Consider the following 275,782-nt stretch of genomic DNA (forward strand, 5'->3'; position numbering starts at 1 on the left):
GTAAGTGTTCAGTCTCTACTAAGGCCCAGTAACAAGCCAAAAGCTCTTTCTCAAAAGAAGCGTAGTTATCTGTAGAGGATGGCAGTGTTTTGCTCCAAAATCCTGATCACCAACAGGGGCCTGCCAAAGACTCCAAACAGTATCTCTCTCTATCTGCCACTGACATTTCAAGCACCATTGAATCAGCCGAATCGTATGGACCAAGTGGCAGAGCAGCTTCAAAGGCAGCCTGAACCTATTGCAGAGCCTTCTCTTGTTCTGGGTCCCACTCAGAACTAGCACCTTTTCAAGTCACTTGTTAAATAGGCCAGGGTAACACACCCAGATGAAGAATATGTTGTCTTCAAAATCCAAAGAGGCCCACCGGGGCTTGTGATTTTTGTTAGGTGCTGTAGAGCCAGTTCTGGCTCATAGCGACTGTAAGTACAATAGAACGAAACTCTGCCCGGTCCTGTGCCAACCTCACAATCATTCTTATGCTTGAGCCCATTGTTGCAGCCACTGTGTTAATTCATCTCACAGGGCTGCAGGAGCTGAAGAATCCCAGAACTGGCAGGTCAGACGGCAGGCCACACCCCTGAGGAAGCTCCGCTTACAACTCAATGGCTGATCATATCGGATCACGTCATGGAGGACGACTACATCATTACGTAACTGCTGAATTACATCATTACATAACTGCCAAACTACATCATTACATAACTGCCAAGCCACTGAGAACCATGGCCCAGCCAAGCTGACACCAAATCTTAGCTAACACAGCTATATTGATAGGGATGGAAATGTTTTACCCTTATTTTATGGATGAGGAAAATGAGGCACAAAGATGTGAAATGACTCACCCAAGGTCACAGAGAATACATCATGGATTCAAACCTCAAGATCCAGGCAGCCTGGCTCCAGGGTCCATACTCTTAACCTCTGCAGCACTCAAGAAATGAATCTGTAATTGATGAATTCATTCATTCACTCACTCATTCATTCACTTATCAACTATTAATTGCACTTCTACCGTGTGCTAGGCTGTCGGAAGCACCAGGGAGAACAGAAGGAAACGGAGGTCGTCCTGGCCTCATGGAGCTTACTTGCCAGGGTGATCAGGTGAAGGGGAGAGGTGGGGTGCCCTAGGCCTGCCCAGAGCCTAGGACACCCTCCCTCCTGAACACCCCAGGAGGAGAAGGCAGTCAGGGAGACGGCAGCCACTGGAGATTCTGCCCCTCCACAGGGACCACATCCACACTGGCCATTCGGGTGGGCCTCAAGTCTGCGGCCCCTCCCCTAAGCATCCCAAAGAGGAGCCCATGCTCTGGGAGGGAGCTGCTGAGTGAACCCACTAAACAGATGTGAACCCCGAGGCTCAGAGACTGTTTATGGTCCATGGCCGAGTTGCATGCGAACACAAGCCCACGCTCTCCCCCTCCTCCCTCTGAAGTTGAGAGCCCCTGGGCTGAAACTCTCTGGGTTTGGGGCAGATGTCCCAGCCGCAAGCTGACTTCTGCCAGTGCCATGGGGTCATGGTGGGAGATTACAAGTGAATACTCTGGAAGCCAAGGTCTTCTCCCACCTTGCTAGTCTGCACAAAAGGCATCCCTGGCTCTGGCTACATGACCTTGACTCAGCCCTCTCATGTGCCTGGGGGCCTTTAGGAAGTCAGCCCATTCCCCAAATCCAGCAACCCAAGCAGGCCTGGCCTCTGTCCTGTCACTCCGAGGGCCATGGACTCCAGAAAGTGCTCCAACACCTGTGATGGCTGGTCCCTCGGTCAGCAGAGCTGCTGGGGTGGGGCGGGCTTTTCAGACAATGTCCATCAGGGAACAGCTGGGCACAGCTGTGTCCTGAGGATGCTGCCCCCACCCCGCCTGGAACACAGGGTCAGACATCATTCCCAGCATGGGCCCCACTCCAGGGCCGGGACGGCGTGTCCCAGGGCTTGGCTGGCCCCGTCCCAGCCTGACAAAGCAGTCTGCCGCCCTCCCCCATTTCTGGACAAAGCAGTCTGCCGCCCTCCCCCATTTCTGTGTGGGAGGGGGTGTCCTAGTTCTCTAGAGCTGCTGTAACAGAAATACCACAACTGGGAGGCTTTAACAAACAGAAATTTATTCTCTCACAGTTTAGGAAGCTACAAGTCCAAATTCAGGGCACCAGCTCTAGGGGAAGGTTTTCTCTCTGTGTTGGCCCTGGAGGAAGGTCCTTGTCTCTCCGAGCTTCTGCCCTGGGAGATCTTCACATGGCTTGGCTTCTCTCTTCCCCCACCTCTGCTCGCTCACTGCTTGTTTAATCTTTTATGTCTCAAAAGAGATTGACTCAAAATACACCCTACACTAATCCTGCCTTATTAACATAACTAAGACAACCCACCCCAATGGAATTATAACCACAGGCATACAGGTTAGGATTTATAAGACGTATTTTCCAGGGACACAATTCCATCTGTAACGGGGTAGTGGGGGAAGGGTGTCTCCAGTCCTGAACTAGAGGGACATGTCAGCTTGTTCTCTGGAGGCCCCCCAACACGGTGCCTTCTCTGAGGGCGGGCAATGGGCTGGCATTCTACCAGTGGCCGGGAGACAGCTGGGTGGGGCGGCGGGGGGGAGTTGCAACTTCTAGAATGCACACTGGGGTTCTAGTGCCCTGCTCAGGAGGCACCTTTGAGAACTGAAGAAATCGGGGAAGACATGTCCCAGACCCCCACACACGTCACTGCGGGCTGACCTGTCCCCATGTTAAGAAGCCCTGCTAGATAGAGACAAGTTTATCAGCAGCTCCCTGGGACTGGGAATGGGGGAATGGGAAGTGACTGTTAAGGGGCAAGGGGCTTCTGTTTGGGGTGATGATAAGTTTGGGGAAGGGAAAGTAGCGAGGGTTAGACACTGTGGTGGGTGCAATTAACGTCACTGAATTGTGCACTTGAAACGGTTAAAGGGGTGAACTCTTTGTTATATATATTTTATCACAAGGGAATTTTTTAAGAAAGAAAGAAGCCCTGCTCAGGAGGAAGCTGAAAGCCAGGTCGCCATCCTCCTGGTCTCCCGGCTCCCTGTCAGCGCACCTACTGCCGCCCCTCAGGCCTGATCCTGACCAATGGCTGGCCTCAACAAGTCTCCAGCCTCCTCTCCCGGTATGCCTCCACTCCATCCCCGGCACAATATGCATGTATGGGAGGGGAGGCTGGGGTGGGTGTACACATGTGTGCATGCACACGTGTGCACGTGAGTGTGGGGTGTGGGAGTGGTATGCACACATGGACAGGCGTGGGTAGGGGAGGTGTGGGGTGTGCATGTGAGTGTGGGTGTGCATGTCAGTGCGGTTGTATGCACGTGTGGTGTACACACCTTGTACACAATTCCCTCCACCTGGACACCCTCCCATGCATCTCTGCCCCGCCTGCTGAGTTGAACAGGGATGTGATGGGAATCACCCCCCTGCACCCTTCAAGTCGTTGACGGTGGCAATAATCTCTGCAATCCCTCAGGAATGCAGCGTTGCGTTGGGTTTATTATTTTCCTAGGTAGAGGCAGTTCTAATGGCTTCCACTTGGTTTTTCCTACCATAATAGCCCTTACTCCATTTGTCAGGGATCCAGCGTGGGGGTTCTGCCAGTTGCTGAGTGTATCTAATCCAACTATGCATTCTGGAACTGGAGAAATCACTACAGGATGGGTTTGGGGACCCACTGGACCTACTGAGAGATGGACATGAGCTAAGACTCCATTAATAACCTCCATACATCCCCACTCTGACTAGTGGGCCACAGTGACGTTTTGGGTCTCCTGGAATTAGTATGCGTTCAGAGCCAGTATTCAGTAATCTCTGAAAAGTCTGATTATTTCCTCTTCCCCAATGAACAGTCACTCTTGTAAAAGGCCGCAGATCCCTTTGGGGAAGGCTGGGAGAAAGATTAACGGTATAAATTTTTGGCAGTGTAGTGGAATCCTTCCTCAAGGGACCCGGCCTCCCCTTCATTCAAGGGGTCATAAGTCTATAAACTGGCTCAAGTCTGGGAATTGATTGAGGACCTGTGACTCTCCATTCTGGCAATTCGAGTTAGACTGCTATTCACTTGACCTAGAATTCTTCCACTTGTACAGATCAAGTAAATATTTAGTAGATTTTCTATCTGTTTCACTCCTAGGGACACCATGACTAAGTAGCCAATGTCATAAGTCCATATGAATCAGACTATTCTGATGACTGCTTTGACTCTGCTGTCCATTACTGTAATCACGCTCACTTTATATTTGTTGATTGAGTGCAGCCACTTGGCCCCTACCACCATGGGGTCCAGTCAGCCCCATTGTAGGTAGGTGTCTTAGTTCAGTTAGGGCAGCTCCCACTAACTTACATGAAATAGCAATCACAGCAGTCTTCAAGAATGCTGAGGCTCCCTTCATGACTTTGCTCCTCACTGTTGTGGTAAAATGTACGTCCTCTGGGCACCCCATGTGTGGGTCTGTGGGTCTAAACTGAGAAATCCACTGTAGCATGCCAATTGCCCTAAGCCTTTGAATACCTTCCCCTACCGTATACCAAAGTAGGCCTGGTACTTCAACTTGATTTAGTGTAGGCCACCATGTAATTCATGCTTTAATGAACCAACCAAGTAAATTACTAGAGCCTTTCCTAAGCTCTAGAGCTGAAACAATGAATGAAGGATCTATACTTAGTGGGCCCACAGCAGTGAACTCAGACTGATCCAACTTTATGTTCCTTGCACCATTATCCCACACCCTTAATAGCCATTTCCACACATATTCTCTGGGTTTCTGTTTGTACATATTAGAAAAGTCAAGCAGTTCTTTTGGAGTATAGCACACCTCCTCCTGGGTCACACTTTGTACTTCATCTTTTGGGGCTCACTGAGACTCAAGTCTAGAAGACAAAATGGGTGGTGGGGATGTGTTTTGAGAACACTCAGCATTGTCTTGTAAGGCATCTGGTTCAGGCGATGCCCCAGGCAATGACTCAGACAAACGCTCTTCAGACAGCAGGGCTAATCTCATCAGATGGGGGTGGAGGAGCTAATGGCTTTACTACGAAGGGTGGATTAGCAGACAAAGATGGAATGATTTCTTCAGATTCGAGTAAGAGGGCTGTTTCTGTTGGCAGGAGTGATTCAATGGAATTTAGGGGTTCGGTATCCCAGCCTCCTGTGACCCATGCAGTTGTAGAGTCTGGCAAGTCCCAAGTCCGTGGGTCAGATGTCAGGCTGGACACTTCTCCTGGCTCACGTAGCTACAGCGGCTGATGAATCCCGAGAACGGCAGGTAAGCTGCTAGCTCAAGTCCCAAGAACTGGAGGTCAGATGATGACAAACCAGATGTAGGATCCAGAGTGAGCAAAAGCCGGTGAACTTTGCCAGAACGTCCATATACACTGGATGCAGGCCACACTCCTGAGGAAACTCCCCTTACAACTGATTGGCTGCTTAAGCAGGTCTCATCATGGAGGAGATTACATTATAGAAGAGCAATCAGTCCAGTGGCTGCCAAATTATGTCATGACATAACTGCCAAACCACTGAGAATCATGGCCCAGCCAAGTTGACACATAACCTTAACCATCACACTCGTCCTTCCTCTTCCATAAACCCCTCTCTGGTCCCTCCAAACTGCCCTCCATGACACCTTCCAGCTTGTCACACTCACCCCCTCCACAGCCTCTCAAACCCCACCTATATCTCCCCCACCTGCCTAAGCCCCAAGAGAGCTGGGACCCCACCCACTCACTCTCTCTTCCGCCACTTCAAACCCCCAGCCATGGCAGTCAGCATTTGACCAGGTGAGAGCTTTACGATACCCTTATTAATTTTAATTTTATGTTCTTATTACACCAGCAACACACAGGTACTCAATGGTTCTAGGTTTATTCAAAGCAACAATCTGTTTCGAAAATGACCGTGATCATCCCCACGTACTGGAGAAAACCATTAAAGTCACCTGAGGTCGTAGATGCTTTTCTGTGCAGACACTTAGCTGCCATTTACGGTCCCTGCCTGCGTTAACCCAGTTCATCCTCATGACAGCCGGGGCTGGGCGCTACCCTCAACCCATTTCTCAGCTCCACAGAGAAGGACGGTACTCCTTGCCTAGGGTCAAGGTCCTCTGAACAGGAATGGAGCAGGACGTGACCCTGCAGGCCTAGCCCCCACAATCCTCCACCGCATCTCAGCATCCTCGTTAGCAGGACTGGCATCACACGCACGCACTCCTTGGAACCCTCCTGACTCACTTCCTGTGCTCACAGGAACACCTTATGTGCGGAATGCTTTGGTCTTTCTCAAGTCTGTCCACAACCACACCACCAGGCCAGCCGAGCTCCGGGGAAGGGCCCTGCTCAGAGGGCTGCACGCCCAGGGTACCAGCCGAGCCCCGGGGCCCTCCCGCCGCATCCAGGCCAGCTGCTCCACCCCCAGCAGCTGGCGGGAGTCAAGGTTTTCGGCTCCCGACAGAGGGAAGGCCAAGCCAGCTGCAGCTCACTTCTCAGAGTCCAGGAGCCTGTTCCAGGTTGTCGAGTCTGCATTTCAAGCCAGCCAGCCTTGGGGGAGCGGCGGGAGGCCCTAACCAGTGGGAGCATGGCCCGTGACCTTGTCCCATCTCCCACAGCCAAAACTGCAGAGAATTCCAATCCCGTGAAACCTCCTATGTCCTCCCCAAGAGCCAGCGCAACTAGACTGAAGCATGCAGCACTCAGGGTAGACTGGAGGAAGCACTGGGTCCCTGGTCCTCAGATATCAGGAGCCTCCCTGGCTTCTCCAAGGCTGCCGTCCTGGAGGCCACCCAAGCCATCATCCTGGAAGCCACATGTTTTGAAATATTAGCTGCCTGAGAAGGTGTGGGGCTGGCTCTGCACAGATCTGAGGGAACACTCTGGAGAGCCCCTCGTTCCAAGTGCATCTGGGGGAGATTTCAAAGCCAAAGTGTCTCTGAACTGGAGACCATCCACTGGCCATTTCAGGGGCCAGGCCCTTATGCCCGGTGGACCTGACGTGGATGCCACGTGCTGGGCTTTTATAAAGCAGGAGGGTTTGGTGGTTCCTCAGAAGGTTAAACACAGAACCACCATACAACCCAGCAATTCCACTCCAAGGTGGATACCCAGGAGGAATGAAAGTAGGGGCTCAAGCAGATACCTGTACACCAGTGTCCAAAGCAGTACTAGCCAAGTAGCCAAAAGGTGAGAGCCACCCCAGTGCCCATCAGCAGAGGGATGCATAACAAACTAGGGTCCATCCACACAACAGGACATCACTCAACCATGAAGAGAAATGAAGTCCTGATACACACTACGACATAGATGAACCGTGAAAACATGATGCTGAATGAAATAAGTCAGAGAGTAAATGACAGACGTTGTATGGCCCCACTTACATGACGTAAGCAGAAACAGGTAAATTCACAGACACAGAACAGAGAAGGCAGTGACCAGGACTATGGAGTTATTGTTTAGTGGGCACCCAGTTTCTGTTTGGGATCACGAGAAAGTTCTGGAAATAGATAGAGGTAACGGTTACAGAGTAGGGTGGCTGTTCTTAACACCACTGAATCATACACTTAAAAAAAAGGTTAAAATGGTAAATTTAGGTTATATATATTTTACCGCAATAAAAAAGTATATTAAAAGAAATGCAGGAGGGAAGCGAGCCAGGTTGGACGGGCAGTCTGGAGAGGGACCTATTTCTCAGCAAAAGCAGAGGGGGCCAAGTCTACACCCACTTTGTTCCTGATGAGTAAGAGTGTACAAAAGAGGGTACAAGGACAGGAGGCTTGAGCCCAGGACCCTTGGTCCCACCTGCCCTGGGGGCTTAGAAGGGCAACCCGGGCTCCAGGAAGCAGCCAGCTTCCTTGAGCTCCGCCCTCACCACTGACGGGACACAGAGCACCACAGTGTTGGTGGCTCCAGCTCTGAAGGCTCTGCCAGGGGGCACTGGGGGTGCACGTGCACACACACCTGCATGCACACCTGCATGCCCATACACATACACATGTGTGCACACACATGCACAGGCATCCCCACATATACATGTGCGTGTACACATGCACACGTGCACACACATGCACACATGCACACGCATAAACACAGGCACACACATAAACACATGCACACACATGCGTGCACACATATACATTCATATGCATGCATATACATGTACATACACACATGAGCACATACCAGCCCTGTGCTAGGAACATATCACTTGGCAAGACCTGCCCAGGAAACAACACAGAGCGGAAGGGACTGCAGGCACGAGGCAGAGAGCAGCCTGGAGGGCTTGCTGAGGCAGTGGCCTTGGCTCTTGGTCCTGAGGGCCTCACGTTGGTCACAGTGATGGGGCCACAGAGAGAGAATTGGGGAACTTCCCACACTCACCCCACCCACCGTCTGTGCCTCACACTGAGCCATGGCCGAGACTGCCTGGTGGGTTGAGAGTCTCCGTCCAGGAGGCTTGGGCACCCTCGGTGGGCTGGGGTGGCACCCTCAGTGGGCTGGGGAGGCACCCTCGGTGGGCTGGGGAGGCACCCTCGGTGGGCTGGGCTTGATGCCGCACTTTCGGGCAAGTGCATCTTTACCACTTGGGTTGTGTGTTCACATGGGCCCCCACTCACCCAGGACCCTGGAAGGTGGGGGCCGCTAGCCCAGAGGAGCAGACAGGAGGAGAAGCTCTCATCTGAGGCCCCATGGGCCCAGAGTACAGAGAGATGGGGGTGGTAGTCCCAGGGCTTCACGGTTGGTTAGCATTCCCTGTCCCGGGTGTGGGACAGGACTCCTGAGCCTGCCAGGGCACCCCAACCCTGTCCACAGCGAGGCCTGGGCCTGGGGCAGAGACGGCTGTGACTTGTCTAGATAGAAGTGGCGTCCTGGCTCAACGGCTCCCACGCTGCTCCCCTGGAATGTTCCAATCACCCCTGCACCCAGCCCACTGTCTAGTCCCGCTGAGGACAGCAGAGATCTAGTATCCATTCTCCAGGCCTGAGAAAGCAAATCCTTATCTCTAAGAAGGAGCCAGGCCTTCTCGGAAGAGCCACTTCCTCAGCAGCTGATCGCCAGCAGAGACCTCAGCACGGGCTGCGCTTGAGCAATTACCCCCAGATCCAGGGAGCCTTCAGCTCCACCAGAGGACTTACATGGGCCTCCTGGGTCGGGAGTTGGTGTTGGCCAAACTCCGCAGACGCTCTGCATTCTTCCCGGACTAAGCCTTCCATCTGCTAGCCCCTGAAATCACAGCTGATTCCAAACACATGTGGCAGTCCAGGGTGACAGGGCCACCTAGAGGCCAGCCCCAGGCCGTGCAGACACAAGCACACAGTGCACATACGTGTGCCACACACGCAGCTCCCACATGCAGCCCCAGCATCACCTCCCCCCAGACCCACCTTGCACCCATAGCTGGGCCTGCCCCTCCGTGGCCGGCCCCCTGCCTTGACCCCACCAGGCAGAGGGCTCCAGCACACCTGCTGGTTACGGTCCCTCCACCACACCCGCCCTGGGGCCCCCTGCAGTGGGCCACACCCCCCCCCGTGTGCCCCATCACCTGGCTACCTGGGCATGCATCTGCACTTAGCTCAGAAGTCACTTCTTCCAGTAGTGTCCTTGGCTTCTGCCCCAGGCGGGGCCCAGCACCCTTGTCTGTGCCCCATGGAGTCCACACACACCTGTCACCTGCCCCTGCTCAGTGAGCCTATAGTTTTCTGTTCATGACTCCATCCCCCCTAGACTGGAGCCCCCTGAGCACAGGGTTGGGCCCCAGATCCCAAGGTCAGGCCTCTGAGGACTGTGAGACAATGGCACACCCTTGAGAACCATGCCATCCTGACATGAAGGGTGTCACTGTGTGGGAGCATGACAACACCCACACATGTGCATACACACCAGGTGTACCACACCTGCACGTACGGTGTGTGTGATAAATACAGAAAAGAACATGTGCACACCTGGTATGCAGGTACACACCTACACATGCATACCCACGCACATATACATGCAGACCCACATGTGTGCACACCCACAAACACACACGTGCACCCATACATGTGTGTATACATGTGTGCATGTATGTGCACACCAGGAGAGCGCGTGTTCACCATGTACTTGGGTACATACATGGGCACACATACACCCACATGCATGTGCACACACTGAGAGAGCACACATGTGTGCCATGTACATGGCTTCACACATGTGTACACATACACCCACACATGTGTACACATACACCCACACGTGTGTGCACACATACACCCACACACATGCACATACTGCGAGAGCACACTTGTGCCGTGTACATGGGTGCACACATGTGCACACATACACCCACGCACATGCACACATACACGCACACATGTGCCCACATTGGGCGAGCACAGGCACATGTGCACACACAGACATGTAAACATGCACACTTGCACATGCACTCACATCAGGGAGGGACCCTGTGCACACACACGTACACACTCAAGCCGGCCGCTCAGCCAACAATGGAGCGCGGCCCTCAGGCAACAAGCTCTCAGTGAAGACGGCTCTGCAGGGCCAGTTCTCGCGGGACACGGGCCTGGGCTCTCACTCCCTCTGCTTCTCGGCAGCAGCCTCTGAGGTGGTTTATCCTCTCAGATTCCTCCAGGAAGTTAACGAAGGGGGCCTGGGCTCTGGACATGTTCGGCCAGCCCGGGTGGAAAGGGTCCCCGCCCCCTCCCCTGATGCTCACCAGACGAAATCGAGCCTGCTCAATGCGAGCACAATGCTAGCCCTGAATCTCACCCAGCCCTAGGCCTGCTCCCCAGCTCATCCTTCCAGCCTCAGGAGCCTGGCCACGGGGCTCTCAGGAATGACCAGCCTGGTGTGGAGGCAGGAGCGGCAACCCAAGACCCTCTGTCCCAAGGAGGCAGCGAGGAGCAGGGGCGCCCCAGTCCCCCCATGTGCATGCACACAAGATCACCCCAGCTCCCTGCACCCCGCAGGTGCACAGGATGGGAGTGTCCAGCGGATAGGGTCAGGGCAGTTGTGGGGAGGGTAGGGACAGGGTTGTCATCCGATGGGGGCAGAGGTGGGCGAGGGCTCAGCACTGTTCCTGCCAGCCAGCAGACTCAGGTGAGCCCAGCTCCTTCTCCAGCAGGCGCTGGGGTCTGGGCAGTGACGTAGGTGCAAATGCCAGGCCAGCACTGACCTGCTGGGCATGGGCAGGTACGTACCTCCTCCACCTGGGCGTCATGCTGGTATCTGCCTCCAGGGGGCGCTGGGACCTGCTGACAACGGGCATAGGGGGCTGAGGCTGCCGGTAGGCCAGTGCTCACAGTGGGGCCAGCAGGTGGACATCGGGCCACCTCCACCAGCACCCACCAGCCCACCAAGCACAGGGACAAGCCTGCCTTCCTCTGGACCCTCTCGCCTACTCCTCCTAAGTAGGGTGGGCAGAGGGAGCAAAGCAGGCAGTGTAGACATTTCAAGCAAAGTGGTCGGACCTGGATTGCTTCCCCGGTTACACTGAGCACCTGCGCCAGTGGGGAGAGGGAGGCTTTCTAGGGGAGGACCCTTCTGCTCCTCTTGAAATCCCCAACCACAGCCCAGCCCAGCCCAGCCCAGCCCAGCCCAGGGTGCATCCTTCTCAGCTGGGAAAGCAGCACCCAGCCTGGGCACAGTCCCCATTCGGCCACTTCTTCCCAGAAGAGTGACCTCAGCAAGTTACATAACATTTCGGAGCCTCAGTCTTCTCTTCTGTAAAATGGGTGGTAACTGCCCCTCTGCTGTTTCTAGGGCAAAACAAAATAACCAGGACAAGCGTCCAGCATGCCACCCATGCACAGGAAGCACCGAGACAGCCATAAACGGACCAGGCCGCAGTTGCCCCATGTCCTCCATCTCACCAGTAATCCCACAACCAGTCCCGGGGGACCTGGCCCCTGCTGGGCTCCTGCCCCCACACCCTCACCGCGAGGTGCTCTCAGGTCGCCCAGCGGAACATTTTTGACATACTCGAAGCCGTCAGCAAAACAAGATGAAAATTCAGTAATTGCTTTTGGCGGGAAGTCCACAGCCTGCACGGGCCAAAAATAACCCAGGGGAAGTTTCCTGGGCCGCCGGCAGCCCTGGGGGCTCTATTTGGGCTCTGTCTGGACATCGGGCAGAAGCGTTCTCCGCCTGACACTGAGTCGGCTGGTCAGGACAAAGGGGGAGCCGGGCAGGGTCAGGGGTGGCGGGAACAGGATGAGCCCTTCTTTCCCCTGGCGCACTTGAGGCCAGGAGGAGTCCGGCTGCAGAGAAATGCCATGTCACTCTTCAGTGAGAACAGCAGCTGCTGTGCCGCTGAGCAGCCCACAAATAGTTGGCTGCGTCCCAGGGAGGGTGTTGGCTGAGGCTGCAAAGAGCAGACGCCAGGTTGGCAGGCAGTGGGGCTGCCGGCCGCTGTGGTCACCCCCCTGCCCAAGCCCCCTGCCACCTCCCAGGCCCTGAGGCAGGGGTGTGGCAGGAGCGGGGGTCCTGGGGTGGTTAGAGCCCAAGGTCACTGCACATCTTTACCAGGGCAGGGGGACCTGGCTCCAACCTCTTCCCTTTAGGCCGGTGGGGACCCTGGCCCAGAGGGAAAAAGAACCCACTTCACTGGGTCAGAATCAGACCCCGTATCCACACTGCAGGTAGCTGCACCTTCCCTCTGGGCCTCAGCTTCTTGTCTGTAAAATGAGGGCGTTAAACGGATAATCGCCCCTGCTGGTGAGCACGCGGGACCTACAGGCTCTGCGCCAAGCCTGCTCCTGCCTCTCCAGACCTCATCACTCTCCTCATTCTACAGAGGAGGAAACTGAGGTTCACCGGGTCGTCCCCATCCCAGCAGACTCAGCTCCAGTATGAGCGGGCAGGAGCTCACAGCGCCCGAGGAAGGGGACCAGCTAGCAAGGGGAGGGCCCAGCATCACCCTGCCCATCTCCTGCCCCCACTTTGTACCCCCAAGTAGGAGGCACCTCATGGGTGGGGGCAACCCGAGGAAGGACCCCCAGCAGCCAGGCTGTGTCACACAGGCGACACCCAGCCAGGTCTTTGGGGTGAAGGAGAAGATGGGAGGGAGTCCCACTAGGGACCCACTTTCAGAACTGGCTTTCTCCCTGCATTTCCCCCCACCCCCACATTATGAAGAAGGATGGGATCCCACTGTGCACCTGTGCACCTGTTCACCTGTCCACCTGCTGTCTGCGCACACGCTTTCTCTGAGCTGACCATTCGTTTCTTGGGAGAGGTGGTAGTGTGTAGGCAGCCCGCTGCCCCACAAACTGCTCAGCTCAGAGTGTGGAAGTGAGGAGGTCCCAGCCCTTCTCAGGCCTCTAAGCCCTTTCACTTCTGAGTAAAAGTGGGGTTCGTGTCCTGTATCTGTTAAAATTGTGCAAGGCTGCAAAAAACAAAGAACCAACCCACCTAACAAGAAGTCCAAGTCCAATGGCATCCCCAAGAACCTAGCTCCCCTCATTCCTGGGCTCTCACCTCATGGTTGCAAGAGGGCGGCCGCACCTCCAGGCGACACAACTGGATTCCAGGCAGGAAGAAGCGGGTAGGACCAAACACCAAAGTCTTTCTGGTAAAGACGTATCTGTCTAGTTAAGAAGCTTTGCCCTCCCCAGATACTTCTGCCTATGCCTCCCTGGCCAGAGCTGAGCCACACAGCCACCTAGCCACAAGAGAGGCTGGGAGAGCTTGTGCTTTCAGTCGGGCAATATGCCTCCCCAAACAAAACCAGGGCCCTTTAGGAAGGAGGCAGAAAGGAATGGAGAGCACAGTGTTGGCCCCACAACAAGGCTGACTGACCAGAAAAGGAGACTCAGAGGCCGGGCCGCTCTCCCAAGGTCACCTAGCTAAGGAGCGCTGGAGATGAGAGGCAAAGCCAGCTCTGTCTGTGTCCCCAGCCTAACTTTACTAACAATGGCATCAAATGCCTCTTCCCCCAAGGAGAAACTCACCTCCCCTCTGTGGGCCACGTTAACCTCGCCTTGCAAACAGTTCCCCACCTACCAGCCCACGACTAGGCATACTCAGCCACCTGTAGGGAGACTACACAGGTGACACACACACACACACAGACATACACCGGCACACACACTCACAGACACACACACACTCACAGACACACACACACACTAGCAGTGTTCTCTGCTCTTGGCATCTCTGCAAGGCCACTCAAGGAGCAATCCCGCCAGCTCCATCCCAGGACTCTCTCTGGCAAGCCCATTCCAGCCCCCAAACCCATCCTGTCTGTCACCCTCTGCACCCTCACACCACCAAAAGCACATATTTTCCTAACCTCAGGCATCTGGCAGCCCAGGCACCCCTGGAAGAGTGGGCAGGAGAGGTGGGGGACCAGGCAGGAAAAACCTCAAGGTGGAACCACAATGTTTATAAAACAGGTCTCTGAATTATACAGAAAAATATTTTCCTTGCAGATACAATTCCGTCCTGGACAAGCTGTGCACAGACGCCTGCAGCCCTGGGCGCTGCAGCAAGGGCTTTACTCTGGCCGGTGGAATGCCGCCCGCTTGAAATGCACTGGAAACCACAGGGCCCTTGCACAGCGGTTCAGAAATAGCAAGGCTGCACGTGCACCTCGCTGCCTGTGTTTCTCGTTAGCGCCGCCGGCCCTGCGCTTCCTCCCGCTGCCCGCCACCGGGGAGGACGCTGGACTGGCCACCAGGACTCTTTGCCCACACGGGGCAGACAGACAGGCCAGGGCTGGAAGCATGCTGCGGGGGGTGGGGGTGGGGGTAGCGCCTGGGTTTGTGGGCGTGGCCTCGTGGTCTGGGCCCCTGGGCAAGGAGGTGGTCACCGTGGCTCGGGCAGCTTCCGAAAGGGCGCTCTGAGGGACCTGTGTGGGCTTGCGGTCCCCAGAGGCCGCAGCCCAACCCAGCCCACCCTGCCCGCACCTCAGAAGCGGGCTTCCAGGGTCTCCGTTTAACAAGATACATCCAGGGGGTAGGAGTGGAGAGTCCAGCGAGGAGCCGCATGGGAGGTGAAGGGGTGGGGGCGCGTCCAGCCCACAGCCTCCTTTGCCTCCAACAGGGAGAGGCGTGACAGAGAGGGGAGCCCCCTTCCCTGCCAGGGTCCTGATTCTGCTGCACCCCTAAAGTCTGGCTCAGTAAAGGTGGAGGCCTGGGTGGGAGCGGGGAGGAAGGGAGGGGTCGAGGGAAGGAGGGGGAGGGTCAGTCTCCAGGTCAGACTCCCACCTGCTCCTCAGCTCAGCCCAGGTGATGGGCGACGCCCCTGATTTTTTTTAATAATAAGACTATAGATACAGAACGGGGGAAATGAAGATAAATAGCAAATGTTAAAAAAAAAAAAAAAGTTCTCTCTGGGTGGCAGGATTGGTGTTGATCCATAACCTCAAAGTGTTCCACATTTAAAAAACAAAACAAAAAAAAACCCTTGCCGGGCCTGTGCACCACCACCCTGGAGACAGCGCCACAAAGCAGATGGTGCAATTCTGCCTGTCGCCACCAGGTGGCAGCCAAGACCAGCACATCCTCCCTTTCTTTCAGCCTCCTGGGTCGGCTTCCTTCCTCCAGGGGTTCTCTGTGTCTGAAGTGGGGACAGAGGCCAGACACACCGAGAGCGTGTCTACTGTGGAGATGACCCTTTGGTCGGCCTCCCAACAACCCCCAGAAGTAGATATTGCCATCCTCTTTGGACGATTGGGGAAAACTGAGGCCTAGGGTGGAGAAAGGACTTGGGCACTGTCACACAGCGCAGCACCCGAAGAAATGGGGCTAGAGCCTCATATCCTGGCTGTTTCATTCCACAAATCTCCAGGGGTCACCTGGCTTTATCTCCAGTACCCAGGATGGCCTGGAATGAGGCCAAGGCCCTGTGGCCACCAGGGAGGGGGCAGGGTTTGCACCACTGCCTAAGGCTGCCCAAGCCTGGCCTTTTAGCCCAGTTCCAGGACCAGAGAGGCTCCTGCACGCACTCAAGGCAGAGTCGAGTGCCATTTGGGCTCCTGACACTGGTCAGCAGAAGTCTGTCAGCAGAAGCGGGGAGTTGGGGACCCCTGGGGCAGGATGGTCCCATGGGGCTGCCGTGGGCAAGGCCAAGCGACCCCCACAGTCTCACCCAGAGTGTGACTGCAGGCCTGGCAACTGCAGCTCACTGCACCACTCCTGCCTGTGCCAGGCCCAGCCCGGGGCACCCCAGCCCCCGGGGCACCCCAGCCCCCGGGGCACCCCATGCCCCCGGGGCACCCCAGCCCCCGGGGCACCCCATGCCCCCGGGGCACCCCAGCCCCCGGGGCACCCCATGCCCCCGGGGCACCCCAGCCCCCGGGGCACCCCATGCCTCCGGGGCACCCCAGCCCCCGGGGCACCCCATGCCCCCGGGGCACCCCATGCCCGGAGTCCGCACTAACAACGGCCTTAGGGCGACCCGTCCCACATCAGCCAGGCTGAGAGCAGGAGGAAGAGCAGGAGGAGGGCTGCAGCCAGCCTCACGAACAGCACCATGTCAGAGTCCTCAGGGTCTGGGGCAGCATGGCCAGCGGCATCGCGGGGCATGCTGGGGGTGGCAGACAGCTGGGTGCCAGAGACCTTATCCCCTGGGGGCCCCGGCCGACCCATCTGTGGGAAGGAGGTGAGGGTCAGCGCTCCTCTGGGGAAGACCCACCACCTGCCTGTCCCCCGTACGCCTCCTTCAGGAAGCCCTCCTAGACATCCTGTACTGGGGGGCACAGACCAGAGCAGGGGGCTAAAAGGTGCCAGAGGTGGCCCTAGACAGTGACCTCTGAGCCTTAGTTCCCTCCTCTGTAAAGTGGGGGTGCTGAGGCCACGGGCCTACAACTCCTGGTCCAGCAGGCCTGGGGGCACTGGCACCCCACTCCTGACCCCCTCACCTTCCCATTGAGGCAGACAGGTCTGGAAAGTCAGGTTCAGCACAGAGATCTGCTCTCCATGGGGATCTTTGCCCTTGTGCCAGGGCCTGGAATGTGGTGGGGGCAGTTTCCTGCACAGGGAAGCCGTCAGACCTGTCTGGAGAGACCCAGGTCAACTGCAGAAGGGGCTCCTTCTACCTGCACAGGGCCTCGGAGGCTGGCACAGGTGATGTCCATCTTACAGATCAGAACAGTGAGGCTCAGCAGGGGCCGTGAACTTCCAGGAGCTGGGCTCCTCAGAAGCCCCAGAGTGGGAAGAGCCTGAGCTTCGGGAACGCAGTGGGCAGCTTCCAGGCTCTGGTCGACAGGAGCAGAGTTCCAGCAAGTCAGTGATTGGCCGACAGCCACATGTTAAGAAGCCACAGACCTGGACCAGCCAGAGATGGAGACCATCCAGGAGTCAGGGTGGTCTCTGCTCAGCCCCCACCCAGGACCCTGACCCAGGCAGGACCCCAGGCCCTCCCTCTTACCCAGCTGGCTGTGTGGCCTTTTTCCTCCCTAACCCCATGTTTACCTTCTAGCCATGGACTTCCTGGCTCCTGAAAAGTGGCCATCCGTGGCCATCCATGGCCATCCAGGAGCCACCCCTAGCCTCCACGCTTCCCAGGGGCAGGTACCTGCTCAGAGCTCCACTCTAGGCCTTTCCTCTAAGAATCCACCTGCCTGGGGCCTCCCTCTGGGAGGGGCTGGACCTGCAGTGACAAGGAAGTGAGGGACCCCTCCAGAGCTGTGCCTCCACCCTCACCAGGGAGGACCTTGGACAGGCCATCTGGACTCCCTGCCCACACAGGGCAGGCAGGGCTGGGTGCCTGGGTCTGTGGGCGTGGCCTTGTGGTCTGAGCCTATGGGGAAGGAGGTGGTAGAGCAGCGTTGGGAAAGCAAGGCTCCAAGGTCACTCCACACCGCCAGGGACCCCGCTCCTGGACCAGGACCAGTGCTCCTTCCACTGTCCACACCTGAAGCTTCCCACATGGGGCTGGGGGTGGCTAACGAAGGAGGGGAGGGCTGGGGGCGGCTAACGAAGGAGGGGAGGGCTGGGGGCGGCTAACGAAGGAGGGGAGGGCTGGGGGCGGCTAACGAAGGAGGGGAGGGCTGGGGGCGGCTAACGAAGGAGGGGAGGGCTGGGGGCGGCTAACGAAGGAGGGGAGGGCTGGGGGCGGCTAACGAAGGAGGGGAGGGCTGGGGGCGGCTAACGAAGGAGGGGAGGGCTGGGGGCGGCTAACGAAGGAGGGGAGGGCTGGGGGCGGCTAACGAAGGAGGGGAGGGCTGGGGGCGGCTAACGAAGGAGGGGAGGGCTGGGGGCGGCTAACGAAGGAGGGGAGGGCTGGGGGCGGCTAACGAAGGAGGGGAGGGCTGGGGGCGGCTAACGAAGGAGGGGAGGGCTGGGGGCGGCTAACGAAGGAGGGGAGGGCTGGGGGCGGCTAACGAAGGAGGGGAGGGCTGGGGGCGGCTAACGAAGGAGGGGAGGGCTGGGGGCGGCTAACGAAGGAGGGGAGGGCTGGGGGCGGCTAACGAAGGAGGGGAGGGCTGGGGGCGGCTAACGAAGGAGGGGAGGGCTGGGGCTGCCTGCAGCCCACTGTGTGTCTGGTGCTGTGCCAGGTGCAGGGTGGGCGGAGGTGGCGTGGGTCCCACACAAGCCCTCCAAGGCCAGCTCCCCAAGCAGCCCACCTGGGGCAGAGTCGGGGAAACAAGAGGAGAGAGGCAGCAAGCCCACCAGCTGGAGGGTGAACACACTTTGAGGACCATAAAAATGATTCCTTAAGAACAAAGATGGTAGCCATATTGTTAATTTTTAAAGCAAACATGTTTGAAATAGTAAAGGTTCCTGGTCAGTGCAAATGGTCTGAAACACCCGTAATGCCCAGTGGTAGAAGATCCATCCGCTCAGTGGGACGTTAACCAAACCAAAGCCGTTGCCATCCTGCCAATTCCACCTCACAGCAACCCTACAGGACAGAGCAGGACTGCCTGTGGGGTTCCCCAGGCTGTAATCTTTTGTGGGAGTGGGGAGCCCCATCTTTCTCCAGAAGACCAAGTGGCTGGTAGGTTCAAAGTGTCAAACTTTTGGTTAGCAGCCAAGCGCTTAACCACTGCGCCACCAGGGCTCCTTCAGTGGGACACTAAAGAGCCATTAAATATTGCTAGGTGCAAGAATATTTGTGCCAGCTTTCTTCTTTTGGCCCAAAACTGGAAACAACCCAACTGCCCATCCACAAGTGAAAGGTACGTTCTAAGCGACACTACACAGCAACAAAAAAGAACAAACCAGGAGAAACGCAGCCTCAGGCACGGACCTCACAAACACGCCAAGCGGAAAGAAGCCACGGCAACAGTACTTACCGTGTTGTTCTGTTTATATGACGCTCCAGAAAAGATTAACCCACAGCCATAAAAAGCAGGTCTGTGGTTTCCTAGGCGTGAGGCGAGGGGGCTTGACTGGGAGGGGGCACAAAGAAACTTCTAAACCCAAACCAAACCCATTGCCATGGAGCTAATTCCAACTCATAGCGACCCTAAAGGACAGAGGAGAACTGCCCAGTGGGGTGTCCAAAGCTGCAATCTTTACAGAAGTCAACTAACCTATCTTTCTCCCTCGGAGTGGCTGGTAGGATCGAACCGCTGACCTTTGGGTTAGCAGCTGAGCGCTTAACCACTGTGCCACCAGAGCTCATTAAGGAACCTTCTAGGAAGGTGAAAATGCTCTGTATCTTAGGGGTGGTGGTTAATCGGGTTACAGGGCTGTCAAAACTCATCAACCTGCACACTTAACATGGGTGCATATTACTGTGTGTAAATTAGACCTTAGTAAAACTGATTTAAGAAAAGGAATTTATGTTGAGAGAAAGGACTACCTGAGTGGTGCAAACGGTCAATGCAATAGGCTGCCAACCGTAAGGCTGGAGGTTTGAGTCCACCTAGAGATGTCTCAGAAGAAAGGCCTGGCAATCTACTTTCAAAAAATCAGCCATTGAAAGCCCTGTGGAGGACAGTTCCACCCTGACATACATGAGGTTGCCATGTGTCTGAGTCAACTCAAGGGCAAGTGGTGATATGTTGAGATTAAAAAAAAAAAAAGACCCAAAAGAGTACGATTCTACGTACATGAAGTTCCAGGTACATGAAGTTCCAGAACAGGCAACACCAGTCCCAGTGCCAGAAATCGGTCGTGGTGCCTCCAGGCTGGACTGGGAAGGGGTACACTCAGGGCCTCCTGGGGCGCTAGAATCTTGTTTCTTAATCTGGCTCGTGGTTACGGAGTAGTGCACCCAGAGGTTTATTTATCACGTCTCCGTTTTTAAACACAGTCCCGAAGGCTGTGACATCAGTCAGAGTCACCATTCGCTGGGTGGGTGCCCAGGAGTCCAAAGCCTGTGTTCTTGATGGCAGAAAAAAAAAAAGCTTATGTAAAGTGGCTACACAATTATATCCACATCCCAAAGGCACCTAGGCAAAATAGACACATGGGGGAAGACGACTGGACAGACAGACACGGGAATGCGAGTAGGGTTAGGCTGTGGGGGATGGCCGAGTTTTCCCTGGTCTCCATACTCTCCAATACTCTTGCTGTGGTTGTTGTTGGGTGCCATGAGTCCATTCTGACTCCTACCAATCCAACGTGACAGAGTAGAACTGCCCCATAGGGTTTTCTCGGCTGTCATCTTTATGGAAGGAGCCCTGGTGGCCCAGTGGTTAAAGTGCTCGGCTGCCAACCAAAAGGTTGGCGGTTCCAACCCACCAGCAACTCCATGGGAGAAAGATGTGGCAATCTGCTTGGAAACCCTACGGGGTAGTTGTACTCTGTCCTGTAGGGTCGCTAGGAGTCGGAATCAACTCGAGATCAGTGAATTTGGTTGTTCTGGGTTTTAATTTAATTACAGGAGCAGACCATCAAGGCTTTTCTCCCGTTGAGCCACTGGGTGGGTTTGAACGGCCAACTTTTTAGTTTAGCAGCTGAGCACTCAGCCTCTGCACCACTATAGCTACATTATAATAATAATCAAAGGGAATTATAATAACGTCTGCACAGCTTTGCTATTCCAATAGCTAAAGTTCGGGAATGGTCCAAACGTCCAACGACGGGATTCTATTAAATGTGTACGGGACACATTCTTCGGGCAGGATATGGCGTGGTTTGTCCGCCTCTGGAAAAGCCCAGAGAGACCTGGGGCTATTGATTGTGTTACTTGGGAGGATGGACTTCCAGGGAATACTCAGTTTCTGCTTTTCTTATTTATTTTACTCTGTTACCCGGATGATTTTCAACAAGCCCAAGCTATTTCCACAAGCCAAGATGGCTGGAACAGGGAAAGTACAGGTGTCGCCCCCGGGAGCGTCCGCAATGCCCGAGACTCACTCGTCCCCCCTCTTCCGTCGCCCCGCAATCCCCCCGCAGGGAGAGCCGGGGGCGGCAGCGACCCGGGGACGCGGCGTGGCGCGGAGGGGCTGGCGCGTAAGGCGGCCGTGCAGCCCTGGCCGGGGGCGACGCGAGGTCTCGCTCCCGGCCTGTGCGCTGTGCGGCCCCGGCGAGTCGCTCGGCCTCTCTGAGCTTGCTTCCTCCTGCCTGGACGGGGGCGGCCCCGTGCCCTGCGCAGGTGCAGCAGGATCGGCACGGCCGAGGCCGCCTTGAGCTCAGCAGCCGGGCTCGGGGCGCTGCCCGCGCTCCCCGCGAGGCCGCAGCCCGGACCCGGCGCGCGCGGACGCACCGGCAGGGGCTCCCCCTCCAGGCCCCCTCCCGGGGCGGGCTCTTCCCATCCGCAGAGCGGGCTCGGGGCCGAGCAGGGAGCGCGGGCCGAGGAGCCCTGACCCCGCCCGGGCCGAGGGCCCGCCCCGCATCCGAGCATCGCCCAGGGAGCGGCCTTCCCATTGGCCGGCGCCGCAGCGCGCACCGCCCCGCAGCCAATCGCAGCCGGGGGCGGGGCCGAGCGGCCGGTCCTGCGGTGTGCCCGGCGGGCCCGACACCGGGCGGGGCATTGCGGCCGGACCAGGGTGGCTTGACCGGAAAGTCCACCATGCAGGAGCCCCTGCTGGGAGCCGAAGGTCCGGGCTATGACACCTTCCCCGAGGAGCCACCCCCGGCGCCGGGGGGTAGGGCGCCAGTCCGGTGAGAGTCGCTGGGCATAGGCTGCGGGCGGGCACGGTGGCTGGCTCCCTCCGCCAGGACATCCCTGACCTTCAGAGGGTGGCCACTAAGGGGCCATCTGGTCCCCTCTTGCCTCAGACGCTCTGTCATCTAAGGAGCCAATCCCCATGGGCAGACAAGGAGCACAGGCCCAGAGAGGGTGGGGGCTGACCAAAGGTCACACAGCAAACCTTCAGTGGCAGAGCTGGGCCTAGACTCCAAGCCTCTTACCTGGAGAAGGGCCCCAGCACCAGAGTCATGACAGCCGGGGCCTGCCACGCCCTGGAATTCCCCAGGGGAGCTGGTGTTCAGTCCCTAAACCCAACCATCTTCACTCTGCTGGCTGAACTGGGTGGCCCCTAGGCAGGAGGGACTCAGACTTCAGTCTTCTGCCCCCCTCCCCCAGGACCCTGCAGAACAAGAAAGTGTTCCTGGCCACCTTCGCCGCCGTGCTGGGCAATTTCAGCTTTGGGTATGCCCTGGTCTACACATCGCCGGTCATACCGGCCCTGGAGCATGCCTCAGATCCAGACCTGCGCCTGACCAAATCTCAGGCCTCCTGGTTTGGGGTAAGGGCTGTGCTCTGAGCTGGGCAGGTGGGAGGCCGCTGAGCTCTGTCTCCAGCTAGGGACCCCCCAAAGCTCATTCTTGGGACCTCTCCAGGGCCTGGCCTGCCCCTACCCTACCCACTCCAGGCTGCTTGGGGGTGGGAGGGCCAGATGACAGCCCTAAAGCAGGAGGGGGAAGTGAAAGCCAGTGCAGAAGGCGTGGGAAGGAGCGGTGGGAGGTGTCCCCAAAGTCTGAAGTTTCCCCAGACACACACCCACAGCTGACGGCGTTGGCAGAGCAGATACCTCCCTGGATGATGGGGCAGGGTGTCAGATATCAGGGAAAGAGGCACTGGCTGGGGCAAGGAAAGTCCCCAGGACCCCGTGACACACATGCCCAAGACAGATTGTGAACAAATGGAGAGGGAGGGCCAAACCTGGGGGTCCCGAGGTTCTAGAATTATCTTAGTAGCATCGAATTGTAGAATTGCAACACATGGCTAAAGTAAGTGCTTGGCTGCTAACCAAAAGGTTAGAGGTTCGAGTCTACCCAGAAGTGCCTTGGAAGAAAGGCCTGGCAACCTCCTTCTAAAAACTCAGCCACTGAAAACCTGACACACACGGGTCGCCATGAGTCGGGGTGGACTGTGCGGCAGCTGGTACTGTTACTCATTTAGTATGTGCCAGACCCTTAACACGTGAGCTCCTTGACTCCCCGGGCAACCCTATCAGGTGGACACCATCATTCTCTCTGTAGTGCAGCTGAGGAACCCGAGGCTCAGACAGACGAGCAGCATGCCCGAGGCACACTGCTAGTGAGTAGCAGAGTCCAGGCTGGTCCTGGTCACTGTACCCCATGGGATCTTCAAAAACCCCCAAATCTCCAATCCCGGGGCCTTCTCACCCCAGAATTCTCCTGAATTAACATATTAGACGTCAAACATCAGGTGGACAGAACCACCATGGACATGTGGCCCCCTCTCCTCCCAGAGCAGGACTCCCTCAGTGGCATCCCTAGCAAATGGCTGTCCACATGCTGCTTGTACACCTCCAGAGACAGAAGGTTCATTACCATCACTGGCCTGAGTCCTGGGGTCAGCCTGGCAGGTTGAGGAAGAAGCTACCTCTAGGCTCTGACGGGAGGGGCCTAGACCTGTCTGCCCTTTGCCCTTTCTCTGCAGTCCGTGTTCACCTTGGGCGCCGCAGCTGGGGGCCTCAGTGCCATGGTCCTCAACGATCTCCTGGGCAGGAAGCTCAGCATCATGCTATCGGCTGTACCCTCGGCAGCCGGCTACGCACTCATGGCGGGCGCCCATGGCTTTTGGATGCTGCTGCTGGGAAGGATGTTGACGGGCTTCGCCGGGGGGCTCACGGCCGCCTGCATCCCGGTAAGGCCAAGACTGCCCACCCTGGCCCTCACTGCCTCCCACTGACTGCCTGACCTCCGTACACACTGGTCAACGAGAACACCTTTGACTTCCCTGCTCAGCCCAGGAAGCTCGTCCCACCTCCACCTGGGCAGCCCCTGAGGCAGCTAAACCTTCCCTATGTGCCCAGCCCAGTGGAGACTCAGGAATCCCCGAGCTTCCTACCACAGGCACAGCATTACTCAACTGGAGAAAATCCACATTGAGCAACAGGGAAGAAAGGGAAGTTTCTGACCCTGGAAACTCCACTCGCCATCGACTGGCTTGGGGGAGTGCAGCAGAGGGGACCAAGATGGCAGAAGAAACAGAGACCCACCTGCTCACACTACACAGGCGGGTGCCCTTGGGCTGGCTAATTGCCAGCATCTGCCCACTTGACAGTTAGGGAAACTGAGGCCCGAGGGAGGACAGGCAGTGAGTCACGAGTGGGACAAGAACCCCAGCCTGGTCTTTGCCCATCAGAAGCCTGACTCCTGCTTCCCAAGGCCTGTCAGGGCCACCTGGCCCACTTGGCCGGGCCCGGGAACCTGTGTTCTTCTCACCCAAGCTGTGCCTTGCAGGTCTACGTGTCTGAGATTTCTCCTCCCAGAGTTCGAGGAGCCCTGGGGGCCACACCCCAGCTCATGGCAGTGTTTGGATCCCTGTCACTCTACGCCCTTGGCAAGTATCTGACCTTCAGACCAGTGCTGAGCATCTCCGGGGTGCAGGCGTGAAAAGAGCGAGAGCACACCCCAGAAAGAGCCCTGGGCTGGCAGGCAAGAGCTCTGGCTCCCCACCCAGCACAGTTCCACTGCACCGTGGGCCTCCAGGCAACGTCCTGCCCCGCTCTGGGCACAAGTCCCACCTGTCTGGGCACTGAGCGCTTCTCTGGGTGTGCAGCCTTCCAACCATCTTTTAACAGCAGGATGCATCCTTGTGGGGCTGGGGTGGGTGGAAGCCTGGGCCCTTGCCTGCTCAGTCTACCCGTTAAGACCCTCCAAGGAACTGGCACTATGTGCTGGACCCTATGCTAGGAGCTAGACAATCTCTGCAGCTTCTCCCGGCCTAGATCACCCAGGCCTGGGGCAATAAGGGAGGCCTTCCTGTAGGAGGTGATGCTCAGACTAGACCTTGAGTAGTAGATGAGGTTGCTGAGAGGCCCCAGTGGGAAGGAGCTCTGGGTCCCGCTTGGACCCCAGCCCTGACCGGTCCTCTCGCCCAGGCCTGCGGCTACCGTGGCGTTGGCTGGCCGTGGCCGGCGAGGTGCCTGTCCTTGTTATGATCCTGTTGCTCAGCTTCATGCCCAACTCCCCGCGCTTCCTGCTCTCGCGGGGCAGAGATGAGGAGGCCTTGCAGGCATTGGCCTGGCTTCGCGGGCCCCAGGCCGATATCCGCTGGGAGTTCGAGCAGATCCAGGACAACGTCCAGAGACAGGTGGGGGACCTGAGCTGCTGGCTGTCTCCAGCACCCCAGCCACCTGTGGCCTTGGGCTTCCTGAGACTTGGATGCTTTTTCTGGAAAGTGGGGGTAGTAGTAGTCCTGGCTCCCAGGGACTGGGGTGAGGGTCGGGTGGGGGACAGCAGGCCTGGCCCAGAGCACATGTCTGTGTGCTGGACGCCTGGTGGCCAGAAGATACTGACCAGGAGGAGTCTGCCTCAGCCGGGCCAAGGGGTGGGTTGGGGGGGAGGGCCCTGGGCCTGTCGCCAGAGCCTGGAGGTCTCATGGGGCTGGTTCCTTTCCTGGAGGAAGGCAGGAAGGGGGTATCCCCAGCAGCCCCACATGGTGCAGGGCAGGGCAGCATCCTGCTACAGAGGTGGCACAGCCCCTCAGCGGTTGCCTCGTGTTTCCAGAGCAGCCGCGTGTCGTGGGCCGAGGCCCGGGACCCCCAAGTGTACCGGCCCATTGTCATCGCCTTGCTGATGCGTTTCCTGCAGCAGCTGACAGGCATCACCCCCATCCTGGTCTACCTGCAGCCCATCTTCGCCAGAACCGCTGTCCTGCTGGTGAGGCTCTGCCCCGCCCCAGGGAGGCCACTGCGAGGGTGCTGCCTCAGAGTCAGGGAGGGTGACAGTGGCACTGAGAGGGTAACAAGCACCTGGGCAATCTCTAAATTGTGCCCCCCTATTTTGAGTGCCCAGGGCCAATCTCTAAATTGCACCCCCCCCCCCATTTCAAGATGAATAGACGTTGACAGTGGCGAACGGTCAGCAGAAACACCTTTCCCCTCTTGTCTGGCTGCCTCAGTTAAGTGCCTTTCATATTTGGGGCTCCCCATAATGTCATTCCATGCTTCGTCTGGCAATCCCTTGGATTTGCACCCCAGGAGTGGGTACCCCTCCTGTGCCCCACACTGCTACACCTCTGCGGGGGGCTGCTTCTGCATCTGTTCCCACCCGAGCACCTGCTCCTGCCGGACGTCAGGCACCCAGCAGCAGGCAGGGAGACCTGTTTTCAGAATAGTGTTTTCTGGAGCGTGTCCCCGGGTGGTGCACACATTTCACGTGCTGGGCTGCTAACTGGTTGGACCACCCAAGGGCACCTGCTGCCAAAAAATCAGCCTTCGAAAACCCTATGGAGCACAGCTCTATTCTGGCACACATGGGGTCTCGGTGAGTCAGAGTCTACTCAAAGGCAACCCTTTTTTTTTCCGGTTTTTTAAAAAATGCTTTAAAATAGGAGCCCAGGTGGTGCAACAGTTAAGCTCTTGGCTGCTAACCAAAAGCTCATCACTTCAAACCCACCAGCCGCTCCACAGGAGAAAGATGTGGCAGTCTGCTTCCATAAAGTTTACAACCTTGAAAACCTTATAGGGCAGTTCTACTCTGTCCTGTAAGGTAGCTGAGTCGGAATCGACTCCACGGCTGTGAGTTAAAGTAAAATACATAGGATTACACTATGTGTATTACACTATGGAAAGGCAGACCCCTTGGGGCCCATGGACCCCGGGTCCCGACACCCGTGGGATCTGCCACTTGTGGGGAGGCCCTCCCCCCACCGAGCGCCAACTTCCTTGTCTGCACCATGAAGATAATGGCATCCCTGGGTAGCCGTCCCGGGGCCCAGTTAGATGAGATCTGAAGATTAAATAAGAGCACAGGGTAACAGCCATGGTGAAGCCACGATTCTGAGCCGGCCCTGGGCTTGGGCTGGCACAGAGGGAGTGGGCACAAACTGCAGCCAGGGTTCTCACCATGGTGTCCCCCCCCCACAGCCCCCAGAGGATGACGCAGCCATTGTAGGGGCCGTGAGGCTCTTCTCTGTACTGATTGCTGCCCTCGCCATGGACCTTGCGGGCCGAAAGGTCTTGCTCTTCGTCTCAGGTGAGGCCCCTCTCCAGCCCACCCTCCCTCCCCACCCATTCGGTATCTCCTGTGTGTGCCTGGGCTGGGCGTGCAGCACCCCCAGCCCTGGGTTGGCCCAAGCCTGCCCTCGGTGGGTACCATGTGCTGGGGGCTCCCGAGGGCCTGGCCAGACTGCCTCATCGGCCCAGCCTGCTCAGTGCTGGGCACAGGGCCTGGTACGTACCAGCTCTCCAGAAAGGCCTGCTGGAGCACGCTGTGCGTGCAGGCCGACCAGGGTGCCACGGTGAGTGCCGGAAGCCCACACTCTCTGCAGGGGGTCTCCTGGCACAGTGGGCCACCGTGTTGGCTTTAGAGTGGGCATGCAGGGAATGGGTGGAGCGGGGGGAGTGCTGGGAGAACCTTCCTGCAGGAGGCGCTGCTCACGGGCCCCGGCCCCATGAGGGCCACCACCTGTATTCCCCAGCATCCATCATGTTTGCTGCCAACCTGACACTGGGACTGTACATCCACTTGGGCCCGAGGCCGCTGACCCCCAATGGCACCATGGGCCTTGAGAGCACACCCCTCGGGGACACTGAGCAGCCCCTGGCCTCACCCACCAGCTACCTCACTCTGGTGCCCCTGCTGGCCACCATGTTTTTCATCATGGGTAGGTGTGGCAGCAACTCCCCTGGGTGGGGGCAGGTTAGTGAGGGGGCTGCCTGTGTCCTGTGTGTGTGTGGTGGGGAGGATGCCGGGCCCAGTGGAGCAGGTGGGGTATTGCCATTCTGGGGCATCCGGGGTTGGGGCTGAGGGTCTCTCAGGAGCTCAGTGGTGGTAGAGGCACCCACCTCCGCAGGTCCTAGCCTCCCTATCCCTCTCCTTCAGGCTATGCCATGGGCTGGGGACCCATCACCTGGCTCCTCATGTCGGAGATCCTGCCCCTGCGTGCCCGTGGTGTGGCCTCGGGGCTCTGCGTGGTGGCCAGCTGGCTCACAGCCTTCGCCCTCACCAAGTCCTTCCTGCCTGTGGTGGTGAGTGCTCGCTGGGGCCCACCTGGCCCACTCTGCCGGTACTTCTCTACCCTCTCACCTGGTCCTCACGGGCCCCCAGACAGATCAGGCCCACCCCCACCTGAAGCTGAGCAGTCGAGTGAGCTGGCCTCACACTGGTACCCTCATTACAAGAAGTGGACCAGGGGAACTGTCCGCAGAAGCCAGGCTATCACCCAGGCCAGGGTGGGACACAACCTGAGCTCTGCTGGGGCCCAAAGGACCCCACCTGCCACCACACTCTCTCTGGGTATCCAGCTCCCTCCTAGGCGTTGGGGTGTGCAGTGGGGCCTCACGCTGGTGTCCCGGTCTACACCAGCCCACAGCATGCAGGCATGCATGCCTAAACACACACACAGACACACACCCCCTCCTGGCTTAACTCCACCACCAGGTTCAAACCTCCAATACATACCCTGAAACAAACCAGAATATTGGGTCCCAATTCCAAATTCCACAAGAATCAGGGGTGGCTCAGGCCTGTGCCCACCCTGAGCCAGTCAGTGTGTCAGGGCATGAAAACAGCATCCCAGAAAGCAATAGGTCAGCTGGGAACGGGTGTGGGGCAGAGTGTGCCCCAGGAGTGCTGAGCCAGGTTGTGGCAGCTGGCTTCCTGCAGGCAAGGTGCAGGGTGGTTGGGCACTGGGGCAAGGGGGCTGAGCATGGAGCCCTGAGGCAGGAAGGAAACCCCAGCCTATCTCCAAGGGCAGCCTGTGAGGCCCTGAGTGCCAGGGAGCTCTCGGATCTGCTCTGGGGACTATGGGAGCCCTGGGAGGTATCTGAGCAGGGGAGTACCAGGTAAAGGCCCTAGGAGGCTGGCCAGTGTGAGCAGAGCCCACAGAGTTCATCTGGGATGGGATGACCCCTGGGTGCTCCATGTGACCCTGGCCCTGTCCCCTGGCCAGTGTGAGCAGGGCCCACAGAGCTCGCCCAGGGTAGGGTGACCCCTGGGTGCTCCATGTGACCCTGGCCCTGTCCCCTATGAGCAGGGCCCACAGAGCTCACCCAGGGTGGGGTGACCCCAGGGTGCTCCATGTGACCCTTTCCCCCTTTCCTGCCCCAGAACACCTTCGGCCTGCAGGTGCCTTTCTTCTTCTTTGCTGCTGTCTGCCTCACAAACCTGGTGTTCACAGGCTGCTGTGTGCCCGAGACCAAAGGCCGGTCACTGGAGCAGATCGAGTCCTTCTTCCGCACACGGAGAAGGTCCTTCCTGCCCTAGGTCAGGTGCGTGCCTGGGAGTGGCAACACCAGTCAGCCGGCCAACCATGACATTGCCCACAACCCGCACCCAGGTCCACGAGGCCACAGTAGAACACAGGAGGGGTGGCCAGAGCACGCAGGGCCCCACCAAACCCACTTTCTGGCCAGGCAGGCAGGACCACTGTCTGCCTCAGCCCCAGCTCAGGCGGCTGTGGTGGTGGGCACACAAGCAAAACTGTGGGGATGCGGCAGCCACAGGCTCGTAACGCTCACTGATGTCCAGGGACCGGGCCCCCTGGGTGACCTCAGGCCTTGCTCCTTGTGTGTGGAGACCACGCCCATTCCCAGCCCAACAGGGTCCGCAGTGAGACCGAAGGAGCACAGGGGTGGAGGTGTAGCAGCTGCGCCATCATGCTGCCCTGGTCCTGACCCTCACCACCACCACCACGCACCTCGGCTACGGGGAGGATGGCTGGGGTCTGCAGCCCCAAGGGCCTGGTGGACACCACAGGGATGGACCCAACTCCCAGAGGCCAGGTCATAGGACCCAAGCTCAGCCACTTCCTCCCGCAACAGCCAGCCTCTGGGCCAGGGGCGCTCTGCTGTTCCTGTTTGCAGATTGTGGTCACCCAGTTTATGAAATAAAGAACCTGGGCCTGAGGGCAGCCCTCTGGAGGATGGAGGGGTGTCTCTTCCAGTGGGGGCCCCGTTGCAGCCTTGCCAGCTGGGCTAGGTCCAGGTGCTCCAGCCACGGTCACCAGGATCTGCAGGTCCCTTTATGGCCACTCACAATGTGCACCCACAGCAGAGGGGAGGCAGCCTGTGAGGGAAAGGGGCCGCTGGGCCACAGGGTGGGACCTGTCCTGGACTCAGGCTCCAGCTCACCAGCAGTGTGACTGAGCACACATCATTTTCCACCCTGGAGCCAAATATTTTCTGCCTGAGACGCTGAGCAGGCCAGGAAGCACCTGCCACACCTTTGCCCATGACGTCTGCCCAGCGCCCTGGGGCTGGGGTGACGTCCTGAGCTGGCCCTCTCAGCAGCGTGGGGTGACCCCTGAATCTCATCCTCCCAGCGCCAAGGACAGTAGCAGGCAGAGTGCAGGGTGGGCAGACTCGAGCCTCCTTTACTGCTCAGAACACAGACATTCAGAGTACACGTGGGGCAGGCCGGAGCACGAAGGAACCCAGTGCGGGCAGGGCAGGCCGTGCTGGGAACAAGGCTGGGTGCCGCCGTGGAGGCTGCCCCTGCTGCGAAGTTGGGCTGTGGGCTCAGGGCCTGCCCAGTGATGGTCTCGCTGCTACCTGGGGGAAGCGACCACCCGTCTGGTCTATGGATCTTGGTGCTGAGGGCCGTTCCCCCTCAACCCCTGCTCTGCACTCTCCCAGCCCCTACACATTCCCCCCACAGGACAGAGCTGCGACTTTCCTGATCCAGCCCCGGGGAAGGGACAGACAGCTGGGTGAGAGTGAGCAGATGGAAGGGTGGGCAGGGCCCGAGCGCCTCCTGGAGGTAGACCGGTCTTCACTGCACACGTGGCAGCAGACACACACACATAGAAGGGTCTGGAGCCCACAGCCCTTGAAACCGGCACTGGCTGAGGAAGGTGGCCCCAGAGGACCCCAGAAGGCACGTGGGCTGCACCCACCCCTGCCACCCCTGGTCAGGCGGGGCGGGGGGGAGGGTGGTGAGAATGCTGACCTTGACACCTACTAACATTTCCTCAGCCACCGCAGGGCTGGGCAGACCCTCAGTGAGCCCCCACCCCAAATCAGAGCCTGCTGCTCCCTCCCAGCCTCAAACGCTGGCTCCCTATCAGCCCCTCCTGGAAACACAGCTTCCACACAGCCTGGGGCTCTTTCAGCCCAGCTGAGCTCAGGCTGGGGCTGGGATGGAGCTGGGTCACCCACCCCAGGCTCCTCCAGGCCCCGGAGATGGGCCCTAACTGCAGACTAGGGGGAGAAGACTGGCTGGGAGGAGGGCGGGTACACCTTGGTGCTGCACTGTGCCTGCCTGCCCTCCACGTAAGCTCTGCTCCTGGTAGCCGGCACCAGGCAGTGGGGACAGCTCACTGGGGACAGTTCAGTGCCGAGCGCTCAGTGGGGTGGCAGCTCAGCCTCAGCCAGCTTCCGAGGCAAGAGCTTGGAGACTGCGTGGCCGGGGGTGGACCAGGAAGAGTACCTGAGTGGGTCAGCCCGGCCTGGAGCTGACATGGGCACCCCCACGGGCAGGAGAGCCTGCTCTCCCCCTGCCGAGCACCAAGGCCTGAGATGGGTGGGGTATAGGTCCATGGGAACAGCGCCGACAGGGTGTTCCCAGGTCCAAGGTTCCAGGAACTTGGGAGGGGCACTCAGCCCAGAGTTCCACTGTCAGGTCACCACCCAATCTGCTCATTGGTGGGGGTGCACTCAGGAGAACTGTGGCCCCAGCGGAGGGCAGAGTAGCAGCAGGGAAGCCGTGGCAGCAGAACAGGCCCAGGACGCAGCCCTGCAACACCCTCTGCCCATATGACAGGGATCAGGGATGATACCAGCCCAGGGTGGCTCAGTCCCCAGGGGCTCTCTGCCTGGAGAGCTGGGGAGGCTTGCTCTGGCCAGTTCCCGGGCCCCAAGTACCAGGAGGGCCGACCTCTGCAGAGGTGACTCCTCCCAGCCATCGTCAGATCCCCAGCGGGGCTGCCCCAGCTGTGGGGGGTCTGAAAGTCCACCAGCGCTCACTTCAGGCTGAACAAGGCTGGCCAAGGAGGAGGGGGCAGTGGACTGATGTGGGGCTCTGCTCAGCCTCCTGTCCCACGGCTGGGTCACCTGAGGCTCACACGACCCATCGCCGCTACAGTCTCCTGGCTGCTCAGAGCCCTGCCTGACTCCTTGGCTCCCACAGAGTCTGGGTCAGGAGACACCCAGCTGGGAAAACGGGCCACCACATGCGGGGGATGAGCACAGAGGGCTATGGGGGCCAGGCGAAGCCTCCTCTTCCAGGCTGTCCCCCAGGGTCACATTCCAGGCTCGTCTCTCTGGATGTCACACAGAACAGGGATAGTCGCGGGAGGAAGGGCCCTGACTGCATTACAGCTCCCCCTCCAGGCTCCCCGTGAGCTTCTCCTCGTCTGCCTGCTGCCTCTGCTGCTGGATCCTGGCATAAGAGATGGCATCACCCCTGGGAGAGAATAAGGCGGCATCACACTGGGGATGGGATGGGCCCCGGGCCCCAGCCTCCCAGCCCCCACCCACTTCCTGCAGTGACTCAGGTGTGGCCTACAGGCAGGGTCTATGAGGCCGCTAGGTTCCCCAGATGGGGATACATCACTGAAGGGGGCACAGGCTGCCTGGGACGCTGGGTCGGGCAAGATTCAGAGCCTCGGTCTAGGCTCTGCAGGAGACGGTGACCACTGACTGTGATCTAGGTGAGCCGTCCCTCTGTAGGCCACGATGGGGTACACTGGACCACCCAGGAAGCCTCGCAAATCCTCCCGCTCTCACTCCCGAGAGCTGGACCCCTAGAGACACTGCTGAGGGTCACTGACAACCTTGGTGCCTCGGTTTCCACAGCTATACCACAGCAGCACTCTCAGACCACCCTCCTGACAGCCTCGTGGTGGTGGGACGAAGAAACCCCTCCCAGGGCCGAGTGGTGGACGCACTTTTTGCCCAGAGCAGACAGTCCATACAGCACTCCGGTGGCAAAGGCGATGGCATTCCCCAGCAAGGTGGTCAGCGTCAGGCTGATGACAACCGGGACAACAGCCATCCTGGGGAGAAATGCAGGTTCAGGCTCCACTCCCACCCACAGCCAGCCCCTATGCCAGGTGCCCAGGTCATCCCAGCCCCCTCTCAATACGCAGCCGGGATCAGTATTAAGTTAAAACTAACGGGACACGTGTTCACGGCCAGGCTTAGAAAGCCCTTAAACACCCTGTGCTGGTCGGCAGGAGTCTGTGCATTTTCTGGGGAGAGAAGGCAAACCTTTCACCGGGTTTTTGAAAGGGTGTAGGATCAAAAATGTCAAACAGCACTGATGTGGTCCAGCCCCCTCCCTGTTCAGAAAAAACAGGCCAACTACGGCCCAACAAGAAGCTGTGACCAGAAAACCCAGTGTCTAGCTGAGCCCCTTACTGGCTTTCTCTGAGGCTGTTTCTCACTGTAAAATGGGAATAAGGCCTCGTGGAGGAGCTTTGAGATTAAACGAGGAAAAAGTATGTTAACTTCTTCACACAGTGCCTAGGATATCACAATAGCTAAAGAAACATCAGTTCTCGCTAGGGACAGTAAAGCCAGCTGTATCTTAACAAGTAAACCCCCCCCAAAAATTAAAGTGCATAAAACATGAAGTCTTATTAAAAACTCTTGTTACTGCAACGTTATTGAAACAGAGCCAGATCCGTCTGGTCCTAACTACAGTTTGGCGCCACCTGGTGGCACTGTCCACTCTGGTTTAAATACCGACGGGAATGATTCTTGATCCCATGGCTGGCTGGGTGGGATTCCTGGAGTTACTGGGTCAGGAAATACTGGAGACTTGAGGACCAACACGCTGGCTTGCTACTTCCCTAGACGTTGCCTGGGCCTTCCCCACCAGGCCTCGCCAGTGCTGCGTACCATCCTAATGTCTGTATTTGTTCTCTGAGAGGTTAGACACAGCGGGGTACTACTCTGAACTGAACACACACCTTTGTGGTTTTACTGTCAAAACTCTTGGTCCTCCATGAAGGGAAGGAACCTTCTGGCCTGTTCTCATTTCTGAAGATAATCTAGATAATAACACTACCACCAAAGAGCTGCTGAGCACCCCTACACACCAGCCACGGTATTGAGCTGGTCCATGCATTAAACCCGTCCTGGCATAGCTCAATCCCAACGACCCCGAAGTGAAGTACTCCATGTTGAATTCGTTGTGAGGAAAATGAAAGCGAAAGAAAAGCATATTTAGAGGCAACAAGTTTCTGTCCTGCAACCTGCTTTTTCCCCTTCATAAGGAGGACACCTGGATTCACAAAACTCTTCTAAGAGGCTGCAGAGAAACCGAGGGTATGGCTCGGCTTGAATCTGGCTAACCAAGCCCCAGCTGGTGGCCCACATTCCAGGTGTTTCCCGCTTTTCTCTGTCACACACAATGCTGCGGGGCACCCGGATCTCGTGTCTCTCTGAGCTCTTGTGTGACAACAGCAGCAGACCGTGTTCCGACACAGAGTCACCAGGTCACATCTTTAGCTGCTATCATCAAATTACTCTGCACAAAGGCCAGCCTGGTTTAAACCTCTCCTGAGAGCACATGAATGCACCTGTCCCCCACCCCCGCCCACCCTATCAACACCACCCCCTGCCCTGTGGGTCATTTTGTGAGTAGAGTTTTGGGGAACTGTGCCCTGGCCACCACTTACCCGCAGTAGAAGACGGCTTTCTGCCAGGAGCGCAGCCGGTCCACCTTCTCCGCCACCGTGTTTGCAAACTCCACGAACTGGCAACAGAAGGGCGCCTCGCACAGCAGCAGGATGAAAGCGTTCATGCTGGAGGGACAGGAGATAAGAGCGTGACGCAGACGGTGGCAACCTGTGGGGGCGGTCCCAGTGCCAAAGCCACCCGGAATGCCACCCAACACTCAGAATGCTCGCCACAGCCCTCGCCTCTACAGTGGGTTGACTAGCATCCCCCCAAAATGCATGTCCCCCGGAACCTGTGGACATGACCTCAGTCAGAAAGAGGGTCTTTGCAGATGTCGTTAGTTAAGGATATCAAGATAAGGCCACCTGGATTTAGAGTGGAACTAAATCCAGTGACTGGTGTCCTTGTAGAAGAGGGACAGGCAAAGAGACAGAGAAGGAAGTGAGGTGACGGTGGAGGCAGAGCTTGGGGTGATGTGGCCATAAGCCAAGAAACACCAATGCCAGCAACCAAGAGAAGTCAGGACAGAGGCCTGGGACAGTCTCTCCCTCAGAGACTCCAGAAGGAACCAACCCTGCAGGCACCTTCCCAGGTCTAGACCCCTGACTTCCAGTGGGTCAGGGCTGCCCCGGCAGGAGGTGGCAAGGAGCCCACCGTGGGGGTCCACCTGCTGGGCCCTTACTACACTCTGATGTACCCCTCTGCAGCCCTCCCATCCTCTAGCTGTGATCCCATCCCTGCACAGATCGTCCACCTCTGACCCAGCCACGGGCAGGCCCCTCCCTCCGCTCAGTCCTCAGCCAGCCTGACCTGGCACCGTCCACACTGTGGCCTGGGGTACCCCAGAGGGCAAGGCCCCACCTCAGAGTGTGACTCAGAGGAAACATGTTCGAGGGATACCCGCGAGCAGCTGAGGTGGGGTCCCATGGCCCTGACCTCACTAGGAAAACTGACACAAAGGTGTGAAAGTGAGGACCCACACCATGGCCATACCCCAGGCCCTGCCAGGCATGATGGCCCTGCAGGCTACTCACATCATCCACACGCCAGCCGCAATGTTGAGGGGGTGGACGGTGATGCAGTTGAAGAGGCCAGAGATGGCGCACGCTTGAAGGCAAGAGAGATGGGCAGGGGTCAGCAGGGAGGGCAGACCACAGGACGGCCGCCACAGAGGCGGCCACCAGGGAGACAAGGAGATGGCCACCCAGGGAGACGGCCACCCAGGGAGACAGCCACCCAGGGAGATGACCACCTGGGAAGATAGCCACCAGAGGAGACGGCCAGGGGAAGGAGGGGAACCCACTCGAGCCTTCTCATGGCACCTAGCCTCCCCCTTTAATGCTGGGCTGCACGTGCCGAGGCTGTGAGGACGTCCGTCTGGTTCCCTGAGCCCCAGCTGTACCAAGGCTGGCCCACAAGGAGGTCAGCATGAAACATCGGCTCCACCCAGACAAGCAGGGCAAAGGCTTGGTATCCCCACCCACAGGGCTGGCCACACCAGAGGTCCTCGACTCAGAAGACGTGGCTGGGATTCTGATCAGTGATGCCCCTCTTAGAACAGAAACCTGGACCAGGAAAGACCTGAGCCACTGTCCCAGCTCCAACTTACATACCAGCTAAGTGACCATGACACGGTCCTTTCGTCCTTCCCTCCTGCACGTGAGGCAGGTCCCCACTGCCAGCCAGTCCACTGCTGAGACCCAGGAATGAGGAGGGGCCACAGGAGAGTGGCGGGTTACCACCCCGGGAGGGGCATGTCCTCTTTTACCCTGAAAATGCCCCAAACGTGGGTGCTCCCATCATCTCCTCTCCCAACTACACAACCAGGCAGAGTCTCAAGTACAGCCTCCACTCCCACCCACAGCCTGCAGTCCCTTCACCAAGAATACCAGGTGATGCCAGACCGGAGCCTGGGAACCAGGGAGCCAGGAGTTCTGCACAGGAACCAGCCCTGCCACCCCAGAGCTGGCAGGGTAGGAAGCCGGGCCCCCAAGGCTGCAATTAGCAACCAGCTCATTAAACTTGCAGCAGCTTCTCTGCGCCTGATGCCTCGGACACGGGCCTGGAATTCTCGGCCATTGTCCCGGGTAACCCTACCCACACAGCAGAGGAAACCGATGAAGAAGCCCCAACTGCAGCAGGGCACACCCTCGTGAGTCCCCAGGTCTGCTTCCGAAACAGTGTACTTTCAGCCTCCCAGGAAGGCGGCTCGCCTTGGCACCTGTCAGGAACACGAGCTTCAGGCAGCCATGAGGACACAGACCGTCTGTCCCCCGATGCCAGGTGCCCCAGATGACAATGCTCCTGCCTGACTGTGGCCATGCCGGGTCTCACTGACAGCCCACCAGCAGGTCCTGCTGTGGCGGAATCTCCACCTTCTCTGCTATCCAGACAAGCAGGCTACGGCTGGGAGCTCCCTGAACAACAAAGGGCTGGGGATGTCCACGTGGAAGAGGGAGTCTTCCACGTGACAGAGGGGTCACCGCACACTCCTCTCTCCTCCCAACTCTGCTGCCCAGCCGTGCTGCAGGACCAGGGTCAGCATCTCACCAGGTCCCCCAGGCCCCCACTACCCGCCACTGCCCCAGCTGCACTGCAGGACCAAGGTCAGCACCTCCCCAGCTCCGCCCAGGCCCCCACTGCCCCGGCCACGCTACAAGACCAGGGTCATAATCTCCCCAGCTGGCCTAGGCCTCCACTGCCCCCCACTGCCCCAGCCGTACTACAAGACCAGAGTCAGCAACTCCCCAGCTCCCCCCAGGCACCCACTGCAGAGGACAAAAACCCCACTACAGAGGGAGCAGCCAGAAACACACATGTACTCCACCTCTAAATGGCTCCTGTGATTTCTTCCCTATTAGCCTTGTACCCTATTAGACACCTTTTGGTATTCACGTAACAACACTGGAAAGTTCGTTTCTGCAGGTGAAATGGACGTTTCAGGGCAATGTCACTAGTGTCTCCTGAAGCTTCATCCATAGCCCCAACACAGCACCATTAACTCCTGGGCCAGGCCCAAGCACCCCCATCTGAAGCACACCGAGCTGGGTGGGATCCAGGGTCAGCGTGGGAGTCAGCAGGAGCCACCAGCACCAAGACGGTGGGGACACTGACCATTGTCACAGCTGTCACCTCCCCCAGCCTCAGCCTACCTGCACCCACTCCACCCCCACTCTAATCTTCTGGGGAAATGGTGAACCAAACGTGTCTGCAACCTGGCCAGATCAGGAGTCACCAGTCTGTCCACAAGGTCAAAAGCATGCTAGCTCTGAACAGCAGTGACAGGGACTCAGGCCTCTTTATGAGTTGGGGAGGACCTGCCCATTGCCACCTCGGCGTAAGTGCTGCCACAACATCACCTGCCAGGGTAGCACTCCCTCCTGGGTGTCCTTCCACCCTCCACCCCACCTGGCAGGACAGAGAGCCCAGGAAGGGGACCTGGGAAGGTGTGCCTTCTTGCAGACCCGGTCAGCGTCTGCCTGCCCAGGCCCTAGCACTCTGTGCCAGGCAAGCCAGGACAGGTCCAGCAGACTCCTCACGGAGGCCCCCTTCTAAAACTGACCTGCTAACTCATGGTATGGAGGCAGCCAGGGAGAACAGCGCAGACCACTCAGGTCCATATTTCCTTGGGAAAGGCCTGCTAAACCAAAACCAAAAACACCAAGGCCGTTGTCACTGAGTCAGTTCGGACTCACAGTGACCCTGCAGGACAGAGTAGAGCTGCCCCACAGGGTTTCCACAGGTGTAACCTTTACAGGTGGCCCTGCTGTTATCCGAATGCCGGTGGCATAGCAGGGTCACCCATGGAGGACAGGTTTCAGCTGAGCTTCCAGACTAAGACAGACTAGGGAGAAGGACCTGGCAGTCTACTTCTGAAAAGCATTAGCCAGTGAAAACCTTATGAATAGCAGTGGAACATCGTCTGATATAGTGCTGGAAGATGACACCCCCAGGTTAGAAGGCACTCAGAAGATGACTGGGGGAGAGCTGCCTCCTCAAAGTAGAGTCAACCTTAATGATGTGGATGGAGTAAAGCTTTCGGGACCTTCATTTGCTGATGTAGCATGACTCAAAATGAGAAGAAACAGCTGCAAACATCCATTAATAATCGGAACTGGAATGTACGGAGCATGAATCTAGGAAAATTGGAAATCGTCAAAAATGAAATGGAACACATAAACATCGATATCCTAGGCATTACTGAGCTGAAATCGACTGGTGTTGGCCATTTTCAATCGGACAATCATATAGTCTACTATATTGGGAATGACAACTTGAAGAAGAATGGTGTTGCATTCACTGTCAAAAAGAACGTTTCGAGATCTATCCTGAAATACAACACTGTCGGTGATAGGATAACATCCACACGTCTACAAGGAAGACCAGTGAATACAACTATTATTCCAATTTATGCACCAACCACTAGGGCCAAAGATGAAGAAATAGAAGATTTTTATCAGCTGCTGCAGTCTGAAATTGATCGAACATGCGATCAAGATGCATTGATAACTACTGGCGATTGGAATGCAAAAGTTGGAAACAAAGAAGAAGGATCAGCAGTTGGAAAATACAGCCTCGGTGATAGAAACAATGCCAGAGATCGAATGACAGACTTTTGCAAGACCAACAACTTCTTCATTGCAAATACCTTCTTTCACCAACATAAATGGCGACTATACACAGAGACCTCACCACACGGAACACACAGAAATCAAATTGACTACATCTGTGGAAAGAGACAATGGAAAAGCTCAATATCATCAGTCAGAACAAGGCCAGGGGCCCACTGTGGAACAGACCAGCAATTGCTCGTATGCAAGTTCAAACTGAAACTAAAGAAAATCAGAGCAAGTCCAGAGAGCCAAAATATGACCTTGAGTATATCCCACCTGAATTTAGAGACCATCTCAAGAATAGATTTGACGTATTGAACACTAGTGACTGAAGACCAGACAAGTTGTGGAATGACATCAAGGACATCATCCATGAAGAAAGTGAGAGGTCATTGAAAAGACAGGAAAGAAAGAAAAGACCAAGATGGACGTCAGAGGAGACTCTGAAACTTGCTCTTGAGCGTCGAGCAGCTAAAGCAAAAGGAAGAATTGATGAAGTAAAAGAACTGAACAGAAGATTTCAAAGTGCCTCTTAAGAAGACAAAGTAAAGTATTATAACAACATGTGCAAAGAGCTGGAGATGGAAAACAAAAAGGGAAGAACACACTTGGCATTTCTCAAGCTGAAAGACCTGAAGAAAAAATTCAAGCCTCAAGTTTCAATAGTGAAGGGTTCTATGGGGAAAATATTAAATGACACAGGAAGCATCAAAAGAAGATGGAAGGAATACACAGAGTCATTATACCAAAAAGAATTAGTCAATGTTCAACCATTTCAAGAGGTGGCATATGATCAGGAACCGATGGCACTGAAGGAAGAAGTCCAAGCTGCTCTGAAGGCATTGGTGGAAAACAAGGCTCCAGGAACTGATGGAATATCAATTGAGATGTTTCAACAAACAGATGCAGCACTGGAGGTGCTCACTCGTCTATGCCAAGAAATATGGAAGACAGCTTCCTGGCCAACTGATTGGAAGAGATCCATATTTATGCCTATGCCCCAGAAAGATGATCCAACTGAATGTGGAAATTACAGAACAATATCATTAATATCACATGCAAGCAAAATTTTGCTGAAGATCATTCAAAAACGGCTGCAGCAGTATATTGACAGGAACTGCCAGAAATTCAGGCCAGTTTCAGAAGAGGACGTGGAACCAGGGTTATCATTGCTGATATCAGATGGATCCTGGCTGAAAGCAGAGAATACCAGAAGGATGTTTACCTGTGTTTTATTGACTATGCAAAGGCATTTGACTGTGTGGAGCATAACAAACTATGGATAACACTGCGAAGAATGGGAATTCCAGAACACTTAATTGTGCTCACGAGGAGCCTTTACATAGATCAAGAGGCAGTTGTTCAGACAGAACAAGAGGATTCTGATTGGTTTAAAGTCAGGAAAGGTGTGCATCAAGGTTGTATCCTTTCACCATACCTATTCAATCTGTATGCTGAGCATATAATCCAAGAAGCTGGACTATATGAAGAAGAATGGGGCATCAGGATTGGAGGAAGATTCATTAACAACCTGTGTTATGCAGATGACACAACCTTGCTTGCTGAAAGTGAAGAGGACTTGAAGCACTTACTAATGAAGATCAAAAGCCACAGCCTTCAGTATGGATTGCACCTCAACATAAAAAAAACAAAAATCCTCACAAATGGACCAGTGAGCAACATCACGATAAACAGAGAAAAGATTGAAGTTGTCAAGGATTTCATTTTACTTGGATTCAAAATCAACAGCCATGGAAGCAGCAGTCAAGAAATCAAAAGACACATTGCATTGGGTAAATGTGCTGCAACCAAAAAAAAAACCCACTGCCGTAGAGTCGATCCCAACTCATAGCGACCCTATAGGACAGGGTAGAACTACCCCATAGAGTTTCCAAGGAGAGCCTGGCGGATTTGAACTGCCAACCCTTTGGTTAGCAGCCGTGGCACTTAACTGCTACACTACCAATGTGCTGCAAAGGACCTCTTTACAATGTTGAAGAACAAAGATGTTACTTTGAAGACTAAGGTGCGCCTGACTCAAGCCATAGTATTTTCAATCACGTCATATGCATTTGAAAGCTGGACAACGAAAAAGTAAGACTGAAGAATTGACGCCTTTGACTTGTGGTGTTGGTGGAGAATACTGAATATACCATGGACTGCCAAAAGAACAAACAAATCTGTCTTGGAAGAAGTACAACCAGAATGCTCCTTAGAAGCAAGGATGGCACGACTGCGTCTTACATACTTTGGACATGTTGTCAGGAGGGATCAGTCCCTGGAGGAGGACATCATGCTTGGCAGAGTACAGGGTCAGCGGAAAAGAGGAAGACACTCAATGAGGTGGAATGACACAGTGGCTGCAACAATGAGCTCAAGCATAACAAGAATTGTAAGGACGGCTCAGGACCGGACAATGTTTCGTTCTGTTGTGCATAGGGTCGCTATGAGTCGGAACCGACTCGACGGCACCTAACAACAACAACAACCTTTACAGGAGCAGACCACCATATCTTTCTCCCGCGGGGGGGCTGGTGGGTTCAAATTGCTGACCTTTTGGTTAACAGCTGAGCACTTAACCACGGAGCCACCAGGGCTCTGGAAGGCCTGCTACATGGTCTTTATTTTATTTCTGTTCCCATTCACCTTATGTTCTTCTTGGGCTTCCGCTAAAGAGCCTGGCTGCCCAGGAACTTGAGACCAGTCTGTGTGTCTGGGATGGGGCCACAGGGCCAGGGTAGGAGGTGAGAGGAGGCGGAGGCAGGGGGCGGGGGAGCTGACTGGGGACAGTGCATTGGCCTCCAAGTAGGAGGAGAGGCCACCTTCCTCAGGTGACTGCCCCGCCTCCCTAGGGCCAGCTGTTCCCTGGTAGGCCTGGCGTCCTAAAACTTCCTGCCACAAGCACAGCGGGACCTGCACTGCCCCACTTGTAAACAATCTCCGCCCCATGACTGGGAATGCTGTGGCCCCCACCTGTCACAAGCCCACAGGTGTGGTTTGCTAAGTAGGCCAGGCTCAGCTGGGTGCGTTACCTGCATCACGCAGGAAGAGCTCACCAAAGCCCTTCAGGTCGGCGCTGCCACTGTCCTTACTGTACAGAAGAGCCGGGGGCAGGGAGCGCGCCTTGGCCGCGGGATTGGCACCCAGATCCGAGCCCAGGCTCCCAGCCGAAGTCTAAGTTCCCTCCTGGGCGGGCCCAGAGCCACCAGCCTAGCCCTAGGGGCCGAGGAGCCAAGGCCAGAGCCCGGTCACCATGGGAACCCCACGGGAGCCCGCTCCCGGCGGCACCGTCACGGCCCGCCCCGGGAGGCACCCACCGCACGACCCGGAGGACCGGCCCGCGAAGCCTGCGCCACCAGCCTGGGACCCCCGCCCTCCGTCCCCAGGCCAGTGCCCCTGGGTGACAGGAGAGCTGCGCAGGTGGGGTGATGCGGAGCTGTGCAAAGCCCCGCGAGCCCCGAGCGCCCTGGGGTGCGCGCGCCAGGAAGCCCGGGCCCCCCGCGGGACCCCCGGCAGGGACCCGGGGCGCATGCGGGGTACTCACAGATGGCCCCCAGCACCCCCGACAGGCGACACAGCCAGCGGTACCACCACGTCATGCCCTCCTCCTGCGCAAGCTGCGAGGAGCTGGCGGACGCCGTCGCCGCCCCGCCCGCGCCACTCATGGCGCCACCGTCGCCGGACCCCGCAGCCCGCACAAAGGCCCGGAGCCGGCCCGTGTCGCTGCGGCGCGGGGCCTTGTGGGAGCGGGGCGTGGGGCGCATAGGGGCGGGGCCGGCAGGGTGGACTCACATTAGCATAAGGGGCGGGGCCGTCAGGGTGGGTTCGTATTAGCATAAGGGGCGGGGCCCCACCTCACGACGAAGCGCGTCCGCGTGTACTCGGCCTTATTAGCATATGGGCGGGGCTCGCAGGTCTGCGAGGCGAGCCGAGTGGCCCTGTTATTAGCATAAGGGGCGGGGCTTGAGGCGATGGGACACACCCACCCCTGGCAGTTGGATCGTCCCTCCTAAGAATAGCATAGAGGCGGAGCTACGTGGAGAATTCACAGGTGCGCCAGCCTCGGGGCCCAATCCTGACTGCACACGCCCTCACCTTTCGTTCTCCCTGGGCAGGAAAAAAACAGCGAGGGGTGGCAAGGGCTTGGCGAGGTCGGGGATGGGTCTGGGGTCCGACAGAGGCCCGGGAGCCCCCGCCTTGGCGTGGGATAAACTCTGAAGTCCTGTTTGGGCAGGTTAGGGGAAGAAGATGGTACCCCGGCTGCGGATCCTTACAATGATGCTTTTATTGGTACCGGAGGGGCTGCGGGCTGCCTCCCACCCCCTAGCCTTTTACACGTCTGGAGGAGACCCCAAGGCGACGCCTGAGTTGGAGGGAGTTAGAGCTGTAAGTCCTCAGGGTCCACCCCTCCAGGCTGGCCAGGCGCCGCAGGTGTTCAGTAAGCGTCAGGACCCTTCCCTTTGCTGGCTCAGATCCCCCTTCCAGCACGAGGAAGGCACCCCCTGCACCGTCCACAGAGGAGCTTGAAGAGGAAGCTAGGGCTGGGCCGGGCCCCCCTTTTCCTGCGCTCTATGGAGGGTCCAGTACTGGCCCCGCAGGCTGGCCCGCGCCTCCAGGAAGCCCTCACTCAACTCCACCTCCGCCTGGCTGCCCGCTGACTCCCAGTAGAACGACTGCTGCCCACGGAACGTCGAGATCCTCAGGCTGTGGATGTCCCGGATCTGGGAGGAAAGGGGGTAGCCTGAAAGGGCGGTCCACACGTGATAATCAGCTAGCAGTACGGAGCTGTTAGTGTGTAAGGCGGAACTCTGATGGCGCGGTGGTTAGGAGCTATGGCTGCTAACCAAAAGATGGGCAGTTCAAATCCACCAGCCGCTCCTTGGAAACCCTACGGGGCAGTTCTCTGACTCCACGGCACCTAACAACAACAGTATGGAAGGACTCCTACATCAGGATCACATCGCCCAGGGACAGAGGCTCAGAGAAGTTACAGCGCTTCCCCAAGCAAACACAGTGGGGCCGAGCTGGGATCTGAGCCCAGACCAGGCCTTCCAGGGCAAGGGCTGCCTTCTCCAGGGGATCCCTACTGTGCAGGGAGCAGCTCTCCCAGGGCGCGCAGAACCTCACGGGGGTAGCCAGCTGTATCAGCGTTTAAAATTACGCTTCAATCCTGGCTTAGCTGGCAGTCTACATCAGAAAAGGTCTTTTCTGTTTCACTTCTGTCAGTTTGAGTCCAGCCAGAGGTGCCTCAGAAGAAGGCCTGGTCTACTTCTGGGAAACTAGCCTCTGAAAACCCCGTGGGGCACAGTTCTACTCTGACCCACACGGGGTCGCCATGAGTTAGAGCTGACTAGACGGCAGCTGTTTTAGGGTGCTCAAAAAGCATTTGTTGGGTGAAGCAGTGGGGGACGCTCTTTTATCCCATTCTTTTGTTAATGACTTTGAGGTCTTTGATCTGCAGTAAACTCAAGGGATCCTCTAGCCCAGCACCCACCCCTGTCCCCATCCCCAGGTTCGGTTGTCCCAGAATCACAGCAAAGTCGCCCCACTCCTGTCCCTGGTGGCCTCACCAGGATGTAGCTGGCCTCGGTCCCCTTGGTCTGCATGCCCACGTTGGTGACCAGGGCGTGGATGGCCATCCGGGCCTGTGGAGCCACGTCAATGAAGACCCGGCAGCCCCCTGCGCTCCTCCCATCTGGCCTCAACGAGGGGCCCACGATTTCACCCCGGGGTCCAAAGAGCTGCATGTCACATTCTGCTGGGACAGCAGGTGGGTACACTGGGTGTGGGTCACCTCAGGGACATAGGGGCCTAGGCTGACCGTGGTGCCGGAGGCCAGGGCAGCTCACAGCCAGGAAGCAGTGGGAGGGGTGGTGTGGCACTGTGGTCAGAAGTCCCTGCTGGGCCCCAGCTCTACCGCTTCCCGGCCCTGGGACTTGCGACGAAGGCCCTAAGTGCTCTGCACTTGGCTCCCCTCTCTGTAAAGGGAAGGTACCACGCACCTGGGAGGGCCGTTTTTAAGATTCAATGAAGGCATCTGTGCAAAAGTGCTCAACACTGTGCCGGGCACAAAGGGACACTATCCCACCACTGTCACAAGGAGCCCACCTGCCTGTGCCCCCGGGCCTCCCACAAGGTGGGTGCCTACATGTGTGCAGGGGAAGGGGAGTGGGGGTGTTTCCCAACAACTCAGAGCCTGTGCTCTTGGCTCCAGCACACCTGCAGCTGAGGGGCTGGCGGGGGGCGGCTGTGTTCAGTCTCTGCAGAGGCTGCTCCCGCCTCGTACCCTGAGCCCTGGGGGAACTGGGAACCTCTGCACCTGGCTTGGAAAGCCAACTCCAGCCAGCTTGGGGCAACTGGAGACCTATCAAGGCAGGGCACGGACGGGGTGGGTGTGCCTGGTGGTGGGGTGCGTGTGTGTGCATGTGCATGTATGTGCAAGCATGCACGCACACACCCAGCTCGGCGAGAGAGGAGTGAAGAAACCAGAACAGGGCTGAGGGAAAGCAGTTTGCAGAAGCGAGCCACACCAGGGACAGTGAGCCCAGAACACTGCCCAGCCTCGACCTCAGCCCTGCCCAAGCACCCTAGAGGGCCTGCGTGCTGGGGACCATGTACAGGGTGGCGGCCTGAGGGTGATGATGTGACACTGACCCCGTTCACCCCTCTAGCTGCTCAGCTCCAGAGAGGAAGGGACACAGCACATGCCCCAGGGTGTCACCCTGACCGCTCCCCTCCTCTGAGTCAGCCCCTCCCTCCTTGGCCACCACCCCTCAGTGCTGGCTCCCCGTGGCAGCTGCCCCAGCCTAGCCACCTGCCCAGGGACTGGCCTACCTCGGTGGGACGGGTGCTGGGCAGGCCGGCCCCTGTACTGCAGCAGCAAGCCACTGTCCGGCCGCACCCGGCGCTGTCTCACCACCAGCGTGTTGGCCTGGGAGCTGAAGATGGTGCCGGCCAGCTTCCCGCACAGCTTCCTCCACGTGAGCCTGCTCCACAGTAGCAGCGTCTCCCCTAGAAAGCGGCTGTGCCTGAGAGCCCAGCACTTTCCGCCCGGCGGGCAGCTCTGCGGCCCAGGGTGGACTGAGTGCGAGTCCCCGCTGTCCCGCTGACAGGCTGCGGGACTGTAAGTCACCAGGCACGGTACTTAATCCCTCCTGGCCTCGGTTTTCTCATCTATAAAATGGGGGTAATCACACCCCCAGTAACCAGATGGTGGTGGTGATTAGACCTGAGGGTTCTCGTGGAGTGACCACCCACAGGGCCCTGGACATACCAACACTGCAGTCGAGGGAACTCTCAAGGACATGGAGGGTGACCACCTCCCCCAGGGGCCGCCCGATGGCCACCACGCATTCCGCCTGCCCTGGGCCGCGAAGGTCAATGGTTCCTGCCGGCTCAAGGAACTGCCGCCCACAGATACCTGAAGGGTTAGGGCCACGGTTAGCAGAGCTTTGGGGAGGGGGCTGCATGATGCCCACAGGTTGCAGTACCTCAGCAAAAGAGGATCGTGTGTGCAGCAGTGCACAGGCCAGGGGGTCACTCAGACCTGGCATGTGGCGCCTTGGGCAAACTACTTTCCCTTGATAATAATAAAAGAGAGAAGAGGGCCAGCCCAGCCCTGCCCCACCTGCTGGGGCCGTGGATGAGCCCCAGGGAGCCCCCACCGGGAGCTCATTCCAGCTCTCCCAGTGCCGCTGCCCTTCCCACCCCTCCTGCAGCCAGCCCCTGACAGAAAGGAGGGAGGAACGTAACTGGACTCTGCAGAGCTTTTCCAGGGCCTGGCCAGGAGCCCCCGAGGCCAGGGAGCTGGAGAAGGGAGGCGGGCCTGGGCCCAAGGCCGCTCTGGGGCAGCTCTAGCTGTGGCAGCTGTGGTCTGTTCTGCAACAGTAACCTCCTTGGGGGGCACCAGGCTGGGTGTCCCCTGCCCTCCACAGGGTCCGGCCCAGCAGCCCCGCACTGTCACTGGCTTGGGTAAGTGCTGGCAGAAGTCAGCTGGCATGGGTGCCTGCGCCTGGGGTCCAAGGCATGTGTCCCTCCGGCGCTGGACGCCATTCCCGCAGGAGACGGAGCACTGGCAGGAGAGAGGGGAGGGTCATGGCCAGCCCCCAGGGGCTGACGAGGACAGTGGTGACACACCTCTGATACTATGCACCTGTCACAGGCTAGGTGTGAGCGGGTATAATCTTTGCACAACCCAAGAGGCAGGCAGGCATCTCCATGGCTCGGAGAGGTCACCTGCAGCAAGGCCACGTATGTAGGAGAGGGGTCAGAGTTCAAGCCCAGACTCTAAAGCCCTCTCTGCCTTTCCAACCCCAGCACAGCAACCAGGGCTCCTCAGCGGGGTCTGACCCCTTCTCACCTGTCCCTGCGGCCTGACCCCCCCCCTCGCCCATCCCCTCAGCTGCTCTTCTCCCCACCCCCACCCCACCCTCTCATCTCTGCCCCACCCCAGGTGCCTGAGCAGCTCTGAGGAGGGGGAGGTGCTACAGGGTGGGAGCCAGGCCTCTCCTCATCTGCACTGCCTCCATGCTCCCCACACTGAGAGTGAGCCCCTGAGCTCCTGAGGGGCCTGAGCCCGTGTAGCTCTGACCCCCCAGCACCTGATTGCGCTCACTCATCTGTCGTGAATTGAGGTGTCTGCTTCTTGGGGCACCCTTAGACCAGCCCCCCAGGTCTCCAGGCCTCATTCCTCTTCTGTCTCGAGGCACCCCAACTTCCCCCTGAGCAGGCCCAGCACATCACAAGTCTGCAAACTGGGTGAGGCCTCGACTGAGCCACAGAGCACCCCAGAACCTTTATACACGGGGCTGCTGGGCCCCCTGCCTGGAGGTTCTGGGTCAACGGTGCGGGGGGGAGTGCAGCCTCCCAAGCAACGTGCTTGAGGTGGGGGGCAAGGACTCTCTCCACCCTCGGGGGTCCCATGAATCAAAGCCCGAGGCTCCCCCATTGAGAGGGCCCATGGCAGATGCACTCCCAGCCCCCCAGGGAGCGAGGGCCCAGCTGCCATGCTCACCTCTGTCCAGGTGCTGACATGCCACCGGTAGGCACAGTCGGCAAGCAGGCAAGGGATGGTGGCCTGTGGCCGTTCCAAGCCCGCACAGGCCACCTCGTCCAACTCGACCTCGAGGCCTCGGTCCAGCCGCACACAAGTCACCAAGCGCTGGGCAGTGCCAAGGCCACAGCTGGCTGAGCACGGGCCGGGTGGCAGGACTCTCCACCTGCAGGGAGAGTGGAACCCTCGGAGCGCCGGCCTCTTCCAGCCCTCGCCTGTGTGCCCAGGGCTTTCCCACAGCCAGCCCTGGACTGAACATTCATGAGCAGCAGAGCCCTACTCAGGAGGTTTCATCAAGCCCATTTCCCAGATTCCAGAGGAGAAAACTGAGGCTCAGAGATGGGAGGTGGCTGGGGAGAGAGCACCTGGCAGGGCAGGGCTCCGGGCTGCAGTCCTCAAGGGGGCGGGGCTGGGGCAGCCGCCCACACTTGGCATGGGGCAGGGGGATGGTGCGACCGTGGTCGGGCCTCACACAGCGCATAGCCAGTGGCACCTGGCCCCCTCCACAGGTCACCGGGCATGGCCCCAAGGCTCGAGTCTCCCACCTTCAGGAGGAAGGCCAGTACTCAGAGGTGCCTCCGGAGCCAGATGTCCTCCACCCTGCCCAGTCCTCCCCCTACTTACCGTGCGGGGCACAGGGCAACCTGACAGGCCTCCCGCTGGTTCCTGGGCCTGGTTGCCGGGTCACACAGCTCTTCTGGGACTGCTGTGCCACGGATCGGGTCCACGCACACAGAGCGCAGCTCCCTCAGGCCTATGGGGGAGGCAGGGACCCCACACACAAGAGGGGGGCTCAGCAAGGCCCATGGCCGCCTGGCTCACCCAAGAGCTTCAGCAGCTAGGGCTCTGTGGGTTCAAGTTCTGGCCCTGCCACTTACCCATGTGTGACCCTGGACACGTGACTCAGCCTCCCTGACCTCGGGTTCTCAATATAACGGGGCCCACTTAGCAGGGCCGCTTACAAAGACTTAAACAGGAGACATGAAGTGCCTGGCACATGGCTAAGTGCTTGACAGATGGCGGCTGCTGTACACATGGTGGCCGCTGCACACACGGTAGCTGCTGTTGTTGATTGAGAGGCATCATGAGAGCTGTGATATGAAAATCTCTTACCGTGTTTATTGCAAAGATGTTATTAAGGCTGGTGTCCTTTTCTCTCTCCTTATGGGGTATTCTCAAAAGACATCTCTTTCTGACTTCGGATCTAAACATGCTGAGGTTTTACTGAGTAAGTATATCTTACTGTTAGGGATTGAACTGTGTCCCCCCAAATATGTGTTGGAATCCTAGCCCTATGCCCGTGGATGTGATCCTGTTTGGGAATAGGGTTTTCTTTGTAGGGTGTGTCCTGAAACTAATCACTTGTGAGTTATAATAAGCAACACAGATACAGAGAGAAGCAAGCACAAAACTGGGGAAGATACCATGTGAAGACCTTCAAGAAACCAAGGAACGCAGACCTCTCGGAAGCAGATCACCGGGCCTGTCTTCCAAGACACCTCTGAGTGGGTTCAAAGCGCCAACCTTTCAGCTAGTGTGAATTTACTGTCTGCTCTACCCCGGGCCCTATGGATTTACTGTAAGCCACCTCAAACCCTTTCTAGATCTAGGCAAGCAGACAAGAGTGCTCACTGAGTCTGGTCCTGGAGGCCCCTCACCTTGGCCACAGGAGACGGAGCAGGGCCCACTCAGAGGAATCCACGCATGTGCAGCGAGAGCTCCTGGCCCGGCACTGCCCAGTGGGGACGGAGCTTCCTCCCCTGGAGTTGTCACATCCAGCTGCAGGGGGAGCAACAGGCTGGGGACCTCCAGGTCCCCAAGCACCCAGCCCTCCACCCCCATCCACCCCGGTCCTTCAAGAGAGAGCAGAGCTCGGGAACTGGTCCCAGCACACCAGCGGCTGCCTCCTCACTGCCTTTCTGCAGAGCCGCCTGCCCGCCCCAGCAGAGGCCTGCCGGCACGCCCGCCCCGGCCTCAGCAGACGTCTCAGGGCAGCAGCGCACATAGCCAGGCCTGAGGGGGAAGGGGCCGCGCCTGGCCTGAGAACAGACGTTCGTCAAAGCCCACCAGCCTCAAGCCCCTAGACGCCAGGCGAGGGCATGTCTGCGTTTTCTGCACAGTGGCTGAATTAAGCTCCTCCTTTTTTTATCCAAATCTAGGAAACCCTGGTGGCATAGTGGTGAAGAGCTCAGGCGGCGAACCAAAGGGTCAGCCGTTCAAGTCCCCCAGTTGCTCCTTGGAAACCCTATGGGGCCGTTCTACTCTGTCCTATAGGGTTGCTATGAGTTAGAATTGACTTGACGCCAGTGGATTTTTTTCACCCAAATCTAATAGGGTCCGGATTCTCTCAGGTTGGGTTTCGAGTGGGGAGGGGGCTTCCCCAGAGGACCCCGAGTGCTCTGGTTCTAAGTGGACCCTTGACAGAGTACCCTCAGACAACGGCCCTGGGGAGGATGCTGTTTTCTCTGTGGCCCAGGAGGAGGCTGGGACTGGGGCTCCAACTTCCCCCGGCCAGTTGAGGACCCAAGGCCCTGGCCACCCTCACTCCAGGGTACTCACATGATCCCAGCCCTGGTGGCATGCCATCCCAAAGCAGGGCGCAAGCGCAGGTGGCTCCTCATCTGTGGAGCATGGCCCAGCATCCCCCGGAGCCTCCTGGCCTTCTGCCTGCGGGACACACGTCCTGTTCTGTAGGGCTGGGCTGGGGGCCGCTGCCTCCCTCCTGCGGATGGCACAGGACAGTCAGCAAGCCTGCCATTGGCTGTAGGTGCAGCCCAGCCCCTAGGGATGTGACTCTGCTCCCAGGCATCCAGGGGCCCACAGAGGCCCCACAAGGAGAGACACCCAGGGTCTTGCCCTCAGAGTTTGGGGTTAGCTGGACCACCTGCCAGATAACCATGCTTCCGCTCGACAGGCACCCTCTGTGGAGCGCCTGATGCAGGCAGACAGAGCCCCATCCCGCCATCCAGGGGCAAAGGCAGACCCCAAAGTTCACAACGGTGCCATAACCAACATAGCAGGTGCTCAAGAAATGTGTACCAGATGGAACGGGTCACCAAGCTTAAGGGTGACAGATGGGCTTTACCTTGTGAGCTAACCCCAGAGGTGGGGCTGCACGGAGTGCAGTGTTGAGAGGGACTCTGAGGCTGTGTGAGGAGGACTCTGAGGCTGTGTGAGGAGGACTCTGAGGCTCCGTGAGGAGGACTCTGAGGCGGTGTGAGGATCTGAGGCTGTGTGAGGAGGATCTGAGGCTGTGTGAGGAGGATTCTGAGGCGGTGTGAGGAGGATTCTGAGGCTGTGTGAGGAGGATTCTGAGGCTGTATGAGCAGGACTCATGCTGTGTGAGGAGGATGCTGAGGCTGTGCTGAGGATTCTGAGGCTGTGTGAGGAGGACGCTGAGGTTGTGTGAGGACGATGCTGAGGCTGTGTCAGGAGGATTCTGAGGCTGTGTGAGGAGGACTCTGAGGCTGTGTGAGGAGGATTCTGAGGCTGTGTGAGGAGTACTCTGAGGCTGTGTGAGGAGGACTCTGAGCCTGTGTGAGGAGGACTGTGAGGCTGTGTGAGGAGGACTCTGAGCCTGTGTGAGGACTCTGAGGCTGTGTGAGGAGGACTCTGAGCCTGTGTGAGGAGGACTGTGAGGCTGTGTGAGGAGGACTCTGAGCCTGTGTGAGGACTCTGAGGCTGTGTGAGGAGGACTCTGAGCCTGTGTGAGGAGGACTGTGAGGCTGTGTGAGGAGGACTCTGAGCCTGTGTGAGGACTCTGAGGCTGTGTGAGGAGGACTCTGAGCCTGTGTGAGGCAGACTCTGAGGCTGTGTAAGGAGGACTCTGAGGCTATGTGAGGAGGATGCTGAGGCTGTGTGAGGAGGACTCTGAGGCTGTGTGAGGAGGATTCTGAGGCTGTGTGAGGAGGATCTGAGGCTGTGTGAGGAGGATCTGAGGCTGTGTGAGGAGGATGCTGAGGCTGTGTGAGGAGGATGCTGAGGTTGTGTGAGGAGAACTCTGGGGCGGTGTGAGGAGGACTCTGAGGCTGTGTGAGGAGGACTCTGAGGCAGTGTTAAGGAGCACTCTGAGGCTGTGTGAGGAGAATTCTGAGGCTGTGTGAGGAGGATTCTGAGGCTGTGTGAGGAGGATTCTGAGGCTGTGTGAGGAGGACTCTGAGGCTGTGTGAGGAGGACTCTGAGCCTGTGTGAGGAGGATTCTGAGGCTGTGTGAGGAGGACTGAGGCTATGTGAGGAGGACTCTGAGCCTATGTGAGGAGGAGTCTGAGGCTGTGTGAGGAGGACTCTGAGGCTGTGTGAGGAGGACTCTGAGGCTGTTTGAGGAGGACTCTGAGGCTGTGTAAGGAGGATTCTGAGGCTGTGTGAGGAGGACTCTGAGGCTGTGTGAGGAGGACTCTGAGGCTGTGTGAGGAGGATTCTGATCCTGTGTGAGGAGGATTCTGAGGCTGTGTGAGGAGGAGTCTGAGGCAGTGTTGAGGAGGACTCTGAAGCTGTGTGAGGAGGACTCTGAGGCAGTGTTGAGGAGGACTCTGAAGCTGTGGGAGGACGATGCTGAGGCTGTGTCAGGAGGACTCTGAGGCTGTGTGAGGAGGACTCTGAGGCTGTGTGAGGAGGACTCTGAGGCAGTGTTAAGGAGCACTCTGAGGCTGTGTGAGGAGGATTCTGAGGCTGTGTGAGGAGGACTCTGAGGCTGTGTGAGGAGGACTCTGAGGCTGTGTGAGGAAGACTCTGAGGCAGTGTTAAGGAGCACTCTGAGGCTGTGTGAGGAGGATTCTGAGGCTGTGTGAGGAGGATTCTGAGGCTGTGTGAGAAGGATTCTGAGGCTGTGTGAGGAGGACTCTGAGGCTGTGTGAGGAGGACTCTGAGACTGTGTGAGGAGGATTCTGAGGCTGTGTGAGGAGGATTCTGAGGCAGTGTTGAGGAGGACTCTGAGGCTGTGTTGAGGAGGACTCTGCGGCTGTGTAAGGAGGATGCTGAGGCTGTGTGAGGAGGATTCTGAGGCTGTGTGAGGAGGATGCTGAGGCTGTGTGAGGAGGATTCTGAGGCTGGATTGGGCCTCAGTGGGGAAGAGTGGTGAGTCTTATGTCTACTGCGGACACAGAGGGGAAAGGGAGCCCCCAGTGGTCTAGTCCAGCCCCCTCCGCACTGGGCAGATAAAACTACTGAAGCCCAGAGAGGGAGGGGACTTGCCCAGTCACCCAGGAAGTTACAGGTGGATGAGAACAGTATGCCACTGTCAGTTTGGACACTGAGGGATGAGAGGCAACCCCTGGGCACCATGGAAATGGTAGTGTTAGTAATAAAGTGATGTTCACTGCTTCACATTCACACTCCATGGTGTGCCCCCACCTCCCTGTGCACAGCCCCTCTCCCCATTTCAAAGCAGGGATTTCAGAGAAGGAATAACTGGCCCAGGGCTGCTCGGCAGCAGTTCCAAAGCTGGCACTCTTAACCTCCGGGCCACCACTGCCTCTTGCAGCCTCAGGATGGAGGGACCCTGCTAAGGCCTTGGGGACAGAGGACAGTACAAGGGGGCAGGGCTCAGGGCAGGAGACAGCCCACCGGGGGACTATCTAGATCGGTCCTATGGGGCTACCCCAACCCCCAGCCCCCAGCCCAGCCCTGTGCTCACCCCATTGGGCGGGGCTGGGGCTTGCAGGTTTCTGCCCCAAAGTCCCCCGCTGTCCAGTGGTGGAGGGAGGAGCCAGCAGCAAGCACTAGCCAGGTCCCCAGGCTGGCTCAGCGGAGGCCGTGGGGGCAGGCAGATTTGTCCAGCCAACAGGCTGACAGTCTTCCTGGTGTGAGTTCAGCACCTGAACACTGTGCAGGTACAGCCAGCCCGGCCCATGGCTCTCCAGGTGTCCCCAAGAAGGCCCTTCCCAGAGGGCCAGCCTTATAGAACCACCCCAGATACCAACTCCTACCCAACAGGCCCTGTTTTCATGCTTCTGCCAACTGTACCAGCATGGCTGGCAGTGAGAGGTGTGCCCAGCACTCCCTCCCAGTCCACACCCCCACCTCCATCTTACACCCTCAGTCAGCGTGTTGGCGGGTGTCAGGCCACCGGCTGACAGTCACCACTTCTGCCTCGAGTCTCAGTCTTCATTATAAAATGGGGGACACAGACGAAGCCAACCTCACTGAGCAGTTTCCAGGACACAGGGAGATCGTGAGCAGAAGCTACCTAGCACAGTATGTGCACCTGGACCCCTGAGCCAGGGTGCTGTGTCCCACCCCTCACCCACTGCAAGCCCGGAGCCCCACTCACCGCGCAGGGCAGGGCATGGGGGCGCAGGGCTCTGATCGCTCTGGCGGCTTTGGGCTCCCTTCACACTGGGCAGCCTCCACCCACTTGTTCTGGGCCTGGTCCAGGCAGCCGTAGGTCACCCAGCGCTGCCCTGGGAGGGGAGAGAAGAGCTAGGCCATGTCTGCACAGGGGGCACCAATGCTGTGGGCCAGTCCTTCCCCAGGCCTCACCTGCCCCACAGCTCACCGAACAGGACCCCCACACGGCGGCCCACATCCCCACATGCAGCTGCTTGGGCTGGAAATAGCTGAAGGTGATGTCTGGGTGGGCGAGGCTGCCATACTCCTCACTGTAGCGCCTGTAAACCTGCATCAAATGGATAGAAGAGCTCCAGCCACTACCCAGTGGGCCCTGAGGGTCGCTGCTCACAGCCACCTTCTCCAGGAAGCCTTCTGACTTCTCATCCCTCAGTCCCTGAGTTCTTTCATTTACCAAGTAATCACCAATGCTGACCCCATGCCGGGCTCTGGATAGCACAGAGCATAGGACACAGTCCCGGCCTCAAAGAGCCCAGAGTGGGCTGTGGGACCAGGTGTCTGTCTTTTCAACACCAACTGCAAATACAGTTCACCCTCTGACCCTAACTACCCAGAGTTAGGTCAACTCTCACAAGTCCTCCCAAGACTTCAAACATCAGACACAAGGTCCCCACAACACCCTCACTTATGACCTGCTGGCTACAAACTTGGGGGTTCTCACTACCCCTTCAGGTTTGATAATTGGCTAGAACAGCTCACAGAACTCAGGAAAGCACTACGCTTACAATGACAGCTTTATCATGAAAGATACAAAAGAAGAGACACATAGGTCGAGGTCTTGGAGGGTCCCCAAAGTGGTGCCTCTGTGTCTCCAAGGACATGTCACCCTCCAGAGCATCCATGCCTATCACCAACCAGGAAGCTCATGAAGCTTCAGTGTCCAGAGCTTTTACCGGAGTCTCATTCCACATGCATGATGGATTGAATCACTACCCATGTGGTTGAATTCAATCTCCAGCCCGTTCCCCTCCCCAGGTATCCAGCTGATATCACACCAGAGTCTTTCTGGCCTGGCCAACAGGAGTCACCTCATTAACATAAACTCTCAGGTGTGGTCTGGAGCCCTCATGGACAACAGACACTCTAATCATTCCAGAAATTTCAAGGCCAAAGCCAAATTCTTTGGGTGAAGTAATAGATAATCACAAAGCTTTTGGTAGGTGGAGGAGTAGAGATATGCACAGGGCATTATGGGAGCCCACAGGAGGCTTCCTGAGTTGAGGGGGGGCGGATCACAGTGGAGGTCGGGAGAGATTTGGGGAAGCAAAGAGCAGATGCAGACACAGGGCGTGGAGGGACCATCCTGCACATCCTACAGCAAGGGCCTGGAGGTGAGATGAGGCCCAAAAGGTCGGCAGGAAGGGACTGGATGGGGGGGACCTTGTGGCCGGCTAGTAGCCTGGGCTTGCTTGCTTTTCTTCCAAGGTATCTCTGGGTGGACTCGAACTGTCAACCTTTTGGTTAGCAGCTGAGTGGTTGACAATTTACACCACCCAGAAGTTTCTCTCCACACAGTAGCGCCCCAAATGACTGCCAAATGACTGAGTGAGTGGGTAAGTGAGTGGGTGAGAGAGTGAGTGGGTGGGTGAGTGGGTGAGTGAGTGGGTGAGTGAGTGAGTGAGTGAGGAACAAATGAACCAACAGCAGAACCCCTCCTACCCCTCCAATCACCTGTATCTCAATGTCTTCCTGGGTAGGCCCCTGGATGTGAAGCTCCTCCCGGTGGGGCAGCTGGTCCTCGGTGAGGGCCACCCTGTACTCCAGGCGGCTGTCCTCCAGGAGTGAGGGGTAGGTGGTACTGGGGGAGACGCTCCCGTTTCCAGCTACAATGTACCGCCCTCGGATCCTCACAGCTGTGGGGCAGCGAGAGCACTCAGGACGGCGGGGTCCCAACCTCTTACATGGGAGCATTTTCCTTAAACTCTCCACCAACAGGGTGTGGGCCAAGGTGGGACAAAGTCTCTGGGGTGGAGAAGGCAACAGGGCCAGCAGAGTAAGGAGGGCCTTCTACCCATGGACATAACCTCCAATGCCATGTCATGGCTCTCCTCCCCAAGCCGTGCCCCGCCGGGAGCAGGACCTCCTGGCACCTAGGTCTGGTGGTCACCCCCCAGGCACACTCTCTGCCCTGTTCATACGCATCTGACCATGGAAGGGTCTTTCCAGAATCTGAGGAATGCCGTGGGCCTGCTTCCCCTCACCAAGTGCACACACAAGGCTTTACAGGCGGTTCCGGGGCTCAAGGACCTCAGGGTGTGTGCTCACCCTGTGGATCTGAAGGGCAGGTGCAGGCAGCTTTCTGGAAAGAAAGACTGACCATGCATCCTCCGTCAACTCACCCAAGTGTGTGAAGAGAGGCCTGCGGTTGACAACATAGACACTGGTCAGGTTGGGGGTGACCGTGAGGAATGTCACATACTCTGGAAGGAAGCAGGAGAGGGTACCTGGGGCTCACAGGTTACATAACAGTCAAAAGGGAGCAGATTTCAGCTGCATGGAAAATAGGGCCTTTAACACCAAAAGCTAGCAGTGCAAAGGGCTGCCTCAGAGGTGGTGAGTCCACTGTCACTGGGGGCAATCAAACCAGGCTGGATGGCCACCCATGAGGGACACTGTCCTGGCTGGGAGGAGGGGTAAGGTCCAAGTTCTCACCAGAGTGAAGGGCACATCAGACGGGGATGGGCCTCAAGTCCCCCACGAGTCACCTAAACACCACAGTTTGCAAATGCCTCAACTCTTTTATGAGTAGATCAAACTCAAGGGCCTTCTGATGATAACACCTTCTCGCTTATCGCACCCCTTTTGGTGTGATTTCTCCAGCAAGAGAGAACAGGCTGGCCTGCAAAAACTGCCCAACCCTGTATCCATATTCCCTCAGCACCACGGCTAGTCAGCTGCCGTGACCGCTCTGTCCTGAGGGCTACCAGGCCAGACGCCCCGAGGTCTCTGCTGGCTCTATGAGTCTCAGGCTGGGCCACCTGGCTCCTCAGAGGCCAGGGGAGTGGCCCCTGCACCCCAGGAATGCCCCTTACCTCTGGCTCTTCCGCCCGAGAAGGAGCCGTTGTGTGGGCTGCAGGTGCTGTTGTCTCCTCCGCACACCTGGCACACATCGCGTACCTGCTGGGAGTCCATCCTGCCGTCACAGCCCAGGATCTGTGCCAAGGGGAGGAAGTGAGGCTCCAGGTAACTGGGGGGCATGGCCTCGCTGACAACCAACCACTCCCAGTAGCTGGGCTGGAGGGCTCTTAACTAGCCTTTCCATACAACTACCATCTGCCAGGAGCCCTGGGGGCACAGTGGTTAAGAGCTCAGCTGCTAAATCAAGAGGTCAGCAGTTCGAATCCACCAGCTGCTCCTTGGAAACACTATGAGGCAGTTTACTCTGTCCTGTAGGGTCACTATGAGTTGGAATCGACTTGACACCAAAGGGTTTTTGGCTATCTACCAAAGAGGCACTCACGCGGCTGGAATGGCCTGTCTGACACCACAGCCCCACAGTGAGGCTCTCAACCCACGGCTGTGTCCAAGCTGGCCCAGGGTCCCAGCGCCACTCCCAGGCAGACACTACTGCCCTTGGCCGGCGCAGTTCTTAGGAACCTGCCTGCTGGAAACACCATTTGCACTTTGGCTTCTGATGGGACAGGCAGATAGCCATCCACGCACCTACCCTGCACCTGCCCGACAGGCACAGGCTGAAGGTCCCGTCCTCCCTCGGGCCACTCGGCACACAGCGGGTCCCATCCACGAAGCTGTCCCCACGCCTCACAATAAAGTTCTCGCCCACGGCCCAGCACATGTACCTGCACAGACTGTCCCCTGGTAACAAGGGGCAGAACCAGGATTTGATCCGAGGTCTGTCTCTGAGCAGCCCCGTACATCAGCATCAATGGTGGTGGGCCAGACCCCTGACTCACCAACCACGAGGGTCTCCGGCCTGGCTTGCACCCCCAGCCTCACCTTGGCTGTACTGCACGGCCGAGCTCCAGCGGTAGAAGGTGCTGCCGCCTTCGGGAAGAAGCAGAGGCTGCCCTTCCGTCTGGGCGCACTGCTCTGACATGAACTCCAGCTGGCTGGTCCTGCAAGCCTGCCAGGGAAGGGCAGAGAACAGGCACAGGAGGGCCCGAGGGGGACCTAGGGTGGCTGGGGTCACCGGGAGCCACCAGCACAGCACCCTGCAGTGCAGGGCCCCGCTTCTGGCTGAGCCTCAGTTCCCAGCTCTGTAAGGTGGGGTGACAACAGCTCCTGCCTGTTACTACAGAGGGAACACTTGTGAAGGCCACAGCACAGGCCCAACATCCAGCAAAGAAGAAGAAAGCAGGGAACTGTTCTGTCTTGGAGCCAGAGGCCTGAACTTCAGAAAATGGGACCCTTATAACACTTGCTGTATGATATGCATTTAAAACCAGCTGCTTAGCAAGTGGCCATCTAAGATGCATCGACTGGTCTCAACCCACCCGGAGCAAAGGAGAATGAAGAACACCAAAGACACAAGGTAATTATGAGCCCAAGAGACAGAAAGGGCCACATAAACCAGAGACTACATCAGCCTGAGACCAGAAGAACTAGATGGTGCCTGGCTACAACCCATGACTGCCCTGACAGGGAACATGACAGAGAAACCCTGAGTGAGCAGGAGAGCAGTGGAACGCAGACCCCAAACTCTTGTAAAAAGACCAAACTCAATGGTCGGACTGAGACTAGAAGGACCCCGGAGGTCATGGTCCCCAGATCTGTTAGCCCAAGACAGGAACCATTCCCAAAGCCAACTCTTCAGACAGGGATTGGACTAGATTATGGGATAGAAAATGATACTGGGGAAGAATAAGCTTCTTGGATCAAGTAGACACATGAGACTATGTTGGCATCTCTTGTCTGAAGGGAAGATGAGAGGGTAGAGGGAGTCAGAAGCTGGCCAAATGGACATGAAAAGAGAGAGTGGAGGGAAGGGCTGTGCTGTCTCATTACAGGGAGAGCAATCAGGAGCATACAGCAAGGTGTTTATAAATTTTTGTATGAGAGTCCGACTTGATTTGTAAACTTTCACTTCAAGCACAATAAAAGTTAAAAAAAAAAAAAAAAAAAACCCAGCTGCTGTCGAGTCCACGCGTGACAATGCATCAGAGTAGAGCTGTGCTCCACAGGATTTTCAATGGCTGATTTTTTGGAAGTAGATTGCCAGGCCCTTCTTCCAAGGTACCTCTGGGTAGACTAGAACCTCCAGTTTTTGGGTTAGCAGTCAAGCACTTAACCGTTTGGACCACTCAGGAAGGCAGGTAGTTAGGAAAGAGGTAACCAGAGGCCTGGAGCAAAGGCCCCACAGAGGCAGACAGCCTGGTTTGCTTTCTTTTGCTGGAGTCTCAGAGAAGAATCTGAGCAGAGACACCCTGACCAGGGGCACTTCCTCACAGGTGCCACTTTCACCTCGCCATTCCCCCACCCCATCCCCCAACTCCATGCCCCAGACTAAGGCTCCCCCTCTAAGTCTGGGGAAGGGTCAGCTCCCAGAGGCCTGGGTGTCAGGCCAGGAGAAGAGGAGGTGTTTGGGCGGGGTGGTGTCAAGGGCCAGGCGGCAAGCCCAGGACCATGCAAAGGGAGTACTGGGGATTGAATTGTGCCCCCCAAAATTATGTGTTGTAAATCCTAACCCCAGTGATGTTGTTCGGTGCTGTCGAGTCTGTCCCAAATCTAGCAAATCCTTCTTATGCTTGAGCCCATTGTTGCAGCCACTGTGTCAATCCATCTCGTTGAGAGATTTCCTTTTTCGCTGACCCTTTACTTTATCAAGCATGATGTCCTTCTCCAGGGACTGATCCCTCCTGATAACATGGCCGAAGTATGTGAGACAGAGTCTCATCATCCTTGCTTCTAAGGAGCATTCTGACTGGCTTCTTTCAAGACTGATTCGCTTGTTCTTTTTGCAGTCCATGGTATATTCAATATTCTTCACCAGCACCGTATTCAAAGGTGTCAATTCTTCTTCTTCCGTCTACTTGATTCATTGTCCAGCTTTCGCATGCGTATCAGGCGATTGAAGACACCATGGCTTGGGTCAAGCGCACCTTAGCCCTCAAGTTAACATCTTTGCTTTTGAACACTTTAAAGAGGTCTTCTGCAGCAGATTTGCCCAGTGCAATGCGTCTTTTGATTCCTTGACTGCTCCTTCCATGGGTGTTGACTGTAGATCCAAGTGAAATGAAATCCTTGACAACTTCAATCTTTTCTCTGTTTATCATGATGTTGTTCATTGGTCCAGTTGTGAGGATTTCTGTTTTCTCTTTATGATGAGGTGTGATCCATACTGAAGGCTGTGGTTTTTGATCTTCATCAGTAAGTGCATCAAAACCTCTCTGCTCCCTATGGGACAGTTCTACTCTGTCCTATAGGGTTGATAGGAGTCAAAATGGACTCAAGGGCAACTGGTTTGGTTTGGCTTTTGGTTACGTATCAGTCACTGTTCTAGGCACTGGAGATAAAGCAAAGCAAAGTCTCTAAGGACCCAAGTATAATCTGGACCATTTTCCTCCCCTTGACTAAGAGGCTGTGTTGCTACAGCTGCTACAGTCATTAAGGGCACAGTTTCAATGATAGTCTATAATGTCAGTTTTAAAGCTTAAGAACTTTCTGAGGAGTTTCTGCTCAGGGTACATTTAATGTCTATTCCTGGTGGTGGGATAACTTGAAAAAAGATAGCAAGAACGGTTACACAACTTGAAGAATGTAATCAATGTCACTGGATTGTACATGTAGAAATTGTTGAATTGCTTTATAATTTGTTGTATATATTTTCACCACAAAAATAAATTAAAAAAAAAGCGTAAGCATTTTCTAAAAACAATTTCCCTAAAGCATGAAAAAGAAAAAAAAAACTCTTTGCATTCAGCAAACAAGGTTGTGTCATCTGCATATCGCAGGTTGTTAATAAGTCTTCCTCCAATCCTGATGCCCCATTTGTCTTCATATAGTCCATCTTCTCGGATTATTTGCTCAGCATACAGATTGAATAAGTACGGTGAAAGGATACAACCCTGACGCACACCTTTCCTGACTTTAAACCAACCAGTATCCCCTTGTTCTATTCAAACTGCCTCTTGATCTATGTACAGGTTCCTCATGAGCACAATTAAGTGTTCTGGAATTCCCATTCTTGGCAATGTTATCCATAATTTGTTTTGATCCACACAGTTGAATGCTTTTGCACAGTCAAAAAAAAAACACAGGTAAACATCTTTCTGGTATTCTCTGCTTTCAGCCAGGATCCATCTGACATCAGCAATGATATCCCTAGTTCCACATCCTCTCCTGAATCTGGTTTGAATTTCTGGCAGTTCCCTGTCGATATACTGCTGCAGCCTCTTTTGAACAATCTTCAGCAAAATTTTGCTTGCGTGTGATATTAATGATATTGTTCTATAATTTCCACATTCAGTTGGATCACCTTTCTTTGGAGTAGGCATAAATATGGATCTCTTCCAGTCCACTGGCCAGGTAGCTGTCTTCTACATTTCTTGGCATAGATGAGTGAGCACTTCCAGCACTGTATCCGTTTGTTGAAACATCTCAGTTGGTATTCTATCAACTCCTGGAGGCTTGTTTTTAGCCAATGCCTTCAATGCAGCTTGGACTTCTTCCTTCAGCACCATCGGTTCCTGATCATATGTACCTCCTGAAATGGTTGAACATCAACCAGTTCTTTTTGGTACAGTGACTCTGTGTATTCCTCCCATGTTCTTTTGATGCTTCCTGTGTCATTCAGTATTTTGCCCATAGAATTCTTCAATATTGCCAACTTGAGGCTTGAATTTTTTCTTCATTTCTTTCAGCTTGAGAAATGCCGAACTTGTTCTTCCCTTTTGGTTTTCTAACTCTAGGTTTTTGCACATGTTGTTATAATACTTTGTCTTCTCAAGCTGTCCTTTGAAATCTGTTCAGCTCTCTTACTTCATCATCTCTTCCGTTTGCTTTAGCTACTTGACGTTCAAGAGCAAGTTTCAGAGTCTCTTCTGACATCCATTTTGGACTTTTTTTTTTTCTTGTCTTTTAAGAATCTCTTGCTTTCTCCTTGATATCATCCCACAATTCCTCTAGTCTTTGGACATTAATGTTCAGTGCATCAAATCTATTCTTGAGATGCTCTTTAAATTCAGGTCGGATATACTCAAGGTTGTATTTTGGCTCTGGTGGACTTGTTCTAATTCTTTTCAGCTTCAGCTTGAACTTACGTATGAGCAATTGATGATCCACTCCACAGTCGGCCCCCGGCCTTGTTCTGACTGATGCTGTTGAGCTTTTCCATTGTCTCTTCCCACAGATGTAGTAGATTACAGATTCCTGTGAATTCCATCTGGCAACGTCCACATGTATAGTCTCTTTTTATGTTGTTGAAAAAAGGTATTTGGAATGAAGAATTCGTTGGTCTTGCAAAACTCGACCGTGTGATCTCCGGCATCGTTTCTATCACCAAGGCTGTATTTTCCAACTGCTGATCCTTCTTCTTTTTTCCAAATTTCGCATTCTAATCACCTTTTTTTTTAATCACCAGTAATTATCAGTGCATGTTGGATCAATTTCAGACTGCAGAAGTTGGTAAAAATTTCTTTATCTTTGGCCTTAGTGATTGGCAAGTAAATTTGAATAATAATCGTATTAACTGATCTTTGTCATAGGCATATGGATATTATCCTATCACTGACAGCGTTGTACTTCAGGACAGACCTTGAAATGTTCTTTTTGACAACGAATGTTACGGCATTCCTCTTCAATTTGTCATTCCTGGCATAGTAGACCATATGATTGTCTGATTCAAAACGGCCAATTCCAGTCCATTTCAGCTCACTAATACCTAGGATATCGATGTTTATGCATTCCATTTCATGTTTGACAATTTCCAATTTTCCTACATTCATACTTTGTACATTATTAATGGATGTTTCCAGCTGTTTCTCCTCATTTTGAGTCATGTCACATCAGCAAATGAAGGTCCCGAAAGCTTGATTCCATCCACGTCATTAAGATTGACTCTACTTTGAGGAGGCAGCTCTTCCCCAGTCATCTTTTGAGTGTCTTCCAACCTGGGGGGCTCATCTTCCAGCACTATATCAGACAATGTTCCGCTGCTATTCATAAGGTTTTCAGCGGCTAATGCTTTTCAGAAGTAGACTGCCGGGTCCTTCTTCCTAGTCCGTCTTAGTCTGGAAGCTCAGTGAAACCTGTCATCCTTGGGTGATCCTGCTGGTATTTGAATACCGGTAGCATAGCTTCTAACATCACAGCAACACACAAGGCCCCACAGTAAGACAAACTGATAGAAGCATGGGGACCTAACCCCTATACCTGTGGTTATAATGCCATTTGGGTGTGAATTCTTGTTATGTTAATGAGGCAGTATTAGTCTAGCATGTGTCTTAAATCAATTTCTTTTGAGATATAAAAACAGCACATTGAACAAGGAAGAGTGGAAGCACAGTTGGGGGAAGATAGACGCCAAGCCACATGAAGATCACCAAGGAGCCAAGGAATAGAAGCTGAAAAGAGACAAGAACCCTCCCCTACTGCCAGCAGAGAGAGAGAGAGCCTTTTCCTAGAGCTGGTGCCCTGAATTCAGATTTCTAGCCTCCTAGACTGAGAAAATGCACTCTGTTTGTTCAAGCCGCCTACTTATGGTATTTCTGTTATAGCAGCACTAGATAACTAAGACAGAGGGGGAGCAAATTTAACTCTACGTAAAAGGAATCCTTGGCAGTGTCACAGTAGTGGGCTGTGTTGGGGGGGGGTAAATGTCTCCTTACGAGGAATGTAGGTGGTCAGGATGCAGGCAGCAGCATGGGGGAAGGGGTGGGATGCATGGGGGGTGCTGCTGGTCATTGGAAGGGACGTCCCATTTGTGCGCACTGGTCCCAAGGTTGGTATTAACAGCGCCTCCTTCACTCTCAAGTTACAGGTCCTCAGCCCCTCCAGGGCCCAGGCTGCCCCACCCACTTTGGAAGCTGGCCTACCTGGGTGTTGCACAGCTCAGCCTGGAGATCAGCGCCTGTACACGCACGCCCTCCAAAGGCAGGTCTGAAAATGCCCATGAGGGGTGAGAGGGGCCTCCCCGACACCAAACCTAGGAGCCTGGGGCTGCCACCCTCCCTCTGTACCCCCCACCAGTACCTGGGGTTGTTACACTGCCGCCTCCTGGTGGCCACGCCTCCTCCACAGGAGCGGGAGCAAGGACTGGGGGCCCCCCAGCTGGACCAGTGCCCGTGCACCGCAGGCATGGGGGACAGCTCCGCTAGCGAGCGACAGTGCCCTCTGGAGCACCACTGCAAGGCAAGGCAGCTCCGGCTCCACATCCACAGTCCCCAACACGCATACGCCCCACCATGCCTGTCACACCCCCAACCCCAGGGGCAGGCGGACCGGTGAAGGGTCCACCCTGCCCAGTCGCGGGGGGCTGAAGGCAGCACATCAGCAGAAAGGGGGGAAGGGCGGAGGCAGCAAGAGAGGGCTGGGCTGGGAAAGCTCGGGCAGCCTGTCACTGGGAGTTCCTTCTCTGAAAAGAAAACCAAACCAAACTTGTTGCCATCCAGTCGATTCCGACTGCTAGCGACCCTATAGGACAGAGTAGAACAGCCCCGTAGAGGTTCCAAGGAGCGCCTGGTGGATCTGAACTACTTCCCTTTTGGTTAGCAGCAGTAACTCTTAACTACTGTGCCACCAGGGTTTCCTCTTTGTAAAGACACAGGCCTAACTCCAGCACTTGGGAGGACTGAGACTAGCATATGCCCTGTGCCGGGCCGCCACGTGTGCTCAGTGAACACCCACTCGCTCTGCTGCGGCGGAGATCGAGAGTAGGAGCTCTGGATTCTGAGATGGGGTTCAATCCCACACCGTCCCTGGGGGAGTCGCAGAGCAGGCCTCTGTAACCCAGAAAAACCATCCAGTCTTCCAGGCCCTGTGGGGGTGGGTGAGCTCTTGGGAGTCTAGCCACCAGTGAGAAGGCCGGTGACATATCCCCTGATGGTAATCTGCCCATCTCTCAGCCAGGTGGTGACCATGTGGGATAGGCAGCTCCAGGCTCTTTGCCCCAGTTACCAACCTTCTCCTGCCTCCCCCAGGAATGAGGGCCCCTAAGCTGGAGGTGTCCTGTGCATACCCACAGCGCACCCACACCCACCCACACATGCACACACATATACATGCTCCCACATATCCATAGACACACATGCATAAACACATGCACACGCACACACACATGCACACATATATAAACACATGCACACATATGTGCGCACACATGCGCGCACACACACTCATTCACTCCCAGCCTCTGACCTTGTCCACTCCGCATTCCGTCCCATCCAGGAGGGGGATGAGAAGGCGGCTACAGCTGCTGTGGTCCAGGGGGTCTGTGTGGCAGGAGAGAGCCTGGCACATGTCCTAATGGGAGACAAGGGCCGGCTGAGGGGTCGTCTGTCTGGGACCACCTTAACTGTCCCTCCCAGGGCAGGGGACACCCTGACAAGCCATACTCTGCTCTGTGGTCACCGGGGTGGGAAGCAGGAGGTAGGGCCCTCCCCAAGCACAGGGACGATGCCCAAGGGGCACACACTTTCATGGATCCATGATATACTTTAATTTCTTTTAAGTCAGAAGAAAAAATGAAATTTTAAGTCAAAGAAAACATCCTATTATATAATATTTATATATTTGTATTTATCCCAATGAACATAAAACTGTATGTATTTTATGAAAATACTAAAATATGATTAAAAAAAAATCATGGCAGAAGAGGCCCACCAAAGCAGAATGCCTGGGGCCCATGAGATTCAAACGCAACCCTGGGAAGAAGCTGGCCTTTGGGGTGCCTTCACCTCCCCTGCCCCTACCGGCTCACACTCCCTCTGTAGGGCTCAACTCTGAGGCCACTTCCTCTAGGAAGCCTTCCCTGCTGACTGGCAGCTCCAGGCTGGCTCCTACAGGCCTACTTCCCCCATCAGAGCACATGTCACAGCTGGCAAGGCGACCACCTGCTCTGGAGAAGTGTCCCAACTGTGCCCAGAGTCTGGGGGTACAGGGGCCAGGCCAGCACCAGTTACAGAGTTGGTGGAGTCCAGTCAAAAAGGAAATGTGCGCCCCTTGTTCAGAGCATTATGAAGAATTTTGAGATGCGCCAACGGAGGTGGTAGAGCATTAACCCAGCCGGTCCTGTAGTGCCCCCACCGCGCCTGCACCGGATGGGGACTCAGAAATGCCGACGGAGGGTGTACCTGCGCGCTGGCGGGAGCACTCACCAGACTCTCCTTGGCGAAGGTGCAGGCGACGGCGGTGCGGCCAAAGGCCACGCGGCACTGTTCGTCGGCGCTGTAGTAGAGGCCTGGCTGCGCTTCTAGCAGGAGCCCGGCTGGCTCCGGCTGCGGCCGGGGCGGGTCCCACAAGCAGCGCGCCCGTCCTGCGCTGCGACACGGCCCCGACTCAGGCCCCAGGTTAGTGGGGTTGGGATAGAGAATGCGCGCGGGGGTGCGCGCGGACCGGGCGTTAGGGGAGGAGGCGGGCGCTAAAACACCGCGGGGTGTGCGAGAGGCGAGGAGAGTGGCGGCTGGAGCCTGGGAGGGGACCGGGATCTGAGGTTGCCTACAACATGATTGTCCCCACGCTGCAGATGGAACCCCCCGAGGCCAGAAGACCTAAGTGGCTCCTCCAGGGGTGGGTTCGAGCGGGATAGAGGGTGCTCGAGGAGAGGGGATGGGAGGATGGAGGGTGCGCGCGGAGAGGGGATGGGGGGCTGGAGGGTGCGCGCGGAGAGTGGATGGGGGTGGAAGGTGCGCGCGGAGGGGGGATGGGAGGATGGAGCTGTGCGCGCGGAGAGAGGATGGGGGATGGAGGGGTGCGGGGGTGGGATGAGGCGGATGGAAGGGTGGGCGCAGTGAGGGTGCAGGGGTGGAAGTGCCCGGCCGCGGGGTAGGTGGAGACCCCGGGGCGCGGGGTGGGGCGCAAGGCGGGATGGGTGGGATGAGGGGTGGAAACCCTGCCAGCTACCTGAGCAGGTGCCGCAGCTGCTGGCGACTGCAGGCGGACCAGGCGGGTCCCCGGCGGGCGGACGCGGCGCCATCCGCCGCCATCACGTGGCTGCTAGACCCGCAGCCGCTGTCGGGTGCGCCGTCGTGCTCCAGGCCGAGACTGCGGACAGGCGGCTCTGAGAGTGGCGGCGGGCTAGTGGGCCCCGGGGCCACCTTGCGCCCCGGCCGCCCGCCCTCGGGCCTCAGCAGTACGACTTTTTGGACCCAGGCGCAGGGGAACGAGCCCGCAGCGGCCCTCCCTCAGTTTCCTGCCCAGGACGAGGGCCTGCAAGGAGGGTCCTATCTCATTTGTCTGACAAATATCAAAATGCGCAGGGCTAACTAATGCACCGTGTTTGGAACTGGGGTGGGGCTGGAGGGCCCTTGAGAGGCTGGAGGCGACGCCGCCTTGAAGCGCGTGAGGCTTACATGGAAAACCCTTCGACGGCGCGTATCGCGTAGTTAAATAAACAACCGTGGGGGAGTTAGCATTCCCGCTCCCCGGCGGTGGAAGGCAGTGGTTTTCAAACTATTTCTAGCAGCAGAGCTTTTTCGGTTTTTTTCTAGGCACGAGGGGGCGGAGCCAGGAGCCTTAGGTGTGATCTGATCTGGGGAGGAACCCCAGCCCTGTCCCTTGAGCTGTGACCCTTCACCTGGGATCTCCGGCACCCCTGGGAATACTACACCCCTCTATCCAGTTGAAATCACCTGGGGCTTGGGGTGGTAGCTGGTGGGCAAGGATGATGGAGAGACTTCCCATTTGTATTAAGAAGTCTCTAATACGTATTTGAACGTTTTACAGCAATCGGGTGTTATTTTCACAATTAAAAGACTAAAAATCAAAAACAAAAGAAACCCTATATACATGATGGTGGATATAGGCAAAAGTTTACCCACAAAAATTCATGATGTTAGTAACAGGAAAAATCTGGAAATAGCCCCAATGTCCGACAGTGGGGGATCACATTGTGGCACATACAAAAAAAAAAAAAAAAAAAAAAACACCCTGCAAGGCCTGGGATGTACTGTTACATTAAAGCCAGGTAACAAAGCCAGGTGCAGCATAACCCCAAATTTGCATATAAAAACTTTGTGAGTATGTGTAAAGACAAGGCTGATGTTAAATATAAAATATGAAGAGAAGTTCTAAGTCGTGGACTTGGGGTGATTTTTACAGCCTGCTTCTTCTTTCTCTGGATTTCCTGCGAAACTCAGTTTCTGATTGCTAAGTTTGTTGTGCTTATTTTATTTCTTAAGAAATAAAGTTTCTTTGAGTCATTCTGTAATCAAGAAATATCTGTTCCCCCGCCCTCTCCCCCACCTTCCTATTCCATTGGGGTCAAGGGCACGGCCTCCTTCAAGCAGGTTCTGCCAGGGCCCACTGCCTGCCATGACCTCACCCTTCTGGGGCCTAGGGCAGCTCCTTAGCCAGATCTTGGGGACAGCGTGTGGGGCCTCATACCTGTGCCCAATCTCATGGGCGATGGTGACCCCCAGGTCGAAGCCAGTGTCCTCGGTAATGAGGCAGCTCCAGGAGGAGGAACAGACCCCCCCAAGCTGGGTGACCCCCCGAACCTTCCGGTCGCCGTTAGGCAACTCCAGGTCGAACCTTGGGGAAAGAAAAGAGACATCTGGGTGGCATTGAGGGTCTTTCTGCTGCTGGGTCGCCACAGCCAGCGGGGGTTCAGCTACCTGGTGATGTAGAGGACGAGGTCAGCGTGCCCAGGGTCTGTGTCGTCCGCGGGGTTGACGGCCCTGCTCCAGTCACAGACGCTCAGCAGCGATGAGGTGATGTTGGCTGTGATGTTTGGAGCATCCTGGGGTGTGGGGAGGGGGTGGTCAGTAACAGAGCCTCGTTCACCGGATCCCCATCAAGGACAGGGCTGACTCCTAATGACCCTGTTACTGCCCCATGCTACAGATGAGGAGACTGAGGCTCAGAGGGGGGGAAGCCCATGCTGAGGGTTGGAGCCCAGCTGGGGTGCAGTCCAGGTCTGTCTGACCAGCCCTGCTGGTGAGGCTACGGTGCCCAGTGGTTTGGCCAAACGCTAGACTAGGCTGCTATTCCATAAAGTAATCTAATGCAGTGTGATGTAAGCACTTTCTGAAATGCAATGTGAGCGAGCAATCAGTTGAAAGAGGCGTTTCCTTAGGGAGTGGTCTACCTCCGGACTGTAAGTAGGTATTTGGACAGAACTTGACCCCTCTGATTCTGCACTCTTCCCATGGCCTGGCCTGTGGGTCTCGGGACGAGAGTGCACAGGAGTCTCCAGCCTGCTGCCTGACCTGCAGATTTTGGACCTCAGTCCCCACAATCATGGCAGGCAATCCCTGGAAGTAAATCTCTCTCTACGTATACGTGGGCCTCACTGGTTCTGTTTCTCCAGACGGTCCTAAGACACCTGCTATTAACCACAATGCCCCACAGCATCCAAGGGGTTAAAATAGGAGAGACCCGGCTTCTGTGATGCTGGGCGATGTGGGCTACCGAAATCCAGCTGGAGCCTACCTCAGGCTCTGTCAAGACAATCATCTTCACCAGGTGCACTCGGAACTGAGCCCCCAGGGATGGGTCCCTCAGCAGTTCTGACCCCTGAGGAAGGGCAGACAGAGGTGACTTAGAGGGGTACGAGAGCGGGGGGCGCCTGGAGAGGGTGCTCCACTCAGCGTGAGTGAGTGGGAGCCCCATAATGCTGGTCCCCAGATGGGAGCAGGCGAGAGCCAGATATGCCCATGGCTCAGTAACAGAGAGCAGACAAGCTTGAAGAGAAGAAACTCCGAAACAGCTTCAGGAAAGTGTATGTCGTGGTCGTTGGTCTAGAATATTCCATTCAAATGCTGACTCTCGCAGCCTTGTGGTCACCCTGTCCTTTCCCAGCTCTGCCCCTCAGTCTGAAACACCTTTCCCACCACCTGTGCTGGTTTAACCCCTCACATCCTGGGGCCACCTGCTTCCCTGTGACCCCTTTCCTGGCCCACGGAGGAAGGCTGTCTCCCGCTCCCAGCTCTCACGGTGCATCCGTCGAGATGCTGCTCACGGCAGACTTGTGTTGGTTGTCTGAACCAGTCTGTCCTCTAAACTAGACACAGCGCCCTCTCCGGGGAGGGTGTGGCTTATCCCTGGCCTCCGCTGACCCGAGTTTGAAGCCAAGCTCTGCCGCTTCCTAGCTGTATGTTCAGAGCCCGTAAACTGACCTCCAAGCCCCTGTTTCCTCCTCTGTGAAATGGGGAAAAAATGTCCCATGCTGTTGGCCAGCTTAGGGACAATGAGCTATGATGTGCCTGGCATGAGGTGGCCATTCAGTGATGAAAATGGCCATCGCTACCACTGGCACCAGCAGGGCAGGAATAGGTCTTCTATCCACCACCGAGGACCAGTCCTCCTAAAACACGCTGAAGGTAGAGGGGGTGTAGGCTTGATTATGGAATTTCAGAACATGAGAGGTGTGGAGGGGGGGAACCCCCAAAGCCTGAAACAATAGTTTCACTGAAAAGAGGAAACATCATGTCCAGGGCTTGCCAGTGAAACCCTAAGCAGATTTACTCTGGACTTGGACCAAGCCTGTATGCGAGGAGGTACCCCAGTGGGTGGCCGGAACCCCCTGACCGGTGGGAGGCACAGAGAACCCGCCGGGACCCTGAGGTGGTCTTGGGCTTCCAGATTGGTGAGGCGGGTGGGGAGGAGAACTTTCCCTTTGCCCTGAGGCAGGGGACAAATTCGTGCTAAGGATCCCCTCTGGAGAGTGTTGCCCACTGCTGGGACGGGCTCTGCCCCCAGGGCCTCTGCCACCAGGACCTCCTCTGCACCCCCCCATCTCTGGAGCAGACCAGGGGGAGGGGGAGGGGCCTGGAGCTGTCAGTCATCAGCTGAGATTCATTTCTTTTCTTAAATGTTCTCTGATATCCATTTTCTCTTATTCAGATATAATTTTTTTTCAGTGTATGATTTTGTAAGTTTCTTCTCCTTGTGTCTAACTTTGCTGCACCATGGTCGGTGGGTGCCATCTGTATAACATGACCCCCTTGATGTTTCTGGAAGCTTCCCTGACAGCCCAGAGCAGTCAGTCACCTTTGTGGGGGCCCCGAACGTGTGTTCTCTGGTCGTTGGGCACAGGGTTTCATACAGACCCTCAGGTTAAACTTGATAATTAGGTTGTAGAATCACCTCTTCCTTTTCTTTTTTTTTTTCTTGGTTTCTTGGGATGTGGACTAGTGGGAATGCCGCCCCCTGGACCCCCTTTACCCCTAGAGGCTGAGTGAGGGCGCAGAGGTGGGGTGCCTGCAAGAAGGTGGGGTGTCTCTTGAGGCTTCCCACTGGAGGAGGCCCTCGCCCCCGCCCCCGCCACACAGGGAGGAGAGAACTGGGGAGAGGGTGGGGCTGGGGGGCAGAGGCAGTGGGCAGCCTGCACCCCAGGTTCCCAGAGGTCAATTGGCCTTTGTGAAGGAGACAGGCTGGGGAGTTAAAGAGACCCAAGCTGCAAGAGGCTGTGATACTGAGAGGGCATCCCAGACCTCACCCACATCCACCCCAGGTGAGGGAGGACAGGAGGAAGGAAGAGCAGACCACCTCTCTCCCCACTTCAGGGGCCCCGAGCCCCAGCCAGACCCCAGGCTCAGATTCATACCCACACTCAACCCCCTCCCAAGGTCAGCCCACCAGACAAAGTGGCTGGTGTTTTGTCACAAGCCCCAGGTGTGGGGCACTGCTCCCAGGGACCACAGGATGGGGGTGGCAGAACGCCATCCTGGAGGACTGCCCACTGCCCCTGGAGGTCTGAGTCCGACTCCCGGGGTGGGTCAGCCTGCCCAGCCCCCACCCCCGGGACTCACAATGTTGAGGTTGGTGAGCACATAGCGTTCCGTGTCCTCCTGGTGGGCCTGGTGGACATCAGGGCCCACGGCCACGAGCAGCTCCAGGTGTAGGACGTTCCCCACAGCCCGAGTCTGTCTCTGGAGATGAGGGGAGGGAGGACCGCCTGCAGGGGGAGGGGGGAGGGCTGGGAGCACAGTTCTAGGTAGCCTGGTCAGCCATCGGGCCCCAGGCCGGCCTCTCCATCACCCTGTGCTCCTGGACTGGAGGCAGACCTCCTGCCCCCGTGGGGCTTAGGAATCGGGGGGCTGCTTCTCAGCTTTCTCACAGGAAATGGGGACCATGAGAACTCTTGCCTTACATGGGATATGAGTTGAAGTGTTTCTCACTCCCCCCTCAAAGGATATGCCGAAGTCCTGACCCCAGAAGCTGTGACTGTGACCTTGTTTGGAAATAGGGTTTTATTTAAGTTCATATGAGGTCATGCTGGACTAGGGTGGGCCCTAACTGAATGTGATGGGTGTCACAACAAAAAGGAGAAGAGACGCAGGGAGAAGGCCAGGTGATGATGGAGGCGGAGGTGGCAGTGATGTGGTTAAAAGCCAAGGAATGCCAAGGGTTGCCAGCAGTCCCAGTAGCTCAGAAAAAAGCACAGACGCCTCCCTGGAGCCTCCAGAGGGAGCGCGGACGGTCCTGTTGACACCGTGATTTCAGACTTTGAACCCCCAGAACTGTGAGGCAACAAGATTGTTGTCTTAAGCCACCCATGTACGGGCTCTGTTATGGTGCTCTGAGGCTCCACAGCCTTGTCACCCTCCCGTGGCACCCCCCCCCCCGCCAGGCACCCAAAGCTTTCACTCTCCCAGACATTCATGAACAGCACCAGTCAGGGACACTTTGGCCCCCACGCTCCTCAGGAGTAAGTGGGCTCTCGCTGGGAGGGGTTGAGAGGCTCTGGGCTCTTAATGTCACAGGATTTGGGGACTGTCAAAGGGCTGGGGCGCTACCAGGGAGAGGCTGGAGGTGAGGAAGGAAGGCCTTCTGAAGTCAAGACGTTCCTCATTTCCCCCACCCCAAGGCCCAGATCCCACTAATGCTGGGGTACTTGGGGGGCAAGGGGCAGCGTGGGGGCTGAGAGGGAGCTAGTGCGTCCTCCGGTCACCACAGGGGACGGCCTCCCTCTGCCCCATGGCTCTGTCCAAAGCACTAAGCCTCTGCCTCCCAGGCACCCCTCTAGAGTGGGGTGGCCCCAAGGTGGCAAAGAAAGCCCACTACACCCCCTCTGGCATCCGGATGCAGCAGGCCCACAGAGGGTTCCAATCCTGGCCTTGCTCCCTGAGATGCTGCCCTCAGCCCTGGAGGAGCCGCGCCTGGTCCTCTGGCCTCGGGGCGCCCGTTGCAGTGTGGGTTGACCTTTACCCAGTCCTGCCCATCTCAGGCTTTGAGGTTCCAGGGTTATGTGTCTCTGGACCACAATGTAAACTGAAGGGCCATTCAGGGAGGGTGGTGACCTGCCCACCAACTACAACTCAGCATGAGGGCACAGCTGGTGGCCCCATTCTCCCCTGGGCTGCCCGCAAGCTGGGTGCTCCCCTGCACCCCCCAGGGATTGTGGTGTTCCATGGAGCGTCCATCCGGGGTGTCCCCCCTCCCAGGAGATATACCTAGGACCCGCCCCAGGGCACTGGGGGAGAGGTTGTGGACCAGGTGGGGCCGGGCGGGGCTCCAGGGCAGGGTTAGCGTGCTATGCTCCCTCCTCACTGGCTGGACATAGAGCCGCTCCCCGCCCAGCAGGGTGTCGCCCTCCTGGAGGAGAGAGAGGCCTCCTGGCACATGGCCCAGTCCCTGAGGAGAGGGCCTCTCCGGGGACAATGGCCCCCGAGCCCTCCTACGCATCCCCAAGTCCAGGGTTCACAAGCCAGATGGGGATCCAAGCCTTCTGGGGCCATGCTCACTGCCACTACGTGGTGCCTGCCCCCACAGCCTCCAACCTGACCCCCACACACACCCATGGTCTCCACACCCTCCGTAAGTGCCCCATGGGAGTGAAGGAGGCTGCAAGGGATTGGCTAGGCCTGGGCTGGTGAGCAGACTGACCCTGGAGGGCATCTGTTTGGACATGCCATGCCTCCCCAGCCCGGAACCCAGGGGCAGTGGTGTGGGTAATGATAAAGGAGCTTCTATGAGCCCCAGGCCCTGGGGACATGCTGTCCTCACCACTGCCCAGGAGGCCTGCACTCCAGTCTCCAGCCCTGTCCCAGTGGCCTTCTGAGGCCAGTCGGTCATAATGGTGATGGGGGTTTGAACCCAGCAAACTGACTCCAACCCCGAGTTCTTTTCGTGCCCCAGTTCCCTGGGCCCTGGGGAGTCCAGAGCGAGGTTTGCACCCAGCTCTGCTGCTAAGTAACTAGGTAACCCTAGAAGCCCACCTAGCTTCCCAGAGTCTACTTCCTTCCCTGGGACACATCCCACGTGGGGTTTGAAATGAACCCCAAAGACCCAAGTGTAATTATCAGCACATTCTGGTGTGGGGGGAAAGCCTGGAAGAGACTTTTGCAAGACCGGCCCCACCCGCATACCCCCGGCACAGCCCCTCTTTGGTGGCACCCACATTTCACTCAACACGTGGCCTGAGCAATCAGGGACCCTGGTGACTGCCCCCGGGGGTAGCAGGGTCCAGCCCCTGTGAGGCAGTGGGCAGGAAACTGCTGTAGCCGCCAGAGCGAGGCATTCACCACCCACTGCCCATGGTGGTAGGCACGAGGAGGTGGGCTCAGGCCAAAAGGAGAAGGTGAAGCACTGGCCCAGGGCCTGCAGAGAGCAGAGCCAGGCCTGGCAGGGGAGCCCCCAAGCTCGTCATCACAGAGACAGGTGAGTGGGGCCGTGGCGAATTGGGACGCTGCAGGAAAGAGGAGGCCAACTCACTGCCCCACCTGGCGCCTCCAGGCCTTCCTGCCCAGGGGAGGGAACGAAGCTTTTTCCTCTGGTGAAATTACTGGGGAAGAGCACTGGCTTGGAGTCAGGCCTGGGTTCTAGTTCAGGCCTCCAGGCTCTCGGGCCAGTGGATGGTCCAGCACTCCAGGCTCTTGGGGTGGTGGACAGCCCAGCCCTCTCAGCTCTTGGGGCAGTGGATGGCCCAGCCCTCCAGGCTTGTGGGGCAGTGGATGGCCCAGCCCTCTTGGCTCTTGGGGCAGTGGAGGGCCCAGCCCTCCTAGATCTTGGGGCTGTAGACAGCCCAGCCCTCCAGGCTCGCAGGGTGGTGGGTGGCAAGTTACTTCTCTTCCCTGGACCTTGCAGGGCTGCAATGGGTCTGGGGCCCCCTGGCCCTATAGGAGGAGGAGGGCTGCAATGGGTCTGGGGTCCCTGGCCCTTTAGGAGCAGTGCGGTGTGACTCCCCAGCCTGCATGCCTCCAGCTAGCTTAGGCACTCGGGGGTGCATCAGCCCCAGACCACAGGGAGCCTGGTCACAGGTGGGGCACCCTCTCATTCTCCCCACCCCGGCTCTCGCCTGTTCTGCCTCTGGGCCCCCACATCGCTAATAGCCCTACCCTTGGAAAGGAGCCAGAGCCCTGAAGAAGTCCATAGACAGACTGACTAGCGGTGGGGAAGGGCCTTCATCACAGGAAATCCAGAGGCGGGGGCTGAGGGACTACCCCGCTCTAATCTGGTTTCTCAGAGAAGGAATAAATATTTACATCCACCTCCAGAACCCATGAAGTGTTCCTGAAAACCAGCCAGCGCAGCAAAGGCCCAGGGCCGAGGGGCAGCTAATTAGACCCATTCTCTTGAGATATTTCACAGGACCCCGGGGCAGAACCCCAGCTCCATCAAGACACCAGAACAGCCTTTATCGCCTTGGCAGGAAGTAACTGACTTAATTAACAGGGTCCCACCAGGACCTTGGAGCCTGGCCCAGAGCACACGGAAAGCCCCAGACACACAGGCTCGGTCCTCCAATGAGGAGTCACAAATTTAGCCCCCCAAGCCTGGGAAACTCCCCTCTAAGAAGACATCAGGAAAGTACCTTTAACGGCAGAACCCGGGCCAAGGTACGAAGCCACCTCCACTGGCTCCAAAGCCTGAAGAAACCTCTGCAAAACACCAAAGGAGAAGGGAAGAGAGGGAGCGGGCAGGGAGAAGAGCACAGGGCCAGAACAAGGACAGAATGGCCAGGCCGAGAGAGCCCCTCACGGATTCAGGACAAATGTGCCTGTCTCTGGCCTGGCCCACGGGTAGTACTGACAAACTGCTTCTTTGGGGAGCACGCTCCGCCCCCAGTGTGAACCTTGAAGCTGCTGTGGTCAGCTGAAAGAACACATCTACCTTCCCGAGTGCTGATGGACACCACTCCCGCCAGGTGACCCCACCTTTGGACCCAGAGAGCGCAGTCCCCCAGCCCTGGGCTCCCCTGATACTGTTGCTCCTGCAAACATACCCACCTGCTGCAAATTGGAGAGTCCACAGCAGCCCAGGAGAAAGAATGCAGCCGTGAGAAGGCCCCCCAGGCTGGCCTTGCAGAGAGGGGGGAGCCTCCCCCAGCACGGCAGCCCCCACATCTCAGGAAAGCCTGTCCGAGGAGGCAGCGTTGGGACTGTCTGGGAAGCTGGACCTCGACAGAGCCAGCTGGGCGGGACCTTAAGGGGCCTTTACTCTAGGGAGCCTCCTGCCGGCCCACAGGCCAGAGGGCTCTGAGTCCAGCTCCTCTGGCAGTGACCTGGGCCTGGCTCTGGAATGCGCCTCAGCTCAGAGCACCCCAACCTGGTTTGAGGTTTATATGGGGACAACTCCGCCCCTGCCCCCTGGTGAGCCCTCCACTGCACACACTAGCCACGGGGGTGGGGAGGGCCAGCAGTCCTGGCTGGAGGAGAATGTGTGACCTGGGCCACTTCTCTCTGGGTCTCTGAGGCACTGTCTGATCAAAGAGGTATAAAAACCAAACCTGCGCCCTGAGTTGATTCCGACTCATAGCGACCCCATGTGTGTCACAGTAGAACTGCTCCATGGGGTTTTCTTTGCTGTAATCTTAGCAAAATAGATCACCAGGCCTTTCTTCCACAGTGCCACTGGGTGGATTTGAACCGTGAACCTTTTGATTAGTAGCCGAGCACAACCTGTTTGTGCCCCGAGGGACCAAATGGCTGGCTGCACCAAAGGCATCCCAGCTTTTGCTCTGAATTTGCTCCAACAACCCCCTGGGCCAGACCTCTTACCTGCAGACACCCCTACTATTCTGTCATCTGTCTCCACACTCGTTTCCTGTCCTCAGCCCCTCCTCACCCAGCGTGGAGTTCCGTGCCCACCACTGCACACACATGCTTCCTTGCAAACACACCCAACACTCTCGCCTCCTTCCCCCACTCCTGCACGCCCCGATTACATTCAGCTCTCTACCTGGTCCCTCCTCACTCCACAGAGAGGGTCACACACCAGGCTGAGTGATGGAAGCACTCTGGATGCACCATCAGAAGACACCTGGCAACCCCACTCCACTTTCTGGAAGGTTCTCGTTCATACCCTCTGTATTAGACAGGGAAATTACACATACATACGTATATACATACATATACAAAATAAGGAGCCCTGGTGGCACAACACTTAAGCTCTCAACTGCTGACTGAAAGGTCCGAGGCTCAAACCTACCAGCAGCTCCCCTGCAGGAGAACCTGGTGGTCTGCTTCCATAAAGATTACAGCCTAGAAAACCCTACGGGGCTGTTCTACCCTGTCACACGGGGTGCCTATGATTCAGAATCGACTTAATGGTGGCACACAACAATGACAACAGATATGAAAAATACATATGTCTAAAACTATACGTTGTTAGATGCTGTCAAGTCGCTTCTGACTCACAGCGATCCTATGTAAAACAGAATGAAACACTGCCTGGTCCTGCGTCATCCTCACAATTGTTGCTATGTTTGAGCCTTGTGTTGTAGCCACTGTGTCAATCCATCTCGTTAAAGGTCTTCCTCTCTTTTGCTGACCCTCTACTTTACCAGGCCTGATGTCCTTTTCCAGGGATTGGTCCCTCCTGGTAACAGGTCCAATGTGAGACAAAGTTCGGCCGTCCTTGCTTCTAAGGAGAATTCCAGCTGTACTTCTTCCAAGACAGATTTGTTCATTCTTCTGGCATTCCATGGTTTATTCAGTATTCTTCAACAACACCATAAATCAAATGCATCATATAAAAAATATGTATGTACTATATGTATATATACGGAAACCCTGGTGGCGTAGTGAAGAGTTCGGGTATATGTGTATATATATATATACGTGCATATGTATAAATATATACACATATACACACAGACACATATGGAGTCCACGTGGCACAGTGGTTAAGAGTTCGGCTGCTAACCAAAAGGTGAGCAGTTCAAATCTACCAGCTGCTCCTTGGAAACCCTGTAGGGCAGTTCTACTCTGTCCTGTCGGGTCGCTATGAGTTGGAATTGACCTGACGGCAACGGGTTTGGCCTTTTTTTGTTATGTGCATATATACATACGTACATATATGTGTATATATATAGAGAGAGAGAGAGACAGATATATAAATGTACAAAATATATAGACAGAGAGATTTATCTTATGGAATTGGCTCATGAGATAATATCAAAAACCCATTGCTGTTGAGTCTTGTCATTCATAGTGACCGTGTAGGACAAAGCAGAACTGCCCCATGGGGTTTCCGAGGCTGTAATCTTTAAGACGCAGACCGTCACATCTTTCAACTTTGGAGGGGCTGATGGGTTTGAACAGCCAACCTTTCGGTTAACAGCTGAGTGCTTAACCACTGCACCGCCAGGGCTCCTTTCACATGATAATAAGTCAAAAAAAACAAACTGGTTGTTGTCAACTCGATTCCAACTCATTGTGACCCTATAGGACTGAGCAGAACTGCCGCATAGGGTTTCCAAGGAGAGGCTGGTAGATTCAAACTGCCGACCTTTTGGTTAGCAGCTATAGCTCTTAACCACTGCACCACCAGAGCTCCCCATGTGATAATAAGCCAAAAAAAAAAAAAAAAAACCCAAACCTGTTACCACTGAGTTGACACTATGGGCAGGGTAGAACTGCCCCAAAACACCCTGCCATGGAGTTGATTCCAACTCATAGAGCAGAACTGTCCCATAGGGTTTCCAAGGCTGTAAATCTTTACAGAAGCTGACTGCCACATCCTTCCTCCACGGAGCTGGTGGGTTCAAAAGGCTGACTTTTCGGTTACCAGCCAAGTGCTTAACCACTGTGCCACCAGGACTCCCAGGCATAGCTATCAAAACGTAAAACCAAACCAAACCCATTGCCATCGAGAAGATTCCAACTCATAGTAGCCCTATAGGAGAGAGCAGAGCTGCCCCATAGGGTTTCCAAAGAGCAGCTGGTAGATTCAAACTGCCAACGTTTTGGTTAGCAGCAGCCTGGGTTCTTAATCACCACTGTGCCACCAGAGCTCTGTTGTTTTTGTTGTTAGGTGCCATTGAGTCAGTTCCGACTCACAGCGACCCTACATACAACAGAATGAAACAGTGTCAGTCCCTGTACCATCCTCAAAATCATTGTTATGCTTCAGCCCATTCTTGCAGCCACTGTGTCAATCCATTTCACTGAGGGGCTTCCTCTTTTTCGCTGACCTTCTACTTTATCAAGCATGATGTCCTTCTCCAGGGACTAGTCCCTCCTGATAACATGTCCAAAGTATGGGAGACGAAGTTTCGCCATCCTTGCTCCTAAGGAGCATTCTGGCTGTATTTCTTCTAAGACAGATTTGTTCGTTCTTCTTGCAGTCCATGGTATACTCAATATTCTTCGGTAACACCATAATTCAAATGTGTCAACTCTTCTTTGGTCTTCCTTATTCATTGTTTAGAAGCCCTGGTGGTGTAGTGGTTAAGTGCTCTATGGCTGCTAACCAAAAGATTGGCAGTTTGAATCCACCAGGTGCTCCTTGGAAACCTTATGGGGCAGCTCTACTCTGTCCAGTAGGGTTGCAATGAGTCGGAATGGACTCAACAGCAATGGGTTTGGTTTGGTTTTATTCATTGTTCAGCTTTCACATGCATATCATGCGATTGAAAACACCATGGCTTGGGTCAGGTGCACTTTAGTCCTTAAAGTGACATCTTTGCTTTTTAACACTTCAAAGAGGTCTTTTACAGATTTGCCCGATGCGATGCCTCTTTTGAATTCTTGACTGCTGCTTCCATGGGTGTTGATTGTGGATCCAAGTAAAATGAAATCCTTGGCAACTTCAATCTGTTCTCTGTTTACTATGATGTTACTTATCGGTCCAACTGTGAGAATTTTTGTTTTCTTTATATTAAGGTGTAATCCATACTGAAGGCTGTGGTCTTTGATCTTCATCAGTAATTGCTTCAAGTCCTCGTTGCTTTCAGCAAGCAAGGTTGTTTCATCTGCATATCGCAGATAGTTAATGAGTTCCTCCAGTCATGATGCCCCGTTCTTCTTCATATAGTCCAACTTCTCAGGTTATTTGCTCAGCATACAGATTGAATAAGTATGGTGAAAAGATACAACCCTGACACACACCTCTCTTGCCTTTAAACCACAAAGTATCCCCTTGTTCTGTTAGAACGACTACCTCTTGGTCTAAGTACAGGTTCCTTATGAGCACGATTAAGTATTCTGGAATTCCCATTCTTTATAATGTTATCCGTAATTTGTTATAACCTACACAGTCAAGTGTCTTTGCGTAGTCAATAAAACACAGGTAAACATCTTTCTGGTATTCTCTGCTTTCAGTCGACATCCATCTGACATCAACAGTGTTATCTCTTGTTTCATGACCTCTTCTGAATCCGGCTTGAATTTCTGGAAGTTCCCTGTTGATGTACTGCTGAAAACCACTTTTGAATGACCTTCAGCAAAATTTTACTTGTGTTTCATACCAACGATACTGCTCCACAATTCCCGCACTCTGTTGGATCGCCTCTCTGTGGGATGGGCATAAATATGGATCTCTTCCAGTCCATTGGCCAGATAGCTGTCTTCCACATTTCTTGGCATAGACAAGTGAGCACCTCCAGCACTGCATTCATTCGTTGAAGCATCTCAGTTGGCATTCCGTCAATTCCTGGAGCCTCGTTTTTAGCCAATGGCTTCAGTGTAGGTTGGACTTCTTCCTTCAGTAAATCAGTTCTTCATCATATGCTATCTCCTGAAATGGTTGAACGTCAACCAGCTCTTTTTGGTACAGTGACTGTATGTATTCCTCCCGCCTTCTTTTGATGCTTCCTGCATCATTTACCATTTTCCCCATAAAATCCTTCAATATTGCAACTCAAGGCTTGATTTTTTTCTTCAGTTCTTGCAGCTTCAGAAATGCCAAGCGTGTTCTTCCTTTTTGCTTTTCTAACTCCAGCTCTTTGCACATTTCATTATAATACTTTACTCTGTCTTCCCAAGGAGCCCTTTGAAATGTTCTGTTCAGCTCTTTGGCTTCATCATTTCTTCCTTTCAACTTAGCTACTCTGTGTTCAAAAACAACTTTCAGAGTCTCTTCTGACATCTCTTTTGGTCTTTTCTTTCTTTCCTGTCCTTTTAATGACCTCGTGCTTTCTTCAAGAATGATGTCCTTGATGCAATTCCACAGCTCATCTGGTCTTCAGTCATTAGTATTCAACTCGTCAAATCTATCCTTGAGATGCTCTCTAAATTCAGGTAGGATATACTCAAGGTCATACTTTGGCTCTCAGAGACCTGTTTTAATTTTCTTCAGCTTCAACTAGAACTTGTATATGAGCAACTGATAGTCTGTTCCACAGTTGGCCCCTGGACTTGTTCAGACCGATGACGTGGAGCTTTTCCATCGTCTCTTTCTATAAAAAAAAAGATGTAGTCAATTTGATCCCTGTGTATTCCATCTGGTACGGTCCACCTGTATAGTCGCTGTTTATGTTGGTAAAAAAAGGTATTTGCAATGAAGAAGTCATCGGTCTTGCAAAATTCTATCACATGATCTCCAGCATCATTTCTATCACCAAGGCCATATTTTCCGACTACCGATCCTTGTTTCCAACTTTTGCATTCCAATCGCCAGTAATTATCAGTGCATCTTGATTGCATGTTTGATCAATTTCAGACTGCAGAAGTTGGTAAAAAAAAAATCTTCCATTTCTTCATCTTTGGCCTTAGTGGTTGGTGTGTAAATTTGAATAACAGTCATATTACCTAGTCTGCCTTGCAGGCATACAGACATTATTCTACCACGGAAAGCGTTGTACTTCAGGATAGATCTTGAAATGTTCTTTTTGATGATGTATGTGATGCTATTCCTCTTCAATTTCATTCCCGGCATAGCATACCACATGATTGTCTGATTCAAAATGGCTGACATCGGTTCATTTCAGCTCACTAAATTTTTAATGCCTAGGGTATCGATGTTTATGCGTTCCATTTCACTCTTGACGATGTCCGATTTTCCTAGATCCATACTTCATACATTCTATGTTTCTATTATTATTGGATGTTTGCAGCTGTTTCTTTTCATTTTGAGTTGTGCCACACCAGCAAATGAAGGTCCCGAAAGCTTTACTCCATCCACGTCATTAAGGTCGACTCTGAGGAGGCGGCTCTTCCCCAGTCATCTTTTGAGTGCCTTCCGACCTCAGGGGCTCATCTTCTGGCACGGTATTAAAATTCTGCTGCTATTCACAACGTTTTCACTGGCTAATTTTTTCAGAAGTAGACCACTAAATCCTTCTTCCCAGCCTGTCTTAATCTGGAAGCTCAACTGAAATGGACCTCCATGGGTGACCCTGCTGCTATTTGAAATACTGGTGCATAGCTTCCAGCTTCAGGGCCATATGCTAGCCCCCCCAGTACCCCAAGCTGACAGGCGCACAGGGATCAGGGCTCTAGTAGGCACTAAAAATTATGTGTTCATGAATACACAGCACATAGGTTTTTAACATTTAATAAGATGACCTTTAGTCTCATGGGTAAGAGAACACTGTTTTCATAAAACAAAACAGAATTTTTTTTCACACTTGTAACAGCCCTGGGTGGACAACGCGGACCCAAGCCCAGGGCTGACTGCCCACCGCTGGGCGCCCCCTGCCGGCCCCCGGGCGGGGAATTCCGACAGCGGCCCCCCACTTCTCTTCCGGCGCCCGCGTTTCTCATCCGCATATCGGATTCCGGCCCGACCCCGACCAGCCCTAGATCGCCGGCCCCGTACGCCCTCGCTGAGGCGGCGGCCGTATTCCTGTGCGGGCGAACAGCCCTGCCCGGCTCCTGGCCGTGCGGAACCAGAGGCGCGGACGCGGTTTCCAGGCGGTCGAGGAGAGAAGAGTGCTTCCGGGGATTGGCGCGCGCGTGTTCGAGGCCCGTGGGGCGCGTGGGGGTCGCTTCCGGGGCCGGGCGGTGCGTTTCCTTCCGGCCGCTGAGCGAGTCGGGGCGGGCGCTGGCCGGAGCTGCCCCGGCGGGACACGTCGGGCCGGGGCGCGAGGACACACCCCTCGAAGGCGCGCAGGGGCCGGGGGTCCGCGGGGCAGCGGGATCGGGGCGGCCGGAGCGCTGGACGCCGCCCTGTGTGGTGGCCTCCAGGGACCGTGGGCGCTGCCAGGATGGTGAAGGCGAAGGTGCCGGCCCCCAGGCGCGCCCGGAGCAGTCCTGCAGCCAAACCAGGGCCTGTCGGGAGGCTTCGTAGGAGGAAAAACAGGAAGGGGCAGTTGGGGAAAAGCAAAGCTCGGGAGGTCAACAAGAAACAGGGGAGCGGCCCTCGCCTCGTGCTGCGACCTCCGAAGGCGCCCGAAGACTTTTCCCAAAACTGGAAGGCGCTGCAAGAGGTGAGGCTCAGAGAGCCCAGCGAGCCCGGGGGCGAGGCCCACCGCGCGGCCCGTGTCCCCAGGCTCTTGTCTGGTCGCCACAGAGCGCGAGAAGGAAGAGACCTGGGCGGCCCAGAAGGGACCTGTGGGGGCAGATTTCACTCCCGATTGTATATACACGGGTTCACGGGAAGAGTGGCCTTTGGAGAAAGGCTGTAAGCTTTTGGGGAAGTAGCTAACAGAAACGGGGTGTAGACGATTCTAGCCGTACATGATGGTTCACTTTTCTCCATTTATTGAGTCGTTGAAATGCAAAGGCGCTCTTTTCTGTGACTTTGCATTCTCTCATTTAAGCTCCCCTCCCCAGCAGCTTTGTGAGGTTTGTACTTTCATCATTTCCATTTCACAGATGAGGAAATGGTCCCAGAAAGGTTAAATTTAAGTAAGTTATCCAAAATTGCTGCTGAAAGCAAGGAGGCTGGGACTCAGACCCAGGCAGGCAGGCCCTGGAGCGTGTCCGTGCTCCTGCCACTGCTGCCCCTACGCCCGTCTTGGCAGCAGTGGTCATCCGTTGTGTAGTGGTTACGCCCTGTCAGACACTGCTCCCTGTGCTTCACTCCACGTCCTGTGAGTAGCTACTGCTGATATCCCCATCTTCCAGATGAAGAAACTGAGGTGCAGCGCGTAAGGAGCTTGACCCAAGGTCACAGAACTGGTGTGTATTTCCATGATCCTGGCTTGAGTTTGTGCCCTTTGCTACTACACTAGGTTGACCACCCCAGTCTGCGATTTTCTGGAATTTACTGTGGGGCCTCAGAGTAAATGAGAGAAAGAATGGATAAGAACTTGAGCCTGACACTTGACACTGCCAGATATCCTAGGGCAGCCATCCCTGAGGACTTCCCTGCCCTGACACACACGACCAGGATGACATTCAGACAGTTAGAATCCCAGGAGCAGCCCCAGGGCTGTGTGTAATTTCTCGAGTACTAGCTGTGCCTCTGCTTCTCTCTCCCGGGAAAGGAAGTCAGAATTGAGAGGGATGGTTCCTGTAGTGAATCCTTCTATTTGTCTAGTTCATGCAAGGAAGTAACTCCTTGGTTCTTTAACTATTAACTGGTAGGTAGAAGCCCACCTCGTCATTGCTCATTTGCCCGGTCCTGGGATCTTCACTGCGGATGAGAACCACCATGCTGGGGATCTAAGCATGAGGAGGAGGCCGGGCTCAAAGACCCCAGAGAGTCCCCTGTTGGATGAGGACAGCCAGAGCTGCTAGCAGGGCTTTTGTTACCTCCATTTCCTTGAAGGTGCCCCTCTCTCTTCCTGAGACCCTCACAGGAAATGCAGACTGGGAAACCTTAGAGAGTGGTTTCTGTGCGGCAGCATGCTGCCTGGCCGGTGAGAGCAGCGACTCACGCAGTGACTTGTAGAAATTCTTGGAGAGGTCGGGTCCGCTCTGAGGCGTCTCAGAAGAAAGGCCTGGTGACCCACGTGCAAAGAATCAGCCACTGGAAAAAAGTGGCAACAAGGTGCTTGTCACGCCTTCAGCTGAAGTAGCCCGTGGTGTCCGATGGCCAGCGGTGCTGCAGGTGTGGGCTGTCAGCCCAGTGAGGGAGCAGGTGTCAGGTGATGCGCTGCTGTGGGAAAAGCAAAGAAAAAAGCTGGTCACAAGTGACTTTCCAGCCCGTCTGGAAATGAGTTTCAGCGATGCTGGCAGGAAATGTACTACACAGATGTGACGGGGGGTGTGTGTGCATGTTTTTGACCTATCGTGCTGGATTTCTGAAATAAACACTGCATTTATTTTCTTTTGGGTCCCATTAGCTGCTGAAACAAAAACCACAGACCCCAGAAAAGCCTCTCGTTACCTCTCAGATGGGTTTCAAAAAGCAGCCCAAAGTGACCCAGCAAAACAGAAGTGTGGGCTCAGACCCTGCAGAGGGAGGCAAGGTGGAGCAGCCCGGGCCTGCTGGGAGCTCAGGCCCGGAGGCCAGTGGAGGCTCTGAGCCTGCAGGATTCCCGAGGGCCAGGAAGGCGCCGGCACCTCCCACAGAGGCCCCCAGACCAGAGCCTGATGAGAAGGAAACTGCGAAAAGGACACCGCATGGCGCCATTTCTCCAACACGAGGGGACACCAGGCAGAAGAGGCAGAAAGCCGAGGTGGCAGCTCCAGCCCTGCCCACGGAGTAAGTGTCTGCATCTCTGCCTGGAGCTTGAAACCTCTTCTTGCTCTGTGCCAGCTAGACAGTGTGGGGCCAGAGGCCTGGCGAGCTTTGGGTGGCCGTCTATAGGTAGAGGGTGGGTATGAGACACTGGGTGCAGTGCCGCACTGGGAGGCGCTTACTGAATACCGTGCTTATCACTCGGGACCAGCAGTCAGTGGCTGCCTCCAAACGGCTCAGCTGGGGGTGGCACGTCCATCAGTCAGAGGCTGCCTGCGTGTCATGGGGTTTGAGGACAGCGAAGATTGGAGGAGACCATTTGGGTGCCTCTCCTGTGCGTCGTGCCGCACACGTGCTCAGCAAGACAGGCTGCCCCTCCCTCCGGAGTCTCACAGTCAAGCCGGAGACAGAGGATACACTGAAATGACTTGTCAGTGTGATCAGGGTAATGTTGAGAGGCCCGATGGGAGCAAATGGCAGCAGGAGGGCATCCACCTTGCAGGGTCAGGAAGGACTCTGGGGACAGGACATTTCAGCTGAGCCTGAAAGACAGAATTCACCACAAAGATGTTTATACCTTCGTGAGGGTCCAAGTGTGGGGCTCGTAGCGGTCGTTACACTCGGCAGGGGCTCACACGATTCCATTTGTGTGTGTTTCCCGGCTGCAACTTTTTAAAAAATAATATTGTGTTTTTGGTGAAGGTTTACACAGCAGTTTAGGTTCCCGTTCAACAATTTCTACACGTATTGTTCGGTGACTGGTTACATTCTTCACGTGCGTGAACGTTCTCATTGTGTCTGTTCTGGTCGTTCATTTCCATTCATCTAATTTTTCTGCTTCCTTACGTTCTCATTCTTGTTTTAAAGTAACTGTTGATGTGTGGTTTCACGTAGGTGGTTTTCTCAAGGAGCACCGTGGTCATGGGTGATGTTTTCGTATGCTTGTTTTGTAGCCCGCGTCTGTGTTCTAAGCGATAACAAGCTTATCACTCTTGTGATTAAGAGAAAACGCTGGCAGTCATCATATCTGGTGGTGTGTAGCATGTTTCTGTTTTACGTTCTCCGTCTATATTTGCACTCCCTGAAGCTGACGATGAACGTATTTTGTGACTAGAAAGACACACATTTGAGCAGAGTGCCAGATGGCCACGGTCCAGGAGCAGCTGGGCCTGTGCAGCCGGTGATCGGGACCCCAGTTCCTGGGAGACAACCTGTGTCAGCACCTGCTGGCAAGCACGGTCCACTGTCTGTACCCACCAGGTCAGAAACCAGAGCATGTCCGTGTCTGCCTTTCAGGGACGACATCTGGTTTGACGATGTGGACCCGGAGGACATCGAGGCTGCCATAGGCCCAGAAGCTGCCAACATCGCAAGGAAGAGGCTGGGTCAGCGCAAAAGCAGCATCACCCTGGTGAAGGAGCAGGGCTTCAGCGGGTCCGTGGGGCACTGGGGGAGGTGGAGTGCTGGCTGGGCTTAGCCTCGGGTGGAGGTTCTGGAAAGAAGGAGATACTTGCTTTTCAGCTTCCAGCTGAGCTGGGCGAGCCCCTCCCTTGTCTCCTGTCATGTTGGGGATCACAGTGACGGCCAGAGCACTCTTCTGTGAGGCTGCTGCCCATGGGCCCCTAGGGGCCTCCCTGAGTCCTGGGCCCCATAGGGCTTATTGAGCAGAGCTTTTGGTCCCACAGCCTGACCAGAGCCCTGGCCCTGGACTGTGAGATGGTGGGCGTGGGTCCCAAGGGCGAGGAGAGCATTGCTGCCCGCGTGTCCATTGTGAACCAGCACGGGAAGTGTGTTTACGACAAATACATTCGACCAGCAGAGCCCGTGACAGACTACAGGACGGCGGTCAGTGGGATCCGGCCAGAGAACCTCAAGCAGGGTGCGTAATGGGCAGCTTGTGGACCCAAAGGGAAGCCTGAGGCCAGGCAGAGTTTCTCTTGTGGTTACCATTTCTGTTCAGGAGCCATCACGTGGTGAGGACTGACCATCTCACCTCCCCGAGGTGACTGGTGTGCAGGCAGCAGTCAGGCCCACATGTCTGACGTGGCAGGACTTCTGACCACTGTCTTTCAGATCAGCATGGTGCTCCTTGTTGCTCTGTGTTACTCAGTGATGGGGACCCAGAGGGGTGCGCTAGAGGACCAGCAAGGGGCCTGTGCAAGGTGAGGGCAGGATGTGGGTGGTGGGAGAGTGAAATCCTGGAGGTCCTCGTGGGGACTCTGGCCCTTACCTCAGGTGACCTGGGCGCCGTGAGAAGCTTGTCTGCCTCGCAGTTGGCAGCCTCTCTTGGCTGTGAGGTTAAAAATAGACTATAGGAGCATAAGGTGGAAGCAGGGAGATGTAGTGAGAGGCTCCCACAGCTGTGGAGGTGAGAGCTGGAGGTGACAGGATCAGGGAGGTGGCAAGATGACCTGACCCGGGGTATGAGGTGATGGGGTCAGGGAGGTAGCAGAGTGGCCCGACACGAGGTGTGAGGGAATAGTGTTGGGGAGGTGGCAGGGTGACCCAACCTGGGGTACTTGGTAATGACGGAGCCTAGAGGCTGTGCTAATGGACCGGGTGTGTGAGCTGTAAGGTCAGGAATCCAGGGTGGCTGGAAGGTTTGGCACCTAGGAAGGTGCCAGAAAGCCTGTGGAACCTCCATGTGAGTCTCTGGGCCATGTGTTCACTCCCTTCTCTGCGTCTCTTCATGCTTTCTCTGCTCGCTTTTATTTTGCTTTTTCTGGTTCACGTGACCCGACAAGGTGGCCCTACACGTCCTCAGCATCTCTTGGTCCCAATTTCAAATTCCAGCAAAGTGGCTCTCACGGATCCTGCCTGAGTCAGGGGCCACTCTTGGTCCCGTCAGCTCTGGGCAGGGGCAGCCGAGTTGTTGTGCAGACCTGGGTGCCAGAGCTTGACCTTTTGGGTGGCAAGGGGATGTGGTGGGGTGGGCCGGGGCCACGTCAACAAGAGTCCACTGTGAGGAAGCAGGACTGCTTCCAGAACTGCGTCTAGAGCAGAGCTTCCCAAACATTGGGCAGAGGGCCAGTCTGGTCTTCAGTTGCCAGTTGGAAAGACATAAAGTACAAGCCCTGGTTTTCTGTTACGAGGTTCAGTCAAAATGACCCTGTCAGATGGCTGCCGAGTTTCTAAACAGCTACTCAGCCTGGGCACACGGCTCTTGGCTGGAATGCGCACTTTGCAGACAGGCCCCGCCCTGTGGGTGGGGCTGGGCCTCGAGTGGCTCGATGCGCCTACTCTCTCACCAGCCGCTCGCCCTCCATCCGAGTTGAGTCGGGAGAGACTCCCAGGCAGCGCGCCCATGCTGGTGTCCCCGAATCCTCCCCTCATGAGGTGTCACGAGACAGCCCCAAGACTCCTTCGGATGTGGGCTCACAGGCCCAGGGGCAGTGACTGTGCCTCTGGGACCTGGCCTTAGATTCCAGGTCAGAACCTTGCCCTGGCCTGTCCCCTTAGTTCTGACCAGAGGCAGGGAGGGCCTCTTCCTCGTGAGCTTGGTCTTTCTGGAGCGTTCGCCCACCCTCACTGACACTGCTGAAACACTCCTTTGATTTTCAGGGGAAGAACTTGCGGTTGTCCAGGAGGAAGTGGCGGAAATGCTGAAGGGCAGGATTCTGGTTGGACACGCGCTGCATAACGACTTGAAGGTTGTGGCCCCAGGGACGTGGGGTGGCTGACTGTCCCGTGTGTGCTGTGTGCACAGCCCCGAACCATCAGGGCCCCGGGGACGTGGGGTGGCTGACTGTCCATGTGTGCTGTGTGCACACCCCCGAACCATCAGGGCCCCGGGGACGTGGGGCGGCTGACTGTCCGTGTGTGCTGTGTGCACACCCCCGAACCATCAGGGCCCCGGGGACGTGGGGCGGCTGACTGTCCGTGTGTGCTGTGTGCACACCCCCGAACCATCAGGGCCCCGGGGACGTGGGGTGGCTGACCGTCCGTGTGTGCTGTGTGCACAGCCCCGAACCATCAGGGCCCCGGGGACGTAGGGTGGCTGACTGTCCGTGTGTGCTGTGTGCACACCCCCGAACCATCAGGGCCCCGGGGACGTGGGGTGGCTGACCGTCCGTGTGTGCTGTGTGCACAGCCCCGAACCATCAGGGCCCCGGGGACGTAGGGTGGCTGACTGTCCGTGTGTGCTGTGTGCACACCCCCGAACCATCAGGGCCCCGGGGACGTGGGGTGGCTGACTGTCCCATGTGTGCTGTGTGCACACCCCTGAACCATCAGGGCCCCGGGGACGTGGGGCGGCTGACTGTCCGTGTGTGCTGTGTGCACACCCCTGAACCATCAGGGCCCCGGGGACGTGGGGCGGCTGACTGTCCGTGTGTGCTGTGTGCACACCCCCGAACCATCAGGGCCCCGGGGATGTGGGGTGGCTGACTGTTCCGTGCGTGCTGTGTGCACCCCTAAACCATCAGAGCCCTGGGGATGTGGGGTGGCTGACTGTCCTGTGCGTGCTGTGTGCACCCCGAAACCATTAGGGCCCTGGGGACATGGGGTGACTGGCTCTCCCGTGCATCCCGCATGTGTACCCCGAACTGTCAGGGCCCTGGGGACGTGGGGTAGCCGGCTCTCCTATGTGTCCTGCATGTGCACCCCTGAACTGTCAGGGCCCCAGGGACGTGGGGTGGCTGGCTCTCCTGTGCGTCCCGTCCTGCATGTGCGCCCCTGAGCTGTCATGGCCCTGGGGGCGTGGGGTGGCTGGCTCTCCTGTGTGTCCTGCATGTTCACCCCTGTGCATGTGCACACTGTCAGGGCCTCAGGGACATGGGGTCACTGGCTGTCCCGTGTGTGCTGTGCACACACCCCTGCCATCTCAGCATAAGCATCACTGAAAAAAAAAAAAAATTGTCATTTTGAATTTGTGCTTCCGTTGGGGATACTCTAACAATAAAGTCAATGCCACAGATGGTAGCACTGAGGCACAGTGAGGCTGAGTGGCACGCCCAAGGGAGCAGAGCGGTAAAGCTGGGGTGCAGGCCCCAACCCGTCTCGGGCCCGCTTCCCCACTTCCCTGGCACACTCAGCGTAGACAAGGCTGGCCGCTGTGCTCCGCTGTCACCTGCCAGGCAGGGATGAGGTGCTTGAGGCTCCCGTGTCTGGAGGCATTTCCCCCAGGCCACTACTTCCTCACGGCACCGTCTTGGCCTCAGTTTGTCTCTCTCTCCATGTGTTGACTGGTGTTGGCCAGCCCAGTGGGCGGGTGAGCATGGAGGGTCCACTCTGGGTGCCCCAGTAGGTGTGCGTGGTGGCTGCTAGTCCTGCTTCTTTCAAGGTCCTGACCAACCCAGTCTGCCAGAACTGCCTGGGCAGGCAGCAGGGGCACTTTCAATCTCTACGTGGCCCCTGGTGTGGGTTTTTCAGACAGTGCTCTTTGAACCCTCAGAAGCCTCCGGGTCTCTAGACGTTGGCTTTAGTTTCTCTTTAGAGTCTGTCTTTAACCGTTAGAATCTAACAAAGCCATCTGCACACTCAGGCGCATCACATCATAAACGTTAGCACCTCAGCCGTGGTAACCCATCCTCCTCACCAGCTGTCCCTGTTGGTGCGTGCCAACTCCTGTTTCTGGCAAACGTCAGTTTTAAGTCTTTTCGGAAGACGGAGGTTGCAAGACGATCTGTTAACGCTCTTAATCATTTCTGACTTTCTCTCTGTGTGAAACCAGATAAAAATATAGGACTAAATTGGTTGCTGCTTAGCTGTTGTATTAGTCACCTAGTGCTGTTATAACAGAAATACAAGTGGATGGCTTTAACAAAGAGAAGTTTTTTCTCTTGCAGTCTGGCAGGCTAGAAGTCCGAATCTGGGGTGCTGGCTTCAGGGGAAGGCTTTGCCGGCTCCCTGTCGGCTCTGGAGGAAGGTCCTTGGGACGCATCAGTCTTCCCTTGGTAGACTGGTGAGGCATCTCAGCGCAGGGACCTCAGGTCCAAAGGACACGGGGCTCACAGTGCTGCTTTCTTGGTGGTATGAGGTCCCCACCTCTCTGGTTACTTCCCTTTCATCTCTTGAGAGATAAAAGGTGGTGTAGGCCACACCCCAGGGAAACTCCTTTTACATTGCATCAGGGATGTGACCTGGTAAGGGTGTTAGCATCCCACCCTAATCCCCTTTAACATAATATTACAATCACAAAATGGAGGACAACAGAATACTGGGAATCACTGCCTAACCGTTAATACACACGTTTTTGGGGGGACATAATTCAGTCCATGATGGCTCTCTTCCCCGGTTTCAAGATTTTGTTTTTGTTAACGAGGCCCTCACCGTTGGGCATCACCTCAAGTCAGTGTGATAAAGTTCCCTTTAAAACGTTCGTTAATACTTTTCGTCACTCTGCGTGTGTGTGTATGTATACATATACATGCGTTACTTACATTTTCTGTGTGTGTGTTCCCTCATTCTCTATGTCGTTTTGTTAAAAAGAGGTTCCACGGCTGAAAATGAAAATTGGAAATCACTGTCACTGTGATTTTTCCTTCAAGGTACTGTTTCTTGATCACCCAAAAAAGAAGGTCCGGGACACACAGAAATACAAGCCTTTCAAGAGTCAAGTGAAGGTAGCTGAGTGGGGTTTGGTACACTGTGTTCTGTGTTGTTAGTTCACAAAATTGCAGGTTCTCGGCCCTGGTGGCTGATATATTGGGTAGGGGATTTGTGTTTTGTATTTTGGTTTTCCCTTTAACCTTTAAAACTAAAAGCAAGCTTCAGTGATGGCAGAGCTCTGCTCATTGCCCACCTTAGAATTAGTGTGGCTGAAGGTGGGTTGTCTCGTCCTCTGATGGCTAACAGGATGACCAAGTGGGGCATGGAGCCACCACCAGCTCTGCTCCCGGAGGGCCGAGCGCTAGCCCACCTGTTGGCAGGGTGGCTAGGGTGGGAGACAGATGGAGAAGCAGGCCTCTCTGCCCTGCCTCTTCACAGGCTGATCCGGTGTGTCACCACCTGGCATGGCGGGTGGCTGTTGCCCTAAGTGCCATGGGCACTTCATTGAGGGGCAAGCTGAAGGTCAGTGGGTGGGGCTCGGTGGCCAGCTTCTCCCTGGTCAGTGAAGCATCCCCAGCGGAGCTGTATCCAGCAGCAGCCCCAGCCCTCTGCTCTCCCGCCCCCCGCCCTGTAGAGTGGAAGGCCGTCCCTGAAACTGCTGTCACAGAAGATCCTGGGCATCAGAGTGCAGGAGCAGGAACATTGCTCGGTGCGTGTGTCCTCGGGTGGGGGGGCAGGAGCCCTGTGGGTGCGTGTGTCCTCGGGTGGGGGGGCAGGAGCCCTGTGGGTGCGTGTGTCCTCGGGTGCTGGGGCAGGGGCCCTGTGGGTGCGTGTGTCCTCGGGTGCTGGGGCAGGAGCCCTGTGGGTGTGTCCTCGGGTGCTGGGGCAGGAGCCCTGTGGGTGAGTGTGTCCTCAGGTCGGGGGGCAGGAGCCCTGTGGGTGTGTCCTCGGGTCGGGGGGCAGGAGCCCTGTGGGTGCGTGTGTCTTCGGGTCGGGGGGCAGGAGCCCTGTGGGTGAGTGTGTCCTCGGGTCGGGGGGCAGGAGCACTGTGGGTGTGTCCTCAGATGATGGAGGCAGGAGCATTGTGGGTGTGTGTGTCCTCAGGTCGGGGGGCAGGAGCCCTGTGGGTGAGTGTGTCCTCAGGTCGGGGGGCAGGAGCCCTGTGGGTGTGTCTTCAGATGGGGGGGCAGGAGCCCTGTGGGGGTGTGTGTTCTCAGGTCGGGGGGCAGGAGCCCTGTGGGTGTGTCTTCAGATGGGGGGGCAGGAGCCCTGTGGGTGAGTGTGTCCTCGGGTCGGGGGGCAGGAGCCCTGTGGGTGCGTGTGTCCTCGGGTCGGGGGGCAGGAGCCCTGTGGGTGAGTGTGTCCTCGGGTCGGGGGGCAGGAGCCCTGTGGGTGAGTGTGTCCTCGGGTCGGGGGGCAGGAGCCCTGTGGGTGAGTGTGTCCTCGGGTCGGGGGGCAGGAGCCCTGTGGGTGAGTGTGTCCTCGGGTCGGGGGGCAGGAGCCCTGTGGGTGAGTGTGTCCTCGGGTCGGGGGGCAGGAGCCCTGTGGGTGAGTGTGTCCTCGGGTCGGGGGGCAGGAGCCCTGTGGGTGAGTGTGTCCTCGGGTCGGGGGGCAGGAGCCCTGTGGGTGAGTGTGTCCTCGGGTCGGGGGCAGGGGCCCTGTGGGTGAGTGTGTCCTCGGGTGCTGGGGCAGGGGCCCTGTGGGTGAGTGTGTCCTCGGGTCGGGGGCAGGAGCCCTGTGGGTGAGTGTGTCCTCAGGTCGGGGGGCAGGAGCCCTGTGGGTGAGTGTGTCCTCAGGTCGGGGGGCAGGAGCAGGAACATTGCTCGGTGCGTGTGTCCTCGGGTCGGGGGGCAGGAGCCCTGTGGGTGAGTGTGTCCTCAGGTCGGGGGGGCAGGAGCCCTGTGGGTGCGTGTGTCCTCAGGTCGGGGGGCAGGAGCCCTGTGGGTGAGTGTGTCCTCGGGTGGGGGGGCAGGAGCCCTGTGGGTGCGTGTGTCCTCGGGTCGGGGGGCAGGAGCCCTGTGGGTGAGTGTGTCCTCGGGTCGGGGGGCAGGAGCCCTGTGGGTGCGTGTGTCCTCGGGTCGGGGGGCAGGAGCCCTGTGGGTGCGTGTGTCCTCGGGTCGGGGGGCAGGAGCCCTGTGGGTGCGTGTGTCCTCGGGTCGGGGGGCAGGAGCCCTGTGGGTGAGTGTGTCCTCGGGTCGGGGGGCAGGAGCCCTGTGGGTGAGTGTGTCCTCGGGTCGGGGGGCAGGAGCCCTGTGGGTGAGTGTGTCCTCGGGTCGGGGGGCAGGAGCCCTGTGGGTGAGTGTGTCCTCGGGTCGGGGGGCAGGAGCCCTGTGGGTGCGTGTGTCCTCAGGTTCTGGGGCAGGAGCCCTGTGGGTGCGTGTGTCCTCAGGTTCTGGGGCAGGAGCCCTGTGGGTGCGTGTGTCCTCAGGTCGGGGGGCAGGAGCCCTGTGGGTGAGTGTGTCCTCAGGTCGGGGGGCAGGAGCACTGTGGGTGTGTCCTCAGATGATGGAGGCAGGAGCATTGTGGGTGTGTGTGTCCTCAGGTCGGGGGGCAGGAGCCCTGTGGGTGAGTGTGTCCTCAGGTCGGGGGGCAGGAGCCCTGTGGGTGTGTCTTCAGATGGGGGGGCAGGAGCCCTGTGGGGGTGTGTGTCCTCAGGTCGGGGGGCAGGAGCCCTGTGGGTGTGTCTTCAGATGGGGGGGCAGGAGCCCTGTGGGTGAGTGTGTCCTCAGGTCGGGGGGCAGGAGCCCTGTGGGTGTGTCTTCAGATGGGGGGGCAGGAGCCCTGTGGGTGTGTGTGTCCTCAGGTGGGGGTGCAGGAGCACTGTGGGTGTGTCTTCAGATGGGGGGGCAGGAGCACTGTGGGTGTGTGTGTCCTCAGGTGGGAGGGGCAGGAGCTCTGTGGGTGTGTCCTCAAGGGGGGGCAGGAGCACTGTGGGTGTGTCTTCAGATGGGGGGGCAGGAGCACTGTGGGTGTGTGTGTCCTCAGGTGGGAGGGGCAGGAGCACTGTGGGTGTGTGTGTCCTCAGGTGGGAAGGGCAGGAGCACTGTGGGTGTGTTCTCAGGTGGGGGGAGCAGAGCACTGTGGGTGTGTCCTCAAGTGGGGGGGCAGGAGCACTGTAGGTGTGTCCTCTGGTGGGGGGCAGGAGCACTGTGGGTGTGTCCTCTGGTGGGGGGGCAGGAGCACTGTAGGTGTGTCCTCAGGTGGGGGGGCTGGAGCATTGTGGGTGTGTCCTCAGGTAGGAGGGCAGGAGCACTGTGGGTGTGTCCTCAGGAGGGCAGGAGCACTGTGGGTGTGTCTTCTGGTGGGGGGCAGGAGCACTGCTCAGTGACTATGCTCTCAGGTGGGGGCATCCCTGATCTCACAGCAAGGTGCCTTGTCACCTGAGAGCAGACAGAGGTGAAGTGAGGCGGGAGGGGGCCTGGGAAGCTGCCGGTCTATGAATTATAAATACCTACATTTAAGTAATAATTTACGCTTAGCACAAAAAAACTCTATTGTAATTCTTTGGCAATACAAGTCATCAGTCTAAACTGAAAGCCCCTTGTGACCATGCAGGCTACCCAGCTGGCACCTCCCCCCGCCCTCCTCTGACCGGTCTGGGGGACCCCCTCCCCACAGCCCCAGCCCATATCTGGCCTTCCACTCCTGGGCTCTTTGCAGCCCGTGGGTGGACCCCCATCAGGCTTGGCCTGCCTATCCTGGCATCTGCACTCGGTAAGTGCTCATGCTCCAGGACCCAGAACAGGCAGCACGTTCGCCCTGGCTTCTTGGGGATTCTGTTTCCTCCCTGCTAGCGTGCGGGCCTGTGTTGGAATCACAGTGGGGTCAGGCAGTCGTGTGGCTGCTAGACGTGCTCCCTACTGCACACGACGTCTCGGGGGATGTCTTGGAGAGGCCCACGCCTCACAGCCTGTGTGCCCTAGTGTGGTGTCTGGCATCAGGGGGCACAGTAACTGGCGTTAGCTCCGTGTGGCCTATGGGTGTGCTTTGTCACCTGCTGGCACTGTCATCACCCTCTTCTGTGTCCCTAGATTCAAGATGCCCAGGCAGCAATGAGACTCTACATCATGGTGAAGAAGGAGTGGGAAAGCGCCGCCAAAGACAAGCTCACAACCGCTGCCGCGCCAGACAGCCACCGCACGTAATCGACACAGCCCTGGCGCTGTGGCAGCGCCTCAACCCAAAGGCACTGCGACCAGAGCGCTGGGTCAGGCCCAGTCTCCCCAGCAAGGTGGTTCTGAAACATTTTCAGCTGCGGCAGCAGGGCCCGGCACGCGTACTCTGAGAAGAACATCTTGGTTTTGCCATGTGGACCCATCTCCTTCACACCTTGTGTCTGGGGGCGGGACGGGGCTGAGGAGGCAGTCAGCTGTACACCCTGGGCGCTGCAGGGGGCAGAGGTAGGACTGACGGGGAGTGGCAGTCCTCTCACCTATCACTGCTGATTCCCTGGATCCCTCAGGCCTGTCACCCCGGTGCCCCAGGGCGGGAAGCGCTGTGGGCCCATGGGTCTTCGAGGCCACTTTTCCTCCGTCATCCTGGTGATGTCAGGAACTCTGCCTGCACTCGGTGTCAGGCCAGGTGTCCATACACAGCCATACCCTCTGTGGGGAGCTTTCTGGGGGTGGGTGTCCTTCCCCACCTCTTACCACCCCCACCGCCGCCCCCCAAGTTTAAACCCTCTCATGTAAATTGGCTCAGGCGGGGCGGGCTGTGGATCAGTGCCTGGTAAAGGCACCTCCGGACCGTGGGAAGCTGCGTTTTGATGCTGGGAGGTGCTGGGGTCTCCTGGGCAGGTGATGATTCTTCCTAGACTTGGCTGCCTCCCACCTGCCACAGACTCAGCTGCAGAGTCCCAGTGGGTGCCCTGGCCGGCCTGCAGGCCTGCTCAGCTTGGTGTGCCGGGCTCGGCCCAGGTACGCTGGTGTTTGTGAAAACTGAGCGTAGGAAGTTGCGCTGGTCTGGGTGAATGAAGCCAGAGGCTGTATTGAGCCCCGTGACAGCTCCACGTAATGGTCCAAACCTGCAGAGTCTTAATTTAAAATAAATGTACTTCTACGATGGAGTGCGTGGAGTCTGAGGTTTACTGTTCTTCCCTCCTGAGAAGGTCCGAGATGACTGTGAGTCCAGGTCGCACCCTCAGCTTCAGCCAGGGCTGAGGTCTGTGCAGAGGTGGCAGAAAGGCTCCCTGCCCTGGGGATGACGTGGACACACCAGGGATGGCACACGGCCTTTATTAGTGATCTGGGCAGGGTGAGCGCTGAGCAGGACCCCCCGCACTAAGGCGAGGGTTCCTGTGGCGGCGCGGGGCAGGGCACGGCGGGACGGTCACCCACAGCTGGAGTTGGGGGCGAGGCCTCCAGCCGCAGCAGCACCCGTTCTGCCTGAGAAACCAGCTCCTGGAAAAGTAAAACAAGTAGGTTGGCGTCTGCACGGGTGGTTTCAGGTCACCCGTGACAGTCCCGCTGGCTGGGGACAGTCCTCGGAGAGGTGTGATGAGAAACCTAGCCCTTTGCCACAGGCTCCGGTGCGGGACACCCACACACGTCAGAGCAGGACTGCGCTCCGTGCAGTTTTCCACGGCTGGTTCGGGGGAAGCGGATCACCAGGCCTTTCTTCTGAGGCACCTCTGGGTGGACTCCAGTTTCCAACCTTTTGGTGAGCAGCCAAGCCCTTGACTACCTGCACCACCCCGGGGCAAAGGCCTGGTTACTCCTTGCTGTGGGACGAACTTCGGTGGGGTTGTGCACCGGAATCATAGGCAGTCGGGAGAACAATCGCTTTGCGCTGTACGCTCAGACCAAGGCCGGCTCTGTATAAACCTCCCGTCCAGGCCCCGGACTCCAGGCTACTCAGGGCCGAGCCTTGGACAGGCGTGGGCATCAGCCTCCGAAGCCCCTGTGCCTGGGCCACTCACCAAACTGGAGGTGAAGCGTCCCTTGATCTCCTGTACCAGGGGTGTGATGCCGTTGGACACTAGCTCTGGCAGGATCTCCTCTGGGCAGAGAGGGGGGCTCCGTGAGGCTCTCTGCCCCTCCCCTCCGGGTCCCCCCACAGCTCTCAGGCTCAGGCGGGAACCCTGGGGCTCAGAAGCCACTTGGGATGGTGGCCGTGGGGTGACAGCACGACTGAGGAAGCTAGCGCTGCCTCCGGCTTTGTGGAGGGAGCAGCAGAGTGTGGGGGTGGAGCCCGTGTCCCTCTCAGCCGGGTCGGCGCCTGGCGCACTGGGCACTCGGGGATGTGGAGGGCAGGCTTGGGCGCCCCGCGGCCGCTCCCCGGGAGGCAGGGGAGGGGCTCACTGTAGGCAACGAGGTGGGACAGCAGCGTGCACAGGCATTCCACCACCTTGGGGTCGTCCTTGTGGAGCTCATACGTGTCCTGCAGGAGTGCAAGTCCACCGCTGCCCTCCTGGGGCATCACCACCTGGAAGGCCGCCAGCTCTGCGGGGAATGGGCGACGATGGCACCCTAAGTGCTAGGGACAGACTTCCTGAGGCTCTCCCACCCCAGCTGGGAGACATTTTTAACGAGGATCCTGCTGCCTTATCTCTAGTGGGGACCAGGTTGGAAAGGGCTCCATGGGGCCCTCCAGAGTCCCCAGCCATGCCCAGAGTGTGTGCCTTCAGGGGATGAAGCACAGCGATGTGGGGGATCCCCTCCATCAGCAGTCGCCAGGCTTGGGCTCCTACAGACTTCCCGAGCGCAGGCTGTGCTCCTGGGTGCCGGGTCCTGCCTGCACTCCTCTACCAAAGTGGACACTGGGCCCCAGGGGCATATACTAAGTGTCCCAGCAAGCAAGTGGCAGCCACGACTAACCAAACTCTGAGCCAGGCCCTTTGCCCTCAGGCCCCCGGCCCCTCTTCTTGTCCCCTGTGCGTGGACTGCTGACCTCGGGCAGCTGCAGGCAGGACTTGGGGTCAGGCCTGCACCCAGAACTGTGGGTTTGTCTCAGAGGGAAAAGCCCCATCCACCGCGTGCCTCCCACACTGAAGACCACCTCCCCCCAGACCCAGCCAATGTGAGGAGGGACCCAAGCCTGGCTGGTCAGCTTCCCCTTTCTCGGCCTCCCCCAGCCTGCTGCCTGGAACCACCCCCGACAAGTGCTTGGCTGGAGCTTTGGGGCACAGGTATGTGGGGGCAGGGGCAGGCAGAGTCAGAACCTCAGCCCGGATGTACCCAGGATCCTGGTCAGCTTGGGAACCCAGGCCAACTCAGGACACAGCCCAGCATTGGCCAGAGCAAGACAACCAGGGAGCAGAGGAGACGGCCAGGCGCTGGGGGCAGGCCTCGTTCTGGCGTCACAGGCATCACCCTGGAGTGGGAGCCTGTCTGCCACGCCCCAGGCCCCACGTTTCCCCCATGAAGGGTTATTATTATATATTATTATTATTAAGGGGTGATTGTAAAGGGCGTGGGCTTAGTAAGAGACAGCTGTGGTCTGTGTGGTATGGGACTTTGAGGGGCTGTTTTAATAGGTTATTCCCGGGCGTTGGGCAACAAGGTTACCATGCCTGTGTTTACGGACTGGGAGAGATGTGCACAGCGGAGCGCTGAGTGGGAAAGGGCCGTCTGGGTGGCTGCGATGATCCCACCCTTCGTTTCCGTCTCGCGGTCTGTGTGCATCCCCCGTGCCCCGGCCCTGGCGGCCCGGCCCAGCCCTCACCTGACACCTTGGCCAGGCTGGCCAGCCCGCGGTAGGCATTGTTCACCAGCAGGACCCTGTCCTGGCATAGCTGGATGCTCTGCAGGAACAGCCCAGTCACCTGCTCCAGCTGGCTCTCCTTGATGCAGCCTGCAGAGGGAGGTGCCGGCACCCTGTCGCCGTGTCCCTGCCAAAGACCTCAGCCCGCCCCACCCCGCTCCCCCCAGGCCTCACCTAGCATCGACAGCAGCCAGAGGACTGCACAGCCAGCTTCTGCCATCTCTCTGTCCGTGGAGTAGGTGGCCATCACGTGGGCCACAAGCGTTGGGGCATTCTCTAAGGGGGTCTTGTCCACGAGGACAGCTGGAGCCGGGGGCGGGGGGGCCAGACCTTGTGTGTACACAGTGCTTGCTGTATACGCCCCCCCACCCCACCCTGCCTCCCACCGAGGACAGCAGCAGAAGGCTTCCAGGGAGCAGCCAGCAGTCCTTAGGTGGGTACTCAGGACTCCCTCCCGCCAACGAGTCTGAGGACAGGGTTTATCTACCCTGGAGGGGCTCAGGACTTCTGCACCCGGGGTCAGCAAGGCTCTTTTGGGTTTTCCCGGGCTCTCCGTGGTTTGGGAGCCCTCTCTCCCGTGGGCAGGGGTGCCAGCTGGGGCACAGTGGAAGTCAGGCAGCATGAGCCAGGAGCCCCTTTTCTGAATTAGTGCCAAGGCTAACTGAAACCAGGGGCTCGCAGGGCCTCCCAGAGCTCACGGGAGCCAAGGGTTTCCGTGGGCAGCGCGGCCACATCCCCAGGGCGGGAGGCGCAGGGGGGTCTGCACAGCTCTGCCCACGGCCCGGGACAGACTCCCTGCCTGCCTGTATCCCCTTCCTCTCCTTTCTGTTCCTTCTGCCTCAGCGTAAGGCTCTTAGGGACAGGACGGGGAGGGCCCCAACCTCTCAGAGGTGACTGGGGGTGGGGCGCGGGGGCGCAGGGAGGCCCCTCACCGTCCACCAGGAGGGCCCAGAGCAGGCCCAGGCCAGTGATGCAGACGTCCCTGCTCTCCAGGAAGCTGTCCAAGTGCTCCAGGATGTGCTCAAACAGCGCGGCCTTCTGCAGCTGCCCCTCCGTCGATTCTGTGAGCGACCAGGATGAGGAGCACCTCCTCCATGAAGCCCTCCCTGAGCCTGCCTCCCTCCTCTGGTGTCCTGCAGCACTGCAGTCCGTTCGACCAGCCAGGGGCTCGGCGCCTGCACCTGGGCTCTTGGAACCGCCACTCCTGCTGTGGCAGCAGGAACTGAATAACTGGGGCCTGCGTGACTGGAACGTGTGATGGCGTGCCCTGGGAGCACGGAGCCACGTCCTCCCTCCCCATGGCCCTAGGATGCCCGGTGCTGCGTGAATGGAGATGATTGATAATTTGCCCCGACCTCAAAAAAAAAAAAAAAATTTTTTTTTCCCCCAGAAGGGCGGAGAGGTTTGGCCGTGCGGCTGTGGTGCCTGTGCACACTGGTGGTGGGGCGGGGGGTGGGGGGGGGTGCATGCCTGTACAGACAGAAGCTACGCATCCAGACAGAAGGGACTCTGCCCACAGCTGGAACTGCCTGGCTGAAGACAGTTCAACAGGGCCATCTCTGAAGTAGGCCAGCACGACCCTCCAAGTCACCTGTACCCAGGATTGACCCTCCTGACTCCCGCCCTGAATCCCCCCGGGGCCAGTCCGGTGCGTGGGAACCCACCCTGACTCGAGATGATGGTGAGCAGGCTGTAGCCCATGACGATGAGCTCCTCCGAGTCAGGGTGGCACCGCATGATGCCCAGCAGGCTGGCGATCATGGCGTTGCTGCACGGCGCCCGAGCCTCTGCGTCCTGCACCAGCGCTGCACGGCCATGGGGACGTGCGGTCGGTCAGCCCCGGCACGGCCCACAAGGAAGCAGGGTCGGCCCCAGCATGGCGCATGGGGAATCGGGGTCAGTCGGCCCCAGCACAGCCCACAAGGAAACAGGTTCAGCCCCAGTGCGGCCGGCCATGGAGAAGCAGCGCAGTCGGCCCCAGCATGGCTGAATGCATTTGGCAACCTCCCTCTGGGCAGGCTGTGCGCCCACTGGGTGGGGAGGGAGCTGAAGTCCACCCTGACCCTCTGTGCACCTGGTACAGAGCAGACTCCAACAATACTGGCAGCCTGACTGAGTCCCGCCTGCACAGGCAGCAGGCCCTAACACAAGATTTCAGCACATTTAGCTTAATGCGGAAACCCTGGTGGTGCAGTGGTTAAGTGCTACGGCTGCTAACCAAAGGGTTGGCAGTTCGAATCCACCAGGCGCTCCTTGGAAACTTTATGGGGCAGTTCTAGTCTGTCCTGTAGGGTCGCTATGAGTTGGAATCCACTCGACGGCACTGGGTTTGGTTTGGTTAGCTTAATGCAGTGCCTGGGAATTAAAGCTTAACTGCTAAAATCAGAAAGGTAGATACGTCCTTTTGGCTCTACATCAAAGACGGCGAGACGTTTTCTAACAATCCAAAGACTGGATGCTCTAAACTCTTGGTTCCTGCTTCTTCCAGGGCAGCAGGCTCAAGGCTGCCCCCGTGGGCCACCATCCTGCCCCCTCAGTCCCCCCCTCCTCCTAGCCACCCATCCATGAGGGTGACACTAGAGGACTCCACAGTCCCATGTGTCCAACGCCTTGGTTCATGGGGGACACCGGCTGGAGGGCGGGGTGCTTTCCTAGGCTGCGCAGCAGGTCCCCCACTGCCAGTCTGTACCCTGCCGTCTCCGTCATCCTGAGACGGGTTGGATGGGCGGGGCCGGGCACGGGCCCAGGGTCAGGGCTGGGGGTGAGTGGTTTAAGACGCTCAATCCCCACCTTGGCCAAGAACACGCAGCAGCAGGGAGCAGCCACACAGCTGCATGGCCAGGACTCGGTCGTGCTGCTTCAGGACCCCAATCACCAGCTCCACCAGCTCTATCGGCCACGGCAGACCTGGTGGGCAGGGAACACAGGCCAGACTTGGCAGGGGACGGACAGGAATGGGCAGTGGAGCCCAGAGGCTGCTGGGAACCTACAGGGTGTCAAGCACAGGACCTGATAGACAATTGCAAGGGCCAAGAAAAGCGCTTATTGGGTGCTTGGTGAGGATCTACTGCAGGCATCTTATCTGATGCCTCCCACAATTCTCGAGGTAGGTCCCTCCTGATGGTATGCCCATTGTACAGATGAAAAAACTGAGGGTCAGAGGTGAGAGCACCTGCTGTTGAGCAGCAGTGTGAACCAGGTCTGTCTGGCTGTGCAGCCCTGGCTGTAGCCACCCTGATGGTGAAACCCTGGGCTTCCTTCCACTCAGTCCTCTGTGCCGAGAACTGAGCAGGGTGTGGAGCAGCAGGTGAGAGAAGAGAGCAGGCAGCCCAGGTCAGTCCCAGCTCTACCCTGTGCCATTGCTGCTCCCCTCCCCCAACCTCAGTTTCCTCATCTGCAGAGTAGGGATGATGGTACCTGCGTCACAGGGCTGTGGTGAGTACGAGAGTCAGAAGCACTGGACCTAAGAAGCTGAGCCCCAGCAAACCCACACCAGGCCATCTGAAGCGGGCCTGGCTCTGGGGCGGGTGGGAAAGGACCCCAATCGCCTCCCTCAGCTTTCCCAGGAAGGCTCCATCTCCCTTCCCATAGACTCCATCCTGGCCAGTTTGGCTCTAGAAGGGATCCAGAGGAAGGCAGGAGGGAGGGAAAGACAAATGGCCCAGGTGAGGACCCTGCTGTCCCACGAGAGGGCTGGGGTGGGGCCTTTGTAATCACTGATGCCCCAGCCAGTGGGAGAGACCCTGCCCACAGTAGTATATGTCTCGTGGATGGGTGGGTAGATAGATGAATCGATGGATGGACAGGTGGATGGATGGTTGGAGATGGCTGGACAGGTGAGTAGATGAACAGGTAGATGGATGAGCAGGTGGGTGGGTGATTGGATAGATGGATAGTTGGATGGACAGATGCACAGGTGAATAGATGGACAAGTAGGTGGATAGTGGGTGGGTGGAAGGACAGATGGATGAATGGATAGTTGGATGGAGGGACAGATGGATGTATGGATAGTTGGATGGAGAGACATATGGATGGAGAGATAGTTGGATGGAGGGACAGATGGATGAGTGAGTGGGAGGATGGGTAGGTGGATGAATGGGTCGGTGGATGGATGGATGGTTGAATGGATAGATGGAAGGACTGGTGAATAGATGGACAGGTAGGTGAGTGTTGGGTGGGTGAACAGACAGATAGATGGATAATTGGATGAATAGATGGTTGGATGTACAGGTAGGTGGATGAACAGGTGGGCAGACAGATGGACGGATGAATGAAAGTTGGACGGGTAGGTGGGTGGCTGAGTGAGTAAATCAATACTCAGGCTGGTGAGAGAGATTGAGTGGAAAGATTTTATGAATACATAATTTTGGAGTATGTTGGGGAAAGAGGCGCTCACATGCTCTCTTGGCCAGTGTGTGATGTGGTGTGTCTACGGAGGGAAATCTGCAGTATCTCTGAAAATGTAGTCACCCCACCCCCGAATATCTAGAAACTTATCCCACAGAAATACTCTCACAAGTGCACAAATACACGTGCACCAGGCTCATCGTTACAGTGTTGCTTGTCATTGTGGAAAATCAGAAACAACTCAACTATCCATCCATTGGAAACCCTGGTGGCGTAGTGGTTAAGTGCTACGGCTGCTAACCAAAGGGTCGGCAGTTTGAGTCCGCCAGGCGCTCCCTGGAAACTCTATGGGGCAGTTTTACTCTGTCCTACAGGGTCGCTATGAGTCGGAATCGACTCGATGGCACTGGGTTTGGTTTTTGGTTTATCCATCCATAGGGAAATTGTGGAATAGGCGCATCCATTAAAATCATGTCAAGGGGGACCCCTGGAAATGAAACAGGTACCCACCACCCAACGTCCCACCCTGTTCTGCTGGGTACAGGAGGTGGCACAGGGAAAATTACAGGTGCCTACCTTTCAAGCTGGTCGTGAAGACATGGGGTCTTATGGGAATGGAAGCAGGCCTCAGAGGCATATGAAAGCCCTAGCTAAGAGACATCCCCAAAGGCCTGGCTACAGGGTCTGCCTGGGGGAGGAGCTGGAGAAGGGGCATGGTGGTTTCTACCTAGCTCATCCTCAGACATTATCAGGAGCCTCTTGATGGCCTTGAGCTGGACTTCGGGCCGGCTGGAGAAGTTCTGCATGACCTCTGCAGGAAACATAGGGGGTCTTCCAAGGGCCAGGGGCACCTGCGGCACCGTCTGCAGCTACCCACCACTGGTCTGGATGCATGGCATACATCCCCCCGTCAAACCCCTGGTCAGGCTGTGGGTGCTTTATCATACTGTTACAGATTGAATGGTGTTCCCCAAAAGGATGTGTTGTAAATCCTAATCCCTATATCTGTGGTTATAATCCCATTTGGGAATGGGTTTTCTTTGTTACGTTAACGAGGCCCTATGAGTACAGTGTGTATTTCAAGCCAATCACCTTTGAGATATAAAAAGAGCAGACTGGAAGAGAGGAGCAAGTAGAGATAGGAGAAGATAGACACCGTGCTACATGAAGATCACCAAAGAGCCAAGGAATAAGAACCTTGCCCCAGAGCTGACAAATAAAGCCTTCCCGTGGAGCAGGTACCCTAAATTCAGACTGCTACCCTCCTAAAAAAACCCTCCTAACTCTGGGAAAATAAATTTGTTTGCTAAAGTCACTGAATAAGAGCTTCAGAACAGAGGTGCCTGGCATATTTAGGGTGCCTGGCCTAGGATCAAGCCAGACTCCATTTTGTTACAAGCTCAGTGATTTTGCATTCCTGAGAATATAACTTTGACCTTCTTCCCTTTCATATGCAATATGGACTTGGGCCTCTAGCTGGGTGGGACCAACAAACAATACGGCCACATCTAGGCAAGCCAGGGGAAGCCTGGGCAAGCCCAGGAAAGTCCAACCAATCAGAATCCTACTGGGAGATTACTGATTCCACCCTATAACTATCCCCACAAAGCCGCTACCCCTTGGATCCATTGGCTTTACTCTGTGTGGGCTAACATCTCCCCATTCAAATGTTTCTTACATGCTTTCAATAAATCTCTTTGTTTTACTCTAGCAGAGTCTGAGAGTTTCACTCTACAACATTTTGGCATAGCGGGTGGGCTTTCGAAGGCACCCCATCTTCAGTGAACCCCGAGACTGTCGAGAACTGGAGCTCTGGTGCCAGCTCAAGCCTCGTCCTCGATCCGTCACCACGAAATCTCAGGTTGGCAAAGGTAAGCCCTCCTGAATCTTGAGCTTCCACTTCACTGGAGAGATGGCTCTTCAGGATTTTTATTGTCAGTTTTGTTTTTGGCTTTCATTTCCCGTTCGTGTTCTGAACATTTTGACAAGGTCAGTCCGCCATCTAGTGGATAATCCTGGTAAGACTTTAGAACTCAATTTTTGTTTTCTCCAGGAACACAGGAAACCCTGGTGGCATAGTGGTTAAGTGCTATGGCTGCTAACCAAAGGGTTGGCAGTTCAAATCCACCAGGTGCTCCTTGGAAACTGTGGGGCAGTTCTACTCCGTCCTATAGGGTCGCCATGAGTCGGAATCAATTCGACGGCACTGGGTTTGGTCTTTTGGTTCTAGGAACACATAACGCTTAAGTGTACCTCTAAGTTACTTGGTAAGAGGGGGAATGCCAGCTCCGAAAATAGCCTGGTTCAGTTTTTGTATCTTGATAGCTGGCATGAACTTATTAAGGGTGATTTAGGAAATCAATGGCCATTAAAGGGCTCATTTGACCAAGGTAAATTGACTTTTCTGTGCAGTAAACTAGAGGCTCCCAAATAAAAAAAGTACAATGAAAAGCCTGTTTTAATTAGTACCTAGAAGCTTCCAAACAGGCTAGCCAAATTAAAGAAATACAATGTCAGCGGCCTGCCCCTGTTTCTCCCACCCCCATTCCTTCTTGCCCTCACCTTTCCTGAACTCCCTTCCTACCCTACAGAACCTACCAAAACACTAGAGACACTCGTTTCTGTGATAGTCCCTGAGATGCCTTTTAAGATACGGTATCCAGAAGAACCGGATAAACCTACCCAGGTTGCCTCTTCCCCTTGGTCTAAGGCACAACTTCACGCAATTGTAAAGGACTTTCCTGATCCTCATGAATATTCCCCAAAATATACCCAGGAATTTAGGATTTGAATAGAAACTTATGAAAGTGGCCCATCAGATCTGTATCCATTAATAAATATGTCACTGTACCAGGGGAAGCTCAAAGGTGGATGGAGGAGGCCAATTAGAAAAATCCAGAAAGATCTTTTAACTATAGAACCCAAGGTTCCTGCTATAGAATTATAAGACCAAACCAAAGCCATTGTTAAATTACTCATAGATTGAATTATGTCCCCCAAAAATGTGTGTATCAATTTGGCTGGATCATGGTCCCCAGTATTGTGTCGTTGTCCTCCATTTTATGATTGGAATTTTATGTTAAGGAGGATTACGGTGGGACTGTAACACCCTTACTAAGGTCACATCCCTGATCCAATGTGAAGAGAGCTTCCCTGGGGTGTGGCCTGCACCACCTTTTATCTTACAAGAGATTAAATGAAAGGGAAGCAAGCAGAGAGTTGGGGACCTCATACCACCAAGCAGTGCCGGGAACAGAGTGCGTCCTTCAGACCTGAGGTTCCTGCGCTGAGATGCTCCTAGACCAAGGGAAGACTGATGCATCGCAAGGACCTTCCTCCAAAGCCAGCAGAGAGAGAAAGCTTTCCCCTGAAGGTGATGCCCTGAATTCAGGTTTCTAGCCTACTGGACTGTGAGAGAATAAACTTCTCTTTGTTAAAGCCATCCACTTATGGTACTTCTGTTACAGCAGCACTAGATGACTAAGACAGACTGTATTCCAAATTTTTTTCCTAATAAAACAGATTGGGCCAAAGACCAAGGCTGTAATCAAGAAAAGGATAATTATATGGACTGCTTGGGCAAACCTTTTTATTATTATTGTACTTTAGATGGAGGTTTACAGAACAAACTGTTATTGTTGTTGTTAGGTACCGCTGAGTCGGTTCCGACTCATAGTGACCCTATGTACCACAAAACGAGACACTGCCCGGTCCTGCCCCATTCTTAACAATCGTTATGCTTGAGCCCATTGTTGCAGCCACTGTGTCAATCCATCTCGTTGAGGGTCTTCCTCTATTCCGCTGACCCTATACTTTACCAAGCATGATGTCCTTCTCCAGGGACTGATCCCTCCTGACAACATATTCAAAGTATGTAAGATGCAGTCTCTCCATCCTTGCTTCTAAGGAGCATTCTGGCTGTACTTCTTCCAAGGCAGATTTGTTCATTCTTTCAGCAGACCATGGTATATCCAATATCCTTCACCAACACCACAACCTGAAGGCGTCAATTCTTCTTCAGTTTTCCTTATACACTGTCCAGCTTTCACATGCATTTGATGTGGTTGAAAATACCATGGCTTGAGTCAGGCGCACCTTAGTCTTCAAGGTGACACCTTTGCTTTTCAGTACTTTAAAGAAAAGAATCCTTCACCACTGCAATTCAAGCCTTGAATACTTTCTTCAGTTCTTTCAGCTTGAGAAACACCAAGCGTGTCCCTCTTCCCTTTTGGTTTTTTGTCTCCAGCTCTTTGCACATGTTATTATAATACTTTGTCTTCTCGAGCCTCCCTTTGAAATCTTCTGTTCAGTTATTTTACTTCATCAATTCTTCTTTTGCTTTAGCTGCTTGACTCTCAAGAGCAAGTTTCAGAGTCTCCTCTGACATCCATCTTGGTCTTTTCTTTCTTTCCTGTCTTTTCAATGACCTCTCACTTTTTTCATGGATGATGTCCTTGATGTCATTCCACAACTCATCTAGTCTTCGGTCACTAGCGTTCAATGCATCAAATCTATTTTTCAGATGGTCTCTAACTTCAGGTGGGATATGCTCGAGGTCATATTTTGGCTCTCGTGGACTTGCTCTGATTTTCTTCAGTTTCAGCTTGAACTTGCATATGAAAAATTGATGGTCTGTTCCACAGTCGGCCCCTGGCCTTGTTCTGACTGATGATATTGAGCTTTTCCATTGTCTCCACAGATGTAGTCAGTTTGATTTCTGTGTGTTCCATCTGGCGAGGTCCCTGTGTATAGTCGCCGTTTATGTTGGTGAAAGAAGGTATTTGCGATGAAGAAGTTGTTGGTCTTGCAAAATTCTATCATTCGATCTCTGGCATTGTTTCTATCACCAAGGCCATATTTTCCAACTACTGATCCTTCTTCTTTGTTTCCAACTTTTGCCTTCTAATCACCAGTGATTATCAATGCATCTTGATTGCAAGTTCGATCAATTGCAGACTGCAGGAGCTGATAAAAATCTTATATTTCTTCATCTTTGGCCCTAGTGGTTGGTGCGTAAATTTGAATAACAGTCATATTAACTGGTCTTCCTTGTAGGCATATGGATATTATCCTATCACTGACAGTGTTGTACTTCAGGATAGATCTTGAAATGCTCTTTTTGACAATGAATGCAACACCATTCCTCTTCAAGTTGTCATTCCCAGCATAGTAGACCACATGATTGTCAGATTCAAAATGGCCAATACCAGTCCATTTCAGTTCACTAAACTAATGCCTAGGATATCGATGTTTATGCGTTCCATTTCATTTTTGATGATTTCCAATTTTCCTAGATTTATACTTTGTACATTCCAGGTTCCAATTATTAAAGGATATTTGCAGCTGCTTCTTCTCATTTTGAACGGTACCACATCAGCAAATGAAGGTCCTGAAAGCTTTACTCCAACCACGTTATTAAGGTCGACTCTACTTTGAGGAGGCAGCTCTTCCCCAGTCATCTTCTGAGTGCCGTCCAACCTGAGGGGCTCATCTTCCAGCACTGTATCAGACAATGTTCTGCTGCTGTTCATAAGGTTTTCACTGGCTAATGCTTTTCAGAAGTAGACTGCCAGGTCCTTCTTCCTAGTCTGTCTTAGTCTGGAAGCTCAGCTGAAACCTGTCCTCCATGGGTGTCCCTGCTGGTATCTGAATACTGGCGGCATAGCTTCCAGCATCACAGCAACACACAAGGCCCCACAGTACAACAATCTGACAGACACGTGGGGGACTGAAGGTTCTAGCCAGGACAATTAGGTGATTATTTTGTGTCAGGAGCCTGCACTGTCCCTCCAAACCTCGAGAGCCCCATCACCAGGCCTTTCTTCCACCATCCTAGGAGGTAATGACCTCACATACTCAAGTGGCCTCTAAGTCATACTCATCTCTTCCCAACTCGTTCTGTGATGTCACTTTGGTGGATTGTGCTCAGCCACGGTGGGCGTATCTGTTGTTGTTGTTAGGTGCCATTGAATAGGTTCTGACTCATGGCAATGCTATGCACAACAGAACAAAATACTGCCGGGTCATGTGCCATCCTCACAATCTTTATGTTTGAGCCCATTGTTGCAGCCATCGTGTCAATCCATCTCGTTGAAGGTCTTCCTCTTTTTCACTGACCCTCTACTAAGCATGATGTCCTCCAGGGACTGCTCCCTCCTAATGAATGAAAAGGCTGGACAATGAATAAGGACGATCAAAGAAGAATTGATGCATTTGAATTATGGTGTTGGCAAAGAATACTGAATATATGATGGACTGCCAGAAGAACGAACAAATCTGTCTTGGAAGAAGTACAGCCAGAATGCTCCTTGGAAGCAAGGATGGGGAGGACTTTGGACATGTTATCAGGAGGAGCACATTTACACCATGGAAATTGGCAAACACTACAGGGTTTATCAGCGCTCCATGATGCCTATTCAGTTCCTCTGCCCCAGATGCTGTTACTCTACCTCCCTCCAGACATCACTACCCCTTACTGAGCTTCTGCTCTGCATTTGCTGGGAGCAGCCTTTGCTGATGCTGCTGGGAATACCTAGTACCTGTTTTTCTGTTGAATTGGGTCTATACTACCAAAGAATTGTCATATATATTTTCAGAAAACTGGTTTGTTTATGTTACATGGTATTGTATAATCCTGGTCTTTCAGCTATGTGGTTTTCTGTCTCATTTTATTCGGAGAGTTTGCCTCTAGTCTAAAGAGTAGTGTCTGAGTTTCTGTATTGTATCAGGTTAGAGGCCATCACTGGCAATTACCATTTTTTATGAAGATCTCCATTTTTAGATCTTCCAAGAAAAACTGCTTTTTGCATCCATCTTATGATTTGAACTTTTAGTAACTACTTGGAGAAACTTTGGTATAAATTGGTCTATTTAAAAAATATACTGAAAGAATAGGTTGTTTATTTTGATTGGTATAACACAACCTTAAAAAGGGACAAAGTATTCTTAAGAAATTTCTTTTCTAAAGGATCCTATAAAGCATGAAAAAGATAGGGTTATGAAAAAGTAATAATCTCCTACCTCCGGATGGTATTATTAAAATTAGATTATAATATTTATTCAAAGAACTTACTCTGATTGGTTTAATGATAAATAGGAACTTATATAAATAAAATAGTCCTAATATTCCCAGGAATTAATGAAAATGAATTAGTTCTGACAAAGGTTTTTATGTTTATGTCAACCTTGAAAACAAAATCTTTTTAAATAACTTAAGCTAGATATTATGTAATGTGTTTTATTTAAGGAAAAGGGGTAATTTTGTCTTAAAGTAAAACTAGCAGTTCCAAATGGGAAAAGTGAGGCATATAACAAGCCTGGAGGGGGAAAAAAATGGCTAGCCAAGAACTGATGGATTCAATTACAAAATTGTTAAAGACCTTTGGTATTTACTGGGTAGATCCAAGGTTGTGATAAGAAGGGAAAACTGCTTATGAAAAGAATAATAAAAGGGAAAGAAATTAGTTATCTTTTGCCTTTCAAAATGCCTTGTTGTTAGGTGCCATCAAGTCTATACTGACTCATAACGACTCTATGGACAACAGAACAAAACAATGCCTGGTCCAATGCCATCCTCACAATCATTGCTATATTTGAGCCCATTGTTCCAGCTACCGTGTCAATCCATCTTGCGGAGGCTTTCCAGTCTTTTGCTGACCCTCTACTTTACCAAGCATGATGTCCTCCCGGGACTGGTCCCTCCTGATAACATGGACAAAATACGTGAAACAAAGTCTAGCCATCTTTGCTTCTAAGGAGCATTCTGGCTGTACTTCTTCAAGACAGATTTGTTCGTTCTTTTAGCAGTCCATGGTATATTCAATATTCTTCACAAACACCATAATTCAAAGGCATCAATTCTTCAGTCTTCCTAATTCACTGTCCAGCTTTCACACGCATATGAGGCAATTGAAAACACCATGGCTTGGGCCAGGTGCACTTCAGTCCTTAAAGTGAAATCTTTGCTTTCTAACACTTTAAAGAGATCTTTTGCAGCAGACTTGTCCAACGTAATATGTCGTTTGAATTTCTTGACTGTTGCTTCCATGAGTGTTGATTGTGGATCCAAGTAAAATTAAATTCTTGACAACTTCAATCTTTTCTCCATTTATCATGATGCTGCTTATTGATCCAGTTGTGAGGATCTGTGTTTTCTTTATGTTGAGGAGTAATCCATATTGAAGGCTGTATTTTGATCTTCATCAGTAAGTGCTTCAAGTTCTCTTCACTTTTAGCAAGCAAGGTTGTGTCAACTTAATATCGCAGATTGTCGGTCTTCCTGCAGTCCTGATGCAGCATCCTTCTACATATAATCCATCTTCTCGGATTACCTGCTCAGCATACAGTTTGAATAAGTACGGTGAAAGGGTACAACCCTGACGCACACCTCTCATGAATTTAAACCATGCAGTATCCCCTTACTCTGTTAGAATGACTGTCTCTTGGTCTAAGTACAGGTTCCTCATAAGCAAAATTAAATGTTCTGGAATTCCCATTCTTCGCAATGTTATCCATAATTTGTTATAATCCACACCATCGAATGCCTTTGCATAGTCAATAAACACATGTAAACATCTTTCTGGTATTCTCTGCTTTCACCCATGATCCATTCGACATCAGCAATAATACCCCTCATTCCACATCCTCTTCTGAATTTGGCTTGCATTTTTGGCAGTTTCCTGTCAATATTCTGCTGTAACCACTTTTAAATGATCTTCAGCAAAGTTTTACTTGTGTGTGATATTAATGACATTGTTTGATAATTTCTGCATTCTGTTGGATCTCCTTTGGAGTGCGTACAAATATGGATCTCTTTTCCAGTCAGTTCGACAGGTAACTGTCTTCCAAATTTCGTGGCATAGACAACTGCGCGCTTCCAGGGCTGCATCCATTTGCTGAAACATCTCAGTTAGTATTCCATCAATTTCCAGAACCTTGTTTTTCTCCAATGCCTTCGGTGTAGCTTGGGCTTCTTCCTTCAGTATCATCGGTTCTTGATCATATGCTACCTCCTGAAATGGTTGAAAGCCAACCAATTCTTTTTCATGCAGTGACTCTGTGTATTCCTTCTACCTTCTTCTGATGCTTCCTGTGTCATTTAATATTTTCCCCGTAGAATCCTTCAACATTGCAACTCAAGCCTTAAATTTTTTCAAAATGCCTAGGTCAACTTTAACATATACAAATGAACTGGAATGACCCAATCTTATCTCTACCATGAGTCAAAAGAGAGGGAGGTTGGAGCAGAATCAGGCCTCCCCTGACCCCAGCCTCTGAGGCCACGTGGCTTCAGGAAAGCTTTTGAGGGACCCCTCCCAACTAGATAAGGACCTTTTTAAGACAAAAGAAAATGATGTCTTACTGTAGTTATCAGAAATTAGACGGATACCCATCATAAAAGAACTGTACCCCTTGCTGTCTAGTCAACTCCAACTCATAGTGACCTTATGCAACAGAGTAGAACTGCCCCATATGGCTTCCAAGGAGCTTCTGGTGGATTTGAACTGCCAACCTTTTGGTTTTTAGACAAGCTCTTAACGACTGAGCCACCAGGGCTCCAAAAGAACTGTGAACAAGTTCTGTTACCGGGGAACTCTAAAAAGTCAACAGAGAGCAATCACAATGAGACACACCTAAATAGCCTGGGGAAATGTTTCTTTCCATCTCTAACCAGAGATGTAAGGTTATATCCATATTGATGAATTGGTCAGGCTGAACAGAGACGTTGTGATTGTCTAAGAAGTTGCTAAAAACTTAAAGAGCTAAAGTTGGATTTGGGAAAATACAGAAAATGGTAGAAGTTTAAATGAAAACAAATTTTATTCCAACACTGATTATATTTTATGGTATACAGGATATTAAACTGAATTAATAAATATTCATCGTAACTTGTACTTTTGCTTTATTTGCCACAGAGAAAGGATACAGATATACATTTGGGTCCACTAATGAGTGTGCTCATTTTTTCCATTTAAAGGGCCATGCTAGAAGAAATATGCAACAAAAACAATACTAAAAAGATTTATTAAAAAGGAATTTGATATGGTCAAAATTTTATCTTTTTGGCTAAAATTTAATAGGTTAATTTATGAGATTTTTAGGAGCTTTAATGTTAAATAACAGATAAAACAAAAATTAGACTTCTCACTGTTAAAATAACAAACTTCTCTTTGATTACTGGGTTGAAGGGTTAACATATTCTTTGTGCAATCTGCCTCAAAGGCAAGGCTTCAATATCTCATTAGAATAAATTCCTGGATCAAAAATCAGGCCGCATGGCTTTGAAATAAAGCTTTTACCTTTAAGATCTTCAAGTATTGTTTCCTATAATAAACTATAATAAACTCCTGACAACTTTCCATAGAAAGCCACACACAAAAAAAGTTGCACTTTATAAAAGAAAAGTGCTAAAGGTTTATTTAACATGTTATAAATTACATGCACTATGATGTCAAAATCAAGAGAAAGATCTGCTTTTCTTGGAGTTAAAATTTATATGCTAGTGTTTTCTCTTATGTTTTTGCCTAATATTTTACAACAAATGCATAATATTATGTCATAACTTTATTATTTTTTAATTGCCAACTTGGTCAGAACTTTGCTTCCTTTCAATCTAACATCATCAAAGCCAATGTTTTAACTGGAGAGTTCACATCACTTACCCAGGGAGTTTTTTTTACTATTCAGATACTTAGAGACTTGAGAATCTTGGTATATTATTGGTATATCCTGACTATCTGACATTATGTCTCAAGATTATTATCTATTGTATCTGAAGCTCTTTGAAAATAAGGTTAATCATTATATTTATAGATATTTTTGTCTAAAGTTTTTTTTTTAACTGACTTTATTTGGCTTTTCATTACTTTTGTGATTAATTTCTATCAGGTCTTTCACTTTTAAGAGTATTATTTTATAAATTAATCACGGCCATATTAGATTTTGTCATCTGCAGATAAGTTCTAATATTGCTGATTTGCTGAAAACATTCGACCAAAATATCTCAACAAAAAAGATGGACTACACCGGACTTGTGAAAATGACTGTGATATTTTGAATGTGGATACCACTAGACTGAATCAAGATATCCAGAACTCTTACATAGAAGCTGTTAGGTTCACAGACTGTGGCTGATCCAGAATCACAAGGAACAGAAATTAACTACATAGGACTGAATGGACTACAGGATTACTATGGATTTTGTGTGGGAATATTGCTGATGTTTTAAGGTCCTACCTTTGGGATATAAGAAAACATTTTCCTCCTTTCTCCTAAATTATCTAATGAAAGAGTTGATATTATAACACTCGAATTAGAAGTTCCTATTGGTAAACGTGGAAACCCTGGTGGTTTAGTGGTTAAGTGCTACAGCTGCTAACCACGAGGTCGGCAGTTCAAATCCAGCAGACACTCCTTGGAAATTTTATGGGGCTGTTCTACTCTGTCCTATAGGGTCGCTATGAGTCGGAATCGACTCGATGGCAGTGGGTTTTTTTTTTTTGGATTGGTAAATTTAGCAAAGTCATAAAGACCATAACTAGAGAAGTGTCTGAAGTTCGAGCTATGATTTTACAAAATAGAATGGCATTCAGGTTTCCTGCTCAGTCTCCTGAGGAACAGTTTTGTGCCTTAAGAGACGAATGTTGCTGTGTTTATATTACTACACCACCTGAAGTTTTGCAGAATGTCTTTGCTGCTAAGGCACATAAAAAGCCATGACTGATGCTAGTTATGTATAAACAAACATCTCATGGGACTATTTTCCTTGAAACAAAGAACTTAGGTTCATGATTTCATGGGTTATTTCAAACAATTGGCCTAATGTTGTTGTTAATATTTTTGTTCTACCTCCTAGTTTGCTGTCCATGTTTCTGGTTTTCATGGAAATTGGGGTAACCCACACAGACCATTGCTCTTAGGTGTCCTTCTGAACCTTGAATCTTTGAAAATCTGGTGCCTAAATGCCACTTTTGAGTCAAACAATTGTCCAGATAAAACAGTAAGACCATTTTGCTCTGGATGTTGTGCTTTTTTAAAGAATTCAGTCTGTTTCAGGAAACAGACTCCAAAGATCAGACTGGGAGCTATGTTTAGGGTAAATCAGTAATTATTTTAATTGATCTTAAGACAATGTACAAAATGCCCCTCTAATGTTTGTAAACTGAAGAAAATCAGAGCAAGTCTATGAGAGCCAAAATATGACCTTAAGTACATCCCACCTGAATTTAGAGACCATCTGAAGAACAGATTTGACACATTGAACACTAGTGACCAAAGACCAGGTGAGTTGTGGAATGACATCAAGGACATCATACATGAAGAAAGCAAGAGGTCATTGAAAAGACAGGTAAGGAAGAAAAGACCAAGATGGATGTCAGAGACTTTGAAACTTGCTCTTGAGTGAGTGTCGAGCAGCTAAAGCAAAAGGAAGAATTGATGAAGTAAATGAACTGAACAGAAGATTTCAAAAGGCAGCTCGAGAAGACAAAGTAAGTATTATAATGACATGCGCAAAGAGCTGGAGATGGAAAACCAAAAGGGAAGAACACACTCGGCGTTTCTCAAGCTGAAAGACTTGAAGAAAAAATTCAAGCCTCAAGTTGCAATAGTGAAGGATTCTACGGGGAAAATATTAAACGACGCAGGAGGCATCAAAAGAAGATGGAAAGAATACATAGAGTCATTATACCAAAAAGGATTAGTCGATGTTCAACCATTTCAAGAGGTGGCATATGATCAGGAACTGATGGTACTGAAGGAGGAAGTCCAAGCTGCTTTGAAGGCATTGGTGAAAAACAAGGCTCCAGGAATTGATGGAATTATCAATTGAGATGTTTCAACAAAACAGATGCAGCACTGGAGGTGCTCACTCGTCTATGCCAAGAAATATGGAAGACAGCTTCCCGGCCAACTGACTGGAAGAGATCCATATTTATGCCTATTCCCAAGAAAGGTGATTCAACCAAATGTGGAAATTATAGAACAATATCATTAATATCACACGTAAGCAAAATTTTGCTGAAGATCATTCAAAAATGGCTGCAGCAGTATATTGACAGGGAACTGCCAGAAATTCAGGCTGGTTTCAGAAGAGGACATGGAACCAGGGATATCATTGCTGATGTCAGATGGGTCCTGGCCAAAAGCAGAGAATACCAGAAGGATGTTTAATTTTTTGACTATGCCAAGGCATTTGACTGTGTGGATCATAACAAATTATGGATAACATTACAAAGAATGGGAATTCCAGAATGCTTAATTGTGCTCATGAGGAACCTTTACTTAGATCAAGAGGCAGTTGTTCGGATAGAACAAGGGGATACTGATTGGTTTAAAGTCAGGAAAGCTGTGAGTCAGGGTTGTATCCTTTCACCATACCTATTCAACCTGTATGCTGAGCAAATAATCCGAGAAGCTGGACTATATGAAGGAGAACGGGGCATCAGGATTGGAGGAAGACTCATTAACAACCTGCATTATGCAGATGACACAACCTTGTTTGCTGAAAGTGAAGAGGACTTGAAGTACTTACTAATGAAGATCAAAGACCACAGCCTTCAGTATGGATTGCACCTCAACATAAAAAAAAAAAAAAATCCTCACAAATGGACCAATAAGCAACATCATGATAAACGGGGAAAAGATTGACGTTGTCAAGGATTTCATTTTACTTGGATCCACAATCAACAGCCATGGAAGCAGCAGTCAAGAAATCAATAGACGCATTGCATTGGGTAAATGTGCTGCAAAGGGCCTCTTTAAAGTGTTGAAGAGCAAAGATGTCACCTTGAAGACTAAGGTGTGCCTGACCCAAGCCATGGTATTTTCAATAGCATCGTATGCATGTGAAAGATGGACAATGAATAAAGAAGGCCGAAGAAGAACTGACGACTTTGAACTATGATGTTGGCAAAGAACATTGAATATACCATGGACTGCCAAAAGAATGAACAGATCTGTCTTGGAAAAAGTACAACCAGAATGCTCCTTAGAGGCAAGGATGGCGAGGCTGCGTGTTACATACTTTGGACACGTTGTCAGGAGGGATCAGTCCCTGGAGAAGGACATCATGCTTGGCAAAGTACAGAGTCAATGGAAAAGAGGAAGACCCTCAACAAGGTGGACTGACACAGTGGCTGCAACAATGAGCTCAAGCATAAGAACGATTGTAAGGATGGCTCAGGACCGGGCAGTGTTTCGTTCTGTTGTGCATAGGGTCTCTATGAGTCAGAACCAACTCGACAACACTTAACAACAACAACAACATTTGTAATCAAATTTTCATCACCCCCACCCCACCCCATCCCTTCTATGCAGAAAATTATGTACTTGAAGAAACCAGGTTCTCAGAGATCAACTTCACACCTTGAGTCAGCTTTTTGGGAAACCAAGTAATTCCTCTAATGTGGCCTTTCTCTGTACTCACCCTAATTTAAAATCACAGAAGCAGGGTATCTGAGTGGAAGAAGACACACTTAAAATATGGATCAAAGAATTTGTATGAAAATTCATGATCAGAAGAAAGGAATGTGTGAGGGCACCCGAAAACTGAGGCCCTTGGCCTAACTAAAATGGCTAACACAAGGTCAAACTCCATTTTGTCTTAGACTCTACTTCTGTCATGGCTGTTGGTGAGTAAACTAGGGAGGGGCAACTTACCCTCAGGAAGAACACTTAGTATGTTTTAAATAGATGGACCAAAGACCTCCAACAGGCAGGGTCCATCCTGTATTGTCTTGCTAATCATGTATCTTTTGCAACTCTTAACTGAGTGTTTTTCTTCTGCTTTTGGTCATCCAGGAGGTCTCATGCCTTAAGCTGCCTGGACTTTAGATGGCATTGCAAAAATGTCAAACAGTAAGTACTGTTAATCCTTAATCCAATATTCTAAAGAATATTTTTCACAGGTGAGAGGCACCTTTGATAAATGGAAACTAGACTCTCCAGGCCTGCCTGATTTCACCCCAAAAGTAATGTATATTGGAGGGGACATCAGTTAAAGGGCTCATTAGAATCCCACTGGAATAGACTGAACCTTGCCCTCGTCGCCCATCTGTATGCAGCCAAACTGTGGAAGGTGTTAAACCTTAGATATGTTTGTCACAACTTAAAAGAACTAAAGCGCTCATCTGGACTTGCCAATCATCTGGAAGCCTAAAATTGAAGCTGAAACGCCCTAGTGGGCAGAAGCAGATGCGCCCAAGGTTGCAGAGTAAGACCTCTCACTCTTTCTGTAGACTACAAGCCCCTGAGCTCGATGGACTTTAAATCCTTATTGCTTTTGAGGCTGCTTTATGTTGGGAACTTGGGTTTATTGACTGGTAAGAATTTTCCATACAGATTACTGATTGTTTGCTCTCTGTTTTTATATACATTGCTATCCTTCTGCTAGCTGCTATATTATATACACCGTTAGTATTATTCCTTGTTCTCATACTATTCTTTTTCATGCAAGTAAGAGAAATACTTATTGTCTGTTTAACCTTTATTTTGCTATTCACCCCATTATTTTACCAGAGTTATTATTGGCCTGTGTTATAAACACTTGCTGATGCCCTAGCCCTTATCTCTTTCCTTGTTGCTACTCTTCTGCTCCTCCGGTTACCTACAGTGTCATTTCCTGCTTTAAGACCTTGAGCGGGTATGCCAAAAGGCAACCTGGCTTCATGTACTCCCTATGTCTGATTTACCTGTCCTTGACATCTTTAGCTGGTTATCTTAAGGTGCTGGATCATGGACTGAATCCGTATTATTTACTGGTCTACTAATCAAATGTTGTCTGATTACTCAGAACACCAATTTAATACCTATAAAGAGAATCACGTACTCATATTTCAGATGGACTTGATCTCACTCCTTAAACCAGCCATTTTAAAGCCAAGTTATTCCTTAATGCAGCTCACTCTATATGTCATTCCAAGATTAACACTGCAAAAGTAGAGGCTCCAGCTATGGGATGGTGAAGATTTTGGACGGTGCCCGGCTATTTATAAACAGCGTTTGGGGTCTTAAAGGCTTATTATAAGAAGCAGCCATCTATAACAATCTCTGAAAGCAAGCAACAAAATAAAGTTTTCTTTCTTCAAACATATTCTAAAAATGCTGTCCTACTGGGAAATATAAATCCAAGTCCATGCAGAAGAAAACACTCTCCCCAAAAATGGTAGTTGATAACGTGATCAAAGACTTTCTCAGAAATTCTTGATCAAAAAGTGGGAATGAATAAGAGCTTCAAAATAGAGGTGCCTGGCATATTTAGGGTGGCTGGTCTAGGAGCAGACCTGACTCCATTTGTTATAAGCTCCTGATTCTGCATTCCTGAGGATGTAACTTTGACTTCTTCCCATTCATATGCATATGACTTGGGCCTCTGGCTGGGTGGAACCAACAATGTGGTTGCATCTAGGCAAGCCAGGGGAAGCCTGGGCAAGCCCAGGAAAGTCCAGGAAAGTCCAGAGTCTTGCTAGGAGGTTCCTGATTCTACCTTATAACTCTCCCTGCAAAGCAGCTGCCCCTTGGATTCATCGGTCTTCACTCTGTGTGGACTAACATCTCCCCATTTGGATGTTTCTCATGCTTTCAATAAATCTTCTTGTTTTACTTTAGCAGAGTCTGAGAGCTTCACTGTGCACCACCACCTACTTGTGGTATTTCTGTTATAACAATACTAGATAACTAAGAATTTGATACTGGAGAGTGCGGTGCTACTCTAACAAATACCTAAAATGTGGAAGTGGTTTTGGAATTGGGTCACGGGTGGAGGCTGGAAGAGTTTTACGGTAACTAATAGTATGAATCGGAATTGACCTGATGGCAATGGCTTTGGATTCTTTACATACATATATATATACATATATATATATATATATAAAACCTAGATTCCCTTGAAGAGACTGTTGGTAGAATTATGGACATCAAAGGCAGTTCTGGCGAGGGCTCGGAAGGAAGGAAGGAGAGCTATAGGGAAAGTCTCTGTTGTCTTAGAGGACGCACGCTGTGCCGTCAGCAGACTATTGCTGGACGTGTGGACATGAAATGTGCTTCTAAAGAGGCTTGAAGAGAAAATGATGAACATGTCATTGGACAGTGGAGGAAGGATGATGCTTTTTACGCAGTGGCAAAGAACTTGTCTGAATTCTGTTCAAATGTTTGGTGAAAGGCAGAGCTTAAAAGTGATGAACTTGGATATATGGCTGATGAGATTTCAAAGTAAGATCTTAAAGAGGCCGTGTAGTTTCTCTTTGCCTCTTACAGTAAAATGTGAGAGGAAAGAGATGAATTTAAAAATGAACTATGCAAAATGAAAACAAAACTTAAAGATTTGGAAAATTCTGTTGAACAAACTCAGGGCACGTGTTCTAGAATTTTCACCAAGGATATGTTTACTCAATCTTTTGTTAAAGAGATTAAGCCTGTGATTAAGCCTGTGACTGGTGGATCTAACCAACTACCACAGCAGAAAATCCATCAGCTTAGACTGAAGAGAACAGATAGAGGATAAAAGGAAAGAAAGTTGTTTGGCTTTTGGAATTCTATAGGCAAGAAACAAGCCAAAGGAGCCACATCTGTTGTCCTCCAAGAAAAGAAAAGGACCATCCCTGGAGAAGTTTGGAGATTAGCAGAACTGTTCAAGGAACATGGGAAGCAAGGCTGACTCAGGTTCAAAGAGTGGAGCCACAACCTCCTAGGCTTCAAAGGGTGGAGCCACAGCCTCCCAGGTTTTAAAGGGTCAGATCTTCACCAACTTGGTTCTGGAGTGTGAGACTGCCCTTCAGGTGTGCCCAGAGGATGGGGCTACTATCCAAAGCTGAGGGAGTGAGGCTGCCATGCCCAAGGGGCAAAAGAACAGGGCCTGCTGGGGCCCAGAGGGTGGGGTCACTACTCAGATCGTCCAGTAGAATGTTGTTGTTAGATGCCATTGAGTCAGTTTCGATTCATAGCAACCCTATATACAAAAGAACAAAACACTGCCTAGTCCTGTGCCATCCTCACAATCATTGCTATGCTTGAGCCCATTATTGCAGCCACTGTGTGGCTCCATCTCATTGAGGGTCTTCTTCTCTTTTGCTGACCCTCTACCTTACCAAGCGTGATGTCCTTCTCCAGGGATTGGTCCCTCTTGATAACATGGCCAAAGTACGTGAGGCAAAGTCTTCCTATCCTTGCTTCCTAGGATCATTCTGGCCATACTCCTTCTAAAACAGATCTGTTTGTTCTTCTGGCAGTCCATAGTATATTCAATATTCTTTGCCAACAAAGGCATCGATTCTCCTCAGTCTTCCTTATTCATTGTTCAGCTTTCACATGCCTATGAGGTCACTGAAAATACCATGGCTTGGATCAGGCACACCTTAGTCCTCAAAGTGACTTTTTAACACTTTAAAGAGGCTTTTGCAGCAAATTTGCCCAATGCAGTACATTGATTTCTTGACTGCTGCTTCCGTGGGTGTTGATCGTGGATCCGAGTAAAATTAAATCCTCGATGACTTCAGTATTTTCTCCATTTATCATGATGTTGCTTATTGGTCCAGTTGTGAGGATTTTTGTTTTCTTTATATTGAGGTATAATCCATACTGAAGGCTGTTTTTTTTATCTTCATCAGTAAGTGCTTCAAGTCCTCTTTGCTTCCAGCAAGCAAGGTTGTGTCATATGCGTATCGCAGGTTGTTAATGAGTCTTCCTCTACTCCTGATCCCTGTGTTCTTCTTCATGTAGTCCAGCTTCTCGGATTACTTGCTCAGCATACAGATTAAATAAGTATAGTGAAAGGATACAACCCTGATGCACACCTTTCCTGACTTTAAACCATGCAGTATCCCCTTGTTCTGTTTGAACGACTGCCTCTTGGTCTAAGTACAGGTTACTCATGAGCACAATTAAGTGTTCTGGAATTCCCACTCTTGGCAATGTTATCCATAATTTGCATAGTCAATAAAACAGGTAAACCTTTTTCTGGTATTCTCTCCTTTCAGCCAACATCCATCTTACATCAGCAATGATATCCCTTGTTCCACATCCTCTCCTGAATCTGGCTTGCATTTTTGGCAGTTCCCTGTCGATGTCCCTGCTGCAACCACTTTTGAATGATCTTCAGCAAAATTTTACTAGTGTGTGATATTAATGATATTGTTCTGCAGTTTCTGCATTCTGTTGGACCTCCTTTCTCTGGAATGGGCGCAAGTGTGGATTTCTTCCAGTCGGATGGCCAGGTAGCTGTCTTCCAAATCTCTTGGCATAGATGACTGAGTGCCTCCAGCACTGCATCCATTTGTTGAAACATCTCAATTGGTATTCTCTCAATTCCTGGAGCTTTGTTTTTTGCCAATGCCTTCGGTGCAGCTTGGACTTCTTTCTTCAATACCACTGGTTCTTGATCATAAGCTACCTTCTAAAATGGCTGAACGTCTAAAGCCGAGGGAGCAGAATTGCCATTCCAGAGGCCTAGAAGGTGGGGCTGAAGCCCAAGGCTGAGGGGCCTCCATCCAGAATCCAGAGAGCATGGCCAACATCCAGAGTCTGGAGGGCAGGGCCATTGCCCAGGTGGTCTCAGAGAATAGAGGATTATTTTCAAGCCTTGTGAGTTAATGTAATTTGTTCTGCTGGGTTTTGGACTTGCCTGGTGCCTGTTATCCCTTCTTCCCCTCCAATTTCTCCCATTTGTAATGGAAACATCTGCCTTGTGCCTGTTTCACCATTGTCTTTTGGAAACAGGTAATTCGTAGCCTAGATACAGGTGTACAGACAAAGGGGACTTTTGCCCCAGGCTGGCATACGCCTAAAGTCTCACTGATATTTGATTTCGATGATTCAGAAGGTGAGATTTTGGACTTGGAGTTGATTTAAGACTTTCGAGATGATGTGACGGGGTCAATGCGTTTTGCATGTGGGAAGGACATGAATTTTGGAGCACCAAAAGATGAATGAATTGCATCATTCCCACTTAACAGATGAGGATACGGAGGCAAAGCAATGCTTCCAAAACTGAACTCCAGTCCAGTCTCAGAGCCTGCCCTACGTACGCGGCGTGCAGCATGGGGCTGGAGCTCTGCCTCCGGCCTCAGGCTCCCGCCACTCTTTCTCCAGGTTCCCTGCAGGGTTCTCTACTTTTGGTTCACCACAAATTCACACCTGCCACTGCCACTCCAGCTCTAGAAGTGATCTGTGGTCTCGGCCACTACATGTTACAGGCTCTTTCTCCAGTGGCTCATTCAGAAACTCCCCCACTGCCTCTCCCACCCGGTGCTGGGCACAGCAACGCCCAAGCGCTGTCTTACTGAGTCCTCACAGCAGCCTGTGACCTGACTGTACAGACAAGGAAGCTGGGGCTCAGAGGGGTGACCTGCTCAGCTAGTACCCAGGTCTGTCTGGCTCCAAAGCCTGTGACCATGAGTCAGCGTGGTCTCATAGGTGCCCCTTCCCCCTCCCAACCCACTTGCAGCCCCCTCCCGAGAAGTCAGGGCAGAAGAAATGGACAGGATGGGGGCACTGGTAAGTCACCCCACAGCTCTCTCTCGACCCGACCCATGTTACAGGCAACCCATGGGGGAGCCTCAAAGACCGAGGAGGAAGCAAATAGCCCAGTCCCACCAGGGACTTAAAGGGATGGGGGGGAGGCATGGAGCTAACCTTGAACTTGAAGGTAGTTTCTAGACCCATCATTTACTCAAGACCTTGGACATAGCTATCACGTGCTGGGAGCCTCAAGGAAGCCCCAGCACAGGACTCATTCATGGTAGAGATGGGTGCCAGGTACCTGTGGTGTGTGTGATGAGCCAATGCTGCGCCAGGTGGCCAGCAGCCCCTCAGTGAGGCCTGCACGGTCACACTGCACAGAGCCCCGGCGCCTGGTGGACCTGGTTGCTGCTGGCCCCGCCCCGCGCCCAGCCCTCCTGCAGCACGAGGAAGACGCTGGGCAGCTGGGCTGCTGTACACAAGGTATAGAAGGAAGCAGGGAAGCAGGTCCCAGGGGCCCATGGGGCCTGCGAGTGGGCCCTTGTAGCTACACACAGGACTTGCATAGCAAAAAGAATGGAAAGTAGGTGGGGCCAGATGTAGGTTACTGGGAGCTATGTAGGGTGTCTGAACAGGCCAGCTTCCTAAGCAAAGCAGTGCTTGGGGATGAGGGGGGAGCCTGGAAGCCACCCCTGCACAGCCATGCATAGGGGCCACATTGCAGGCAGCACACCCCCTCTGGAGCTGAGATGGTGGGTGCTGACACCAAGCAGCCCCACACCCTCCCCTCCTAGGGCCCACCAGTACCTAAGACACTTGCAACGTTGCTTCCTAAGAGCATGTCAGCGATGACCGAGGGCACCACCTGCCTGTGCAGCGTCAGTGCCACACTTGAGGACTTGAACTCCTTGGTCACAAAGGCGAAGTGGATCACATCCCTGCAGGTGGGCAGAGACAGGCGAGGGGGCACTGCCTTCCTACCGCTCACGTCACTGGTCCTTGGCCTCAGGCTCTGTGGCTCATGGGCCATGGGGCAGCCCCTTCCTCTAGGGTCCTGGAACAGTGCCAGTGCCGTGGCTGGTGGCCCACCAATCCTACCCCGGCAGCTCCGCTGTGAAGTCGTGCTCCTCGCTCCTCACACACACAAAAAAGCAAATTTTATGACTGTGTTGCTATAAAGACCAATATAGGCCAGGCTGCATTCCTTACTGTATGTCCTTTTCTTCTGATTTTAAAATAAATTAAAATGAAAGAGCTTCCCAGGGGCCTCAGAGTGTCACAGACTCTCAGCCTGGCCTCCTGAGACTGGCAGAAGGTCGGCCCTGCTTGCCAAGTGCAAAAAAGGTGCCTTCAAGATGGCCCGGGCTGCACAGGTGTGAGGGCGACAAGGGAAAAGCCCACCATCCAGGGTGAGTAAGCTTTGTGGCTGTTAGGGACCAAGTGGTCTTGTGTGTGTGTGCGAGAATGTGCAGGTGTGCACATGTGTATGTGTGTGTGGGTGTGTGCACACCTGTGAATGCATCGTGTGTGCATGTGTGTGTGGGTGTGCACATGTGTATGTGTGTGGGTGTGTGCACACCTGTGAATGCATCGTGTGTGCATGTGTGTGGGTGTGCACGTGTGTGGGTGTGTGCACACCTGTGAATGCATCATGTGTGCATGCGTGTGTGGGTGTGCACATGTGTGTGGGTGTGTGCACACCCGTGAATGCATCATGTGTGCATATGTATGGGTGTGCACATGTATGTGTGCACACCTGTGAATGCATCGTGTGTGCATGCATGTGTGTACACGTGTGTATGCATGAGTGTTCATATACGTATGTGCATGCACGTGTGTCACGCAGGTGTGTACTCGTGTGAGTGCAAGTGCGTGCGTATGTGTGTGCATGTGTGTGCATGCATGAGTGTGTGTGTGTACATTCGCATGTGTGTGTCTGGTGGGTGCGTGAACATGTGTATGTGTGTTTGCATGTGCGTGCGTGTGCATGCGCGAAGCCGGGAGCTGCGGAAGGAAGCACTGAGCTCACCTCACTGTGATGCGCTCCTCGGGGTTGATTTGAAGCATCCTCGGCAGAAGGAAAGCCAGCGTGTCAGCGTCGGGGACCTTCCTGTCCTCTATCTTCCTCAGCACATCCTGCAGGCCGTTTGGAAGCATGCGGAGAGACTTCCGCAGAAGCATGGCTTCTGTGTTCTGTCGGAGACAGAGGACAGGGCTCCGTGCCGGGCCCTCACTGCAGCGCAGGGCTGTGCTGGGGGCAGGAAGCCATCAAGGGAACAGGCAGCCGTGGGCTCATGTGGGCCAGACCATGTGTGGGAGAGATGGAGGGTCATGGGGGAGGGGGCTGAGGGTCTGCTCTCTAATCCCAAACCCAGCCCATTTAACAGAAGGTGAAACTGAGGCTTGGGGCAGTAGAGCACCCTGCGCAAGGCCACATTCAGTGGAGGTTGGGGTGGGGCCCATAGCGCTCTAATATGGAGCCCTTGTTCTTTCCAGTATGTCACACGGCCCCCCAAAGAGTGAAGGACCCTAGCTTCCCTGTGGGTCTTCAGAGGTGAGCGGCGAGGGGCTTCACGGAGGCAGAGCCAAGTTTCAATACAACCACCACTGCAGTTACTATACCCTAGAACCCAGCAGACCTGTTTCTAGTGCCAGGCTCTGGGGGAGTTCTAGGGGGGTGGCCCAACAGCGGATGGGGGTAGAGCAGAGCACCCCAAGGTGGCCCAAGAGGGAGCAGGCTGAGGCCAGCTCCCTGCACCCCCTCCCGGCCAGGAGGAGCTCGCCCCTGCAGGCTGCGGTGGGCAGGGCCGCTCCCAGGGGTTTGGGGCAGGGCAGGGGCAGCTCACCTCCACAAAGGAGCAGCTGGCCATGTCGAGAAGGATGCAGCCCAGGGACCAGATGTCAGATTTCTGGCTGAAGGAGAGGTTCAGGGCTTCAGGGGCCATCCAGGACTTCTGGAAGGGGTCTGTTGGCAGGAGCAGGGTGGATGCAGAACAGAGATGAGATCTGTGGGGAAGCTCTCTCCATCCTGACCTCTCTTACCGGCTTGAAGCCACCTCCCTTGGCCCCATCATCTTTCCAGTGGGAAGAGGCCTCATCTCCCCTTGCCCTCCGCCCATAACATCTCCTGAGGATTTTAGGACCCAGTGAAGTAATCCACCACCAGCCGGGGCCTGGTTTCCAGTAGGCCCTAGTCAGCCCAGGCTGGCTTCCTGTCTTCTGAAGTCTTTTTTTTCCCTCCACAGGTTAACATTTGGGGGTATCACAACCATTACTTTGCTTTTCGGAGCTCTTACAATGTTGGGTATCTTTTGATCCCAACATCCACCCCCCACGGTGACACTCCTGCTCAGTTACAACCAGATAAGTGGGTCTCTGGAGTCCACCCAAGCCCCGGGTATCTACAGGGACTTTCTGAATAGAGAGAGGTTTGGTGCTGCCTTGTCCCAGCCTCCCGAGTGGCCACCATTCCTCCCCCTGCCTGCTGGCCATCTACGTCCTTCCCCCACAGCCCCCCTCCACTGTCTTGGTGATGCTCAGCCACCTTCCTCCACCCGGATCTTCCATTTGGCCTTGTCAGTCATCAGTGTGTTGGAGCTCAGGTCCTGTAGTTTGCAATGGTTGTTGTTGACCAGGAGGATGTTGGAGGGCTTGAGGTTCCTGAAACCGAGAGGTGAAATCCTCCTCTGGGCGTCAGTGAGCATGCCTTTGCCACAACACCTGGGGCTGCCTTGGGTGGCTGCTTGGTGGGGCGGGGCCCAGCTGGGCCTCAGGACAAAGATAGGTGGGGAGATGGCTGGGCCCACGTGTGCGAGTGGACCTTACTCCCTGCCTCTGCCCACCCAGGCCTGGGGGAGCAGCCCCACCCCTCTTCCCTCCTCAGTAAAATGTCCCCTTCTCAGTCCACTTTTAAAATAACTGTTTCCTATAAATAGAAAATATGCTCAGTTATTTTAAATTGGAAAAAAAAAAAAAAAAGAAACTACAAGTAGGAAAACAGCCATCACTGAGGTTCCTCTGTTAACAGCCGGTTTACCTCCTTCCAGGTCTTTACTATGAGTTTCTTTTGGGCGCTTAGATCATTTTTTAGATGTTCAAGGACGCCGACATTGAATCCTGAATATTTCTCTTTGCACATATGATCCCCATGGTGTCCCTCTCCTCATTTCGCTAAGATATTGACTTTCAATTTAAACCCGTCACCCCAGGGCTCCTTCTCTACACCCCCTGCAGACCACGGCTTCCAGAGCCTCCAGCCGACTGTGTGCAGGTGGGCAGCTCAGGAGGGGTACTGCCACACGCTGGCTGTCCAGAGGCCACAGTGGCAGCACCGTCTCCCCTTGCAGTGCCGTGGTCTGTTTTCTTTCCTTTAGAAAAACCTGCCAGTAAGCTCACACGCCACGCAGCTGTGTGTGGTAAGGACGCCTCGGGAATGGTGGTTCCGTGCAGGAGGTGCTGTGGAAGGGGTGGTCCTCACACTGGCTGTGCTGGCTCCATGCTCCTCTCCCTAGGTCCTGCCTCGGTACTGAAACCCGAGGGGATACAGTGCCTTTTCTCTTGCAGCAGCCTGGCCACTCCCAGGTGGGCCCCAGTCACCTGTGAATGATGTCCGACTGGTGAAGGTATTCCAGCGCGTCCAGCACCTGGCCCAGCACGTTCTGCATCCACTGGGGAGGAAGCAGGGACAGCAGGATTGGAAGGGGCTAAGGAGGCCTGGTGGCACAATGGTTTAGCACTCAGCTGCTAACAAAAGGTCAGCAGTTCGAACCCACCCAGCCTCTCCATGGGAGAAAGACACAGCCATCTGCTCCTGTAAAGATTACAGCCTAGGAAACCCTGTGGGGCAGTTCTACTTTGTCATACGGTGGCACCCAAGCACAGGCAGGTTCCTGGAGTATAGCTCCCTGCCTCTGCCATTAGGTGGCGCCATTCACAGCAGCCAGCAGTGGTGGTTATTCTCAGTGCGTCTGCCCAGACGGAGGCCTGATGCTTGTCCAGAGCTCCACTGGGAAGGGGTCCCGCCTCTCCAGAGGATGTCTGATTCCCTCAGGCTGGAGTGCCTCTCCAGAGACAGGGATGCTCCCTGGCCTCCATACCCTGCACTCGTCTCATACTGGGGACACTGGGGACCCCCACCCCCGACCACTCTGTGGCCCTCACTGCCCAGCACCTGCCCAGAGCTTGGGGCCCATCAGCCTTGTGGGCATCAGAAATGTTGAAGTCTTCGGTGCTTACTTGAGACCTGCCTCTCAACGTCATCAGAATTAAAAGAGCCCTGAGAATGTTCTGGAAGAATTTTGTATCTTGTTTCCAGGGCAGTGATTTTCAAACCGTGTTCCTCGGAACCCTGGAGGCCACAATGGTGCTTCAAAGCCACCCTGGGGCGTCAGAGAGGGGCTGGGTGTGCAGGACCCTGTGCTTCCCCCCACTCTGCCTTCCACCATCTCCCTCCCCCAATTAGACTCTGTGGGCTTCCTGGGCTTCTGAGTAACATTTTGTTTTTTAAAGGATTGCACCACTAATAGAAGGTTGGAAACCCACTCCAGAACCTGCCCCTGAGGCCACGGTGGGAGTGGAGCTATAGGCCCCTCAGAACCCTTCAGAGGAGCATGGTGCCCAAGGTCCACCAAGCAGAGGTGTTGTCAGGGCCAAAGCAGACAATGCTCATTTGGAGTGAGTCACAGACCTAAAGGCGAAAGTGAAAACCACCAAGCTTCCGGAAGAAATCTGGGGAGAATAGCTTCATGACCTTGGGGCAGGAAAGCCTTCTACGGCAGGACTCAAAAGCCACTAACCATAAAAGAAAATATTGATAAATTGAACTTCATTAAAACTAAGAACTTCTGTTTATCAAAAGACATCATGAAGAAAGTGAATCAGCAAGCCACAGACCGGGAGAAGGTGCTCTGCACGCTTGTATCCAGAACGTATCAGTAAGAAAAAGATGAGAATGACCCAATTTTTAAAATGGCCAAAAGACTTGCACAGGCATAAAAGAAGATATACAAATGGCCAAAAAAGTGCTTACCACCATCTTGCGAAGGAAATGCAAATTGAAACCGCAATAAAATATCACTGCCCACCACCTGAAAAGCTAAAATTAGAGACTGACACTGTAAAGTGTTGGCAAAGATGTATAGCAACTGGAATTCTCAAGCTGGTGAGAATAAAAACTGGTTCAACCAAACAACTTTGGAAAATTGTCTGGAATAAGTACTAAAGCTAAACATGTGCCTACTTCACAACCCAACAATTCCACTCCTGGGTATTTATCCGAGACAAATCAGCACTTAGATCCACCAAGAGACATATCCAACCACGTTCATAGCAGCCTCATTCATAATCACCAACAACTGGAAACAATCCAAATGCCCATCAAGACTAGAACAATTGAAGACATTGTGGTATATTTATACAATGGAGTAGTACCAGGCGATGAAAAGGACAATCTACTGATACACGAAACCGCATGGGTGAACCGTAAAAGCCTTAGACGAGATGAAAGACACCAGATACAAAGATGACATGCCGTATGATTTCATTCACATGAAGTTCAAAAACAAGCCGGACAAATCTCTGAAGACAAGATGTCTAACCATGATTACTCAAGGGTACAGTGGAGTATTGACTGGAACCTGCTGGGGTTCTAGGAATGTCTATGTCTTGATCTGAATGAAGTTACTGGGTGTAGGCATATGTAAGAATGCGTCAAGCTGCACACTTAAGATATTCACATGTTATATTGTTGTTGTTAGGTGCCATCGAGTTGGTTCTGACTCATAGCAACCCCATGGACATCAGAAAGAAACACTGCCCAGTCCTGCCCCATTCTTATAATTGTTGTGCTTGAGCCCACTGTTGCAGCCACTGTGTCAATCCATCTCATCGAGGGTCTTCCTCTTTTTCGCTGACCCTCTACTTTACCATGATATCCTTCTCCTGGGACCGATCCCTCCTGATAATATGTCCAAGGTATGTGAGATATAGTCTCGCCATCCTTGCTTCTAAGGAGAATTCTGGCTGTACTTCTTCCAAGATAGATTTGTTCATTCTTTTGGCACACATTATAGTACACAATAATCAATACATACCTTGAAGGAGAAAATCAGGCCAGATCGCAGTAGTGCCTGCCCTCCCCAATGTCCCTCTGCCCATAGCTGTGACCCCGAGAGACCACAAGGTCCAGATGGTCACCAGGGCCTGGCGTCCCCAGAGGGCTGCTTTACCTCAGAGTCAATGATCGTCCTTGTATTCCTTTTCTTCTCAATGAACTTCTGGAAGGTTTCCTTATTGTACTCCATTACCAGGCAGAGGAACAGAGAGGAGATCTGTGGGAACATGGAGGCCTTTAGCCGGGTGCTGCAGTTCCGGTGGAGGGAAGCTTCACCTCCCCCAGGGACTCTCCTCTGCTGGGGAGAGCATCCACTCTCTCCCGAGTTCACGCCCCACCCCCAGTCCAAGCTTCAAGCTCCATGCCTACCAAGCTACTTGGACTTCTCCAAAGGCTGGGCGGCCTCCCACCTGTGTGCAAGGCTCCCTCTGCCTGGGCCCCCCCATCACCCTCTTGGTGGGGATAGCTCTACTCATCCTTCAGGGCTTGGCTTAAATCACATTTCCTCCGAGGAGCCCTCCTGGAACCCACCCCAGCTCCAACTCAGGGCTCTTGAGGACCCTGTGAGCCCTCCATAGCGAAGTGTCCTTGAGAGCACCAGGGCCCAAAAGATACACAGGCTCAGTGAGTGCATGCAAGGATGTCCCCTAATAGTTTTCCAGGGTCCAGTGGAAGGGGAGGGAGCTCTGGTGGCGCAACAGTTAAGCGCTCAGCTTCTAAGGAAAAGGTCTGTGGTTCCAACCCACCAGCCACTCCCTCGGAAGAAAGATGAAGCAGTCTGCTTCCATAAAGATTACGGCCTTGGGAACCCTATGGGGCAGTTCTACTCTGTCCTGTAGGGTTGTTATGAGTCAGAATCAACTCGACAGCAATGGGTTTGGTTTGGCTGTGGATCCCCATGCAACTGCGTGGCTGTGGGAGAGCTCTTTACCCTCTCTGAGCCCCAGTGCCCCCCAGGAAAATGAGCTCCTAGGGCCTGATGGTGGACATGATGCTGGTTGTAAACTGTGCAGGACCCACAAAAGTAAGGAGTCAGGAGGCCCAGGAAAACCTGGGTGGCAGTAACAGCAGAAAGCAGGGGAGCTAGCTCCTCGCACTTGCTCCTCCGGCTCCCCGTTCACAAGTGCAGGCCTCTAATCCTTGGGCTGCAGGACAGGGCGCAGGGGTCAGACACACCTGGCTGGTTAGACACACCTGGCTGAGCCTCCTGCCTCACCACTTCCTAGTGGGTAACCTGGAGGAACTCACTGTTCTCAGCCTGTGTCTCCTTCTGTAAAACGGGGACAGTAACCATCGAGGTTCTAGGGGGTTCACGTGAGATCATGCACAGAGAGCGCACGTGTGCTACTTGGCCCCAGGAGGTGCTGAGTCAGGGGTAGCCTCATTCAGGGTCCCTGCCATGGCCACTCCGAAGCCGTTACAATGGGGTTGAGGCGGCTTGGGGCTCAGTCTGTTTGGCCCTGCCCACTGCACATAGCTGAGCCTGGAGGAGCCCGCCCCAACCCACCTGGCTGTCCCATATGATGAACAGCTCCTGGTAGATGGACAGGTGTGCATGCTGGAGCTTCAGCAGCGGCATGAGCTGCAGGGAAGAAGAGAGAATAAATGGAGAAGTTCTGGAAACACCGCTTCCCAGTTTGTGCTTCTCCATCACATATCCCAACACAAACGCCAGCATCCGGCTCCAAGCACCACAAAGAGTGGGCATAGGGAGGCCACGCAGCCTGGTGGTCAGGAGCCAGATGGCCAGGGTGGGTCCTGCCTCCAGCAGGTGCTGGCTGTGCTGTGTGACTGAGGGGAGAAGGTCAGCCTCTCTCGTGACAGTGGTGTCTGCCCCCAGGGATTAAGGGAGCAGATGCAGATAAAGTGGCAAGTCTGTAGGAAGGCAATCAGTGCCCTCAGTGTGGGCTAGAGAAGGGGGTGCAGCCAATGGGAAGCAGGACTAGTGGTCCACTGCTCACCTGACCTCCTGGGTCATGTGGCTGGAGGTCAGAGTATCCCAGAGCTGCAAGTGCTTTGAAAAGGAAAGCAACCAGGCAGCAGGAATAGCTGCTTCACACACTACAAACTAGGAGCCAGTGGACAATGCTTATGGTGGGAGATTAGGGATGGACGCAGGCTGCCCAACGGGTTCTGGAAAGGAGCTGGGAAGAGTGAAAGCTGGGATAGGTAAAGGAACTACGGGTGGTCTGTGAACCTTCCTCTCCCCCTTTGTCAGAGTGTTGCCTAGCAGAGACCCTTCACCGTGACCCGGTCACACTGCAGACTCAACAGATGCTTGTTGGCAAAGCTCATGAGCTGGCAATTCCAGGAAGAAGAAGCAAGAGACCATTTACTATAAGTGGTATATCTAACCCCAGGTGAAATTCAAGAAAGGCAATGTCATGGATTGAATTATGGCCCCCCAAAAATGTATCAGCTTGGTTAGGACACATGTGGTTGTCCTCCGTTTTTAATTTTCCTATGTGTTAAAAATCACAATCTTTGTCTGTGGTTAAAAGGATTATGGTGGGATTGTAACAGGTCACCTCCCCGGATCCAAAGTAAAGGGAGTTTCCCTAGGGTGTGACCTGCACCATCTTTTATCTCTCAAGAGATAAAAGGAAAGGAAAGCTAGCAGAGAGTGGGGGACCTCATACCACCAAGAAAGCAGCACCAGGAGCAGAGCAAGTCCTTTGGATCCGGGGTCCCTGTGCCTGAGAAGCTCCTCAACCAGGGAAAGATTGAGGACAAGGACCTTCCTCCAGGGCCGACAGAGAAAGACTTCCCCTGGACCTGACACCGTGAACTTGGGCTTGAAACCTTGGACTTGTAAAGTACTAGACTGTGAGAAAATAAATTTCTCTTTGTTAAAGCCATCCACTTGTGGTATTTCTGTTATGGCAGTGAGATAGGGTTAGGTGAACAGATAGGGTGGCTGAACAAAAGAGCTTTTAAAAGATTATCATCTAGAAGTTAGGTAAACAGGAACCTACCCTGTCAACATGAGATACGATTGGGGCGGCCCTGAATTACTATCTCCTTCTTAGTTAAAAGAAAAAAAAAAAAAAATTTTTTTTTTTTTCTTAGTGTCTTTCTAGTCCCCTCCTCCTCTGCAGGCTCCTTACGCGCAGAGGAGCAGTGTGACCGCTGTTTGACCTTCCTTAGCCCTCTGAAGATGGCGATGTAGTGCCGAAGATCAAGTGGGCTTGTGCTATATCCCATAATAAGTGATCCCAAGGGCTGCCGAGAGGGCTCCATCTTGAATATCAGCGGGTTCCATCTTAGATTCCAGGTGCGCTCTCAACCTGATTAACATACACAGCCATTCTGAGAAGTACCCGCCCCTTGAAAGAAGCCCACTAAATATTCATTACTTTATTGTCTCCACCAAACCTATATAAGACCTAGCCTTGCTTCCCTTTTCGAGTCAGTCTTTTGGAGAGGCTTAGATCCCCGCTGACTCCTTTTGCTTGACTCAAGCAAAATAAAGCTTGCTGAAGATAAAGTTTGTCTTTCGCGTGTATTCTTACTCGGAAAAAGACAAGGACCCTTTGTGTCAGATTGGCAATTGGTAGCAGCAGCACTAGATAACCAAGACAAGCAAAGAGAAGCCACCCAGGGCAGTTTTCGTCTATTGAACTGAAACGCGTGCAGCTGTGCACACTATTACTGTTAGGACGTTATCGTTAGTCGTTTCTGAGTGGTAGAATTAAGGGTAATTTAAGTTCTCTTTGTTAAACAAGTCTGTATTTTCTACATTTGCTACTGTAACTAGTACTTTTATAATTAAAAAAAATATATTTTTAAAAAAAGATCATTACTGGTAGGTTAGCCTGGGGACCTGGCCAACATTTAAACTTTGTCTTCTCTAGGCATATGCGCTCTAAGTTGTCAGCACCTGGATCTAGAAATGAGTCTTTTGTGCATGTTCTTCCTTTATGATCTGGGGGCTACTGGCTTCACAAGCACAGGGCAAGAACTCTCACAACCTCCATCTGCCATCCAGGCATCTCTCTGCCCAGTCACTCTACGAGAGGTTACAGAATACAATCTCCCTGCACATTCTGAATCATGATTCCTCTAGAAAGAAAACCACCAAGAGAGTTACCTCTTCCAGGGCCTCGTTTGCCTGATGTTGATCAATGCACTCTACCTACAGGGGCACAAGAGTACCAGTTCAGTAAACTGAGTCACTGTCACCATCACCATCATTATCATCATTACCACCACCACCGTCATCATCACCGTCATCACCACCACCACCACCACCACCATCTTTACCACCATCACCACCACCATCATCATTAGCATCTCCACCACCATCACCATCATCATGATCATCACCATCATCATCACCATCTCCACCAGCATCACCACCACCATCACCATCATTACCACTACCACCTTCACCACCACCATTACCATCATCACCGTCTCCACCATCATCCCCATCACCACCAGTCCCACCACCACCACCACCATCACCATCTGCACCATCAGTATCACCACCACCACCACCATCTCCATCACCACCATCACCATCTCCATCAAAACCACCACCATCACCATCTCCATCACCACCACCACCACCATCTCCACCACCACCATCTCCATCACCACCATCACCATCTGCACCATCAGCATCACCACCACCACCACCATCTCCAGCACCATCACCATCTCCATCAAAACCACCACCATCACCATCTCCATCACCACCACCACCACCACCACCATCTCCACCACCACCATCTCCATCACCACCACCACCACCACCATCTCCAGCACCATCACCATCTCCATCAAAACCACCACCATCACCATCTCCATCACCACCACCACCACCACCATCTCCACCACCACCATCTCCATCACCACCACCACCATCTCCATCACCACCATCACCATCTCCATCAAAACCACCACCATCACCATCTCCATCACCACCACCACCACCACCATCTCCACCACCACCATCTCCATCACCACCACCACCATCTCCATCACCACCATCACCATCTCCATCAAAACCACCACCATCACCATCTCCATCACCACCACCACCACCACCACCACCATCTCCACCACCACCATCTCCATCACCACCACCACCATCTCCATCACCACCATCACCATCTCCATCAAAACCACCACCATCACCATCTCCATCACCACCACCACCACCATCACCATCTTCACCACCATCATCACCATCTCCACCACCACCACCATCATTACCATCTCCACCATCATTATCACCACATCACCATCTGCACCATCATTATCACCACCATCACCATCTCCATCATCACCACCACCACCATCATCACCATCTCCACCATCACCATCATCACCATCTCCACCATCACCACCACCACCACCACTGCCATGATCACCATGACTACCACCACCATCGTCACCACCTCCACCATCATCACCATGGAGCAGGAGGTGGGTAGGGACTTTGGGCCTGGCCACCTCAGGGACAAGGCTGCTGAGTTGCACAGAGAGGTGCCTGGCACAGCAAAAGCTGTCCTGGCTATGAAGGAGGCTCTCCTACCTGCACAATCAGCCCCAAATCCCACTGTATCCCTGCCACCACTACAAAGTCACAGAGAATGAGGGCCCACCAAGGACTGGTCCCACACCACCTCTCCCACAAACCCCTTATGGCAGCTCTCTTCCCCTAGACCCTCTGTTTATCTGGACCAGCCTGTCTTGGACACACAAAGGGGTTCCCCCTGAGGTCTGTATCCCCAATCTACCTGGCCAGCCCCAGTGAGTACTGCTGGGCCTGGCTCCCTTTTGGTCAAATTGCTGGCCCTGCACTGAGTGGCCTAAGTTCAAATGCTCTTGGATACTGTGTGATCTGGGCTGGTCTGGAGCTCCCCTGAGCCTCACTGTCCTTGGCTGTACAATGGGTCATTGCTCCAGCTCTGCATGGTTGATGGGAGACTGAATGAGATGGCGCTGCATGAAGCATGTGCTGAATAAGTTGTAGGTGTTTTTATTGTTGTTTGACTTAAGAAAGAACATTCTTCTCCATCAAGGGGAGATTCCGAGCAGGAGGGGAAGCCTGGAGCCTCAGCCCACCTCACGCTACCCCAGCTGACCGTCTCCTTGATTACTAGTGGGGGCGGGGAGCTATAGCATCAGGAGGCCTATCTCTTACATGGGGTGGCAAACCCACGTTTTGTACCATCATAGCGACAGAAGCCTGCATGTTGCACTTGTCCCTCACCTTCTTTATCACGCGCTTTACTTTGGTGGCCTTTTCTTCCACCACCAGGTTCACCCCCAGGGCCCCAGGCTCCAGCTGGTGCAGAATCTACCAGAAAGGGAGAGGGAGGCTTTCAGGAAATGCACGCAGCTTTTCACTCTCCTAGGTGTGTCCACTCTGACGTCTTTTCGGACCCCTGTTGGGCGGGCTGAGCAAGGGTCTCCTCCCCACTTTGCAGACAAGGGAACACGGCCTGAGAAGCCCTAGTGCCATCAAAGGCAGAGCCATGTCCATCACTTTGGGGCAATTCTGGAACTCTTTCTACCACCCCAAGCCCCTTCCCAATCTGCAGGGAAGACCAGTGGGCATTCAGGAGCCAGCCCTCCCTGTGGCAATGTGTCCCTACAGCCCCAACCTCCAGCATCCACCTCCACCCTCAGCATCCACAGTCAAGTCACCGGCCCCATAAATGGCACAATCCTAGTGACAGCCATCCGTGTGCCCAACACCGTGCCAAGCTCTTTACAGCTGCCACCCTATGGGCTCAGCACCACGGCTGTCTCCGTGTTTACACTGGAGGAAGCTGAGGCACGGGGACCTAGGCCCTTGCCTGAGGCTACAGAGTAAGACCACCTGGATTGGACTGGGACTCTGGGGCTTGACTCCAGAGCCTGTGCTTTGAGCCAAACCTGCAGAGAGATGTCTGCACACCAGGCCAGAAACTCTGCAGGGGGCAGGCCACGGGTAGGAGGTGTGCCCTGATGTTACTGGTCACTCTGAGACCCTGACGTTTATCAGAAGTTGGGGCAAGGGAATGCAGGGGGCAGTGTGGGCAATGGAACACCTGAGTCTAGGATCTCTCAGAGAGTCTTAGGGTTCTGTCACCCAGCTCCCGTGGGCTGCCTGAGTCTCCCTCAGGAAAGAACTGCTGAGAGCGGCTAGCCCAGTGGAAGCCACTGGGGCCTTCAGTGCAGAGCACTGTGAGAACTTCCTTGGGCTTAGGCCCGCTCACTGAGAATGCACCCATGTCTCAGGTCAGGTCCACACTTCTTCTGGAAAAACAACTGCTTTCCGAATGATCTGGCCACCGAAACTCAGAGGACTGACCACTGGCTGGCTCCCTGTGGTCCTCCACACACCAAGGAGAAACAGAGAAAAGACTGATCTTGTCAAGGATTTCATTTTACTTGGATCCACAATCAATACCCAAGGAAAGAGCAGTCGAGAAATCAAAAGACACATCACACTGGGCAAATCTGCTGCAAAAGACCTCTTTAAAGTGTTGAAAAGCAAAGATGTCACCTTGAGGACTAAGGTGCACCTGACCCAAGCCATGGTGTTTTCAGTCGCCTCCTATGTATGTGAAAGCTGAACAATGAGTAAGGAAGAACGAAGAACGGACGCCTTTGAGTTGTGGTGTTGGCGAAGAATATTGAATATACCATGGACTGCCAAAAGACTGAATAAATCTGTCTCAGAAGAAGTACAATCAGGATGCTCCTTAGAAGCAAGGATGGTGAGACTACATTTCACATACTTTGGATGTTGTCAGGAGGGATCAATCCCTGGAGAAGGACATCATGCTTGCTAAAACAGAGGGTCAGTAAAAAAAAAGGAAGACCATTAACGAGATGGACTGACAGACAGATTGAACCCAACAATGGGCTCAAACTTAGCAACAATTGTGAGGATGGCGCAGGAGCGGGTAGTGTTTTGTTATGTTGTACATAGGGTTGCTATGAGTCACAACTGGCTCAATGGCACCTAACAACAACTGATTATGTTAAAAAGCAAAAATGTCACCTTGAGAAGTAAGGTTCACCTGACCCAAGCCATGGTGTTTTCAATCACCTCATATGCTTGTGAAAGCTGGACAATGAATAAGGGAGATTGAAGAAAACTTGACACCTTTGAATTGTGGTGTTGGCAAAGAATATTGAATATGTCATGGACTGCCAAAAGACTGAACACATCTGCCGTGGAGGAAGTACAGCCAGAATGCTCCTTAGAAGCAAGGATGGTAAGAGTGTCTCACATACTTTGGACATGTTGTCAGGAGGGATCAGTCCCTGGAAAAGGACATCATGCTTGGTAAAGTGGAGGGTCAAAGAAAAAGAGCAAGAGCCTCAACAGGATGGATTGACACAGTGTCTGCAACAATGGGTTCAAGCATAACAACTGTGAGGATGGCGCCAGACTGGGCAGCGTTCTCTGTTGTACACAGGGTCGCGACTCGAGGGCACCTAACAGCTACAACAACTGATTATGAGCTCTGCCCCCATGGCCCCAGCACTTTATGGTCACTGAGCAAGAAGCATGGGGGAGGCTGTCCTCCTCCCTAAAATATTCAGAGTCAGAGCTGGAGGGTCCCTAAAGTTGATTTCATCCATCAACGCGTAACAACAACAAAGCATATCAGAGACGGGGAAACTGAGGCAAAGATCACCAGGAGGTCCCCGAGGTCACCCTGTGAGCTGGAGGGTACGGTACTGGCCTGGACGTGGGTCCCTTGCTTCCTATGGGCCGGCCTCGCCGCCGGCCGCCTCTCCGGGGCTGTGACCGTTACCCCAGGAGGGCTGGGGGTGCAGCACGAGGTCCTGGGCCCGGGCTCGCCCCAGGCCATCGCCCCACGTTGCCCTCGTCCTCCACACGAGGACAGCTCGGCACCTGGTACTTCTCCATACTATCTCCACGGGAGACTCCCGGCCTCACTCCCTCTCAGCCAAGCATTTGGGGTCCGCGCCGCGAGCCGGCCTTGGCCAGCTGACCCTCGACCGAGCATGCGCAGTAGGACCGCTCGTGAACACCACCTCCCCCCGCCCCGCCCCGAGCGCCTGTGAGCCCTGGAGACCCTCAGCCGGGGCAGGGTTTGTGTGTGCGTGTGTGTGCGTGTGTATCTGTGTGTGTGCGTGCGTGTCCGTCCCCAGGGACCTTCCATGCCCGAACTCTGTCCCTCTCGCTTCCTCAGGGCCCCAGAGCGTGAGGTGGGGGCGGCTGGGGGGGGCGGGCACGCGGCCCCTTTAAGGGCGGGGAGGCGGGGCGGGCGGACGGCGGCGCGCGGCCCCTTTAAGGGCGGGGAGGCGGGGCGGGCGGACGGCGGCGCGCGGCCCCTTTAAGGCTTGGCCTACGTGGCAGCTGCTGGAGCCGCCGCCGAGGACGAGCAGCGAGGCCGGCCGGGCACTTCCTGTGAAGGCCGTACGGGCGCGGGCCCCGAGCAGGCCGAGCGCCGAGCGAGCGAGCCAGCCAGCCCCCGAGCCTCCGCCGCCGCCATGGGCCAGAACGCCCTGATGGGCACGGCCGAGGACTTCGCCGACCAGGTGCGGCCTGCGCGGGCCCGGCCCGGTTCGATCGCCCGCCCGCCCCTTCCCAGGCCCGCGCCCCAGCCCGGCCGCCCCACCGGGCCCCCGCCCCAGGCCCCCTGCCCACCCGGGGCCCTGCCTCAGCCCGGCCGGCCACCGAGACGCCGCCCTAGGCCCCCTGCCCACCCAGGCCCCTTGCCCCAGCCCGGCGGCCCACCCAGGATCTTGCTCCAGGGCGTCTGCCTCTAGACGCCCGGAGTTGGCCTCCGGCCCCCACCCCAGGCTGGGGATGCCCCCTCACCCCATCCCGAGCCCACCGGGGCCTTCGTGGCCTCTGCTCCCCCAGGGCATCTCTCCGGGGCTTAGCAGCTCCCTCTCCCGGCCTGGGACCCCAATCCGGCTCCAGGCCCAAGCTCTCCTGTGTTCCAGCCTTCCCCCGTCTTTGCCTCCTCAGGCTATGCTCTGGGTGTGTCCCCAGGGCCCCAAGCTCCGGCACCCAGCTTGTGTGAGCCCTGCTCCCCACCCTTTCAGCCCAGACTGGAAGATCCCTAGAATGGGGAGTGGAGGGTCTTCCCCTGGGCTCCCAAGAAGGCGCAGCAGTGCTGGAGGCGTTCGGGATTATGCCGTGGGGATGGGTGTAAGGGACAAGTCCGAGGTCCTTGGGAAGTGTCCTTTACGTGGTGAACCATTGGGTGATCCCTTCAGGGCTTCCCTTTAGTGGGTACTCTTAGGAGGCGGGCAGAGAGCTCCCATCATGAACGTGATTGGTCAGATTGGAGCTGGGGTGCTCCGGTATGAGCCCCAACTTTGGACAGTAGCAGCAGTTCCTCCTTTTTTCTTTCCTAGTTGTGGCTGGGCTCTTGGGGTCCCTTTGGCTCTCCTTGCGTCTTTCCCTCCTTATTTGGACTCTGCCCTGGGGCCACATCCAGTGGAGACCGGCATACAAACCTGGGAGGAGGGGAGGCCTGTCTTCCTGGTGTGTTTTTTTCCCCAGAAGTGTACAGGTGGCATTCTAAGCAACAGGGAAGCCCTTGAGTGGGCGGCTGAGTAATTGTTAAAAGCAGTCAGGAACCAGATGGATGGGATCAGACCCCGGGAAGGTGCAGGGCCCAGCTTCCACTTTCTTTCTAAGTTTGGCAAAAAAGAACCCGATGGCCATTTCATTTTTAGTTGTGTGTCTCTTACTTCTAAGAGGGTCCCGTTACGTCTACAGTTTTATTCCAGAAGGCAAATCCTGGTCTAGCCCAGTTACCCTTTTTGCCTCAGGGCACTTGGTGCCTTTGTGGCTTTGCCAGAATTAAAAGCAGCGGTGGTTTGATTTTTAATTTTTGTGGGGTAGTGTCGAGGTATCAAACTCAAGGCTAGACTCATTGGACGGCTTGTGTGCGTTTCTGCGATTTTTAAACAATGAAAATGAGCGTTTTTCTGATCTGTGACCAGCGATGGGGCTTTCCATCCAACCCCTTGAGGAATGTGTCCTCGTTATTGGGTTCTTGTGCACCCCTTTCCTGTCTGGGAAAGAAAGGTATACTAACTTGAGGAAATTGTGTTTCCAGAGGTCATGATTTTGTGATAAAGATAATGAAAACGCTGTGTTCTTTACAACAGCGATTCATATAGAATGCTCTCAACCAAGTAGGCCATTTTTGTCAGTTTTCATTGACATAATCTTACATGACCCAATTTTATTTCCTCAAGTAGCAGCACACTAAGAAGATGGCTCCTGTTAGAGAGGGAGCCATGAGAGCCGTGCGCACTTGCTCTTCAGCGTGGAAAACACTGGTTTTGCAAGTGAATTTCATAACCCAGTCGAGAGAAAATGTCTCCCATCAAGCTGCTGCCAACCTGCAAATGACAGACTCTTCCTACTGAAAAAGTTCAGAATTGCTTTACCTAATCCTTTCTTGTGTTTCTCTCTGTGCTCTGTGGTTTTGTTTAAAATGAAAGAAGTCAGGTTTTGAAGCAGGAAAGTCTCAAGAGAGGGCCACATGGTGGCTCCGCACCAGGTTCTGGAGGAAAAGGCGAGGCCCTCCGAGGTTCTCTGGACTTGCCTTCACCTCAGCCCTGGAAGACAGCCCCAGTCTCTGACCTCTAGGCCAGGGCCGTGTGCATCACGCTCTTCAGGCCTGGTGTTCCTCTCTGATGGGCAAGGCGCTGTTGTTGTAAAAGGTATAAAGGGACAGCGCCTGGGCCATCAGGTGGGTGGGCTACCTGCTGTTTGGCCTTGGTGGTGGCAGAGCATTTCAGTGTGAGCTTCCATGCCCCCGTGGGCATGAGCCTCTCCATCTACTGGTAGGCTGGGCGCAGGAGGAAGTGGGCAAGTATCAGGGTGCAAAGCCAGTGTCGGCTTTCTGTGGGCAGAGTGCGGGCCAGCTCTGATGGTGCTTTTGCTAGCCGTAGTATCAAAACAGCTACGTGTGATTAAGGGTATGACGAGGCTAGGCTTTTAAAATGAAGATGGTGGCATGTGAGAAGGATGGGGAAATGACATCAAGTCACCTGTCAGATCGGGTGAGGAGTCTATCTTTCCACCTTGCCTTCAGAAAACAAAAGCAAAAATGCAGGAACGGGATTTGACCCTAGAGTCTGGGCTCTGGGAGGAGACCTACAGAAGCTTTGTCTCCCAGACCCGAATGTCCCCCAGTAACGATGGTGATGGTGCTGGACCACTCACTGCGCACCAGCACGGGTCATTGTGCTTGTTACCTTGCGTAACCCTCTCGGCTGTATGAGGTGGGCTACAGGTCTCTGTCTTCAGATGAGGAGAACGGGGTCTGCTGTGGTCTCGTGCTTACACATGGTGGGGCTGACCTCCTCCCGACCTGGTCCTCCTGCATCCTCTCCTTAGGTCTGCAGGAGTGAGTCCCGTGGAGACAGCGGGCTGGCCAGTTCCAGCTGGTCAACTCCTCCCAGCCGAGCATCCCTTGTTTCTACCCCTGGCATGGAGCTCCTTGCCCCTGGCCATCAGGGCCAGTGTCCCCTTGCCCTCAGGAAGCCAGGCCCTGGAGAGACTGCTGAGATGTGCCCCCTCCATAAGCACAGGTGTTGCAGAGCCAGTGAGGCCAGGTCGTGAGGGGCTGAGGACGCCAGTGAACTCAGCCATCCAGGAGAATGTCGGTGCAGCTGCTACTCGTTGCCTGGTAGGCGGCCTGCAAAACGTCACTTGTGAACACGTTTCCAGCAGTAAATGGGCTGTGAGCACTCACCGGATTCTGCCTGATGGCTCATTGCCAGGGTAACGGAAAATAGCTCCGGCCTTCCTTGCCTGCGTGGCCTTTGGTATTTCTACCTGTCCTTCAGAGTGGCAGAGGCAGTCCTGGGAGACACCACCCCCCGCAGCTCACCTTGGCCTGGTCCAGATACCTGGCCAGTGAACACACAGCCCGTGGCCCTGCAGCCCTTGGTCCCTGCTGTGGGTGGGAGCTGTGACTGGCACTCTCTGCAGGTTTTCTTCTTGTTCTGGGCTCCTGGTCCCCCTCCTGCACGTAAAGGCGTGGGGGGACAGAGGGCAAAGAGTAGCTGACTCACCTCCACACTTGCTGATCTGGCAACAGGAGGGGAAAGGAAAGAAACCCCGAGAGCAGGTAGGGAAGCGGAGGCTGTGGTCAGCGTGGCTTCTCTCAGAAGACAGCGGCAGTGGCACTGTCTCCCACGCGAACCTGGTAGCTGCTCTTTCTGGCTGGGTGGTTCGTCATAGCATTGATTTTTAGGAAAGAGAATCAGGTCCTCCCTCCAGCTTTGGGCCTGGTGACACCCTTCCTGTGCGCTGTGGGATGGCCTGAACCCCCTGAGCGGCCCTTGTTGGGGGTTCTGAGCTGGGGTGAAGCGAGCGTGAGTCACTGGCACTTGAGCCAGGCCTGACTCAGCCATGAGCGGTAACGGCCACAGGTTCTAACCTCCGAGGACATGTCTGTTGGCCTTGGGTGGCCCTCGAGAAGGGCAACCCAGATCCTTGGTGGTCAAGGAAGGCCGACCTGCCTTTTCCTCATCCTCAGCATTCTCATTAACCAAGAATTGCAGACAGCAGCTTCCGTCCATTTCATGTTCTCTAAATACCCAGAGAAAACAGATTTTTGACATCATTTGGGAGCTGAATATGGTTGAGTGGTAATGGTCACCGTGTCCTCCCTGAGTTCTGCTGCAGGTCAGGTGCGTGTATGTCTCTCAACTTCCTCAGTCCTCTAGAATAACAGCCCCCTTTAAGTATGTCTCCGTCTTCCGCATTTCCTAAGTATCTGGGATGCTGGCATGCTTGGGACCGTGTCACACTAGGCTGTGAGGCTCTTGGGGATTGCTAGGGAAAGAAAGCCTGCCCCACAGAGGCCGATGAGCTCTGCACGTCGTCGTCTGCCAGGCTCTCCCTGGAGAGCAGGTGCCTCGCATTCCCATCAGGGCTCTCTCATGAGTGTCACGCTGTGGGTTTGCCAGGGCCCGATGCCGGCAGTGGCAGGAGCGCCTGCACTGCTGTTCCTGTGTCTGCAGTGTGTCCGGCTTGGCGGCCAAGTCTGCAGTCTTGGCTGTGCTGAGAGCTTGCTTTGGGCCTCTCACTAAAGTGGCATGATAGTGGTTAAGTAGCCTGGTCTGAACAGTTATGACCAGCAGGCGTGGAGGGAATCAGGTTAAAATGGGCTCTGATCTTATGTTAGTAAGTGTAGTTAGTTCTTTTCTTTTGGTCCCATCCAAACAGATGCTCGCCAGAGGGCAGTTTGTCAGGGAGGCTCTGAGTGGGCCTGACTTACAAAGCGGCCACCTTCCACCTAACCACAGCTGCCTCTGCTAGCTGGAGCTGCTGACGGCACAGCAGGTTCAAAGCGTGCGGTTACCTGCAGCAGGCACTTCCCTCAAAGTAGGGGCCAGTGTGTCTCCTCACTATGTCTGCCCCGGCAGGGCAGGCCAGGGTACCTCCCTGCAGGGCCGTTTCCCTCCGCAGCTCTCTGGGCCCCTAATCTCTTGACCCAGACACTCCAATTAAAGCTAGCAGAGTCATCAGGAGGCTTGAAATGCACCGCCGTCTCTCGTCGGGCAGGGCTGCAAATTAGACTGTCCGTGAGGCTTCTCTGAGCCCAGGGGGGCACGTCTGCTCAGCCCATCAGTGAGGCCAGGTAGATGGCCACCATCGCTCAGCTCTTGTTTCAGGAGTGAGTCAGACATCTGTGGGGTCTGTGTCTTCAGACATGAGGTGTGACAGGCTACCTGTTCTCACCCCCCAGGGGCTCCCATCTCTAGTCTCGTTTAGAGGGCTGCTCAGCCCCAGTGTGGGCGTTGAGGGGAAAGCAGGCCTGTGTTGCTGCCAGAGCTCCTTGTAACAGGCCTTCTCGGAAAGTGATGGTGTTAGAACTGGGGTGAACCGGGGCCAGGTGGTGGTTTGTTTCTACATGGATGGGAGCATTTGGGACTTTGTTTATTTATTTTTAAATAAGGTCTTTCTCCCTCCCTTTTCCCTTCCCTGCGTATAGATTTCTAGACTAGTAAAAGTGGGAAAAAGGAGCCCTGGTGACACAGTGGTTAAGCACTCAGCTGCTAACCAACAGAGCAGTGGTTGGAACCCACCAGCTGCTCTACAGGAGAAAGATGTGGCAGTCTGCTTCCGTAGAAATTACAGCCTTGGAAACCCTATGGGGCAGTTCTGCTGTGTCCTATAGAGTTGCTATGAGTCAGAATCAACGGGATGGCAGTGGGTTTTGTTTTGGTTTTTTATTTTAAAGTTGGAGTAGAACTGCCCCATAGGGTTTTCAAGGAGCAACTGGTGGATTTGAACTGCCAACCTGTTGGTTAGCAGCCGTAGCTCGCTGTAGCTCTTAACCACTGCCCCACCAGGGCTCCGGAAAGAATCTTAGCAACCATTAATCCAGCATCCTCACTTTGTACAAGGGTAACAGACGCACTCCAAAAGTAACTCAGCTTGTCCCGGCTACACAGCACACAGCTTGTCAGTGTCAGGCCAGGGTGTGGGCACAGGCTTCCGAGCCTCAGCCCGTGCTTCGGCTCCACATTGTTTTGTTGATGATCCAAGTGCCTATCCATTTCACTGTGACCTCCGCCTTCTCTTAAGTGGGCAGTGAAGGCTGTGTAGATGTGTGCAGAATCAGCGCTTTGGGGCTCCAGCCCAGTGTGCTTGAACAAAGTGGACACCTGGCTTGTAATCACTCTCTCCATCAAGGTGAGCAGCCTGTGACCCTGATTGAGGGGTTTTTCTATGCTGACCAAGCGATGTCTCCACTGATGGACTGAACGCCAGTCTAAACAGACTCCCACTAATTAACCGAACTGACCGCCTGGCAGCTCCCGAGGCTTTTAAGCAACTTTTCAAAATGTCATAAATGAAGAAATGTGGTTACATACCCTTCCAGCTCCAGAAGGGACAGTGTGGGACATTCATCTGACAGCCCTGTGGCATCTGCCCTTCAGACTTTGGCCTCCTGGCACGTCACATGGGTGGGTCCCCAGCCTTTCTCCTGAGTACCTGCCAGCTGTCAATACCTGCCAGCTACGGGGCTCTCAGCTCAGAACTTGCTTCCTTTTGTGTCACAGTCTTGGCAGCCGGGAGACAACAGAGCTGTGGCATACCTGAGTGGCTCTGCACCTGGCATCTCTTTTTCCTAGTTGGCAGCATGACTGGCATCGCCCGCAAGGACAGGAAGCCGTGGATGCATTTTCCTCTGACGTTGCCGGTGACGGCACACACTCGCTTTTCACTGCTGTTGAAACAGTGCCTATCCTGTTTGTGTTTTTAATTTGCTTAGAGCTACACAGGGTTTATAGAAACCCCAGCACTTCCCAGCTGTGCAACGTGACATGCCCAGCATTTCAGTCTTGCCCGTAATTATAGCGCAGACATGCCATTGCCTAGTGGGGTCTGAAGCTTCCAGCAGGGAGTCTGTCCGGGGCTCGAGAGGCCGGCTCTAGTCCTGGCCTGCGTGCTCTCCTAAGCCTGGGTGTCCTTGTCCTGCTGAGTCTGGGGACGTGTGAATGTGAATGAGTACGTGTCCCACTCGGCCACCGCCTGGCCCTCCTGGCCTGGGCCGTGTCCCCTAAGAGGCTGTTGTCTCACAGGCGTGTGTTGCACTCTCTTGTGTGTAGAGGGTACCGAGCATCAGCAGTGGCCACCTAGAGCCGGAGCTGGGACTGCTGCCTGTCACCCTGTTCCCTCAGGGCAGCCCTGGGGACTGCCGCTCCCCCCTCCCCATCCTTGTTCTGCCCACTTGTGAAGTGAGGGGCAGGGTTAATTTAGTGGTTCTCAGCTGGGGGCGATTTGCCCCCCAGGAGACATTTTTTAATGTCTTGGGGCAGTTTTGGTTGTCACAAGGGGGTTGTTACTGGCATCGGTGGGTGGAGGCCAGGGAGCTGCTGACCATCCTACAACGCACAGGACAGCCCCCACCACAGGGAGTTACCCAGCCCAGATGCCAACAGCGTGGAGGCTGAGGAAGCGCGGACAAGGTGGTCTCTGAGGGTCTCTTCAGTGTATCTTTCTGTGATGTAGCTGTGAACGCCCTGACGGCAGGTGCGATCTCGTGGTTGTTCCATGCTTGAAGGCCCCGTTGTCACTAAAGTGCCAGCCCAAGGAGGTGGGGGAGCCATAGTTAGAGGAGCGTGCCGGCTGGTGCCTTATGGGGTCTGAGCCTCGTGGGCTCAGGGTAGTCTCTCAGCCCCAGGACAGTGCCTGGATCGGCCACGTGCCCCACACGCAGTGGTCTGAGAGTCACGAGGCTGCGGGGAGGTGCTGGCGTCCCAGAGCTCGGGTCCTCTGCGCCCCGCCCCCCGCCCCGCCCCCGGCCTGCGAGCCCCTGACCCAGCTCTGCCTGCCCCGCCCCCGGCCTGCGAGCCCCTGACCCAGCTCTGCCTGCAGTTTCTCCGCGTCACTAAGCAGTACCTGCCGCACGTGGCGCGCCTCTGCCTCATCAGCACCTTCCTGGAGGACGGCATCCGCATGTGGTTCCAGTGGAGTGAGCAGCGCGACTACATCGACACCACCTGGAGCTGCGGCTACCTGCTGGCCTCCTCCTTCGTCTTCCTCAACCTGCTGGGGCAGCTGAGTAAGTGGCAAGCACACCTGCAGGGTGTGTGGCTTCGTCAGGGCGTTCTCTCCCGCACTGATGCAGCTCCCACAGTGGGTCCGCAGAGACGGGGAGATGTGTTGGAACTTGAGGGTCTCCAGGGGCAGGCCAGGCAGGGCTCTGCTCTACGGGTATCTGGGTGGGTCCTGAGCGAGCAGCTTTGGGGCTTGCCAAAGGTGTAGGACACAGCCCTGCCCTTAGGGACCCAAAGCAGGCGCTGGGCCCTGAGGGGCTCGGAGGCCGGTGGAAGAGCTGGGGCAGAGTCAGGGATCTAGAAAGGAGGAGCAGGACTTAGATAGGCATCTAGAAAGGAGGAGCAGGACTTAGGTAGGCATCTAGAAAGGAGGAGCAGGACTTAGGTAGGCATCTAGAAAGGAGGAGCAGGACTTAGGTAGGCATCTAGAAAGGAGGAGCAGGACTTAGGTAGGCATCTAGAAAGGAGGAGCAGGACTTAGGTAGGCATCTAGAAAGGAGGAGCAGGACTTAGGTAGGCATCTAGAAAGGAGGAGCAGGACTTAGGTAGGCATCTAGAAAGGAGGAGCAGGACTTGGGGAAGGAAGCAGGGGATGTGGCAGGCCAGAATGAGGTGCATGCTGGCGCCAGTGCCTCCCTCTGCTCTGACAGACCATTTTCTGGTAGCTTCCCACCCTTTCAATTACGGGGTGAGAAAGGGACTTTTTGTTCTAGGATGCTGCTGTTTGCTGGGGTGGTGGTTGGGCTGCAGCTGCACCGGGGCCAGGGGATTCACCCAGGGCCCTGCCCCTTGCCCTCTCCTTCCCAGCTGGCTGTGTCCTGGTGCTGAGCAGGAACTTCGTGCAGTATGCCTGCTTCGGACTCTTCGGGATCATAGCCTTGCAGGTAAGCAGCCTATCACTTTGGTCTCCTTTTCCGTTACCTGGCTGGAGCAGAGCTGCTGAAAGGCCTGCGAGGGGTCATCCTCCTCCAGCCCTCTGCCTGGAGCCCTTTCCTCTCAGGGGAGGTGGTGCGTTTGCCTCAGCGTCGGCTGAGGGCAGCCTGACGACCAGCCCGGCGGGTGAGCCGGCCTCGGATAGGTCCCGGGTGTGGGGGCGCCAGCTGTGCACATGGCCTGCCCACCTTCTGCCACCTCCCCAAGTTCCCTCTGACAAAGGAAAGACAGGGGGCTGGTTTTCAGCCAGGACCCTATTTTGTTATCACGCCACTTCATAGAGAAGAGTGACTAGTTGTTCAGTGTAAAATGTTTAAAATATCTTAACCCAGATTAGTGGTTCCAGAATCACCCCGTTGTCCAGAATGTTGTAGGCATAGCTCTGATGAGCAAAGAGGCCCAGAGCCCACACGCCACACTTTCTGAGAAACACCGAACCTGGGTGTTGAACTTAGGGCTGTCCTCAGTGCCTAGAGACAGCTTTATAGGTTTTCTAAACCTTCTCACTTACATTAGGAAACTTGTCTGGTACTATTAGTTCTGTAGAGGTAGAAATGCGTTTGAAAATGCTGAGACTTCTCTCTCTCTTCTCCATTCCCGCAGACAGTTGCCTACAGCATCTTATGGGACTTGAAATTCTTAATGAGGTAGGTGCCCCGGGTGGCGGGCTCTGGTACTTTCCTCACGACTCTGGTCTCAGTGCCGTTGCTTGGAGGAAAGCTGCTTTGGGTCCGTGCTGAGCCTGTGGGGAACAGCCTGTCCAGTGGGTGCGGGCCCTTTTTACCTCATCCATGCCCCAGAGTTAACTAATAACACTGAAATCACTCACCACCACCCAGCTGGTCAGCGGTGTGGCCAAGGCTGGAGCCTGGTTCCCAGGATGTTTAAGCTGCCTGTCGCCATTCAAGTGTAAGTTACGTCAGATCTTTAGTTGTATAAGATATCAAGTCCAAGCTTGGCTCAGAAAGTAAATAATATCACCTGTGAGTACTATGCTCCTTTAAATAATCACCTAAATGAAAGCAAACAGTAAACTGTTTCCCTAGACCAAAGACAAGTAGGTAAGGTGGGGCAGGGAAGCTAGATTAAGGGAAATAGAAGCACCAGAATGGGAATGAGACAGCGGATACGTTGCGAAAAATGTATCCACGTCAGTGAATATATGTATACCAAAACCAAACCAAACCCAGTGCCGTCGAGTCAATTCTGACTCATAGCGACCCTATAGGACAGAGTAGAGCTGCCCCATAGAGTTTCCAAGGAGCGCCTGGTGGATTCGAACTGCCGACCCTCTGGTTAGCAGCCACAGCACTTACCCACTACGTCACCAGGGTTTCCGAATGTATGTTATAGAAATTATTAAATGAGAACCTAATTTGCTGTATAAACTTACCAAAAACACAATAAAATATTAAAAATAAAGATTTCAAGTCCACATTCTGCTGGTGTCCTGCTTAGCAGGTTGTTTGGTGGTCACTTAGTGTCTGCTGAGCGCTGGCCCACAGCCTGGCACTTTTGTTCCTAGGAACCTGGCCCTGGGAGGAGGCCTGCTGCTGCTCCTGGCGGAGTCACGGTCAGAAGGGAAGAGCATGTTTGCCGGTGTCCCCACCATGCGGGAGAGCTCCCCCAAACAGTACATGCAGCTGGGGGGCAGAGTCCTGCTGGTCTTGATGTTCATGACCCTCCTCCACTTTGACGTCAGCTTCTTCTCTGTGAGTATTTCCGCTGCCCAGACCTCCCGGCTCTTGTCATAGACAAGCACGCTGCTCTCTGCATACGGCCCTCCCCACGCCACCACTTCTCTGGTTGTGTGCTGAGCACAGCCGAGGGGAAGCCACAGCAGCACCTGTCCCAGCACCTGTTTGGAACGAGGTGGTTCAAAGGAAGCACCCCTTTGATCCTATTAAAGCAGACAAAACACCACCAGGCTCACAGGCCAGAGAAGGTGCCATTCCAGTAAGCCAAGTCGGGTCCACCTGGCCCTGCTGGGGTCCCACTGCCCAGCGCCCTTGTCCTGGGGCTGCTGACCAGGGTCCCTGAGGCTGCCCCCTGTGCTCTGCTTGCTTTCACTCAGCAACCTTAGTTGAGTCCCTTTTGCCTGCAGGTGTTGGGGTCACAGAGAGGGCAGACCCTGTTCTTTCCCAGGAGCTTGCAGAGCAGGGACAGGCCTGAGAGGTGGGTGGGGCAGGCCTGAGAGGCGTCTGAGCCCCACAGGGCAGCTACCAGAAGGGTCCCCAGGGACTGGGGTAGAGGGGGAGGCTGTTTCCAGCTGGGATAACTGGGTGGGCAAGGACTTGGGGATTTAGTTGTGGCTTCGGGATCTACCATGTAGGTACTTGTACTTACCTCGGTAAATCACAGCCTGCTAATTGGAGACTTTCTTTAATCGTCTCCAAGCCCTTCGTGCGTCAGGGCCAGTGTCGCTTTATCTGTGGCCCAATTCCCCTGCCCCATTCCTCCGCTCTTATTTCTCCACTCTCCGTTCCAGCTCTTATTTCCTGTGTCTTCTGGCTTAAGTGGCTACCTTCTAGCAGAGCCTGGCACAGATACTGCAGTGACACGGAGCGCTCGGGGCTTGTCGCTTGTAAACCCTGATCTGCCTCCCTCTCTCCCTCCCCCGTTTCGTAACGTCTCACTTTGTGACCAACGCAGATCCTGCAGAACGTGGTCGGCACAGCCCTGATCATCTTAGTGGCCGTTGGCTTTAAAACCAAGCTGGCGGCTTTGACTCTCGTCGTCTGGCTCTTTGCCATCAACGTGTATTTCAACGCCTTCTGGACCGTTCCAGTCTATAAGCCCATGCACGACTTCCTGAAGTACGACTTCTTCCAGACCATGTCCGTGATCGGAGGCTTGCTCCTGGTGGTGGCTCTGGGCCCCGGGGGCGTCTCCATGGACGAGAAGAAGAAGGAGTGGTAACAGGCCCCGTCCCTGCCCGGCTGAGGCCCGCGGTTGGCGAGGACTGCCCGGGGTGGATTCGACGAGACTGCCAGCGTTCATGTATCCTCTTCCCCCCCTCCCTTGGTAAAGGCACAGATGTTTTGAGAACTCATTTGCAGAGACACCTGAAAATTGACGGCTAAAGCTGCCTTGGAACCACAATTTGGTATCTGAGTATTCAGTGCTGGCCAGACCGTTAGGCCCCCGCAGCCCAGGCCACACTGGGTGGGCAGCCTGGCTGCTTGTGGCCCCTCAGTCCGATTTTTGTGTTTGTTTCCTTTTTGGGGGGGTGGGTAGGGAGGCCTTCAAGCTGTACTGTGAGCAGATACATTTGTGTATCATTCAAAGTGGTCTCCCTCTTATTATTTTTAAAGTTTACATTCTTAGCTAAAACTACTAAATGATTTGGGGTGGCCTGGCCAGACATTACACACGCTGTTAAACTCCCTGGTTTGAAATCATACCGGGTGGCTTCAAGGTGGTTTCTGCCCCTCATTGTAATATTTTATAGGACAGTACCAAATTTAGAGAGACCCAGAACCCAGAGAGGTGATGCAGTATTAAAGGGGCGACTGGAGCTGTTGCTTACGGTGAAAGTCCCCAATCAGAAGGTCAGCTTGGCTTGGCTTAAAGGTTTCTACTGTGTGATACCCCTGTCAGGAGAGTAGCTGCGGGAAGGGCCATGGGGTCGGGCATCCTGAGCCAGAGGCTGCACTCAGGAAGGCTGGCCAGGGCACCACACACTTCGTGGGCCTGCCAGCGGCGCCACCCTACTGGTCAGCCTGCAGCCTCCTGTCTGGCCAGCCTGAAGAGGGGACAGCTGCCGCAGGGAAGCACAGCGACAGCAGACTCCAGGACCCATGGGCTCATTACCTCGCACTTGACCTTTCCACAGAGTGAGCTCTGAAATTCACAGGTGCTGACCTGGTAATAGCACCTGCTTGCCCACCTTCCCGGCTGAGGGTTGTCTCCAGCTGTGGCTCACACTCTCAGGCAGCCCTGACTGACCATTCTTACGAGGCCGTTGCTTGCTCAGATTCTGTTTTTTGCTATGCTGAATGCAGCCAAAATTATTTTCTACAATTTGTGATGCCTTATCAATTTGATCTAAATCTTCTAAAAGTTTTCTAACATTGCCTTATACTGTGTTTCTCTTCTTGGGGGTATTCTCACTTGATGTGGATCCTCCTGGGGGGCTGGTGGACAGGGTGAGGCTGACCAAGGTACAGAGCCTGGTGCTGGGGGGTAAGGCAGCTGCTCATGCCAGACTTGGGGATGGAGTCCCTTGAAGGCCCATCTGAAGCCCTAACCTGTCCTCAAGCTAGGTGTGCAAGACTTAGACCTGCCCCTAGCACTGGCTCTGGGCCCAGTCTTGACCCAGGGGAAGAGGAGCTGCAGACTTTTGCCCACCAGAGCTTAGAGCCAGCCCATACCCACCTCACCAGGTGGGGTGACAGGTGCCCTCTCTAGCCTCCCCGCCGCGTGCCCCAGCCAGTGGAGGCTCATCCCAGGATGCCTCCAAGCCTCCCCACAAGTCTGCTGTGCTCCCTGGCTTAGGTGAAGTGGTGGCTGGGGGCAGAGCAGCTCTGTCTATGTTGCCACTCAGATGCCCCTGTGGAGAGAGGGACTCTGCCACAGCATCTCAACATCAGGGCCATCTCTTGGTCCACACGGGAAGACCACCCATCAAATGACACTGGCCAAGCCAGTCTCTGGCCATTTTTTGGTAGGGTGATGGGTCCTCCTTGGCCCTGTGCTTGAAGACTTGTTTGTGGAAAGCAGGACTGCCCCGAGCAAAGCAGGCCAAGTGGCGCCATCGCTGCATTCCACACCAGTGCCTGGGCTGTGGCTGTGCCTGTCTCCCCTGGCCCTGAGCGGGCTGGTGCTGGGGACATACCATCTACCAACTGGTTATGGCAAAACAACTTCTGAAAACTTTTTTGCTTTACATGGGAAACAGGTATAAATCTCATTTTATGCTGTGTTTTATATCTTAGTTGTGTTTGAAAACGTTTTGATTTTTGGAAACATATCAAAATAAATAATGGCATTTGTTGTATGCAGTGTAATGATCTGGTCCTCGAGCCCACACGGGGTCCCATCTGGCCACACTGTTGTCAGCTAGGCTAGTTCCCCTCCAGGACACTTAGGATGCTTCCCTCCGGACGACAGCCTCCTGGGGTGGGGGCGGGACTCCTCCATCTTGGCCCTGCCTCGAGGGCAGCAAGGGTGGGTGGGGAGGGCACACAACACTGGGTAGCCAGGAGCAGGAAGACAGGGAGGTGCCTCAGGGATTTCTCTGGAAATTATGGAGATGTGCGTTTTCCCAGCACTTCATCAGCCCAACTGCTTCTTTGAGCTAAAGCTCTTGGGTCTGCAGTGGTGACTCTTCACCTTTTTCTTCAGTGAGCCCAGCTGCTTCTGTGGCACAAACAGAATCCCAGTTATGAGGGCCTCTCTGATCTGGGGATGGAGCTCCATGAATCTCTGTGATTCGGGCTCTTTACCCTACCACACCCCACACACATCCAGAGGTGCTGCTCTGAAACTCCCCACCAGCTGTCCTGCTCCACTGTGTGTGGCTGCCAGTCAGAGAGTCCCCATGGAGCATACTAAAGGGCCACGCTCAGCATTTCACAGATTTGCAGAAAGACCTGCAACTTCTCTAGCCCACGATCCTGTTTATCTACCAAGATCTTCATTGTCGAGCCTACTGCAGAGATAAAGGATGGTACCTAGTGATTAAACACCTTCTCAGATTTCCTGGGTAGCACAAACAGTGAAATGTATTTGGCTGCTAACTAAAAGGGTGAAGATTAATGTCCACCAGAGGCATCTTGGAAGAAAGGCCCGGTGATCTACTTCCAAGAAATCAGCCATTGAAAACCCTGTGGAGCACAGTTCCACTCTGACACACACACGAGGGCGCCATGAGTTGGAATTGGCTCCATGGCAATGGGTTTGGTTTTTCTTCCCAGGTAACTTTTCCAAAATGGCAAAAACAAAAACAAAAAACCCTGTAACTCAGTTCACTAGTCTCAGACCAGCGGTTTTCAAGCCGTTCTGTGGAGTCCAGTGCCGTGGAAGGCACCCAAGCAGCTACAACCAGGAAGCAAGTGGGAGGCCCGCCCATCCCCCCCAGTCAGAGCAGTCCCAGCTCGCTTTCATTTATATGTTGGCTTGCAATTTCACGTGTGGAAAAGATCCTATATTTTTTAAAACAATTTGAAAACTGCTAGCGGAAGCTGTTGCGATAGCGGCCCTGGGAGTTGGGTAGAGCAGCTCACCTTCCCGCGCTTCCGGACCAGCACCTGGGTGGTGGCCACCCCCTCCCCTCTGCTCCCGTCGTCCTCTCTCGGGGGCTGCATTGCATCATCCTCGTTGCTGTCAGTGCTGCCCCCACTTTCAGCCCCTCCTAGGTCCTCTCTGGTAAACAGCTCAGCTGGAAGGAGTAGGGAACCGGCTGAAGCTCAGGCTTCTAAAGGCGTTAAGAGGCGAGCGGGCAGCCAGGGAGGATGACACGCAGTGGGAGGGATGACAGCCAGAGCCACTGATTATGGTGGGCAATGGGAGCGTGGACAGCCTCGGAGTCCAGAACTCACAGCACAGCAAAGCACAAGGGTGGAGAGCAGGCCGTGCGTGGGTCCGGAGGAGGGCGTGCCTGCTTACATGGGTACAGGTCTGTCATGCTGTCGTCACTCTGGGCTCCTCCCTCATCACTGGACGCAGGCTCCCAGAAGTCTCCCGTTCCGCCAGGCGGCCTGCCACCGTCCTGGTCTTCCCGCCGCCGCCTCCTCTGCAGCAGGCAGGCCGGGACGTACTCCACCCCATGCAACTGGCATTCCTCATCTGGGGGAAACAGGCCTGTTAGCACACACAGCCCTTGCGCTCTGAGCCGACCCATGATGCTGCTCAGCCAGGGCCCCAGACCCCCACCCCATAGCAGCGGGTCCATGCCACCAGCCCAGCTCCCACCAGGCATGGAGAGGGGATGGGAAGCACGGACTGTGGCCAAGGGGCAAGAAGAGGGTGCAGGTCTACCGGCCGCCACCTTCCCTTCCTCTGGTTCCAGCCAGGCTACAACACGCCGTGGCTGGGGGTGTGCTGAGCAGCCCGAGGGCCAGATGAGCCAGGCCCAGGTAGGGCTGGCATGCGGCTCTCAATGCAGCTCGACCTGGACGTGACACCAGCTTGTCACCAGCCCATCACCTGCAGCCTGGTTGGAGTCTTCTCTCAGGCATGGTGGCCCAGAACCCCACCCTAAATGGGTGGCTCAGTCAGTGGAACTGGGCTGCCTGGCCCTTGCCAACCTTAGGCTTTGAACAGAGGATCTGCGAGTCACCGGTCTCCTCACACGCTGACAGCCCAGGGAAGCTGAACAGCCGGCGTGGGGAGGAGGCTCTTTGATTCAGGAAGGGTGTGGGGACCAGGCTGCTGTGTCCTCAACATGGGGAAGTCCCTCTGCGCCTTCCCACAGCCCCCAGTCCATGCCTCTCAGCAACTGCAGCCCTGGGACAGGAGTTGGAGCACCCCCGCTTGCTTAAGACCCAGCGGTGCACCCACCATGTGCACTCCTGGCTGTGGCCCCACAACTCTAGGGCCTGCCCCTCCAACCTTCCCCACCCCTTGCACGCTGGTACAGCTGCTGGCACAGCCACACTCTCTGTGCCTCAGAACTTGCACAGACCCCCTCTTCTCTCTGTGACCCCCACTCCTCACATCCCTCCAGCCTCAACCTGGAGAGAGACCCACGGAGAGCCCCCCAGCCCTTCCGTTCAGGGCCGGCCCTCTGGTTGGTCACTCCCTTGGCAGTGTCTCCTGTGCTGGCTGAACCACGCTGGCAAGTGCTTCTGAGTCAACTTCTTGCCCCGCATCCAGCTCCCACTAAGCTGAACCCACACGGTCAGGACTGGTGCCCCAAACACCACGTGACTGAGGGTGGCTGAGGCTGGACTCTGCCTCCCAGGGCGCCCTGCCCTGCGTTCTCTGAAGGATACCCACGGTACTCACACTTCTGCAGTGCTCTCTGGAAGCGGCGGCCCCGGGTGTGCCTCAACACATGCTCCGGGCACTTGTTGATGTGCCGCAGGGTGAGTTTGCAGAACAACTGGCGCCTGAAGGACAGGGACACCTTGGTTTGTGGGACAGTTCGCAAGAAAGGAGCCAGGCCAGTGGCTCGCCAGCCCGGCTGCATCTGAGAATCACCAAGCCCATCCCCAGAGGTCTGGTGGAAACGGTCTACAGCATGCCTGGGTGTAGGGATTTTCCAAACTCCCGAGCGAGTCTATGCTGCAGCAGGCAGGCACCACAGCAGGGCTCAAGAATGAGATCATGCCTGCTGAAGACACGGCATCAAGTAAGGCAGAGAGCTCCAGGCACGGAGCACCTACCACCACCCCTTGCTCACCCTAAGCCTCGTCAGCCATCACACAGCTAAAGAGCTCCTTTCAAATAGATACGACGCTGACATCTCTTGGAGCCTTACGAAATAGGACACAGTGGTCCTGCTCCTCTGTAGACTGGACAGAACACACATGACAAGCCTCACACCCCGGGGATCACAGGTGACTCACAGCACCGGCCTCCCACCTGGAACCCAGGTCTCCTGACTCATGAAGAGACCTTTCCTTGAGAGGAGCGCTGAGCCAGACAGGAGGCCTGGGCTTAGTTACCGGAGTATGCTACCCCTTCAGCAGCCAGACTTGGCGCAGGTAACTCTTCTCCCCCGGCGTGGGGAGAATAAGACTCCTCAGCGCCTGGCACAGAGCCCGGGAAGTGGCACCTCCACAGCGGAGGCCCTGGAGATGGTGGGCTCCCTTCCAGGGGGGCTCGGAGGTGGGGGCCCTGGGAGCACACCGAGGTGGCTGCCCCCCTCTGCCCCATGTGGGCGGCCCCGTCGCCCCACGTGGCGCCCACGTACGGGTTCTTGGTGCTGGGCACGATGTGCGGCTCGAACTCGGCGTAGTCGAAGGCGGGGAATGCTCGCACCAGGCGCTGGTACTTCTTGCCGCGAGTGTAGACCTGGAGCTCGGGCAAGCGGCAGGGCAGCTCGTGGCCCGTCAGGGTGCACGTCACCTGCGGAGGGTGGCAGCACGGTCAGAGGCCCGGCTCCCGCCCCGCGTCCCCGCCCCGCGCCCGCGCCCCCGTCCCGCCGCAGACCTTGGTGCCGCCGGGCTCGAGCCGCAGACCCGGGTGCTGGCGCAGGAAGACGCGCACCTCGGCCGGAGGCTCGCCCATTTTCGGCCGCCGGCGTAGCGCACACGTGGGCCGGGCGGTCTTGGCGGTGCCCCGGAAGCAGATGGGCCCGCGCCCCGGAAGCGCTCGTGGGCCGCTGGGGGCGATGGTGGCGTGGTGGCTGGGGCCCGCGGGGCTGAGGCTGCTGCTGCTGCGTGCGGCGGGCGCGGGGCCAGTGAGCCGGGCGTGGAGGGCGGGGAAGAGGGGGCGCGGGGCCGGGGGGGTGCGGAGGGCGGGGAGGAGGGGGCGCGGGGCCGGGGGGGTGCTGAGGGCGGGGAGGAGGGGGCGCGGGGCCGGGGGGGTGCGGAGGGCGGGGAGGAGGGGGCTCAGGGCCGGGGGGGGTGCGGAGGGCGGGGAGGAGGGGACGCGGGGCCGGGGGGGTGCGGAGGGCGGGGAGGAGGGGGCGTGGGGCCGTCAGCCCACCCTCTATCGCCGCAGGCCCCGGGCAGCGCCATCGGGAGAAGCGCCTTTGGGGCACCCCGACGCCCAGGTGAGGAGTGTGTCCAGGGCATGATTTAGGGACAGCCATCCTGCTTCCTGTCGTGCACGTTACAGGGGTGGCCTGGGGATCAAAATAAAGTCAGTAACTCCGGACTGAATGCAAACTCTATGTGGGAGAGGCTCTTCGCATTTTTTTGAAATGCATTTGGTCAAGCCTTGGTTTTGTGCGGATACGGTTGTCGTTGTGTGTCAAGGAGTGGATTCTAACTCACGGTGATCCTATAAAACGAAACAAAAAAAAACATTGCCATTGAGTGGATTCCCACTTATAGCGACCATATAGGACAGAGGGAAATGTCTCATAGGGTTTCCAAGGAGTGGCTTGTGGATTCGAAGTGCCGACTTTTTGATTAGCAGTGGTAACTCAACCTGTGTAGGATCGTACCAAAGATCCCCAGTCTTTCCTTCCATGGAGCAGCTGGGTGGGTGCAAACCACAAACTTTTAGTTAGCAGATAAGTACTTAACCGTTGTGCCACGAGGCTCCTTGCCAATACTGTCAAAACCAAAAACCAAACCTGTTGCCGTCAAGTCGATTCTGACTCATAGCGACCCTATAGGACAGAGCAGAGCTGCCCCATAGAGTTCCCAAAGAGTGCCTGGTGGATTCAAACTGCTGACCTTTTGGTTAGCAGACGGAGCTCTTAACCGCTGTGCCACTAGGGTTTCCCGCCAATACTGTAGCGAGTGCTTTATTATCACAACAGGAAGGCTCAGAGAGGTTATGTACCTTGCCCAGCACCTTACCCAACAATTGAGCGACAGAGGCAGGCCTCAAACCCAGGGCTCTGAAGCACATCATTTATGTGCCGCCTCTCAGTGTCCAGCAGGGTCTTCTGCAGCGCGTAGAGGGCTGTGCATAAATGAAGGACCCTTGAGAGCCTCTCCCAGCCTGCTTTTCTGCCATGCCCAAGGGTCACCCTATGAGAGCAAAAACGCACCTTCGTGTGTACTGTTCCATCTTTAAATTTCTGATGAGCAATGAAAAGGAGCAGCTTTGAAGAGAGCTTTGTAAACCATCGTCTAACTTCAGGGCAGATACCGTGTTTCCCTTCAGAGCACAGTAGCCAGTGGTGCCCATAGCTGCTTGCTAAAGGTTTCTTGAGCATATGAATGAATACCCAGCTCCTCTTAGTACAGTAGGATATATCTTAGCGCATTCTTGATCAAAAAAGCATGCGGTGGTTACAGAAGTTATGCAGGGTCGGGGTTGGCGACAGCCCTGGGAGACGCCCTGGGTCTCAATTTAGTCAGCATTTCCGGAGCCTGTGCCATGTGCCAGGCACTGGGCACTGAGGTGGGACCTGGGCTGGTGGCCTGTTAGCTCCTGTGCCATGTTCTCTTAGGCAGTATCGGCAGAGGGAGAATTCTTGAGGAATTGGCTGCTCCAGTCCTGTTTGTTCTGGGCTCTGACCAGTGTCGATGTTGTGCAGCCAGCACCGCCCACCTCTCTTGCTCCCTCTAGGGGTGGCCTGGAGGCCAAGCAGGCGTGGTGGTTCTGCAGCAGAAGCACGAACCACCGAGGCGGAGGACGACTCCTTTCTCCAGTGGCTCTTGCTTCTCATCCCTGTGACTGCCTTTGGCCTGGGGACATGGCAGGTAAAGGCTGGTGTGTAACCGGCTGTCTCTGAGCCTTTGGTCTGCTGCTGTCTGCTCGAGGTTTGCATATGCTGTGTTTGTAGGTCCAGCGTCGGAAGTGGAAGCTGAAGCTGATCGCGGAGTTAGAGTCTCGAGTCATGGCTGAGCCCATCCCTCTGCCCGCAGAGTGAGTGTGTGGCCGTCTGCCCAGGCTGGTCAGCAGCGGAGCCCCAGCTTCTGCTTGCCTCCCAGCCCTTTTCAACGGGGCTTTGTCAGCCACATCCTGGCCCTCAGATAGGAGCCCACCAACCTCAGTCTCTCTGCTGGGTTTCCTCTTGGAATCTAACCACCCTGCGAAGCTGCCTGAGGCTGTCAGACAGATACAGGAACATCTTGTCCTTGAGCCCTGGTGGCTTTCACCCTGTCTCACGTGCAGCGAACCTGAAGCCCCCTTTCCCATGCTGACAGCACCATAGAGCAGCAATGCTTAGCTGCAGGTGAGGGTTGACAAAAGGGGTCCTGGAGTGAGAGTGTTCTTTTGAAAAGGTGCCCCAAGTGATTCTGCTGCCCCTCCCATGTGGCATCAGAAGGCTGGGCTGAGGAACGCCTGTTAGAGGGCACGCCCTGCCACCCCAGCCCCCTCTGTGCCTTGCAGTGTCAACGTTCACTTGTCTGGCCCTTATGGGCTTCGTAGTTTGCAGCCATGGCCTTTGAGGGAGTTTTCCTGCTGGGCCTCGTGTGGGCTCAGCTCCCTCTCCCTCTGCACCTAACCCAGCGGCCCCCTCTCCATCTCTCCACCTTAGCCCTGTGGAGCTGAATAGTCTGGAGTACAGGCCAGTGAGGGTCAGGGGGTGCTTTGACCACTCCAAGGAGCTGTACATGATGCCCCGGACCATGGTGGACCCGGCCCGAGAGGCCCGGGATGCTGGCCGGATCTCATCCTCGGTCGAGAGTGGGGCCTACGTCATCACCCCCTTTCACTGCTCTGACTTGGGGTGAGTAGAACAGGCAGGGAGGGCAGGGAGCTGGCTGGCATGGCAGGTGCTGTTCCAGGGCACACGGGTTTTCCAGCAACAGAATAACCCACCATTGGCCTTCCCTCCTTAACCCCCAACCTTGGTAAGGCCTTGGGGGACCTAAGATACCCAGAAAGATTCATTTCCTTGAATTTGAAATCCGTAATTCTGACACTGGTTAAGTAACATTCTTAGCCACTTTATTACTAACAACTTGTAAATAAACTGTTACGGGACAGTGTGATGGGGGTGGCCAGCAAGAGGAACCCAGGGTAAATGAACCCCAACAACTCTGCCTGTAGGAACTGAGAGAGGTGGCTTCAGGGCATGGGGTGGGGGTGGATCACAGGAAGGTTGAAGAGATGGGGACGTGCATTCCAGGCAAAGAAAAAAACCAAAACCAAACCTGTTGCTGTCGAGTCAATTCCGGTTCAATACCAAATCTATATGACATGGACCTATGCTCCATAGGGTTTCCAAGGAGCAGCTGGTGGTTTCGAACTCCTGACCCTTTGGTTAGCAGCCATAGCTCTTAACCACCATGCCACCGGGGTTTCCTATAGGCAGAGGAAGTGTCTGCGTTATCACTGGGCTCTGGAAGCCTGGGGCTCTTATGAAAGCGCAGGCTGATCTCGTAGGGCTGGGGCAGCCTGGAAGTTTCTAGCAAGCAGATGTGTGCCAGTGCTGGAAAGCCACAGCAGGGAGTGGAGGCGGCTAGGTCACCAGCTTGGTAGGCCCTGGAGTTGAGATGTTTTCAGCGACACGATGGGTTCAGGTTTAATTTTTTAGAGTTTCAGCCGTCATGCTGACGTGGTGGCAGCTGTTGCAGCAGCTCTAGGCAGGTGGGCCCCTGAACAAACCCAGCACCACCGGCAGCAGCGTCGCAAGGAGTGGGGTACAGGGGAAAAGTGTGGCAGATTGGGGAGTTAGGCAGAACTCTTGGTGGCTGACCTCCAAGGGGCCGGTGAACAGGGAGGGATCTCGAACTACCAATAGGAAATAGGCACAGGCTAGTGATGTGCCCAGGGCTGTCTGCTCAGTTCTAAAGCATTCCTGGGAGCTGTGGCTGTTCCTAGAGGAAGCCTCTCTGCCCAGGCTTTGCCCACTAACACTCCCCTGGCTCCGGTTTGCCAGCTTGTGAGCCTGTGTACTGTCTTGTTACCTCTCTTCAGAACCACTCCCTCCCCACCCTGATTGTGTCCACTGTTGTTCCAGAGCCACCATCCTGGTAAACAGAGGATTTGTCCCCAGGAGTAAAGTGAACCCAGACACCAGGCAGAAGGGCCAGGTAAGGGACACACCCCTTCCTGTCCAGTGTCCCTGGGCCCCTCCCTCCACCCTAAGCCCTTTCACACCTTGCTTTACAGACGGAGGAGGAAGTGGACCTGGTTGGGATAGTGAGACTGACAGAAACCAGGAAACTATTCGTCCCTGAGAACAACCCAGAGAAGAACCACTGGCATTACCGGGACCTGGAGGCCATGGCCAGAGTCACTGGCGCAGACCCCATCTTCATCGATGCAGACTTCAGTAAGTTGTGGCCTGTCCACCTGGGAAGATCAAGTAGTTTTTCTGAACACCCTGGGTCTGCCTCCCTCTGAACCCTGACAGCTTCCCAGTTTGTGTTTACTTTCGTGTTTAAAAATAGAGTATTTAAAGAATACTAAGAAAAAAGTCAAGGCTGGGGAGGTGGTTAAGGCCTTAAGGAGCTGATGTGACTTGGAGTCAAGGTCTGAAGGTGCCTGGGCAAAAATCACAGCTGAGGAAAGCTGTGATAGCTGAGAGGCTGGTCCACTGTCCCCCCTACAGAGAGCACCGTCACCGGAGGACCGATTGGAGGTCAGACACGAGTGACACTGCGGAACGAGCACCTGCAGTATATCCTTACCTGGTGAGTCCCCAGCTCTCCCCCGCCCCACTGCTCCTTCTCCTTCACAAGGTGACAGCCTTTTTGTCCTTTTCCCCCAAGGTATGGCCTGTGTGCAGCCACATCGTACCTGTGGTTTACAAAATTCATGCGCAGGTCTCCTGTCCTGAGATAGCTGAGACCTCATCCCTGAGGGTCACGAGTGTACAGCATTTCCATGTTGGATCATGTGGTATAAATAAAACTCCTGAGTTCACACACTGTGCCTTTATTTCTTTCCACCTAAATAAGTTAGCAACTGGCTGACCATAAAATCCTGGCTTGGTTCATTCAGAGTTATGAGCAAACAGTTGACAGGTTTTCCACACTTGACACGTAAATTACACTTTAAAGTATATATCATAAATCCAAGTTTCACACAGCTCCTACCCTCACAGGAGAAAGGCCCCGGGCAGGTCTGAACACACATTTGCTGCGATGCCCCAAAACATGCATACCTTCAACCCACAATACCACGTGGATACCCGCTGAAGGGTAAGTTTTATTTCTTTGTACAGAAAAACCAGCTGTGTACACTCAGCCCAGCTTGGTGGCGAGTTCTTTGGCCTTCGCCTTTTCCAGCTTGGCAATGCGAGCCACAGACTTGGGACCCAGGACGTTGCCTCCCCAGTGACGGCGGATCTGAAAGAAAGGAAGGTAGTTAGCTTGCCTGTTGTTTCCAAAGACTTCCAAAGCACCCTAGTCAAGCTCTTCTGTCTGGTGGTTCTATGTTGAACACCAAATAGAATTTTCATAAAAAGTTAAGAGCTAGCCAGTCTTTGGAAAAATGTTTGATTTGTCTGAAGCGCTTTGTAGGAAAGCACACCTCACCTCATCATATCTGTCGTTGTAGTTGGTCCTGATGGCTTCCACCAGCTTAGCCAGAGCTCCTTTGTCTTCCCTAAAGAGACAGAGACAGAGATGTCAACCTTGGCTTCGTCTCCCAGTTACTCTTCTACCAAATAGGAATGCTTTCATTTTTTGCAACAAACAGATACCTTTTGCCTCAGATAAAACTTGACCACATGGTTTGTTCAGGTGAAGAAATTCTTAACCATCATTGGCAAAGGCTCATTGTCACACAGATAAATGTGTTCCCTGAACTAGAACACCAGTCTTTTAAGAAGGTAAAAAAATCCAGACAGGTGATTAAGTGAACTTTAGAAAGGGTTCCTACCCACCTACTGATCCTTGGGGAGTCTGGGGCAGGGTCTTATACTCACGAGTTCACCTGTGTGAAGGCAACGGTGGTGCAGGTCTTCCTGTGGACAAGCCGCCCCAGCCTGGCCTTCCCCTTGATGATGCAGTAGGGAACCCCCATCTTACGACACAAGGCCGGCAGGAAGACAACCAGCTGAAAGACAGCATTAGCTTGTGACGTTTTGACCAGAAACAGTCATTTAAAAGGGTTAGTTTGGTAGCAACTGCTCAGAATTAAAAAGAAAAAAGAGCTCATGTGTTTGCACGTCAAGGGTTAATTCAGAGGGAGACTGACATCACTGCAGAGCCATCTTGGTCTGCACTGTGCACACATGGAGGGCTGACCCTTGGTTGCCAGGCTCAGTACTGAGCCTACTCTATCCGTTCTTCCAGCAAGAACACAAGAATCAGCTGGAGATTGGCAGCCAGGGCTCAAGGGCACGTACCTCGATGGGGTCCACGTCGTGTGCCATCACCACCAGCTGGGCCTTCTTGTTTTCCACCAAAGTGGTGACAGTGTTGACCCCTACAACACACGAGCAGTCTGCATGAGCACGCAGGGCAGCCATTTAGACCACAGCAAGCAGCTCCACGGGGCCTCAGCTGCGACTCAGTGTTAAAAAGCTCAATTCACCCCTCATGGTCACTTCAGGTGAAAAATTATCATCATCATCGCCAACAGCTTGGCCCACCACTTACACACTGGGAGGTGCCCACTCACCCGCTCTAAGGACAGGGGGTCTCTTGGTGGGGATGTCCCCTTTGCCAGCAGCCTTCTTCTCAGCCCGGGCCAACAGCCTCTGCTTCTTCTCTTGCTTTGTCTCTGGTCTGTACTTGTGGGCCAGCTTCAGCAGCTGAGTAGCTGTGAAAACTCTCTGGTTTAGGTCTGCAGTTTAATCCTGGTCACTCAGTGTACATGCTAGATAGCTGTTTTGGGGGTGTGCACTGACAACTGCAGCTGAACAAGCCTAAGGCCGTGTATACAATCTCTCCAGTTTGTCTGAAAATGAAGCCATCTTTGTGTTCTGGGAACTAGACCAAAAAGCTTGGGTTTTAAAAACTAGTCTACCTGATAATACCCATTCCCGTCAAAAGGCCTCACTTTCTCTACTGTCACAACGAAGACGGCAGCCTTCCCAAACAGCGATTTTATAAAGCAGAACTCACCTGTCTGGCGGTCCAAGGCCTGGGTGAACTGGTTAATGGCGGGGGGCACTTTCAGGCGCTTGTAGAGGATAGCCCTCTGCCGCTGCAGCCGGATGTAGCGCGGCCATTTGACGAAGCGGGTGAGGTCCCTTTTGGGTTGGATGTCCTGTCCTGCGAAGTAAGGGGCAGCGAGGTGAGTGAGGCTCAAATGCCTCGTCCCGTTTACTGTGGGGCCAGAGGGTGTAGGTGCATCAGAGATCTTGGTGGCTGAAGCAGCATCACCATCTCTCAGATAGCAAATATTCTCTCACATCATCTGCACACAGACACCTCGGCCCGTGGAAGAGACCTGGGTACCTTTCCTCATCCAACAAAAAGCCAAGGTGCACCCATCAGCGTGTGCCCGAAGCGTTAACGTTATTACTGCAAGCGCACCCTAGAACGTGCTCAGCCACTAACTCAATCAGCCCACGGAAGGCTGTACCATCTCGGCCTCCATTTCAAAGACTTTACAGCTACAACGCAGCAGAAAGAGAACTTAAATCCCAACAGTCTCCACTCCAGAACCAGAATAACCCACAGCTCTGGTCCTTCATGTAGCTTTTGTTCAACGAACTACCTTCTTCACCAGGAGGAACACAGAAAAGCTATTACCATCTTCCCTTTTCCTACTCACCGATGCCGAAGTTCTTGGGCCTCTTCTCAAACAGGGGATTTACCACCTTCTTGGCCTCCTGCTTCTTGACGACAGCAGGGGCCGGGGCCACCTTCTTGCCCTTAGCCTTCTTTCCTTTAGGCTTGGTGGAAAGAAAACCCAGTCTGCGCTCCCACCTTGCCCCCTGGGAGCTTCCTCATAGAGGGCTGGCTCCCAGGAGACGGGTGGCCAACAAGCCCTGCCCCAAACCAGCCCTCTCGGCAAAGCCTTGTCCCCGTAAGCGCACGGGCCCATTCGTGCGTCAGCGATCTCGGTGGCAGGAAGCGTCTTCCCCCCTCGGACAGCAAACCTTTTCTGCCAGCGTCTGCACCGGCCCGACACCACTGGGCGGTGTCTCCGGCGGACCCCCGGCCACAGCCGCGCGCCCCAGCTCTCGGGTCTCGACGTCCTAGCTCGGAGCGCTGAGATCCGGGCCGCCACCCGCCAGGTCCCCGTCTCTGAGCTCCACGTCCCACGAGAAGGGATCGGGGCTCCTAAGGCCCGGCCGTGCGGCGCGCAAGATGCTCTGGAGCAGCCAAAAGCGGACACTGAACCTTCCTCGAGGCCCCGAGCGGCCTTCATGAAGGCGGAGCTCCCGGCCGCTCCGAGCCCGCATTGCGGCGCTTGGGCTCCCAGCCCTCTTTTCCCGCCGGCTGCGCAGGGACCACCGCACCCGCATCCCTCCCCTGGCTGCCCCGATACCCCGGCCCGAGGCCTAGGCGCCAGCCCCGGAGGAGCTCCCCTGCCGCCAGGCAGAGGAGAGGATCCCGGGGGGACGCGCCCCGAGGAGGATGGCAGCGGATGTCACCCGGTCCCGCACCAACAGACTCACTCACCATCTTGGGCGGATGGACGAGAGAGAAAGGGAACGGATTGTGGGTAATATGTATGTGACCTCGGAGATCGCGAGAACTGGTGCCTGAGCGGGATTTTGGATTTAAAGAGACAGGACCCCTTTCCGCCTGCTGCGCTCAGGGGAGGTGCTCGCAGACGGCCTCGGGGGCTTGGTCTGCGGAGCCCGCACCGCCGCTGAGAGAAGTCGGGTGGGAGAAGTGCCACGGGCCGGGCGCCCGGGTGGTGAGGAGGCGCCAGGTAAGCGCGGGCCGAGTCGCGCTGTGGAGTCCGGGCTCTGGTTGCGGCGGCGGCGGGCAGTGTAGACCGGAGCCCTCCGGGACGGGTTCCTGTCGGCCGCGCGCCCAGCGCCCCCGGCCGCCTCAGACCCCGAGCCCGTTCCAGCGGTCGCGCGGCGGCTCGGGCCAGCCCTGCGGGCCCCGAGGCCGTTTACCCCGTGTTAGCCCCGGAGCGGCCGCGTGGGTCCGTCCTTTCATTCCTACGTGTGCTTTTCTCCCCCCACATTGGCGCAGAGGCCGCGACTTTGGGCCTTCGTGCCCCCTCCGTGCGCGCGGACGGCTCTGCGCGCCCGGCACCGACCCGAGCGCCGGGGTCCCCTGCCCGCGGGGCGCTCGCAGCCGCGGCCGCCGGGCGTGGACGGGGGGTTGCCCAGGGACCCCGAGCAAAGCGTGCAAAGGCCCGGCGGCGCGCGCTCGGGGCGGTCAGTGCGGCCGGAGGGGATGGAGGGCGCTGAGACCGCCGGGGCCGGGGCTGGGCACCGAGCCGTGGGGGCCGCGGAAGCTTTGGGGCAGTGGTGTGTCGCGCAGCCGACTACGACTCATAGCTACCCCATGTGACAGAGTAGAACTGCCCCGTAGTCTCCGAGGCTGTAATCTACGGGAGTTGGAAACGCTGGTGGCGCAGCGGTTAACAGCTACGGCTGCTAACCAAAAGGTCTGCAGTTCGAATCCACCAGGCGCTCCTTGAAAACTGTGGGGCAGTTCTGCTCTGTCCTGTAGGGTCGCGCTATGAGTCAGAATCGACTCAACGGCGACGTGTTTTTTTTTTTTTTTTTAATCTATGGGAGCAGATCGCCAGGCCTTCTCTCTCTCTAGCCCTTAACCACTGTGCTACCAGGCTCCTCCGCAGGGAAGTAGCAGGACCAGTCACTTCCTAGAGCGACCTGGCAGCGGTGTGGACACTGGAGGGTGTGGGGGAGGCGGTGGTGTAGGGGTGATGGGGCCGGAGCAGACTGGAGGGAAACGGTGGATTCTAAGGTGTGTAGGGTGGAGTGAAAAGGACTCGGTGCTTACTTGGATGAGGGGTACTGGCCAAGGACGGCAGCTGCTGCCTGAGATGTGCAAGGAGGTCCGGGAGAAGCGGGCTGGCAGGGGAGGAGGCTGTGAGCTCCTTCCAGGCCTCTGGAATTCCGGGGGCCTGAGAGACCTGCAGCAGCACTGCCGGGTGGACCGCCCCATGGCCAGCCTGGTGTGCAGTGTTGACCTGGTACTAGGATGAGGGATGGCTCCAAGAAGAGGCCTGGGTCCCGGCAGTGCCAGCGAATGCAAGAGTTTCTCTGTATTTGAATGACTGAATGAGTTTATTTGGTAGAGGAGGTATAGCCTCCAGAAACCTGCACACTCTGCTAAGGTGGAGACTCAGAGTGGCTGAGGTCGGCTATACCCGCCCACCTTCAGATGTCTGCCCTCCGCTCTGGGTCCCAGGCGCTGACTGGTGGCCCTTGGGCCGCAGCCCCCCGGCGCCTGCCATGGCCCAGCAGAGAGCTCTGCCGCAGAGCAAGGAGACACTGCTGCAGTCCTACAACAAGCGGCTCAAGGACGACGTCAAGTCCATCATGGATAACTTCACCGAGATCATCAAGACGGCCAAGGTGGGTGGGTCTGGCTGGGCGGGCTTCCAGTCTCCTGTACCAGGTGGGGGCTCTGGCTGTGGGAGGCCAAGGGAAGGGGGTGTCTAGAGAGGGCCGAGACAGGTGAGCAGAGATAATGGCCTGCCCTGGCTAGTAACGTGTGGGAGGCCTGCTTTCAACAGCAGCCGCCCTATATGAAGCCCATATGCTGTGCCAGGCAGTGGGGCTACAGCAATGACCGGGACAAACAAGTCCCCAACTGGTACAGAGGACACTTAGGGCCAGGAGTGGCAGGGGCATCGGTAATAACAAACAGGTCAACAGATACATCAATAAAGCAAGTGATCACAAGTCCCTGTAAGGTAGCTGTAGGGGTCTCTGCAGTCACATTGCTGGGTTCAAGGTCACCACTCACTGGCTGTGTGGGTCTGGACAGTTACACATCTCGGTGTCTGGGCTTCCCCATCCAGTGGGGACAGAGTCTACCTGCCGCATGGGGTCTGTCATGGATCGAATTGTGTTCCCCAAACGTGTGTCATCTTGCTAGGCCGTGATACCCAGTACTGTGTGGTTATCCACCATTTTGTGATCTGATGTGATTTTCCTATATGTTGTATATCCTAAATTCTGGGATGTTAACAGGAGCCCTGGTGGTGCAGTGGTTAAGCATTCAGCTATTAACTAAAAGGTTGGCAGTTCAAATCTACCAGCTGCCCACTGAAAACCCTATGGGGCAGTTTGACTGTGTCCTGTAGAGTCCCTATGAATCGAAATTGATTCAATGGCAATGGGTTTGTTTTTTTTTTTTTTTTATGATGTTAATGCAGGATCAGAGGCAGTTAAATTAATAAAGCAGGACTCAATCTACAGGATTAGTTTGTATCTTGAGTCAGTCTCTCTTGAGATATAAAGAGAGAATTCAAGAGAGAGGAGGGGGAGCTCATGCCAAGAATGAAGAAGCAGGAGGGGAGGGTGTCCTTTGGACCTGGGGTCCCTGTGCTGAGAAGGTTCTAGACTAAGGCAAGAGTGATGACAAGGGCCTTCCCCCAGAGCTGACACAGAGAGAAAGCCTTCCCTTGGAGCAGGTGCCCTGAATTCTGACTTCTAGCCTCCTAGACTGTGAGAGTAAACATCTCTTTTGTCAAAGCCATGCACCTGTGGCATTTCTGTTGTAGCACCACTAGATAACTAAGACGGCCCTCAATAAGGCCTTGTCCCTGTGGTCTCTCCCTCCGGGAGCCCAGCACCCAGCATAGCAGTCAACACCCATAAGTATCTGTTTGTCCTCGTTAAGGCGCTGTCTCTACCAGAGCAGGACGAGATGGAGGTGACATTGCCGAAGGTTTGGTTGAGGAGGCATTCTGGTTGTGTGTACTGGTGTGGTCAGAGTGTGGATGGGCGGGCCAGTTGGAGCCCTGACCGCGCGGCCAGGCTGACTCGCGCATTCTTATTTGCCCCCAAGATTGAGGACGAGACCCAGGTGTCACGGGCCACGCAGGGCGAGCAGGACAACTATGAGATGCACGTGCGAGCCGCCAACATCGTGAGTCCCGGGGAGGGGAGTGGCCAGCTGCAGGCACCTTTGGGGTGCCTTGTGCTTCCTCGGGTGGGAGACGTTTTGTTGCTGGCCCCCTTCGTTTCCTGCCGGACGAGCCACACAGGACAACGCAGCCAGACTTTGGTTTCACCCTTGGCAGCTTCCAAGAGTGGGGTGGGGATAACCCCTCCTGGCAGCTCCCCTTTGCGGTGCTTGGGGGAGGGCTGTGCATGGGGTGGGGGTGTGGGGGGCACCGTCACACCCGTCAGGGCTGGGCAGAGAGTCTGCCACATCCACCCACTGGGCACTGGCGGGGGTGGTTAGAGAGCAGACCCCCTGTGCCGACGGGAGGAGTCACCGTGGGGAAGCAAACTGCAGGACAAGACAGTGTGAGCCCAGCACATCAGCCAGATGTCCACAGCGCGTGCCCTTGAATGAAAACGCACGAGAAAGAGTCTGGAGGGAACCCCCCACTACTGGATGGGCAGGAGGTTAAATGGGACGGTGGTCTTACTGGTGGGGTTTGAGCAAGCTGACCTGTGCTGGCACAACTGGTATGTGAAGGTTAGTGCTTCCACGAGCCTGAGCTGAGCCGGCTGAGGGTGGGATGGGGGCAGGCTCGTTACAACTGCTCCGAGGAGGGCTCCGCCTTGCCTGGCCTGCCTTAGAAGCAGCTCATCCCACACCCCACCCCATAACTGACTTCCCAGTTTCTTGATTTAATTCTCATCAACGATCCTGTTAGCTTCCCAGGGTTCCTGTGACAAATTTCCACATGCTTGGGGGGCTTAAGAGCACAGGCGTTCGTCCTCTTGCAGTTCTGGAGGCTGGAAGTCCAAATCCAGGTGTGGGCAGGGCCACACCCCCTCTGGGGGCTCTAGGGGAGGACCTTCCTTATCTCTCCCAGCTCTTGGTGGCTCCAAGTGATTCTGGCTTATGGCTGCATCACTCCAGTCTCTGCTCCATCTTCACGTGCCCGTCTTCCCTCTGTTTATCTGTCTCTGTCTCTTCTTCTTTTGTAATAACGACACTACCCCGTTCCAGTATGACCACATAACAGAGACCCTCTTTCCAAACAAGGTCATGTTCACAGGTACAGGGTTAGGATTTTGACGTACCCTTTTTGGGGGACACAATTCAACCCATAACAGACCCTATGAAGCCATGTGCTCTAGTCCCATTTTGCAGACGAGGAAACCGAGGCTCCGAGAAGGGGCATTGCATGTGCAGCTCCAGCCACAGGGAGGCAGAGCCACTGTCCCCATCACGACCCTCACTGCCACGTCCACTCTGGTTCTGATGGCACAGGTCCGAGCTGGCGAGTCCCTGATGAAGCTCGTGTCCGACCTGAAGCAGTTCCTGATCCTGAATGACTTCCCGTCGGTAAATGAGGCCATTGACCAGCGCAACCAGCAGCTGCGCACGCTGCAGGAGGAGTGTGACCGGAAGCTGATCGCCTTGCGTGATGAGGTCTCCATCGATCTCTACGAGCTTGAGGAGGAGTACTACTCGTCCAGGTACAAATAGGGCAGATGCTGCACAGAGGCATGGCGGGCACCTGCGTCCCCGGCCTGGCCACCTGCCTGCGCACAGGCCTCTGCTTTTGCAAACCTGCCTTGTCTGGGCAGCAGAGCCCCGGCCTGGGTTGCTGAGCAGAGTTCGTGGTCAGTGTTTGATCGACAGACAGTTCACTGCCGTCCACGGTGATGAGCAAAACAGAACTCCCGAGTGTCGGGAGGACCACAGGGCCAGAGTCTCGATGGGGACCAAGTCTGGACAAGAGAGGCCATGCCTGTGCTCACCCAGTGGGGGTGAGGGGGGTGCCGGCTCTTATCTAGGAGCAGGGACTGCTCCCTAGGGCTTCTTGCCCGGACAGGGCTACCTGAGTCTGCGCTCTGTCTTCAATATTTGAACATGACACCCAGGCTGCCAGCTCCTCCTTGCCACCCAGGTCTGGCCAGCCCAGGGATGTGGCTCCATATGGATGTAATGGGACCCAACAGTGTGGAGGTGGGCCAGTCCTGGGAGGAAAAGGGGAGCCCAAACAGAACGGCCCTGGAAGCCAGGCCTGGGGCACCTGAACCCCCAGTTTCCATTCAGTTCAGCCTTGTCTGTGGAGCACTGCTACCTGCCAGGCCCTGTGCTGCCCCCAGAGATACAGCCATGAGCCAGGCCCGTCATCCCAGTGCTTCTGAGGCCGTGTCAGTTGGAAGGACCCTGAGAAATCAGACTGACTCTCATTTACATAGGGGATACTGAGGCTGGAGGCGGGGCAGGCCTTGCACCCCTGCCCCAATAGCTTGGAAAATCGATGTGGTCCAGCAGACACAAAGCCCATGCCCATCTGCCCTCGCCTGGATGCCTCTCTTCCTTCCTGGTGGTGGATTTAAAATGCTCATGTCTGCACCACAGGAGGTCACGCTGAGCAGCTGCAAGCACCTGGAGCCAGCATGGCTGGTTTCCCTTCTCTGAACTTGGTGCCAACCCTTGTGGTCCCTTCCCAGTTTTGGCCTCTGAGGGAAGGGACAAAGTGTGACTGCCTAGCTGGAGCAGTTCTAGAATATTCCAGAGGGTTCCAGGGCTGCTTTGGTCCCTGACACTCTTCGGCTCAGCAGACATCCGGCGAGCACCTCGTACACACCAGGATGACAGAGAGGAGAACCGCATGGTGCTGGGTGTGCTTCAGACCCCTCCAGGGATGTGGCCCCCAGCCCTGTTTGGTTTTGCAGAATCCTCTCATGTCCTCATCTTTGTCTAACCCCTTGAGCCAGCTTCTGCCCGCTAGGCTCTGGGCCTCTGGATGGAGGTTGGGGGCCAGAGCGGGGAAAGGACCTGCTCGAGGTCACACAGCAGAGCAGGGAAAGAACCCAGGACCCTGAGCCCCAGTCTCCTGATGTCTTCGCCACCCTGTCCATCTCTGTGGTCCACTCAGAGGGGTTTCTGAGCAGCCTGGTGTCGCCTCCCAGAATGGTGCCCTCCTACTGGCATCTCTGTCTGCCCCAGTAATCCCTTGGGGGCCGGGGGAGGCCAAAGGGGAGCCCCCCAGGTAGCTCCTGGGGCAGAGCAGGTTGATTCCTTGGCCGAATCCCCTCTTGATGGTCAGGGCCCAGCCAAGCTGTGCTGCCTGGGCTGTGGGCGGCTATGCTCTGTGCCCTTTCCTGCCATCCCCACAGTGAAGGCCACTGGTGGCCAAGCCAGCCAGCCGCACACCCTCCTGCATGAGCTGCCTGCGGCCTCACGCCCAGCTGCCACGTGCTCGCCCCCTTCCACTCAGTGTCTGCTCTTTCTGGCTCTGCCTCTCCCTCTGCTTTCCTTGGGAAGCCACTCTGAGCCCAGGAGTGATGGGACACTGAGGGCTGCAGCAGGGGGAGAGGGACGCAGGGCAGGGTGCAGGAGCAAGCGAGCAGGGTGGGTGGTACCCCAGTGAGCACCCCTCGAGGGTGCCCCACCATGCCAGGCCTCCATCTCCACTGCAGCCCCGGGACGCTGGTGCTGTCAGAGATGGGGAAACTGAGGCTGGGGGTCAAGGGAGGCGGTCTGTTCAAGGTCGCACTGCAGGTGCTGTGGTGGAGGAGGAATTCCAGGGGCCTGCATTCCTGTCACCCTGCTCAGACTGAGTGCCAGGCAGGGGCAGACCCCAAAACAAGACAGGGTCCCTGCCCTCAGGGAGCACCTTGCAAAATGTAGAAGCCACAAGGATTGGAGTCACCTGGGGATACTGGTCCTGCAGCCAGCAGCCAGTGATGAGGGGGCTGGGCTGGGAGGGGCCGGAAGCAGGAAAGAGCTGGGCTGGACTGGGAGGGGCCGGCCGTGAGGAGGGGGCTCGACTGGGAGGGGCCAGCAGAGAGGTGGGGCCTGGGCTGGGAGGGGCCGGCAGTGATGAGGGGGCTGGACTGGGAGGGGCCCAGCAGTGAGGAGGGGGCTCGACTGGGAGGGGCCAGCAGAGAGGTGGGGCCTGGGCTGGGAGGGGCCGGCAGTGAGGAAGGGGCTGGACTGGGGGGGCCCGGCAGTGAGGAGGGGGCTGGACTGGGGGGGCCGGCAGTGAGGAAGGAGCTGGGTTGGGAGGGGCCGGCAGTGAGGAGGGGGCTGGACTGGGAGGGGCCCAGCAGTGAGGAGGGGGCTCGACTGGGCGGGGCCGGCAGAGAGGTGGGGCCTGGGCTGGGAGGGGCCGGCAGTGAGGAGGGGGCTGGACTGGGGGGGCCGGCAGTGAGGAAGGGGCTGGGCTGGGAGGGGCCTGCAGTGAGGAGGGGGCAGGAAGGACACTGGTCAGTGAAGAGCCTGGCCCAGAGGGAGGGGCTCCGTCAAGTTGCTCCTGGAGCGCAGGGCCCTCCCCAGCCAGGGCCGCCTGAGGGGCCAGCCCGAGCCGAGGAGTGGAGAGGCGGGGCCTGGGTGTGGGTCTCTGTTTTCTCAACTCGGCTCTGTCTTGCTTTCTCACTGCCTTGCTTCCCTCTCTGCCTTCTCCTGTCTCTCCTGGGGGTTTCTGGTGGCGGAAAAGCTCGAGTCTTTGCGAAGCTAGTGATCTGCCTCTGTGTGAAGCTTACTGGAGGCTGGACTTCGACTCAGACCACATCGATGGCCTCTCCGCACCCCTGCTGGTGTCCCCGGAGCCCAGCACTGGCCCCCTGCAGGCTGCGGCCCCTGTCCACCCCCACACCGGCGGCCCCGGCCCCACGGAGCACGCCTGAGTCTCCAGGGCTCCCTGCCCAGCCCAAGGTTCCAAGAAAGTAACCCCCCTCTGGGTGCCTGCCTGGGCCTCGGTGCCCACTTGGGGACTCCGCAGAACCGCAGCGCCATGTGGCCTGGGCCCAGGGTCGGGCCACTCAGGACTGCTGGGGAAAACTAGTTCCCCCAACGTTTCTGGGGCCTATCCTTCCTGAGTTACTCTCTAGGCTCTGCTCCCTGGCCTCCCCCAGGGCTGGAGTGACACCTCCACAGTGGGGTGGGAGGGTGCCTAATCTGGGAGAGGCCTGGCTTGTGCACGTTTAAAATGGGGTGGGTTCCTAGGAGTTGACACTACCAACTAAATCCAGCCGCCACACCTGGGCCGGGGCTGCTGTGCCAGGCTGTGCCCACTGCCTCTCGCCTGAGCCATGATGCCTGTGCCATGGAGCCTGGCCACCTCACAGCCCCGGGCAGAGCCAGAATCCAGGTCGTGGGCCTGCTTAATTTTGCTGCCATATACTTTCTGGTTGTCTTGTAACAAGACTTGAATAAAAATGTCATCTTTGTGCGTCGATTCCTTTGTCGTCACCCTTGTGCGTTGATTCTTTTTTCTTCCTTGTCCCCGATCAGTTCGAGAGCACCCTTGGTCTCCCCAGTTCAGCCGGGACAGCCGTAGGCTCCTCAGCTGGACCCTCAGTGGCTTGTAGGCAGGGCCTAGAGCTCCTCCGTAGTCTTTCCTGGTTGGGCTGCCCCACCTGGGCCATGCAGAACTCGGTGGGCCCACCCCTCCCCCGGGGCCGTGCAGGACTTGGTGGGCTGACCCCCCCCCACCCGTCACCTTGCTGGGGTGTGCACGACTTGGTGGGCTGACCCCCAACCCAGGCTGTGTGAGCAGGGACTCAGTGGGCTGACCTCCCACCCCGGGGCCCTGGGCTGTGCAGGACTCTGCTGACCCCCTAACCCCGGCTGTGCAGGACTCAGTAGGGTGACCCCCCACCTCGGCCGTTCAGGGGTCCTAGCTCACTCCACTGTCTGGAACTCGCCCCCAGCAGGCCTGGGACACAGAGTGAATGAAAGAGAAGCTCCTGCCATTGTGTACAAGGGGCACAGGCACCTCCGGTCTGGTGGCTCTCGTCCTCCCTGCCCCCTCCTGAGCTGCTGCTGCCACCACCTACATCCAGAGGTGGGGCACAGGCTCAGACGGCCTTGAAGTGTGGAGCCCAAGGGGCCTGGAAGTGAAGTGCAGAGCTCAAGGCTGCAGGTGGTAGCTGAGCCCATGCCTCTCTGGCTGGCTCCCTGCAGAGATACAAGGAGCACAGCCTGGGAGAAGGCACATCGGTGGAGCTGGGCTGCACCCTGGGCCCTGACTGCCATCTGCCAGCCTTGTCTCCTTTCACCCATGTATAGATAAGGTGACAGCTCGCAACAGGCCTCACAGCGACAGGAAGAACACGGCTGACTCATGGGGAAAGGACACCCCTAGGTCCAGAGACTCCCCACGGCCTAGCAGAAGACACTAGACGTCTGGGAACTGGGGACACAGCCCTGGCTCTGTCTTGGTTCCCGGGATCCCTTGGGAAGTTGCTTCCCCACTGAAAAGTAGGGAGATAGCTCCTTCACACTGCTTCCAGTAATCCCGGGGAGGGGGAGCGCTGGCTGGCTGGGGTCCCGGAAGCCACAAGAAGACAGGGTTTCTGGGAGAGGGAGGGTCAGCTCAGCATATACTCTAGCTGGGGTACACAGAAACTCCTGAGTGTCACTCAGTCTTACTGCTCATGTTAGTGTTGGTTGTTGTTATCCTGGGACTATTTGTATTTTTAAATAAAGAAAACAATTATTGTTTTTTGGAATCATGATATTCAGTATAAGAAAAGGGTTACAATTATAGAATAAACATTAAGTAGAAACATTATTAGAATTAAATTGAAAATAGATATAAATTCTCACTTTTCAATAAAAAAAATACATGTATACATTATTTCTCTAACTTTGTCCCCTAAAATGGCCTAGAAACACTGTCACCCCATGAAGCTCCCTAGCACCCAGATACTATTTTCTAATACAAGCTTTTCACCAAAAAGGAATCAGGTTTCCTAGAAAGACAAGCTGATTTCATGTCAGACAGGGAAGTACAAGACAAGCCTGGCAAACCTTGTGCCTCAAAGCACAGAAGCTTTCCAAGTTAATAGAGTTGTGATAAAACGGTACAGGAGTCAACCAAGAGGGAACTCCCACCAGCCAAAGACTGGCCAGTTCGAGCCTTAAATGGAGAATAACGGCTATAGTTGATTGAAATACTGTACACTGAATCTCTGAAAAGCCACGAATTCAAAATGATACACAAAAAGAATAAGGCATTCTAGAAAAGATGAACAGATCAAGGTATTTTACTGTTGAAGAAAAAAGCATTCTTTGATGGTCATGAGGGTGGAGAGGGAAGGGGAGAGGAAGTCACTAGATAGTAGACAGGCATCAACTTGGTCGAAGGGAAGGACAACACACAGTACAGGGGAAGTCGGCACAACCAGACCAAAGCAAAAGCTAAGAGGTTTCCTGGACACCTCCACTTTGAGGGACAGTAGCTGAGGCTGGCGCCTGCGGACCATAGTTTGGGGGGACATCTAGGTCAATTGGCGTGACAAAGTTTATTAAGAAAATGTTCTGCATCCCACTTTGGTGAGTGACATCTGGGGTCTTAAAAGCTTGCAAGCAGCCAGTTAAGGTGCATCACTTGGTCCCATCCGGCTTGGAGCAAAAGAGAGTGAAGAAAACCAAAGAAACAAGGAAAATATTAGCCCAAGAGACTAAAGGACCACATGAGCCAGACAGCGACTCAACCAATAAAGCAGATGGTGCCCGGCTACCACCAGTGACCGCCCTGAGAGGGAATACAACAGAGAGTACCAGACGAGGGGAGAAAAGTGTGGAGCAGAACTCAAATTCACGTAAAAAGACTAGACTCAATGGGCTGACAGAGTCTGGAAGAACCTCCAAAACTGCGGCCCCTGGCTGCACCGTTAACCCAGAACTGAAACCATTCCTGAAGCCCACTCTTCAGACAAAGATTAGACAGGACTATAAAACAAAAAATAATACACGCGGGGGCGGAGCCAAGATGGCGGACTAGGCAGCCGCTACCTCGGATCCCTCTTACAACAAAGACGCGGAAAAACAAGTGAATCGATCACATACACAACAATCTACGAACCCTGAACAACAAACACAGATTTAGAGACGGAGAACGAACTAATACAGGGAAGCAGCGATTGTTTCCAGAGCCTGGAGCCAGCGTACCAGTCAGGTACGGCACAAGCACAGAGAGCGGCTCCACCCCCCTGAACTAACCCCGGGAGGGGGACCAGCCGCTTCCACGGGCGCCGTGGGACACAGCCGTTAGGAGAAGTCCCCGGGAGGCAGTGACTGGTCTTGGAGCAGAAAGAGCAGCGTCCGAGCCGGGGAACCGTCCCGCAGGGATTTGGACTGGACGCAGGTACGGCATAAACACGGAGAGTTGCTCCACCCCCTGAACTAACCCCGGGAAGGTGACCAGCCGGGTCGGGCGGGCGGCGTGGGACGCAGCCGGTAGGAGAAGTCCCTGGGAGGCAGCGGCTGGTATTGGAGCGGGGAGAACAGCGTCCCAGCCGGGACACTCGGTCACGGCACAAGCATGGGGACCTGCTCCACCCATCTGAACTAACCCCGGGAGGAGGCCCAACTGGTTCTCGGGGGCGGCAGGGCCACGTGGCTGGAGGGACGAGAAGTCCCCGGGAGGCAGCGACTGATTTTGGAGTCGAGAGTGCACCGTCCCAGTACGGGAGCCTCGAGCTGGGTGTGGGGCTGGAAGCAGAGGATCTGACCGTGACTCCAGCGGGCCAGACCCCCCGGGGGCAATCTCCACACAGCCAGCACACATAGGCGACGCGCCCCGCGGGAGTCTCAGATATAATAGTCATTCCAAGCAAGACAAGCAACTCTGGCTATATTCTGAGGTGCTACTCTCCTATCTCTCTGTTCCCTCCCCCACCCTCCCCAGGCGGCTTCATTAACATCTGAATAGCCTGAGCCAGAGGGAGAACTCTGATAGGGATCTGACTGCATTTTTTTTTAGCAGATTTTCTGGAAAAACTAGTTTCCCAGTGATGGCTCGGAGACAACAATCCATATCAAACCACTTAAAGAAGCAGACCATGACAGCTTCTCCAACCCCCCAAACAAAAGAATCAAAATCTTTCCCAAATGAAGATACAATCTTGGAATTATCAGATACAGAATATAAAAAACTAATTTACAGAATGCTTAATGATATCACAAATGGAATTAGGATAACTACAGAAAAAGCCAAGGAACACACTGATAAAACTGTTGAAGAACTCAAAAAGATTATTCAAGAACATACTGGAAAAATTAATAAGTTGCAAGAATCCATAGAGAGACAACATGTAGAAATCCAAAAGATTAACAATAAAATAACAGAATTAGACAACGCACTAGGAAGTCAGAGGAGCAGACTCGAGCAATTAGAATGCAGACTGGGACATCTGGAGGACCAGGGAATCGACACCAACATAGCTGAAAAAAAATCAGATAAAAGAATTAAAAAAAATGAAGAAACCCTAAGAATTATGTGGGACTCTATCAAGAAGGATAACCTGCGGGTGATTGGAGTCCCAGAACAGGGAGGGGGGACAGAAAACACAGAGAAAATAGTTGAAGAACTCCTGACACAAAACTTCCCTGACATCATGAAAGACGAAAGGATATCTATCCAAGATGCTCATCGAACCCCATTTAAGATTGACCCAAAAAGAAAAACACCAAGACATATTATCATCAAACTCACCAAAACCAAAGATAAACAGAAAATTTTAAAAGCAGCCAGGGAGAAAAGAAAGGTTTCCTTCAAGGGAGAATCAGTAAGAATATGTTCTGACTACTCAGCAGAAACCATGCAGGCAAGAAGGGAATGGGACGACATATACAGAACACTGAAAGAGAAAAACTGCCAGCCAAGGATCATATATCCAGCAAAACTCTCTCTGAAATATGAAGGCGAAATTAAGATATTTACAGACAAACAAGTTTAGAGAATTTGCAAAAACCAAACCAAAGCTACAAGAAATACTAAAGGATATTGTTTGGTCAGAGAACCAATAATATCAGATATCAGCACAACACAAGGTCACAAAACAGAACGTCCTGATATCAACTCAAATAGGGAAATCACAAAAACAAATTAAGATTAATTAAAAAAAAAATACACATAACAGGGAATCATGGACGTCAATAGGTAAAAGATCACAATAATCAAAAACAGGGACTAAATACAGGAGGCATTGAACTGCCATATGGAGAGTGATACAAGGCAATATAGAACAATACAAGTTAGGTTTTTACTTAGAAAAATAGGGGTAAACAATAAGGTAACCACAAAAAGGTATAACAACTGTGTAACTCAAGATAAAAACCAAGAAAAACGTAACGACTCAACTAACAAAGTCAAGCACTATGAAAATGAGGATCTCACAATTTACTAAGAAAAACGCCTCAGCACAAAAAAGTATGTGGAAAAATGAAATTGTCAACAACACACATAAAAAGGCATCAAAATGATAGCACTAAAAACTTATTTATCTATAATTACCCTGAATGTAAATGGACTAAATGCACCAATAAAGAGACAGAGAGTCACAGACTGGATAAAGAAACACGATCCATCTATATGCTGCCTACAAGAGACACACCTTAGACTTAGAGACACAAACAAACTAAAACTCAAAGGATGGAAAAAAGTATATCAAGCAAACAATAAGCAAAAAAGAAGAGGAGTAGCAATATTAATTTCTGACAAAATAGACTTTAGACTTAAATCCACCACAAAGGATAAAGAAGGACACTATATAATGATAAAAGGGACAATTGATCAGGAAGACATAACCATATTAAATATTTATGCACCCAATGACAGGGCTGCAAGATACATAAATCAAATTTTAACAGAATTGAAAAGCGAGATAGATACCTCCACAATTATAGTAGGAGACTTCAACACACCACTTTCGGAGAAGGACAGGACATCCAGTAAGAAGCTCAACAGAGACACGGAAGATCTAATTACAACAATCAACCAACTTGACCTCATTGACTTACACAGAACTCTCCACCCAACTGCTACAAAATATACTTTTTTTTTCTAGCGCACATGGAACATTCTCTAGAATAGACCACATATTAGGTCATAAAACAAACCTTTGCAGAGTCCAAAACATCGAAATATTACAAAGCATCTTCTCAGACCACAAGGCAATAAAACTAGAGATCAATAACAGAAAAACTAGGGAAAAGAAATCAAATACTTGGAAAATGAACAACACCCTCCTGAAAAAAGACTGGGTTATAGAAGACATCAAGGAGGGAATAAGGAAATTCATAGAAAGCAACGAGAATGAAAATACTTCCTATCAAAACCTCTGGGACACAGCAAAAGCAGTGCTCAGAGGCCAATTTATATCAATAAATGCACACATACAAAAAGAAGAAAGAGCCAAAATGAGAGAACTGTCCCTACAACTTGAACAAATAGAAACTGAGCAACAAAGGAATCCATCAGGCACCAGAAGAAAACAAATAATAAAAATTAGAGCTGAACTAAATGAATTAGAGAACAGAAAAACAATTGAAAGAATTAACAAAGCCAAAAGCTGGTTCTTTGAAAAAATTAACAAAATTGATAAACCATTGGCTAGACTGACTAAAGAAATACAGGAAAGGAAACAAATAACCCGAATAAGAAATGAGAAGGACCACATCACAACAGAACCAAATGAAATTAAAAGAATCATTTCAGATTATTATGAAAAATTGTACTCTAACAAATTTGCAAACCTAGAAGAAATGGATGAATTCCTGGAAAAACACTACCTACCTAAACTAACACATTCAGAAGTAGAACAACTAAATAGACCCATAACAAAAAAAGAGATTGAAACGGTAATCAAAAAACTCCCAACAAAAAAAAGCCCTGGCCCGGACGGCTTCACTGCAGAGTTCTACCAAACTTTCAGAGAAGAGTTAACACCACTACTACTAAAGGTATTCCAAAGCATAGAAAATGACGGAATACTACCCAACTCATTCTATGAAGCCACCATCTCCCTGATACCAAAACCAGGTAAAGACATTACAAAAAAAGAAAATTATAGACCTATATCCCTCATGAACATTGATGCAAAAATCCTCAACAAAATTCTAGCCAATAGAATCCAACAACACATCAAAAAAATAATTCACCCTGATCAAGTGGGATTTATATCAGGTATGCAAGGCTGGTTTAATATCAGAAAAACCATTAATGTAATCCATCACATAAATAAAACAAAAGACAAAAACCACATGATCTTATCAATTGATGCAGAAAAGGCATTTGACAAAGTCCAACACCCATTTATGATAAAAACTCTTACCAAAATAGGAATTGAAGGAAAATTCCTCAACATAATAAAGGGCATCTATGCAAAGCCAACAGCCAATATCACTCTAAATGGAGAGAACCTGAAAGCATTTCCCTTGAGAACGGGAACCAGACAAGGATGCCCTTTATCACCGCTCTTATTCAACATCGTGTTGGAAGTCCTAGCCAGGGCAATTAGGCTAGACAAAGAAATAAAAGGTATCCGGATTGGCAAGGAAGAAGTAAAGTTATCACTATTTGCAGATGACATGATTATATACACAGAAAACCCTAAGGAATCCTCCAGAAAACTACTGAAACTAATAGAAGAGTTTGGCAGAGTCTCAGGTTATAAAATAAACATACAAAAATCACTTGGATTCCTCTACATCAACAAAAAGAACACCAAAGAGGAAATAACCAAATCAATACCATTCACAGTAGCCCCCAAGAAGATAAGATACTTAGGAATAAATCTTACCAAGGATGTAAAAGACCTATACAAAGAAAACTACAAAGCTCTACTACAAGAAATTCAAAAGGACATACTTAAGTGGAAAAACATACCCTGCTCATGGATAGGAAGACTTAACATAGTAAAAATGTCTATTCTACCAAAAGCCATCTATACACTTAACGCACTTCCAATCCAAATTCCAATGTCATATTTTAAGGGGATAGAGAAACAAATCACCAATTTCATATGGAAGGGAAAGAAGCCCCGGATAAGCAAAGCACTACTGAAAAAGAAGAAGAAAGTGGGAGGCCTCACCTTACCTGACTTCAGAACCTATTATACAGCCACAGTAGTCAAAACAGCCTGGTATTGGTACAACAACAGACACATAGACCAATGGAACAGAATTGAGAACCCAGACACAGATCCATCCACGTATGAGCAGCTGATATTGGACAAAGGACCAGTGTCAATTAACTGGGGAAAAGATAGCCTTTTTAACAAATGGTGCTGGCATAACTGGATATCCATTTGCAAAAAAATGAAACAGGACCCATACCTCACACCATGCACAAAAACTAACTCCAAGTGGATCAAAGACCTAAACATAAAGACTAAAACGATAAAGATCATGGAAGAAAAAATTGGGACAACCCTAGGAGCCCTAATACAAGGTATAAACAGAATACAAAACATTACCAAAAATGATGAAGAGAAACCCGATAACTGGGAGCTCCTAAAAATCAAACACCTATGCTCATCTAAAGACTTCTCCAAAAGAGTAAAAAGACCACCTACAGACTGGGAAAGAATTTTCAGCTATGACATCTCCGACCAGCGCCTGATCTCTAAAATCTACATGATTCTGTCAAAACTCAACCACAAAAAGACAAACAACCCAATCAAGAAGTGGGCAGAGGATATGAACACACATTTCACTAAAGAAGATATTCAGGCAGCCAACAGATACATGAGAAAATGCGCTCGATCATTAGCCATTAGAGAAATGCAAATTAAAACTACGATGAGATTCCATCTCACACCAGCAAGGCTGGCATTAATCCAAAAAACACAAAATAATAAATGTTGGAGAGGCTGCGGAGAGATTGGAACTCTCATACACTGCTGGTGGGAATGTCAAATGGTACAACCACTTTGGAAATCTATCTGGCGTTATCTTAAACAGTTAGAAATAGAACTACCATACAACCCAGAAATCCCACTCCTAGGAATATACCCTAGAGATACAAGAGCCTTCATACAAACAGATATATGCACACCCATGTTTATTGCAGCTCTGTTTACAATAGCAAAAAGTTGGAAGCAACCAAGGTGTCCATCAACGGATGAATGGGTAAATAAATTGTGGTATATTCACACAATGGAATACTACGCATCGATAAAGAACAGTGACGAATCTCTGAAACATTTCATAACTTGGAGGAACCTGGAAGGCATTATGCTGAGCGAAATGAGTCAGAGGCAAAAGGACAAGTATTGTGTAAGACCACTATTATAAGACCTTGAGTAACAGTAAACCTGAGAAGAACACATACTTTTGTGGTTACGAGGGGGGGAGGGAGGGAGGGTGGGAGAGGGTTTTTTATTGATTAATCAGTAGACAAGAACTGCTTTAGGTGAAGCGAAAGACAACACTCAATACATGGAAGGTCAGCTCAATTGGACTGGACCAAAAGCAAAGAAGTTTCCGGGATAAAATGAATGCTTCAGAGGTCAGCGGAGCAAGCGCGGGGGTCTGGGGAACATGGTTTGCGGGGACTTCTAAGTCAATTGGCAAAATAATTCTATTATGAAATCATTCTGCATCCCACTTTGAAATGTGGCGTCTGGGGTCTTAAATGCTAACAAGCGGCCATCTGAGATGCAGCAATTGGTCTCAACCCACCTGGGGCAAAGGAAAAGGAAGAACACCAAGGCCACACGACAACTAAGAGCCCAAGAGACAGAAAGGGCCACATGAACCAGAGACCTACATCATCCTGAGACCAGAAGAACTAGTTGGTGCCCGGCCACAATCGATGACTGCCCTGACAGGGAGCACAGCAGAGGACCCCTGAGGGAGCAGGAGATCAGTGGGATACAGACCCCAAATTCTCATAAAAAGACCAAACTTAATGGTCTGACTGAGACTGGAAGAATCCCGGCGGCCATGCTCCCCAGACCTTCAGTTGACACAGGACAGGAACCATCCCCGAAGACAACTCATCAGAAATGAAAGGGACTGGTCAGCGGGTGGGAGAGAGACGCTGATGAAGAGTGAGCTAATTATATCAGGTGGACACTTGAGATTGTGTTGGCAACTCTTGTCTGGAGGGGGATGGGAGGATAGAGAGGGAAGCCGGCAAAATTGTCAAGAAAGGAGAGACTGAAAGGGCTGACTCAAGAGGGGGAGAGCAAGTGGGAGTAGGGAGTGAGATGTATGTAAACTTATATGTGACAGACTGATTGGATTTGTAAACGTTCACTTGAAGCTTAATAAAAGTTATTAAAAAAAAAAAATAATAAATAAATAATACACGCGAGGAGTGTGCTTCTGAGTTCAATCAGATATATGAGACCAAATGGGCGGCTTCTGTCTGGAAGCAGGATAAGAAGGCAGGAAGGGACAGGAACTGGTCGAATGAACAAGGGAACCCAGAGCAGAAAGGGAGAGTGTGCTGATTGCAACTAATGTCACAAAACAATATGTGTATAAATTTTTCTGTGAGACAGCTGTAAACTTTCACCTAAAGCACACAAAAAGAAAAAAAAAAGATTTTTACTGTTGAATTTTATGATGGCAAATCAAAGTCACGGAAACAAAATTTAATGGGAGCCCTGGTGGTGCAGTGGTTAGGCGCTCAGCTGCTAACCGAAAGGTAGGTGATTCAAACCCACCAGCTCCTCAGCAGGAGAAAGATGTGGCAATCTGCTTCTGTAAAGATTACAGCCTTGGAAACCCCATGGCGCAATCTACGCTGTCCTATAGGGTCGCTACGAGTCGAGTGGGAATCAACTCCAAGCCATGGTAGTGGTAGTATCTTCATAGTTGTATCTTTAATTGTCAAGTTTGTAAACAGGGCCAGATTTTATTCAACTTCTCACAGGTAACTAAAATTAGGTAGGCTCACAAACAAGATCTGCACTCCGGACTCACCAACCAGAGGACCTCTGGGTTTTCTCTCCCTGCCCTGTGGCACCTCTGGTGGCATCTACCACTGCCCGTGGAGTGAGGACCTCAGTGAAGCCTCAAAGACCTACCTGGAAATGGAGAATGCAGGACAAATAAGCTGACATCCACATGAACTGAGAACCCGGTGCCGGAGGACCCAGCATCCCTGTCGTCCTTTGCCCTGTCCCTATCCCTTCGGTCTCTTGCTTTGATGGTTTAAATGACAGTGCCTGGAAGGACATGTCTGCAACTTAATGATTGTTCTGTGTAGTTGTTGTCGTTGTTAGGTGCTGTCAAGTCAGAATGAAACACCCCCTGGTCCTGTGCCAACCTCATAATCCTTATGCTTGAGCCCATTGTTGCAGCCACTGTATCAATCCATCTTGTTGATGGTCTTCCTCTTTTTTGCTGGCCCCCCTACCAAGCATGGGTGCCCTTCTCCAGGGACTGATCCCTCCTGATAATGTGTCCAAAGTATGTGAGAAACAGTCTCACCATCCTTGCTTCTAAGAAGCATCTGGTTGTACCTCTTCCAAGACAGATTTATTTGTTCTTTTGGCAGTCCCTGGAATACTCAACATTCTTCGCCAACACCACAATTCAAAGGCGTCAACTCTTCTTTGGTCTTCCTTATTCATTGTCCAGCTTTCACATGCATATGAGATGATTGAAAACACCAAGGCTTGGGTCAGGCACACCTTAGTCTTCAAGGTGGCATCTTTGCTCTTCAACGCTTTAAAGGAGTCTTGTGCAGCACACTTGCCCAGTGCCATGTGTCTTTTGATTTCTCGACTGCTGCTTCCAAGGATGTCGATTGTGGATCCAAGTAAAATGAAATCCTTGACAACTTCAATCTTTTCTCCGTTTACCCTGATGTTGCTTTTGGTCTAGTTGTGAGAATTCTTGTTTTCTTTATGTTGAGGTGTAATTCATACTGAAGACTGTCTTCTGTAGGTAGAGATTAAACTGGATTTAAACTACAGTAGAAAGAAGACGATGATGAAACCAGCCTCCGCATAACACATCACCTCATGGTAGGGGATGGGGACCAAAAAAAAGAAAAAACAAAAACCCAAACCCCTTGCCATCGAGTCGATTCTGACCCATGGAGAAAAGTTAATTCTCAATGTTTCTTATTAGCAGCCTTCTCATATAGCCTGTTGAAGTTGTAATGGTGACCGCCAGTGGAACATCACAGGCTCCTCCCTTCTGAGCTCCCTTCCACTGAGGGGGCTCCTGGGTTATGTAACAAAAGCCTGTAACTGTCCTGTTAAGGAGCTGGAGTGTGGTGGTCCCCAGCGTCCCCTAGTGAACACTCCCCTTCCTCCCTTGGTGAGTTCTTATAAAGAACCAAGTGTATTTTCCACAACAAAAATCACCTTCCCTCCGGGTCTTCCCTGAGCGCCCAGCTCCCTCCCTCCCAACACCTCCCGTCTGTCCCTTCCTCTCCCTTTTCTCCTTAGCCCTCCCTACCATCAAAACCCATTGCCATCGGGTTGATTGCGACTCTTATCGACCCTATAGGACTGAGTAGAACTGCCCTAGAGTTTCCAACGAGCGACTGGTGGTTTCGAACTGCAGACCTTTTGGTCAGCAGCCGAGCTCTTAACCGCTGCACCACCAGGGCTCCGCCTCCCACCATCGGGCACTTCATGTGTTTCAGTCGATGCCACTAAAACATAAGCTTGAAAAGGACGCAGATTTCTGTGTTTTTTCCCTGCTGCAGCCCGTGGGCTTGGAACTGGGGCTGGCACACGCTTGGCGGTCAATTCTTTTTTGAATAAACGCGGTTTTGTCCGCTTCCATTTGGGATCTCAGGCCCCGAAGAGCTTAACTTACTGCCCATTTATTCGTTCATTCAGTCCTACTAACTGTGCGCCTATGGACGGGGCCCTGTGCTCGGAGCTGGGAAAAGTGCGCGAAGGTACGTGCAGAGCCGAGGGACACGGGGCACAAAGGTCGGGACTCGGGGGGCACCAACACCACCCCCTCCTCGGGGCAGAGGCTGCATGGGCGTCGCGACAGCCTCGAAGAGCGCCCGCCCACAGCCCACAATGCTTTGCGCCCTCCCGCCCTCTTTCCCCTCTTCCGGGCGGGGCCAGGCCTGGCTAATCGAGCGCCGCGGATGGCGTCTCGGCGGTCGGCTGGCGGCGCCTGCCCACGCGGCGGTTTCCGGTTGCGGCCCGGCGGAGGTGAGGGTCGCCGCGGGGTCGGTGTGTGCGGCGGGGACAGGCCGGGGCCCCGCACCCAGGTCTCGGCCTCTGCCCTCTGGCCGTCGGGGAGGACGAGGTGCCCTGGCCTCCGCTCCTCAGCACCCCTGTCTGCCCGAGCAGGAGCCCGAGCGAGCGCCGCCCGCCCTGCTGCCCGGCCCCGGCCCCGGCCCCGGCCCCCCGAGCCTCCAGCCATGGCGTCTCTGCTCGCCAAAGACGCCTACCTGCAGAACCTGGCCAGGAAAATCTGCGCCCAGCCCAGCGCGGAGCCGCAGAAGCGCAAGCGGGGTGAGGCGCGGTCCCGGGCGCGTGCCTTGGCGACATTGGGGTTGGGGGGCTTCGCAAGGGGAGCTTCCGGAGCCGCGCGCTCGCGGCCGAGGTCGCCGTTTAGCACACCCAGGTGGCTTTCACGTGGTTAGACAGACGAACGCGTGCGACAAATCAGCGAAACACCGGCAGGAAATGTAAGCGGTGTTCACGGCTCTGCCGTTCCCCTTGCTTGTTAGGGGCGCCTGCCCGAAACGAGGGGCTCAGCTCCGCTCGCCCATCGCGCGGGAAGCGTTGCCGGGGTTCGCAGAGGTGACCCCTGTAGAATGGCTTCTCTGTGGTTGGCTCCGTGAACCAGTTTAGCCAGCTTTCCGTTTTGGGTGGGAAGACAGTTACGAGTGATGATGAACCAATTAAAAAAAAAACAAAACACCTCACACTGGTGCTGTGTGGGGAGAAGAAAGAAAACGGGGTTCCTGCCAGGGTCGGCTTACAGGCCAGGGGGTATAGGGTTACTCCGGAAAAAGCTAAAGGGGCCGGGCTTTAAAGACCTGGGGTCCCAGAGAATCGTTTTTTTTTGTTGTTGTTTGCTTGTTTTTTTCAACTTTACTTTCATGTTTGTGCAAGGAGTATGATTCATTACAAAGAATTAGAAAACAGTAGTCTGTTTTTTATGTTTCAGTTATAATTTCGATCTGTGTTTTTCTAGAGTTTTTTCTTAGTGTAAGTTTCTGTTATTAACAGTTTGGTCCTACTCTGTGTATTCATCTTTTTCTGTTTAAAATGTAAACATCTTTCCAGACAAGAAGTGAAAGACTACTCCATTGTTTTTGATGGTTCTGGAAACTCTGGTGGCATAGTGGTTAAGAGCTACGGCTGCTAACCAAAAGGTCGGCAGTTCGAATCCACCAGGAGCTCCTTGGAAACTCTACGGGGCAGTTCTACTCTGTTCTATAGAGTCGCTATGAGTAGGAATCAACTCGACGGCACTGGGTTTGGTTTGTTTGGTTTTGTGTAGTAGTTTGTTGTGTAGCAGTAGCGTAATTTGTCCCGGAGCTCTGGTGGTACAGTGGGTAAGAGCTATAGCTGCTGACCAAAAGGTCAGCTGTTCAAATCCACCAGCTGCTCCTTGGAAACCCTATGGGGCAGTTCTACTCTGTCCTATAGAGTGTTACGTGTCAGAATCGACTCTTTGGCAATGGGTTATTTTTTTGGTGTCGGTGAGGATTTAGGTTTTTTCAGTCTTTCATTCAAGCACTGTCACGATGAATATCCTTGAAGCCACACCTTTGCTCATGCCATGGTGAGTTCTCACAAACAGAACTGCTAGGCCAGGGGTACGCATGTCTTTAAGGTTTTTGCTGTGAGCAGCCATCCTGCCTTCTGGAAGATCCATAGTTCTGTGCTCTGTGGGTACATGTCTCTGGATTCTCTGTCCTGGTGCTCTGTGTTGGCTTTGTTCACAAGACCTTCCTGCCTCCTGAGCGGGTCACAGAGATTGGGACGGCAGCCCTCATGCATTTTGTATTTCAGCTGGTCAAACTCAAGACACAAAAGCTGCCGGGCCTTCAAAAAAGAAAAGGAAGAAAATGCAGAAGAAATTCTGGGAGCAGAAAGAGAAGGCTGTGGAGCACAAGGCCAAGTCCCTGCAGAAGTCTCCAGCAGCTTCTGGGGCCAAGAAGCCAGTGGCAACAGAAGAGGAGGAGGCCTCCAGCTCCACCGTGGCCCCTGCAGGTGAGAGGCTCCGGGACCCCAGGTCCAGCATGTGCAAACATGGTCCCTTCTGAGGAGCAACATCACTGCCCTCAAGTCTTGGAAGGGGTGTCGTGAGAGCAGACTGTGGGCTCTGATGCAGGGATTGGGTTTGGCGTCCACCAGAGGAAGCACTTTGTCATACCACAGTGACCGGCCCTGGAGAATGCCACAGGGGTCATAGAATTGACTGGAACTGCTCCTGCAGATCTGTGAGTGGTCACTAGGGGGTGTGTGACTAGAAACTCAGGGAAGGATTGGGGAGCTAGTCTTTTTTCAGCCCTCGCATCTGCTCCCTTAGCAGAACGCTGGACCACAGACCCTGACTCTTTCTTTGCCCTCGATGTGCTTCGGCAGCGGCTGCATGAGAAGATACAGGAGGCCCGGGGCCAGGTAGGTGAGGGGAGACTCCCCTGGGGCGCCCCTACCCTGCCTGGAGGAGGAGACACCTCCCTGCCTTCTGTGGGCCTGACCAGCATGGCAGGAAGGCTGTGGGCTGGCAGGAGGGGCCTCGGCCACTGCTTTCCTCCTGCAGTGGCTCCTGCCAGGGGTCTCGGGTCTGTTTTGGGAGAGGTCAGAGGTAGTTCTTATCCTCTTGGGAAACTTCAGTCCCCAAAGTCGCCTTCTGCTGGACGTTCTGATGCCACTGCCCCTCTCCTCCATGGCCTTAGTGAGAAGCCTGCCCCCTTCTTCCTGGGAAGCTGCCTTTGCTGGATGCTCTCACTAGGCTGGGCACCCTCACTGGGCTGGGCACTTGTTGGTCTGTCACCAACGTGTCACAGTGGGCCTGAGATAGGTGGCCACCCGAGGTGACACGAGGACTGAGCCAGCCACAGCTCTCTTGCAGGCGGTGCTGCCTCGCTGTGTGGGGGACAGTCCCCCAGCTTCTCTCCTCGCCCTCCTGGGATCAGCCTGCTGGCCAGTCCTCAGGACATGTTGGCCACCTTCTAGGAGGTGACCATGGTTCTGGGCCTTGCTGCCCTATAGCACAGTCAAGGCCACTTTTAGGGCCAGAGCATTCTTGTTGGCACTTCGACTGCAGACACAGTTGAGAACAGTGATGTTACTTGTCACAAGCAGGGCAGTGGCCAGCACAAAGGTGCTCAGGGCGTTCACACCTGATGCTGAGTCCTGGTCTTCCCTCTTACCGGCTGGTGGGCTTGGCAGAGCACATTGCTTTTCCTCGTCTGTGTGGTGATGGGAAACCCTGGTGGCGCAGTGGTTAAGTGCCACGGCTGCGAACCAAAGGGTTGGCAGTTCGAATCCACCAGGCGCTCCTTGGAAACTCTGTGGGGTAGTTCTACTCTGTCCTATAGAGTCGCTGTGAGTCGGAATCGACTCGACGGCACTGGGTTTGGTTTGGTTTTTGGTGCAGTGATGGAGGAGGCTGTCTTTACGGGGTAGCTGGGAAGGGCCCGATGCAGGGTGAGGCCTGGGTACTTGCTTCCTGCTCAGAATTTCCTGTCTCTTTGCGGAGCGTTTGCATCTTAGGCATCAGGCCCTCGTTGTGGACGTTCAGTGGTGCCGTTGTTCTGCACAAGGGCTACTTTGCGTTCTTGTCTGCCTTGGTTCTACCTTCAACCATGTACCAGACTGGGGGCCCTGGGCATGGTTGAACCGCCAGTGAAGACCCTTTCTGGCCCCCCAGGGCAGCACCAAGGAGCTGTCCCCTGCTGCTCTGGAGAAGAGGCGCCGGAGGAAGCAGGAGCGGGACCGGAAGAAGAGGAAGCGGAAGGAGCTGAGAGCGAAGGAGAAGGCGGCTAAGGCCGGGAAGGCCCCTGAGGCGGCTACTGAGCCAGCCCCCCAGGCGCCCTGCCCAGAGGCGCAGCAGCAGACGGGGCTGATATTCAATAAGGTGAGAGGGGGCTCGGGTAGTCTAGGACCCCGTGGGGTCAGGTCCTGCTTCCCACCTCGCTGGCTGTGTGGTCAGGTGCCCGTGAGGGGGTGGGATATGTGGCTGTAACTTGGTGACCGTGGCGACTTCTCCCCCAGATGGAGGTGGATGAGGAGGAGCCGGCCAGCAAGGCGCAGCGGCGCAAGGAGAAGAGGCAGCAGGTGAAAGGCAACCTGACGCCCCTGACGGGCAGGAATTACCGGCAGCTGCTGGAGCGGCTGCAGGTGCGGCGGGCACAGCTGGAGGAGCTGCGGGAGCGGGATGCGGGGCAGGCTCAGGCGCTAGAGGCCAAGATGCAGTGGACCAACCTGCTGTACAAGGCGGAGGGCGTGAAGATCCGCGACAGCGAGCCGCTGCTGCAGGAGGCCCTCAAGCGCAAGGAGAAGCGGCGGGCACAGCGGAAGCGCAAGTGGGAGAAGCGCACAGCGCATGTCGTCGAGAAGATGCAGCAGCGGCAGGACAAGCGGCGGCAGAACCTGCGCAAGAAGAAGGTGGCCAAGGCCGAGCGGCGCATGGAGAAGGCCCGCAAGAAGGGCCGGATCCTGCCCCAGGACCTCGAGCGGGCCGGCCTGGCCTGAGGGCCCTGGGAGGCATCCCAACACCCAGCCTCCTTGCCCACCGCGGCTGCTTCTCTATTCTCTGAGGCTGGAGGAGATGGCCAAGTTGCCGTGACCCTAGACAAGTCCCCTCCCCCAGACAGACCGCAGGTTCCCAGTGTGAAATGGACACAAAGTGCCCACCTGCAGAGGCGGCTGTGAGCACGTGGTGAGACCACGTGCGTGAACGAGGCTTGGGTACAGCATTGTCCTTGAAGACAGACCCAGTTCTTCAGGCCCCAGAGGAGGGGTGAGCCAGACTTGACTAGAAAGCTCTCCAAAAGTAGGCAGGGTCAGGAAGAAAGCCCCCAGGGCAGAAATCAGGCACTTGGGGGGAGGCACAGCACTGGTTTTCTCCCCTCGTGTACTCAGGGTCTGGGATCAGAGGGGACAGACCTTGGTGACCGCTGGGTCAGCCCAGACCTTGCCTGGGGGGCGGGGCAGAACCGACTCCGTAGCCTGAGCTCAGGGATGTGATGGACTTCGTGCCGGGAGGACAGGGAGCACCCAGACTTCCTTCTCTCTTTGTCTTGCCTTCTACCTATGTTGGTCTCATTTCTCAGCAGCCTTGGCCCCCACGCCCGCCTCGGGGCCAGTTACCGGCTCAAGGGCTGGTCTGGTGATTGCCGTCCCCACCTCACCTGGGTCGTGAGGAGCAGTCCCCCAGGGGGAAGAATGGGGCTGTCACACAGCTCATCTCCCAGAGCGCCTGTGTGTGGAAGTGACCGAGTGTGGCCTTATTTTTTGAATTGTACTGGAGGGAAAAAGCACAGTCACTGAGCAGTTGTTCAGAAGTGACATCCCTGCTCCAGGTTTTTTTTTTTTTTTATAAAATGGGTTGAGTGTTTCCTGGTACGCAATTCAGAAGGCTCAGGAGCGAACAGGCTTCTGCGTTTGGCATCGTCGCAGTTTAGGTGTGCTCGCAGCTGTCTCCAGTAGAGCTGAACTGATGGTGCTTCATGGAGTTTACTCGTTTCTTCTAATGAGCAACTGGGCTGAGAATGCTAGACTGGGTGAAAGAGGCCAGGTTCACAGGCAGGGTGCCCACGGCAGCCACGGGGTAGCCTTATGAGTCCCCTTCAGGAAAGGCCCTGCTGGTGGGCCGCACAGGAGAGACTTAGGCTGCAGCCATCGGCGCCTGCGGGAGTGCCTCTGCCTTTGAGCTAAGGCTGTCCTGGGCGCCTCCACGGGAGCACTGGGGTGCTGGGCCCGAGACCGCTGCTGTGCAGGCTCCTCCTGCGGCAGCTGGCAGCTCAGCACTGAGGGTCCTCTGTGTTAACCTCTCACGCCCCTCCCAGCAAATCTGGAGGAGTGAGGCTCAAACACAGCCCCCGATACATTGCAGGCAGGACTGAAATGGCCACGTCTGATACAAGACTATAGGACGTGAAGGCAGAGGTCACGAGCAGCTAGGGAATAGAGTGCCTTCGAAGGGAGGGCAGGCTGACAGCCAAGCCTCTAGCAGGCGCGCTGAAGCCTGAAAACAGAGGTAAAGTGCCGAGGAAGAGTAACCGGTCTAGAACTACACGCCCTGCAGATAACTTTCGCTTTAGTGAGTGTTGGTTATTACTCAACAATTACTTTTGCTTGCCGAAAATGTCTTCATTTCACCTTAACTCTCGAGACTGAACTTTAAGGAAACTGATTCCAACAGGAAGTGGAGCAAAGATGAGACACAATTTAAATCTAAACGAAGGCTGATTGTATAAAACTGCTGTTCCCTGCGGTGCCACTAGCCACATGTGAAGGAGTCCTGTGGTGCGGTGGTTAAGTGCTCAGCTCCTAACAAAGGTTAGCGGTTTGGACCCACCAGCCGCTTCGGGAGAGAAAGATTGCAGCCTTGGAAACTCTCTGGGGCAGTTCTACTCTCTTACAGGGTCACTGAGTCGGAATCAGCGGGGCAACAGATTTTTCGGTTTAGAGGCACATGTGGCTATTTAAATTAAAAGTCCGGTCCTCAGGTTCATCAGCCATGCTTCAGGTCCTCAGTAGCCACACAGGGCGAGTGGCAGTGCTATTGAACAGCTCAGAGGCGGGACATTTCCACGTCACAGGAAGCTCTTTTGGTCGGGGCTGGCATAAAACAGCGCTTCTGTGACTTGCAGGTTTAAAAAGTCAAGGTAATTGTAAAATACCAGGCAGAAACAACGTGTAAGTTAAGAGTGGTGATTCCAGCTGAAATAGTTTAAGATTCTTTTTAACCTGTTGCCGTCAAGTCGATTCTAACTCATAGTGACGCTATAGAAGGGAGTAGGAGTGCCCCATAGAGTTTCCAAGGAGTGCCTGGTAGATTCGAACTGCTGACCTTTTGGTTAGCAGCTGTAGCTCTTAACCACTATGCACCAAGGTTTCCAGGTTTCTTTTCAAGAAGGCTAAAATTTAAATTTACGTTAAATACATGTAATAAGGAGCCCTGTGGGTACAGTAGTTAAGAGCTCAGCCAAAAGGTTGGCAGTTCGAATCCACCAGCTGCTCCTTGGAAACCGTTGGGGCAGTTCTCTGTCCTACAGGGTCGCTATGAGTCACAGTCTACTCGTTGGCAATGGAGACGCAGAGATGCGTGACAGATTCTAAGGTAACCACTAAAAGAGAAGCAGTGTATTAGGCTAGGAGAAAGGAACAATGTCAGCTGAAAAGGAAAGAGGAAACTTAGAAACCGAGTGAGGTGAATGAAAGTTACAAAGTTAAGATGGAGGAATTCAGTCTGTAGGCGATCAAGGTGAAAGTGACTTGGTTAAAGTTAGGTGAGTTTGATGGTATGTGGATTATATCCCAATACACCTGTTAGTTTTTTCTAAACCAAACTCTCCAGTTAAGAATTTGTGACTGAATTTAAAACACTCCAGCTAAATGCAGTGTATGACATCTAAAGTATACAGAGACCTGGGAGCCACGGGATGAAAGGAGAAACCACGTGCTGACCTGAAGGAAGCTGTCCTTTGGGACAAAGTCGACTTTAAGGAACGAGGTGCTGCTAGAGAGAAAGATGATCAGTGGGGTGCCATTCACCTGGAAGGTAGAACAGTTCCAAACGTTTGCACCACTAACGGCTTCACAGTCTACTCCGCAAAAACGGACCCATCTACAAGGAGAAAGCCACGAATAAAGTGGGAGATTTTGTAACGTGTCCCTTAGCATTTGATAGGCCAGGCAGACAAAAACCAAACGGCTATGAGTGGTGTTACCCTGCCCCTTGCAGTGCCATCACGTGGGCTGCCTCTGAAACCATCCACCCCGATAGACACACCAGGCTTTCTTCTGGGTTCACATCGCCCACTTCCAAGACCAGGGCTTCTGACTGGTTCCTTCTGGTTGGACCTTTGTCCCTCGTGTCAAAGGGCACCACTCAACCCCTCTTGCCTAGTCAACCTGAGCTGCCACCTGACCACTCCCACTTCCTGGCTACCAGCACCTGGACTGCTTTAGGGTCCCTTGCTCTCTACCCACACCTTTGCAGACTTCTGACCCACCTGTTCATCAGGCACATTAGGGCATTTTTCTGGCCCTTCTCACGTCTATGGAGCCCTGGTGGTGCAGTGATTAAGAGCTCAGCTGCTAGCCAAAAGGTCGACAGCTGGAATCCACCAGCTGCTCTTTGGAAACCTTGTGGGGCAGTTCTGCTCTGTCCTACAGGGTTGCTGTGAGTGGGGATCTACCCACCAGCACACAGCTCACATCTCTAACCACAAATGGACCCTCACCCCTCCCCACTTCCAGTCCCAGCACTGCTCCTGACCCGCCCATCCCACATCACTGCTTTCTCCTGGCTCCTCCAACCTCACTAACACTCCTACATTGGTGTCCTATTGGACCCCTCTCTCTCATCCCCGCCCCGACACTTGGCCATTCTAAACCATTCCACCTCATTCCCCACACCTGGGTGTTCTGACCACTACCACCCCCATGTCAGTTCCTCATCACCCAAACAACGTGTTCTCCAGGCCTCTGCCAACTCACTAACCGCACCTGGTCAGCCCCCGGACCCTCCACCTCCTCACCTCCATAAAAAAATAAATAAATAAAATTTTAATACTTGACATTTATGGTGGCTACTCCACTTCATGGAAACCCTAGTGGCGTAGTGGTTAAGTGCTATGGCTGCTAACCAAAGGGTCGGCAGTTCGAATCTACCAGGTGCTCCTTGGGAACTCTGGGGCAGTTCTACCCGGTCCTATAGGGTCACCATGAGTCGGAATTGACGGCACTGGGTTTGGCTTTTTTTGGTTACTCCATTATCCAGGGCGTGGCAGCAGACAGAGGGCCTCCTGCCCACTCAGAGTGGGTGCAGCCCGGGCACCTTGACCCTGCAGGCTTGGGCTCCAGTATCCACTCATTGAGCAGCTGGAAGGCTGGCAAGTTACATGATCTCCCTGAGCCTCGGTGTCCCATCTGTGCAATGGGGGCAAGAGCTGGCCCTCGGACCTGACTAAGAGTGCACTTGAGTCCTCAGGGATTCTCTTCTGCCTTCTTTCCGTGTGGCCCTTACGGAGGAGGCTCCAGCTGCCTCTCCTACCAAAAGATTCCAGCCCTCGGCCCCTGGCTGCAGGGAGGCGGGCTCTACCCTGCCCTTCCCAGGAAGGGAGTCCTGTGAGATGCCCGGACTGCCAGGTGGCAGGTCTGTCCTATGCAGAACGCCTGCGAGCTCCCAGCCTGCTGTCGTTCTGCCTGGTCCACTCATGGCTAGCTGGAAGCCTGGTCATTGTTAACATGTTTTGGGGAGGTAAATACTAGCCTTGTTTTCACGTGCACAGAGGTGTAACAAAGTGATGACTCTGCGAGGTGGTGTTGACACAGCATGAAGACCCCTTCCATTCGCACGTGGAAACGGCTGGGACTGGCTGGGGAGCGGCAGGTCAGCTCCATCCTTGCTCGGGGCCTTCCTTGGAAAGGCCCACGGGAACAGGAGGGGATCAAGTACTCTCTAGGTGTGATGAGAGCCGCCTGCTGGCCAGGAGTCTCCTCCCCTCAGCCTCTGACAGTGGCGATCATGAGACCAGGATGGGGGAGAGAGCCATGCCACAGGGGACCTGGGACAGTCAGCGGGGCCAGAGTCGAGAGGGCCTCTACGCAGCTCTGTGACCAGATTTCGCTGTGCTCTTTAGAAGCAGGTGGGAGAGGATTTTTGTCAATCTTTCACTCTCCGATGCCTTCATTGTCTGCTTTGTGTACCACTACTTGCGGATTGGAGTTGTTAAAAAACAAAGTTTGTGCAGAAAGTGGGCTGAAGTGGCCACTTGGCACCTAGTGAGGGACCTGAGACCCCCAGCAAATGGAGGGCCAGTTGGTCCCGGGCCTGGGGTGCCTCAGGCCTTCCACCACCACCACCCCTCTATCCCCCGCCCCAGAATCACTGCCTGGATCCAACATAAAGCCTTTCTGCTGGGAATTAAGTCCAGCTGGACTCCTGCTGCCCTGCAAGCAGAGCCTGAGTCTCCAGGAGCAGGTGGCACTGGACTGCCTGTAACCACCTGGCCACCCTGGGCAGTCAGTCAAGGAGTCCCTGGTGTCAAGAGAAAGGCCCTGTTGAGGATGGGGCAAATGTGAGCCTCTTCTGGAGACGCCTGAGGGAGCCCCAAGATGCAATGCTGTGTCGCTGTGCCCGGTGGGTGTGCACAGGATGATTAAGGTTTTTACCTGCGGGGTCGGCCCTCAGGCCTCGGTGCCTTCCTCCTGCCTGCACGAGCCTTGGGACCTGGTGCTTCTTTCTTGCTGTGGAGGCCGGCACAGCCACACCTGTCTTCGTTTACAAACCACATCGCTGGCCACCTGGGCCTGGCAGTCAGGGCTGGGCTGTGGGACCAGGCTCTGTGCTGGGCCCCGGGCTGCGCTGAGGGGCCTCCTGGCAGAGCTGGGCCTGGCGATATGTCTGGGAGACACTTGCTGCTTTTGGAGGGGACACCTCAGAATCACCCCACAGTGCACCTGGCTCTTGCCTTTACAGGGAGCATCCAGGGCAAGGTGTTGAAGTTGGACCCTCATACCACGCAGGTGTCATCCGGGTCCTGGTCTGACCCACAGACACACACTGGGGTGGGACAGAGGAGGGACATACAGTCAGAGGCAGGCCCATAAACAACCGGTGGGTCCATCCCAGACATCAGTGATCTGTGCCAGAAGGTGGAACACTAGTGCCTCCAGTGCAAAACGGGGCTCGGCTTTCAAAGCAGGATTTGAGTTGAGGGTGGGTAAAAACGTTAGGGTCCTCAAGGCATTTTGTTAATAACATTACGTCCCTGTGTTCAGGGCAGTATCCCTGTGAGTCCTCACAAAACACCCCATCCTAGAGGTGAGAAAACATAGACTTAGCGACGCCTAAAGCCTGCTCAGAGTCACCTGGTCAGCTCCCAGAACCATCCGACGTTAGGGCTCCGTGATGTTCCCTGTGTGCCGTGTGAGGTCTGCTCTGCTGCTGACTCGAAGGGGAAGGTCTGGTGCCAGCTCACTCCCTCCGCAGCTGGAGACAGTGCACAGAGCAGACACACCCATGGGACCCCCTCTGAATGCAAAGCAGGACACGGATTTTCCTTTCTGTACTTTAAAGGGGATTTTGAGAAGCTAAAGCTATGGTGGTCCCAGATCCAGCCAAAGGTGAATGGCTGTAGATCCCGGGGTGGGAGAAAGACACTTGCAGGACTGAGGATCTAAGCAGATGACTCGGAGAGCGAATCTGAATAGCCAGTAAAGGACTGCGAGGTGGCTCAGCTTATCAGGGGCAGCAGAAACTCAGAGCCTTGGGTGAGGGCTCAGCCCTGGAAGTCCTGTCTTCCAGAGACACACAACTCCTGTCCTAGCCTGAGGGCCACCTTGCCCAGGAAGAAAGCCCCTCTCTGAACCTGGTGCCCACCGCTGGGCTCACGCACAGGTGGTCCAGGACAGCTGTGCCTTATCATGGCTGGTCAACTGGTGGGGCCAGGGGACCCCACCCACCTCCTCGCTCCCCACATCTGGGCATTCACCTGGCCATGTTCAGGGCCTGACACCTTCTCACTCCTATTACCTGGGCAGCCCTGACCCCTCTCTGCTCCAGCTCTCTATTCCTGTGGACCTCTTGATCCCTTTCACCTTACAGCCCACATCGGGGCCCTCTCTTGTCCCTGCGCCTTCTCATTCCCCATACCTGCAGCCTCCTTTCTCCTCAATCACCTCACCTGGTCTTTATCAGGACCTCACGTGGCTCCACTCCCCAAACCTGGCAGTCCTCACCTCTCCTGCCTCCTCACTCCCTACACCCGTCCCATCTACTGACCCACCTCGCCCCTTACTCCTGACCCTGCCACCTCATCATTCCTTATACCTGTCCCGTCTACTGACCCACATCCCACCTTACTCCTGACCCCGCCCACCTCCTCATTACCATACCTGTGCCTTTTACTGACCCTCCTGACTTATTCCTGACCCTACAGCCTCATCATTAACACACCTGTGCCTTCTACTGACACACTTCCCGCCTGACTCCTGACACTTCAGCGGCTTCCTCATTGACACACATGTGCACTCACTGACCCCTCCCCTCATTCTCACACCTGTGCCACCTTGTGGGCCATCCCTCCTCACCTACCATTACTTTGCCACCTCCTGACCCCTCCCACCTCATCATTTCCACACCTGGTGGTGATGTGCAGGCCCCTCCCACACTCTCACTTCCCATACTGGGTCTGACCCCTCCCACCTCCTCACTCACCACACCAGTGCTGATCTGGGCCCATCCTGACTCCTTGTTACCCACATCTGGGAGTTCTCCGGGCCTCGTCCCGCTCCTCACCTCCCAGAGCTTCATGCCTCTTAATCCCTCCCAACTCTCACTCCCCACACCTGGACTGTGTCCTCACCCTTCACACCTCCTCTTTCCCCACCCCAGGGATTTCTCCTGTACACAGGCACTCACACAAATACCTGTCCACGGATGCTCACAGCAGCTCTACTCCTCCCATCAGTCAATAGGTGGAACCAACGCATATGTCCATCAACAGATGACTGGACGAACAAAGTGTGGTCCATCCACACAATGGAATACCATCGAGCCTTAGAAGGAATGAGAAACTGACATGTGCTACAACGTGGATGGACCTCAAACACATGAAGCTAAGAAGATACAAAAGGCCACATGTTTCCATTTAGATAAGAAATCGAGGGCACTGAGAGCCAATCACTGATTGCCATGGGCATGGGGAGGGGCACGGGGAGGACTGCTTCATGGGTCCAGGGTTTCTGTTTGTGGTGATGACAATGCCCTGAAGTCGGTACTGGTGATGGTTGGATAGGCTAGTGAAGTACATAAAGCCACTCCATCACACCCGTTAAAACTGGAAAAACAGAACTGTATTTAATGAGAAATCTACCAGTTAAAATAGTGAAAAGTATAAAGTATAAAGTGAGCTGTAAAAATACCACAAATAAGCCACAGAAATGCCCAGTCGGGTGAAGGTAAGAACGGATCTCGTTCTGAAGCCGATGCTCCCTGGCTGGGGCTGAGGAGCTGTTGTGGAGAAGGTGTGGCGACTTGCTGGGACTCTGGTGCCCGGGCCAGAGCTGGTGATGGAGGATCGGGGCCCGTGTTGAGCCCCGGTGTTGATGCAGGAGCAGGATCAACATTGGCTGGTGGCCTTGGAGCTGCCTCAGGAGGTGGCTTAGGATGAGTATTCGACTTTCCATCAGACTCTTCTTCTGGTGCCTGGGCCAGACCAGGAGGTGGCGGACACGGGGCTACACAGAGCTCCAGCGCTGGTGCAGGAGCAGGCTCGGCAGCAGCTGGCGGCGCTGGGGCCGGCTCGGCAGGCTCTTTGTCCAGAGCAGCAGGCCCTTCGTCTGGAGCCTGGGCCAGACCTAGAGATGGTAGACGTGGGGCCACCTCTGGCTCTGCTGTGGCTGCAGGAGCAGAACCCACAGCAGCTGGTGGTCTGGGATTGAGACCTGGAGGTGGCCCAGGATTCGAATCTGGCTTTCCATCAGGCTCCTCATTGGGTGTCTGAGCCAGAGCAGGAGTTGGAAGACCTGGGTCTCCACCGAGCTCCAGTGTGGCTGCTGGAGCAGGATCAACACGTGCAGGTGGTCCTGCAGTGGGTTCTGGAGGTGGCGCAGGGTAAGGACTCCACTTTCCAGCAGACTCTTCATCTGGAGCCTGAGCTAGACCTAGACATGGAGGACCTGGGGCTATATCAGGGTCTGCTGTTTCTGAAGGAGGAGAATCAACATCAGCCGGTGGTCCGGGACTCAGTTCCAGAGGTGGCCCAGCATAAGAATCGAGCTTTCCAATAGGCTCTTCCTCTGGTGCCTGGGACAGAGCTATAGATGGAGGACCTGGGGCTACATGAGGCCCAGGTGGTGATGTAGGAGTAGGATCCACAACACCTGGTGGTCCAGGATCGAGGTCTACAGGTGGTTCAGGGTTAGAACCTGGCTTTCCAATAAGCTCTTTGTCTACTGCCTGGACCAGAGCTGGAGATGGAGGATCTGTGGATGCACAGAGCTCCAACACTGCTGCAGGCTTAGTATCACAATCAGCTTGTGGCCCAGGTTCGAGCTCTGGAGGTGGCCCAGGATAAGGATCCGACGTTCCAGCAGGCTCTTTGTCTAGAGTCTGGGCCAGAGCTGGAGATGGAGGACGTAGGACCACACCTAGGTCTGCTGTTGCTGTCGGAATAGGATTGACGACGTCAGTTGGTGGTCTGGAAGCTTGTCTTGGAGGTGACCCAGGGTAACAATGGAGCTTTCCAGCAGGCTCTTCATCTGGTGCCTGGGCCAGAGCTGCAGATGGGGGACCTGGGGCTACACGGAGCCCAGGCGTTGCTGCATGAACAGGCTCCATATCGGCAGGTGTTCCTGGCACCGGTTCCGGAGATGGCACAGGATAAGAGTCTGAGATTCCAGCAGACTCTTCCCCTGGAGCCTCAGCCAGAGCTGAAGATGGAGGACATGGGGCTTCATTGAGGTCTGCTGTTCCTGAAGGAATAGGATTGACATGAGCTGGTGTTCCGGGATGGCGTTCTCCAGGTGGCCTCCAACGAGAATCAAGCTTTCTAATAGGCTCTTCCACTGGAGCTTGGGACGGAGTTGTATATGGAGGACCTGGGAGTACATACGGACCCGGTGGTGATGAAGGAGTCGGATCCAAAAAACCTGGAAGTCGGGGATCCAGTTCTGGAGGTGGTTCAGGATTAGCAGCTGGCTCTCCAATAGGCTCTTCGTCTGGTGCCTGAGCCAGAGCTGGGGATGGAGGACCTGGCACTACATGGAGCCCCGGTGCTGATACAGAAGTTGGACCCACAACACTTGGTGCTCCACGATCCGGTTCTGGAGGTGGTTCAGGAATAGAATCTGACTTTCCAGTGGGCTCTGTGCCTAGTGCCTGGAACAGAGGCGGAGATGGAGGATCTGTAGACACGCTGAGCTCTGGTTTCGCTGCAGGTGCAGGATCACCACCAGCCTGTGGTCCAGGATCCAATTCTGGAGGTGGCTCAGGATAAGAAGCCAGCTTTCCAGCAGGCTCTTCATCTGGTGCCTGGGCCAGAGCTAGAGACGGAGGACCTGTGGCTCCACTGAGCCCCGGTGTTGCTGCAGGCACAGGACTGACATCAGTCAGTGGTCCTGGAGTCGGCTCTGAAGGTGGCCCAGGATAAGAACCCCACTTTCCAGTAGGCTCTTCACCTGGTGCCTGGGCCAGAGCTGGAGACGGAGGACCTGTGGCTCCACTGAGCCCCGGTGTTGCTGCAGGCACAGGACTGACATCAGTCAGTGGTCCTGGAGCCGGTTCTGAAGGTGGCCCAGGGTAAGAATCCCACCTTCCAGCAGGCTCTTCACCTGGAGCCTGGGTCAGAGCTGCAGAGGGAGGACCTGGGGCCATATGGAGCTCTCCTATTGTTACATGAACAGGACTGACGTCTGCAATTCGTCCAGAAGCAGGTTTTGGAAGCGGCCCAGCATGAAAATCTGGCTTTCCGATAGGCTCTCTTTCTGGTGCCTGCGACAGATCTGTATTTGAAGGACCTGGGGCTACACCGAGCCCCAGTGTTGGACCAGGACTCACATTCACTTCTGTTCCAGGATCGAGTTCTGGAGGTGGTTTGGGATCAGCATCTGACTTTCCAAGAGGTATTTCATCTGGTGCCTGGGCCAGAGCTGGAGACGGAGGACCTGTGGCTCCACTGAGCCCCGGTGTTGCTGAAGGCACAGGACTGACATCAGTCAGTGGTCCTGGAGTCGGCTCTGAAGGTGGCCCAGGATAAGAACCCCACTTTCCAGTAGGCTCTTCACCTGGTGCCTGGGCCAGAGCTGGAGACGGAGGACCTGTGGCTCCACTGAGCCCCGGTGTTGCTGCAGGCACAGGACTGACATCAGTCAGTGGTCCTGGAGTCGGCTCTGAAGGTGGCCCAGGGTAAGAATCCCACCTTCCAGCAGGCTCTTCACCTGGAGCCTGGGTCAGAGCTGCAGAGGGAAGACCTGGGGCCATATGGAGCTCTCCTATTGTTACATGAACAGGACTGACGTCTGCAATTCGTGCAGAAGCAGGCTTTGGAAGCGGCCCAGCATGAAAATCTGGCTTTCCGATAGGCTCTCTTTCTGGTGCCTGCGACAGATCTGGATTTGGAGGACCTGGGGCTACACCGAGCCCCAGTGTTGGACCAGGACTCACATTCACTTCTGTTCCAGGATCGAGTTCTGGAGCTGGTTTGGGATCAGCATCTGACTTTCCAAGAGGTATTTCATCTGGTGCCTGGGCCAGAGCTGGAGACGGAGGACGTGTGGCTCCTCTGAGCCCCGGTGTTGCTGAAGGCACAGGACTGACGTCAGTCAGTGGTCCTGGAGTCGGCTCTGAAGGTGGCCCAGGGTAAGAATCCCACCTTCCAGCAGGCTCTTCACCTGGTGCCTGGGCCAGAGCTGGAGACGGAGGACCTGTGGCTCCACTGAGCCCCGGTGTTGCTGCAGGCACAGGACTGACATCAGTCAGTGGTCCTGGAGTCGGCTCTGAAGGTGGCCCAGGGTAAGAATCCCACCTTCCAGCAGGCTCTTCACCTGGAGCCTGGGTCAGAGCTGCAGAGGGAAGACCTGGGGCCATATGGAGCTCTCCTATTGTTACATGAACAGGACTGACGTCTGCAATTCGTCCAGAAGCAGGCTTTGGAAGCGGCCCAGCATGAAAATCTGGCTTTCCGATAGGCTCTCTTTCTGGTGCCTGCGACAGATCTGTATTTGGAGGACCTGGGGCTACACCGAGCCCCAGTGTTGGACCAGGACTCACATTCACTTCTGTTCCAGGATCGAGTTCTGGAGCTGGTTTGGGATCAGCATCTGACTTTGCAAGTGGTATTTCATCTGGTGCCTGGGCCAGAACTGGAGACGGAGGACGTGTGGCTCCACTGAGCCCCGGTGTCGCTGCAGGCACAGGACTGACATCAGTCAGTGGTCCTGGAGTCGGCTCTGAAGGTGGCCCAGGATAAGAACCCCACTTTCCAGTAGGCTCTTCACCTGGTGCCTGGGCCAGAGCTGGAGACGGAGGACCTGTGGCTCCACTGAGCCCTGGTGTTGCTGCAGGCACAGGACTGACATCAGTCAGTGGTCCTGGAGTCGGCTCTGAAGGTGGCCCAGGGTAAGAATCCCACCTTCCAGCAGGCTCTTCACCTGGAGCCTGGGTCAGAGCTGCAGAGGGAAGACCTGGGGCCATATGGAGCTCTCCTATTGTTACATGAACAGGACTGACGTCTGCAATTCGTCCAGAAGCAGGCTTTGGAAGCGGCCCAGCATGAAAATCTGGCTTTCCGATAGGCTCTCTTTCTGGTGCCTGCGACAGATCTGGATTTGGAGGACCTGGGGCTACACCGAGCCCCAGTGTTGGACCAGGACTCACATTCACTTCTGTTCCAGGATCGAGTTCTGGAGGTGGTTTGGGATCAGCATCTGACTTTCCAAGAGGTATTTCATCTGGTGCCTGGGCCAGAGCTGGAGACGGAGGACGTGTGGCTCCACTGAGCCCCGGTGTCGCTGCAGGCACAGGACTGACATCAGTCAGTGGTCCTGGAGTCGGCTCTGAAGGTGGCCCAGGATAAGAACCCCACTTTCCAGTAGGCTCTTCACCTGGTGCCTGGGCCAGAGCTGGAGACGGAGGACCTGTGGCTCCACTGAGCCCCGGTGTCGCTGCAGGCACAGGACTGACATCAGTCAGTGGTCCTGGAGCCGGTTCTGAAGGTGGCCCAGGGTAAGAATCCCACCTTCCAGCAGGCTCTTCACCTGGAGCCTGGGTCAGAGCTGCAGAGGGAGGACCTGGGGCCATATGGAGCTCTCCTATTGTTACATGAACAGGACTGACGTCTGCAATTCGTCCAGAAGCAGGTTTTGGAAGCGGCCCAGCATGAAAATCTGGCTTTCCGATAGGCTCTCTTTCTGGTGCCTGCGACAGATCTGTATTTGGAGGACCTGGGGCTACACCGAGCCCCAGTGTTGGACCAGGACTCACATTCACTTCTGTTCCAGGATCGAGTTCTGGAGCTGGTTTGGGATCAGCATCTGACTTTCCAAGAGGTATTTCATCTGGTGCCTGGGCCAGAGCTGGAGACGGAGGACGTGTGGCTCCACTGAGCCCCGGTGTTGCTGAAGGCACAGGAGTGACGTCAGTCAGTGGTCCTGGAGTCGGCTCTGAAGGTGGCCCAGGGTAAGAATCCCACCTTCCAGCAGGCTCTTCACCTGGTGCCTGGGCCAGAGCTGGAGACGGAGGACCTGTGGCTCCACTGAGCCCCGGTGTCGCTGCAGGCACAGGACTGACATCAGTCAGTGGTCCTGGAGTCGGCTCTGAAGGTGGCCCAGGGTAAGAATCCCACCTTCCAGCAGGCTCTTCACCTGGAGCCTGAGCCAGAGCTGGAGAGGGACAACCTTGGGATACTTTGAGGCTCAGTGTTGGTGCAGAATCAGTTGACCCTTGTGCCAGCTCTGACGGTGGCCCAGGATGAGAACCCGGCTTTCCAACAAGCCTGTCGTCTAGTGCCTGGGCCAGCGTTGGAGACGGTGGGCCTGCGGCTACACTGAGCCCCAGTGTTGGTGCAGCAGCAGGACCAACATCATTCAGTGGCCCGGGAGCCAGCTTTGGAGGGGGCCCAGGGTCAGGATCCAGCCCTCCACCGTGGTCCCCATTCAGTGCCAGGGCTGGAACCGCTGATGGAAGAGACGGTGCTCTAGGGAGCTCCGGTGTGGGCGCGGGAGCAGGAGCGACATCTGCAGGGGGTCCAGGAGCTGCTTCTGGAGGCGACCCAGGAAGACGACTCGGCCCTCCAGCAGGCTCTCCGTCTGCTGTGGGAGGTGGTGGTGGAGGAGCTGGTGTTCTATGCAGCTCCTGCGATGGCTCAGGAGTAGGATCTATCTGACAAGATGGTTCTCGACTGGCTCCCAGAGGTGACCCAGGAAAACAGCCCAGGCTTCCAACAGATTCTCTGTCTGCTGACGGATCTGGTGATGGAGGACCTGATGTCCTGTCGAGCTCCAGTGTTGGTGTTGGAGCAGGAGGTCGTCCTAGAGTTGCTTCTGGACGTGGCCCTAGATCCTGAGCTGCTTTTAGACCCAGTGCCGGCCCTGACATGAGAAGTACAACAGGAGAAACATTCAACAACACGACTGCCTTTCCTCCTGCCTTTCCAACGACAGAAAACATCCCACAGCCTTGAAGAGAAGCCCAGGGTCCAGATTTCCACCCCAGGAAGTCTTCCCAGACCGAGGTCCACTACAGGAGGGTCTGAGGTCACTCTGAACACAGGCCCAACTCTGCCTCTGTGGGTCCTCCCTGTGGAACCAGCCCATGTCCCCTCACAAGCTCACATGTGGGCATGCCCAGTCCTCCTCACCCTCTGGCTCTGACTCACTGGGCTCCAGGTGGTCCAGCTGGGCACAGAGAAGATGGGCACGGCGCTCCAGGCCTGAGCCCTGCATGTTCACCTGCAAGTACTCCACCAGGAGCTTCAGGCAGGAGAAGTGTGGCGGCTGGTCAAAGTCTTCCGGGTATTCATCCATCCAGGTTTTCAGGATGAAAGAGATGGCGCTGGGGATGGATGGTGAAGAACAGGGTCAGAAGCCTGGCCTTTTCCACTGCACTGTCGTCCCATGGCAGCTCTGCAAGGGGCTGGGTTCTTCTGTCTGTCCCTGTCCTTCCAAAGGCTAGCCCCAGCCTGTACCACTCGCTCTGGCTATCCTGGCAGTGTCAGGCCTGGTCACTGAGCAGGGGGATAGTGCAGAGCCTTGGTCACAGAGACATCCCTATTGATGGTCTGACCAACTCTCTCTCCTCTGGAAACCTGAATTATGTCCCTGTCCGTTCCCTGGCTCCCTCCCCAATGGACAATAAACCCCAGAGGGAAGGAAGGGGTGTGTCTGTGTGTTCACCTCACAGCCTGGCACACAGTAGTGCTCAAGGCATCTCTGAGCCTGAGGGTCCACAGAGTCTGTCCCCTGTTCCAGCCTGCCCAGGCCCTGAGGGCCCTCCACCTGGAACGTGGGCAACAGCGTGCTGCCTGGTCCTCTGCATGCAGATGAGGGTCTCCTCGCCCATGATCACTGTTCTCCCAGGGACAGGGACCCCACATGCAACTGAGCACCCAGGACAGATCTGCAGCATTGGGGGGCCGGTTTCTCCCCCACCTTCTGATCGGGCTCCAAATGGGGAGGGAACAACCAGAGCTGGAAGGGGATTATGGCCGTGGGGGGAGGGTCTCCTCAAGGGCCACACTATGCCCCTTGCCTCCCCTCTGCTTCTCAGTGTGCCCGGGCTCCACCCCCAGCTCTGTGTGAGTGCTCTGCTCCTACAGGCCATGGCCCTGAGCTCATTCCTCCATAGGGATCAAGACGTGTGGGACCCAGGGCATGCCCAGCCACAGTCCTGACACAGGCCCGCTAAGACCCCCAGTCTTTCCTGGAGACAAGCGACACTCTTTCTCCATGCAATATCCACTCACTCTTTCTGCTGGTCCTGGGGTCCGCCGGCCCCGGCCGAATGGGGGCAGTTGTATTCATACCTAGAGGAGGCATGAGGGCGTCACATCTAATACACTGTGGACACTACCTGCTTCCCATGTCTAGTGTTCCTGTCTGCCTCCTGACTAGGATGGAGGCCCAGGAGGGCAGGGCTCCCTGTCTGCTCTGTTCACTGAATGACGCTGAGTGTCTAGAACAGAGTCTGCAACAGTAGGGGCTTCACAGATAATTGCTGAGTGAATGAACCTAAGCAGCACTTTCCCCAACATCTGATTGTCCTGTGGCCCCTCTGTCAGCCACCAAGGATTCTTGTTCTGGCTACACCAAGGACAAGGCACCACTAGATGAGATCTCAACTCCCCCTTTTCAAACGGGGAACAGGTTTGCTGAAGGGCCTGCACTCAGTGAGGGGTGAGGCAGACAGCTTCTTCTTGAAGGAGAGAAAAACAATAAATGTGAACACCCCAGCCCCTCCAGCAGTCTTCTCTCTAGAGATGGGCTCCAGGTGTTGGGACTCTAGTGGCACAGTGGCTAAAGAGCTTGGCTGCTAACCAAAAGGTCAGTAGTTTGAATCCAGCTGCCCCTTGGAAACCCTGTGGGGCAGATCTACTCTGTCTTCTAAGGTCGCTCAGAACTGACTCCGTGGCAATAAGTTTGGTTTTGGTGGGGTGCTGGGTAGACAGTTCCCATGGCTTGTCCCATGTGGTACTGACAGTAAGTTCAAGCAGGCTGATCCTCTGCCAGCCCACTTTTCAGAGGAGCACACCGAGGCACAGAGACGTGAGTGACTTTCCCCAGACTCATAGCTGATAGGGGTTGAGTTCCCACTGGGCTGTGGAGGGTGGGGTGCTCACCTTTGGAATAACAGATCCAGGACCTGCTGGGTGGTGGCAAAAGTTCTGTATGTTCCCAGAAAGAAGCTGATGTAGGACAAGTCACCCTCCACGAAGGCGGGTACCAGGTGCTCCCCCAGCTTCTCCAGCGAGCCAGCCTTGACGATTCTCACCACGCGGGTCTGATCCAGGTCCTGGTCCGATCCACAGGCACACTGGGGTGAGACAGAGAAGGGACGAACTGTCAGAGGCACCCTGTGAACCACCAGGCGGGTCGGGGTCTAGGACCTCTGTGACCTGTGGCAGGAGGTGGGACACAAGTGTCCCCATCAGGAAACGGGAGGTGGGGATGATTATACTTATTAGAAACCTCAAGTTGTTTTGTTAATAACACTACCTCCCTCTAGCAAGAGCGGAGACTTGGTGGCAGAGTGGCTCTTAAGAGCTTGGCTGCTAACCAAAAATCAGCAGTTTGACTCCACCAGCCACTCCTTGGAAACCCTATGGGGCAGGTCTAGTGTGTCCTATAGGGTCCCGATGAGTCAGCATGGACTCGATGGCAACAAGTTTGGTGTGGTTTGGTATCAAGAGCAGTATCCTTGTGAGTCCTCATAAAACACCCTGTTGTAGAGGTGGGAAAACACAGCTTAGCAATGCCCAGTATCTGTTCAAAGTCACGAGATAGGAGCCCAGAACCGTCGGGCGCTAAGGCCCCGTGATGATCCCTGCGTGCCGCATGAGGTCTGCTCTGCTCCTGACTCGGAGGGGAAGGTCTGGTGCCAGCCCACTCCCTCCGCAGCTGGAGACGGTGCACAGAACAGACACAACCATGAGACGCCCTCTGAATGCAAAGCAAGACACAGATTTTCCTTTCTGTACATTAGAGGGGGTTTGGAGAAGCTAAAGCTATGATGGTCCCAGATCCACCCCAAGGTGAATGGCTGGAGATCCCGGGGTGGGAGAAAGACCCCCACAGGACCGAGGATCTGAACAGATGACTGGGAAGGGGGAGCGCAAATCCAAACGACCAGTAAAGGACTGGGCGGTGACTCAGCTTCTCAGGGCTGACAGCCCCTCAAAGCCACCTTGGGCTTCCAGTGGCCAATGTGACAGCAGGTTGGCAAAAATGGAACAGATCCATAACACCCGGAACAGGCTGGACACAGGGACGCAGCCAGCGACAGAGACTGCTGGGGCACCTGACGGCCACAGCTGATTTGGGAAGGAGTCTGGCTCTAGGGATCCTAGCTTGGAATGTGCACATCCTTCGTCCCAGCGTGCCGCCCTGGGAGTCTGTCCTGGGTGGTCAGTGTATGAGGACACACGTGAGGTTCCTGCAGCCCTGCTGTAGGTCAGTGTGCGAGGACACACAGGAGGTTCCTGCAGCCCTGCTGTGGGTCAGTGTGTGAGGACACCTGTGAGGTACCTGCAGCCCGGCTGTGGGTCAGTGGATGAGGACACACATGAGGCTCCTGCAGCCCTGCTGTGGGTCAGTGTGTGAGGACACACCCGAGGTTCCTGGAGCCCTGCTGTGGGTCAGTGTGTGAGGACACACGTGAGGTACCTGCAGCCCTGCTGTGGGTCAGTGGATGAGGACACAGGTGAGGTTCCTGCAGCCCTGCTGTGGGTCAGTGTGTGAGGACACACCTGAGGTTCCTGGAGCCCTGCTGTGGGTCAGTGTGTGAGGACACACGTGAGGTATCTGCAGCCCGACTGTGGATCAGTGGATGAGGACACACGTGAGGTTCCTGCAGCCCGGCTGCGGGTCAGTGTGTGAGGACACACGTGAGGCTCCTGCAGCCCTGCTGTGGGTCAGTGGATGAGGACACCCGTGAGGCTCCTGCAGCCCTTATGTGGGTCAGTGTATGAGGACACATGTGAGGTTCCTGTAGCCCTGCTGTGGGTCAGTGTGTGAGGACACACGTGAGGCTCCTGCAGCCCTGCTGTGGGTCAGTGGATGAGGACACCCGTGAGGCTCCTGCAGCCCTTCCGTGGGTCAGTGTATGAGGACACCCGTGAGGTTCCTGCAGCCGTGCTGTGGGTCAGTGTGTGAGGACATCCGTGAGGTTCCTGCTGCCCTGCTGTGGGTCAGTGTGTGAGGATACCCGTGAGGTTCCTGCAGCTCTGCTGTGGGTCAGTGTGTGAGGACACCCGTGAGGCTACTGTAGCCCTGCTGTGGGTCAGTGTGTGAGGACACCCGTGAGGTTCCTGCAGCCCGGCTGCGGGTCAGTGTGTGAGGACACACGTGAGGCTCCTGCAGCCCTGCTGTGGGTCAGTGGATGAGGACACCCGTGAGGCTCCTGCAGCCCTTATGTGGGTCAGTGTATGAGGACACATGTGAGGTTCCTGTAGCCCTGCTGTGGGTCAGTGTGTGAGGACACACGTGAGGCTCCTGCAGCCCTGCTGTGGGTCAGTGGATGAGGACACCCGTGAGGCTCCTGCAGCCCTTCCGTGGGTCAGTGTATGAGGACACCCGTGAGGTTCCTGCAGCCGTGCTGTGGGTCAGTGTGTGAGGACATCCGTGAGGTTCCTGCTGCCCTGCTGTGGGTCAGTGTGTGAGGATACCCGTGAGGTTCCTGCAGCTCTGCTGTGGGTCAGTGTGTGAGGACACCCGTGAGGCTCCTGTAGCCCTGCTGTGGGTCAGTGTGTGAGGACACCCGTGAGGTTCCTGCTGCCCTGCTGTGGGTCAGTGTGTGAGGACACCCGTGAGGTTCCTGCAGCCCTGCTGTGGGTCAGTGTGTGAGGACACCCGTGAGGTTCCTGCTGCCCTGCTGTGGGTCAGTGTGTGAGGACACCCGTGAGGTTCCTGCAGCCCTGCTGTGGGTCAGTGTGTGAGGACACCCGTGAGGTTCCTGCAGCCCTGCTGTGGGTCAGTGTGTGAGGACACCCGTGAGGTTCCTGCAGCCCTGCTGTGGGTCAGTGGATGAGGACACCTGTGAGGCTCCTGTAGCCCTGCTGTGGGTCAGTGTGTGAGGACACCCGTGAGGTTCCTGCAGCCCTGCTGTGGGTCAGTGGATGAGGACACCCGTGAGGTTCCTGCAGCCCTGCTGTGGGTCAGTGGATGAGGACACCCGTGAGGCTCCTGTAGCCATGCTGAAAGGGCAGCAGAAGGTATCAGGCCAGGGCCCGCAGCAGTGAGAGGCTCAGTCACTGTGGGGACCGTACTCTGTTCTGGAACATTCTGTAGCCGAGTCAGGACACAGCTCCTGACTTGGAGGGGTCATGGTGATGCGTTCCCTGAGATTGCAGGTTGTGGAAATATGTGTATCATAGCCTGAGCCCCGTGCTTTTGGGTAAGAGAAGCCTGCTAAGCGTGAGGATGTGAGAGGCTGGGAGAAGGTGGGAAGGACAGCCCAGCCGACTGCTGCCCGGCCCTGGGCCTGAGAGTTCAACACTGAAACAGGAACACCATGGAAAAAGATGCCTGGGCCGATGTGCAGTGAAGACAGTGCAAAAGACTGTTTTCTGACATTCCTACAAATATGGAAAGAGTGACTTTGTACCTGGCCAGGGTGGGGAGGGCAGTGGGGGCGATAAGGGAAGGGTTTTAGTGGATTCCTTTGGGAGGAACTGTGGCCTTGGAGAGAGGTAGATAGCTCGAGGGAGTGTCTGGTCCCCATGTCCCCTCTGGCCATCTCAGGGCCCTAGGTGGGGACCCTGACCCGCACTCACCCAGAGCCTGTGCCACCCCTTCCTGGCCCCTTTCTTGGGGTGGACGGAGTAGATGAGGTCATCCTCCTTCTCCTCGCGGATCTCCTGTGGGGGCTTCTGCAGAGACAGTACCCGGCAGTGGTCCAGGAGGCATTAAGGGCCGCTCCAAGCCTCCTCCTTCCCTCTCTGCCCCTTCAGGCACTTGTGCCCCTTGGACCTTCGAAGACCCCCTACTTCCCCGTCTACACCACATATGGGAAAATTCAGCCAGAGGCTGCACCATGCAGCCCCGGCCACATCCACTGACCAGGGCCGCTCCATGCTCTGCAGCCCCTCTCCACCTCCCACCTACCAGGGAGGAGGAGAGATTGCAGGCGGAGGAGGGGGCTGAGGAGCAGGGGAGATGATATGGACCTCTGAGTATTGCACTAGGATCTGGGAAGAGCTGGGTCAGTACAAGGTCAGCAAGAGGCAGTCAATGCCTGGGAAGGACCATGGGGTGACTGCCCCACACAGGGTGAGCTGGAGTGCAGAGAAGGCCCAGGCGAGTGTGCCAATTCAGCCTAAGATCCCCCTGACCATCCCTCCTAAAGCTCTGGTCTGAACTATGACCGCTGTGTAGACAGGTAGATCCCAGCACCCTATGTGATCAGGCTGGACAGGAACGTGAAACTGGTCTCCACCTGTGTCACCCCAGGCCCCAGTCTCCAAGGCACCCAACCTGATGGACTAGGCCCACCCAACACCCTGCACCGGAGGGGTGTGGGGCTGCCCAGGTGGGATCACAGTGGTGGCCTGGCCTGGATTGGCACCCTGGGCCACCCTGTGTTACCTTTGGTTTCTTTCTGGTAAATGGCCAGAGCCTTCGGGGATGGGGGATGAGACCATGTCTCAGTCTTCGTGAAAGGGTCGAACTCCTGGATTTCTCAAGGTTCGATACAAGGCAACATGAGCAACAACAAGAAAACATGTTCTTCATTCGAGTGTCTCCACTCAAGTGAGCTAGGGCAGGGCGGTCCCTGGAATGTGGGTGCCTGGTTACCAGGGTTCCAAGTTCTGTGTACTCCATCACCAAGGAAGTGAGGTCATATCCCGGGTCCTCTGACCTGGGCCCGACCTCAGATATGACCTTCCCAAAATTCCCTCTGGGATGCTGAATGCTCACCTCTCTCTACGCCATCTCCATAACTCTACACAGTGACACCAACACAGCCCCCCACAGAAGCTAGGGTAGGCCTGGGTGCAGCCAGGGTCCCAGCTGTGAGCAGACACAGCAGGGTTCAGACACAGCTCACCCCTCTTAAAAAGTCAGTGACCCAGGACAAGTCTTTGTGCTTCTCAGAGCCTCCTCAGTCTCCCCGTCGCACAATGGGGATCATTCTAGCATCTTCTTCCTAGGGAAGTCAGCAGGTGTATGTGAGATACCGCCTATAAACCCATGGGCTGGTGTCATACGTAGCTAACGCACAGACTCAGAGATGGGAGAATTTCAAGCAGGGGAGGGAAGCAGCATGGAGGACACCCCAGAACAGAGCTGGGTTCTGGTGGTATGAGTCTGGGAAAGTCCCTTCACCTCTTGGCCTGGTTTCCCTGTCTGCCCCAGCAGGGGTGGGAATTAGACAAACATCAGATATTGCTACCCTCTGCACAAAAGCCTCCGACAACTTCCATTATTTAGTATCTGACCCAGTACCTCCTCACGGACTAATGGGTGGGCAGCCTGCACAATGGCCCCAACGATCCCCCCCCAGGGTCTCAACGCCTGTGTGACCCCCCCCTTCCCTAGTGTGGGCTGGACTCAGGGACTCGCTGCTCGAGAATGTAGCTGTGGCTGTAAGGTGCCTTGGAATCAATTCCAACTCCTACTGACCCCATCAGGGGCAAAGCCTCCTGGCTTTCTCGTCTACTCTCTCTCTCTCTCTCTCTGTCTGCCATCTCTCTCTCTCACTCTGTCATGTCCCACTCTTTCTCCCTGGAAAGCAGCTGTCATGTATGGCCTGCCCTATGATGCCCGTGTGACAATGACCCAAAGTGCCCTGATCAACAGAGAGGAACTGAGGCCTCCAGTCCAACAGCTCACAAGAAAGAGTCCTGCCCACAACACACAGTGAGCACGGGGCGGACCCTACCCAGTGAAGCCTCAGTTGAGACCACAGCCCCAGCCTCCCGAAAGAACTCGGGGCAGAGTCACCAGCTAAGCTGTGCCGCGTTCCTGGTCCACAGAGGCTGTGAGATCATCAGATGGTTTTTGTGAATGCTAAGTTCTGGGGGGATGTTGTCACAGAGGAGGCGACAGGTCCTCCAGCCCACCAGGTCCTGGGGCCTGGACCCGCCGTCCTCTTGCCTCCCTCCTCTCCTCCCCAGCTCCCTCCAGCTACACTGGGCCCTTTCCAATCCCCTCTCTGGGCAAACTCACATCTGCCTCCCAGTCTCTGCAGCAGCTGTACCTTCTCCCTGGCACACTGTCCCCTGACTTGTGCAGGGCTGGCCCTTCCTGGCATTCTGGTCACACATAGATATCACTTCAGTGAGGCCTCTGGACCCCCACCCAGAGGCCCCAGCCCTCTCTCACTGGCTGCACCCTGCTTCATTTTCTCTTTAAAGAATATGCTCTTTTCTTTTCCATGTATTTGTCTTCATGCTGTTGTCCCTGTCCCCAACCCTGTGCGCTAGCACTGCAGCCCCAGGCAAGAAACCTCACATCCCATACCTGTCCTAGAGGTAGCAGCTCTCCTGGGTCCCAGGGGTGAAAGGTCAGGACCTGCAGGTCCACAGGCGGTGTGGGGTAGCTCAGGAGACTTCCTAGCCCCCTCTTTGCCTCCACAGGCCCTGGGGTGTCCAGCTCACTCACGAGGCATCCTCCCCACATGCAGGGCAAAGGCCCCACTTCCTCAGGAGGACCCCAAGTCTTCACCAAAGACTGGGCCTGGCCTCATGGTCGATGACTCTGCCCTGCCCTGCCAGACTCTAGGTTCCCAGTTCCCCACACCCCAGTGCTCTTGCTGGGGCAATATTCAATTCCAGAAAGTCGAAAGCATTTTCCTAGGACCTCAGAGCACAGTGGGTCCAGCAGACACTTCTCTGAGCCTTGGAATCCTGGGGGTCATCCACTCTAAGCACCCCAATTTACAGAGAAGGAAACTGAGGCCTTCTGTCCTGTAGCACCCTCTACTCTGGGACCCCAGAGAGGTGACTGCAGGACCAGGCCTTGTCCACTCTGTGTTGCCATGGGAATGGCTGGCCCTGGCAGACCCTGGGAACCTTAGGGTCCATCTCCCTTCATTCGGCATCTCCCCGCCCATGCTGTGGGCCGTGGGCATGTGGCTGGGAGACTGGAGGTCACTGTCCAAAGACAGAGCGGCCTCCACCCTCTCTCTTTTCTTTCCAGGGGGTCACATCCTTGGTATTGTCTTCTGACCCCACCTGCATGGCCCCACCTTTGAAGTTAGTGTGTGCCTCTGTGTGTGTGTGTGTGTGTGTGTGTGTGTGTGTGTGTGTGTGTGTGTGTGTGTGTGTGTGTGTGTGTGTGTGTGTGTGTGTGTGTGTGTGTGTGTGTGTGTGTGTGTGTGTGTGTGTGTGTGTGTGTGTGTGTGTGTGTGTGTGTGTGTGTGTGTGTGTGTGTGTGTGTGTGTGTGTGTGTGTGTGTGTGTGTGTGTGTGTGTGTGTGTGTGTGTGTGTGTGTGTGTGTGTGTGTGTGTGTGTGTGTGTGTGTGTGTGTGTGTGTGTGTGTGTGTGTACGCTCACGCCTATGTGCACAATGGGAGGGAGTACCTGGGGTTCCCTACATCTTGGTAGCTCTCACTCTCAAAGCAAACCCCATGATAGAGGCCGAGCCCTGACCTAGGGGGCCGGAACCTTCCTCATCCTCTGGACTCTGCCCACTTGCGTGTCCTGGGCCGTCCCTGCCTTTCTCTTGGACTAAGTCTCCCAGTTGTGCACTGGGGGTTTGGATGGGGAACTGCTTCAGTGCTTGCTCAGGGAGGACTCGGGGCCAGGACTCCACGCTGGCGTGGATGTGGGTGGCAGCTCGAGGTGAGCACAGCGTACAGCCTCCTTAGAGTGAAGGATGTGGGTGGACACGGCCCGGGGCAGCCAGGCTGATGTGCAAGGCCCAGTGCTAACGGGGCCCTGTGGCCTGGGGTAGCGTGTATAAGTGACCCCTTCCTGCAGGCACAAAATGCTCTGTTCGTGGGGGGTCCCACACGGCACCACCCTCACCTCCAGCAGTTCTGTGTCCCCCGCCCACATGGGGCCTGGGGTCCTGGGATCACTCTGCCCAGGAGGGGCCACAGGAAACTTGGCCAGGTGGACGTGGAGAGCCTGCAGACTTGGGAGACACTGAGTGTCCCCACCGCCCAGGTCTGCTCTCTGGAGCGGCATCAGGAGCCCCACCCCTGTTATTCCCCACCTTCTCCCCGGCCCTACCTCTCAGTCCCCTTCAGCCCCTCCCTGGACCTGAAATGGGCCCCAAAGTGCTCCTGGGGCGACACTGTCTTTGTCACAGGCCAACTGGAGCAGCTGGGTCTCAGGATCACTGCTAGGTCTGGGCCACAGGGAGGGCAGGGTGCTGAGAGCCTGGGTGGGGGGCTGGGTGAGTCAGGATCCAGGAGCTAGGCCTGTGCTCCCGTGGGACACCCTCCCCGGACTCCTATCCAGGCCCTGTCTGCTCTCAGAGCTGGGAGCAAACAGCCCCTCCTCCAGGAAGTTCTCCTGGATTCCACTCTCATCCCCACCACCAGTGAGGCAGGTCTGCCCCTCTCTGTGCTTCAGCCCTCCCCATGATTCTAAGAGGAAGAGTCCTGCTCAGGGGAGGGGGTCCCTTTCTCACCCTTCTCCCTCAAACAGCACCAAAGCTGGGCACCTTCCTTCTCTTCTGGAATTTCATCATTCTCTCTGAGGGGCGGACTCCATGTCCCTCAGAGAAGGTCCCCTGGGCCATGACCAGCCCCAACTCCTCTCATGCTGCACTACCGCAGGGTCCCACCGGGGGGCAGAGCACATATGCACACCTGGACTTGAATAGAGGTTGGGGTCTGGGTGTCAGGGCAGGGAGACCTGCTTCTTCACGCGCTGCCAACGCCTCCAAATTTAATAACATCCTACCGGATCGGGGACAAAATGGTTGTCCCCGTCTGAATCGTAGGCAGCCTCCGAGGACCAGCTCCAGCTCCTCCTTCTGCAGCAGGCTTTCTCTGCTAAAGTACAGAGTCACTGGTCCTTGGGGGAGAGTAACTTCACCTCTCTTCGTTTGTTTAATTGCAAGGGTAGGAAATCTGGACCCGAGAATCTCTAAGGTTGTTTCCAGCTGTGAATCCCATATCTGTGTGATTATACCCCATTCAGACTGTCCCACCCTGATTTCTGTAGAACTAGCATAGAGGCTATAAGGAACTCATGGTGGTGCAGTGGTTCAAGCACTCGGCTGCTAGCCAAAAGGTCAGAGGTTCAAACCCACCAGCCTCTCCGCAGGAGAAGGATGTGGCAGCCTGCTTCTTGGAAACCCTGTGGGATAGTTCTACTCTGTCCTATAGGGTCGCTTTGAGTCAGAGTTGACGCAGCAGCAATGGGGTACGGGTAGCAGAGGTACTGGCTTCAGTCTCAAAGGAAATGGTGAGCTGGTAGACTCTCACTGCTTTTGGACAAGAACTCCCCCACCCTCTGCTGTCTTCTGGTCCTTGGGTGGCGCAAATGATTTGCACTGACTACTAACCTAAAGGCTGGCAGTTTGGACCCATCCAGCAGCACCTCGGAAGAAAGGCCTGGAGACCTACTTCCATAAAGATGACAACCAAGATGCAGCACAGTTCTTCTCTGTCTCACATAGAGTTGCCCTGAGTCAGAATCGAGCCCATGGTAACAGGCGTGGGCTTTTTGTTTGTTTTTCTCTTTAATTCTAACCCCAAGTGCCTGTGCCTTGTGAAGTAACCCCCAACATGGGGTTGTTGTTGTTTGCTGTCAGCTGCTGCTGAGACGGCCCCTCACTAATGGCGGTCCCATGGACACGGGAACGAAAGGCTGCCTGATCCTTCACCAACCCCAAGAACGGCCGCAGATTGGATTGTTGTGATCCAAAGGGTTTTCATTGGCCGTTTTCAGAAGGAGGTCGCCAGGCCTTTCTTCCTAGTCTGGCTTAGTCTGGAAGCTCTGCTGAAACCCGTTCAGCATCATAGCAACAGCCAAGCCTCCAGTGGCAGATGAGTGGTGGCTGCATAGGAGGTGGCTTGGCTGAAAATCGATCCCGGGTCTCCTACATGGAAGGCGAGAATTCTACCACCCAACCGCCACAGCCCCCAAGATGCAGTTGTTATGCTGTTGTTGTTGTTAGTTGCAACTCGTAGTGACCCTATTCACAACAGAAGGAAACACTGCCTTGTCCTGCGCCATCCTTACAATCGTCGTTATGCTTTTAAGCTCGTTGTTGCAGCCACTGTGTCAATACACCTCGTTGAGGGTCTTCCTCTTTTCCCTGTACTCTGCCAAGCATGATGTCCTTCCCCAGGGAGTGACCCCTCCTGACAACATGTCCAAAGTGTGTAAGACGCAGTCTCGCCATCCTTGCTTCTAAGGAGCATTCCGGCTGCACTTCTTCCAAGACAGATCTGTTCGTTCTTCTGGCCGTCCGTGGGATATTCAATATTCTTCGCCAACACCACAATTCAAAGGCGTGACTTCTTGTTTGGTCTTCCTTATGCATGCTTTCACGTGCATATGATGTAACTGAAAATACCGTGGCTCGGGGCAGGCGCACCTTAGTCTTCAAGGTGACGTCTTTACTTTTCAGCCTTTAAAGAGGTCCTTTGCAGCAGATACGCGCAATGCCCAATGCAGTGCGTCGTTTGATTGTAAGTATAATAAAATGCAAATGTAGAGCCTTAATTAAAAACAAAAAAATGCTCAAAGCTTCCCAGAGCCAAATGGTGGTTACGTTTTGCTTGAAATTCAGGGATCTCTGAGAAAGCAACCAGGTTTGCTGGTCCCCATATGACCCAGCAGTTCCACTCCTGGGTATAGACCCAGAAGGCTTGAAATCGGGGCCTCAAACAGATACCTGTACCCGAATGTTCGTTGCGGTGTTACTCACAATAGTCACGCGGTGGAAACCACCCACGTGTCCCCCAACGAATGAGTGGATAAACCAAACACAGTGTGTCCTCTAACGGAATACTACTTACCCATAAAGGGAAACGGAGTCCCGCCACACGCCGCAACATGGTGAACCTTGAACACACGCTGAGTGAAGTCAGTCAGGCTCAGAAGGACGAACAGCGTCTGACCCCACTTAGATGAAATGTCTAAATGAGGCAAATGCATTGTTGTCGTCGTGAGTTGCCTTCGAGTCGATTCCAGCTCCTTCTGAGCCCACGTGACAGAGTAGAGCTGCCGCAGGTTTTCTAGGCTGTAATCTTTGTGGGAGCAGGTCACCAGGTCCTTTCTCCAGTGGAGCAGCTGGTGGGTTCAAACTGATAACCTTTTGGTTAGCAGCCGAGCACTTAACCACTGCACCACCAGGGTTCCTTAGGCAAATGCACAGAGATCAGAACGCATCAGTGGTGGCCAGGGGCTGAGGGGAGGGAGAAAGGAGGAGTTGTTGCCGAAGGGGCACTGGGTTCCCTTTGCGGTGACGAAACACATGTGGGGATGGATAGTGGTGACGGTCGCACAGCACAGTGAACGTCATTAATGTCTCTGGATTGTGCTGAAAATGTTAAATGAAAACAAGAAACAAAGCATATGAACTTAATATTCTGCTCAGTAGAAAAAGAATTTGGAGGCGTCCTGAGCTTAGAGTTGGAGAAGTTAGAAAAGCAGCCTCTGGCATTTGGAGGTCCGGTCCCTGGCTCTGGAAAGGGGACCCCGAGTCTCTGGGTTGGGAAGCCCACCTTGGTTGGGCCCCCGTTTGGACTCCTCTTGGGGTTATCCAGCCTCCCCGCAGTGCCCTGAGGCCTCAGGAAGGTTAATTAACAGACTGCTTTGGGTTGGCTGTTTTCCTCTGTGTGTTCTAAGTCATTTTAAGTTTTTGACCATGTGTGGGCTGTGCACTGTTTCCTCACATATATTGATGGAATTGTCACAGGTCGAGTTAGCTGGCTCCGACTTTAAACGTTCACCATTTTAGGTTAAGTACTTGCCGGATGTATTTTTATAGTCCAGCCACGGGGATATGATATTCGGAAATGACCTTGCTCAAGTTGATCTGATCGGCTTCTGCCCCGGTATCCCAGAGCACACCCCCGACCCCTGTGCACGTGGAGAGGGTGAGTGTGTCTTAGCCAGCGTTGCTTCCCTCCAAGTCCTAACCCAGTGCTGGGATGCAGGAGGGACTTGATAGGCGTCACAGTGATTAACATGCCGTGAGTCCATGTTATAGGAGTCCCTGGTGGTGCGAATGGTTAAATCAAGACAACTAACCGAAAGGTTGGTGGTTCAAACCCAGCCAGAGGCACCTCAGAAGACAGGCCTGGCGAGCTGAAAGTTCACAGCGTTGAAAACCCTAAGGATCACATTCTGCCCTGCACATGGGGTCTGCATGACTTGGAATTGACTTGCTGGCAACTGGTAACTAGACCTGCCTGCAAATCATTGCAGAAGAGTCCTCAGCCTAATCAACCCCACTTCTACCTGTACTTTCTCAAGACACCAGTTATGGAGGGAAATTGTGAGCTCATGTTCCCCTTACGCGGCGGAGTTGTATAAGTCGATGCCAAAGCCTAGTCTCACCTTTGCATTCTTTCTTTGTCTTCCTCCCCAGTAAGCGGACATGGTGACCACCTGAGCAGACGGTGTGGGAGAGAAGTGTCTCCACCCCAGAATCCCCACAGGAACTTGGCCCAGCCCACCACTCACAGGGTCCTACTCCACTAGAGTGACGAGTGTGTGAGACGGCAGGGGAGCCGTGGCCCAGGGACCGGTCAGCAGACGGGACGTGTAAAGACCACACAGCTTGCTGAACCGTGAAGAACTGCATGAACTGTATCTAAGCTGCTTTCTATACCGTTGCCAAGTACCTTTTTTAGACAGTACTATTACTGACTCTTTTGTAATTTCATTTTGCATGTAGCTAGGGATTATACATCAGCACCATAAGCAATCTGCTTATTTTTTGAAAAAGATCTCTCCATGCAAAATGGTGAATGAAGTGTAGATTCTGCTTTTTCTACAAATTATAGTCATAACCCACGCCGTCAAAAGCTTAAATTGGTTTCCTATACAATCAGTGTCATAGGTCTGCGTATACTTTATAGAAAGCTAGCTTCTACAAAGACGTTTTCACTGTTTACTAGGGAAATGAGCAAAGTTATTTATAAAAGGCCTTAAGTTGTCTACATATATTGTCTTTGAAATATTTGTGATTTAGTTTATTGCCTGTAAAAGAGAAATTATGTAATTTACTCAGTAAACAGTACTGTAAACTATACTTTCAAAGCGAGAAATAAAATATTTTGTTCTCAGTTGTGGTAGTATATTGATTCCAATGGTTTCTGGACTTTTTTTAAGTTATTTTTTGTGTGTTTTTGGTGAAGGTTTATACATCAGTTTAGGTTCCCATTCAATAATTTCTACAGACTGATCAGTAACGTTGGTTACATTCTTCACTGTGCGTGATTCTCATTATTTCGGGTTGTTCTGTTTCCATTAATCTAGTTTCCCTGCCCCTTTACATTCTTATCTTTTCGGCTCTTTTACTTCAGCATTTCTTCCTTTCACTTTAGCTACTCTATGTTCAGGAGAATTTTCAGAGTCCCTTCTGACATCCAGTTTGGTCTTTTCTCACTTTGGCCTCTTTCCAATGACCTCTTGCTTTCTTCGTGTAAGATGTCCTTGATGTGATTCCACAGCTCTCTGGTCTTCGATCATTAGTGTTCAGTGCATCAGATCTATTCCTAGGATGGTCACTAACTTCAGCTGGGATATACTCAAGGTCCTATTTTGGCTCTCGTGGACTTGTTCTACTTTTCTTCAGCTTCAGCTTGAACTTGCATGTAAGCAGTTGATGGTCTGTTCTGCAGTCGGCCCTTGGCCTTGTTCTGACCGATGATATTGAGCCTTTCCATCGTCTCTTTCCACATATGTAGTTGATCTGATTCTTGTGTATTCTGTCTGGCGAGGTCCATGTGTATAGTTGCTGTTTATGTTGGTGAAAAAACGTATTTGCAATGAAGAAGTCATTCGTCTTTCAAAATTCTATCATGAGACCTCCGGCGTTGTTTTTATCACCAAGGCCACATTTTCCAATTATTGTTCCTTCCTTTTTGTTTCCATTTTTTGCATTTGAATCACCAGTAATTATCGATGCATCTCAATTGTACGTTTGATCAATTTCAGATTGCATAAGTTGGTAAAAATCTTCAATTTCTTCATCTTTAGACTTAGTGGTTGGTGAGTAGATTTGAATAAGAGTCGTATTAACTGATCTTCCTCGTAGCCGTATGGATATCATTCTATCACTGACAGCGTGGTACTTCAGGACAGATCTTGAAATGTTCTTGTTTAGGATGAATGCATCGCCATTCCTCTTCAATTTGTCATAGTAGACCGTATGATTGTCCCATTCCAAATGGCCAATACCAGTCCATCTTAGCTCACTACTGCCTAGGGTTTCTATGTTTATGCATTCCATTTCTTTCTTTCTTTCTTTTTACAATTTCCAGTTTTCCTAGATTCATACTTCGTACATTCCATGTTGTGATTATTAACAGATATTTGCAGCTGTTTCTTCTCATTTTGAGACATGCCACATCAGCAAACGATGGTCCTGGAAGTCTGACTCCATCCATGTCATTTAGGTCAACTCTACTTTGAGGAGGGAGCTCTTACTCAGTCTTCTTCTGAGTGCCTTCCAACCTGAGGCACTATATCAGACAACGTTCTGTTGCTACTCATAAGGTTATCACGGGCCAGTTTTTCAGAAGTAGACAGTCAGGTCTTTCTTCCTAGTCTGTCTTAGTCTGGAAGCTCCCCTGAAACCTGTCCACCATGAATGATCCTGCTGGCATATGGCGTAGCTTCCAGTGTCACAGCAACACACAAGCCACCACAGTATGACAAATTGACAGACCCATGGGGAAGCAGCATGGAGTACAGCTCAAAACAGAGCTGGGTTGTGGCTGTGAGCTTGGGAAAGTCACTTCCCCCCTGGCCTTGTTTCTCAGTTGGCAGCAGGAGGGCCTTGGAATTAAAGGAACATCAGATATCACTACCCTCTGCATAAAACCCTCCAATAACGTCCATTATATTTAGAAGGCAACCCAGTGCCTCATCTCAGATTGGGAGGTGCACACCTGTATAGTGGCCCCCAACCATACTGCCTCCTGGCCTCCACATCCTGTGTGACCCCCCTCCCTGAGTGTGGACTGGACTCAGGGACTCGCTTCTAAAGAACCGGAGAGGACAATTAGCTCTGTTTTCTCGCTCTCTTTCCTTGATCTCTCTGTCACCTCTATGCCCCTGGAAGCAGCTGTGATATATGACCTGCCCTATGAGGTCAACATGACAAAGATCTGAGTTAGGCCCCTGATCAACAGGCAGAGAAGGACTGAGGCCCCCAGTCCAGGAGCTCACAAGGTCCTGTCCATAACACGGAGTGAGCAGGGGGCAGATCCTCCCTAGTCGAGCCTCAGTTGAGACCAAAGCCCTAGGCTCGTGAGAGAACTTGGGGAAGAGTCACCAGCTAAGCTGTGCCCACATTCCTCGTCCACGGGGACTATGAGATCATCAGTGTGTCCTGTTGTGAGTTGTAGGTTTTGGGGTGATGTTGTCACGGGGCAGGAGACAGGTCCTCCAGCCACTCAGGTCCTGGGACCTGGACCCGCCCTCCTCCTCCCTCCCTCCCTCCTCTCCTCTCCAGCTCTCTCCAGCCACACTGGCCCCTTTTCAATCCACTCTCTGGGCAAACTCACTTCTGCCTCCCAGTCTCTTCACCAGCTGTGCCTTCTCCATGGGACACTGTCCCCAGGCTCATGCAGGGCTGGCCCCTCCTGTCATTTTGGTCACACATAAATGTCACCTCAGTGAGCCCTCTGGACCCCCACCCAGTGGCCCCAGCCCTCTCTCACTGGCTGTATCCTACTTTATTTTCCCTGTGCAATATGCTCTTTTCTTTCTCACATATTTGTCTTCATGCTCTTGTCCGTCTCCCCTCCACTGTTAGTTCCTGGGGCAGGAACCACATGGGTGATTTTCAGCTCCCACCCAGGACCTAACACAGACCTGCCCAAGGTGAGGGCTCAGGCACCACTGATGAATGAATAAATGACAGGATCTGATTCAGTTCCTGCCTCTGACCAGCTCTGATTGTGGGAGTGGATGGTAATATTAGGAGTTGCAACTCCCAGACAGGGTGACAGCCAGAATGACGTTGGGGTGACTGTCTCCTAGTTCAGCTGCTCCAGCAAAGCCCAGAGGGCACCACTGACAGGGGAGTCTGCTGCCCTCTGGTGGCCAGCGCTAGCGCTGCAGCTCCAGGCAAGAAACCTCATATCCCACACCTGTGTTCAGGTTTCCTCAAATCAGCAGCTCTCCTGGGCCCCAGAGTTGAAGGAGCACGACTTGCAGGTCCACGAGTGGTATTGGGGACCTCAGGAGACTCCTGTGCCCCTTCTTTCCCTCCACAGGCCCTGCGTGTCCAGCTCACTCATGAGGCATCCTCCCCACATTCAGGGCAAAGGCCTCACTTCTTCAGGGGGACCCCGATACTCCACCAAGGACTAGTCCTGACCCTGGACCTGGCCTTGTGATCCATGGCTGCAACTTGCCCTTCGTGACCCAAAGTTCCCAGTCCCTACACTCCATTGCTCTTGCTGTGGGAATATTCTATTCTGGGAAACAGAAACATTTTCCTAGGACCTCAGGGCACTGTGGGTCATGGACACAGAACCAAGGCCAGCGATACTTATCTGAGCCTGGGAACCCTGGGGATCACCCACTCCAAGCACCTGAAATTACAGAGGAGGAAACCAAGGCTGGGTGGGGCAGGGCCAAGAGCTGGGTCTGTGCTCCTGTGGGACCCCCATCCCCACTCCCATTAGGCCCTTGCTTGCTCTCAGAGCTGGGGGCCAACAATGCCTCCTCCAGGGGGTTGTCCTGGATTCCACTCACATCCCCACCTCCAGTGAGGCTAGTCTCCCCTTCTCTGGGCATCGACTCTCCCCAGGATTCTAAGAGTAGAGGTCCTGCCCAGGGGAGGTCCGGATTCCTCCTCACCCCCTCAAACAGCCCCAAAGCTGCGCATTTTCCTTCTCTTACGTAAGTTGATCATTTTCCTTGGGGGGCCGGCCACACGTCTATCCTCTCATTCCCCATGCTGGGCTTCCTCCCTATTTCTCTCTCCACCTCATTACCCTCACCTGGGCAGCCACATGTACTGTTCTACCTCATTACTCCCTGCACCTGGGCCTCCTACAGATCCTTCCTTCCTCCTCACTCCCCACACCCGGGTTCTCTCCTGGCCCCTCAAACCTCCTTACTTCTCACACCTGGGCTGCCTCCTGGCCCCTCACACCTCCTCAGTCCCCACACCTGGGCTGCCTCCTGGCCCCTCACACCTCCTCAGTCCCCACACCTCGGCTGCTTCCTGGCCCCTTGTACATCCTCACTCCACAAACCTGGGCTGCTTCATGGGCCTTCCCACCTCCTCACTGGTCACACCTGTGACTTCTAGTTATGCTTTCTACCTCCTTCCTCTGCAGAACTTTGCTGCCTCTTGACGCCTCCCCCCTCAATAACCACAAGGGGATTTCAACTGATCCAGCTCACCTCCTCACTCCCTACACCTGTGCCTTCTACTGATTCACTTCCCTCCATACTCCTGACACTTCAGCAACTTCCTCGTTGACAGGTCTGTGCACTCACTGACCCCTCCCACCTCATCATTTCTACACCTGTGCCTTCTTGTGGGCTATCCCTCCTCCTCACTCCTACACACTCCTCACCTACCATTACTTTGCCACTTCCTGACCCCTCCCACCTCATCATTACCACACCTGGTGGTGATGTGCAGGCCCCTCCCACACTCTCACTTCCCATACTGGGTCTGACCCCTCCCACCTCCTCACTCACCACACCAGGGCTGATCTGGGCCCCTCCTGACTCCTTGTTACCCACATCTGGGAGTTCTCCGGGCCTCCTCCAGCTCCACACCTCCCAGAGTTGCATGCCTCTTAATCCCTCCCAACTGTCACTCCCCACACCTGGACTGTGTCCTCACCCTTCACACCTCCTCTTTCCCCACCCCAGGGATTTCTTCTGTACACAGGCACTCACACAAATACCTGTCCACGGATGCTCACAGCAGCTCTACTCCTCCCATCAGTCAATAGGTGGAACCAACCCATATGTCCATCAACAGATGACTGGACGAACAAAGTGTGGTCCATCCACACAATGGAATACCGTCGAGCCTTAGAAAGAATGAGAAACTGACATGTGCTACAACGTGGATGGACCTCAAACACATGAAGCTAAGAAGATACAAAAGGCCACATGTTTCCATTTAGATAAGAAATCGAGGGCACTGAGAGCCAATCACTGATTGCCATGGGCACGGGGAGGGGCACGGGGAGGACTGCTTCATGGGTCCAGGGTTTCTGTTTGTGGTGATGACAATGCCCTGAAGTCGGTACTGGTGATGGTTGGATAGGCTAGTGAAGTACATAAAGCCACTCCATCACACCCGTTAAAACTGGAAAAACAGAACTGTATTTAATGAGAAATCTACCAGTTAAAATAGTGAAAAGTATCAAGTATAAAGTGAGCTGTAAAAATACCACAAATAAGCCACAGAAATGCCCAGTCGGGTGAAGGTAAGAACGGATCTCGTTCTGAAGCCGATGCTCCCTGGCTGGGGCTGAGGAGCTGTTGTGGAGAAGGTGTGGCGACTTGCTGGGACCCTGGTGCCCGGGCCAGAGCTGGCGATGGAGGATCGGGGCCCGTGTTGAGCCCCGGTGTTGATGCAGGAGCAGGATCAACATTGGCTGGTGGCCTCGGAGCTGCCTCAGGAGGTGGCTTAGGATGAGTATTCGACTTTCCATCAGACTCTTCTTCTGGTGCCTGGGCCAGACCAGGAGGTGGCGGACACGGGGCTACACAGAGCTCCAGCGCTGGTGCAGGAGCAGGCTCGGCAGCAGCTGGCGGCGCTGGGGCCGGCTCGGCAGGCTCTTTGTCCAGAGCAGCAGGCCCTTCGTCTGGAGCCTGGGCCAGACCTAGAGATGGTAGACGTGGGGCCACCTCTGGCTCTGCTGTGGCTGCAGGAGCAGAACCCACAGCAGCTGGTGGTCTGGGATTGAGACCTGGAGGTGGCCCAGGATTCGAATCTGGCTTTCCATCAGGCTCCTCATTGGGTGTCTGAGCCAGAGCAGGAGTTGGAAGACCTGGGTCTCCACCGAGCTCCAGTGTGGCTGCTGGAGCAGGATCAACACGTGCAGGTGGTCCTGCAGTGGGTTCTGGAGGTGGCGCAGGGTAAGGACTCCACTTTCCAGCAGACTCTTCATCTGGAGCCTGAGCTAGACCTAGACATGGAGGACCTGGGGCTATATCAGGGTCTGCTGTTTCTGAAGGAGGAGAATCAACATCAGCCGGTGGTCCGGGACTCAGTTCCAGAGGTGGCCCAGCATAAGAATCGAGCTTTCCAATAGGCTCTTCCTCTGGTGCCTGGGACAGAGCTATAGATGGAGGACCTGGGGCTACATGAGGCCCAGGTGGTGATGTAGGAGTAGGATCCACAACACCTGGTGGTCCAGGATCGAGGTCTACAGGTGGTTCAGGGTTAGAACCTGGCTTTCCAATAAGCTCTTTGTCTACTGCCTGGACCAGAGCTGGAGATGGAGGATCTGTGGATGCACAGAGCTCCAACACTGCTGCAGGCTTAGTATCACAATCAGCTTGTGGCCCAGGTTCGAGCTCTGGAGGTGGCCCAGGATAAGGATCCGACGTTCCAGCAGGCTCTTTGTCTAGAGTCTGGGCCAGAGCTGGAGATGGAGGACGTAGGACCACACCTAGGTCTGCTGTTGCTGTCGGAATAGGATTGACGACGTCAGTTGGTGGTCTGGAAGCTTGTCTTGGAGGTGACCCAGGGTAACAATGGAGCTTTCCAGCAGGCTCTTCATCTGGTGCCTGGGCCAGAGCTGCAGATGGGGGACCTGGGGCTACACGGAGCCCAGGCGTTGCTGCATGAACAGGCTCCATATCGGCAGGTGTTCCTGGCACCGGTTCCGGAGATGGCACAGGATAAGAGTCTGAGATTCCAGCAGACTCTTCCCCTGGAGCCTCAGCCAGAGCTGAAGATGGAGGACATGGGGCTTCATTGAGGTCTGCTGTTCCTGAAGGAATAGGATTGACATGAGCTGGTGCTCCGGGATGGCGTTCTCCAGGTGGCCTCCAACGAGAATCAAGCTTTCTAATAGGCTCTTCCACTGGAGCTTGGGACGGAGTTGTATATGGAGGACCTGGGAGTACATACGGACCCGGTGGTGATGAAGGAGTCGGATCCAAAAAACCTGGAAGTCGGGGATCCAGTTCTGGAGGTGGTTCAGGATTAGCAGCTGGCTCTCCAATAGGCTCTTCGTCTGGTGCCTGAGCCAGAGCTGGGGATGGAGGACCTGGCACTACATGGAGCCCCGGTGCTGATACAGAAGTTGGACCCACAACACTTGGTGCTCCACGATCCGGTTCTGGAGGTGGTTCAGGAATAGAATCTGACTTTCCAGTGGGCTCTGTGCCTAGTGCCTGGAACAGAGGCGGAGATGGAGGATCTGTAGACACGCTGAGCTCTGGTTTCGCTGCAGGTGCAGGATCACCACCAGCCTGTGGTCCAGGATCCAATTCTGGAGGTGGCTCAGGATAAGAAGCCAGCTTTCCAGCAGGCTCTTCATCTGGTGCCTGGGCCAGAGCTAGAGACGGAGGACCTGTGGCTCCACTGAGCCCCGGTGTTGCTGCAGGCACAGGACTGACATCAGTCAGTGGTCCTGGAGCCGGTTCTGAAGGTGGCCCAGGGTAAGAATCCCACCTTCCAGCAGGCTCTTCACCTGGAGCCTGGGTCAGAGCTGCAGAGGGAGGACCTGGGGCCATATGGAGCTCTCCTATTGTTACATGAACAGGACTGACGTCTGCAGTTCGTGCAGAAGCAGGTTTTGGAAGCGGCCCAGCATGAAAATCTGGCTTTCCGATAGGCTCTCTTTCTGGTGCCTGCGACAGATCTGTATTTGGAGGACCTGGGGCTACACCGAGCCCCAGTGTTGGACCAGGACTCACATTCACTTCTGTTCCAGGATCGAGTTCTGGAGGTAGTTTGGGATCAGCATCTGACTTTCCAAGAGGTATTTCATCTGGTGTCTGGGCCAGAGCTGGAGACGGAGGACCTGTGGCTCCACTGAGCCCCGGTGTTGCTGCAGGCACAGGACTGACATCAGTCAGTGGTCCTGGAGTCGGCTCTGAAGGTGGCCCAGGATAAGAACCCCACTTTCCAGTAGGCTCTTCACCTGGTGCCTGGGCCAGAGCTGGAGACGGAGGACCTGTGGCTCCACTGAGCCCCGGTGTTGCTGCAGGCACAGGACTGACATCAGTCAGTGGTCCTGGAGCCGGTTCTGAAGGTGGCCCAGGGTAAGAATCCCACCTTCCAGCAGGCTCTTCACCTGAAGCCTGGGTCAGAGCTGCAGAGGGAGGACCTGGGGCCATATGGAGCTCTCCTATTGTTACATGAACAGGACTGACGTCTGCAATTCGTCCAGAAGCAGGTTTTGGAAGCGGCCCAGCATGAAAATCTGGCTTTCCGATAGGCTCTCTTTCTGGTGCCTGCGACAGATCTGTATTTGGAGGACCTGGGGCTACACCGAGCCCCAGTGTTGGACCAGGACTCACATTCACTTCTGTTCCAGGATCGAGTTCTGGAGCTGGTTTGGAATCAGCATCTGACTTTCCAAGAGGTATTTCATCTGGTGCCTGGGCCAGAGCTGGAGACGGAGGACCTGTGGCTCCACTGAGCCCCGGTGTTGCTGAAGGCACAGGACTGACATCAGTCAGTGGTCCTGGAGTCGGCTCTGAAGGTGGCCCAGGATAAGAACCCCACTTTCCAGTAGGCTGTTCACCTGGTGCCTGGGCCAGAGCTGGAGACGGAGGACCTGTGGCTCCACTGAGCCCCGGTGTTGCTGCAGGCACAGGACTGACATCAGTCAGTGGTCCTGGAGTCGGCTCTGAAGGTGGCCCAGGGTAAGAATCCCACCTTCCAGCAGGCTCTTCACCTGGAGCCTGGGTCAGAGCTGCAGAGGGAAGACCTGGGGCCATATGGAGCTCTCCTATTGTTACATGAACAGGACTGACGTCTGCAATTCGTCCAGAAGCAGGCTTTGGAAGCGGCCCAGCATGAAAATCTGGCTTTCCGATAGGCTCTCTTTCTGGTGCCTGCGACAGATCTGTATTTGGAGGACCTGGGGCTACACCGAGCCCCAGTGTTGGACCAGGACTCACATTCACTTCTGTTCCAGGATCGAGTTCTGGAGCTGGTTTGGGATCAGCATCTGACTTTCCAAGAGGTATTTCATCTGGTGCCTGGGCCAGAGCTGGAGACGGAGGACCTGTGGCTCCACTGAGCCCCGGTGTTGCTGAAGGCACAGGACTGACATCAGTCAGTGGTCCTGGAGTCGGCTCTGAAGGTGGCCCAGGATAAGAACCCCACTTTCCTGTAGGCTGTTCACCTGGTGCCTGGGCCAGAGCTGGAGACGGAGGACCTGTGGCTCCACTGAGCCCCGGTGTTGCTGCAGGCACAGGACTGACATCAGTCAGTGGTCCTGGAGTCGGCTCTGAAGGTGGCCCAGGGTAAGAATCCCACCTTCCAGCAGGCTCTTCACCTGGAGCCTGGGTCAGAGCTGCAGAGGGAAGACCTGGGGCCATATGGAGCTCTCCTATTGTTACATGAACAGGACTGACGTCTGCAATTCGTCCAGAAGCAGGCTTTGGAAGCGGCCCAGCATGACAATCTGGCTTTCCGATAGGCTCTCTTTCTGGTGCCTGCGACAGATCTGTATTTGGAGGACCTGGGGCTACACCGAGCCCCAGTGTTGGACCAGGACTCACATTCACTTCTGTTCCAGGATCGAGTTCTGGAGCTGGTTTGGGATCAGCATCTGACTTTCCAAGAGGTATTTCATCTGGTGCCTGGGCCAGAGCTGGAGACGGAGGACCTGTGGCTCCACTGAGCCCCGGTGTTGCTGCAGGCACAGGACTGACATCAGTCAGTGGTCCTGGAGTCGGCTCTGAAGGTGGCCCAGGATAAGAACCCCACTTTCCAGTAGGCTCTTCACCTGGTGCCTGGGCCAGAGCTGGAGACGGAGGACCTGTGGCTCCACTGAGCCCCGGTGTTGCTGCAGGCACAGGACTGACATCAGTCAGTGGTCCTGGAGTCGGCTCTGAAGGTGGCCCAGGGTAAGAATCCCACCTTCCAGCAGGCTCTTCACCTGGAGCCTGGGTCAGAGCTGCAGAGGGAGGACCTGGGGCCATATGGAGCTCTCCTATTGTTACATGAACAGGACTGACGTCTGCAATTCGTCCAGAAGCAGGCTTTGGAAGCGGCCCAGCATGAAAATCTGGCTTTCCGATAGGCTCTCTTTCTGGTGCCTGCGACAGATCTGTATTTGGAGGACCTGGGGCTACACCGAGCCCCAGTGTTGGACCAGGACTCACATTCACTTCTGTTCCAGGATCGAGTTCTGGAGCTGGTTTGGGATCAGCATCTGACTTTCCAAGAGGTATTTCATCTGGTGCCTGGGCCAGAGCTGGAGACGGAGGACCTGTGGCTCCACTGAGCCCCGGTGTTGCTGAAGGCACAGGACTGACATCAGTCAGTGGTCCTGGAGTCGGCTCTGAAGGTGGCCCAGGATAAGAACCCCACTTTCCAGTAGGCTGTTCACCTGGTGCCTGGGCCAGAGCTGGAGACGGAGGACCTGTGGCTCCACTGAGCCCCGGTGTTGCTGCAGGCACAGGACTGACATCAGTCAGTGGTCCTGGAGTCGGCTCTGAAGGTGGCCCAGGGTAAGAATCCCACCTTCCAGCAGGCTCTTCACCTGGAGCCTGAGCCAGAGCTGGAGAGGGACAACCTTGGGATACTTTGAGGCTCAGTGTTGGTGCAGAATCAGTTGACCCTTGTGCCAGCTCTGACGGTGGCCCAGGATGAGAACCCGGCTTTCCAACAAGCCTGTCGTCTAGTGCCTGGGCCAGCGTTGGAGACGGTGGGCCTGCGGCTACACTGAGCCCCAGTGTTGGTGCAGCAGCAGGACCAACATCATTCAGTGGCCCGGGAGCCAGCTTTGGAGGGGGCCCAGGGTCAGGATCCAGCCCTCCACCGTGGTCCCCATTCAGTGCCAGGGCTGGAACCGCTGATGGAAGAGACGGTGCTCTAGGGAGCTCCGGTGTGGGCGCGGGAGCAGGAGCGACATCTGCAGGGGGTCCAGGAGCTGCTTCTGGAGGCGACCCAGGAAGACGACTCGGCCCTCCAGCAGGCTCTCCGTCTGCTGTGGGAGGTGGTGGTGGAGGAGCTGGTGTTCTATGCAGCTCCTGCGATGGCTCAGGAGTAGGATCTATCTGACAAGATGGTTCTCGACTGGCTCCCAGAGGTGACCCAGGAAAACAGCCCAGGCTTCCAACAGATTCTCTGTCTGCTGACGGATCTGGTGATGGAGGACCTGATGTCCTGTCGAGCTCCAGTGTTGGTGTTGGAGCAGGAGGTCGTCCTAGAGTTGCTTCTGGACGTGGCCCTAGATCCTGAGCTGCTTTTAGACCCAGTGCCGGCCCTGACATGAGAAGTACAACAGGAGAAACATTCAACAACACGACTGCCTTTCCTCCTGCCTTTCCAACGACAGAAAACATCCCACAGCCTTGAAGAGAAGCCCAGGGTCCAGATTTCCACCCCAGGAAGTCTTCCCAGACCGAGGTCCACTACAGGAGGGTCTGAGGTCACTCTGAACACAGGCCCAACTCTGCCTCTGTGGGTCCTCCCTGTGGAACCAGCCCATGTCCCCTCACAAGCTCACATGTGGGCATGCCCAGTCCTCCTCACCCTCTGGCTCTGACTCACTGGGCTCCAGGTGGTCCAGCTGGGCACAGAGAAGATGGGCACGGCGCTCCAGGCCTGAGCCCTGCATGTTCACCTGCAAGTACTCCACCAGGAGCTTCAGGCAGGAGAAGTGTGGCGGCTGGTCAAAGTCTTCCGGGTATTCATCCATCCAGGTTTTCAGGATGAAAGAGATGGCGCTGGGGATGGATGGTGAAGAACAGGGTCAGAAGCCTGGCCTTTTCCACTGCACTGTCGTCCCATGGCAGCTCTGCAAGGGGCTGGGTTCTTCTGTCTGTCCCTGTCCTTCCAAAGGCTAGCCCCAGCCTGTACCACTCGCTCTGGCTATCCTGGCAGTGTCAGGCCTGGTCACTGAGCAGGGGGATAGTGCAGAGCCTTGGTCACAGAGACATCCCTATTGATGGTCTGACCAACTCTCTCTCCTCTGGAAACCTGAATTATGTCCCTGTCCGTTCCCTGGCTCCCTCCCCAATGGACAATAAACCCCAGAGGGAAGGAAGGGGTGTGTCTGTGTGTTCACCTCACAGCCTGGCACACAGTAGTGCTCAAGGCATCTCTGAGCCTGAGGGTCCACAGAGTCTGTCCCCTGTTCCAGCCTGCCCAGGCCCTGAGGGCCCTCCACCTGGAACGTGGGCAACAGCGTGCTGCCTGGTCCTCTGCATGCAGATGAGGGTCTCCTCGCCCATGATCACTGTTCTCCCAGGGACAGGGACCCCACATGCAACTGAGCACCCAGGACAGATCTGCAGCATTGGGGGGCCGGTTTCTCCCCCACCTTCTGATCGGGCTCCAAATGGGGAGGGAACAACCAGAGCTGGAAGGGGATTATGGCCGTGGGGGGAGGGTCTCCTCAAGGGCCACACTATGCCCCTTGCCTCCCCTCTGCTTCTCAGTGTGCCCGGGCTCCACCCCCAGCTCTGTGTGAGTGCTCTGCTCCTACAGGCCATGGCCCTGAGCTCATTCCTCCATAGGGATCAAGACGTGTGGGACCCAGGGCATGCCCAGCCACAGTCCTGACACAGGCCCGCTAAGACCCCCAGTCTTTCCTGGAGACAAGCGACACTCTTTCTCCATGCAATATCCACTCACTCTTTCTGCTGGTCCTGGGGTCCGCCGGCCCCGGCCGAATGGGGGCAGTTGTATTCATACCTAGAGGAGGCATGAGGGCGTCACATCTAATACACTGTGGACACTACCTGCTTCCCATGTCTAGTGTTCCTGTCTGCCTCCTGACTAGGATGGAGGCCCAGGAGGGCAGGGCTCCCTGTCTGCTCTGTTCACTGAATGACGCTGAGTGTCTAGAACAGAGTCTGCAACAGTAGGGGCTTCACAGATAATTGCTGAGTGAATGAACCTAAGCAGCACTTTCCCCAACATCTGATTGTCCTGTGGCCCCTCTGTCAGCCACCAAGGATTCTTGTTCTGGCTACACCAAGGACAAGGCACCACTAGATGAGATCTCAACTCCCCCTTTTCAAACGGGGAACAGGTTTGCTGAAGGGCCTGCACTCAGTGAGGGGTGAGGCAGACAGCTTCTTCTTGAAGGAGAGAAAAACAATAAATGTGAACACCCCAGCCCCTCCAGCAGTCTTCTCTCTAGAGATGGGCTCCAGGTGTTGGGACTCTAGTGGCACAGTGGCTAAAGAGCTTGGCTGCTAACCAAAAGGTCAGTAGTTTGAATCCAGCTGCCCCTTGGAAACCCTGTGGGGCAGATCTACTCTGTCTTCTAAGGTCGCTCAGAACTGACTCCGTGGCAATAAGTTTGGTTTTGGTGGGGTGCTGGGTAGACAGTTCCCATGGCTTGTCCCATGTGGTACTGACAGTAAGTTCAAGCAGGCTGATCCTCTGCCAGCCCACTTTTCAGAGGAGCACACCGAGGCACAGAGACGTGAGTGACTTTCCCCAGACTCATAGCTGATAGGGGTTGAGTTCCCACTGGGCTGTGGAGGGTGGGGTGCTCACCTTTGGAATAACAGATCCAGGACCTGCTGGGTGGTGGCAAAAGTTCTGTATGTTCCCAGAAAGAAGCTGATGTAGGACAAGTCACCCTCCACGAAGGCGGGTACCAGGTGCTCCCCCAGCTTCTCCAGCGAGCCAGCCTTGACGATTCTCACCACGCGGGTCTGATCCAGGTCCTGGTCCGATCCACAGGCACACTGGGGTGAGACAGAGAAGGGACGAACTGTCAGAGGCACCCTGTGAACCACCAGGCGGGTCGGGGTCTAGGACCTCTGTGACCTGTGGCAGGAGGTGGGACACAAGTGTCCCCATCAGGAAACGGGAGGTGGGGATGATTATACTTATTAGAAACCTCAAGTTGTTTTGTTAATAACACTACCTCCCTCTAGCAAGAGCGGAGACTTGGTGGCAGAGTGGCTCTTAAGAGCTTGGCTGCTAACCAAAAATCAGCAGTTTGACTCCACCAGCCACTCCTTGGAAACCCTATGGGGCAGGTCTAGTGTGTCCTATAGGGTCCCGATGAGTCAGCATGGACTCGATGGCAACAAGTTTGGTGTGGTTTGGTATCAAGAGCAGTATCCTTGTGAGTCCTCATAAAACACCCTGTTGTAGAGGTGGGAAAACACAGCTTAGCAATGCCCAGTATCTGTTCAAAGTCACGAGATAGGAGCCCAGAACCGTCGGGCGCTAAGGCCCCGTGATGATCCCTGCGTGCCGCATGAGGTCTGCTCTGCTCCTGACTCGGAGGGGAAGGTCTGGTGCCAGCCCACTCCCTCCGCAGCTGGAGACGGTGCACAGAACAGACACAACCATGAGACGCCCTCTGAATGCAAAGCAAGACACAGATTTTCCTTTCTGTACATTAGAGGGGGTTTGGAGAAGCTAAAGCTATGATGGTCCCAGATCCACCCCAAGGTGAATGGCTGGAGATCCCGGGGTGGGAGAAAGACCCCCACAGGACCGAGGATCTGAACAGATGACTGGGAAGGGGGAGCGCAAATCCAAACGACCAGTAAAGGACTGGGCGGTGACTCAGCTTCTCAGGGCTGACAGCCCCTCAAAGCCACCTTGGGCTTCCAGTGGCCAATGTGACAGCAGGTTGGCAAAAATGGAACAGATCCATAACACCCGGAACAGGCTGGACACAGGGACGCAGCCAGCGACAGAGACTGCTGGGGCACCTGACGGCCACAGCTGATTTGGGAAGGAGTCTGGCTCTAGGGATCCTAGCTTGGAATGTGCACATCCTTCGTCCCAGCGTGCCGCCCTGGGAGTCTGTCCTGGGTGGTCAGTGTATGAGGACACACGTGAGGTTCCTGCAGCCCTGCTGTAGGTCAGTGTGCGAGGACACACAGGAGGTTCCTGCAGCCCTGCTGTGGGTCAGTGTGTGAGGACACCTGTGAGGTACCTGCAGCCCGGCTGTGGGTCAGTGGATGAGGACACACATGAGGCTCCTGCAGCCCTGCTGTGGGTCAGTGTGTGAGGACACACCCGAGGTTCCTGGAGCCCTGCTGTGGGTCAGTGTGTGAGGACACACGTGAGGTACCTGCAGCCCTGCTGTGGGTCAGTGGATGAGGACACAGGTGAGGTTCCTGCAGCCCTGCTGTGGGTCAGTGTGTGAGGACACACCTGAGGTTCCTGGAGCCCTGCTGTGGGTCAGTGTGTGAGGACACACGTGAGGTATCTGCAGCCCGACTGTGGATCAGTGGATGAGGACACACGTGAGGTTCCTGCAGCCCGGCTGCGGGTCAGTGTGTGAGGACACACGTGAGGCTCCTGCAGCCCTGCTGTGGGTCAGTGGATGAGGACACCCGTGAGGCTCCTGCAGCCCTTATGTGGGTCAGTGTATGAGGACACATGTGAGGTTCCTGTAGCCCTGCTGTGGGTCAGTGTGTGAGGACACACGTGAGGCTCCTGCAGCCCTGCTGTGGGTCAGTGGATGAGGACACCCGTGAGGCTCCTGCAGCCCTTCCGTGGGTCAGTGTATGAGGACACCCGTGAGGTTCCTGCAGCCGTGCTGTGGGTCAGTGTGTGAGGACATCCGTGAGGTTCCTGCTGCCCTGCTGTGGGTCAGTGTGTGAGGATACCCGTGAGGTTCCTGCAGCTCTGCTGTGGGTCAGTGTGTGAGGACACCCGTGAGGCTCCTGTAGCCCTGCTGTGGGTCAGTGTGTGAGGACACCCGTGAGGTTCCTGCAGCCCGGCTGCGGGTCAGTGTGTGAGGACACACGTGAGGCTCCTGCAGCCCTGCTGTGGGTCAGTGGATGAGGACACCCGTGAGGCTCCTGCAGCCCTTATGTGGGTCAGTGTATGAGGACACATGTGAGGTTCCTGTAGCCCTGCTGTGGGTCAGTGTGTGAGGACACACGTGAGGCTCCTGCAGCCCTGCTGTGGGTCAGTGGATGAGGACACCCGTGAGGCTCCTGCAGCCCTTCCGTGGGTCAGTGTATGAGGACACCCGTGAGGTTCCTGCAGCCGTGCTGTGGGTCAGTGTGTGAGGACATCCGTGAGGTTCCTGCTGCCCTGCTGTGGGTCAGTGTGTGAGGATACCCGTGAGGTTCCTGCAGCTCTGCTGTGGGTCAGTGTGTGAGGACACCCGTGAGGCTCCTGTAGCCCTGCTGTGGGTCAGTGTGTGAGGACACCCGTGAGGTTCCTGCTGCCCTGCTGTGGGTCAGTGTGTGAGGACACCCGTGAGGTTCCTGCAGCCCTGCTGTGGGTCAGTGTGTGAGGACACCCGTGAGGTTCCTGCTGCCCTGCTGTGGGTCAGTGTGTGAGGACACCCGTGAGGTTCCTGCAGCCCTGCTGTGGGTCAGTGTGTGAGGACACCCGTGAGGTTCCTGCAGCCCTGCTGTGGGTCAGTGTGTGAGGACACCCGTGAGGTTCCTGCAGCCCTGCTGTGGGTCAGTGGATGAGGACACCTGTGAGGCTCCTGTAGCCCTGCTGTGGGTCAGTGTGTGAGGACACCCGTGAGGTTCCTGCAGCCCTGCTGTGGGTCAGTGGATGAGGACACCCGTGAGGTTCCTGCAGCCCTGCTGTGGGTCAGTGGATGAGGACACCCGTGAGGCTCCTGTAGCCATGCTGAAAGGGCAGCAGAAGGTATCAGGCCAGGGCCCGCAGCAGTGAGAGGCTCAGTCACTGTGGGGACCGTACTCTGTTCTGGAACATTCTGTAGCCGAGTCAGGACACAGCTCCTGACTTGGAGGGGTCATGGTGATGCGTTCCCTGAGATTGCAGGTTGTGGAAATATGTGTATCATAGCCTGAGCCCCGTGCTTTTGGGTAAGAGAAGCCTGCTAAGCGTGAGGATGTGAGAGGCTGGGAGAAGGTGGGAAGGACAGCCCAGCCGACTGCTGCCCGGCCCTGGGCCTGAGAGTTCAACACTGAAACAGGAACACCATGGAAAAAGATGCCTGGGCCGATGTGCAGTGAAGACAGTGCAAAAGACTGTTTTCTGACATTCCTACAAATATGGAAAGAGTGACTTTGTACCTGGCCAGGGTGGGGAGGGCAGTGGGGGCGATAAGGGAAGGGTTTTAGTGGATTCCTTTGGGAGGAACTGTGGCCTTGGAGAGAGGTAGATAGCTCGAGGGAGTGTCTGGTCCCCATGTCCCCTCTGGCCATCTCAGGGCCCTAGGTGGGGACCCTGACCCGCACTCACCCAGAGCCTGTGCCACCCCTTCCTGGCCCCTTTCTTGGGGTGGACGGAGTAGATGAGGTCATCCTCCTTCTCCTCGCGGATCTCCTGTGGGGGCTTCTGCAGAGACAGTACCCGGCAGTGGTCCAGGAGGCATTAAGGGCCGCTCCAAGCCTCCTCCTTCCCTCTCTGCCCCTTCAGGCACTTGTGCCCCTTGGACCTTCGAAGACCCCCTACTTCCCCGTCTACACCACATATGGGAAAATTCAGCCAGAGGCTGCACCATGCAGCCCCGGCCACATCCACTGACCAGGGCCGCTCCATGCTCTGCAGCCCCTCTCCACCTCCCACCTACCAGGGAGGAGGAGAGATTGCAGGCGGAGGAGGGGGCTGAGGAGCAGGGGAGATGATATGGACCTCTGAGTATTGCACTAGGATCTGGGAAGAGCTGGGTCAGTACAAGGTCAGCAAGAGGCAGTCAATGCCTGGGAAGGACCATGGGGTGACTGCCCCACACAGGGTGAGCTGGAGTGCAGAGAAGGCCCAGGCGAGTGTGCCAATTCAGCCTAAGATCCCCCTGACCATCCCTCCTAAAGCTCTGGTCTGAACTATGACCGCTGTGTAGACAGGTAGATCCCAGCACCCTATGTGATCAGGCTGGACAGGAACGTGAAACTGGTCTCCACCTGTGTCACCCCAGGCCCCAGTCTCCAAGGCACCCAACCTGATGGACTAGGCCCACCCAACACCCTGCACCGGAGGGGTGTGGGGCTGCCCAGGTGGGATCACAGTGGTGGCCTGGCCTGGATTGGCACCCTGGGCCACCCTGTGTTACCTTTGGTTTCTTTCTGGTAAATGGCCAGAGCCTTCGGGGATGGGGGATGAGACCATGTCTCAGTCTTCGTGAAAGGGTCGAACTCCTGGATTTCTCAAGGTTCGATACAAGGCAACATGAGCAACAACAAGAAAACATGTTCTTCATTCGAGTGTCTCCACTCAAGTGAGCTAGGGCAGGGCGGTCCCTGGAATGTGGGTGCCTGGTTACCAGGGTTCCAAGTTCTGTGTACTCCATCACCAAGGAAGTGAGGTCATATCCCGGGTCCTCTGACCTGGGCCCGACCTCAGATATGACCTTCCCAAAATTCCCTCTGGGATGCTGAATGCTCACCTCTCTCTACGCCATCTCCATAACTCTACACAGTGACACCAACACAGCCCCCCACAGAAGCTAGGGTAGGCCTGGGTGCAGCCAGGGTCCCAGCTGTGAGCAGACACAGCAGGGTTCAGACACAGCTCACCCCTCTTAAAAAGTCAGTGACCCAGGACAAGTCTTTGTGCTTCTCAGAGCCTCCTCAGTCTCCCCGTCGCACAATGGGGATCATTCTAGCATCTTCTTCCTAGGGAAGTCAGCAGGTGTATGTGAGATACCGCCTATAAACCCATGGGCTGGTGTCATACGTAGCTAACGCACAGACTCAGAGATGGGAGAATTTCAAGCAGGGGAGGGAAGCAGCATGGAGGACACCCCAGAACAGAGCTGGGTTCTGGTGGTATGAGTCTGGGAAAGTCCCTTCACCTCTTGGCCTGGTTTCCCTGTCTGCCCCAGCAGGGGTGGGAATTAGACAAACATCAGATATTGCTACCCTCTGCACAAAAGCCTCCGACAACTTCCATTATTTAGTATCTGACCCAGTACCTCCTCACGGACTAATGGGTGGGCAGCCTGCACAATGGCCCCAACGATCCCCCCCCAGGGTCTCAACGCCTGTGTGACCCCCCCCTTCCCTAGTGTGGGCTGGACTCAGGGACTCGCTGCTCGAGAATGTAGCTGTGGCTGTAAGGTGCCTTGGAATCAATTCCAACTCCTACTGACCCCATCAGGGGCAAAGCCTCCTGGCTTTCTCGTCTACTCTCTCTCTCTCTCTCTCTGTCTGCCATCTCTCTCTCTCACTCTGTCATGTCCCACTCTTTCTCCCTGGAAAGCAGCTGTCATGTATGGCCTGCCCTATGATGCCCGTGTGACAATGACCCAAAGTGCCCTGATCAACAGAGAGGAACTGAGGCCTCCAGTCCAACAGCTCACAAGAAAGAGTCCTGCCCACAACACACAGTGAGCACGGGGCGGACCCTACCCAGTGAAGCCTCAGTTGAGACCACAGCCCCAGCCTCCCGAAAGAACTCGGGGCAGAGTCACCAGCTAAGCTGTGCCGCGTTCCTGGTCCACAGAGGCTGTGAGATCATCAGATGGTTTTTGTGAATGCTAAGTTCTGGGGGGATGTTGTCACAGAGGAGGCGACAGGTCCTCCAGCCCACCAGGTCCTGGGGCCTGGACCCGCCGTCCTCTTGCCTCCCTCCTCTCCTCCCCAGCTCCCTCCAGCTACACTGGGCCCTTTCCAATCCCCTCTCTGGGCAAACTCACATCTGCCTCCCAGTCTCTGCAGCAGCTGTACCTTCTCCCTGGCACACTGTCCCCTGACTTGTGCAGGGCTGGCCCTTCCTGGCATTCTGGTCACACATAGATATCACTTCAGTGAGGCCTCTGGACCCCCACCCAGTGGCCCCAGCCCTCTCTCACTGGCTGCACCCTGCTTCATTTTCTCTTTAAAGAATATGCTCTTTTCTTTTCCATGTATTTGTCTTCATGCTGTTGTCCCTGTCCCCAACCCTGTGCGCTAGCACTGCAGCCCCAGGCAAGAAACCTCACATCCCATACCTGTCCTAGAGGTAGCAGCTCTCCTGGGTCCCAGGGGTGAAAGGTCAGGACCTGCAGGTCCACAGGCGGTGTGGGGTAGCTCAGGAGACTTCCTAGCCCCCTCTTTGCCTCCACAGGCCCTGGGGTGTCCAGCTCACTCACGAGGCATCCTCCCCACATGCAGGGCAAAGGCCCCACTTCCTCAGGAGGACCCCAAGTCTTCACCAAAGACTGGGCCTGGCCTCATGGTCGATGACTCTGCCCTGCCCTGCCAGACTCTAGGTTCCCAGTTCCCCACACCCCAGTGCTCTTGCTGGGGCAATATTCAATTCCAGAAAGTCGAAAGCATTTTCCTAGGACCTCAGAGCACAGTGGGTCCAGCAGACACTTCTCTGAGCCTTGGAATCCTGGGGGTCATCCACTCTAAGCACCCCAATTTACAGAGAAGGAAACTGAGGCCTTCTGTCCTGTAGCACCCTCTACTCTGGGACCCCAGAGAGGTGACTGCAGGACCAGGCCTTGTCCACTCTGTGTTGCCATGGGAATGGCTGGCCCTGGCAGACCCTGGGAACCTTAGGGTCCATCTCCCTTCATTCGGCATCTCCCCGCCCATGCTGTGGGCCGTGGGCATGTGGCTGGGAGACTGGAGGTCACTGTCCAAAGACAGAGCGGCCTCCACCCTCTCTCTTTTCTTTCCAGGGGGTCACATCCTTGGTATTGTCTTCTGACCCCACCTGCATGGCCCCACCTTTGAAGTTAGTGTGTGCCTCTGTGTGTGTGTGTGTGTGTGTGTGTGTGTGTGTGTGTGTGTGTGTGTGTGTGTGTGTGTGTGTGTGTGTGTGTGTGTGTGTGTGTGTGTGTGTGTGTGTGTGTGTGTGTGTGTGTGTGTGTGTGTGTGTGTGTGTGTGTGTGTGTGTGTGTGTGTGTGTGTGTGTGTGTGTGTGTGTGTGTGTGTGTGTGTGTACGCTCACGCCTATGTGCACAATGGGAGGGAGTACCTGGGGTTCCCTACATCTTGGTAGCTCTCACTCTCAAAGCAAACCCCATGATAGAGGCCGAGCCCTGACCTAGGGGGCCGGAACCTTCCTCATCCTCTGGACTCTGCCCACTTGCGTGTCCTGGGCCGTCCCTGCCTTTCTCTTGGACTAAGTCTCCCAGTTGTGCACTGGGGGTTTGGATGGGGAACTGCTTCAGTGCTTGCTCAGGGAGGACTCGGGGCCAGGACTCCACGCTGGCGTGGATGTGGGTGGCAGCTCGAGGTGAGCACAGCGTACAGCCTCCTTAGAGTGAAGGATGTGGGTGGACACGGCCCGGGGCAGCCAGGCTGATGTGCAAGGCCCAGTGCTAACGGGGCCCTGTGGCCTGGGGTAGCGTGTATAAGTGACCCCTTCCTGCAGGCACAAAATGCTCTGTTCGTGGGGGGTCCCACACGGCACCACCCTCACCTCCAGCAGTTCTGTGTCCCCCGCCCACATGGGGCCTGGGGTCCTGGGATCACTCTGCCCAGGAGGGGCCACAGGAAACTTGGCCAGGTGGACGTGGAGAGCCTGCAGACTTGGGAGACACTGAGTGTCCCCACCGCCCAGGTCTGCTCTCTGGAGCGGCATCAGGAGCCCCACCCCTGTTATTCCCCACCTTCTCCCCGGCCCTACCTCTCAGTCCCCTTCAGCCCCTCCCTGGACCTGAAATGGGCCCCAAAGTGCTCCTGGGGCGACACTGTCTTTGTCACAGGCCAACTGGAGCAGCTGGGTCTCAGGATCACTGCTAGGTCTGGGCCACAGGGAGGGCAGGGTGCTGAGAGCCTGGGTGGGGGGCTGGGTGAGTCAGGATCCAGGAGCTAGGCCTGTGCTCCCGTGGGACACCCTCCCCGGACTCCTATCCAGGCCCTGTCTGCTCTCAGAGCTGGGAGCAAACAGCCCCTCCTCCAGGAAGTTCTCCTGGATTCCACTCTCATCCCCACCACCAGTGAGGCAGGTCTGCCCCTCTCTGTGCTTCAGCCCTCCCCATGATTCTAAGAGGAAGAGTCCTGCTCAGGGGAGGGGGTCCCTTTCTCACCCTTCTCCCTCAAACAGCACCAAAGCTGGGCACCTTCCTTCTCTTCTGGAATTTCATCATTCTCTCTGAGGGGCGGACTCCATGTCCCTCAGAGAAGGTCCCCTGGGCCATGACCAGCCCCAACTCCTCTCATGCTGCACTACCGCAGGGTCCCACCGGGGGGCAGAGCACATATGCACACCTGGACTTGAATAGAGGTTGGGGTCTGGGTGTCAGGGCAGGGAGACCTGCTTCTTCACGCGCTGCCAACGCCTCCAAATTTAATAACATCCTACCGGATCGGGGACAAAATGGTTGTCCCCGTCTGAATCGTAGGCAGCCTCCGAGGACCAGCTCCAGCTCCTCCTTCTGCAGCAGGCTTTCTCTGCTAAAGTACAGAGTCACTGGTCCTTGGGGGAGAGTAACTTCACCTCTCTTCGTTTGTTTAATTGCAAGGGTAGGAAATCTGGACCCGAGAATCTCTAAGGTTGTTTCCAGCTGTGAATCCCATATCTGTGTGATTATACCCCATTCAGACTGTCCCACCCTGATTTCTGTAGAACTAGCATAGAGGCTATAAGGAACTCATGGTGGTGCAGTGGTTCAAGCACTCGGCTGCTAGCCAAAAGGTCAGAGGTTCAAACCCACCAGCCTCTCCGCAGGAGAAGGATGTGGCAGCCTGCTTCTTGGAAACCCTGTGGGATAGTTCTACTCTGTCCTATAGGGTCGCTTTGAGTCAGAGTTGACGCAGCAGCAATGGGGTACGGGTAGCAGAGGTACTGGCTTCAGTCTCAAAGGAAATGGTGAGCTGGTAGACTCTCACTGCTTTTGGACAAGAACTCCCCCACCCTCTGCTGTCTTCTGGTCCTTGGGTGGCGCAAATGATTTGCACTGACTACTAACCTAAAGGCTGGCAGTTTGGACCCATCCAGCAGCACCTCGGAAGAAAGGCCTGGAGACCTACTTCCATAAAGATGACAACCAAGATGCAGCACAGTTCTTCTCTGTCTCACATAGAGTTGCCCTGAGTCAGAATCGAGCCCATGGTAACAGGCGTGGGCTTTTTGTTTGTTTTTCTCTTTAATTCTAACCCCAAGTGCCTGTGCCTTGTGAAGTAACCCCCAACATGGGGTTGTTGTTGTTTGCTGTCAGCTGCTGCTGAGACGGCCCCTCACTAATGGCGGTCCCATGGACACGGGAACGAAAGGCTGCCTGATCCTTCACCAACCCCAAGAACGGCCGCAGATTGGATTGTTGTGATCCAAAGGGTTTTCATTGGCCGTTTTCAGAAGGAGGTCGCCAGGCCTTTCTTCCTAGTCTGGCTTAGTCTGGAAGCTCTGCTGAAACCCGTTCAGCATCATAGCAACAGCCAAGCCTCCAGTGGCAGATGAGTGGTGGCTGCATAGGAGGTGGCTTGGCTGAAAATCGATCCCGGGTCTCCTACATGGAAGGCGAGAATTCTACCACCCAACCGCCACAGCCCCCAAGATGCAGTTGTTATGCTGTTGTTGTTGTTAGTTGCAACTCGTAGTGACCCTATTCACAACAGAAGGAAACACTGCCTTGTCCTGCGCCATCCTTACAATCGTCGTTATGCTTTTAAGCTCGTTGTTGCAGCCACTGTGTCAATACACCTCGTTGAGGGTCTTCCTCTTTTCCCTGTACTCTGCCAAGCATGATGTCCTTCCCCAGGGAGTGACCCCTCCTGACAACATGTCCAAAGTGTGTAAGACGCAGTCTCGCCATCCTTGCTTCTAAGGAGCATTCCGGCTGCACTTCTTCCAAGACAGATCTGTTCGTTCTTCTGGCCGTCCGTGGGATATTCAATATTCTTCGCCAACACCACAATTCAAAGGCGTGACTTCTTGTTTGGTCTTCCTTATGCATGCTTTCACGTGCATATGATGTAACTGAAAATACCGTGGCTCGGGGCAGGCGCACCTTAGTCTTCAAGGTGACGTCTTTACTTTTCAGCCTTTAAAGAGGTCCTTTGCAGCAGATACGCGCAATGCCCAATGCAGTGCGTCGTTTGATTGTAAGTATAATAAAATGCAAATGTAGAGCCTTAATTAAAAACAAAAAAATGCTCAAAGCTTCCCAGAGCCAAATGGTGGTTACGTTTTGCTTGAAATTCAGGGATCTCTGAGAAAGCAACCAGGTTTGCTGGTCCCCATATGACCCAGCAGTTCCACTCCTGGGTATAGACCCAGAAGGCTTGAAATCGGGGCCTCAAACAGATACCTGTACCCGAATGTTCGTTGCGGTGTTACTCACAATAGTCACGCGGTGGAAACCACCCACGTGTCCCCCAACGAATGAGTGGATAAACCAAACACAGTGTGTCCTCTAACGGAATACTACTTACCCATAAAGGGAAACGGAGTCCCGCCACACGCCGCAACATGGTGAACCTTGAACACACGCTGAGTGAAGTCAGTCAGGCTCAGAAGGACGAACAGCGTCTGACCCCACTTAGATGAAATGTCTAAATGAGGCAAATGCATTGTTGTCGTCGTGAGTTGCCTTCGAGTCGATTCCAGCTCCTTCTGAGCCCACGTGACAGAGTAGAGCTGCCGCAGGTTTTCTAGGCTGTAATCTTTGTGGGAGCAGGTCACCAGGTCCTTTCTCCAGTGGAGCAGCTGGTGGGTTCAAACTGATAACCTTTTGGTTAGCAGCCGAGCACTTAACCACTGCACCACCAGGGTTCCTTAGGCAAATGCACAGAGATCAGAACGCATCAGTGGTGGCCAGGGGCTGAGGGGAGGGAGAAAGGAGGAGTTGTTGCCGAAGGGGCACTGGGTTCCCTTTGCGGTGACGAAACACATGTGGGGATGGATAGTGGTGACGGTCGCACAGCACAGTGAACGTCATTAATGTCTCTGGATTGTGCTGAAAATGTTAAATGAAAACAAGAAACAAAGCATATGAACTTAATATTCTGCTCAGTAGAAAAAGAATTTGGAGGCGTCCTGAGCTTAGAGTTGGAGAAGTTAGAAAAGCAGCCTCTGGCATTTGGAGGTCCGGTCCCTGGCTCTGGAAAGGGGACCCCGAGTCTCTGGGTTGGGAAGCCCACCTTGGTTGGGCCCCCGTTTGGACTCCTCTTGGGGTTATCCAGCCTCCCCGCAGTGCCCTGAGGCCTCAGGAAGGTTAATTAACAGACTGCTTTGGGTTGGCTGTTTTCCTCTGTGTGTTCTAAGTCATTTTAAGTTTTTGACCATGTGTGGGCTGTGCACTGTTTCCTCACATATATTGATGGAATTGTCACAGGTCGAGTTAGCTGGCTCCGACTTTAAACGTTCACCATTTTAGGTTAAGTACTTGCCGGATGTATTTTTATAGTCCAGCCACGGGGATATGATATTCGGAAATGACCTTGCTCAAGTTGATCTGATCGGCTTCTGCCCCGGTATCCCAGAGCACACCCCCGACCCCTGTGCACGTGGAGAGGGTGAGTGTGTCTTAGCCAGCGTTGCTTCCCTCCAAGTCCTAACCCAGTGCTGGGATGCAGGAGGGACTTGATAGGCGTCACAGTGATTAACATGCCGTGAGTCCATGTTATAGGAGTCCCTGGTGGTGCGAATGGTTAAATCAAGACAACTAACCGAAAGGTTGGTGGTTCAAACCCAGCCAGAGGCACCTCAGAAGACAGGCCTGGCGAGCTGAAAGTTCACAGCGTTGAAAACCCTAAGGATCACATTCTGCCCTGCACATGGGGTCTGCATGACTTGGAATTGACTTGCTGGCAACTGGTAACTAGACCTGCCTGCAAATCATTGCAGAAGAGTCCTCAGCCTAATCAACCCCACTTCTACCTGTACTTTCTCAAGACACCAGTTATGGAGGGAAATTGTGAGCTCATGTTCCCCTTACGCGGCGGAGTTGTATAAGTCGATGCCAAAGCCTAGTCTCACCTTTGCATTCTTTCTTTGTCTTCCTCCCCAGTAAGCGGACATGGTGACCACCTGAGCAGACGGTGTGGGAGAGAAGTGTCTCCACCCCAGAATCCCCACAGGAACTTGGCCCAGCCCACCACTCACAGGGTCCTACTCCACTAGAGTGACGAGTGTGTGAGACGGCAGGGGAGCCGTGGCCCAGGGACCGGTCAGCAGACGGGACGTGTAAAGACCACACAGCTTGCTGAACCGTGAAGAACTGCATGAACTGTATCTAAGCTGCTTTCTATACCGTTGCCAAGTACCTTTTTTAGACAGTACTATTACTGACTCTTTTGTAATTTCATTTTGCATGTAGCTAGGGATTATACATCAGCACCATAAGCAATCTGCTTATTTTTTGAAAAAGATCTCTCCATGCAAAATGGTGAATGAAGTGTAGATTCTGCTTTTTCTACAAATTATAGTCATAACCCACGCCGTCAAAAGCTTAAATTGGTTTCCTATACAATCAGTGTCATAGGTCTGCGTATACTTTATAGAAAGCTAGCTTCTACAAAGACGTTTTCACTGTTTACTAGGGAAATGAGCAAAGTTATTTATAAAAGGCCTTAAGTTGTCTACATATATTGTCTTTGAAATATTTGTGATTTAGTTTATTGCCTGTAAAAGAGAAATTATGTAATTTACTCAGTAAACAGTACTGTAAACTATACTTTCAAAGCGAGAAATAAAATATTTTGTTCTCAGTTGTGGTAGTATATTGATTCCAATGGTTTCTGGACTTTTTTTAAGTTATTTTTTGTGTGTTTTTGGTGAAGGTTTATACATCAGTTTAGGTTCCCATTCAATAATTTCTACAGACTGATCAGTAACGTTGGTTACATTCTTCACTGTGCGTGATTCTCATTATTTCGGGTTGTTCTGTTTCCATTAATCTAGTTTCCCTGCCCCTTTACATTCTTATCTTTTCGGCTCTTTTACTTCAGCATTTCTTCCTTTCACTTTAGCTACTCTATGTTCAGGAGAATTTTCAGAGTCCCTTCTGACATCCAGTTTGGTCTTTTCTCACTTTGGCCTCTTTCCAATGACCTCTTGCTTTCTTCGTGTAAGATGTCCTTGATGTGATTCCACAGCTCTCTGGTCTTCGATCATTAGTGTTCAGTGCATCAGATCTATTCCTAGGATGGTCACTAACTTCAGCTGGGATATACTCAAGGTCCTATTTTGGCTCTCGTGGACTTGTTCTACTTTTCTTCAGCTTCAGCTTGAACTTGCATGTAAGCAGTTGATGGTCTGTTCTGCAGTCGGCCCTTGGCCTTGTTCTGACCGATGATATTGAGCCTTTCCATCGTCTCTTTCCACATATGTAGTTGATCTGATTCTTGTGTATTCTGTCTGGCGAGGTCCATGTGTATAGTTGCTGTTTATGTTGGTGAAAAAACGTATTTGCAATGAAGAAGTCATTCGTCTTTCAAAATTCTATCATGAGACCTCCGGCGTTGTTTTTATCACCAAGGCCACATTTTCCAATTATTGTTCCTTCCTTTTTGTTTCCATTTTTTGCATTTGAATCACCAGTAATTATCGATGCATCTCAATTGTACGTTTGATCAATTTCAGATTGCATAAGTTGGTAAAAATCTTCAATTTCTTCATCTTTAGACTTAGTGGTTGGTGAGTAGATTTGAATAAGAGTCGTATTAACTGATCTTCCTCGTAGCCGTATGGATATCATTCTATCACTGACAGCGTGGTACTTCAGGACAGATCTTGAAATGTTCTTGTTTAGGATGAATGCATCGCCATTCCTCTTCAATTTGTCATAGTAGACCGTATGATTGTCCCATTCCAAATGGCCAATACCAGTCCATCTTAGCTCACTACTGCCTAGGGTTTCTATGTTTATGCATTCCATTTCTTTCTTTCTTTCTTTTTACAATTTCCAGTTTTCCTAGATTCATACTTCGTACATTCCATGTTGTGATTATTAACAGATATTTGCAGCTGTTTCTTCTCATTTTGAGACATGCCACATCAGCAAACGATGGTCCTGGAAGTCTGACTCCATCCATGTCATTTAGGTCAACTCTACTTTGAGGAGGGAGCTCTTACTCAGTCTTCTTCTGAGTGCCTTCCAACCTGAGGCACTATATCAGACAACGTTCTGTTGCTACTCATAAGGTTATCACGGGCCAGTTTTTCAGAAGTAGACAGTCAGGTCTTTCTTCCTAGTCTGTCTTAGTCTGGAAGCTCCCCTGAAACCTGTCCACCATGAATGATCCTGCTGGCATATGGCGTAGCTTCCAGTGTCACAGCAACACACAAGCCACCACAGTATGACAAATTGACAGACCCATGGGGAAGCAGCATGGAGTACAGCTCAAAACAGAGCTGGGTTGTGGCTGTGAGCTTGGGAAAGTCACTTCCCCCCTGGCCTTGTTTCTCAGTTGGCAGCAGGAGGGCCTTGGAATTAAAGGAACATCAGATATCACTACCCTCTGCATAAAACCCTCCAATAACGTCCATTATATTTAGAAGGCAACCCAGTGCCTCATCTCAGATTGGGAGGTGCACACCTGTATAGTGGCCCCCAACCATACTGCCTCCTGGCCTCCACATCCTGTGTGACCCCCCTCCCTGAGTGTGGACTGGACTCAGGGACTCGCTTCTAAAGAACCGGAGAGGACAATTAGCTCTGTTTTCTCGCTCTCTTTCCTTGATCTCTCTGTCACCTCTATGCCCCTGGAAGCAGCTGTGATATATGACCTGCCCTATGAGGTCAACATGACAAAGATCTGAGTTAGGCCCCTGATCAACAGGCAGAGAAGGACTGAGGCCCCCAGTCCAGGAGCTCACAAGGTCCTGTCCATAACACGGAGTGAGCAGGGGGCAGATCCTCCCTAGTCGAGCCTCAGTTGAGACCAAAGCCCTAGGCTCGTGAGAGAACTTGGGGAAGAGTCACCAGCTAAGCTGTGCCCACATTCCTCGTCCACGGGGACTATGAGATCATCAGTGTGTCCTGTTGTGAGTTGTAGGTTTTGGGGTGATGTTGTCACGGGGCAGGAGACAGGTCCTCCAGCCACTCAGGTCCTGGGACCTGGACCCGCCCTCCTCCTCCCTCCCTCCCTCCTCTCCTCTCCAGCTCTCTCCAGCCACACTGGCCCCTTTTCAATCCACTCTCTGGGCAAACTCACTTCTGCCTCCCAGTCTCTTCACCAGCTGTGCCTTCTCCATGGGACACTGTCCCCAGGCTCATGCAGGGCTGGCCCCTCCTGTCATTTTGGTCACACATAAATGTCACCTCAGTGAGCCCTCTGGACCCCCACCCAGTGGCCCCAGCCCTCTCTCACTGGCTGTATCCTACTTTATTTTCCCTGTGCAATATGCTCTTTTCTTTCTCACATATTTGTCTTCATGCTCTTGTCCGTCTCCCCTCCACTGTTAGTTCCTGGGGCAGGAACCACATGGGTGATTTTCAGCTCCCACCCAGGACCTAACACAGACCTGCCCAAGGTGAGGGCTCAGGCACCACTGATGAATGAATAAATGACAGGATCTGATTCAGTTCCTGCCTCTGACCAGCTCTGATTGTGGGAGTGGATGGTAATATTAGGAGTTGCAACTCCCAGACAGGGTGACAGCCAGAATGACGTTGGGGTGACTGTCTCCTAGTTCAGCTGCTCCAGCAAAGCCCAGAGGGCACCACTGACAGGGGAGTCTGCTGCCCTCTGGTGGCCAGCGCTAGCGCTGCAGCTCCAGGCAAGAAACCTCATATCCCACACCTGTGTTCAGGTTTCCTCAAATCAGCAGCTCTCCTGGGCCCCAGAGTTGAAGGAGCACGACTTGCAGGTCCACGAGTGGTATTGGGGACCTCAGGAGACTCCTGTGCCCCTTCTTTCCCTCCACAGGCCCTGCGTGTCCAGCTCACTCATGAGGCATCCTCCCCACATTCAGGGCAAAGGCCTCACTTCTTCAGGGGGACCCCGATACTCCACCAAGGACTAGTCCTGACCCTGGACCTGGCCTTGTGATCCATGGCTGCAACTTGCCCTTCGTGACCCAAAGTTCCCAGTCCCTACACTCCATTGCTCTTGCTGTGGGAATATTCTATTCTGGGAAACAGAAACATTTTCCTAGGACCTCAGGGCACTGTGGGTCATGGACACAGAACCAAGGCCAGCGATACTTATCTGAGCCTGGGAACCCTGGGGATCACCCACTCCAAGCACCTGAAATTACAGAGGAGGAAACCAAGGCTGGGTGGGGCAGGGCCAAGAGCTGGGTCTGTGCTCCTGTGGGACCCCCATCCCCACTCCCATTAGGCCCTTGCTTGCTCTCAGAGCTGGGGGCCAACAATGCCTCCTCCAGGGGGTTGTCCTGGATTCCACTCACATCCCCACCTCCAGTGAGGCTAGTCTCCCCTTCTCTGGGCATCGACTCTCCCCAGGATTCTAAGAGTAGAGGTCCTGCCCAGGGGAGGTCCGGATTCCTCCTCACCCCCTCAAACAGCCCCAAAGCTGCGCATTTTCCTTCTCTTACGTAAGTTGATCATTTTCCTTGGGGGGCCGGCCACACGTCTATCCTCTCATTCCCCATGCTGGGCTTCCTCCCTATTTCTCTCTCCACCTCATTACCCTCACCTGGGCAGCCACATGTACTGTTCTACCTCATTACTCCCTGCACCTGGGCCTCCTACAGATCCTTCCTTCCTCCTCACTCCCCACACCCGGGTTCTCTCCTGGCCCCTCAAACCTCCTTACTTCTCACACCTGGGCTGCCTCCTGGCCCCTCACACCTCCTCAGTCCCCACACCTGGGCTGCCTCCTGGCCCCTCACACCTCCTCAGTCCCCACACCTCGGCTGCTTCCTGGCCCCTTGTACATCCTCACTCCACAAACCTGGGCTGCTTCATGGGCCTTCCCACCTCCTCACTGGTCACACCTGTGACTTCTAGTTATGCTTTCTACCTCCTTCCTCTGCAGAACTTTGCTGCCTCTTGACGCCTCCCCCCTCAATAACCACAAGGGGATTTCAACTGATCCAGCTCACCTCCTCACTCCCTACACCTGTGCCTTCTACTGATTCACTTCCCTCCATACTCCTGACACTTCAGCAACTTCCTCGTTGACAGGTCTGTGCACTCACTGACCCCTCCCACCTCATCATTTCTACACCTGTGCCTTCTTGTGGGCTATCCCTCCTCCTCACTCCTACACACTCCTCACCTACCATTACTTTGCCACTTCCTGACCCCTCCCACCTCATCATTACCACACCTGGTGGTGATGTGCAGGCCCCTCCCACACTCTCACTTCCCATACTGGGTCTGACCCCTCCCACCTCCTCACTCACCACACCAGGGCTGATCTGGGCCCCTCCTGACTCCTTGTTACCCACATCTGGGAGTTCTCCGGGCCTCCTCCAGCTCCACACCTCCCAGAGTTGCATGCCTCTTAATCCCTCCCAACTGTCACTCCCCACACCTGGACTGTGTCCTCACCCTTCACACCTCCTCTTTCCCCACCCCAGGGATTTCTTCTGTACACAGGCACTCACACAAATACCTGTCCACGGATGCTCACAGCAGCTCTACTCCTCCCATCAGTCAATAGGTGGAACCAACCCATATGTCCATCAACAGATGACTGGACGAACAAAGTGTGGTCCATCCACACAATGGAATACCGTCGAGCCTTAGAAAGAATGAGAAACTGACATGTGCTACAACGTGGATGGACCTCAAACACATGAAGCTAAGAAGATACAAAAGGCCACATGTTTCCATTTAGATAAGAAATCGAGGGCACTGAGAGCCAATCACTGATTGCCATGGGCACGGGGAGGGGCACGGGGAGGACTGCTTCATGGGTCCAGGGTTTCTGTTTGTGGTGATGACAATGCCCTGAAGTCGGTACTGGTGATGGTTGGATAGGCTAGTGAAGTACATAAAGCCACTCCATCACACCCGTTAAAACTGGAAAAACAGAACTGTATTTAATGAGAAATCTACCAGTTAAAATAGTGAAAAGTATCAAGTATAAAGTGAGCTGTAAAAATACCACAAATAAGCCACAGAAATGCCCAGTCGGGTGAAGGTAAGAACGGATCTCGTTCTGAAGCCGATGCTCCCTGGCTGGGGCTGAGGAGCTGTTGTGGAGAAGGTGTGGCGACTTGCTGGGACCCTGGTGCCCGGGCCAGAGCTGGCGATGGAGGATCGGGGCCCGTGTTGAGCCCCGGTGTTGATGCAGGAGCAGGATCAACATTGGCTGGTGGCCTCGGAGCTGCCTCAGGAGGTGGCTTAGGATGAGTATTCGACTTTCCATCAGACTCTTCTTCTGGTGCCTGGGCCAGACCAGGAGGTGGCGGACACGGGGCTACACAGAGCTCCAGCGCTGGTGCAGGAGCAGGCTCGGCAGCAGCTGGCGGCGCTGGGGCCGGCTCGGCAGGCTCTTTGTCCAGAGCAGCAGGCCCTTCGTCTGGAGCCTGGGCCAGACCTAGAGATGGTAGACGTGGGGCCACCTCTGGCTCTGCTGTGGCTGCAGGAGCAGAACCCACAGCAGCTGGTGGTCTGGGATTGAGACCTGGAGGTGGCCCAGGATTCGAATCTGGCTTTCCATCAGGCTCCTCATTGGGTGTCTGAGCCAGAGCAGGAGTTGGAAGACCTGGGTCTCCACCGAGCTCCAGTGTGGCTGCTGGAGCAGGATCAACACGTGCAGGTGGTCCTGCAGTGGGTTCTGGAGGTGGCGCAGGGTAAGGACTCCACTTTCCAGCAGACTCTTCATCTGGAGCCTGAGCTAGACCTAGACATGGAGGACCTGGGGCTATATCAGGGTCTGCTGTTTCTGAAGGAGGAGAATCAACATCAGCCGGTGGTCCGGGACTCAGTTCCAGAGGTGGCCCAGCATAAGAATCGAGCTTTCCAATAGGCTCTTCCTCTGGTGCCTGGGACAGAGCTATAGATGGAGGACCTGGGGCTACATGAGGCCCAGGTGGTGATGTAGGAGTAGGATCCACAACACCTGGTGGTCCAGGATCGAGGTCTACAGGTGGTTCAGGGTTAGAACCTGGCTTTCCAATAAGCTCTTTGTCTACTGCCTGGACCAGAGCTGGAGATGGAGGATCTGTGGATGCACAGAGCTCCAACACTGCTGCAGGCTTAGTATCACAATCAGCTTGTGGCTCAGGTTCGAGCTCTGGAGGTGGCCCAGGATAAGGATCCGACGTTCCAGCAGGCTCTTTGTCTAGAGTCTGGGCCAGAGCTGGAGATGGAGGACATAGGACCACACCTAGGTCTGCTGTTGCTGTCGGAATAGGATTGACGACGTCAGTTGGTGGTCTGGAAGCTTGTCTTGGAGGTGACCCAGGGTAACAATGGAGCTTTCCAGCAGGCTCTTCATCTGGTGCCTGGGCCAGAGCTGCAGATGGGGGACCTGGGGCTACACGGAGCCCAGGCGTTGCTGCATGAACAGGCTCCATATCGGCAGGTGTTCCTGGCACCGGTTCCGGAGATGGCACAGGATAAGAGTCTGAGATTCCAGCAGACTCTTCCCCTGGAGCCTCAGCCAGAGCTGAAGATGGAGGACATGGGGCTTCATTGAGGTCTGCTGTTCCTGAAGGAATAGGATTGACATGAGCTGGTGCTCCGGGATGGCGTTCTCCAGGTGGCCTCCAACGAGAATCAAGCTTTCTAATAGGCTCTTCCACTGGAGCTTGGGACGGAGTTGTATATGGAGGACCTGGGAGTACATACGGACCCGGTGGTGATGAAGGAGTCGGATCCAAAAAACCTGGAAGTCGGGGATCCAGTTCTGGAGGTGGTTCAGGATTAGCAGCTGGCTCTCCAATAGGCTCTTCGTCTGGTGCCTGAGCCAGAGCTGGGGATGGAGGACCTGGCACTACATGGAGCCCCGGTGCTGATACAGAAGTTGGACCCACAACACTTGGTGCTCCACGATCCGGTTCTGGAGGTGGTTCAGGAATAGAATCTGACTTTCCAGTGGGCTCTGTGCCTAGTGCCTGGAACAGAGGCGGAGATGGAGGATCTGTAGACACGCTGAGCTCTGGTTTCGCTGCAGGTGCAGGATCACCACCAGCCTGTGGTCCAGGATCCAATTCTGGAGGTGGCTCAGGATAAGAAGCCAGCTTTCCAGCAGGCTCTTCATCTGGTGCCTGGGCCAGAGCTAGAGACGGAGGACCTGTGGCTCCACTGAGCCCCGGTGTTGCTGCAGGCACAGGACTGACATCAGTCAGTGGTCCTGGAGCCGGTTCTGAAGGTGGCCCAGGGTAAGAATCCCACCTTCCAGCAGGCTCTTCACCTGGAGCCTGGGTCAGAGCTGCAGAGGGAGGACCTGGGGCCATATGGAGCTCTCCTATTGTTACATGAACAGGACTGACGTCTGCAGTTCGTGCAGAAGCAGGTTTTGGAAGCGGCCCAGCATGAAAATCTGGCTTTCCGATAGGCTCTCTTTCTGGTGCCTGCGACAGATCTGTATTTGGAGGACCTGGGGCTACACCGAGCCCCAGTGTTGGACCAGGACTCACATTCACTTCTGTTCCAGGATCGAGTTCTGGAGGTAGTTTGGGATCAGCATCTGACTTTCCAAGAGGTATTTCATCTGGTGTCTGGGCCAGAGCTGGAGACGGAGGACCTGTGGCTCCACTGAGCCCCGGTGTTGCTGCAGGCACAGGACTGACATCAGTCAGTGGTCCTGGAGTCGGCTCTGAAGGTGGCCCAGGATAAGAACCCCACTTTCCAGTAGGCTCTTCACCTGGTGCCTGGGCCAGAGCTGGAGACGGAGGACCTGTGGCTCCACTGAGCCCCGGTGTTGCTGCAGGCACAGGACTGACATCAGTCAGTGGTCCTGGAGCCGGTTCTGAAGGTGGCCCAGGGTAAGAATCCCACCTTCCAGCAGGCTCTTCACCTGAAGCCTGGGTCAGAGCTGCAGAGGGAGGACCTGGGGCCATATGGAGCTCTCCTATTGTTACATGAACAGGACTGACGTCTGCAATTCGTCCAGAAGCAGGTTTTGGAAGCGGCCCAGCATGAAAATCTGGCTTTCCGATAGGCTCTCTTTCTGGTGCCTGCGACAGATCTGTATTTGGAGGACCTGGGGCTACACCGAGCCCCAGTGTTGGACCAGGACTCACATTCACTTCTGTTCCAGGATCGAGTTCTGGAGCTGGTTTGGAATCAGCATCTGACTTTCCAAGAGGTATTTCATCTGGTGCCTGGGCCAGAGCTGGAGACGGAGGACCTGTGGCTCCACTGAGCCCCGGTGTTGCTGAAGGCACAGGACTGACATCAGTCAGTGGTCCTGGAGTCGGCTCTGAAGGTGGCCCAGGATAAGAACCCCACTTTCCAGTAGGCTGTTCACCTGGTGCCTGGGCCAGAGCTGGAGACGGAGGACCTGTGGCTCCACTGAGCCCCGGTGTTGCTGCAGGCACAGGACTGACATCAGTCAGTGGTCCTGGAGTCGGCTCTGAAGGTGGCCCAGGGTAAGAATCCCACCTTCCAGCAGGCTCTTCACCTGGAGCCTGGGTCAGAGCTGCAGAGGGAAGACCTGGGGCCATATGGAGCTCTCCTATTGTTACATGAACAGGACTGACGTCTGCAATTCGTCCAGAAGCAGGCTTTGGAAGCGGCCCAGCATGAAAATCTGGCTTTCCGATAGGCTCTCTTTCTGGTGCCTGCGACAGATCTGTATTTGGAGGACCTGGGGCTACACCGAGCCCCAGTGTTGGACCAGGACTCACATTCACTTCTGTTCCAGGATCGAGTTCTGGAGCTGGTTTGGGATCAGCATCTGACTTTCCAAGAGCTATTTCATCTGGTGCCTGGGCCAGAGCTGGAGACGGAGGACCTGTGGCTCCACTGAGCCCCGGTGTTGCTGAAGGCACAGGACTGACATCAGTCAGTGGTCCTGGAGTCGGCTCTGAAGGTGGCCCAGGATAAGAACCCCACTTTCCAGTAGGCTGTTCACCTGGTGCCTGGGCCAGAGCTGGAGACGGAGGACCTGTGGCTCCACTGAGCCCCGGTGTTGCTGCAGGCACAGGACTGACATCAGTCAGTGGTCCTGGAGTCGGCTCTGAAGGTGGCCCAGGGTAAGAATCCCACCTTCCAGCAGGCTCTTCACCTGGAGCCTGGGTCAGAGCTGCAGAGGGAAGACCTGGGGCCATATGGAGCTCTCCTATTGTTACATGAACAGGACTGACGTCTGCAATTCGTCCAGAAGCAGGCTTTGGAAGCGGCCCAGCATGACAATCTGGCTTTCCGATAGGCTCTCTTTCTGGTGCCTGCGACAGATCTGTATTTGGAGGACCTGGGGCTACACCGAGCCCCAGTGTTGGACCAGGACTCACATTCACTTCTGTTCCAGGATCGAGTTCTGGAGGTGGTTTGGGATCAGCATCTGACTTTCCAAGAGGTATTTCATCTGGTGCCTGGGCCAGAGCTGGAGACGGAGGACCTGTGGCTCCACTGAGCCCCGGTGTTGCTGAAGGCACAGGACTGACATCAGTCAGTGGTCCTGGAGTCGGCTCTGAAGGTGGCCCAGGATAAGAACCCCACTTTCCAGTAGGCTCTTCACCTGGTGCCTGGGCCAGAGCTGGAGACGGAGGACCTGTGGCTCCACTGAGCCCCGGTGTTGCTGCAGGCACAGGACTGACATCAGTCAGTGGTCCTGGAGTCGGCTCTGAAGGTGGCCCAGGGTAAGAATCCCACCTTCCAGCAGGCTCTTCACCTGGAGCCTGGGTCAGAGCTGCAGAGGGAAGACCTGGGGCCATATGGAGCTCTCCTATTGTTACATGAACAGGACTGACGTCTGCAATTCGTCCAGAAGCAGGCTTTGGAAGCGGCCCAGCATGAAAATCTGGCTTTCCGATAGGCTCTCTTTCTGGTGCCTGCGACAGATCTGTATTTGGAGGACCTGGGGCTACACCGAGCCCCAGTGTTGGACCAGGACTCACATTCACTTCTGTTCCAGGATCGAGTTCTGGAGCTGGTTTGGGATCAGCATCTGACTTTCCAAGAGGTATTTCATCTGGTGCCTGGGCCAGAGCTGGAGACGGAGGACCTGTGGCTCCACTGAGCCCCGGTGTTGCTGAAGGCACAGGACTGACATCAGTCAGTGGTCCTGGAGTCGGCTCTGAAGGTGGCCCAGGATAAGAACCCCACTTTCCAGTAGGCTGTTCACCTGGTGCCTGGGCCAGAGCTGGAGACGGAGGACCTGTGGCTCCACTGAGCCCCGGTGTTGCTGCAGGCACAGGACTGACATCAGTCAGTGGTCCTGGAGTCGGCTCTGAAGGTGGCCCAGGGTAAGAATCCCACCTTCCAGCAGGCTCTTCACCTGGAGCCTGGGTCAGAGCTGCAGAGGGAAGACCTGGGGCCATATGGAGCTCTCCTATTGTTACATGAACAGGACTGACGTCTGCAATTCGTCCAGAAGCAGGCTTTGGAAGCGGCCCAGCATGAAAATCTGGCTTTCCGATAGGCTCTCTTTCTGGTGCCTGCGACAGATCTGTATTTGGAGGACCTGGGGCTACACCGAGCCCCAGTGTTGGACCAGGACTCACATTCACTTCTGTTCCAGGATCGAGTTCTGGAGCTGGTTTGGGATCAGCATCTGACTTTCCAAGAGGTATTTCATCTGGTGCCTGGGCCAGAGCTGGAGACGGAGGACCTGTGGCTCCACTGAGCCCCGGTGTTGCTGCAGGCACAGGACTGACATCAGTCAGTGGTCCTGGAGTCGGCTCTGAAGGTGGCCCAGGATAAGAACCCCACTTTCCAGTAGGCTCTTCACCTGGTGCCTGGGCCAGAGCTGGAGACGGAGGACCTGTGGCTCCACTGAGCCCCGGTGTTGCTGCAGGCACAGGACTGACATCAGTCAGTGGTCCTGGAGTCGGCTCTGAAGGTGGCCCAGGGTAAGAATCCCACCTTCCAGCAGGCTCTTCACCTGGAGCCTGGGTCAGAGCTGCAGAGGGAGGACCTGGGGCCATATGGAGCTCTCCTATTGTTACATGAACAGGACTGACGTCTGCAATTCGTCCAGAAGCAGGCTTTGGAAGCGGCCCAGCATGAAAATCTGGCTTTCCGATAGGCTCTCTTTCTGGTGCCTGCGACAGATCTGTATTTGGAGGACCTGGGGCTACACCGAGCCCCAGTGTTGGACCAGGACTCACATTCACTTCTGTTCCAGGATCGAGTTCTGGAGCTGGTTTGGGATCAGCATCTGACTTTCCAAGAGGTATTTCATCTGGTGCCTGGGCCAGAGCTGGAGACGGAGGACCTGTGGCTCCACTGAGCCCCGGTGTTGCTGAAGGCACAGGACTGACATCAGTCAGTGGTCCTGGAGTCGGCTCTGAAGGTGGCCCAGGATAAGAACCCCACTTTCCAGTAGGCTGTTCACCTGGTGCCTGGGCCAGAGCTGGAGACGGAGGACCTGTGGCTCCACTGAGCCCCGGTGTTGCTGCAGGCACAGGACTGACATCAGTCAGTGGTCCTGGAGTCGGCTCTGAAGGTGGCCCAGGGTAAGAATCCCACCTTCCAGCAGGCTCTTCACCTGGAGCCTGGGTCAGAGCTGCAGAGGGAAGACCTGGGGCCATATGGAGCTCTCCTATTGTTACATGAACAGGACTGACGTCTGCAATTCGTCCAGAAGCAGGCTTTGGAAGCGGCCCAGCATGAAAATCTGGCTTTCCGATAGGCTCTCTTTCTGGTGCCTGCGACAGATCTGTATTTGGAGGACCTGGGGCTACACCGAGCCCCAGTGTTGGACCAGGACTCACATTCACTTCTGTTCCAGGATCGAGTTCTGGAGCTGGTTTGGGATCAGCATCTGACTTTCCAAGAGGTATTTCATCTGGTGCCTGGGCCAGAGCTGGAGACGGAGGACCTGTGGCTCCACTGAGCCCCGGTGTTGCTGAAGGCACAGGACTGACATCAGTCAGTGGTCCTGGAGTCGGCTCTGAAGGTGGCCCAGGATAAGAACCCCACTTTCCAGTAGGCTCTTCACCTGGTGCCTGGGCCAGAGCTGGAGACGGAGGACCTGTGGCTCCACTGAGCCCCGGTGTTGCTGCAGGCACAGGACTGACATCAGTCAGTGGTCCTGGAGTCGGCTCTGAAGGTGGCCCAGGGTAAGAATCCCACCTTCCAGCAGGCTCTTCACCTGGAGCCTGGGTCAGAGCTGCAGAGGGAAGACCTGGGGCCATATGGAGCTCTCCTATTGTTACATGAACAGGACTGACGTCTGCAATTCGTCCAGAAGCAGGCTTTGGAAGCGGCCCAGCATGACAATCTGGCTTTCCGATAGGCTCTCTTTCTGGTGCCTGCGACAGATCTGTATTTGGAGGACCTGGGGCTACACCGAGCCCCAGTGTTGGACCAGGACTCACATTCACTTCTGTTCCAGGATCGAGTTCTGGAGCTGGTTTGGGATCAGCATCTGACTTTCCAAGAGCTATTTCATCTGGTGCCTGGGCCAGAGCTGGAGACGGAGGACCTGTGGCTCCACTGAGCCCCGGTGTTGCTGCAGGCACAGGACTGACATCAGTCAGTGGTCCTGGAGTCGGCTCTGAAGGTGGCCCAGGATAAGAACCCCACTTTCCAGTAGGCTCTTCACCTGGTGCCTGGGCCAGAGCTGGAGACGGAGGACCTGTGGCTCCACTGAGCCCCGGTGTTGCTGCAGGCACAGGACTGACATCAGTCAGTGGTCCTGGAGCCGGTTCTGAAGGTGGCCCAGGGTAAGAATCCCACCTTCCAGCAGGCTCTTCACCTGGAGCCTGGGTCAGAGCTGCAGAGGGAGGACCTGGGGCCATATGGAGCTCTCCTATTGTTACATGAACAGGACTGACGTCTGCAATTCGTCCAGAAGCAGGCTTTGGAAGCGGCCCAGCATGAAAATCTGGCTTTCTGATAGGCTCTCTTTCTGGTGCCTGCGACAGATCTGTATTTGGAGGACCTGGGGCTACACCGAGCCCCAGTGTTGGACCAGGACTCACATTCACTTCTGTTCCAGGATCGAGTTCTGGAGCTGGTTTGGGATCAGCATCTGACTTTCCAAGAGGTATTTCATCTGGTGCCTGGGCCAGAGCTGGAGACGGAGGACCTGTGGCTCCACTGAGCCCCGGTGTTGCTGAAGGCACAGGACTGACATCAGTCAGTGGTCCTGGAGTCGGCTCTGAAGGTGGCCCAGGATAAGAACCCCACTTTCCAGTAGGCTCTTCACCTGGTGCCTGGGCCAGAGCTGGAGACGGAGGACCTGTGGCTCCACTGAGCCCCGGTGTTGCTGCAGGCACAGGACTGACATCAGTCAGTGGTCCTGGAGTCGGCTCTGAAGGTGGCCCAGGGTAAGAATCCCACCTTCCAGCAGGCTCTTCACCTGGAGCCTGGGTCAGAGCTGCAGAGGGAAGACCTGGGGCCATATGGAGCTCTCCTATTGTTACATGAACAGGACTGACGTCTGCAATTCGTCCAGAAGCAGGCTTTGGAAGCGGCCCAGCATGAAAATCTGGCTTTCCGATAGGCTCTCTTTCTGGTGCCTGCGACAGATCTGTATTTGGAGGACCTGGGGCTACACCGAGCCCCAGTGTTGGACCAGGACTCACATTCACTTCTGTTCCAGGATCGAGTTCTGGAGCTGGTTTGGGATCAGCATCTGACTTTCCAAGAGGTATTTCATCTGGTGCCTGGGCCAGAGCTGGAGACGGAGGACCTGTGGCTCCACTGAGCCCCGGTGTTGCTGAAGGCACAGGACTGACATCAGTCAGTGGTCCTGGAGTCGGCTCTGAAGGTGGCCCAGGATAAGAACCCCACTTTCCAGTAGGCTGTTCACCTGGTGCCTGGGCCAGAGCTGGAGACGGAGGACCTGTGGCTCCACTGAGCCCCGGTGTTGCTGCAGGCACAGGACTGACATCAGTCAGTGGTCCTGGAGTCGGCTCTGAAGGTGGCCCAGGGTAAGAATCCCACCTTCCAGCAGGCTCTTCACCTGGAGCCTGGGTCAGAGCTGCAGAGGGAAGACCTGGGGCCATATGGAGCTCTCCTATTGTTACATGAACAGGACTGACGTCTGCAATTCGTCCAGAAGCAGGCTTTGGAAGCGGCCCAGCATGAAAATCTGGCTTTCCGATAGGCTCTCTTTCTGGTGCCTGCGACAGATCTGTATTTGGAGGACCTGGGGCTACACCGAGCCCCAGTGTTGGACCAGGACTCACATTCACTTCTGTTCCAGGATCGAGTTCTGGAGGTGGTTTGGGATCAGCATCTGACTTTCCAAGAGGTATTTCATCTGGTGCCTGGGCCAGAGCTGGAGACGGAGGACCTGTGGCTCCACTGAGCCCCGGTGTTGCTGCAGGCACAGGACTGACATCAGTCAGTGGTCCTGGAGTCGGCTCTGAAGGTGGCCCAGGATAAGAACCCCACTTTCCAGTAGGCTCTTCACCTGGTGCCTGGGCCAGAGCTGGAGACGGAGGACCTGTGGCTCCACTGAGCCCCGGTGTTTCTGCAGGCACAGGACTGACATCAGTCAGTGGTCCTGGAGCCGGTTCTGAAGGTGGCCCAGGGTAAGAATCCCACCTTCCAGCAGGCTCTTCACCTGGAGCCTGGGTCAGAGCTGCAGAGGGAGGACCTGGGGCCATATGGAGCTCTCCTATTGTTACATGAACAGGACTGACGTCTGCAATTCGTCCAGAAGCAGGCTTTGGAAGCGGCCCAGCATGAAAATCTGGCTTTCCGATAGGCTCTCTTTCTGGTGCCTGCGACAGATCTGTATTTGGAGGACCTGGGGCTACACCGAGCTCCAGTGTTGGACCAGGACTCACATTCACTTCTGTTCCAGGATCGAGTTCTGGAGGTGGTTTGGGATCAGCATCTGACTTTCCAAGAGGTATTTCATCTGGTGCCTGGGCCAGAGCTGGAGACGGAGGACCTGTGGCTCCACTGAGCCCCGGTGTTGCTGAAGGCACAGGACTGACATCAGTCAGTGGTCCTGGAGTCGGCTCTGAAGGTGGCCCAGGATAAGAACCCCACTTTCCAGTAGGCTCTTCACCTGGTGCCTGGGCCAGAGCTGGAGACGGAGGACCTGTGGCTCCACTGAGCCCCGGTGTTGCTGCAGGCACAGGACTGACATCAGTCAGTGGTCCTGGAGTCGGCTCTGAAGGTGGCCCAGGGTAAGAATCCCACCTTCCAGCAGGCTCTTCACCTGGAGCCTGGGTCAGAGCTGCAGAGGGAAGACCTGGGGCCATATGGAGCTCTCCTATTGTTACATGAACAGGACTGACGTCTGCAATTCGTCCAGAAGCAGGCTTTGGAAGCGGCCCAGCATGAAAATCTGGCTTTCCGATAGGCTCTCTTTCTGGTGCCTGCGACAGATCTGTATTTGGAGGACCTGGGGCTACACCGAGCCCCAGTGTTGGACCAGGACTCACATTCACTTCTGTTCCAGGATCGAGTTCTGGAGCTGGTTTGGGATCAGCATCTGACTTTCCAAGAGGTATTTCATCTGGTGCCTGGGCCAGAGCTGGAGACGGAGGACCTGTGGCTCCACTGAGCCCCGGTGTTGCTGAAGGCACAGGACTGACATCAGTCAGTGGTCCTGGAGTCGGCTCTGAAGGTGGCCCAGGATAAGAACCCCACTTTCCAGTAGGCTCTTCACCTGGTGCCTGGGCCAGAGCTGGAGACGGAGGACCTGTGGCTCCACTGAGCCCCGGTGTTGCTGCAGGCACAGGACTGACATCAGTCAGTGGTCCTGGAGTCGGCTCTGAAGGTGGCCCAGGGTAAGAATCCCACCTTCCAGCAGGCTCTTCACCTGGAGCCTGGGTCAGAGCTGCAGAGGGAAGACCTGGGGCCATATGGAGCTCTCCTATTGTTACATGAACAGGACTGACGTCTGCAATTCGTCCAGAAGCAGGCTTTGGAAGCGGCCCAGCATGAAAATCTGGCTTTCCGATAGGCTCTCTTTCTGGTGCCTGCGACAGATCTGTATTTGGAGGACCTGGGGCTACACCGAGCCCCAGTGTTGGACCAGGACTCACATTCACTTCTGTTCCAGGATCGAGTTCTGGAGCTGGTTTGGGATCAGCATCTGACTTTCCAAGAGGTATTTCATCTGGTGCCTGGGCCAGAGCTGGAGACGGAGGACCTGTGGCTCCACTGAGCCCCGGTGTTGCTGAAGGCACAGGACTGACATCAGTCAGTGGTCCTGGAGTCGGCTCTGAAGGTGGCCCAGGATAAGAACCCCACTTTCCAGTAGGCTGTTCACCTGGTGCCTGGGCCAGAGCTGGAGACGGAGGACCTGTGGCTCCACTGAGCCCCGGTGTTGCTGCAGGCACAGGACTGACATCAGTCAGTGGTCCTGGAGTCGGCTCTGAAGGTGGCCCAGGGTAAGAATCCCACCTTCCAGCAGGCTCTTCACCTGGAGCCTGGGTCAGAGCTGCAGAGGGAAGACCTGGGGCCATATGGAGCTCTCCTATTGTTACATGAACAGGACTGACGTCTGCAATTCGTCCAGAAGCAGGCTTTGGAAGCGGCCCAGCATGAAAATCTGGCTTTCCGATAGGCTCTCTTTCTGGTGCCTGCGACAGATCTGTATTTGGAGGACCTGGGGCTACACCGAGCCCCAGTGTTGGACCAGGACTCACATTCACTTCTGTTCCAGGATCGAGTTCTGGAGGTGGTTTGGGATCAGCATCTGACTTTCCAAGAGGTATTTCATCTGGTGCCTGGGCCAGAGCTGGAGACGGAGGACCTGTGGCTCCACTGAGCCCCGGTGTTGCTGCAGGCACAGGACTGACATCAGTCAGTGGTCCTGGAGTCGGCTCTGAAGGTGGCCCAGGATAAGAACCCCACTTTCCAGTAGGCTCTTCACCTGGTGCCTGGGCCAGAGCTGGAGACGGAGGACCTGTGGCTCCACTGAGCCCCGGTGTTTCTGCAGGCACAGGACTGACATCAGTCAGTGGTCCTGGAGCCGGTTCTGAAGGTGGCCCAGGGTAAGAATCCCACCTTCCAGCAGGCTCTTCACCTGGAGCCTGGGTCAGAGCTGCAGAGGGAGGACCTGGGGCCATATGGAGCTCTCCTATTGTTACATGAACAGGACTGACGTCTGCAATTCGTCCAGAAGCAGGCTTTGGAAGCGGCCCAGCATGAAAATCTGGCTTTCCGATAGGCTCTCTTTCTGGTGCCTGCGACAGATCTGTATTTGGAGGACCTGGGGCTACACCGAGCTCCAGTGTTGGACCAGGACTCACATTCACTTCTGTTCCAGGATCGAGTTCTGGAGGTGGTTTGGGATCAGCATCTGACTTTCCAAGAGGTATTTCATCTGGTGCCTGGGCCAGAGCTGGAGACGGAGGACCTGTGGCTCCACTGAGCCCCGGTGTTGCTGAAGGCACAGGACTGACATCAGTCAGTGGTCCTGGAGTCGGCTCTGAAGGTGGCCCAGGATAAGAACCCCACTTTCCAGTAGGCTCTTCACCTGGTGCCTGGGCCAGAGCTGGAGACGGAGGACCTGTGGCTCCACTGAGCCCCGGTGTTGCTGCAGGCACAGGACTGACATCAGTCAGTGGTCCTGGAGTCGGCTCTGAAGGTGGCCCAGGGTAAGAATCCCACCTTCCAGCAGGCTCTTCACCTGGAGCCTGGGTCAGAGCTGCAGAGGGAAGACCTGGGGCCATATGGAGCTCTCCTATTGTTACATGAACAGGACTGACGTCTGCAATTCGTCCAGAAGCAGGCTTTGGAAGCGGCCCAGCATGAAAATCTGGCTTTCCGATAGGCTCTCTTTCTGGTGCCTGCGACAGATCTGTATTTGGAGGACCTGGGGCTACACCGAGCCCCAGTGTTGGACCAGGACTCACATTCACTTCTGTTCCAGGATCGAGTTCTGGAGCTGGTTTGGGATCAGCATCTGACTTTCCAAGAGGTATTTCATCTGGTGCCTGGGCCAGAGCTGGAGACGGAGGACCTGTGGCTCCACTGAGCCCCGGTGTTGCTGAAGGCACAGGACTGACATCAGTCAGTGGTCCTGGAGTCGGCTCTGAAGGTGGCCCAGGATAAGAACCCCACTTTCCAGTAGGCTCTTCACCTGGTGCCTGGGCCAGAGCTGGAGACGGAGGACCTGTGGCTCCACTGAGCCCCGGTGTTGCTGCAGGCACAGGACTGACATCAGTCAGTGGTCCTGGAGTCGGCTCTGAAGGTGGCCCAGGGTAAGAATCCCACCTTCCAGCAGGCTCTTCACCTGGAGCCTGGGTCAGAGCTGCAGAGGGAAGACCTGGGGCCATATGGAGCTCTCCTATTGTTACATGAACAGGACTGACGTCTGCAATTCGTCCAGAAGCAGGCTTTGGAAGCGGCCCAGCATGAAAATCTGGCTTTCCGATAGGCTCTCTTTCTGGTGCCTGCGACAGATCTGTATTTGGAGGACCTGGGGCTACACCGAGCCCCAGTGTTGGACCAGGACTCACATTCACTTCTGTTCCAGGATCGAGTTCTGGAGCTGGTTTGGGATCAGCATCTGACTTTCCAAGAGGTATTTCATCTGGTGCCTGGGCCAGAGCTGGAGACGGAGGACCTGTGGCTCCACTGAGCCCCGGTGTTGCTGCAGGCACAGGACTGACATCAGTCAGTGGTCCTGGAGTCGGCTCTGAAGGTGGCCCAGGATAAGAACCCCACTTTCCAGTAGGCTCTTCACCTGGTGCCTGGGCCAGAGCTGGAGACGGAGGACCTGTGGCTCCACTGAGCCCCGGTGTTGCTGCAGGCACAGGACTGACATCAGTCAGTGGTCCTGGAGTCGGCTCTGAAGGTGGCCCAGGGTAAGAATCCCACCTTCCAGCAGGCTCTTCACCTGGAGCCTGGGTCAGAGCTGCAGAGGGAGGACCTGGGGCCATATGGAGCTCTCCTATTGTTACATGAACAGGACTGACGTCTGCAATTCGTCCAGAAGCAGGCTTTGGAAGCGGCCCAGCATGAAAATCTGGCTTTCCGATAGGCTCTCTTTCTGGTGCCTGCGACAGATCTGTATTTGGAGGACCTGGGGCTACACCGAGCCCCAGTGTTGGACCAGGACTCACATTCACTTCTGTTCCAGGATCGAGTTCTGGAGCTGGTTTGGGATCAGCATCTGACTTTCCAAGAGGTATTTCATCTGGTGCCTGGGCCAGAGCTGGAGACGGAGGACCTGTGGCTCCACTGAGCCCCGGTGTTGCTGAAGGCACAGGACTGACATCAGTCAGTGGTCCTGGAGTCGGCTCTGAAGGTGGCCCAGGATAAGAACCCCACTTTCCAGTAGGCTGTTCACCTGGTGCCTGGGCCAGAGCTGGAGACGGAGGACCTGTGGCTCCACTGAGCCCCGGTGTTGCTGCAGGCACAGGACTGACATCAGTCAGTGGTCCTGGAGTCGGCTCTGAAGGTGGCCCAGGGTAAGAATCCCACCTTCCAGCAGGCTCTTCACCTGGAGCCTGGGTCAGAGCTGCAGAGGGAAGACCTGGGGCCATATGGAGCTCTCCTATTGTTACATGAACAGGACTGACGTCTGCAATTCGTCCAGAAGCAGGCTTTGGAAGCGGCCCAGCATGAAAATCTGGCTTTCCGATAGGCTCTCTTTCTGGTGCCTGCGACAGATCTGTATTTGGAGGACCTGGGGCTACACCGAGCCCCAGTGTTGGACCAGGACTCACATTCACTTCTGTTCCAGGATCGAGTTCTGGAGCTGGTTTGGGATCAGCATCTGACTTTCCAAGAGGTATTTCATCTGGTGCCTGGGCCAGAGCTGGAGACGGAGGACCTGTGGCTCCACTGAGCCCCGGTGTTGCTGAAGGCACAGGACTGACATCAGTCAGTGGTCCTGGAGTCGGCTCTGAAGGTGGCCCAGGATAAGAACCCCACTTTCCAGTAGGCTCTTCACCTGGTGCCTGGGCCAGAGCTGGAGACGGAGGACCTGTGGCTCCACTGAGCCCCGGTGTTGCTGCAGGCACAGGACTGACATCAGTCAGTGGTCCTGGAGTCGGCTCTGAAGGTGGCCCAGGGTAAGAATCCCACCTTCCAGCAGGCTCTTCACCTGGAGCCTGGGTCAGAGCTGCAGAGGGAAGACCTGGGGCCATATGGAGCTCTCCTATTGTTACATGAACAGGACTGACGTCTGCAATTCGTCCAGAAGCAGGCTTTGGAAGCGGCCCAGCATGACAATCTGGCTTTCCGATAGGCTCTCTTTCTGGTGCCTGCGACAGATCTGTATTTGGAGGACCTGGGGCTACACCGAGCCCCAGTGTTGGACCAGGACTCACATTCACTTCTGTTCCAGGATCGAGTTCTGGAGCTGGTTTGGGATCAGCATCTGACTTTCCAAGAGCTATTTCATCTGGTGCCTGGGCCAGAGCTGGAGACGGAGGACCTGTGGCTCCACTGAGCCCCGGTGTTGCTGCAGGCACAGGACTGACATCAGTCAGTGGTCCTGGAGTCGGCTCTGAAGGTGGCCCAGGATAAGAACCCCACTTTCCAGTAGGCTCTTCACCTGGTGCCTGGGCCAGAGCTGGAGACGGAGGACCTGTGGCTCCACTGAGCCCCGGTGTTGCTGCAGGCACAGGACTGACATCAGTCAGTGGTCCTGGAGCCGGTTCTGAAGGTGGCCCAGGGTAAGAATCCCACCTTCCAGCAGGCTCTTCACCTGGAGCCTGGGTCAGAGCTGCAGAGGGAGGACCTGGGGCCATATGGAGCTCTCCTATTGTTACATGAACAGGACTGACGTCTGCAATTCGTCCAGAAGCAGGCTTTGGAAGCGGCCCAGCATGAAAATCTGGCTTTCCGATAGGCTCTCTTTCTGGTGCCTGCGACAGATCTGTATTTGGAGGACCTGGGGCTACACCGAGCCCCAGTGTTGGACCAGGACTCACATTCACTTCTGTTCCAGGATCGAGTTCTGGAGGTGGTTTGGGATCAGCATCTGACTTTCCAAGAGGTATTTCATCTGGTGCCTGGGCCAGAGCTGGAGACGGAGGACCTGTGGCTCCACTGAGCCCCGGTGTTGCTGAAGGCACAGGACTGACATCAGTCAGTGGTCCTGGAGTCGGCTCTGAAGGTGGCCCAGGATAAGAACCCCACTTTCCAGTAGGCTCTTCACCTGGTGCCTGGGCCAGAGCTGGAGACGGAGGACCTGTGGCTCCACTGAGCCCCGGTGTTGCTGCAGGCACAGGACTGACATCAGTCAGTGGTCCTGGAGTCGGCTCTGAAGGTGGCCCAGGGTAAGAATCCCACCTTCCAGCAGGCTCTTCACCTGGAGCCTGGGTCAGAGCTGCAGAGGGAAGACCTGGGGCCATATGGAGCTCTCCTATTGTTACATGAACAGGACTGACGTCTGCAATTCGTCCAGAAGCAGGCTTTGGAAGCGGCCCAGCATGAAAATCTGGCTTTCCGATAGGCTCTCTTTCTGGTGCCTGCGACAGATCTGTATTTGGAGGACCTGGGGCTACACCGAGCCCCAGTGTTGGACCAGGACTCACATTCACTTCTGTTCCAGGATCGAGTTCTGGAGCTGGTTTGGGATCAGCATCTGACTTTCCAAGAGGTATTTCATCTGGTGCCTGGGCCAGAGCTGGAGACGGAGGACCTGTGGCTCCACTGAGCCCCGGTGTTGCTGAAGGCACAGGACTGACATCAGTCAGTGGTCCTGGAGTCGGCTCTGAAGGTGGCCCAGGATAAGAACCCCACTTTCCAGTAGGCTGTTCACCTGGTGCCTGGGCCAGAGCTGGAGACGGAGGACCTGTGGCTCCACTGAGCCCCGGTGTTGCTGCAGGCACAGGACTGACATCAGTCAGTGGTCCTGGAGTCGGCTCTGAAGGTGGCCCAGGGTAAGAATCCCACCTTCCAGCAGGCTCTTCACCTGGAGCCTGGGTCAGAGCTGCAGAGGGAAGACCTGGGGCCATATGGAGCTCTCCTATTGTTACATGAACAGGACTGACGTCTGCAATTCGTCCAGAAGCAGGCTTTGGAAGCGGCCCAGCATGAAAATCTGGCTTTCCGATAGGCTCTCTTTCTGGTGCCTGCGACAGATCTGTATTTGGAGGACCTGGGGCTACACCGAGCCCCAGTGTTGGACCAGGACTCACATTCACTTCTGTTCCAGGATCGAGTTCTGGAGGTGGTTTGGGATCAGCATCTGACTTTCCAAGAGGTATTTCATCTGGTGCCTGGGCCAGAGCTGGAGACGGAGGACCTGTGGCTCCACTGAGCCCCGGTGTTGCTGCAGGCACAGGACTGACATCAGTCAGTGGTCCTGGAGTCGGCTCTGAAGGTGGCCCAGGATAAGAACCCCACTTTCCAGTAGGCTCTTCACCTGGTGCCTGGGCCAGAGCTGGAGACGGAGGACCTGTGGCTCCACTGAGCCCCGGTGTTTCTGCAGGCACAGGACTGACATCAGTCAGTGGTCCTGGAGCCGGTTCTGAAGGTGGCCCAGGGTAAGAATCCCACCTTCCAGCAGGCTCTTCACCTGGAGCCTGGGTCAGAGCTGCAGAGGGAGGACCTGGGGCCATATGGAGCTCTCCTATTGTTACATGAACAGGACTGACGTCTGCAATTCGTCCAGAAGCAGGCTTTGGAAGCGGCCCAGCATGAAAATCTGGCTTTCCGATAGGCTCTCTTTCTGGTGCCTGCGACAGATCTGTATTTGGAGGACCTGGGGCTACACCGAGCCCCAGTGTTGGACCAGGACTCACATTCACTTCTGTTCCAGGATCGAGTTCTGGAGCTGGTTTGGGATCAGCATCTGACTTTCCAAGTGGTATTTCATCTGGTGCCTGGGCCAGAACTGGAGACGGAGGACGTGTGGCTCCACTGAGCCCCGGTGTCGCTGCAGGCACAGGACTGACATCAGTCAGTGGTCCTGGAGTCGGCTCTGAAGGTGGCCCAGGATAAGAACCCCACTTTCCAGTAGGCTCTTCACCTGGTGCCTGGGCCAGAGCTGGAGACGGAGGACCTGTGGCTCCACTGAGCCCCGGTGTCGCTGCAGGCACAGGACTGACATCAGTCAGTGGTCCTGGAGTCGGCTCTGAAGGTGGCCCAGGATAAGAACCCCACTTTCCAGTAGGCTCTTCACCTGGTGCCTGGGCCAGAGCTGGAGACGGAGGACCTGTGGCTCCACTGAGCCCCGGTGTCGCTGCAGGCACAGGACTGACATCAGTCAGTGGTCCTGGAGCTGGTTCTGAAGGTGGCCCAGGGTAAGAATCCCACCTTCCAGCAGGCTCTTCACCTGGAGCCTGGGTCAGAGCTGCAGAGGGAGGACCTGGGGCCATATGGAGCTCTCCTATTGTTACATGAACAGGACTGACGTCTGCAATTCGTCCAGAAGCAGGTTTTGGAAGCGGCCCAGCATGAAAATCTGGCTTTCCGATAGGCTCTCTTTCTGGTGCCTGCGACAGATCTGTATTTGGAGGACCTGGGGCTACACCGAGCCCCAGTGTTGGACCAGGACTCACATTCACTTCTGTTCCAGGATCGAGTTCTGGAGCTGGTTTGGGATCAGCATCTGACTTTCCAAGAGGTATTTCATGTGGTGCCTGGGCCAGAGCTGGAGACGGAGGACGTGTGGCTCCACTGAGCCCCGGTGTTGCTGAAGGCACAGGAGTGACGTCAGTCAGTGGTCCTGGAGTCGGCTCTGAAGGTGGCCCAGGGTAAGAATCCCACCTTCCAGCAGGCTCTTCACCTGGTGCCTGGGCCAGAGCTGGAGACGGAGGACCTGTGGCTCCACTGAGCCCCGGTGTCGCTGCAGGCACAGGACTGACATCAGTCAGTGGTCCTGGAGTCGGCTCTGAAGGTGGCCCAGGGTAAGAATCCCACCTTCCAGTAGGCTCTTCACCTGGAGCCTGAGCCAGAGCTGGAGAGGGACAACCTTGGGATACTTTGAGGCTCAGTGTTGGTGCAGAATCAGTTGACCCTTGTGCCAGCTCTGACGGTGGCCCAGGATGA

General features: G+C 54.6%; 13 protein-coding genes, 1 long non-coding RNA gene and 4 other non-coding genes across 32 annotated transcripts; 7 read left to right on the forward strand and 11 right to left on the reverse strand.

Moving 5' to 3' along the window:
* Window positions 1-21,823: 21,823 nt before the first annotated feature.
* SLC2A6 (solute carrier family 2 member 6) lies at window positions 21,824-30,169 on the forward strand. 2 transcript variants are annotated; one of them, XM_049896067.1, is made up of 10 exons: window positions 21,824-21,986; window positions 22,411-22,573; window positions 23,734-23,940; window positions 24,540-24,639; window positions 25,181-25,392; window positions 25,809-25,961; window positions 27,170-27,278; window positions 27,724-27,909; window positions 28,128-28,273; window positions 29,355-30,169. In XM_049896067.1, exons 1-10 carry the CDS (start codon window positions 21,895-21,897, stop codon window positions 29,508-29,510), a joined length of 1,524 nt encoding a protein of 507 aa, XP_049752024.1. In that variant the 5' UTR covers window positions 21,824-21,894; the 3' UTR covers window positions 29,511-30,169. The 2 variants fall into 2 exon arrangements, with proteins under 2 accessions (XP_049752024.1, XP_049752023.1); XM_049896066.1 differs by lacking the exon at window positions 29,355-30,169 and having other exon boundaries at window positions 28,128-29,071.
* An 84-nt stretch (window positions 30,170-30,253) lies between these two features.
* Window positions 30,254-43,226, reverse strand: CACFD1 (calcium channel flower domain containing 1). Its single transcript, XM_049896068.1, has 5 exons — window positions 43,028-43,226; window positions 35,905-35,977; window positions 34,870-34,995; window positions 33,133-33,240; window positions 30,254-32,648 (listed from the first exon to the last, which is right to left on the reverse strand). The coding sequence occupies exons 1-5, from the start codon at window positions 43,146-43,148 to the stop codon at window positions 32,558-32,560; spliced, it is 519 nt and encodes a 172-aa protein (XP_049752025.1). The 5' UTR covers window positions 43,149-43,226; the 3' UTR covers window positions 30,254-32,557.
* A 555-nt stretch (window positions 43,227-43,781) lies between these two features.
* LOC126082948 (uncharacterized) lies at window positions 43,782-48,503 on the forward strand. Its single transcript, XR_007518685.1, has 5 exons — window positions 43,782-43,869; window positions 44,996-45,253; window positions 45,470-45,619; window positions 47,393-47,454; window positions 47,645-48,503. It is a non-coding gene; the product is annotated as an uncharacterized LOC126082948 (long non-coding RNA).
* ADAMTS13 (ADAM metallopeptidase with thrombospondin type 1 motif 13) lies at window positions 43,864-77,359 on the reverse strand. 5 transcript variants are annotated; one of them, XM_049896130.1, is made up of 28 exons: window positions 77,167-77,359; window positions 76,752-76,818; window positions 72,748-72,893; window positions 70,427-70,510; window positions 69,610-69,734; window positions 69,380-69,526; window positions 67,898-68,038; window positions 67,153-67,315; window positions 66,194-66,298; window positions 65,030-65,181; window positions 64,873-64,936; window positions 58,838-58,964; window positions 58,548-58,696; window positions 57,913-58,033; window positions 57,220-57,300; window positions 56,552-56,733; window positions 55,013-55,148; window positions 54,804-54,933; window positions 51,095-51,257; window positions 50,194-50,314; window positions 49,160-49,289; window positions 48,901-49,080; window positions 48,497-48,701; window positions 47,236-47,554; window positions 46,757-46,903; window positions 46,318-46,494; window positions 45,054-45,238; window positions 43,864-44,204 (listed from the first exon to the last, which is right to left on the reverse strand). In XM_049896130.1, the coding sequence occupies exons 1-28, from the start codon at window positions 77,281-77,283 to the stop codon at window positions 44,019-44,021; spliced, it is 4,050 nt and encodes a 1,349-aa protein (XP_049752087.1). In that variant the 5' UTR covers window positions 77,284-77,359; the 3' UTR covers window positions 43,864-44,018. The 5 variants fall into 5 exon arrangements, with proteins under 5 accessions (XP_049752087.1, XP_049752088.1, XP_049752091.1 ...); XM_049896132.1 differs by having other exon boundaries at window positions 44,021-44,204; window positions 45,054-45,128; XM_049896131.1 differs by lacking the exon at window positions 48,901-49,080.
* A 6,495-nt stretch (window positions 77,360-83,854) lies between these two features.
* On the forward strand, window positions 83,855-98,225 carry REXO4 (REX4 homolog, 3'-5' exonuclease). Of its 4 annotated transcripts, none has more exons than XM_049895152.1 (8): window positions 83,866-84,530; window positions 86,334-86,695; window positions 87,968-88,105; window positions 88,357-88,550; window positions 90,233-90,321; window positions 93,160-93,234; window positions 93,795-93,869; window positions 97,192-98,225. In XM_049895152.1, the coding sequence occupies exons 1-8, from the start codon at window positions 84,309-84,311 to the stop codon at window positions 97,303-97,305; spliced, it is 1,269 nt and encodes a 422-aa protein (XP_049751109.1). In that variant the 5' UTR covers window positions 83,866-84,308; the 3' UTR covers window positions 97,306-98,225. The 4 variants fall into 4 exon arrangements, with proteins under 4 accessions (XP_049751113.1, XP_049751109.1, XP_049751110.1 ...); XM_049895153.1 differs by having other exon boundaries at window positions 84,442-85,224; window positions 85,633-86,695; XM_049895154.1 differs by having other exon boundaries at window positions 84,442-85,224.
* A 98-nt stretch (window positions 98,226-98,323) lies between these two features.
* On the reverse strand, window positions 98,324-141,932 carry STKLD1 (serine/threonine kinase like domain containing 1). 4 transcript variants are annotated; one of them, XM_049895150.1, is made up of 18 exons: window positions 141,640-141,931; window positions 138,994-139,080; window positions 136,861-136,905; window positions 134,278-134,352; window positions 132,886-132,987; window positions 130,256-130,326; window positions 129,204-129,319; window positions 128,506-128,624; window positions 127,689-127,852; window positions 126,467-126,597; window positions 103,652-103,768; window positions 102,526-102,666; window positions 101,794-101,922; window positions 101,036-101,164; window positions 100,823-100,951; window positions 99,460-99,600; window positions 99,078-99,157; window positions 98,324-98,559 (listed from the first exon to the last, which is right to left on the reverse strand). In XM_049895150.1, the coding sequence occupies exons 1-18, from the start codon at window positions 141,652-141,654 to the stop codon at window positions 98,440-98,442; spliced, it is 1,911 nt and encodes a 636-aa protein (XP_049751107.1). In that variant the 5' UTR covers window positions 141,655-141,931; the 3' UTR covers window positions 98,324-98,439. The 4 variants fall into 4 exon arrangements, with proteins under 4 accessions (XP_049751107.1, XP_049751105.1, XP_049751106.1 ...); XM_049895148.1 differs by lacking the exon at window positions 98,324-98,559 and having other exon boundaries at window positions 99,073-99,600; window positions 101,036-101,191; window positions 141,640-141,932; XM_049895149.1 differs by lacking the exon at window positions 98,324-98,559 and having other exon boundaries at window positions 99,073-99,600.
* A 157-nt stretch (window positions 141,933-142,089) lies between these two features.
* On the forward strand, window positions 142,090-155,316 carry SURF4 (surfeit 4). The gene is made up of 6 exons (XM_049895158.1): window positions 142,090-142,289; window positions 150,121-150,307; window positions 151,110-151,186; window positions 151,839-151,882; window positions 152,761-152,947; window positions 153,888-155,316. Exons 1-6 carry the CDS (start codon window positions 142,242-142,244, stop codon window positions 154,152-154,154), a joined length of 810 nt encoding a protein of 269 aa, XP_049751115.1. The 5' UTR covers window positions 142,090-142,241; the 3' UTR covers window positions 154,155-155,316.
* Window positions 155,317-156,335: 1,019 nt separating this feature from the next.
* SURF2 (surfeit 2) lies at window positions 156,336-160,453 on the reverse strand. The gene is made up of 6 exons (XM_049895160.1): window positions 160,335-160,453; window positions 160,096-160,250; window positions 159,186-159,289; window positions 157,845-158,024; window positions 157,463-157,617; window positions 156,336-156,596 (listed from the first exon to the last, which is right to left on the reverse strand). The coding sequence occupies exons 1-6, from the start codon at window positions 160,410-160,412 to the stop codon at window positions 156,513-156,515; spliced, it is 756 nt and encodes a 251-aa protein (XP_049751117.1). The 5' UTR covers window positions 160,413-160,453; the 3' UTR covers window positions 156,336-156,512.
* LOC126082577 (surfeit locus protein 1) lies at window positions 160,395-165,626 on the forward strand. The gene is made up of 9 exons (XM_049895157.1): window positions 160,395-160,584; window positions 160,848-160,899; window positions 162,375-162,508; window positions 162,592-162,674; window positions 163,291-163,482; window positions 164,719-164,791; window positions 164,871-165,033; window positions 165,313-165,394; window positions 165,473-165,626. Exons 1-9 carry the CDS (start codon window positions 160,474-160,476, stop codon window positions 165,543-165,545), a joined length of 963 nt encoding a protein of 320 aa, XP_049751114.1. The 5' UTR covers window positions 160,395-160,473; the 3' UTR covers window positions 165,546-165,626.
* On the reverse strand, window positions 165,623-169,393 carry RPL7A (ribosomal protein L7a). Its single transcript, XM_049895159.1, has 8 exons — window positions 169,286-169,393; window positions 168,432-168,552; window positions 167,777-167,926; window positions 167,331-167,471; window positions 167,056-167,135; window positions 166,633-166,763; window positions 166,241-166,310; window positions 165,623-166,051 (listed from the first exon to the last, which is right to left on the reverse strand). Exons 1-8 carry the CDS (start codon window positions 169,286-169,288, stop codon window positions 165,947-165,949), a joined length of 801 nt encoding a protein of 266 aa, XP_049751116.1. The 5' UTR covers window positions 169,289-169,393; the 3' UTR covers window positions 165,623-165,946.
* LOC126083487 (small nucleolar RNA SNORD36) lies at window positions 166,410-166,476 on the reverse strand. The gene has a single exon (XR_007518830.1). It is a non-coding gene; the product is annotated as a small nucleolar RNA SNORD36 (small nucleolar RNA).
* Window positions 166,833-166,914, reverse strand: LOC126083488 (small nucleolar RNA SNORD36). The gene has a single exon (XR_007518831.1). It is a non-coding gene; the product is annotated as a small nucleolar RNA SNORD36 (small nucleolar RNA).
* LOC126083486 (small nucleolar RNA SNORD36) lies at window positions 167,214-167,285 on the reverse strand. The gene has a single exon (XR_007518829.1). It is a non-coding gene; the product is annotated as a small nucleolar RNA SNORD36 (small nucleolar RNA).
* LOC126083489 (small nucleolar RNA SNORD24) lies at window positions 168,003-168,076 on the reverse strand. The gene has a single exon (XR_007518832.1). It is a non-coding gene; the product is annotated as a small nucleolar RNA SNORD24 (small nucleolar RNA).
* A 1,151-nt stretch (window positions 169,394-170,544) lies between the features above and the next one.
* Window positions 170,545-179,031, forward strand: MED22 (mediator complex subunit 22). 2 transcript variants are annotated; one of them, XM_049895162.1, is made up of 4 exons: window positions 170,545-171,171; window positions 172,613-172,693; window positions 173,996-174,204; window positions 178,757-179,031. In XM_049895162.1, the coding sequence occupies exons 1-4, from the start codon at window positions 170,875-170,877 to the stop codon at window positions 178,758-178,760; spliced, it is 591 nt and encodes a 196-aa protein (XP_049751119.1). In that variant the 5' UTR covers window positions 170,545-170,874; the 3' UTR covers window positions 178,761-179,031. The 2 variants fall into 2 exon arrangements, with proteins under 2 accessions (XP_049751119.1, XP_049751118.1); XM_049895161.1 differs by lacking the exon at window positions 178,757-179,031 and adding an exon at window positions 177,183-178,086 and having other exon boundaries at window positions 171,049-171,171.
* Window positions 179,032-190,553: 11,522 nt separating this feature from the next.
* Window positions 190,554-199,416, forward strand: SURF6 (surfeit 6). Of its 3 annotated transcripts, XM_049896195.1 has the most exons (6): window positions 190,554-190,617; window positions 190,759-190,923; window positions 192,436-192,636; window positions 192,956-193,047; window positions 194,303-194,509; window positions 194,647-199,416. In XM_049896195.1, the coding sequence occupies exons 2-6, from the start codon at window positions 190,830-190,832 to the stop codon at window positions 195,124-195,126; spliced, it is 1,074 nt and encodes a 357-aa protein (XP_049752152.1). In that variant the 5' UTR covers window positions 190,554-190,617; window positions 190,759-190,829; the 3' UTR covers window positions 195,127-199,416. The 3 variants fall into 3 exon arrangements, with proteins under 3 accessions (XP_049752152.1, XP_049752151.1, XP_049752150.1); XM_049896194.1 differs by having other exon boundaries at window positions 190,572-190,923; window positions 192,959-193,047; XM_049896193.1 differs by having other exon boundaries at window positions 190,573-190,923.
* A 9,846-nt stretch (window positions 199,417-209,262) lies between these two features.
* On the reverse strand, window positions 209,263-212,753 carry LOC126083141 (ral guanine nucleotide dissociation stimulator-like). The gene is made up of 6 exons (XM_049896533.1): window positions 212,682-212,753; window positions 211,944-212,137; window positions 211,071-211,130; window positions 209,985-210,160; window positions 209,552-209,697; window positions 209,263-209,418 (listed from the first exon to the last, which is right to left on the reverse strand). The coding sequence occupies exons 1-6, from the start codon at window positions 212,751-212,753 to the stop codon at window positions 209,263-209,265; spliced, it is 804 nt and encodes a 267-aa protein (XP_049752490.1).
* Window positions 212,754-235,912: 23,159 nt separating this feature from the next.
* On the reverse strand, window positions 235,913-239,403 carry LOC126083142 (ral guanine nucleotide dissociation stimulator-like). Its single transcript, XM_049896535.1, has 6 exons — window positions 239,332-239,403; window positions 238,594-238,787; window positions 237,721-237,780; window positions 236,635-236,810; window positions 236,202-236,347; window positions 235,913-236,068 (listed from the first exon to the last, which is right to left on the reverse strand). Exons 1-6 carry the CDS (start codon window positions 239,401-239,403, stop codon window positions 235,913-235,915), a joined length of 804 nt encoding a protein of 267 aa, XP_049752492.1.
* Window positions 239,404-275,782: the final 36,379 nt, after the last annotated feature.

This window comes from Elephas maximus, chromosome 9 (assembly GCF_024166365.1).
Source record: "Elephas maximus indicus isolate mEleMax1 chromosome 9, mEleMax1 primary haplotype, whole genome shotgun sequence".
Lineage (NCBI taxonomy): Eukaryota > Metazoa > Chordata > Mammalia > Proboscidea > Elephantidae > Elephas > Elephas maximus.

Coding starts and splice junctions, on each gene's coding strand:
- SURF2 (XM_049895160.1), bottom strand. CDS start 160,412: ATGGGCGAGCCTCCGGCCGAGGTGCGCGTCTTCCTGCGCCAGCACCCG. Junction 158,025..159,185: donor CCAGAGAGCACTGCAGAAGT/GTGAGTACCGTG, acceptor TGTTTCCCCCAG/ATGAGGAATGCCAGTTGCAT. Junction 156,597..157,462: donor TGGTCCGGAAGCGCGGGAAG/GTGAGCTGCTCT, acceptor TTTGTGCCACAG/AAGCAGCTGGGCTCACTGAA.
- MED22 (XM_049895161.1), top strand. CDS start 171,049: ATGGCCCAGCAGAGAGCTCTGCCGCAGAGCAAGGAGACACTGCTGCAG. Junction 171,172..172,612: donor AGATCATCAAGACGGCCAAG/GTGGGTGGGTCT, acceptor TTTGCCCCCAAG/ATTGAGGACGAGACCCAGGT. Junction 174,205..177,182: donor GAGGAGTACTACTCGTCCAG/GTACAAATAGGG, acceptor GTGGCGGAAAAG/CTCGAGTCTTTGCGAAGCTA.
- REXO4 (XM_049895152.1), top strand. CDS start 84,309: ATGGTGAAGGCGAAGGTGCCGGCCCCCAGGCGCGCCCGGAGCAGTCCT. Junction 88,106..88,356: donor AAGGAGCAGGGCTTCAGCGG/GTCCGTGGGGCA, acceptor TTGGTCCCACAG/CCTGACCAGAGCCCTGGCCC. Junction 93,235..93,794: donor CTTTCAAGAGTCAAGTGAAG/GTAGCTGAGTGG, acceptor CCCGCCCTGTAG/AGTGGAAGGCCGTCCCTGAA.
- SLC2A6 (XM_049896066.1), top strand. CDS start 21,895: ATGCAGGAGCCCCTGCTGGGAGCCGAAGGTCCGGGCTATGACACCTTC. Junction 21,987..22,410: donor GGGGGTAGGGCGCCAGTCCG/GTGAGAGTCGCT, acceptor CCCCTCCCCCAG/GACCCTGCAGAACAAGAAAG. Junction 25,393..25,808: donor AGGACAACGTCCAGAGACAG/GTGGGGGACCTG, acceptor TCGTGTTTCCAG/AGCAGCCGCGTGTCGTGGGC.
- SURF6 (XM_049896195.1), top strand. CDS start 190,830: ATGGCGTCTCTGCTCGCCAAAGACGCCTACCTGCAGAACCTGGCCAGG. Junction 190,924..192,435: donor GCCGCAGAAGCGCAAGCGGG/GTGAGGCGCGGT, acceptor TTTGTATTTCAG/CTGGTCAAACTCAAGACACA. Junction 193,048..194,302: donor TACAGGAGGCCCGGGGCCAG/GTAGGTGAGGGG, acceptor CTGGCCCCCCAG/GGCAGCACCAAGGAGCTGTC.
- RPL7A (XM_049895159.1), bottom strand. Junction 167,927..168,431: donor GCCCAAGAACTTCGGCATCG/GTGAGTAGGAAA, acceptor CTTACTTCGCAG/GACAGGACATCCAACCCAAA. Junction 166,764..167,055: donor ACGACGTGGACCCCATCGAG/GTACGTGCCCTT, acceptor GCTGTCTTTCAG/CTGGTTGTCTTCCTGCCGGC.
- ADAMTS13 (XM_049896130.1), bottom strand. CDS start 77,283: ATGTGGGGGCTGCCGTGCTGGGGGAGGCTCCCCCCTCTCTGCAAGGCC. Junction 65,182..66,193: donor CGGAATGCGGAGTGGACAAG/GTCAGAGGCTGG, acceptor CTTGCCTTGCAG/TGGTGCTCCAGAGGGCACTG. Junction 50,315..51,094: donor GCCACCAGGGCTGGGATCAT/GTGAGTACCCTG, acceptor CTCCCCCTGCAG/CTGGATGTGACAACTCCAGG.
- STKLD1 (XM_049895148.1), bottom strand. Junction 134,353..136,860: donor CAAACGAGGCCCTGGAAGAG/GTAACTCTCTTG, acceptor TCTTCCCTGCAG/CTCATGCCGCTGCTGAAGCT. Junction 101,192..101,793: donor CTGGGCCCTCCTGGTGGACG/GTGAGGGGCCTC, acceptor TGTACACACAAG/GTCTGGCCCCCCCGCCCCCG.
- LOC126082577 (XM_049895157.1), top strand. CDS start 160,474: ATGGGCCCGCGCCCCGGAAGCGCTCGTGGGCCGCTGGGGGCGATGGTG. Junction 160,585..160,847: donor GTGCGGCGGGCGCGGGGCCA/GTGAGCCGGGCG, acceptor CTATCGCCGCAG/GCCCCGGGCAGCGCCATCGG. Junction 164,792..164,870: donor ACACCAGGCAGAAGGGCCAG/GTAAGGGACACA, acceptor CTTGCTTTACAG/ACGGAGGAGGAAGTGGACCT.
- SURF4 (XM_049895158.1), top strand. CDS start 142,242: ATGGGCCAGAACGCCCTGATGGGCACGGCCGAGGACTTCGCCGACCAG. Junction 150,308..151,109: donor CAACCTGCTGGGGCAGCTGA/GTAAGTGGCAAG, acceptor TCTCCTTCCCAG/CTGGCTGTGTCCTGGTGCTG. Junction 151,187..151,838: donor TCGGGATCATAGCCTTGCAG/GTAAGCAGCCTA, acceptor CCATTCCCGCAG/ACAGTTGCCTACAGCATCTT.
- LOC126083141 (XM_049896533.1), bottom strand. CDS start 212,753: ATGGTTGTGTCTGTTCTGTGCACCGTCTCCAGCTGCGGAGGGAGTGGG. Junction 211,131..211,943: donor CTGGATCTGTTATTCCAAAG/GTGAGCACCCCA, acceptor TGCCTCCTCTAG/GTATGAATACAACTGCCCCC. Junction 209,419..209,551: donor CGTCAGCAGACAGAGAATCT/GTTGGAAGCCTG, acceptor CACCTCCCACAG/CAGACGGAGAGCCTGCTGGA.
- CACFD1 (XM_049896068.1), bottom strand. CDS start 43,148: ATGAGTGGCGCGGGCGGGGCGGCGACGGCGTCCGCCAGCTCCTCGCAG. Junction 35,978..43,027: donor GGGGGTGCTGGGGGCCATCT/GTGAGTACCCCG, acceptor CTTGCCTTCAAG/CGTGCGCCATCTCTGGCCTC. Junction 34,996..35,904: donor GCGGCTGGCGTGTGGATGAT/GTGAGTAGCCTG, acceptor CTGTCCCTCCAG/CATGAACGCTTTCATCCTGC.
- LOC126083142 (XM_049896535.1), bottom strand. CDS start 239,403: ATGGTTGTGTCTGTTCTGTGCACCGTCTCCAGCTGCGGAGGGAGTGGG. Junction 237,781..238,593: donor CTGGATCTGTTATTCCAAAG/GTGAGCACCCCA, acceptor TGCCTCCTCTAG/GTATGAATACAACTGCCCCC. Junction 236,348..236,634: donor GCTGGACCACCTGGAGCCCA/GTGAGTCAGAGC, acceptor TTCTCATGTCAG/GGCCGGCACTGGGTCTAAAA.